Below are 254,419 nucleotides of genomic sequence, written 5' to 3' on the forward strand. Positions count from 1 at the left end.
GGTCCTTTAGGGGAATTTATTTTATCTAATTAACTACCTTAGATTTTTTTCACCTCCAAGAATTGTGATGAATATAAAATATTATATTTCTTCTTTAAATATATGATATGAAAACAAAAACACAAATTTCAAACCTATCCCGAAGGATTATCTTTTTGTTTTGGGGGTTTTTTTGGGGGGGAAATCTATGAATACCTCAAAAAATGTGTTTAGCTTCTTTAGAACACCTCTGTCCCTGAGAAGTCTAAAGTTCTATGAATTACTTCTACTCCTCCATAGCTATGTTGCTGTGTATATGAAACCATGAAAAGACCAGTTTATATATCCAAGAGAAAGGTAAGATTTCAGTGACAGTCTTTTTTTTTATTTTTTTTTTTATTTATTTATTTTGGCAGAGAGAGAGAGCACAAGTAGGCAGAGTGGCCGGCAGAGGGAGAGGGAGAAGGGAGAAGCAGGCTCCCTGCTGAGCGGGGAGCCCGACGTGGGGCTCGATTCTCAGGACGCTGGGATCATGACCTGAGCCGAAGGCAGCCGCTTAACTCACTGAGCCACCCAGGCGCCCCTCGATGACAGTTCTAATTTTAAAGTTCTATTGTCAGATTATAACCTGGTAACTGTACATGTAACACGAAGAGTGGAGGATCCCTGTGTCCGTGATGCTGGAAGGCAGCTATCCAAAAAAGTCAGAATTACTCCCAGAAAGTCATAGGATTCCCCAGAATCCTAAATATTAGGTTTAAGTCCTTAGTCTTAAACTCTAAATCTTAACACTTTTTAGAACTCTTGTTCTATTTAGGACTACTCCAGAGGGATTCATTCTGCCTTAAACTTTACCCCAAACTCCATATGTTTAAACAAGACGTAACAGTGTATCAGACACCAAAGAAAGTTAACTTTTTATACCATGGAGAGCAGTGTCTCTGGTCCTTTGGTCCGATGCATGTGGCATCCCTATGATGACACTACTTAGCCCGGAGTAGTTCTTAACAGGTATATGGTGGCCCATTAGTCTCATTCTCCCCTTTTCCTGCTTACACATACGCACCTGTCCCTTTGAGAAAGGTTGGCAGCTCTAGCTGCTGCTGCCATGTCCAATGTGCCTCTTAAAGTCCCAAGTCCAGGCGGGTAATCGGCCTTGCAGCGTCTCCTTCCACAGCTAATCAGGATGGTGACACGTACAGGGAAACCAGTAGCCTGTGGCTCCAGAGACGAGGTCATGAAAAGCCTGACAGCGGCCTTGGCCTCTTAGATTGCTTGCTGGTGGGGGAGTCGGCTGTCTGTCATTCCTCCACAAATCCTGTGGACAGGAACGGAGGCCTCCTAACTGTAGCCAGCACCTGCCTGCCAGCCACAAGGGCAGGCACCGGCAGGAGGATTCTGCCCAAGTGGATGGAGCACCCCCCGCCACTCCTGTGCGGGGGCCTTCTCTACCCCACTTGGATAGAGCCTCCACCAACCACCTCACTTCTGATTTTATACGACCAGCTTACGCAGCTGCCATACCTAAGTGGTTGAATTTCTCTTGAGATGCATTCCAGCCTGGGACAGGTATGTACCTCTTGGCCCTGGGCTGCCTCCTCTGTGGTTGGAGATGGAGATACGTTGTACAAACAGGGCTGTGATACAAGGATAGAAGGCAGCCTTCACGGAAAGACGTAAGAGCTGAGTAGGTCCTGCAAGTGGCTTCTCCCAGGGCCCCATGTTACCTCTCCCGCGCGGGTGCACTTCTCTTGGAAGAGTACTTAGGGAGCTATAATCTAACGTCCTGTTTACTCTGTTCTGTCGGCTCCTTGAGGGCGGGAACTCTGGCCTGTTGGAGATGGGTCTTCAGCCTAGCACAATAGCTGCCACTTAGTAGGTAGGCAAGAAAAAAAGCTGGAAGTATATCCTTTATGAAAAAACTTTGGTATTTTTCCTGCTTAGTTGCTCCCACATTAATAGATGAACCACCCACACAAATTGAGAAATGAATTTTGCCTAGTAGTCCCAAGAATGGAAAATACGTATGAAAGTTCAACAACACGTTGTATTTAAAAAGAAATTTTAGATGCTATGTCAATCAGACAGTCTATCTGTGGTACCTGTTTGCATTTGGGGATAGAAAAAGAAATTCATCTTAAGTTTAACTCTGAAAGACCAAAGAAAATATTACCAGTATTTCCAGTTTGACATCTTATATATGAATTTACTTCAGAAAGTCTTCCTACCATGATATTTTGGAAGTAATTTAAAGGAATTTTAACCTGTACTGAAATACGATATAAGTGACCTGCTTTTAAAGGTTAAAAAAAACAAAAAACAAAAAACAAAACAAAAAGCCTGTTTCCTTTGTTTCTTAAAGTAAAAGATAATTTATTTTTATCAAACTAGTAGAATTTATCCTCTTTTATTTAAAAAAAAATCACAAGTAGCCCAAGTGCAACCATTTTAAGGACTAAAGAGGTCGTAACTCACATGAGTGATTTAAAAGGACTATTCAGTGATGTAAGATGTGTTTCTTAACCTCTTAGAGGCCAAACTTTGGATCTAGAGTTTGTACCACAGTATCTCTGTGATTCCTTTCAAATATGAAATTTTATAATTCAAATAATAAGTACAAATACAAATATAAATAAGTTTCATAAATTTGTTTTTACAATTTTTCATAAGATTTGAAATAAATTTCATAAATACAAATATAAATATGCTTAAAATTCTGGGTTTCTAGGATAGTTTTTAATACCTGACAGAATCTGAATACAAACTAATGCATATTCATCATAGAAAATTTATAAAATACAGAAAGCACAGAGTTAAAAACAAAAACCCACTCATCATCTCTTCATTTAGGAATAATTACTATTAACATTTTGCCTTATATACTCAGTAAGTAAACAAATTAACTGACTACAATGTCAGTTAATTTCAAGTCCAAATCACTAGATATTTTTATACACTATTGTTCAATGATTATATAGTATTATGTCATATTAATATTTAACAATTTAGTTCATATTGTAGGACATTTAGATTCTTTCAAATTTTCTGTCATAATAATATTTCAAAATATATCCTCAGTGGAAAATCCTTTTCTAAATACATATATATGTCTTTTTAAAAGAGACATCTTTAATAAATACATCTTTAAGAATTTGAATCATTTTTCCAATTTGTCCTTCAGAAAGATGTATTGATTTGGATGTGTAGCAGGGGTATTCAAAAGTGTCTTTTTCCCCCAAACCCTTGCCAACCCAGAGAAACAGCCTCTCACGAACATTGTACATTTGCTCTGGGCATAGTTTTGTACTTCCTTAGAGATGAGGACTGGCTATTAAAACCAGAGTTCTGTCTAATTCTAACTTCTGTGAGTAACATTTCACTTATATTGGGTTTATTGCTAGAAGCAAAAGAAAAGTACTGGAAATGCTATGTTGTCAGTTCTTCGTTTTCAGGGCTATAATAATTCATCATGTTCATAAAGACGGTGTCCGCACGGCGCATCTCCGGAAACTTCAGCCGCAGGTGGAAGTGTTCACGTGGTGCAGGTGTGCTCCTCTGAGCCGCAGATGAGTGTTTATTGGTCTTTTTTTAAAAAAAAAATCGTTACTGAGCTAAAATAATAATAATGCACATGGCAAGACCCGGAAGATAAATCTTGGGTGGTCTACAGTGTAAGTCGGCGACAAGAGCATTCTGTTTAAGGTTCTAGAATAAAAATCTGTCCTCTTGGCCCCAGAATTTTTAAACTACTGACTGTAATAATAGGATAATGTTTTATTGGCGTGTTTTCCTTTCTTCATCCATAATTTCGTTTCATTCTGGGACATTTTCATTTGCGTGCTCCCTTCGTGTTTGTTCGGTCTTTGGGGGATTGGTTTCCTCTCCTTCGAAGGTCAAGTTTGGCCCAGTGTGCGGTGGTTAAAATGCTGTTACGCAGACCCCGGGCAGCGGTCAGCGCGCTCTCTCCCTGGGAGGTCCCGGGCGGGCGCGGGGCCGGGGAGCCCGCAGGGAAGGTGGGGGAGCCTCCGCGGCCGTCGGGGGAAAGCCACGGCCGCCCGCCCCCTCCACCGGGCCAGGGGGGCCTGGCCTCTCTCTGCCCTCGCCTGTCGGGACCGGCGCTTGCGGCGGCTCCTGCAGCAGCCGGGGTCGCGGAGGGTCCAGGGCGGGCTCCTCTGACGCCCCCCTCCAGGGACCTGTCCGGAGCGCCCGGCCGGCTGCGGAGGGGCTGAGCTCCAGCCTCGGCCGGGCTCGGCTCTGCGGGTCGCGCTGCGGCGGGTGCGGCTCTCGCGGCTGGGGAGGGCGCGCGGGGGCTCAAGCGAGCGCCGCGCCTTCGCGCATCCCTGTGCGGGGCTCCTCCAGGGCCTCCGCTCCGAGATGCGCTTCCAAAGGCGCCCACGGAGGGACGCGCGCAGCGAGAGGGGCGCCCGCCAGCGCCTTCCGCGGCCACAAGCTTCACGCGTGATCGCTCCTCTGGTCGCAGTCCCGTGGGGCTGCTACTGTTCCTGCCCTCGGTAGATAAGAACACTGACCTTCCGAAAAGTTCCATTGCTGGCTCAAAGCCACGGAGCTGCGGAACGCCAGGACCATGACCGACCCTGGGGCCTGACGCAAACCCCCCACGACCTCGTGCAGCTTGAGCTGGTCTGTTTTGTTGTGCTTTTTAAGGGGTCAGAGGCATGGAATTCTAAGTTTGCAAGTATTTGTTCTTATGTTTCTGACTGTATTTGCAGGATTACTTCATTTTTTTCCCCTTTTCATAATTTTTTTTATTTTTTTTAAATTTTTTATAAACATATAATATATTTTTATCCCCAGGGGTACAGGTCTGTGAATCACCAGGTTTACACACTTCACAGCACTCACCAAAGCACATACCCTCCCCAATGTCCATAATCCCACCCCCTTCTCCCAACCCCCCTCCCCCCAGCAACCCTCAGTTTGTTTTGTGAGATTAAGAGTCACTTATGGTTTGTCTCCCTCCCAATCCCATCTTGTTTCATTGATTCTTCTCCTACCCCCTTAAGCCCCCATGTTGCATCTCCACTTCCTCATATCAGGGAGATCATATGATACTTGTCTTTCTCCGCTTGACTTATTTCGTCAAGCATGATACGCTCTAGTTCCATCCACGTCATCGCAAATGGCAAGATTTCTTTTGATGGCTGCATAGTATTCCATTGTGTATATATCACATCTTCTTTATCCATTCATCTGTGGATGGACATCTAGGTTCTTTCCATAGTCTGGCTATTGTGGACGTTGCTGCTATAAACATTCAGGTGCACGTGCCCCTTCGGATCACTACGTTTGTATCTTTAGGGTAAATACCCAGTAGTGCTATTGCTGGGTCATAGGGCAGTTCTATTTTCAACATTTTGAGGAACCTCCAAGTTGTTTTCCAGAGTGGCTGCACCAGCTTGCATTCCCACCAACAGTGTAGGAGGGTTCCCCTTTCTCCGCATCCTCACCAACATCTGTCATTTCCTGACTTGTTAATTTTAGCCATTCTGACTGGTGTGAGGTGATATCTCATTGTGGTTTTGATTTGTATTTCCCTGATGCTGAGTGATGAGGAGCACTTTTTCATGTGTCTGTTGGCCATCTGGATGTCTTCTTTGCAGAAATGTCTGTTCATGTCCTCTGCCCATTTCTTGATTGGATTATTTGTTCTTTGGGTGTTGAGTTTGCTAAGTTCTTTATAGATTTTGGAAACTGGCCCTTTATCTGATATGTGGTTTGCAAATATCTTCTCCCATTCTGTCAGTTGTCTTCTGGTTTTGTTAACTGTTTCCTTTGCTGTGCAAAAGCTTTTGATCTTGATGAAATCCCAATAGTTCATTTTTGCCCTTGCTTCCCTTGCCTTTGGCGATGTTCCTAGGAAGATGTTGCTGCGGCTGAGGTCAAAGAGGTTGCTGCCTGTGTTATCCTCAAGGATTTTGATGGATTCCTTTCTCACAATGAGGTCCTTCAACCATTTTGAGTCTATTTTCGTGTGTGGTTTAAGGAAATGGTCTAATTTCATTTTTCTACATGTGGCTGTCAAATTTTCCCAACACCATTTATTGAAGAGGCTGTCTTTTTTCCATAGGACATTCTTTCCTGCTTTGTCAAAGATTAGTTGACCATAGAGTTGAGGGTCTATTTCTGGGCTCTCTATTCTGTTCCACTGATCTATGTGTCTGTTTTTGTGCCAGTACCATGCTGTCTTGATGATGACAGCTTTGTAATAGAGCTTGAAGTCCGGAATTGTGATGCCACCAACTTTGGCTTTCTTTTTCAATATTCCTTTGGATATTTGAGGTATTTTCTGGTTCCATATAAATTTTAGGATTATTTGTTCCATTTCTTTGAAGAAGATGGATGGTACTTTGATAGGAATTGCATTAAATGTGTAGATTGCTTTAGGTAGCATAGACATTTTCACAATATTTATTCTTCCAATCCAGGAGCATGGAACATTTTTCCATTTCTTTGTGTCTTCCTCAATTTCTTTCATGAGTACTTTATAGTTTTCTGAGTATAGATTCTGTGCCTCTTTGGTTAGGTTTATTCCTAGGTATCTTATGGTTTGGGGTGCAATTGTAAATGGGATAGACTCCTTAATTTCTCTTTCTTCTGTCTTGTTGTTGGTGTAGAGAAATGCAACTGATTTCTGTGCATTGATTTTATATCCTGAAACTTTACTGAATTCTTGTACAAGTTCTAGCAGTTTTGGAGTGGAATCTTTTGGGTTTTCACATATAGTATTATATCATCTGTGAAGAGTGATAGTTTGACTTCTTCTTTGCCAATTTGGATGCCTTTAATTTCCTTTTGTTGTCTGATTGCTGAGGCTAGGACCTCTAGTACTATGTTGAATAGCAGTGGTGATAATGGACATCCCTGCCATGTTCCTGACCTTAGCGGAAAAGCTTTCAGTTTTTCTCCATTGAGAATGATATTTGCGGTGGGTTTTTCATAGATGGCTTTGATGATATTGAGGTATGTGCCCTCTATCCCTACACTTTGAAGAGTTCTGATCAGGAAGGGATTCTATACTTTGTCAAATGCTTTTTCAGCATCTATTGAGAGTATCATATGGTTCTTGTTCTTTCTTTTATTGATGTGTTGTATCACATTGATTGAGTTGTGGATGTTGAACCAACCTTGCAGATCTGGAATAAATCCCACTTGGTCGTGGTGAATAATCCTTTTAATGTACTGTTGAATCCTATTGGCTAGTATTTTGGTTAGAATTTTCGCATCTGTGTTCATCAAGGATATTGGTCTATAGCTCTCTTTTTTGATGGGATCCTTGTCTGGTTTTGGGATCAAGGTGATGCTGGCCTCATAAAATGAGTTGGGAAGTTTTCCTTCATTTCTATTTTTTGGAACAGTTTCAGGAGAATAGGAATTAGTTCTTCTTTAAATGTTTGGTAGAATTCCCCCCGGAAGCCATCTGGCCCTGGGCTTTTGTTTGTTTGGAGATTTTTAATGACTGTTTCAATCTCCTTACTGGTTATGGGTCTGTTCAGGCTTTCTATTTCTTCCTGGTTCAGTTGTGGTGGTTTATATGTTTCTAGGAATGCATCCATTTCTTCCAGATTGTCAAATTTGTTGGCGTAGAGTTGCCCATAGTATGTTCTTATAATAGTTTGTATTTCTTTGGTGTTAGTTTTGATCTCTACTCTTTCATTCATGATTTTATTTATTTGGGTCCTTTCTCTTTTCTTCTTGATAAGTCTGGCCAGGGGTTTATCAATTTTATTAATTCTTTCAAAGAACCAGCTCCTAGTTTCGTTGATTTGTTCTATTGTTTTTTTGGTTTCTATTTCATTGATTTCTGCTCTGATCTTTATGATTTCTCTTCTCCTGCTGGGTTTAAGGTTTCTTTCTTATTCTTTCTCCAGCTCCTTTAGGTGTAGGGTTAGGTTGTGTACCTGAGACCTTTCTTGTTTCTTGAGAAAGGCTTGTACCACTATATATTTTCCTCTCAGGACTGCCTTTGTTGTGTTCCACAGATTTTGAACTGTTGTATTTTCATTATCCTTTGTTTCCATGATTTTTTCAATTCTTCTTTAATTTCCCTGTTGACCCATTCATTCTTTAGAAGGATGCTGTTTAGTCTCCATGTATTTGGGTTCTTTCCAAACTTCCTCTTGTGGTTGAGTTCTAGCTTCAGAGCATTGTGGTCTGAAAATATGCAGGGAATGATCCCAATCTTTTGATACCGGTTGAGTCATGATTTAGGACCGAGGATGTGATCTATTCTGGAGAATGTTCCATGTGCACTAGAGAAGAATGTGTATTCTGTTGCTTTGGGATGAAATGTTCTGAATATATCTGTGATGTCCATCTGGTCCAGTGTGTCATTTAGGGCCTTTATTTCTTTTTTGATCTTTTGCTTGGATTATCTGTCCATTTCAGTGAGGGGAGTGTTAAAGTCCCCTACTATTATTGTATTATTGTTGATGTGTTTCTTTGATTTTGTTATTAATTGGTTTATATAGTTGGCTGTTCCCACGTTGGAGGCATAGATATTTAAAATTGTTAGATCTTCTTGTTGGACAGACCCTTTGAGTATGATATAGTGTCCTTCCTCATCTCTTATTATAGTCTTTGGCTTAAAATCTAATTGATCTGATATAAGGATTGCCACTCCTGCTTTCTTCTGATGTCCATTAGCATGGTAAATTGTTTTCCACCCCCTCACTTTAAATCTGGAGGTGTCTTCAGGCTTAAAATGAGTTTCTTGGAGGCAACATATAGATGGGTTTTGTTTTTTTATCTATTCTGATACCCTGTGTCTTTTGATTGGGGCATTTAGCCCATTAACATTCAGGGTAACTATTGAGAGATATGAATTTAGTGCCATTGTATTGCCTGTAAGGTGACTGTTACTGTATATTGTCTCTGTTCCTTTCTGATACACCACTTGTAGGCTCTCTCTTTGCTTAGAGGACACCTTTCAATATTTCTTGTAGAGCTGGTTTGGTGTTTGCAAATTCTTTTAGTTTTTGTTTGTTCTGGAAGCTTTTAATCTCTCCTTCTATTTTCAATGATAGCCTAGCTGGATATAGTATTCTTGGCTGCATGTTTTTCTTGTTTAGTGCTCTGAAAATATCATGCCAGCTCTTTCTGGCCTGCCAGGTCTCTGTGGATAAGTCAGCTGCCAGTCTAATATTTTTACCATTGTATGTTACAGACTTCTTTTCCCGGGCTGCTTTCAGGATTTTCTCTTTGTCACTAAGACTTGTAAATTTTACTATTAGGTGATGGGGTGTGGGCCTATTCTTATTGATTTTGAGTGGCGTTCTCTGAACCTCCTGAATTTTGATGCTCGTTCCCTTTGCCATATTGGGGAAATTCTCCCCAATAATTCTCTCCAATATACCTTCTGCTCCCCTCTCTCTTTCTTCTTCTTCTGGAATCCCAATTATTCTAATGTTGTTTCATCTTATGGTGTCACTTATCTCTCGAATTCTCCCCTCGTGGTCCAGTAGCTGTTTGTCCCTCTTTTGCTCAGCTTCTTTATTCTCTGTCATTTGGTCTTCTATATCGCTAATTCTTTCTTCTGCCTCATTTATCCTAGCAGTGAGAGCCTCCATTTTTTATTGCACCTCATTAATAGCTTTTTTTTATTTCAACTTGGTTAGATTTTAGTTCTTTTATTTCTCCAGAAAGGGCTTTTATATCTCCTGAGAGGGTTTCTCTAATATCTTCCATGCCTTTTTCGAGCCCGGCTAGAACCTTGAGAATTGTCATTCTGAACTCTAGATCTGACATATTACCAATGTCTGTATTGATTAGGTCCCTAGCCTTTGGTACTGCCTCTTGTTCTTTTTTTTGTGGTGAATTTTTCCGCCTTGTCATTTTGTCCAGATAAGAGTATATGAAGGAGCAAGTAAAATACTAAAAGGGTGGCAATAACCCCAGGAAAATATGCTTTAACCAAATCAGAAGAGATCCCAAATCGTGAGGGGGGAGAAAGGGGATAAAAAGAGGTTCAAAAAGAAAGAAAGAAAAAATAAAGAATTAAAAAAAAGAAAATGAATAAAGAAGAGTATAAAAAAGAAAAAATATATATTAGATAAACTAGTTAAAAAAGAAAAGGGTAAAAGTTAAAAAAAATTTAGCAGAAGAAGAGAAAAGAAAAATGAAAAAGAAAAAAATTAAATTAACTGCAAGACCAAAAAAATCACAGGGAGAAAGCCATGAATTCCGTGCTTTGCTTTCTCCTCCTCTGGAATTCTGCTGCTCTGCACAGAATGAAACCGCACTCCTTGGTAGGTGAACTTGGTCATGGCTGGATTTCTTGTTGATCTTCTGGGGGAGGGGCCTGTTGTAGTGATTCTCAAGTGTCTTTGCCCCAGGCAGAATTGCACTGCCCTTACCAGGGTCCGGGCTGAGTAGTCCGCTCGGGTTTGCTTTCAGGAGCTTTTGTTCCCTGAACGCTTTCCGTAGAGTTCCGGAGGAGGGGAATGAAAATGGCGGCCTCCTGGTCTCCGGCCCAGAGGAGCCAAGAGCCCGGGGCCCCACTCCTCAGTGCGCCCTCAGAGAACAGTGCCCAGTCACTCCCGTCTGCCTGACCTCCGGCCGCGCTCCGAGCTCAAGGAGCCTGCGACCGGTTCAAGGTAACACGGAGCTGTGAGCTTACTGTCGGCTCTGTCTCTGTAGCCGGCTTTCCCGTTCCAATACCCGCAAGCTCTGCGACACTCAGACACCCCCGATCCTTCTGTGACCCTGCGGGACCTGAGGCCACGCTGACCCCGCCTGGGCTTCGCCCCGGTTTAGCCTCTGGAGCGATGTCCCTCAGCGGAACAGACTTCTGAAAGTCCTGATTTTGTGCTCCATTGCTCCGCTGCTTGCCGCGCCCTCCCCGCCCCCCATCTTCCCATCGCTTTGGATTCACTTCTCCGCCAGTCCTACCTTTCAGAAAGTGGTTGTTTTACTGTTTCTAGAATTGCTGTTCTTCTTCTCTTTGATCTGCTGATGGATTTGTAGGTGTTTGCAATCTTTAGATAAGCTATCTAGCTGATCTCCGGCTAGCTGAAGTAGTCTCAGCCTGCTACTTCTCCGCCATCTTGACTCCTCCCTACTTCATTTTTAAATTTTGAACGGTGTTTTCCAGAAATCAAAGGATTGATTACAGGATGTTTTCTTGCCAGCCAAGTCTGTTGAACTGAATCAAAAGCATTGCCTTGCCTTCTGTCACTATTCATAATTTATTCATGGATCCCTGACTGGTTCTTTATGAGCAATATATCTGAGTTATGCATTTTAAATGATCCTTTCAAGGCTTTGGGGAGGGTGTTGAAGGAATGGTAGGGAGAGACGTTTATAGATAGCTTTAAGGAGGAAACAAATGATTACTTTATCTGAATATGAATCATTTACAGTCTGTTCATCCAAGAAAAATAATAGTCAAGGAAAGTAAGGGACAAGTCAAAGGAGTAAATGACCAGAATAATAATCCATGAGAGGCTCTAAATGTAATTTCTATAAATCACAGAAATTGGAATGAATTTTTGGCAACCTCCAAACAAATATGGAAACTCAAAGGTTCAGAGGAGCAGGGTGTATATAAACACATACATTATCTTATATCATATTCAAAGGGATTTATTACAGGGATTTGACCCTATGGAATTTGGGAACTAGTTAAGTAGTTTCTTTAAGGCCACTGTCTTCATGTCTGATGTTGGAGCTTGAAGTCCACAAGGAAAGCGTTTGGGAAGAAAAGATGGATATGATGTAGGAAGAAGCAAGAACCAGCTAGTGGAGCCCACCGGGTGGTTTGAAACCTTTGTCTGCTCTTGTTGCTTCTGACCTTGGTGGCATGGGTGGCCTGAAGAAGCCACATCTTTCTTCACAGAGTTAAACACCCACCTCAGGCTTCAGAGAGGCTGAAGGAGGGTTTAGGGGAAGGTGGCCCAGTTTCAGCGTGACGCTACCTTACCAATGAAGAGAGCCAGAATACGGTTGAGCTACAGCATCGCTGCCCCTTCATTCTGGCCCTCTGTGTTGCCCACCAGAATGGCTCTCGCAGCCCACCCTAGCCTATAGGAAAGGAAAACTCCAAGAAGTTTCGTTCAGTCTAGACAGGTTGACAGAACTACCACACTAAACAAAAATAATGTTAGGATATGGCAATGGAGAAAAGAGGGCAACTCTCTATTGGCCAAAATAAAATGAGCTCTTGATGAGAGTCCATTAAGATGCCTTCAGACTAACACAGCGCACAGCCCTCGGTCTTGCTGACCCCTGCCCTTTTACCAGGTAAGGCGCACAGACCATGTGACTCCCTTTCAGGAGTTTGCTACCTGCCTATGTTGGTCCCCAGAGCAGAGGCTGTTTTCTCTGCTGTTAACAGATGTCTGTGTTATCATTGCTTCAGCTCTGCTACTGTTCACCCTGTCCTTTTCCCAGATAATTTCCCTTCTTCTGTTTCCAGTTCTCAGGGTGCCTGGGTGGCTCAGTTGGTTAGATGCTGACTCTTGGTCTTGGCTTAGGTCTCAATCTCCCCATCAGGAGTTCAGGCCCTCTGTTGGGCTCTGTGTTGGCTGTAGAACTGACCTACTTAAAGAAAAACTCCAATTCTCAAAACTTTTTCTTTGGTTTTGTATTAGTTTCCTATTGCTGCTCTAACATATCACTATAAACTTAGTGGCTGAAAGTAATTCAAATTTATTTTACAGTTCTTGAGGTCAGAAGTCTGAAAAGGGTCTCACTAGGCTAAAATCAGGGTATTAGTGGGGCTGTACTCCCCCTGAGGACTCTATAGGAGAATGCATCTATTTGCCTTTTAAAGATTTCCAAAGATGACCCACCTTTCCTGGTGCCAGGCCCTCTTCTCTCTTCAAAGCCAGCAATGTCCAGTCAGGTCTTTTTGTGTTGCATAACTCTTGACACTGACTCTTCTGCCTCCTTCTTCCACATTTAAAGACCCTGTGATTACATTTAAATCTCCTGATTTCCATCTGTAGTCTTAATTCCTCCTTGCTGGAAAACCTAACATATTCACGGTTGCAGAAGTTAGGACATGGACATCGCTGGGGGGATGTGGTTCTACCCAGCCCAACTTTCCCTTCTTTTCGTGGCCTAGGCTATTAGGAGACAAGAATTTAGGAGTAGTGTTTCAGGCCCTTGCCTTTCCATTTTGCCACAATACTCACCCTGAGGCAATGAGCAAAAACTAGCTATTTACGAGGGTGAACACAAAAGATAAGAAAAAAATACCAAGAAGAATATCAATTAATATTCAAAACTAATTTCCTATCACAAAAACAGCAGCATGTGTTTATGTGAATGAGCTCTATGGCCATTCCATCTCCCTGTAAGACTTTATTGGGCAACAGTCTGGTTTCCATGATGTCTGGTGGAACGTCTGGATTCCTACTGCCCAAGTGATAGATTTCTTTATTCTTCCCAAATGAATTTTCCTGGATGCTTGCTTCTACAGCCAGGGCAAAACGCTGCTCTTTTTTTAAAAAAGTCTGGATTCACCATCCAACTGTCTTCCTTTTTGTTGCTCTCATCTACCAACTTGCAATGGCCCGTCCCCTTTACTCAAGGCTGTAGCAACTCATTCAGCTTTCCTTCCTACTCGGGCAGTCATCAAGGATGACTTTCCATAATCTATTTGTGATCACCTTCTCCCCCATCCATTTCACCTGCTGTGTAGAGACGTTAGTTGCACACTGGTTATCCGTGTACTCCTTCAAATTTCCCAGCCTCTTCACAAATGATGAAACCATATGACTACTTCTGGACAAAGGATTGTGAACTGAAGTTACATGTTTTGCTTCCAGATCAAGACATTTAAGAACTTGATGCAGTTTTATCCCCTGCCATAGAGACCTAGAAGCTATTTGTTGAAACGGCAGCATTTCACAAAAACAGTGTGAGTGATAAATAAAGCTATGTTTTATTTTATATTCTTATCTGAGATTGGTGTTACTCCTTTATTTTTTAAATTATTTTTATTAACATATAATGTATTATTTGCCCCAGGGGTACAGGTCTGTGAATCATCAGGCTTACACATTTCATAGCACTCACCATAGCACATACCCTCCCCCATGTCCATAATCCAACCACTCTCTCTCTACTCCCCCATTCCCCAGCAACCCTCAGTTTGTTTTGTGAGATTAAGAGTCTCATAGTTTGTCTCCCTCCCGATCCCATCTTCTTTGATTTTTTCCTGCCCTACGCCCCACAAGCCCATATCCTACCTCGCAAATTCCTCATATCAGAGAGAACATATGATAATTGATAATCTGATTGAGTTACTTCATTCAGCATAATACCCTCTAGTTCCATCCACGTTATTGCAAATGGCAAGAGTTCATGTCTTTGGATGGCTGCATAGTATTCCTGTGTGTGTGTGTGTGTGTGTGTGTGTGTGTGTGTGTGTGTACACATACATACATACCAAATTTTCTTTATCAATTCATCTGTTGATGGACATCTAAGTTCTTTCCATAGTTTGGCTATTGTGGACATTGCTGCTATAAACATTCAGGTGCACGTGCCCCTTTGGATCACTACATTTGAATCTTTAGGGTAAATATACAGTAGTGTCATTGCTGGATCATAGGGTAGCTCTATTTTCAACTTTTTGAGGAACCTCCATGCTGTTTTCCAGAGTGGCTGTACCAGGTGCATTCCCACCAACAGTGTAGGAGGGTTCCCCTTTTCTGCATGCTCGCCAGCATCTGTCATTTACTGACCGGTCAATTTTAGCCATTCTGACTGGTGTGAGGTGGTATCTCATTGTGGTTTTGATTTGTATTTCCTCGATGCCGAGTGATGTGGAGCATTTTTTCATGTGTCTGTTGGCCATCTGGATGTCTTCTTTGCAGAAATGTCTATTCATGTCCTCTGCCCATTTCTTGATTGGATTATTTGTTCTTTAGGTGTTGAGTTTCATAAGTTCTTTATAGATTTTGGATAGTAACCCTTTATCTCATATGTCATTTGCAGATATATTCTCCCATTCTGTCAGTTATGGTTTGGTTTTGTTGACTGTTTCCTTTGCTGTGCAAAAGCTTTGATCTTGATGAAGTCCCAATAGTTCGTTTTTGCCCTTGCTTCCCTTGACTTTGGTGATGTTTCTAGGAAAAAGTTGCTGGGGCTGAGGCTGAAGAGGTTTCTGCCTGTGTTCTGCTAAAGGATTCTGATGGATTCCTATCTCACATTGAGGTCTTTCATCTATTTTGACTCTATTTTTGTGTGTGGTATAAGGAAATGGTCCAATTTCATTTTTCTGCATGTGGCTGTCCAATTTTCCCAACACCATTTGTTGAAGAGACTGTCTTTTTTCATTGGACGTTCTTTTCTGCTTTGTCAAAGGTTAGTTGACCGTAGAGTTGAGAGTCTATTTCTGGGATCTCTATTCTGTTCCATTGATCTATGTGTCTGTTTTTGTGCCAGTACCATACTGTCTTGATGATGACAGTCATTTTGGTTGACTCACTTGGATCTATCACTACTTCCTTTGCAACTTGCAGACCACTGATTATTTGTTTTAGTCCATTTGGGGTGCTATAACACAGTACCACACACTGGGTAGTTATGAACAATGGAAAATTGTTTCTCACAGTTCTGGAAGCTACAAGTCTGAGTTCAGGGTGCCAACATAGTTGTATGAGAGCAGTCTTCTGGGTTCATAGCTGGTACCTTCTCTCTGTGTCCTCACATGGCAGAAGGGCCCTAAGGATCTTTCTGAAACCTGTTTTATAAGGGCAATAGCTCCATTCAAAGGGATTCCATCCTCATGGCAAGAGCACCTCCTGTAGCCCTAGTTCCTAATACTGTCATCTTTGGGAGTTAGGATTTTAACTTGTGAATTTGGGAGTAATGAAAATATTCAGATCACAGCACTATTCTGCTATCTTCTTCTCATCTTCTCCTTCCTGCATTTAGCGTGCTCCATTGTCCAGACTAGATAATCCATCATTTTAGCCACTTTACTATCAATATTTTTGCTTACCTTGATTCATTATCCTTTTGTAGTGCCTCTCTGACAAATCTCCAAGCCTGGCAAAGCTCAAACTGGTTGAATCCAGCTACCCACCTCTATGTTTGTACTCAGGCTGAAGAGCACTAGTAGAGAAAAATCATATGAAATGGCAGACTTCTGAGCTGGCAACATTGCCTGGAAATCCTATTGTGCCTTGATGGTCCATTCTATCTTAAACTCTGACTCCTCAAGCCTCTCTCCTTCTTCTTACCCTATTACATTGAGCAGATGAACTCATCTTCTACTTTACAGAGGAAAAAAACACAGAGAAGAACAACCACAGACTTTCAAAAATCAACTTTACAAATCTATCTGCCTCTGCATCCCTATCCTTTCCCTCCCACTACAATGTTATCCGTTCGCCTCTGCTCTTAATCCTCATCCTCTCCCAACCTTCCAGGAATTTCATGTTGGCAAATGTCCTTCCTCTTTATAATAACTTCAATCTTTCTCTTTGGTGTCCTTCCTATCAGCAAATAAATATTCTCTAGTCTGTCTCTTCTTAAGGGGAAAAAATTCATTCTTCGTGTAACACTTCCCTCTAGCTGTTCTTTTCTTGGCTTCTCCTTACCTCTACCCAACCATCAAGTGAGGGAATCCCTCAAGGTAGATCACAAACCCTCTTTTTCTTCTACTCTACCTTCTTTATTCAGAAAATCTCATCTACTCCAAACAGTTCTGTTTTCCTTTTACTTCCAGCTCAGACTTATGCTCTGAGTCCCAACCCAGATAGTCTGAGTCTTACTTGATATCTCCACTGGCCTGTCTGCTGCCTTAAACTCAACATACCCAAAATGGAACTTGGAATATTTCTCATCAAGTTTGTCCTTCTTGTATTATTTCGTTACATGGCATTAACAACCACTCAGACACTCAAGCCAAGCACCTAAGAGTAATCTTTTTTTTTTTTTTTTTAAGATAGAGAGATAAAACAAGTGTGAGTGGTGGTGGTGGAGAGGCAGAAGAAGCGGGAGAGAGAGAATCCTAAGCAGGTTCCACACCTAGTGCAAAGCCTGACACAAGGCTCAATCTTACAACCCTGAGATCAAGATGAGCCAAAATCAAGACCCAGACACTTAACTGATTGAGCCACCCAGGCACCCTGACCTAGGAGTAATCTGTGACTCATTCCTATCCCTTCCGCAGTTAAGTCTAGACACAAGTATTAACTAAATTCATTACCTGGATATTTCTTAAGTCCATTCATTTTTACCTAACCACCCTGTCTAGTTCAAGTCACCATCATCACCTGCTCAATTACTATACACCCCCCCCCCACATCTACTCTTTTTGGGATTCAACCTATTCTCCACTCTGTGTTTTTTTTTTTTTAAGATTTTGTTTATTTATTTGACAGACAGAGATCACAAGTAGGCAGAGAGAAAGGCAGAGAGAGCAAGGAGGGAGCAGGCTCCCCATGGAGCAGAGGCGCCGATGAGGGGCTCAATCCCAGGACACTGACACCATGACCTGAGTCGAAGGCAGAGGCTTTAAACCACTGAGCCACCCAGGTGCCCCTCCACTCTGTGTTTTTAAAATGCAAACTTATCTTTAAAATTTTTAGTAGCTGCCCATTTGATCTTAGGGAAAAAAATGTAAATTCTTAACATGATTTTCACACTCCATCTCATTCTTCAGCCTTATCTCGTGCTTCTCCATGTTTATCTTCTATCCTTCAGTGCTATAATACTTAGAACTCCATAAATTTTTTTAAAGATTTTTTATTTATTTGACAGAGATCATAAGCAGGCAGAGAGGCAGCAGAGAGAGAGGAGGAAGCAGGCTCCCTGCTGAGCAGAGAGCCCGATGCGGGGCCCAATCCCAGGACCCCGAGATCATGACCTGAGCCAAAGGCAGCGGCTTAACCCACTGAGCCACCCAGGTGCCCCCATAAATATTTTTATTTAATGATAAAATATTAAGGTACTCCGTAAATATTTTTTGAATGAATAAATATGTTTTTAAAATAGTTTCCTAAATTTATCATATTATAACATGAGCTAATACAAAAGAATTCTTCATTCCTTTGCTCTAAATGGAAAAAAAAATACAGCTTAAAACTTTTTTATATGTCTGGGCTCAAAACCAAGAAAGATTGTCCCCAAGTATCATAATTAAAGAGGGAACTCCAAGTCAGGGTGCTAAACAGAATCTTATGCCTCACATAGCTCATAGAATTGTTACAAGCTGATACGAGATTTAAAGCATGGAATTGGTTCTAACAACCACCCTGGAAAGTTCCAGATCCTGGGACCGAAGAGGAAAGTTTGAGCTATTTAGATAAACCTGGGAGTAACAAAAGGTTGTACTGACTTTGAAATGAAGACTAAGGAAAACTCTGGTCATCAGCCCAAATAAACAACAAGAAGGTTTATAGTATTCCAGGATCACAGAGAAGACATCACCTGCAAGAAATCAAACCCCCAGGTCTGTGCCATGCACAGATGGAAAATCTGAAATCACATGGCCTGAGTGGAGGAACTTGAAGCTGAGAAATGAAGCTTAAAAGGGATCTGATTCTTTTGCTCAAGTTGAAACAAAACAAAAGTAACTTGTAAATGACTTCCTCACAGAGAACTCTCTTCTAATGACTAGTTCATGGTAAAAAAAAAAAAATTTTTTTAAGATTTTATTTCCTCATTTGACAGAGAGAGCACACACATGCATGAGAGAGAGAGAGAGAGAGAGAGAGAGCATGTGCACAAGCAGGGGGAGAAGCAGGCAGAGGGAGAAGGAGAAGCAGACCCCCACTGAGCAGGGAGACCAATGTGAGACTTGATCCCAGGACCCAGGGATCATGACCTGAGCCAAAGGCAGACACTTAACAACTGAACCACCCAGACGCCCCTGGTCAAAACTTCTAATCTGCACTATGACAAATAACTGTGCATGAAGGTCAGCAGATGAAAGAAATAGGCAGAGTTTGAAAGAGTAGAACAACCTTAATGAAAGGTTTACAGAATATGTTTTAAAATGTTCAAAGGGATGAAGGAAGGGATATAAACCATAAGGGAAAAAAGCAAAGAGAGAAAAGACTGCAAGAATTTATATATATAATTAGAATTTTGAAATCAATGTGATATTCTTTCCCATCCTAAGGTCTTAGTAACGTTCTTCCTCTGCCTGGACACTCACAGTCACTTCTTCCCCTTCACACGTTAGCTCATCTTTGCAGTCTTACCTTGGATGTCCTCTCCAGAAGGCACCCTTTGCCAGCCTCTGAGAGGACATCATTGTCCCTCTTATAAACCCTGTGGCTCTTTCACCTCTCTTTTTGGCAACACTCAACACAGTTATAGATTTTTGTTTAGTGTTTGTCATTCCTGTAGGATGTAAACTCCACGAAGACAGTCCCATTTCTGCCTTGTTTTCCACTGCATCCCTAGTGCCTAGCACCACGTTGAGCATGTGGGTCATTGACAGGGTAGCTGTGCCTCCTAGGGTCATCCCAGCATGTACCTGCTGCCTGGAATGTTTATCAATAATCTCTTTGGCTCCCTTTCACCCAGTTTGAGGAACAAGTTTCATGCATACCCTAATTATTGGCTGATTGGTTTAGTGAACCAAAATGCCTAATTCACAGCCTTATAAAAAATATTGAGTTTTGGGGAACATGGGTGGCTTATCATTTAAGCACCTGTCTTCAGCTCAGGTCATGATCTCAAGGTCCTGGGATTGAGCCCCTTGCCAGGATCCCTGATCAGAGGGGAGCCTGTTTCTCCCTTTTTCGAGCTCTCTTACTCTCTCAAATAAATAAAATCTCGTGTGTGTGTGTATGTGTGTGTGTGTGCTCAGTTTTACTGAGTTCCTGTAGTTACTCTAGAAAAAGCTCTTTCCTACATTTCCAACCATCTGTGTCATTATCTGGAAACATTCACCCTAACCCTAATACTGATTATCTGACCTCTGTTTACCCTCTCTGACCTCTGCTCACTTCTCTGTTCTTAATTGTTGTCCAGCCCGTGAACATTGGTATGTTTAAAGGTTTCTGGCCTCTCTCCTTATCACCTATTTTCTATAGCATCCCCAAATGATTCTGAATTTGGCAGCCATAAAGTCTTTATCTCTTGGATCTAGATTAATTCTTGTTTGAGCAAATCATGTTTATAGTACAACTGAGGTACCTTATAGCAATAGTATCATCATCCTAAATGTCCAAGAAATGCAACCTGTTCAACAAAATGGTTTTAAGTAACCATGTTCTTTGTCTCTGTCTCAAAAAAAAAAAAAAAAATCAGGGACTAAAACAACTTTTTTTTTCCCCATTAGAATTTAGGGTAAACAATTGTCTAGCAACTCAAGAGGTATGTTTTTTGTTGTGGTAATGTTAAGTGGTGACCATCACTGAGGAACAGCTTAAATTCACCCAACTGAGGATATTCTATTCCTAGATCCTACTATTCTGCCAGCAAGAAACATAAGCTGGAGAGGGAAGGCTTGAAATTAGAGACTGCTAAGTAATCTTTGGCAACTGTGTGGGCCACATCTAGGTGTACTGAAGAGAAGGGCCATATTTATATGAAATAACGTTCTTTTTACTCAAATGTCCAAGCTATTATGCTTCTGTATTCTGATATCAGATGTTTATTAGTCAATATCTAAAATGTGAGAAGGAGGGTGATCTAGTGGAAAGAGCATCCAAACTGACGTGGGTCCTAATTGAGTCTCTCATTTACTAGTTGTGTGATCTTTGACAAGTCACCAAATTTCTCTGAGACCATGTCTTCATCTGTAAAATGGGAACAATAATACTTACTTCGCTGAGCTGTTAAGATAATAAAAAAGATATTTCAAGTATATGAGAGAACATCTGTGATAAAATAAGCAATTATTTAAAACAAGTTTTCATTAAAGTTGTTGTTTTCTGGTTTTGTCTTATTCATCCACATGTGCTTGGTCCCAGGACTTCAAGCTGGAGAAGGAGATGAAATGGGTTTTTATTTTAGTTTGAGAACTATGGAGTTGGGCTGGTTTGCCAATAGAAGTCGGCTCTTTAGATGAGTCTATTTGATTTCAGGATGATGTCCAGCCTCATCCTTCACCAGCTGAGGACTGCTTGTTCCAGAAGTGTGTTGCTGAAAGAGTGGAGTCATGCAAAGTCAGGCATGGGTGTCTCAAGAAAGCAATGCCAGGACACAGTTTTGGAAACATGGACTAAGAGTCATTCGGTAATGTTTATTCTTTGCAAATAATCTCAACTAGACAATGTGAGGTGATGCAAAAGAACAGATCAAATTGGATTTTATGGCATCAACAATATTTATGTCTGGACTACACTTTAAAGACTTCTAAATATTATTTAAGATCAGAGTCCAATTCCTTCATTTCATGGATGAAGAAGTAGGGGCCTGGAGAAGTTAAATAACTTGCCCAAGTTAACAAAGCCAGATGTCTTTATTGATGATCCAATACGTTTGCCACCAAAATCTTCTGGTGATACAATCTGTGCTCCATATAAAAATTTAGGGACATGTGCAAATTATACATAAGGACAACTCAAAAAGACATATTAACCAATGTAATTGCTCCAGTTATATAAAGAAAACTAAATTTGTTATAATAACGAATGCTCTGTGAAGACATTTGGAAAGACCTCAATCCATTCCCCATGATTTAGCTTGCAATATTCTTGGTACCTCCATATCCAGAACTCCACTCTAGAATATGGATATTCCCTGAAAGAAAGCTGAAATGGTTGAAATGACTGGTTTTGGGAGATTGAATCAGGTAAAGTCTCAAATAAGATGTTCCTCTTGGCTGCTGGATACGAAAGTCATAAGAAATATCTAGGAGTGGTCTACTGGAATCAAAAGGGAATGGGAGATTAAGAAGTTTGAATAAAAAGCTAGTGATAGAACACATATTAGAAGCCATGCAGTAAGTACAACTACAGTTCGTTTGTTTTGTTCTGTTTCTGAACTCTTTGGGATTCTTAATAAAATTCCATAAAGGCCTCATTTCAAGATTTAAAAAAAGAAGTTATTCTTTTTGAAAACTTGAACATAAAATTATAACTCTCAAAGAAAATTCAAGGAGACCAAAAGGGTTAATGGGAACTCTAACTAAAATTTGCCTCTCTTTCTCAAATTCTTACCAGAGAAGGGTAAGTCCTGGCTTTCCCTTTCAAAATTCTTCTATGGGATTTCTGCTTTTTTCAGTTTCTTATTGCTTCATAGGTGCTGGTTTATAGTATTATAGGAGAAATAGTGGAAGAATCAGTATTAATAAGATGTGTTTCTCAAATATCCCTGACTTAACTGTGAGCTTGTATTTCCTGACTTTCAAATCTCATTGATTTTTATATATTATAATGCCATGGTCAAGGGAAAAGGTAGGTATAGTGTGAAGTATAGGAAAACCAAGCAGTTGATTAGAATTATAGGTCACCAAAGCAAGGGTGAAGGAACTTGTGATAACTAGACAGGCCAGCATGTTTGAAAGTCATGTCTAGGTTTCCCCAGCCCGTGGGCATAACATTCATCTGTATTGCCAACATGACAATGCCTGCAGCACCTGCCTTAGAGCTCTATTTTCCCAGGTTTGTTCTGACAGTGTCCCAAGAACTGTCATACAGGCTCCTTCATCATTGGGCCTCTATGCCACCACCTCTGCTGACTTTGGTCTCCCCTCTGCATGGGGAGTTCATTTCCAGAACTCCAGGAGATCCTCCACTGGGATGTTCTTCCAACATAACCCAGCTTCTGGGAGAGACCCTCTTCTCCAATTGGGCACTCTGTTCTAAGAGGAATAGACTTTTCCTCTACTTTCTAGTATCTGTAATCACGAGGCCTGGAGAAGAGAAAATAATCCCCACTTACCCACAAGCTAAGGTATCTTCCTCTGTCCCCTTTGCTTCTCCCAGAATCGCCTCTTTCAATAGTTCTTGGTGTAGAACTGTCTATTTTCCTCTGAAGAAATTCTAACTTCAAGGTTAGAATGAGCCTTGAGCTCTATGAGCCCCAGGGAATATTACAACAAAATCCAATATCCCAGCATCAGAAAATTGGGTTCATTTAAACATCTAAGGTGCTACCATGAATGCTGTATGTTGAGGGTATAAATGATCTAGGACCAAGGCTTCAAACTAGCATGCATCAGGATCACCCAGAGTTTCCATCACAACAGAGATTGCTGTGTCCCTGGCCCCAGAGTTTCTCATCTAGGAATTCTGCTGCAAGGCCTGAGAGTTTGCAGTTTTACAAGTTCTCTTATGATACCAATGCTGCTGGCCCAAGGAACCACACTTTGAAAACCACAGACCTACATATGACAAGATATATAGAAAATCACAACCAAATAAAGTAGCCCAAAATCAGAATGTAGAAAATATGCTATTTCCATAAGTATCACATAGTGAGGGTATATTTAACCAAAGAACATTAAGCTATTTTTAGTAAGATGCAAATTACATTTATCTTGAAAATTGACAATGTTTGGACAAAATACCACATTGTGAACTGACAGATCACCTAGAAAACTGCCAGCCATCTCCATGATGCCACTGTCTAAATTCTCACGGACTGTAAAGAGCACTGATTTCCAGACCCACATGAAACCTTGCCCTGTACATTCTGCTGTAACACTATTGCTTCTTGAACATCAGGGAATAAATTAAGTGATTTTAAGGCCCTTCAATTTCCTTAAATCCAAAGTTATCCCAGACCCTGCCAGATGTAGATTGAAATCAAAGTTACAACAGGAATTACTAATGACATCACACAAGGTGTAGTGGATAGATAATGTAGTAGAAGATAAAGAATAATTTGAAAATCACAACTTTTTTCTCTTACGTAGGAATACTATATAACTTAAATAACATCACTATTTATTATCATAGATAATGATAATAAAATGATCTACAACTTCTAATCAGTGGTGTTTAGGAACACAAAGTTGAGGAATGAAATACTTCCGACCATGTCTTGTAACACTGATGGATGCTGAGACATCTGCTGCTTTTACCATCTCTGAGAGCTGTCCTTACCCTTTTACATATGTAGCAGTCTAAGAAGTCTGGTACACAAACCCTAAGGACAGATGAAGAATATGGGCCACAGAGATTGGGGCAGAGGGCTTCCACTCTGCCCCACGGGCTCCCAGAGCACTTAGAAGCTCAAAGATAGGGCAAAATCAGAACAATTTCTTTATGATTCCTAATCTTTCTAAAGATCATTGTCAAATAATGGAAAGCAATGATTCTAATTCTGTGTCGGGGTAAGTGATTTAGGCCTCTAGGAGAGCAGAGAACCCCTCAGAACATAGGGAACAGTCTCATTTGTGCTGTGCATGAGCACAGGAAGGAGACTGGTAGCAGCAAGGAGATTAGAAATTGAATGATGAATGGGAGCTGCCAGGTGACCCAGATACCTCATCAAAATGTCTACTTTGAAAACAAAACAAAACACAGCCTGAGTTGGAATCTGTCTGTTGCTTGCTTCTTTCCCCCTCAGGAGTGAAATCAGATTCCTTCTCATGGCTGAGTCCCATTACTGGTAATCGAATTCCTGAGTAGCACACCATCTCAAATAGAAGACTGAGCCTCAGAGTGCCCAGTGTCCATTAGCCATCAGTGATATCGCATTAATAAACCCAAGTAGAGGGATGATATTACACTGTAAATGCATTTGGAAGATTTTTATTATCATTCTAACTTACTGAGTATGCCAGCACCATCTCCTCTAACCCTGGGTAAACTAAGCTAAGTATTTAGAGAGATTAAGTCCTTCAGGACCAGCCTAGGTTACACTTACGGCACTTGTGAAAGCAATAATAAGCCTCCCTAGGTCTTTAATGTTTGTCCTTAAAATAGACTATATGATATATGTGAAAACACATCATGATCAAGAAATAGAATTCATATCAGGAATTTGTCTATGTATGCACCCACTCATATACCTTAAAATATATAGAATAGTTGTTTGTTTATAAATTTTACATCATTATATAAATTTACAACTCTATTTTTTACCCCTATTATGTTTTCAGATTCCATGTGCTTATAATTAGAGAGATTTATTTCCTTCCCACTTCTACATGTGTCATTCCAATCATAATCATGGTATATCCCTCCATTATTTACAACTTTAATAGAATTTTATAACCTTATTTGTTACCTTTAAAGAATTTTAAAGAATAAATTTCTCTTATGCATTCATTCATTATTGTATGTAGAGGAACTTATTAATCTTTTTGTTACTATTGTGATATCTTATTTTCTAATTGTTGGGAAGAGTAACACTGCAAATTTTTGTGTGTTAATCTCATATTCTGTTTATTTCTCTTTTATTTACTTAATTTATTTAGTTTGGGGCTTGTCTTTTATTACCCAGGACCTACCGTGTTCTGTGTCAATAGTGAGGATCTTTATCTTATTCCTAAATGTAAAAGGAATGCTTCTAAAGTTTTTCAATTAATAGGATTCTTGCTATGAATTTCCCTAAGGGAATTTCCTTCCATTCCTAGATTTCTTAAGAGCTTTTTAATGATATATAGTTGTTGGATTTTATAAAGTTCTTTTTTTATATTTATTTTTACATTTATATGCTTTCCCTCCTTTAGACTTTGCCTTTCTAGTATAAACCTTACCTGATCATGATATTCTGTTATTTCTGTTATTATTGTTATCTGTAGCATATTGGACTTAATTACTTTTTTATTTAGTATGTTTGCAGCTGTTTTTATATATGAAATTGGCCCATAATTTCCTTTTCTTGTCTATCATTTTGTTTTATTATGAAGACTGTGCTAGCATTATAAAATTAGTTGGTAGCTTTCCCACTAATTTGAGAGTATAGGTTTCTTGTGGACCTTATCTGTAAAACAGTCTAGACTTAGCCAATTTTAAATGTTTTTAAAAAGCATTCAATCAGATTTCCTTAGTACCTATTGGTTTATCTGAGTTTTCTTTCATTTTGGGAAATCTCAAAATCTTCAAGTTTTCATCATTACTAATTTGTATTTATGGTGTGCTTTTGTTAAATTTTTAAAAAATCTGTTATTCCTTTAGCTATTTTCACCTTTTTGTTCAGTATATTTAATTATATCTTCCTCCTTTTTTTGTTTCTTAATAAGCCTTTTCATTCAGTTCTAAATATTTTGAAATTTTCCTCATGATGTTTTCCTTGATTTGTTCAGAAACAACCCAATAGAATGGGTAAGAATCTCACAAGAAACACTCAACATATATACATGTGCATATATATATATATGCATATACCATACACACATGTTATATATGTACATAGATATATGCATGTAAATATCTAAACATGCATGGATGTGTACATTACATACATATGTGTACTTTTGTATCTGTATACACATATTTATTCAAAGGTATTATGTTTTATGCAGCCGATTTTATTTATAATTTATTTAATTTATCCACATATTTCTTTTGTTTTTCACTTTTTACTCTCTTCTTTTACACTGTTTTCTCTATTTTCTAAACTTTCTTCTCTTTGTCCTTCAGTTTGGATATTTTCTTATGATCTGTTTTCTGGTTCATTAATTCTCTCTTGAGCTGTGTCTAATCTTCCTTGAAAACAATTGATTGCATTATTAATTTCGGTTATTGTACTTTTCAGTTCTGGATTTTTTTTTTCAGCTTTTATGTACAGTTTTTAGTTCCCAGCCAAAATTCTGAATCTTGCTTATAGTTCCTTGAAAATATTAAGTGTTATATTAAGTATCCAATCTAATAATGTCTATCCTTGTATGTCTCTTTCTATTATCTACTATTTCTCTTAATATTTTGGGATGTTTACTAGTATAGGTTTTCTTTAACTTGATATAAGAATTGAATATGAAAAATTGTAGAGGGATGCCTGGGTGTTTTGGTCAGTTAAATATCTGCCTTTGGCTCAGGTCATGATCCCAGGGTTCTGGGATCCAGCCCCACATCAGGTTCCTTGCTCAGTGAGGAGCTTGCTTCTCCCTCTGCCCGCCACTCCTCCTGCTAGTGCTCTCTTTCCCTCTCTCTGACAAATAAGTAAATAAAAATAAAAATCATAGAGAGATTTGAGGACCAGAATGGTGCTATTTTTCCTCCAAAAATGTTTTACTCTTGTCTAGGTGTCTAGGTGCATTAGTGATCCCAATTATTTTAGTTTAATCCAGTTACTGAGATGATTTAAAGCCAGCTGTTCTATTTTAGTTCACACTTACTCCTAAAGTGTAGCATTTGGGGATGCCCCCTCAAGCTGGGAGTGTTACAAGTACCACATTACCACTTAATTGGTCCTGCCCTCCAGTTTTCATCCTGCCAACTGTATGAGTCTGTGAAATGCTCAGTTCAGATTTTAGCCTTATCAGCTGGTTCTTCAGGAATCAATAGATGGCCCAAGTAGCAGGCTTCCCATCTGTGTTTTATTCCTTTTTCTGAAACTTAGCTCTGTAATTCTTCTTAGGCTCTCCAATACTAGCTTTTCTAGTTGTTCTCAGCAGTTGCATTATTTGGAATTACCAGTTTTACCATTACAGAAAATGTTACTTTTTTAAACCTTACAGGACATAACTGTTATTATTTTATATCACCCATTGCTTATATAGGTTACCTACATATTTCACTTAACATAATACACACTGGTTCCATCCATATTGTTGCAAATGGCAAGATTTCATATATATATATATATACACACACACATATATACTACATCTTCTTTATCAGTTCATCAGTTGATGGACTTTTGGGCTCTTTCCATAATTTGGCCACTGGTGATAGTGCTGCTATAAACACTGAGGTTTATACACATGTGCCCCCTCAAATCAACATTTTTGATTCCTTTAGATAAATACCTACTGGTGCAATTTTAGTTATCATCTTGTAAAGTACTGGTCTCTCTCTTCTTTCTTTCTGAGACTCCAATTAGTTATGTTAACCCTTCTTATTCTATCCTTTAAACATATAACCCTCTTTCCTATATTCTATTTTATTACTTCTCAATGCTGCATTCTAGATATCTTCTCTTTAGTTATTTTCCAGTATACTAATTCTTTCTTTAGCTATATGTAATCTACTGTTTAAACTATCCACAAAATTCTTAATTTGGAACTTTATTTTTCAGTTCTAGAGGTTTTTTTCCTTTTAAATATGATCTACCAGTCTTTATAAGTTCTTCTTCCCCACAAACTTTTTCCTCCAAATTTGTCTTTATTTATTTAAACATAGTTTGGTTTTATAGTCTTTGGCTAGTAATTCCAGTATCTAAAGGTTCATACATCTGTTTCTTTTGTCTATTGCTTTTCCCAGTTCTCATTTGTAGTGTTTTGTTTTGTTTATTAACTTGGCTATTTTTGTCTGCCTTGTTATTTTTCCCAGTTCTCATTTATAGTATAGTGTTTTGTTTATTAACTTGGTTATTTTTGGCTGCCTTGTGGCCATTGTACTTTGAAAAATATTACAAGAATATTCTGAGATCCTGGATGAAGTTACCTTTTTCCAGAGAAGTTTTGAATTGGTTTCTGCCAGATACCTAAAGACATGGATTATATTACCCTATCAAGGCCTCCTTAATCCATGTTCAAGACTTAAGGTCCCTGGGTCTACCTCAATGATGGAAATGTATACTATAATACCCCACAAGTGCTAGTTCATTTCTAGTTAATCCTTAGTCTCAGAATGTAACTTTTTGAGAGTCCAGCTTAATGTGGGAAGTGTCTGGTGTTAGATTCCTCACCTCATATGACCCTGGGTTTTTATTTCTCATCTCCTCACTCAAATAAAGTTAGCAAAATGGAAGTTCAAATATACTGGGATTGGCAAATATTTTCACGTGAAAAGAGGACTCTGTATTGGCTTACCCCTTTAAATTTCACTGTTCCCTTCAGGCTTTACCTGGTAAGTCCTTACAATCTTGTTGGCTCTTTGTTAACTTTAAGACAGTTTTTTAAAGAAGATTTTTTTTAAATTACTTATCCAGTGTATTCAGTTGATTTCAACAAGACTCATTCAGATAACCAAATTTACTAAAATCAGAAGGAGAAGCAGGGGAAGGAGGAGGAGGAAGAAGAAATAAAAGGGAGAAGTTCCCCCTAAGAACTTTATTTCTCAGTTCTAATTTTATTTTATTGAAGTCCGATAACATAGATTATGTGTCAAGTCTTTGAAGGAGCAGAATATTAATATTTGTGTATGCATCCTTTGAAGTTCAAATGACAGAGTATTACGTTTCTTAAACCTAATGAGTTGAACCTCTCTATGATGATCATCATTACAATCATTGCTGCCATCTTTTGGCTTTTCTTTTTACTTCAGCCTTTGTTGAAACCACCACCTACGTAGAGGTATAACCTGACAACATATTGTCTCAGCTGCATTGTGAATCTCTTGCTTTCTACTCCAAGGTTTCTTTACCACCACTGCCTGGGACACCTGCAAGAACCTCCCACCATTGTGACACATGGATGAACCAAGAAGTGCAGACAAATTAACAACCATGGGCAAACCTTGATCAATGATGCAGAGGAGCTAAAGGATAATTATCCTTCTCTTCTAGCCTTTGAATAGATGATTCTAAGGGGCAGTCTTAAAAAAAAAAGATTTTATTTATTTATTTGACACAGAGAGAGCAGTAGAGGGAAAGGAAGAAGCAGACTCCCCACTGAGTAGGGAGCCCAATGTGGGACCTGATCCCAGGACCCTGGGATCATGACCTTAATGAAAGGCAGACACTTAACCAACTGAGCCACCTAAGTGCCCCTCTAAGGTGCATTCCACATGGTTCCTCAGAAGACCCTAGTGGGTTGAGCTCCAGTTGCCCACCATTCTGATTGACTTGATAATGTAGTCTTAAGCTGATTCCATGAAGTTGGCTTTCCCTCCTACTCAGCGTCACTCCTGCCAGTCCGCTACTCCTATTCTTTGGGATTCTTTCCCAAGTAACTACCTAAATACAAAACCTTGAGGCAAGCTAGGAAAAGAAACCATACTTTCTTCCTGAGTTTTTTTTTCTTTTTCTCCTTTCCTTTCATTTATTGGATTCTACTTTTATTCTGGTAGTTACTTCTAAATTACTAAAACAGGGAAACTATCTAAAATTTATCAGTATCTCAGTCTTTTTTTTTTTCCAAATAATCCTAACTGGTTCTTAAAACACTTTGACTTTTATCTATATACCCCAAACTCCTATTTGTATGACTTAGAATTTTATTCCAGATTCATATAGGTCAAGTGGGTTTTGTGATAATTGCTCATTTAAACAATTAAAGCACAAAAGTCTTTACTCTTTCACATGTATCTCACTGCTTGCTCTTGAACTTCTTCCTTTTTTTTCCTGAGTTTGACCTATAATAGTTATTTCAAAGAGGATGTATGGTAAACTTTCTGTAATATTTACTTCTCCTTACATTTAAACTATAGTTTAGCTGGAAATAAGATTCTAGGTTTAAATGTATTTTCCTTCTGAACTTTGAAGATATTACTCCAATGTCTTCTAACTAACATTGCTGATGAAAAGTCTAATCCTTCTCTGATTCTTGATTTTGGAGGGGATTGTTTCTGTTTCCTTTTTTTTTCATTTTAATTTTTTCTTTTTGTCTCTGAAAGCCTTTAGAATTTTCTGTCTTTAAAATTGTTAAATTTTGTTGTAATTTGAGTTTTTTATCTTTATTTCCAAATGCTCACATTCCTTAAAGATCAAATTAATTTTTCTTTTTAAGCTCATGTTTATTTTTTGGCACAATGGATTTCCTTGCTTAGTGACATTTACCTTAAGCAAAATCCTAAATCTTGGTTTACATTTCTCATAGAGTATGTGTGTGTGTGTGTGTGTGTGAACATGCATGTGTGCATGAGACAGAGAGAGAGAAGAGAAAAAAGTGAGTGAAGAGTGGATGAGAAGACAGGGAGGAGAGAAGAAATGCATGTATACCTTAATCTGGGGTTCCGTTATTCCTATTTTCCTTTTCAGTGTTCCACTCCTGCCTTGGGTATTCTCAATCCCTCCACTGGAGGCACTATTCGTGTCTCAGAGCAAATGGCTTTATTTTTTATTTCCTTTCCTGGTCAGGGAGTGAGGAATATAAGAAATGCACAATAAGACACTACCTCCTCTGCCTTTCCACTCCAGCCACCCAGGCTCTTTTTCCATTTTCATGTGGCTGCTCCCAGCTAATACTCTTGCCTTCTATCTCCATGAGATCAGTGTAACGGGCAATGTTCCAGGTCTGGGAGGTTCATGCTCACGCAACATGTGTGCATATGTGTGCATTAATGTGTGTTAATGTACAGCAAATGTCGCATTGCAGAGTTCTGATTCCTATACAAACCTGCAAGCGTTCAATGTTGGTCAAACTTTCAACTTTAAAAAGAAGTATATTCTAGCTCTGGCCCCAGTTTGGCTGACTGACCATGACTGCCACCCCCATTTTAGGTTCCCATAGGAGAGTGAGAGCAGAAATGAAATTTGCCATCAGCACTATCTGCCTCAGTCTGTATCTCAGTTGTGGCCCTCTGGCCCTCCCCTCTACCCTTATCATCATTTCACTCTATGTTGGGCTATGCTGCTTTCTGATTCCTAAGGAGCACTCACAATGTTGGTTTCCATTGCTGAGCATGGCTCTTGGTTTCATAAGTTTCTTCCTCCTTCTTCTAGCCTCTTCTGGTCCTTTATGGCCCAGAGGTGGAGGTGAGGTGGGAGCCAGCAGCCCAGACTTAGTTTCCCATCTGGCAGAATTAGGTTTGCTTTAGCCTTAAGTTCTCATGTGGCTATTTAACTCTGTATGGGTGTGTGTAGGTGTACTAATTTTTTTTCCTCCAAGACACCTGACATAATCTATTATAAACAAATTCCAAAAGTAGTTTATAATGGAAATAATGCCTCAAGCTGTAGAGAGGCAGTATAGACTAGTGATTAAGGGTCTGGGATGTGGGGTCAGATGACTGGGCTCAAATCCCAGCTCTTGAGGCACACTAATGGTATGACTGAATAACTTACTACAGCTCTGTATAATTCTGTGTCTCCATTTCCTAACCTGTAAGATGCAAATGGCTAATGCAGATATGTTCTCCCATTATTTTTCTTTACCAGGTAAGTAAGCTCTACTATGGACCTCTCATTTCTTGTAGGTGGCAGTTACATGACAAGGGATAGTGGAGCTGAAATATAGTGGCCCTTTTAAAGAAAAACACCAAATTATAAATAAAAACTTAGATATAGGGCCTTAGAAGAGGCCTATGCAAGTGAAGAGGGCCCCTGAGATCCACTACCTTTACTGCAGGTTTCCTCTGTCACAGTGGGAATGGTATAGAAACTACTTCCGTGTTATTCTATACTGTTATTGGGGCATATTTTTACTTAATATAGCCCCTGGCAGATAGAAAGCATGAAATCAGGGTTAGCTCTTATTATTCTTGGAGGAAAAAACAGGATCCTCTGTTGAAATAAGTGTGAAAATACTACATAGTCTTTCCCTTTTGGAAACTGGTTAATTACATGTTAACATAGTACAATCATACTATGAGAATCCAGGCGTGCCCATAACTTGAGTCTTCTTCACTTTGCAGCTGACTGGGTCTTCAACCCATGCTCACCACCTTTTGCTTAGAAAAACAAAAATAAAAAAGAAAGTCCAGTCTGAAGTTCCATCCAATATTTTAAACACAGGTGGCTCTTGAACAACACAAATTTGAACTGCGTGGGTCCACTTATGCATAGGTTGGTATTTTGTTTTGCTTTGTTTTTTATAATACAGTAATGTAAGTGTATTTTCTCTTCCTTATGATTTTCTTAATAATATTTTATTTTATCTAGCTTACTTTATTGTAAGAATACAGTATATAATACATATAACCTACAAAATGCATGTTCATTGGCTATGTTCTTAGTAAGGCTTCTGGTCAATAACAGGCTATTAGTAGTTAAGTTGGGGGTGACAAAAGTTATACATGGAATTTCAACTGTGTAAGGGGTTGGTGCCCCTAAGCCTTGTGTTACTCAAGAGTCACCTGTAGTTCTTTTGGAAAGTGTATGGGTTCTCTTGAATAAAAGTGTTTGGGTTCTCTTGCATAAAATACCGTCTTTTATCTATCCTCTTCCCTCCTCCAAGAAGGTCAGGTGTCTGAAAGGAGATATATCATTATTGTATTGAGAGGTATGTGGCTCATAAGACCTGAAGGAATGGGGGCAAGATAGGCTCCTGGCATTCCTAGGGCTCTACCTTCACTGCCTCCTTTGCATGCTGGGCAACCTATCTGCCTAGCGGCTGTAGTAAGATGCTCTTCCTTTTAGGCTTAGGCAAAGACACTTGCAGGACTCACTGATGGACTCAGCTTCACTTTCAGCCCTTGATGTTGCTATGGACCAGAGCCTCTCCAGCTGTAACATGAATAAAAACCACCAGGACAACTTGTTAAAACACAAATTCCTGGACATCACCCCACCACCACCACCACCACCCATCCCAGAGATTCGTGTTGAATAGGGTTAGGTAGGAGACTTTAAATTTCTGAAAACTCCTAGGTGGCAATGGTGCTAACACAGCCCATCCTGGGGACACGTACTGAGTTGGAAATGCTCCCTTCTGAACTCTGTGGCTGCATCAGAGCTCTGCCTGTGCAGTCTGCCCTGAACCACCTTCTGGCTATGGCCACCTTGTCTGCATGGCTGCCATTTGAAAAGATTCTCAGGCAGGAGATTGAACCTCTCAGTATCCCTCTGTCTGATCACGCTATGTCAACCTGTTGCAATGGCTCCATGTGGGGGCGGGTGGGGGGTAGCCTGAGAGAGCGCGGCTCCTTTACCTTTGGCATTTCCCTGATGTACTGAACACTCATCCCCATCTCCCCAAGTCAGGAGAGCGGAACAGTTTTCATGCTTTTCTCGCTGTCTGCCTCTCTTCCCTGAATCTCCTTCTCATTAATTACTGGGTCTGAGAAAAGAGAAGGTTGTTTATATATTTCTCTCACACCATAATCCTCTCCTCAAAACCCTTCAGCAGTCTCCCATCTCACTCAGAATAAAAGCCCAAATCCTGATGCAGACCTCTGAGATCCCACATGGCCTGGCCGCTTGGTTCCTCTCTGATCCCACGACTCTAGCTCTTCTCCTGCCCATTCTTCTGTTCACTCTGGCTTCCTCAATGCCCCGTGAGCCCCAGGAGCACAGCTCTATGGTCGTTGCCACACCTATTAACAATATCTTGAGAACACAGTTTGGGAGACTCAGACTAGGAAGTAGTTAAATATTCCTAAAAGTATAATGAGATACTGTCACTTTGTTAAACTGAAAAGTAAAAGACATGCCATTAAGCAGAACTCAAGTACTTGTAAGAATAAAGGCACAGTCATCGAAGCAATTTGAAATTGTTAAGACCTCAACCCCAAGGAGATAGCACCTCACTGTCAAAACGGTTGAAATAAAAATCACAAGAAACAGCAAGTGTTGGTGAGGATGTAGAGGAAAATGAACCCTTGTGCACTGTTGGTGGGAATGAAAACTGGTGGAAACACGGAGAAACAGTGTGGAGGTTCCTCAAAAAGTTAAGAAAAAATGAAATAAATACCTTACAATCCAGTACTTCCACTTCTGGGATTTAAGGATACAAAAGGATCTGAAAACACTAATTCAAAAAGATACATGTGCACCCCTGTGTTTATGGCTGCATTATTGACAATAGCCAAGATATGGAAGCAACCTGGGTGTGTACTGAGAGATGAGTGAACGCGGATGTGGTACATACAAACAATGGAGTATTATTAAGCAGCAAAAAAGAAAGAACTCTTGTCATTTGCAACAAAATGGATGGATCTGGAGGGTATTATGATGAGTGAAACAAGTCAGTCTGAGAAAGATAAACACATATGATTTCACCTATATGTAGGATCTCAAAAAACAAAACAGATCAACAAACAGATACTTAAAAACAGAGAACCAAGTGGTGATGGCCAGAACGGAGAAGGGTGGAGGGGATGGGTGAAACAAGCGAAGGGGACTAAGAGTTGAAAAATATTAAGACCTGAGTCTTAGAGCTAGAAAAAATTAGGGCTGAAACTTCGTTTGGCCCCTTACCTGCTGTGTGACACTGGGAAAATTACTTAACCTTTCTAGTCCTTCTTATACTTGAAAGGAGTGTAGGCAGTCCTCACTTTGCACAGTTCCAACATGTACACATTTCATCCAGCCTCATTTAGTTAAATAACACCAGTTTCCCAACAATGCAGTTCAAATTTCAGCTACCACACATAGTAGCCGCGACAAATTTCATAAAATACAAACTTTGTTACTAGCATTTCTGTTTCAAATGTCTGTGTAAATAACAGAAGCACATCTTGGTCAATAACCAATCACATCACCGTTTTCAGAGTCTGTCCATAATAGGCACTGTGCACCTGCCATCAGTTCACGCACACACCACAAGGCCTGTGGTTGTGCTGTCTCGTTGGCTCCCAGTGATAAAACACATGTGACATTTTATAAAAATCACTGACCAAAAGAAGATTCTGGCCAAAAAGATGAAATGCAACAAAGAAATGAAAAGCAGTGATGCTGGAAATGAAATTAAAACCAAACATAAATGGAGTGACCATGGGACTGTAGCCATTGCTGCCCCTGGAGAGACCCTAGACCTGCAAGCAGAGACACTTAGAGAGGCTGCCTTAGCAACAAATGAGCAAAGTAATCACGAAGAGAAAGTGCAAGATGTCCCAGAGGAAGAGATGCTGGCAAGAATCTCCCACCACAGGAAGTCTCTAAGATACTGCATGATGTTGGTAGAGGATAAAATAGGAGAAGCTGGATCCCGCTGAGAAAGGCGCATGCCCATTTGCCAAAGAACAGAGAGGATGCTGGCTCTGATGAGGGAGCAGGAGGCTGGCTGAGGACAAAGCAAAAGCTGGCACCTTGCACCCCCTCTCCACCCACTCCCTTCAGTAATATGTGTGACATTCCTCAGGCACCCCTGACTGCCCTAAAAGAAAAACAAATAGTTAACTTGCAGAGATCACAATCCTGCAAGACAGGATTCTCCCTTGGTTTACCAATGTCCTAGAGATTTACAACAAAGAAGCTATCTTAACAATAGCACAATTTCCAGAGGCAAATAACTCAGTTCCTCAAGCCCTAAATAAAGTTAAATTTCTTCTAAACCCAAATCTCACTAACAAGGACACTTGATAGGAGAAATGTGAAACTTTATCTCTAGATCTCCAAGATACTGTCGAGAATCATTCCCAAGCATATGACCCACTGATATACATCTAAAGGGTTCTCTACAAGAAGACTTTTACTACTAGTAATACATAACCTTTCTCCCAACAATAGCTAGCCCCTCAAGTTCCTGGAGACCTTGCTTCCAAAATTCCTTGGAGACTAACATCCTCCCCTTTGGTCTCACCTACCCAACTCCTGTGTATATAATCAGCCACTCCTCAGGATAACGGGCAGCATCTCCATCTGCCCACGGGTCTTGTCCCCGTGCTCTAATAAACCACCTTTTTGCACCAAAGATGTCTTAAGAATTCTTTCTTAGCCATCGGCTCCGAACCTCACCCCACTGAACCTCATCTAGGTTCAAGAACTTCATCAGCTCCACTGTAAGATACACGACAGGAGGATGCAGGCTGGAGCTGATCACACTTTTCTCGATGAGCGTTTACTGCTTTCTGTTTATAACTTGGTCTCAGTAAGAAACAAAACACATAAGTTCTGTGTGTTTCTACTGTTTTAAATTGCAGGATGCTAATTTACTGATTTTATGAATTGTTTGATTTCCCTGTATATTTAGAATCTAACAATAGGAGAATTTTTAAGTTCTGACAAAACATTTTTTTAAAGACTTTATTTATTTATTTGACAGAGATCACAAGTTGGCAGAGAGTCAGGCAGAGGGAGAGGAAGAAGTAGGCCCCCTGCTAAGCAGAGAGCCTGATGTGGGGCTCGATCCCAGGACCCTGAGATCATGACCTGAGCCGAAGGCAGAGGCTTTAACCCACTGAGCCACCCAGGTGCCCCCTGACAAAACATTTTTAGAGTTATGGATCATTGCCATTTTTCCCATTGATTATTAGAATCTCTGGACAGTTACAGCCTACACGGTCTTGTTTATAGTCTTGTATTACCTCCCATGCAAAAGGAAAACCACCTGGATAATAAAATAATTTACCTTTCAGGGCTTAGGTCCAGATTACGTGAAACCCTGCATGGCAAGCATTGACTATGTGGTCTGGTCTGCATTAGGCTGTAAAGGAATGTTGTTTATTTTATGGGATGATTCTTTATTCTAGGAATTTTGAGGACTTATAGTTACATATGACTTATTTTTAAATTATACTTGGATGCTTTATTATTGTTGGAGATGTTTTTAAAAATATATTCCAAACTAAATACCTAAGCATGTTCTGTGGAAGAATTTGTGATAGCCATTCTCCCCTCCAAAACAACCACAAAATTTAGGAGTTGTTCATGGAAGGGAAACATGGCATTTATGAGCACTTCCATTAGGAAACGTTTCAAAAGGATTCAAATCCATTATAAATAAGACATTATTGTTTCATTTCCTTATTTTATTTTTGCCTCTCCCTGAGTTTTCCTTTAGAAAATAAGAAGTGTCAAGTTCCTATAAAAGATGCTGTTAGAGATTAAAGAATAAACATTCTCTGAAGCTCATTTGGGGAATTACTCATGAAAGTGCCTAGAACGATTACAGAAAGGGGGACTTCTCAAAGGAATCAGCACAAGGCTGATGGGGGTCTTAGATGGGGTCATGGGACCCAAGAAAAGCCCTGGAAACAGGAAGTAATTATGTGCCTGTTATTTACTGTTGGTCACATATTAAAGATAGAGGCTGAAAATACCCAGGGGATGATTTTTGTTGGTTACATGATCACGCATCCTGAAGTAGAGGAAAGCTCCTAAGAGGCAGCTGGCTGAGTGAGCTTTTTCAGAGGGGCAACTCCCGAGAGTTTTTTTGGGTGGGCGAGCAACATGGGAGTTTTGATGTTCTTGAAAGACAAGATACTTGCTAGAGCATCCAGGTGGGCTGCTGAACTGATTGATAAACTGATAAAGTGTGGCTTGCATCACCTCCTGTCCTCTTGCACAAGGGAGAAGTAATACCTGTTCAACCATTAAAATGATTCACTGCTTGGGAACAGGTGTTCTTTTTTTTTTTTTTTTAATTTTTAAAATTTATTTTCAGGGTAACAGTGTTCATTGTTTTTGCACCACATCCAGGGCTCCATGCAATCCGTGCCCTCTCCAATACCCTCCACCTGGTTCCCCCAACCTCCCACCCGCCCCCCACCGCCCCTTCAAACCCCTCAGATTGTTTTTCAGAGTCCATATTATCTCATGGTTCACCTCCCCTTCCAATTTCCCTCAACTCCCTTCTCCTCTCCATCTCCCCATGTCCTCCATGCTATTTGTTATGCTCCACAAATAAGTGAAACCATATGATAATTGACTCTCTCTGCTTGACTTATTTCACTCAGTATAATTTCTTCCAGTCCCGTCCATGTTGCTACAAAAGTTGGGTATTCATCCTTTCTGATGGAGGCATAATACTCCATAGTGGATATGAACCACATTTTCCTTACCCATTTGACCATCGAAGGGCATCTTGGTTCTTTCCACAGTTTGGTGACCATGGCCATTGCTGCTATAAACATTAGGGTACAGATGGCCCTTCTTTTCACTATATCTGTATCTTTGGGGCAAATACCCAGTAGTGCAATTGCGGCATCATAGGGAAGCTCTATTTTTAATTTCTTGAGGAATCTCCACATTGTTCTCCAAAGTGGCTGCACCAACTTGCATTCCCACCAACAGTGTAAGAGGGTTCCCCTTTCTCCACATCCCCTCCAACACATGTTTTTTCCTCTCTTGCTAATTTTGGCCATTCTAAGTTGTGTAAGGTGGTATCTCAATGTGGTTTTAATTTGAATCTCCCTGATGGCTAGTGATGATGAACATTTTTTCATATGTCTGATAGCCGTTTGTGTGTCTTCATTGGAGAAGTCTCTGTTCATATCTTCTGCCCATTTTTTATATGATTGTCTGTTTTGTGTGTGTTGAGTTTGAGGAGTTCTTTATAGATCCTGGATATCAACTTTTTGTCTGTACTGTCATTTGCAAATTTCTCCCATTCTGTGGGTTGCCTCTTTGTTTTGTTGACTGTTTCCTTTGCTGTGCAGAAGCTTTTGATCAGTGGCTTTCTTATACAGTAACAATGAAAATACAGAAAGGGAAATTAGAGAATCAATTCCATTTACTATAGCACCAAGAACCATAAGATACCTGGGAATAAACCTAAACAAAGAGGTAAAGGGTCTGTACTCGAGGAACTACAGAACACTCATGAAAGAAATTGAAGAAGACACAAAAAGATGGAAGACCATTCCATGCTCTTGGATTGGAAGAATAAACATTGTTAAAATGTCTATACTGCCTAGAGAAATCTATACTTTTAATACCATTCCGATCAAAATTCCACCGGTATTTTTCAAAGAGCTGGAGCAAATAATCCAAAAATTTGTATGGAATCAGAAGAGACCCCGAATCTCTAAGGAAATGTTGAAAAACAAAAATAAAACGGGGGGCATCACATTACCTGATTTCAAGCTTTACTACAAAGCTGTGATCACCAAGACAGCATGGTACTGGCATAAAAACAGACACACAGACCAGTGGAACAGAGTAGAGAGCCCAGATATGAACCCTCAACTCTATAGTCAAATAATCTTCGACAAAACAGGAAAAAATACACAATGGAAAAAAGACAGTCTCTTCAATAAATGTTGCTGGGAAAACTGGACAGCTATATGTAGAAGAATAAAACTCAACCATTCTCTTACACCGTGCACAAAGATAAACTCAAAATGGATAAAAGACCTCAGCGTGAGACAGGAATCCATCAGAATCCTAGAGGAGAATATAGGCAGTAATCTCTTCGATATCAGCCACAGCAAGTTCTTTCAAGATATGTCTCCAAAGGCAAAGGAAACCAAAGAGAAAATGAACTTTTGGGAACAGGTGTTCTTAAAGCAGCAGCAGTCGAGCTAAGACTGCAACCTAGTGGTGAGATTGTGTTGGGGGAAAGTGGCTGAGTTCATCTGGACTGTTGAGAAAGCGGCATCAGAATTCAAAGTGACAGTGACCTCAAAGGAGAAGTGTGCTTGTGCCCCGTCCCGTCCGGGAAGACTGAGCTCCAAATCCTGTCATACCTGGGCTGGAATTGGAGGAAGGATGACTAGAACCGGCCCTCTGATGCTGTTCACCGTATGTAGCATTTTCTATGTTCTCTGAAGTTTCTGCTCGCTTCTCTGTTTCTTTAAAGATGATGTAGAACCTTGCCAAGCCCGCTTTCACTTATCTGCTCACACTCGTCATTTCTTCTATTTACTTGTGTAATCCATTTCGTCTTAACGTAGACTTTTAGTTGCTTTTGTTTTTGGGATTGAACCAATTCAAATCCTACTGTTTCTTACTCCAAGTAAGTTTTTCATGTAAAGTGATTCTAAGTATCATTCTCATTCTTTGACTCACCAATCGTGTTCAGTTTTTTCCAGTTTGATGTAGCTTTTATTTCTTGGACATGCTTATTCCTAGTTGTACTGACCTGCAATTTCTTAGGCTATGGTATTGACGTGGAGAATGGACTGACAGAGCCACGTGCAGGCTGTGATCTTATTGAGATCATTACTTCTCTTACACAAAACATTGACTATCCAAGAAATGTCTCTCAATGAGAATTTGAGTTTTTTAAATTACTGCGTATCTTCATTTCATTTTTAAAGTCTACTTGTATCTTAAGTTTCCTCATTCATCGTTTTTAAGCATACGCTTAAAATGTATTTTTTTATCTTCATCATTAAATCATCCCTGTTCCCTAGTATTCTAATTTTTATTTGGTTTGTATTACCTTTCTTTCTACAGAGTTTTATTTTACCAGTAAAATTTCACCTATCATTTTTTTTCTTTGTTTGCTCCTCCCAAATCTCTTTTCTCTAGCAAAGCTTGGTATTTGGGTACAAAGTCTGGTTATTCTGTAGATAATAAAATCAGTCTAGTGCTTTCATGAAGGTTATGAAAATATAATTTTCATTTTCAAATATAAATTTATCCACCTCAGATCTTCCACATTTGATTCCAAAGCGTTTTTCAGAAGCTTTCTTTTTTTTTTTTTTAAATTTTATTTATTTATTTGACAGAGATTACAAGTAGACAGAGAGGCAGGCAGAGAGAGAGGAGGAAGCAGGCTCCCTGATGAGCAGAGAGCCCGATGCGGGACTCGATCCCGGGACCACGAGATCATGACCTGAGCTGAAGGCAGCGGCTTAACCCACTGAGCCACCCTGGTGCCCCTCAGAAGCTGTCTTAATTCTTCAAGTTTACGTGCTCCTGAGTGTTGGGGGTACGTGAATCCATAGCATTGTTAATGCAGACAACCCATGACTGCAAGACTCACTGCAGTGAGTTGACTGTGGGAAGCCCATCCCTGTCTGTGAGATAATGGCTTCTACATAATTCAGAGGATTTTGTTGTCTCCGGTGTCACCATAATGAAACAGTTTTGGATGTTCCTGTGCTCTTTAAAACAACGTTCCTACAAAGTACAAATTTGGACTCGATTTACATGCAATGAGCCAACAAATCAGCCACCGTGTCATCGATTCAGAAATCAATACTGTAACCGTGAATTATCGTAGAGCTTCCCCTTTCCCTCGCACTCATGTGGGCTATAGCTTATGTCACCAATTAGTGACATAAGCTCATGGTGGTTGACATGGCACTCTGAAGGCAATTTCTACTAAAGTCAAGTTTGTGGGGCAAAATTCTTTTCTGGAAATCACTGAGCAGAGTACTGAGGGAAACAAAACAAACCCCTCCTCCCCCATAAAGTTGTTATGTTTTGAAAGAAGGAGGCAGATTAATGACACAACACGGCACCTCTTGGAGCTATAGATTTTCTTTTCTTTTTTTTTTTTAAGATTTTATTTATTTATTTATTTGACAGAGATCACAAGTAGGCAGAGAGGCAGGCGGGGGTGGGGGGAAAGCAGACTCCCTGCTGAGCAGAGATCCTGATGCGGGGCTCAATCCCAGGACCCTGAGACCATGACCTGAGCCAAAAGCAGAGGTTTAACGCACTGAGCCACCTAGGCACCTCTGGAGCTATAGATTTTCAACAAATTTCTTCTACAAAGCTATGAAAATAAGGAGATATAAGGAGACATTTTTGAAAACCTTCAAAAACCTTTTTAAAAACAAGATTGTTATTAATAATTCAGATTTATTTATTACTACCGAAGTAATGTATTGAAATGAGAGTAGATTGTATAATGGAAAGTATCATTATATAGTTAAATGTTATTAACAGGAAATCATGTTGTGTAAATACGTATAAAAATACTAGAGTAAACTGAAAGCATCTTTGCAGTTTCCTTTAAGAAAAAGCTTAATCCTTGAATAATTCCTTGATTCTCAAATAGGAGGGAAACCCACAGGGTTTATTCTTCAGGTCTCAAAGAGCTATTTTATTTGGCAATCTAAATACATCTAAAAGAAATGTAAGGAATACTGTTTTATTTTCTGCTTCTTTAACAACAACAAAAAAATCTTTAGTTGGTGATTAATATTCTTTAGAGTCCATAATAAAAGCTCCTGGATACAGACTTGCTTAAGGGCACAGCACAATAGAGTAAGTTTTAGAACTAAGACTTTAGGTGAGGGAAGACAAAGCAAAGAAAATTTGGCCCACAAATTCACAGATTTGGAGAGGGCAGGAGTGGTAGGAAAAAGGAGGGTGGAGGAGGTGGTTTTAACTTAAATGATAGATGGAAATAAATGACATCAAAAGAACTGCCATGCTCTTTTAAAACACACACACACACTTTATAGGCTTAAATAGAGGATGGATGGCTAGCAAGGGAATATACCCACTCCCGGTCCTGAGGTTTTCAATGTATTGGCATATTTGGCCAGGAGCACGCAGGCTTAGGGGAAGCCAGCGGCCACAGAGCTCAGCACATCTCAGTGCAGCTTCCCTTGGCCACCAGAGCCCCCAGAAGAGAAAGAAACAACCGTTAACACTAGCTGCAGACGGTACACCTTTTAGGTCTGGGAAGCTTTATTTTGTCCTGTATTCTTTATTTATTTTATTTTTTAATTTTTTAAAGATTTTATTTATTCATTTGACAGACAGAGATCACAAGTAGGCAGAGAGGCAGGCAGAGAGAGAGAGGAAGCAGGCTCCCTGCCGAGCAGAGAGCCCAATTCGGGGCTCGATCCCAGGACCCTGAGACCATGACCTGAGCCAAAGGCAGAGGATTTAACCCACTGAGCCACCCAGGTGCCCCGTCCTGTATTTTTTTTAATACCAGGGACATACATTACTATTTAGGAAGAACTTGGGCAATATTTGCTTTTATTGGAAAAAGCAATTAAGACATCTAGGACTCTCTGGTTCTCTAGCCTCACTCAGCAACAAGCTCACTGAGAAGAAAAAGCAGAATGAATGCCCAGATATCCATGAGTGGTGTCCTGACTCCAGCTTTCTGGGATTTCGGAAAGTCTGTCCCCCACCACCCCAAATACTCTTTCCTCCTTCAATCTCATATCCCCAGATCACTACTCAGAGCAATAAACTGATGGGATGTAGAGATGTGAATCATGAATTTATGGATGAGAAATCTTGGACAAGCCACATACTTGCACACATTTGAGGAGGGTGGTAAAGCTTGGAGCCGTCTAAACATAGCTCTTATACTACTACAGAATAAAAATTCACACGGAAAAAAAGCACCATGAAGTTTATTTGCCCCTCATGATCTGTAAGGAAGTGATTCAAAATGGGGAACATGTTTTCCTAGCAAATTCTGTCACATTTTCTCCTACCTCACCTGTTCAGTGTTTGGGATAACCCTAGGTGGAGAGATCAGAAATGAGTTCCAGTCACGGTTGGCATTTCTGGTAGAACTTGCTATTCAAAGTGTGGTATGTTGACCAGTAACATGGTATCGTGTGGGGACTTGTTAAAAATGTAGACACTTAGTCTTCATCCAACACCTACAAAATTAGAATCTGCATTTAAAAAGCCTCTGGGGGGGCGCCTGGGTGGCTCAGTGGGTTAAGCCGCTGCCTCCGGCTCAGGTCATGGTCTCAGGGTCCTGGGATCGAGTCCCACATCGGGCTCTCTGCTCAGCAGGGAGCCTGCTTCCTCCTCTCTCTCTCTCTGCCTGCCTCTCTGCCTACTTGTGATCTCTGTCTGTCAAATAAACAAATAAAATCTTTAAAAAGCCTCTGGGGCGAGGCGACTGGGTGGCTCAGAGGGTTAAGCCTCTGCCTTCGGCTCAGGTCATGATCTCAGGGTCCTGGGATCGAGTCCCACATCGGGCTCTCTGCTCAGCAGGGAGCCTGCTTCCTCCTCTCTCTCTCTCTGCCTGCCTCTCTGCCTGCTTGTGATCTCTCTCTGTCAAATAAATAAATAAAATCTTTAAATAAATAAATAAATAAATAAAAAGCCTCTGGGGGATGGGGCACCTGGGTGGCTCAGTGGGTTAAAGCCTCTGCCTTCAGCTTAGGTCATGATTCCAGGGTCCTCGGATCGAGCCCCAAATCAGGCTCTCTGCTCAGCGGGGAGCCTGCATCCCCCACCCCGCCTGTCTCTCTACCTGTCTCTGCCTGCTTGTGATCTCTGTCAAATAAATAAAATCTTTAAAAAAAATAAATTAAAAAATAAAAGACCTCTGGGTAATTCGCAGCATATGACATTTGGAGAACCACCGCTTTATGTAACTTTGGACGGGTCGCTGAATCTTTCCCCTCCTTGGTTTCTCTTCAGTCAAATGTGTAGGAAATTTAAAACTGGAAGAAACCTAGTATAAGGATTAGTGGTTTAGAGCATGGACTCTGGAACTAGTGTGTCTGAGTTTGAGTCCCAACTCTGCAGCTTACTGTGTGACCTTGAGCACGTTATGTAGCTCCCCTGGGCCCCAGTTTCCTCATTTATAAAGAAAGGATTATAGTTATATCTATAAGACTATATGATATAGTCACACCTACTTCATGAAGTTGTTGTGAAAAATTGAATTTAACAAATGGAAATACTTAGGTTAGTGCTTAGTACAATGTAAGCATGATACAAGTATCAATTCTTATTATAACTTCAGATTCTTGATAACTTCCATTTTAGAACATATGGAGATGCCAACTGACAACTTTGAAAGATACTTGTGAGAGCTTTCTATTAGTGTAAGTTTGAAGAAGTGAGGAAAGCTCTATGGAGGAAGTGGGAATTTAGAATAATTTTAGGTAATGACTAAATTCAGGCATGATTAGAGACAAAAAGCAGTAGGATATTCTGGGTGAAACAGGCTTAGAGGTAGGAGTAAATATTTAGAGCAGAATAGAAGAAAGCAAGGAATCATAAAGCCTACTGGGTGCCAGGAATTTTGAAGAAGGCGTGAGGTGACTAGAGCAGAAGGCTTGTTAGGCAGTTGAGGGGCTAAGATCGCATCTTCTCAATTCCAGACTAAACACCGAGAGAAAGTGAGAGAGAGAAAGAGGGAATGGCAAAGAGACTAAAGTGATGCAGGAAAACATTAATAGACAGGAGGTCTCATGGGGAGAGAGAACAAAAGAGATAAAAAGCAAGACTGGTTACTAGACATGGAAAAAATATCGTAGAGGCGGCAGTTATAGCTCCAGGATTTTAAGTCTAAAAGACCAGGAATGGGAAGGCACCTTTAATAAAAATTAGAATAATTTAACAAAAATGAAAAAAAGCATGCTGCTTTGAGGAAAAGTTATATTTGTTCTTGGAAGTGTTGAGTATTCATGATGGGACTTCATCCAATTAATGATTGGACAGATGTACTAGAAAAAGTTGCATTTGGGAAAAGGGCCAATCATACTTCCTTTTATTTTTGTATTACTGAGCACATTACTACCATGAATATAAAAGTAAAACCTCAGAATTCTAGAACAACATCTTTGTTTTCTTTATACATTTCAAATTCTCAGAATCTGCCTACTAAATATTTTTTAAGTAAGTTTAAGTGAAATGAATTGCAGTATTGGTGTTTTGTAGATCAATAAGAAAACTTGGAAGACAAGTCAGATCCATTATCCGGTGTGCTGATCCCTGACAACATTTACACTGGCCTCAGAGGAATTAAGAACAAATGAACAGGCAGCCTTAAACTATTCTAAAGACTCCTAGACCTAGAAGGCAAAGATCTTCATCTTTTTGTTCAGGAAAGACACTGGCGCAGTTCCTGTCCACGAGACGACCCACCAGCCTCAGTGATGTTGGCCACGGTCTCTTGCCTTTAATAACAGGAGCAGCACGACTGACAGAGCCGTGGGTTGTGTGTCATCACAGCGCTGATCCCTGGGTGGAAAGTGCATTTGTGAGCAAATCGGGTACCGCCTAGCAACTGTCCCTAGGAGGAGGGGCCTGGGAGTCAGCCGTGGATGCCTTCGGAAGCCACCCGCTTGTTTCTACACGCTTCATAGGATACTTGTTTTGGATCATTTGGATTCCAGTTTTAAGGTACAGTTTTGCTTAGCAAACTCTTCATACCAAATATTTTGCTTTTTAGTGACTGACACACTAAACCTGATAGGACCAGTTTCCGTGGCTCGCCAAGTCTAGCGAGCAGAGGTTCAAGCCTAATGGAGTGTCTCAAGTCAGGAGCTTCTGCATTTTAGAAGCGGCTGATGTCCGCTCCTGCTGGGCCTGCCGCGTCTGTGAGCGGCCTGAGACGACACCCAGATTGACACCCACTTCTGAGAGTGTAAGATGTGGTACTGAACATACCCCAGGATCTTTGAACTTCCAGCTCTCCTCCGGGGAAGCCTCCCCGCCCACTCCGCCCCTCACGACTCGCGGGCTCTGCCCGGCCTTCGCAGCAGGAGCAACTCAGCCAACCGCGGTGAAGCCGGAGTTTCCAGAGGAACCCGGTTAGGCCAGAACTCGATGGGGGGCGAGGGGCAGACCCTCGAGTACGAGTCTCTCCAGGGACAAAAGCACTGGAAGCCCCAGGGAGTGCGGTGAGGGCCGCAGCCTCGTCCTGCCTGCGAGCCTCGAGACCCTCGGGCGGTTCTGCTCCCGTCGCCGCCGCTGGTTCAGAGCCGCGGGTCGTTCCCAAGCAGCCGCGTGCTGTCGGTCAAACGCGCGCGCTCTCTCGTCCCCGTGGCTGCGGGGACGCCGCGCCCCCTTTCCTTGCTCGTTTTCCCGCTCTGGGCTCTTCCCTCCATCCCGCGGGACCCTGAGAGCAGTTCCCTTCGAAAACCCGTTTCCCTCGACCCACTTACAGGATATCCCACCGCATCCGTGTTCTGTGACGTGAGGGGGAGACCCAGGGCCGTTCCCAGGGCCCCCACGGAGGCTGCTCCCCGCCGGCCACCAGGCCGCCGTCAGCCAGGACGGGCTGTGCTGCTCTCCGGGGCCGCGGCCGCCTTCTGGTCGTTCCCGCGAGGAGCCGCTCACACTCGGGAGGAAACGCCGCCTTCCAGGACGTGGGGCTGACGCGGACTGTGCTGGGGACGCTGGAAGGACGACCGGCCTTTCTGCCCCTCCGCTTCCACGTCTGGGGAAAGAGCATCGGAATCTCGCTCTGGAGGTTTACGGAGCTTCATGTCCTCACAAACCTTCACTGACCGCCGTCCGCCGAGCAGCCTTCGGAGTCTGAGAAGAACGATTCCGGCCTCGTGGAGCTCGTCGCGTCGTGAGGCAGCGAGTCCTGAAACAAGTAAATGCGCGTCAGTCACGGAGTCCCGTGTGGAAGGAAGCGGAGGCGGTGACGACGCGCCTCTTCGGAGGAACGACCCGGCGGGGACAGCGGGACGAGCGGGCGTCAGGCGGTGCGGCAGGGACGGTGCGGACACGGCGAGAAGCAGCTCGACGCCCCCCGGACATGGACGAGGACTGTGGGGGGAGCACCGTGAGGGGAGCGCGTCGCGGCGCGCGGCGGGAGGTGTGGCGGGACGGACTTGTGGGCCGGAGCCGGACGGCCGGGGAAGGGGTTTAGTATCACCTTGACCGCAGAGGAGCAGTGGTTTCCCGAAGCCTGTCAGGGGACGCGCGCCCTTAGCAGACCTCCCTGAGGAGGGCAACGGTTGGGGGATGGGCGAAGCGGGTGAGAGGTCGTGGGGGAGACACCCGCGGACGGACGAGTCACAGGAGCAGAAGGCGCAGCGCAGGGAACACGGTCGGTGGTAGACGGAGTGGCGGACCGGACGACGGCCACAGCCCGGACGGCGCCGGCTGGGAGCCGCGCTCGGGGTGAGCACAGCGGCGCACAGACCGGTCCGGTCGCGAGGTCGTGCCCGAGAGCAGCGCGACACGGTGCTTCCGCGAACACTCGAGAGCTCCCTGACGACGGCGCCGGAAGTCCGGGAGTTCTGTGGTGAAAGGAATCATATTCACGGGGCCTCGCTTCCCAGTGTGTATGAATTCACTGGACCAGGGCCTGGCTTGTCCCTCGGCCCCAAACTCCGGCTGCCCCGTCCCCCTGATGAGCGCAGCCACCGCCACTCTTTGGAGCGCCCGCCTGCACAACTCCCAGGCGCCTCTGCGGCGGCTCGAGGGCAGGGACCGCCCGGCGGGTGAGACCAGACGCGCCGGAAGCTCCTCCGACCACGACTTCGTAACTTCCTCGTTCCGGCCCCACCGACGCGGGTCCAGGTCCCCGCAGGGCTAGGAGATGAGAAAGGAAAAGCCCTTCAGGCTAGGGCCAAGTTGTGCAGGGATGCTTTGAGCCTCAGGAATTTGAAATTTATCCTGTGAGAAAAGAAAAGCCACACTGAACATTTACAGTCTCCTAAACATGCACAATATTCATTGAATGTATCAAAATTAAAAGATTACATCGAAATCTCATTCTTACCCTCGCCTGTCCACCTTTTCCCTCCAGCTGCTGGATTATTATCTCTATCAGCTTGTGCGTGGTCCAGTGTTTCCCTGCGCATGTACGCGAGCGTGAGTGCACGGTGGCCGCAGTCGTTTACATAGAAGAACCGAAAATACACACTGTTTTGTTCTTTACCTTTTCGAACACGAAAATTCATCCTGGAGATGTTTCCAAGTCAGTAGTTGGTAAGGATGTTCCTTATTCTCTCTTGCAGATGCACAGTTTCCTATTGTCCACATATCCCATGACTTACCCAACCAGCCCCTACTGCTGCGTGCTTCTGTTCCAATCTTCTGATCTTACAAAAATCCTGCAAGGGATATCCTTGCACAACTGTTGTTTCATATTAGTACAAATAATGTATGCATGTATACATGTTATTTGTGATATCTATATCAATCTATATCTATACTGGAATTCCTGGAAATGAGATTTTTGGGTCAAGAGTAAGTGTATCTGAAATTCTAGTAGATGTTTCCAGAAAATCCTTCCTGGTGGTTATTCCATTTCCTCCTTCTACAAGCGCTGTTTGAAAGTGTCTGCTTCCCCAGAGCCTCTCCTGCAGTGTGCTAGAGAACTTTTGGATTCTGCTAATCTGATAGTTGAGGAATTGTTATCTTGGTGGAATATTAATTTGTATTTTTGCCAGTGAAGTTTGGCAATTTCTCATATGTTTAGTGAAAATTTCTTTCCCGTGACCTATCCATTCATATCCTTTGCCCACATTCATATAAAGTTGATCTTTTCCTTTATTTCTATAAATTTACATATATGTGAATATATATACATATATAGAGAGAGAGAATGTAAGTATTTATTCTGTACTGTGAGTCACAAATGTCTTTCTTACTTTGTCATTTGTACTTTGATTTTGCTGTTGGTATATTTCTAACCTGCAAAAGTACTTGTTTTTGTGTTTACTTTTAACTGTCAGCCTTTCTGGATTCTGAATCATCATTAGAAAGGTCTTCCCAAGGATAAAATAAAACTCACCTACTGTTTTCTAATGTGTTTATTATTTCATGTTTTTACATTTAAATCTGTGATCCATGTGGATCTCTCTGCTTATCCTGATACATAGCAAGAGTATGGAATATGCTTTACTTTTTTCCAACTTGATTCCCAGTTTTTCCAACACTATGTATTGAAAAGACTATCTTTATGTTTGATTTGGCATGCAGTCTTCATTTCACACTAAATTCCCTTATGCATTCAAGTTTATTTCTGGACTTTCTATTCCATTCCATTAGTTTATCTTTTCATAAGCCAATCCTGCACTTTTATTTTTTTATATAATGTTTATTTTAGTTTAAGTCTGCTATACTTAACATCCAGTGTTAACGTTAGTTTCAGGAGTACAATATAGTGATTCAACAATCCCATACGTTACTCAGTGCTCATCATGATGAGTGTGTCCTCTTGAATTCCCGCCACCTTGTCCACCCACCCACCTCCCCTCTGATGGTTTGGCAACCCTCAGTTTATTCTCGGTAGTTAAGGGTCTGTTTTGGTTTGTCTCTCTTCCTTCATTGTTCAGTTGTTTTCTTTCTTACATTCCACATAGGAGTGAAATCACATGGTATTAGTCTTTCTGTAGCTTACTTTGCTTAGCATTATTCTCTCTAGTTCCATCCATGTCATTGTAAATGGCAAAATTTCATTTTTTTAATGGATGGGTAATAGTTCCTTTTACACACACACACACACGCACACACACACACACACGCAATGTCTCCGTTATTCACCTACCAATGGACATATGAGTTGCTTTCATATTTCAGCTATTATAAATAATGGTGCTCTAAACATCAGCGTGTGTATATCTTTTCAAATTAGTGTTTTCATTTTCTTTGGGTAAACACCTAGTAGTGTGATTACTGAATCATATGGAAGTTCTATTTTTAACATTTGAGGAACCTCCATACTCTTTTCCACAGTGGCTGCATCAGCTTGCATTCCTTCTGAAAAGGGTTCCTTTTTTTCTACAACCTCACCAACACTTGTTTCTCTTATTTTTGATCTGAGCCATTGTGACAGGTGTGAAGTGATAGGTCATTGAGGTTTTTATTTGCATTTCCCAGATGAATAGTGATGTTGAGCATCATGTATCGGCTATCTGTGTATCTTCTTTGGAGAAACGTCTGTTCATGTCTTCTGCCCATTTTTAATAGGATTATTCATGTGCATGCGTGCATGTGTGTGTGTGTGTGTGTGTGTGTGTGCGCGTGCGCGTGTGTTGAGTTGTATAACTTCTTCATATATTTTGGATACTAACCCTTTATCAGATATGTGATTTGCAAATACTTTCTCCCATTCACTACATTGTCTTTCAGTTTTTTTTTCTTTACGAGTTTGTTTATTTGACTGAGGAGAGAGAGAGTGAGGGAGAGAGAGCATGAGCCCCTGGGAGAGGGAGAAGAGACACCTTGCTAAGCAGGGAGCCCTATGCAGGGGTCAAATCAGGAACCCTGTGAACATAACCTGAGCTGAAGGTGCCGCTTAATCGGCTAAGCAACCCAGGTGCCCCAAATGTCTTTTAGCTTTGGTGATGGTTTCTTTTGCTGTGCAGAAGCTGTTTATTTTGATGTAGTCCTAATAGTTTAGGTTTGCTTCTGTTTCCCTTGCCCCAGGAGACATGCCTAGAAAAAATGTTGCTATTGCCAATGTCAGAGAAATTACTGCCTGTTCTCTTCTATTATTTTTAGGTTTTGATTCTCACATTGAGGTCCTTAATCTGTTTTGAGTTAACTTTTGTGTGTGCTGTAATAAAGTGGTCCAATTTCACTCTTTTGCATGCAGCTGTCCAGTTTTTCCAGCGCCATTTATTGAAGAGCTGTCTTTAACCCATTGTATGTTCTTGCCTCCTTTATTAAAGATTAATTGACCATCTAATTGCAGGTTTATTTCTGAGCTCTCTATTCTGTTCTATTGATCAATGTGTCTTTTTGTTTTGGTACCATGCTGTTTTGATTGCTACAGCTTTGTAATATGACTCGAAATCTGGGATTTTGATACCTCCAGTTTTGTTTTGGTTTGGTTTGGTTTCATTTGGTTTGGTTTCAAGATCTCTGTGGCTATTTGGGGTCTTTTGTGGTTCCATATAAATTTTAATTGTTCTAGTTCTGTGAAAAATGCTATTGGCATTATGATAGGAATTACATTAAATCCGTAGTTTGTTTTGGGTAGTATGGACATCTTAATAATATTTGTTCTGCCATAGGGTACCTGGCTGACTCAGTCAGTAGAACATGCAACTTCCTTGATCTCAGGGTTCAAGCCACACATTAGGTGTAGAGATCACTTAAAAAACTTAAAAAAAAAAAAACAACCAATACTTGTTCTTCTAACCCATGAGCATGAATGTCCTTCCATCTCCAAATCCTTTATAGATGTTTTATAGTTTTCAGAGTACAAGTCTTTCACCTGTTTGGTTAAGTTTATTCCTGGATACTTTATTACTTTTGGTGCAATTGCAACAGGATTGTTTTCTTAATTTCTGTTGCTACTGCTTCATTATTAGTTTATAGAAATGCCATGGATTTCTGAACATTACTTTTATATCCTGCAAACTGATTGAATTCATTTATCAGTTCTAATAGTTTTTCAGTGGAGTTTTTAGGGTTTTCCATATACAGTAACATGTCATCTACAAATAATGAAAGTTTTACTTCTTCCTTACCAATTTGGATGATTTTCATTCCTTTCTCTTGTCTGATTGCTGTGGCTGATATTTCTAATATTAAGTTGAATAAAAGTGGTGAGAGTGGACATCCTTGTCTTATTCCTGATCTCTGGGGGAAAGTTCTCAGTTTTTCACCATTAAGTATAATATTAACTGTGGGTTTTTCATATATGGCTTTTATTATGTTGAGTTATGTTCCCCCTAAACATACTTTGTTGAGGGTTTTTATCATGAATGGGTGTTGTCCTTTGTCAAACGGTTTTTGTGCTTCTATTGAAATGATCATATGGTTTTTATCCTTTCTCCTGTTAATGTGATGTATCATGTTGATTGATTTGTGAATATTGAACCACCTTTGCATCGTGGGAATAAATCCCACTTGATCATGGCGAATGACTTTTTTAAGGTATTGTGAGATTCAGTTTGCTAGTATTGAAGATTTTTGCAACTATGTTCATCAGAGATATTGGCCCATACTTCCCTTTTTTGTAGTGTCTTTATCTGACTTTGGTGTCAGGGTAATGCTGACCTCATAGAATGAATTTGGAAACTTTCTTTCCTCTTCCATTTTTTGGAATAGTTTAAGAAGAAAATTTAAAAAAAAATACATGTACTCCATGCCCACCATGGAGCTTGGACTCACAACCTTGAAATTACACTCTACTAACCGAGCCATCCAGGCACCCCTAACCCTTCTTTAAACATTTGATAGTATTCGCCCGTGATGCTGTCTGGTCCTGGACTTTTGTCAAGAGTTTTTTGATGGATGATTCAATTTTATTGCTGGCAATTGGTCTGTTCAAACTTTCTACTTCTCCCTGATTCAGTTTGAAATGATACATGTTTCTAGGAATTTATCCGTTTCTTCTAGGTTGTCCAATTTGTTGGTGTATAATTTTTATAGTATTCTCTTATAATCCTTTGTATTTCTGTGGTGTCACTTATTATTTCTCTTTCATCTCTAATTTTGTTTATTTCAGCTCTCTTTCTCACAGTCTCTCTTTTTTATGAACCTGGCTAAGGGTTTATCAATTTTGTTATCTTTACAAACCAACTCCTGATTTCATTGACATCTTGTTGTTGTTTAGTTTCTATCTCATTTATTTCTACTTTAACCTACATTATTTCCTTCCTTCTACTGGTTTGGGGTTTTGTTCATTCTTCTTTTTTTTGTTCCTTTAGGTGTAAGGTTAAATTGTCCATTCAATGTTTTTCTTGCTTCTTCACATAGGCCTGTATTGCTATAAACTTCCCTTTTAGAACAGATTTTGCTGCGTCCCAAAGCATTTGGACTGTTGTGTTTTCATTTTCTTTTGTGTGCCGGTATGTTATTTCCTCTCTGATTCCTCAGTTGACCATTCATTGCTTGGTAGCATATTGTTTCACCTCTTTGTATTTGTGCTCTTTACAGATTTTTTATTATGGCTGATTTCTGATTTCATAGCATTATGGGCAGAAAAGATGCACAGTATGACTTTGAACTTCTTTAATTTGTTGAGACTTATTTTGTGGCCCAATATGTGATCTAAACTAGAGGCTATTGCATGTGTTCTTGAAAACAATGTGCATTCTGCTGTTTGGGATGGAGTGTCCTGAATATATCTGCTAGATCCATTTGGTCCAGTGTGTCATTCAAAGCCACTATGTCCTTGTTGGTTTTCTTTTAGGACAATCGCTCCATTGATATAAGTCGGGTATTAAAGTCCCCTACTATAGTTGTGTTCCCATTGATTACTTTATCTTTGTTATTAACTGTATTATGCATTTGAGTGCTCCCAGGTTAGGTGCATAAACACAATTGTTATATCTTCTTGTTGGATTGCTCCCTTTATGATTATATAGTGTCCTTCTTTGTCTCCTGTTAGTCTTTGTTTTAAAGTCTATGTAGTGTCCTTTTTCTCTCGGTACAGTCTTTTTTTTAACTCTATTTTGTCCAACAAAAGTACTGCTACCCCAGCTTTCTTTTCACATCCACTTGTATGAAAAATACTTCTCTATCCCTTTACTTTCAAACTTCAGGTGAGGTGTCTTTAGGTCTGAAATGAGTCTTTCATAGGCAGCACAGAGATGGGTTGGTTTCTTATCCATCAGTCACCCTATGTCTTTTGATTGGACCATTTGGTCCATTTACATTCAAGGTAATTATTGATAACTATGTACATACTGCCATTTTATTACTTGTTTTGTGACTGTGTTTATAGTTCTTCTGTGTTCCTTTCTCCTCTTGCTCTCTTGTGTCACAGTCGGCTTTCCATAGTGATATACTTGGATTCCTTTATCTTTTGCATTTCTATGACTGGTTTTTGACTCGTGGTTACCATTTGGTTTGTATATAACATCTTCTGCACATAGCAGTCTATATTAAGTTCGTGGTCACTTAAATTTGACTCCATTCCTTACTTTTCTGTTCTCCATGTTTTAGGTATATGGTGTCATACTCTACAATCTTTTATTTTGTGATTCCCTTGACTGATTTTTATAGATATAAAAATATGAAAGCTCCTTTAGTGCTTCCTAGGTTTTTTTTCCCTACTTAAGGTCTTTCTATATTCAACCATGTAACTTGCTTTGGCCAGTGGAACCTAAGAAAAATGTCTCCTATCCTGGTACTTTAGGGGTATCTTGTACTGGGACTTTAGGGTATCTCCTCTGTGAGCTGCATGTGTGCTAGCAGTGGGGGTGATATGCATTTGCCCTTGGCACAGTCATCTGCAGTGGCTCTCTTTGCCTGTTGTGGGCAGGGTTTGGTCCTATTAGTGAGCCAATCTGGGGCCATGCTGGGCTTCAGTTGAGTCAGAACAGGCATTTCCCAGAGATGCAGTAGCATCAAACTACAGGAATTCCCTGTTCCCTGTGTTGTCCCCTAAGGTGCTTTCACTGGTGGGTGGGGATTGTGGTCAGATTGGCCATCGGGCCCCAACCCACTGCTGGGCCCCAATCGGATGGCTGTATGTGGTCATCTTTTCCTCTCTCCAGGACAGGAGTGACTTCGGAGTCGTGCTAGCCCCTTTCAGGGCTGCTTGCACATTACTAGGCTTGTGACACTGTTTTGGAAGGGCTGTGGCCAAGAGCATGTTGGAAGGGTGGATTCACAGAAGTTCAAGGGTGTGGGACACGGGATATTAGCAAGGTTCACAAGGGTCTGCTGGGGGGTGGGCGGAACCTATGGTTGAAGCCTGGCTGGAGCTGGCATCTCTGCAGGGAACTCTGGGGCAGGGTATACTGATAGCGGGATAGGTAGCAAGCGTCTACTGTGCTGGTGTTTATGCTGGTGTGCACGGGAGGGAAATAGTATCTGCCAGCTCCTCTGCTCCTGAAGAAATCTCCCAAAGATTCTTGTCCCTCCAGCACATTTTCTGAGATTGGTAAACACATCTCCCTCCTGTATACCCTAGGTTTTGTCAAAATGCTGCTTCTAGGTTTTATCTCTTGTGGGGCTGTTTGTTGTACTGTCTCTTTAAGGGAGGGGACTGAGTTTTCTCTTTCCTTCCTGGCTCGTCCACAGTCAAGCCATTAAGTTTTAAAGTTCCAGGTTTTGTCCTGCTGATTGTAAGAAATCACAAGAAATTTGGCCCCTCCAACGTTCAAAGCCAAATGTTGTGGGGATTCCTGTAAGAATCTGTTTCTCTCCTGCCCATGGCTCCCTCCCTCCTGCAGATGCTCCCTTAAGTCTGTTCAGCTCTGGACCACATCTGTGCCCTTTATGCCCTCTTCAGTGCTGTCTCTTCCCTCTATTTCGCTATGGAGTTTGTCCTGCCAGCCTTCAGGGTGTCTTCTGGGATATTTACTCTTATGTGAACATTACCTAGTTGTGTCCATAGGACAAGAACGGGTTAGAACGAAGACAAGGTTCCGGATAGCCGTCCTTGGAGGCAGGGCCTGCGTTGCTCCGGTGTCTGGAATGTGCGTGTGACAGCTTCCCCCAGCCATTCTCATCTGGTCCTTCTTTAGTGGTTATTTATTCTACAGAGCCATGAACTTCTTGTCCCTTACAAGGAGGATATATGCTCTTTACAAAGCGTGTGTAAAGTGGGGTGGGGATGCAGGTCCCGGCAAGAACAGAAGCAGGAAAAAGGAGCAAAAAGTAGATTTTTATGGAGTCCTATATGTTTCCTGTCACACTGAGACCTTGCTGAGTTGTTTCTGTCATCATTTTAACTTGCTATCTCTTGGATTTTCCAGATGTACAATCATACCATCTACAAATATAGAGGTGGTTTTTATTTTTTTTCAATAGTTATACCTTTAATTATCTGTGGTATTGAAGGTTATTAGGGAATCAATTAGATAATAAAAAGTATTAGTGATAATTTGGGGGATCTTTGTCTATTTTCTGACTTTAGGAGGAACATCTCCTGTGTTTCTCTGTTAGGAAAAATTCCAGCCTTAGGGTCAATATAAAATATGTATGCATATTTTATGTATAAGCATATAAAGGAAGTTTTCATCAACTCTTGGAGTACTTTTAAAAAAAATCTAGAGTTGATTTGATTTTTATCAAATTACTTTCCAACAACCATGTACATGAACACAAGCTTTTTTCCATGGATTTATTAATATGCTAAAATACTTTAATATATTTTGTACTATTGAACCATTCTTGGGCAAGTGGTAGGGGAGGAACCCATTTGATTATGATTCATTATTCTCTTAAGGTAGTTTGTTAATATTTTATTGCCTTTCTTAGTTGATATTCAATAGTAAAATTGACCATTTTTTATAATTTATTAGGTTTTAGTATCAATGTTATAATTTATAAAAATAATCTGGAAGTTTTCATTTTTCTAAGATATGAGAAAGTTTAAATAGCATTAGAATTATTTGTTCTCTAAAGATTCCTTTGGGCAAGGCTGTACACTTGAGTGGATAAATACCATGAATTACATCTATAAAATGAGATATTATTTAGCAATTAAGAGAAATGAAGAGCTCATAAATGTTAAATCATCACTAAACCTTGAAAATACTATGTTAAATGCAAGTACCAGTCAAAAAGTACCATGAATTATATGACTCCGTTTATATGCAATATCTAAAATAGACAAATTTATAGAGACAGAAAGTAGATTAGTGGCTGCTTAGGGCTAGAGAAGGAGTACTGGGTGAAAGAGAGGAGTGACCGTTAACAGACCACACAATGGTACTTTTGAGGAGTGGAATACGTATTTGCAACATATATAAGCAAAAACTAGTTTATAACCATTCCTTTAGGATTTTCCTCAATTCTAACACACCATTTTAATATTATCTCAAAGTATTAAACCTTAGTATTCTCAGCTATACTTATGCTACTACAACCTAATTTATTTATTTCCATGGAAATTGAGTTCTGTAGAATTTTCAGATCTGCTGGGTTGAGTTTTGGTTGATTAGGCTTTCCTGGAAAATTATCCATTTCATCCAGGTTTATTTATTTTCAGAGAGTTGTGCAAAGTAACTTCTTGATTTCCTTTGTTTCTGTGATTATTTCTGTCTTCCTATATCTTATTTTTTTGAACTTTTGATCTGTTTTGGATTAGAAAGTACATTAAAGTGTCCTATTTTTAGTGTGTTTCTGTTTCTCATTGTATATTCTAGCATTTTTACCTCATAGAGTTATTGCTAAGTTATTTGGTACGTAAGTATTCATATCTTATCTTCCTTGTGAATTTTTACCTTTAGCACTGAAGCTTTTTAAATTGCTTTTTGGTTTGAATTCTATCTTCACTAATATAAAACCAGGGCCCGTGCTTTCTTTGTATTCATATTTGCTCATCCCTTCATGTTTATCTTTACTGAATGGCATTGCCTGAGGAGTATCTCTTATTTACAACATAGGGCTGAGTTTTGCTTTGCAATAACAGTATGACTTCTCTAATGCACACAAGGGGGGGGGGTAGGGAGTCTACCTCTTTTATACCTTTTTTTTTTTTTAATCCTTCTCCACTCTCAGGGAGAAGGTATAAAATACTATGGCCATTTGGACAGGGACTAGGTCCACTCCAGACAATGATGTGGACTGTCTGTGAGGGAGCTGACAGAGAGTGGAGAAGAGCTATACACCTGCAGGCAGATCCCTCACCTGAGACCCTTTTCCAAGGCTTACTTAAGAATCTGTGCATACAAGTACTAGAAGACAAAGCCAGCATTTTAACATGCACTCCCCATAGTACATCAGTGGCTGCTCAGTAGTAGCCCCAGAAGCAGGGACAGCCAACACAGAGGACTGCAATTTTCCACAATCAAAGGAAGAAACATTTTTCTCTCTCCTTTCCCCTGCTATTTTTGCCCCAAACACAGAAGGGCTAGAAAGAGGATGAGGAGGTCTGTGGGAGCCAGACCCTTGTCTGTCCTCACTCTAAGCTGACAGAGCCATGTTTTAGCCCAAGTTAAGGGAGGATAGGAGAAGAACTGTCCGTCAGAATTTTTGTATTTCTGATCATTGGAAATGGCTGAATGGCTGTAGAATTAGGTCAAGAGCATTAAAGGAGCCCCTTCACAACAGAAAAGAGGAATTTAACAGCACAGAGAGGATACAGAGGAAAACAAGAAGTAGACATGGAAGATGCAGGAGAGAAGGCGGCAAATCAACGGAGCCAGGTCCTCAAGGAAGCTAAACGAGTTGGAGGCAATGGAGTCTGGGCTTGAACAGGAGAAGACAAATTTCATCCTCCAACAATGGAGGAAAAGCTTTTAAGAAATGGTATGAACACAGGTGATCATGAACACAAGAGTCTGGAAAGCTGATAACCTCAATTTTCTTAATGAAGTAGGAAGTGAGGATGTCTGGTGAGAATGAGGACAGCTTGAATAATGAAGAAGATTTAGAATGTTCTTTGGAATACTAATGTCAAAATTGATCTAAGTTGGATAAAGAAAAATAAATTACTTTTTTTCTCTACTAGCAACAAGTTTTAAAAGGGGGGGAAAAAAACCCCAGAGGATCATCTTTAAAAAATAAATAAATAAATAAAATGTTATGTAAAGACCTCAATGTTTTTAGATAGATATACTACTAAAAAACATGAATTCTCCCAAAATTAAGCAAATGTAATACAATCCTAATTTAAATTTCACTAATATTTGGGAGGAATTGGATAAAGTGATCTTAAAGTTTATATGAGATAATAAATGTAAATAAGACTAGTGAGGAATGACTTGCCTTACAAAATTAAAGCATATCACAACCTGCTTATAATGGCTTTGATTTTGGCTTAGAAAGAGGCAAGTCAGAGGATAGAATACAGAGAGATCAGAAATAGATCCCAGTACATGTGGCTATTTGATATATAACAAAAATGGTATTTTAGTTAAAAGTGGAAAGATGGGTTATTTTTTAAATGGTGCTGACCTAACAGCCTGTTCATCTGGAAAAGAGTACTTCAAAGTAAATTCCAGATTGATTAAAGAAAAGGAGGAAGAAATAATAGGCTTCATATGCACAGAAATATCCCTCAAGTTGTTGATTACCTGAGATAGGGCTGAGAAACTATAAAAAAAAGATACACATAATTTATAATTTTAATCCATCTGCAGAGGATCAAATGTCAACCTAAAAGAAATGAATATTGCACTTCAATAAAAATTTAACTTTGAAAGAGGAAATAATAACTTAGGGGAAATGATCTGAAATAGATGATATAGATATATCTAAACTATATAAAAAGTGCTTACAAATGGATAAAAACCTAAATAGCCAAAAAGAAAAAAATGGACAAATGAGATTTGGACAAAGCAAATTCAGGAGGCCAATAAGCATGAACTTGTGCTCAGCCTTGCTGGGTGTTCGGGAAACGCACATAAAACCAGCATGATACATCACCACATAGCCATTCTATCAGCCATTAGATTAGCCATTAAATCAGCCCAAATAAAAAGTGGGAATAGTTCTCACTGGAGAGATTTGGGGAGAAGGATATTCTCGTGCATGTGGAAAGGCCAACTGTTTCAGCCTTTTTGAGAAGAAATATGGATTAAAATCCACCACGGATGTTGAACCAACCTTGCAGCCCTGGAATAAATCCCACTTGGTTGTGGTGAATAATCCTTTTAATGTACTGTTGAATCCTATTGGCTAGTATTTTGGTGAGAATTTTTGCATCTGTTTTCATCAAGGATATTGGTCTATAGTTCTCTTTTTTGATGGGATCCTTGTCTGGTTGTGGGATCAAGATCATGCTGACCTCATAAAATGAGTTTGGAAGTTTTCCTTCCATTTCTATTTTTTTGGAACAGTTTCAGGAGAATAGGAATTAGTTCTTTAAATGTTTGGTAGAATTCCCCCGGGAAGCCGTCTGGCCCTGGGCTTTTGTTTGTTTGGAGATTTTTGATGACTGTTTCAATCTCCTTACTGGTTATGGGTCTGTTCAGGTTTTCTGTTCTTCCTGGTTCAGTTGTGGTAGTTTATATGTCTCTAGGAATGCATCCATTTCTTCCAGATTGTCAAATTTGTTGGCGTAGAGTTGCGCATAGTATGTTCTTATAATTTATTTCTTTGGTGTTAGTTGTGATCTTTCCTCTTTCATTCATGATTTATTTATTTGGGTCCTTTCTCTTTTCTTTTTGCTAAGTCTGGCCAGGGATTTATCAATATTATTAATTCTTTCAAAGAACCAGCTCCTGGTTTCTATTTCATTGATTTATGCTCTGATCTTTATGATTTCTCTTCTCCTGCTGGGTTTAGGATTTCTTTCTTGTTCTTTCTCCAGCTCCTTTAGGTGTAGCGTTAGGTTGTGTACTTGAGACCTTTCTTGTTTCTTGAGAAAGGCTTGTACTGCTATATATTTTCCTCTCAGGACTGCCTTTGTTGTGTCCCACAGATTTTGAACCGTTGTGTTTTTATTATCATTTGTTTCCATGAATTTTTTCAATTCTTCTTTAATTTCCTGGTTGACCCATTCATTCTTTAGAAGGATGTTGTTTAGTCTCCATGTATTTGGGTTCTTTTCAAATTTCCTCTTGTGGTTGAGTTCTAGCTTCAGAGCATTGTGGTCTGAAAATATGCAGGGAATGATCCCAATATTTTGATACCGGTTGACACCTGATTTAGGACCAAGGGTGTGATCTATTCTGGAGAATGTTCCATGTGCACCCGAGAAGAATGTGTATTCTGTTGCTTTGGGATAAAATGTTCTGAATATATCTGTGATATATTCAGATATATCAGATATATCAGATATATCAGATATATCTGGTCCACTGTGTCGTTTAAGGCCTTTATTTCCTTGTTGATCTTTTGCTTGGATGACCTGTCCATTTCAGTGAGGGGAGTGTTAAAGGGATAAAATGTTCTGAATATATCTGTGATATCCATCTGGTCCACTGTGTCGTTTAAGGCCTTTATTTCCTTGTTGATCTTTTGCTTGGATGATCTGTCCATTTCAGTGAGGGGAGTGTTAAAGTCCCCTACTATTATTGTATTATTATTGATGTGTTTCTTTGATTTTGTTATTAATTGGTTTATATAGTTGGCTGCTTCCACGTTAGGGGCATAGATATTTAAAATTGTTAGATCTTCTTGTTGGACAGATCCTTTGAGTATGATATAGTGTCCTTCCTCATCTTTTATTATAGTCTTTGGCTTAAAATCTATTTGATCTGTTAGAAGGATTACCACCCCTCCTTTCTTCTGATGTCCATTAGCATGGTAAATTGTTTTCCACCCCCTCACTTTAAATCTGGAGGTGTCTTTGGGTCTAAAATGAGTTTCTTGTAGGCAACATATAGATGGGTTTTGTTTTTTTATCCATTCTGATACCCTGTGTCTTTTGATTGGGGCATTTAGCCCATTAACATTCAGGGTAACTATTGAGAGATATGAATTTAGTGCCATTGTATTGCCTGTAAGGTGACTGTTACTGTATATTGTCTCTGTTCCTTTCTGATATACTACTTTTAGGCTTTCTCTTTGCTTAAAGGACCCCTTTCAATATTTCCTGTAGAGCTGGTTTGGTGTTTGCAAATTCTTTTAGTTTTTGTTTGTCCTGGAAGCTTTTTATCTCTCCTATTTTCAATGATAGCCTAGCTGGATATAGTATTCTTGGCTGCATGTTTTTCTTGTTTAGTGCTCTGAATATATCATGCCAGCTCTTTCTGGCCTGCCAGATCTCTGTGGATACATCTGCTGCCAAACTGATATTTTTACCATTGTATGTTACAGACTTCTTTTCCCGGGCTGCTTTCAGGATTTTCTCTTTGTCACTAAGACTTGTAAATTTTACTATTAGGTGATGGGGTGTAGACCTATTCTTGTTTATTTTGAGGGGGGTTCTCTGCACCTTCTAGATTTTGATGCTTGTTCCCTTAGCCATATTAGGGAAATTCTCTCCAATAATTCTCTCCAATATACCTTCTGCTCCCCTCTCTCTTTCTTCTTCTCTGGAATCCCAATTATTCTAATGTTGTTTCGTCTTATGGTGTCACTTATCTCTCGAATTCTCCCCTCATGGTCCAGTAGCTGTTTGTCCCTCTTTTGCTCAGCTTCTTTATTCTCTGTCATTTGGTCTTCTCTATCGCTAATTCTTACTTCTGCCTCATTTATCCTAGCAGTCAGAGCCTCCATTTTTTATTGCACCTCATTAATAGCTTTTTTTATTTCAACTTGGTTAGATTTTAGTTCTTTTATTTCTCCAGAAAGGGGTTTTATATCTCCCGAGAGGGTTTCTCTAATATCTTCCATGCCTTTTTCGAGCCCAGCTAGAACCTTGAGAATCATCATTCTGAACTCTAGATCTGACATATTACCAATGTCTGTATTGATTAGGTCCCTAGCCTTCGGTACTGCCTCTTGTTCCTTTTTTTGTGGTGAATTTTTCCGTCTTGTCATTTTGTCCAGACAAGAGTATATGAAGGAGCAAGTAAAATACTAAAAGGGTGGCAATAACCCCAGGAAAATATGCTTTATCCAAATCAGAAGAGATCCTAAATCATGGGGGGAGAAAGGGGATAAAAAGAGGTTCAGAAAAAAAAAGAAAGAAAAAAGAGAAACAATTTAAAAAAGAAAATTAATAAAGAAAAAATATAAAAAAGAAAAATATATATATATTAGATAAACTAGTTTAAAAAGTTGAAAAAGAAAAGGGTAAAAGTTAAAAAAAAATTTAGCAGAAGAAGAAAAAAATTGAAAAAGAAGAAAAAGAAAAATTAACTGCAAGACTAAAGAATCATGGGGATAAAGCCATGAGTTCAGTGCTTTGCTTTCTCCTCCTCTAGAAGTCCGCCGCTCTCCTTGGTATTGAACCTGCACTCCTTGGTAGGTGAACTTGGTCCTGGCTGGATTTCTTGTTGATCTTCCCGGGAAGGGGCCTGTTGTAGTGATTCTCAAGTGTCTTTGCCCCAGGTGGAATTGCACTGCGCTTACCAGGGGCCTGGCTGAGTAATCTGCTTGGGTTTGCTTTCAGGAGCTTTTGTTCCCTGAGCGCTTTCCGTAGAGTTCCGGAGGACGGAAATGAAAATGGTGGCCTCCCAGTCTCTGGCCCGGAGGAGCAAGAGCTCAGGGCCCCACTCCTCAGTGCGCCCTTAGAGAATAGCGCCCAATTACTCCCTTCTCCCTGGCCTCTGCCCTGGCTCCGAGCTCACCCAGGCTGCGACTGGTTCAAGGTAACACCGAGCTGAGAGCTCACTCCTCGGCTCTGTCTCTGTAGCTGGCTTCCCCATTCTAATACCTGCGATCTCTGCGACACTCAGACACCCCCGATCCTTCTGTGACCCTGCGGGACCTGAGGCCACACTGACCCCATCACCCTGGTTTAGCTTCTGGAGTGATGTCCCTCAGCAGAACAGACTTTTAAAAGTCCTGATTTTGTGTTCCCTTGCTCGGCCTGCCGGGAGGCGGCCCCTACCCCCACAGTCTATCTTCCCGTGGCTTTGGATTCACTTCCCTGCCACTCCTACCTTTCAGAAAATGGTTAATTTTCTGTTTCTAGAATTGCTGTTCTTCTTCTCTTCAATCTCCTGTTGTATTTGTAGGTGTTTGCAATCTTTAGATAAGCTATCTAGCTGATCTCCTGCTACCTGAAGTAGTCTCAGCCTGCTACTTCTCCATCATATTGACTCCTCCCCAAGAAAAATCTTTAAAAAAAAAAAAAAACACACCCCATGAGCAAGGCACTCGTTTGATCCTATGAAGTAGGTGATGGCAATTTTACAGTGAAGAAAATGAAAACGCAATTTTTTAAGTTACCTGAGGCCTTACACAACTATATTCAAAATTACTGTATTTTTTTTCCTTTTGCTCATTGATTTAGAGAGATTTTCAGAGTACTCTTTAGTGTGAAAATATTAATATAGAGAAGTATCTATAATAAGATCTCATTATTATAAAAAGAAATAACCACCTAAATTTTGTACACACACATGCACATCATGGCATGCTCTATATGTAGAATGTTTGTATACCAGAAAAGTGTGGAGGGATACACATGAAGCTGTTAACATCATTCCTTATAGAAGAGGCAAATTTACTATTCATAGTTAAAAATATATGTAAGATAGAATCCTATACAACTATTTATGATAGAATGACTTTCTGAGAGAAAGAGTGGATGCTACAGGATTTATGTTTACCTTGTTTTTTATGTTTAATTGTATTTTTTAAAATGAGCATGCATGATTGAGGGAAGAGAAAGCTATATCCATTGGGGGGATCTAGTTAATGGAGATATAAAACAATAAATCTATAAATCCACCTCGAGATTATTTCTCCACATCTCTAGAATTTAAAAAGTTAATGCTAACAGGAGAAAGCATAGTGATAATATACAAGACTGGGGATCTAAGTATCAAGTCGTGAAAGCAGAACTTTGTAGCGGAAGTTAAATTTAATCTACATTTTAGAATGTGTGCAAACCCTTCAAACATTTACGTATGTCATCACATTTAAAAATTTTTTACTCTAAAATTTTTACACATCTTTTACACAAATTAATTTGAAGCAAATTAAACTGTGTTTCACGTTTTGAGCAGGAAACCAGTAAGAATTTTTTAAATAATCTATATAAATATTTATATATTTTAGATGGGTTTTATTACACACAAACTGTAATCATATTGGTTTTTTTTTAATATTTTATTTTTTTGACACAGAGAGATCACAAGTAGGCCGAGAGGCAGGCAGAGAGAGAGGGGGATGTAGATTCCCCACCGAGCAGAGACCCGATGCGGGGCTCGATCCCAGGACCCTGAGATCATGCAATATCTAGGACTGAGAGGTCACTTTCAGAAAAAGAGCTGAATTCAGAGACTCCCAAACCGAGACTCCTGGCAAACGTGAAATGTCAAGGAAACCAGCCGCCTTCACACAGAGCCCCGTTGTCCCCCTGTCCATTCCTATCCTCCTCCTCCCAGTTGCCTTGATGGCCTGGTTCTAGAAGATGGTTTTTTGCAAGCTATGGTCATAGCCGTATCTGTCATGTTACTAACGGAGGATCCTTCACCTCAAAGTGCCAAGCTCAAAATACTAGTTTCTTGGTCTTCTACTTAAAATTCCTTTGAAAATCGCATAGCTTACCCTATCCTGTGCTGAAAGAGAGTACTCGGAAATTTGTTTTCTCCAGTGGTGTTTACAAAATATGATTACAGAAATCTTGTGTGTTGCCTTACGGATTGCGAAGCAGACTAGAATTTTAGGACCTAACCTCTTTCTCATCTGATGCAAGTATGACTAGACTTTCGTGTTTGACCTACACTGACTGGGCCAAGTGACGTTAAGGCCAATGTTTTATGTAATGAGCTCCTTCTTCGTTTGGGATTTTTAAAAAGAGGAATAGGCTTTGACAAAGCAAAGGTATTAAATAATAACCAGGAAAGGACTTTAGCATGAGGAATGAGATCGTCTGATTCCAAGACAGATAAAGTGAATAAATTTCATGGATAAATAACTTTTAATTCTTTAATATAACAGTGAAATTTTCTAATGATGCCACATGTCCATTTGCAGTCACAAAGAAGTGTAGTCAGACTTGCCTCCAATCAGAAATGTATTATAGCCCAGACTGTCTCCCTAAATGAAACTTCATCCAGTTAAATTCTGTAAATTTGTAGTTAAGAATTATAGAAAAAGTCAATACTATTTAATGTTACCTGAAATCAAAATTCTATGCTAGAATAGTATATGGATAAGAACTGTTATATAAAGTACAAGTGGATAGATATTTACTGTAGAATATATAAAAGACTGAGAGGAAATATATAAAAAAACATTAAGAAGTTTAACTTTGAAAGACATACTGATTTTTTTTTATTCTGTTTAATCTTCTTTTCTATCTTTTTTTTTTCAAGTAAGCTCTACATCCAATGTCAGGCTTGAACTCACCACCCTGAGGTCAGGTCGCCTGTTCTGCAGACTGGGCCAGCCAGGCACCTCTATTCTGTTTAATCTTAAAAGAACTAACAATTAATTTAGCTTCTGCTCAATCACTTCTAGTCTTCAATGGAACCTAATAAAATACTGACATATGAAGAAGGCTAAAATGTAACTTTATAGTTGGTTTTGATTTATAGATTAGCAAATAGTTCCTCAGAGGCTTGAAAATTGTTAAAACTTCCCAATTATTTAGGGACAAAACCAGGGCTTTAGTTCAGTTCCTTGATTTTTAGATTTATAATTCAATTGCTTTTTTTTTTTTTCCAAACTATACCTGTTGTAAAGTGAAGGCAAATTTAATCCATCGTCAGTGGTTTTCTGAGTTCCCAGACCCTCTTCTGTTTTTATGAGGGTGATTTTCTCATGCTCTTTTTTACATTTGGGCATAATTCCGAGATCGCCTGCGCAGCCGGCTTTCCGCATTCTTGCTTAAGTCGCGGAGGGAACAACTCCGCAGCCAGAGTTCTTAGTCAATATGGTCAGCTGTGCCGGAGCCAGCCAGCCCTAGAGAAGAAACTGAATTTTAGCCGTTCTTTGAGAAGGAGCTCCCACTAATTTCAGCACCACTGCCAGGGCGTGAAGGAAGACTCCGCAGGTAGAAACCCTCGCCTCCAGACAGGATCAGGAATGCCTCGCACTGCCCTGTCCGGGCGCTTGCCTTTAGCAGCCCCGCAGGGATGGCCCAGTACAGGTGAACCCAGAATGCCGCTTGTGCCAGGCTCTAGAGGGCATTTCTTGATGTTCGCCAAGAGGCACTCCTAGTAACGTAACGGACATTCCCTCTAACATTATGCTCAATTTACTTTGCAGAAACAGTGCATCTGGGCTTCCTGGGCCTCAAGGCTAATCTGATCTGATCTAAACAATTTAATCTAAACAAATAGCAAGTGGATAAGAGCAGCCGTAGTCAGTCCATGGTTTTTACTCTCGTCCTGTCCTTTTCGTAGATCTGTTAGACTCACTATAAAATAGAATGTTAGTTTCTATTTTTTTGACCTTTCATCAGCCTTTGACTCCTGGAGCAAGAATCCGTTAAGAGAGAAAATGTGGCAGTTCAGCAGTGAGAATCCGTGCGCCCCTTCGCAGATGCCGGCAGAGAAGCAGGACTGAGAGGGGAAGTCTTCTCTCTTCTCTTTTCTCCACTCGTTGCAGAAGGAGATATTCGCCAGTGCACTGAAATAGCGATGGGTTCTGGATTTCCTCTTGGATAAATAGGTTGTGTTATTGTTGTTGTTGTTGTTTTGTACTCAGCCACCAAGAAGAAAAGATCTAAAATCAGATGATAGGAGTTTATTATTCAGAACCAGGAGTGACTTTAGAAAACTATTAATTCTAGGGGCACCTGAATAGCTCAGCCAGTTAAACATCCAACTCTTGATTTCATCTCAGGTCATGATCTCAAGATTCTCGAGATCAAGCCCCAAATGGGGCTCAACACGGTGTCTGCTTGTCTCTCTCCCTCCCCTCTGCCCCTCCTTCTCTACTCCCCCATACGTTCACTCTCTTTCTCAAATAAATATTTTTTTTAAAAAGACTATTAGTTCTACTCTAATCACAGCCAGAAAAAAAGAAGATGGTTTCTGTTCAACTATTCCAAAACCAAGGGCTTTATTTTTGGTAGACGTTTTACCTGGTTTATAATTGATAGCCCTATTAGTCAAGTTTCCACAAACTCACTGCTGCCTAGGATGCTCTCTTCTGGTGCAGAAGACACAAGATTTAAATCCAGAGAATATCCCTGGATCAAGATGGCCTAACTGAGCGCACATGTTTAGTTCCCCCAAACCCCGCCCTCACGGCCGCCCACTGGTCACCTCCTGGGGTAGAGATGAACAAGGATAGGTCATAGGAAATAAAGATGTTATTTTCCTTGAGAATCTGAGTAGTAATATGAGTAAAGTCTTTATTCTAAGATAATAACTTTTTAAAAATTGGTTATACGTGTGTTGGTTTTATGATAACTTTGTTTAAGCAAAAATTATTCTCCTCAACCACTCTAGGCAATGAAGTAGTTGGGAAAAAATGGAATGAAAAGTCTTTGGAAGGATATAAGCCCTAAATGTGGAACATACATGAAAGAGAAACTTGTTATTAAAACTCTATGAAAAGAAGCTTTGGAGAAAAACATAGAATTGCTAATAGAGCCAGAAAGGCAACATCGGAGAGAAAGAAACTCTACTACAACCTCTACTACTACATTTATGACTACTGAGGTAAGGCAGCAAGGCTTCATAGCTTTTGTTTTCTCCATCACTATAACTGGAAGGCTAATATCCCCATGTTCACTTAACAAAATGTCAGGAAAATAACCAAGCTGACTATTGAAGAACCTTGATTAAGATTTATCAATAATAAATAAACTTAAGTTCTGATAGACATATCAGAGGATCCCTTTGGAGTTTTAAAATGTTGTGCATGTGGGAGCATTTTTAGGAGATATTTTAATGAAGATGTTTCTGGCCATGGATACTGCCCATCAGAGTTGATGGATTAGGAGTTGGATAAGAGGAATGCTGCCTGGAACGCAGCCAGACTTCATAGGCTATTGTGGGTGTGGACAATCAAGACTTTAGACTCAGGCCTGGGTTCAAATTCAAGTTCCAGCACATATTAGATGTTGCCTTATTTTTTCCATTTCTTCATATTTCAAACAAATTACACATACCTCAAGGTGCTAGTGTAAGAATTAAATGAGATAGCATGGAGAAGGCTATTATGGTTCCCAGCACATAGTAGGTGCTCAGTAAATAGTAATTGCCATTATTAGCTCTAAGTTTCAGTAGCTCCCCACTCCATCAGACAAGGTTATCCCTTAAGTGAAACTTCACAAGCCCTAAAATATCCCCATGTGGATAGACTGTTGCTTATGTCCAATTAGCTAGAATTCTTCCATGAGTACCAATTTATACAACATTTGGTAGTACATTTGCTCTTTAAGGAAAATCTTTACAAGATGATAAACTGCTTCCTTAGCCAACAACTATACCAGAGCTGTCTCTGTCCTTGTAGAGGGCACACACAGTAGGATATCAAGTTAATGCCTTAGTGCTGGGTGCATTCCAAAGGCCAGCTCACATGTCTTCAATTTGCAAAACAACTCCTAAATTATAGAATCCTGGCTTTGGAGGACTTATCTTACAGGATATGGAATTTTGCTATTCTTTTTAAAAATCTTCATTACAGCATCCCAGATAGGTTATCTAATTTCTGGTTTAAGAGGAAGCCCACAAATCATTCCGTCTTGTTGTAAACTCTAACCAATAGAAATCCTTTTTTAATTAAAGCCAGATCTGCCTCCTGTGATTTCTTCTTGGTGGTTCCAGAACTTCCCACCAGAACAATCTAAATTAAGTCCCTTGTCCATGCGAATACCCCTCAAGTATCTATTCTAATACCCTTAACTTCTTAAATAAGCATTTGAAGGTTTAATAGCTTTTATATTAAAGCTAAGAATTTGCTAAATATACCTTAAAATGGGAATAATAAAAATTAGAAACTAATAGATATGTGAAAATACAGAATTCCAAGATGGAAGCTGAGCTATTTTGATGAAACTGGGACAGATTATTTTTAACAAACAGGCTATTCAGAAAATGGATCAATCATGTTGGAAGACACATATGCCCTAAGCAAAAAACATACAATACAATATGATGTTTTAAATAGTAAATTTTTGCTCAATGATTGCAGTATTTATCTGGTTTTAAATGTCTTATACCCACATTGTATGCAAAAGAAGTTTGCCCCATCTCAATGCCAGAAATGATTGTCCAAATAAACATAGGTTGACCACTTAAAGAAGCTCAGACTCATGGATCTAAGTTAATATAGTTTTTCTTTGTTTCAAATGGGACAAAAACATAGTAAGCACCACAGCAGAGTGAGGATGTTCAATTCAGCAAACACTGACTGCTTTCCATATGCCAGGCACTAGAAATAAGCAAATAGAATACATAAAGAACGTGGTTCCTGTCCTCACGATGCGGAGAATATAGGGGAGAGAAGAAATATACGTAACCATTAAAGACGGCAACAGTAATTAAAAAAAAAAAAAAAGATGCTTATTTATTTCCAGACATTTCTACCGTTGTGGAGTAGGGGGAGTGCTAAATCTACTTATACAAGAGAAACAGAGTGCTGATAGGGATTTAGAGACTCCAAAATATATTTTATTAGTGTAAAGAGCTTCAGACCGATCCTCCACAGGTACAAGGAGCCTCATTTACTGACAAATATACATCAGCAAATTTATTTACTTATTTATTTTACATTAGCAAATTTAAAGACTGTTAACCTTAAAAATAAAACTGCCGGTTTTTAACTAGCAAAAATGTGTTTATTCAAGAAGAGCTAGACAATTACAACCTGGCACAAGCCAGCTACAGCAAAGCCACAGACAAGCCCAGAGAACAAAGGAGAACCTTACAGAAGAAAGAGGCTAGTTGGGAAGGCTGGTATAGAAAAAAAGCCCATTCGAGTAAACTGCAAGTCCCAAGTACAGTGGCTGTTCATTGGCTGAGTAGCAAAGTCTCTCATTGGCTGGGCCGTTGCCAGGGGAGAAGAAAGGCCTGTCTTCCTCCTGCTGCGGTCGGCGGTGTTCCCCAGCGAGGCCCCGCTCTTCCTATTGGCTCCGCGAGGGACAATGGCGGGAAGTTTCGATTCTTCTTCTTTCTTCTTTCTTCTTCTTCTTCTTCCTCCCCCTCCCCCTCCCCCTCCCCTCCCCCTCCTCCTCCCCCTCCCCCTCCTTCTCCTTCTCCTTCTCCTTCTCCTTCTTTTTTCCCCCACAGTACCAAAACTGAGAATGTAGAACTTAAAGGAAAAATGAGACAATTGAGAATAGGTCGATGGCACAGGTGACAGTCCATCTAGCTGTTAATGAACAGAACTGGACTATAGAATACACGGTTGGGAAATACTGTTCCATAATACTCTATCTAATGCTCTGCACTAGTTAAACTCTTATTTGGAACTTTCCCTTGTTTGCATTGACAGACATTTAATTACAGCTGGAGAACAACAGTGGGTCTAGAGAAGCCTGAGAAATGTGAGTAAAAGAAATCCTGTGAGAAAAAGTGAAACATTTTTCTTCAGGCAAAGAGGAGGTCTGAGAGGTGACTGGATTCTTGTCTTTCATATGAGGAAGATAATATAAATCATTTCTCATTCCTGTGACATAATGAATAAGACTTGAATAGCCTAAAATGCAGCTTTGAAAATTTATTTTGGGTATAAGAACTTTTAAACATATTCTGATACATATTAAAATGTCAAAAAAAAAGAGACTCTCCTAGGAGGTTTAATTTACATTTTCACCTATTTTCCTGGTCAGGTAATCTTATAATTTGTTCTTTGGTTCTGAGAAAATCCTAAACAAGCATAGGTCATTCACAACAGTGTGATTAAGGTTTGTAATGAGATTCCGAAGCCTGCTGTGGCACGGGAACCACCAGGAGGATTACAAGGGCACAGAAAAAGTTTTAGGACCACAAGATGACACCACTTTCATATCTACAGCTAGCTAGTGCTTCATCAAGAAATGTACTGATGGGTCTTGGGCTACAAAAAGTTAAAGAATCAATATGTCATTTCTGCTGCTGATTTTTTCCTTTTTTTTTTTTTTTAATAGATCTGCATCCTAAAACCCTAGTCTAGGGTCTGACATGAATATGTGTCTGTCGCCTACTAGTTATCTGGTCTCTCAGCCAAATCTAAAATATCTTAGCATGTACAACATAAGTTTTAGAGACACCATTTTACCCTAAACATAAAAAAGAGTTCACAAAACCTGAATCACTGAAAATATATGTGGGAAATAGCCACGTAGCCAGCAACCACTAAGAAGGTTTTTTTCCCCCTAGACTAGTGGACTATTGATGAGAAATGAGGAGGTAGAATTATTATTTTTATAAACATTTTAAAAAGCATTATTATTTTTATCTTAACATAGCATTATTATTATGAAAATCAAAACATCAAAATGAGTTTTCTCATAGGTCCTATCTGGGTGCTATTCTCTCAGTATATATCCCATAATGCTATATAATAAGGTAATTTTTTTCTGTCTCCTTAGTCATTTTTTACCCTTTCTATATGGCTTCTGTGACTTTCATAACTCTTCAATGGACAAGCACACTCTAGCCTCTATATGAACATTCACCTACTGTTCCATTTTTGTGTCCTGTCCTCATCACTTCATTGTAAGTAAACAAGGGAAGACATTTGAGTCTCTGGTAGGCTAGTAAGAGCCCCAGTGGCAGGTGAATCCTGGCGACCAGATCCCTCCTGACAGGGGCCATCTCACCAGTCAGAGCTCTTTTAGGTTTCTTCTGCCTCAGTAGTTCGCCCTCTCTTGCTTCTCCCAGAGACCTACGCTCTGACTGTCCACCTGCAGCAGAAATGGAAGTCAGAGGCGTTCCAGAGTGTAAGTGGAGAAACCAGTGGAGGGAGTCAGCTGCCTACCTCTCTCCGACCTGTCTGTCCAGAGTGGAAGTGGAAGTTTACAGGGACTGGGGTTGGAAATGGGATTTCTTTACCAGGGTAAAGGGGGGGAGGGGTGCCTTGATTCAATTCTGTTAATTTCAAGTTTACTCTCTGGCCTCAGTCCAGCTCAGTAGCTCTTTGCTGTCAACCGAGTGGGTTCTGGGCTCAGATTGCGTGTGTTCAGATTCTAGTATTCCATCATTACTGTTTTTATCTTACTTTCCATGCCCTTCTGGCAAAAAGAAAACCCACTAAACACTTGCACCCAGGTGCCCTCAGCCTACCCCTACCTCACCCTACCACATTCAAGTCAGGCTGTGTTTGGGTCCTTCCTCTTCTCTCTCACTTTGTTCTCCGACACTTTCAAAATCCTACAGTCTGGTCTGTCAGCAGCCTGAAGAGCCTGGGCTCCCGCCTGCCCATCTTGTTGGAGCCAGGAGGAAATGCTGGAGTGGGGGTGGGGGGGCCGACAGGGTCCCCCGAGCCATCTTGCCTCTGGCTCTTACAATGGCAGGGTCTTGACCAAAGCATGGCCTGCGGTCCTGAGGAGAGGCAAGGCCTCACTGATCTTTTGACATTCTAAGGCTGGAGGCAGGTTCTTTCCCAAAAGCATTTGGAGAAGCAGTTGCTCCTGCAACCTTGGACATCTTGGCTGGGAGTAGGCCCGGTCCTGCTGGCAGAGCGGGGCAGCTGCCCAGGAGCCCCAGGGAAGCCCCACTGCCCGCCGCCCCGCCTGCCAGCTGTCTCAGACTTGGGGTTCTGGGCGGGGGGGGGGGCGTCTGGGGAGGTCGCGCGGAGAAGCAGCAGAGCCCTGCTTCGGGGTTTTTCTGCGTCTGGGCTAGCCTCACGACGAGGGAGGGGAGCCTGCCTGGCTCTGAGGGAGCCACAGCCAGCGTGACAGCTGCCACCCACCTGGGGCCCGGAGGCCTAGCACAGCCGCTCCCGCGTGGGCTCATTCATTCTTGAAGCCAAAGGGGCAGGGGACAGCTGACCCTTGGCAAGGACGATCCCGTGAGTCTCCGAACCAAGTGAAAGAAAGGACGCCTGGGTGCGTCATTCTCTTCCAGTGGGATCCAGGGCCCTTTCCATGCCCGCCTCTTCCCTGTAACTGGGAAGGAAAACACTGGGAAGAAAGAAATTTCTGAATTTCTCTTTTCTCGCCTGGAGCACATCAAGGGCTGACACTGCTCTCCGGGCAGGGACCCCAGAGGCCTCATGGATCATTCCAGCACGAGGCTGGGAACGGCTTAGTGCTGGGAAAGCAGGAGAGCAAGCGACGAGATGCCGTCGTGAGAAGCCCGCCTAAAGGGGGCTCCTTGCTTTTGACCCTAATTAGTCAGCATGATACGCCCGGAATATGTAGAACTAAGGATTTGCTGGTATTCGTGCCATCAGTTTCCTTATATTAAAATGGGACGCTTGCCCGCCGGATCCGTGTGGGTGTATTCCCACCCGCTCTAGTTCCACTAGTCACGTTCTCACGACGGAAAGTCACATTCGGGGGCTCCCGTATTGTACAGCGCCGTCACCGTAGTTAATTAAGCAATAAATAAGGCGCGGCTCGTCTGAAATCCGGCAGGTGCTGCGTACACCTTGTCCGATCTTTGCCGTCAAGGGCTCCGGGGTCTGGGGGCGCAGGGATGCTCGTGCGCGTCCCGAGAGCTGGCGGTCGGCTGGTGTCCGGATCGTGGGGCGGTTCGGCTCGTTCTCGCCGTCGTGCAGCCGCGGGGTCCGAGAGGCCCCCAGGGTGTCCCCGGGAGCAGACCCCGCCGAGCAGCGCGCCGTGCAACGCACGGGAGCCGCGGTCCCTGCTACCGCCGCTCGGAGCCGGCCGGCCCGCGGGCCAGTGCGGGAGGACACCGCCGGCCCTGGCCCGTCGCGGGGGACATCCGCGGTCGGAGGAGCGGGAGACGGGTTTGCGCCGAGGTGCTGTGTTCTGAGGAGCGAACCCGAACCCGGTTCTGAGTGTCTCCGCAGCGGAGCGCGAGCAGCCGCGGGCTCTTGAACCAGGCTCCGCACCGTCCCGGGCGAGCAGGGGCAGCGCCGAGTCCCGGCGCCCCTGCGAGCAGTGAGGGCTCGGGGCCCCGCGGGTTGGGGCCGTCACCGGGAAGGACGCGGGGAGCGCACAGCTCCCGGCGCCCGCACCGTCCCCGCAGCCAGCTCGGCCCGGCCCGCGCCCAGGCCTCAGGGCAGCCCCCCGGGTCACCCGGGCCGAGCCCCGCGCAGCCCGCAGCTCCGCGGGCTCAGACGCGGGCCGGGGTTGGGGGCTGCTCGCTCCCGCGTTCCGGGAACTTTGGGGTCTGGTTTCCCGCGGGGCAGGAAGCCGCACGCGGGGGTGGGAGCGCGGGCGCGGGTGGCCCCGCCCCCGCCCGGAGCCCCCGCCGGGAGCCCCCGCCCGGAGCCCGCCCACCTGACCGCAGCCCGCGGAGGACGCGCCCGGGAGCCGAGCGCCGGTCGTCCGCCACCCGCGGGCCCGGCGGCTGGTGCGGGGCGCGAACCCGCGAGGAGCGCGCGGCGGGCGCGGCGGCGGCGGCGGGAGGAGGGGCCCGGGGCGCGGAGCTGGGCCGAAGGACACCCCGTCCTCCGAGCGCCGCTGCTCCAGGGAGCCGCGCGCGGGCGGGGAGGCGGCGCCGGAGCTTCGGGGACCGCGCGGGCCGCAGCCCGCCCCGCGCCGATGGCTCCCCGGGCCCGCGGCTGCCCCGGCCGTGCGCCGCGCGGGTGACGGGAGGGGTCGGCCGGCGCGGGGGCCGTCGGTGTGGGCGCGGCCGTGCGCTTCGCCGTTCCGGGCGGCCTCGGGGACCGGCGCCGCGGACAGAGCGTCCGGCCGCCCTCCCGGAGGAGCGCAGCCCCGGCCGGCAGCCCCGAGCCCGGGGAACGGCAGCCCCCGGGGCCGCGGGTTCGTCCTCGCCGCGCGCTGAGGCCGGACGGAGGCTTCGGTACCGGACCCGCCGCTGGCCGGGGCGCCCGCTGTCCCTTCGCCCGGCGACCACGGTGAGCGCGGGCTCGCGCCGGGCCCTGAGGAGGGGGGAGCCGGGGGGCGCCTGCGGCGACTCGCGGGGCACGTGGGGACCCGAGCGGACCTGGAGGCGCCCCGGCCGCCCGCTGAGGGTCGGAGCAGCGGGGCGGTGGGGCTTGGTGCTGCGGTCCTGTCGCTCCCCGGGCCGTGCGCGACCACACTGCACACGGGGACGAGCCGGGGAGGCGCCCGTCCCGGACTCCAGCTCGCGGGTCCGGCGCGTGGCGTCTGCTGCTGTGACCCAGGACGCGCCGGGACGGAGAACGAATGTAAGTCGCGCCCCGATCCACGGTTGAATATGACCCTTTTCCTCCGGGGTAGGTCGCGGTCACGTCCCTGATCCGGCTGCCAGGCGTAGACGGAGAACGACACTGTTTAAGTGTCCCGTCTACATGTCAGCAAAATGGGCTGGAAAACCAGTATCTGCAGGTTTTAACTTCTTGTGTTGCCACCGAACAGAAATCGCCGAATTACCTATCGGGCCCACCGTCTTGTAGCGAAAGATGGAGGTGAAAACCAGACCAGCCTCCAGCCCATTTCAATGATGCCCGACAGGCCGCGTTTTCATCGCGCCCGCAGTGACGGGGAGCTCACCACCTCTGCGGTACCCCCTTCTTTCTGTGACCGTCAGGAAGGCTTTGTTTGCGCTGAAACGACAGCGGCTTTCTTACCCTGTTACTCATTAGCCAGTAGTCTTCCAGCTTGTGGAATTATATGGAACATTTTTCAGCAGAAAGATCTCTAAAACTTCCGTCCATGTGAAGAGTCTATGACCAAGAAATAGCTAAGAAATGAAAAGTCTAAAGTAGTACAGAGTATAGCCTTTCAGAGCCCTGAGCTTCAGCTTCCTTGTCTATAAAATGGGAATGATTGGAGGCTCTAGCTACCCGTGGAATTATTGTGAGAATTGAAAGAGATAATATACACATACTACTTAGCAGAGTACCTAGAAGCCAGTAAGTATTAGTTATCACTAATCATTGCTTTTATATTTCCTTCCTTCCTTAAGACCCTTCTCTGTGCTGAAAATTCTTAGCCCCAAATTGAATTCCATACTCTAATCTAACCTGAACAGTGCAGAGTGCAATGACTTTCCATCTTCAAACTAAACCATCTAACGCTTAATTGTCTTCTTTTTTTAAAAAAGATTTTATTTATTTATTTATTTGTCAGAGAGGAGCGAGAGCAAGCACAGTCAGAGAGGCAGGCAGAGGCAGAGGGAGAAGCAGGCTCCCTGCCAAGCAAGGAGCCCGATGTGGGACTCAATCCCAGGAGGCTAGGATCATGACCTGAGCTGAAGGCAGCTCTTAACCCACTGAGCCACCCAGGCGTCCCATAACGCTTGATGTCTTATGGAGTAAATACCCCATGGTTGACTAAAATTCTCACCAACCACCAGCCTCTCCCCCCACCCCCGGCCCACACACATTGCTATCAAGGTAGGCTTTACTAACTTTTTAACTATATCCTTAAAAATTTCGTGAACATTTTTTTCTCTTCTGTTACTTTAAGCCTTTCTCCAATTTCCAGCTTGCTAGATATGTTTCAGTCCTGACAGCGGCATTCATCATATTAATTGTTCCTTCCAGTTGTATGTCACCCGCACATTTGGTGGGTTTGTTCTCCAGACATTCAAGTTATTAATAATACATGAAACAGTTCCTTTTGCCATGGAGACTCCGGTGGAAGCCTGTGTGGCACAGTGGAAAATGGTCCTGAACCTCTGGAGGCAGGTTTTAGAGCTTGGCCTGGGATACTTAACTAGTTTTGTGACCTTGAGAAACTTATTTTCCATATCAATGGAATCAGGCTAGTAACATTTGCTTTTCAGGGTGCTTGTTAGAATTGAAAGTAATGTACTGAAAGTACCAGGTGCAGTCCTGGTTGGGGACATAGTTGGCCTTTGGGAGATATTGCTGAGACCAGACAGTGGTCAGCTGAACTCCATTAGCACATCCTCCCTAGTAATCAAACTCTTCTAACCTGTAGGTCGGTTTCTTCATAAGATGACATGAGGAAAATTTTAATCAAATGTTTTGCTAAAAATAAACATCTTGAGTATCCTGAATCTATCACAGAAGTAAATGGTGTTAGTTTAAAAATGACTAATTCTTACTGAACTTCTAGTTTCTAGAAATCCCTGGTCTTTTCCATCTAAATAGTCCCTGTTTACTGATTAAACCTTGAATTTTGCCAGAAATCAGTATTAAACTAACTGGTCTGTAATACCTAGGGATTCTAATTTCCTTCTGTTTTAGATTTTGGAAAAAAAACTGGGGAAAAAAAGTGTTTGAGTCTCTAGTTTTGTGAGATGTCTCTTCTTCATCTTTTCCAAAGGTTATCAAAATATTTCTGTGTTTCCATCTGCAGGCTCTCCATGGAATATAAGTCACTAGAATTTGAAGACATAAATTCTTATAAAGTGACCTTTTCTGCTTGTACCTTGGTTCTCTCTTAATGAGGTTTCTCTGTCCTTTGCTGCATAAAATCATTTGCTTTTAAGAAAGCGAAACAGTTGCTGAGAAGTTCTGTTGCTGTTGTTGTTTTCTAATTAATATACCATCTGCCCTTGGATTCGGGAATTTTCTTTTAACTGGATCCTGTTTTGCATAGTACATGTATTTAGGAGCGGCAGGTAGCAGTTCATGGTGGGAAACATAAGCAGTCATTCCGAAATTACGATGTTGATAGTTGGGGGAGTCAGACACTCGAGTCAGTGTCTGAGATAGGAGGAGCCTGTTCTTTGCGACTTAATTTATTGCTTATAAATGAAAAGTTGTGAATTAAGGATGTGCTAGGAAATTTTTTTTCTCTGACCTTATAGGTTCTTTGGCTGATAAATTGATATAGAACAGATTAACAGGGAAAAAACAAGCTTCATTTGACCCATAGAGGAGCCCTATAAGAGTATGAGACCCAGTCATCAGTTGGGCAGTTGAGGCTTCTGTGCCATCCCGAGCCAGGGAACGAGATAGTGACCTGAGGTCAAAGGAGAGGAGGGTAACTGACAGGATGATCAGAAGAGCAGATATTTGCCGATTAGATGTTTATCTGCCATATAGATAGGTCATTCACATAACATTTATTTCTGGTGACAGCCTCTTTCTAAACCAGCCTCCCTATCTCAATTCTTTTGAGTAGTTAAAGGAGAGTTCAGAGTTTTTCTTGAATCTGCTAGGTCTTAATTGCCTTCAGCTCAAAATAATCTACCTGCAAAGTGGCTAATTTGGGTCATGGGTTCTCTCCCCTTCAGATGTTTCACAAGGGCTTACGGTGACATGCATTAGGAAAGCTGGCTAGGTGCTAGACACAAGGGAGTGACAGAGCCTTGTGAACCGGGGAGCGAATACTGGCTTAGAACTACTCTCATTCAGAACAGTTTAAACACTGTGCTGGCCAAGCAAGACTCCAGCCCAACACTACCTTGAGTTTGTGAACTTTGCTTTTAAGTGTCCTGAAAGAAATAGAACTCTTATAGTTCACAGTTTTATTCCCAACATCTAATACACATTGACGCACATGGCTATTTAAAAAATAGCCAAGATTTAATTGGCATTTATTAAGGGCCTTGATATAAGAACTATTCTGTGCCAATTAACAAAAGGAGAAATGACTACTGCCTTTGAGGAATATTTAATTTCATTTGAGGAGACAGCACTTAAAAATTAAACCAATAAAGTGGACATCAGTTAGAAAAGAGAATTCTGAGTAAGGGTTGGAGGAGTTCCAGAAGTCTGCACAAAGGAGATGGGACTTCTCTAGACGTGGAGATAGTAGAGATTTAATTTAAGCAGGGAAGAGGGAAGGAATGCTGGGTGCAGATAAGGGAGAAGTGGTGTGTTTCAACGCAAGGGAAGCCAGGGGAAGAAAATGAGCATGGGTGTGTGCATGAAAGAATAACTTAATGGAGAGGAAATTTCCTGGGGTTAGTGAGAAATGAAATCCATTAGGAAAAAGAGGGCTCTAAAAATGTTTAAATTAGATGCAGCTCTATCCCTACCTCATCTGCAACCCCCCAACCACACCCTGAAATAGTGCACCATCCGCTACAGAAAACAGGAACTCTATAAATGACTCCTTAGGAATGTGGTATATGAATCCAGAAAGAATGATAAAACTTTAAGGAGCAAAACTTTCTGAATTCGTGATCTTTTGACCTAGAGTCTGAATGGATTAAACACTGTGTTTTCCCATGTCTCCACATAAGAATAAGTGTTCTTTTCAGTATTCAGAAGTACGTATACTACTGTCTGGAATTTAATTCAGTGCATAGCACTTAATAGACAATTTATTATTTATGCCTCCTAGTTGCTCTAAGTATTTGGTTTCACTATGTAACAGAAAGACTAATCTTGAATCTGTAGGGGATGCGAAAAGCTCTTCCTCTACCCTTTTGGCTGGGTCTGCAAATCAAAATGATGATAGATTAACAGGCAGAAAAAAAATGACAACAATGGCCCATGTATCCATGGGCATCACAGAGAAGTGTGCTTCAGGGGAACAGAATGGGAGACTTATCTATCATCTTAAGAAAGGGTGATAAATTGTGGGAAAGAGGCTAGAGAAAGGAAAAAGGGGTTTGGGACTCCTGGGTTGGAGGTAAGTTATGGAAAGTGACCGTATATATGGAAATATATCATAAATAAGGACTGTTTCATAAGGTTTGTTAAGCAAATGAAAGATCTCAGGTGATAAGAATTGTATCTGGAGTGGTTCTTCTCCCAGTAAAGGAGGTAGAGACAGCTTTACAAAGGGAACTGTTTTTTCACAAAAAGGGGGTACAAAGAGCTAATTGCCTTTGGCTTAAAACAGCCCTTATTATCGTTGTGGCATATTTTGACATCTCTAACTCAAACTCTGACTTTCAAATTCCATAATGGCATTTGAGGTAAAAAAAAAAAAAAATAATGATTCAGAAAAATGTCAGTTAAGATAATTTGATTCATTAAAATGACCAAGATTTAGGTGTGTGAGATCAACTTCGATTAGAAACCACTTATTAAAGTTCAGGCTTGAGTAAGGCAGAGTCTCTACATCCATGAACTCATGGGCATGTGAGAGAGAGAGAGAGACAAGTGTACCATCCGTCCCAGTGGGAAGAGATGCATTCATATTGTAACAGAATTACACGAGGATTTACATTTTCAGGATTGTTTTGCAGAATATGGCTTCAACTTTTGTGCAAGATTTTGAGGTTGGGGGAATCTCCTGTGTTTCTTGTGGGTGAGACTTTTATGAATGGGATTGGGGAAGCCGTTCAGAACATGGGAGCATGGGTTATCTAAGACACTCAGCTGAAATGCCAGCTTCTCCTTCCTTTTCAATTTTGTCTTCCTTCTTCTTACCTAATTATCAATTCAGTAATGATCTTACAGTAATAACAGCAGAACAGCTGCTGCATTTCTGTAATGTTTTGTTTTTCCTTACCAGTGGTTATGTGTTACTCAGAGCTCATCATGATCTATGTGCTCCTAACACCCTTACCTATTTCACCCATCCCTCCTACCTCACCTCTCATAACCAGTAATTCTCTATGATTTAAAAGTCTGACTTTTCGTCTCTTTTTTTCTTTGTTTTGTTTCTTAAATACTATATATATGTGAAATCATCTGTTATTTGCCACTCTCTAAATGCTTTATCTCAGCATTAGACTTTCTACATCCATCTATGTTGGATGGTAACACCCACATGGTGAGATTCCATTCCTTTTATGGAGGGATAACACTCCATTGTCCATATATACACACATCTCCTTTGTCCATCATCCACTGATGGACACTTAGGTTGATTCCACAATTTAGCTAATTATAAATAATGCTGCAATGGACATGGGAATGCATATATCTTTATAAATTAGTGTTTTCATATTCTTTGGGTTAATGCCAGTAGTGAGATTACTGGATCATATGATAGTTCTGTTTTTAATTTTTTGAGGAAACTGCACACTGAGGAGCCTCCACAGTGGCTAAACTGTTTGCATTCCCACCAGCAGTGCCCAGGGCGTCCTTTTACCCCACGTCCTAGCCAACACTTGTTGTTTCTTGTGTTTTTAATTTTAACCATTCTGACAGGAGTAAAGTAGTGGCTCATTGTAGTTTTGATTTGTACTTACCTGATGATTAGTGATGTTGTTATGGCCAATGTCAGACAAGTTACAAATTACTGCCTGTGCTCTTTTCTAAGATTTTTATGGTTTCAGGTCTCATATTTAGGTCCTTAATCTGTTTTGAGTTTATTTTTGTGTGTGGTATAAGAAAGTGGTCCAATTTCATTTTTTCGCATGTACTTGTCCAGTGTTCCCAGTACCCATCTTTGAGGAGACTGTCTTTTTCTCTTTGGATATTCTTGCCTCCTTTGTCAAAGGTTAATTGACCTTACTTCTGGGTTTATTTCTGGGTTTTCTATTCTGTTCTGTGATCTGTGTGTCTGTTTTTGTGCCCAAACAGTCCTGTTTGGATTACTACAGCTTTGGTAGTATACCTTGAAATCTGGGATTGTGATACCTCCAGTTTTGTTCTTCATTTTCAATATTGCTGTTCTTATTTGGAGCCTTTTGAGATTCCATAGAAATTTTAGGATTATTCTGGTTCTGTGAAAAATGCTGTTGGTATTTTGATGAGAATTACATCAAATCTGTAGATTGTTGTGTGGGTAGTATAGACATTTTTACATTATTTGTTCTTCTAGTCCATGAGCATGAAATGTCTTTCCCTTTGTATCATCTTCAATTTCTTTCACTAGTGTTTTATAGTTTTCAGAGTACAGGTCTTTACCTCTTTGGTTAAGTTTATTCCTCGGTATTTTATTATTTTTGATGGAATGTTAAATGGGATTGTTTTCTTAATTTCTCTTACTGCTACTACTTCATTATTAGTGTATAGAAATGCAGTGGATTTCTCTGTATGTTGATTCTGTATCCTGCAACCCCACTGAATTCATTTTTCAGTTCTAACAGTTTTTTGGTGGAGACTTTAGAGTTTTTTTTTTCTTAATTTTATTTATTTAGTTATTTATTTGAGAGAGAGAGAGAGAGAGTACACAAGCTGTGGGAGGACCAGAGGAAGAGGGAGAAGCAGACTCCCTGCTGATCAGGGATCCTGATATGGGGTTCGACCCTAGGACCCTGAGATTATGACCTGATCTGGAGGCAGATGCTTAACCAACTGAGACACACAGGTGCCCATTTTAGGGTTTTTTTGTTTGTTTTTTTGTTTGTTTGTTTGTTTTGTACACTATCATGTCAACTGCAAATAAAGTTTACTTCATCCTTACCAATTTAGATACCTTTTAATTCTTTCTCTTCTCTGATTGCTGTGGCTAGGAAGTGGTGAGTGGACATCCTTGTCTTGTTCCTGACCTTAGAGTAAAAGTTCTCAGTTTTTCACCATTGAGTATAATGGTAGCTGTGGGTTTTCATATATGTTCTTTAATATGTTGAGCTTTGTTGTCTCTAAACTTACTAAGTTTTTATCATGAATGGATGTTGTCCTTTGTCAAATGCTTTTTCTGTATCTATTGAAATAATCATATGGTTTTACTCTTTCTCTTATTGATGTTGATTGACTTGTGACTATTCAACCACCCCTGCAATTCCTCTTTCATTTCTGACTTTGTTTGAGTCCTCTCTCATTCTCTATTTTGTGAGTTTGCTGAAGGTTTATCAATTCTATTGTTCCTTTTGAAGAAACAGCTCTGGGTTTCATTGATCTGTTCTATTGGGGTTTTTTTGTTTTGTTTTGTTTTGTTTTGGTTTTTAGTTTCTATTTCATTTATTTCTGTTCTAATCTTTATGATTTCCTTCCTTCTACTGGTTTTGGGTTTTGTTTGGTTTTTTTCCTAGCTCCTTAAGGTGTAAAGGCCCATTGCTCATTTCTCTTACTTCTTGGGGTAAGCCAGTTTTGCTATAAACTTACCTCTTAGAACAGCTTGTTCTGTATCTCAAAGATTTTGGACTGTTGTATTTTCATTCTCGCTTGTCTCCATGTATTTTTTTAATTTTCTCTTTGATTTCTTGGCTGACCTTTTTTTTTTTTTTTAAGATTTTACTTATTTATTTGACAGGCAGAGATCACAAGTAGGCAGAGAAACAAGCAGAGAGAGAGGAGGAAGTAGGCTCCCTGCTGAGCAGAGAGCCCGATGTGGGGCTCTATCCCAGGACCCTGGGATCATGACCTGAGTCGAAGGCAGAGGCTTTAACCCACTGAGCCACCCAGGCGCCCCTTGGTTGACTTATTAATTGTTCAGTAGCATGTTATCTAACTTCCATTTACTTGTGCTCTTTCCAGATTTTTTCTTGTGGTTGATTTCTAATTTCATAGCATTGTGGTCAGAAAAGATGCATGGGTATGACTTTGATCCTTTTGAATTTGTTAAGATATGTTTTATGGCCTAATGTATCACTTATTTTGGAGAATGTTCCACGTACATTTGATAAGAATATGTATTCTGTTTTAGGATGGAATGTTCTGAATCTGTCAGATTCATCTGGTCCAATGTGTCATTCAAAGTCACTGTTTCTCTGTTGATTTTCTGCTTGGATGACCGATCCATTGATTTAAGTGGGATGTTAAAATCCCCTATGATTATTCTGTTACTATTCTGTTATTGATTACTTTATGTTTGGTAATAGCTGCTTTATATATTTGGGTGCTCCAGTGTTGGATGCATAGATACTTACAGTTGTTACATCTTCATGTTGGATTATTCTCTTTATGATTAGATCGTGTCCTCCTTGGTCTCTAATTATAGTCTTGGTTTTAAAGTCTGTTTGGACTTATATAAGTATTGCTATCCAGGCTTTCTTTAATATCCATTTTCATGATAAATTCTTTCCCAGAGAAGGGAGTTGAGGGAAATTGGAAGGGGAGGTGAACCATGAGAGACTATGGACTCTGAAAAACAAACTGAGGGTTTTGAAGTGGCAGGGGGTGGGAGGTTGGAGGAGCCAGGTGGTGGGTATTAAGGAGGGCACGGATTGCATGGAGCACTGGGTGTGGTGCAAAAACAATGAATTACTGTTACGTTGAAAAGATATTTTAAAAATAAATTAATAAAAAAAAATTCCTTCCCAGACCTTCACTTTCAATCTGCATGTGTCTTTAGATCTGAAATGAGTCTCCAGTAAGCAGCATATGGATGGGTCTCGGTTTTTTACCATCTGTCACCCTATGTCTTTTGATTAGAACAGTTAGTCTATTTATATTCAAAGTAATTATTGATAAGTATGTACTTATTGCCATTTTGTTACTTGTTTTATGGTTGTATTTGTAGTTCTTTTGTTCTCTTCTATCATGATTAATTGGCGTTCTTTAGTGATACACAGATTCCTTTCTCTTTATGTTTTGTATATTTATGATTGGTTTTTGATTTGTGCTTATGTATAACATCTTATGCTTACAGCAATCTATACTAAGTTGGTGGTTGCTTAAGTTTGAACCCATTCTTTAGTTCTTCCCCCACCTACAACATTTTAGCTAAATGGCGTCATACTTTACAACCTTTTGTGATTACCTTAACTAATTTTTTATAGATATACTTAATTTTATTGCTTTTGTTCTTCCTACCTTAGTCCTACTTATGGCCTTTCCTTTCCACTCAGAATCACCATTAACATTTCTTGTAGGGCTGGTTTGTGGTCATGAATTCCTTTAACTTGTTTGTCTGGGAAACTCCTTCTATTCTGAATGATAGCTTTGTTGAATAGAGTACTCTTGGCTGCTGGGTTTTTTTGTTTTGTTTTCTTTCTCTTAGCACTTTGAATATATCATGTTCTCTCCCTTCCGGCAGATAGAGTTTCTGCTGAAAGATCAACAGATAGCCTTATGGGGTTGCCTTTATATGTAACTGTTTTCTTTTCTCTTGTTGCTTTTAAAATTCTCTATTACTACTTTTTGCCATTTTAATTACTATGTGTCTTGGTGTAGAGCCCCTTGGGTTGATTTTGTTGGAGGCTCTCTGTGCCTCCTGGATCTGGATTTCTGTATCCTTCCCCTGATTCAGGAAGTCTTCAGCTATTATTTCTTCAAATAAATTTTCTGCCCCCTTTTCTCTCTTCTCCTTCTGGAATCCCTGTGATGCAAACGTTGTTGCACTTGATGATGTTGCTAAATTCCTTTAATCTATTCTTACTTTTTGTCTTCTTTCTCTCTCCTGTTCAGCTTGATTGCTTTCCATTACTCCATCCTCCAGGTCACTGATCCATTCTTCTGATTCCTCTAGTCTACTACTTATTCCTACTAGCATATTTTTGATTTCTGTTAATGAGTTCTTCATCTCTGATTCATTCTTTTTAATGCTTTCTGTTGTAGATCTCACTGAAATCTTCCTCTCTTTTCTCAAGTCCAGTGAGTATCTTTATGACCATTACTTTAATAGATAGAGAATGTCAGGCATATTGCTTATTTCCATTTCACTTAGCTGTCTTGGTGTGATTTTGTCTTCTTTCATCTGAGACATATTCCTCTGTTTCCTCATTTTTTCTAACTCTCTGTGTCTGTTTCTGTGTGTTAGGAAAGTGAGCTATGTCTCCTGATCATCAAAGTAGTGGCATTATGGGGAAGAGGTCCTATAGTGTCTTGCAGGGCAGTGTTCCCTGTTCGCCTGAACCTGGGGTGTCTCCTGTGTGTGTTGCATGCACCCGACTATTGTGGCTGAGCCACATTCGCCTCCACTTCAGTGCAGTCACCTACAAGCTCTCCTTGCCTGTTGTGGGCAGGGCTTGGTCCCTCTGTTATCAGTGGCTCAGTATGGGGCCACCTTGAACTTGAATTGGGTCAAATCAGGCATTTGTCAGGGCTGCTACTGCAGCCAAACTGCAGGCTTTTGTTGGTAGGTGGGGCCTGTAGTCAGACCAGCTAACTTCCCCAGCCCTGCTGGTGTCCCACTTGGACTGATGTGTGTGGTTATCTTCTCTTCTTGCCAGGACAGAAGTCTCTTTGCAGTGGCACAGGCTCCTGTTGGGGCTGCTTGCACAGTGCCATGCTTGGACTTTGCTTTAGATGGACTCCTGCTCAGAGCAGGTTGAGTGGGGCAGGTCCATATGTGTATGCAGGAGTGGGGCAGGTGGTGTTAGCAAGGTTTACACTGGTCTGTTGTGGGACGAGACCTGAGCCCTTTGCAGAACTCCTGTGGAAGATGGGCTGAAGAGAATGGGACTTCAGAAGAAAGCAAGATTGGAGCATGCTATTAGCAATCCAGGTTAGAGAATGCTTATGTTGATTCCCACAGGTGGCTGTGTATCAGGGATAAGGGAGGAAAATTGTGCCTGCCAGCTCTCTGTTCCTAGAGAAGTCTCTTAAAGATCCCTGCCCCTCCAGTATGTGTTCTGAGATTAGTAAATAAATCTCCTTCCTATATACCTGAGGCATTTTTCAAACTGCTGCTTCTGTGCTGTATGTCAAGGCTGTTACTTGTGCTGTCTCTTTAAGGTTAAGGACTCAGTGTCCTATATCCTTCTGGGTTTCCCAGACCCAAGCCAGCTGATTTTGAAAGTTACAGGTATTAAGCCTCACTGATTGTAAGCCCCTCTGGTTTTCAAAGCCAAATATTGTGAGGATTTTTCTCTCCAGGGTGGGTCCCCATGCCTCAGGTGCCTGGGGTGGGGGTCTTTCCTCTTCCCTCTCCATGCCTGGAGTGGTGTCCCTTTCTCCTATGGACAATTTTGTGGGTCAGTTTGGTTCCTGACCCCATCTCCATCATTTCGACCATTTTTGATGTAGCCTCTTCTCTATGTGTAGCTGTGAGGAGTCTGTTCTGCCAGTCTTTGGGTCATTTTTTGAGTTACTCTTACTGAGGTATGGGTTATTTAGGTGTATCCATAGGATGAGATGAGCTTAGGATCCTCCTACTCTGTCATCTTCCCTGAGAGCATCAAGGTGTCTTTTTTTTTTTAAAGAAACTTGGTCAGGATCTTGGATGAACTAACAGTCTGCACTAACGAAATGAGAAATAGTTTCACACACACAAAAAATAATTTTACCAAACCCTCAAATCTCATACAACTTTTCCCTTCCTCCTGTACGTAAAGTGTTAGGATTAATAAAAGGCAAAGTATACACTCCACATAGAACAGTGCAGACCCCAAAGTTTATATAGGTAGGGTAGAATGTAAGATTCGGGAATATTTAGGTAAACCACAGATGATAAATACTGAATTTATGGGAAATACAGGAGTTGTTCAGCTTTTTAGTATTCCATTTTGTAAATATTGATATTTTGGAACCACTGCCATGGGAGGCATCTACCATATCTCCTCACAAACTTGTGCTTGGTTCTGACCAATTCTGCATTAGTTTAACGCTCTCATTTGACTTAGTTTGATGGCTTTTTTTTTTTACTTAGATGTATTATAGTCCTTTTGAGTATTTTTACTAGCTAATCCAAGTACTAGCACTTGGATTGGTGGGTTAGTGCTGTTCTTTCTTCACAAAGTAGTGAATCTCATATTAGCATTAAATCTGGGTTTGAAGCAACTAAAACATATTTCATCAAATTAGAAGTTTGGTTTTTTTAAAAAAGACTTATTTCTGATAAAAAATAATGTGTATTTGAAAAAATTTGGGAGAGAAAAGCATAAAGAGGAAATGTAAATTATGTATAATCCCACCATCCAAAGATCAACTCTGTTTATGTTTTCCTGTATTTAGCTCTATTCTGTTAAAATCATATAAATTTTAAAAACTAGAATCACACATGTATGTTTTTCTGCTTTTAAAAATTATCAGTTCTGAAGATTTGGATAAATCTTCTAATCTTTGTAAACTTTTCTATCATATTTTAGGAGGCAGATTGTAATATTTTCCATGTTTGGTATCTTTTCTTAGCTAATAATTATACTTAAAAATTATATGATATTACAAGATAGGCTTTATAACAGTTTTGAAAATATTTTCAGTGAATAGTAATGTTGTAGGAAATTACTAGTTCAAATAACAAATATGTGAGTATAAAGCACATGTTTTTAAACAGTATTTTTGTTATTGAAAGTCTGTTTTTTGTTTTGCCATAAATAACCCATTTGACTAGTAGTTTAAAAGCTTAAAATATGAGTATATTTTCATGTTACTAAGTATTCTTTTATTTTTTTTTCTTTTAAACTTCTGTTTACTATTTGGCTTTTTTTCCTGAATTTTATTTTATTTTTTTTTCAGTGTTCCAAAATTCATTGTTTATGCACCACACCCAGTGCTCCATGCAATGCATCCCCTCTAAATACCCACCACCAGGCTCACCCCACCCCCAGGCCCCCCCCTCCAAACCCTCAGTTTGTTTCTCAGAGTCCACAGTTTCTCATGGTTTGTCTCCCCCTCCAATTTCCCCCAACTCACTTTTCCTCTCCATCTCCCCATGTCCTCCATGTTATTCCTTATCCTCCACAAGTAAGCAAAACCATATGATAATTGAGTCTCTCTGCTTGACTTATTTCACTCAGCATAATCTCCTCCAGTCCAGACCATGTTGCTACAAAAGTTGGGTATTCGTCCTTCCTGATGGAGGCATAATACTCCATAGTGTATATGGACCACATCTTCCTTATCCATTCGTCCGTTCAAGGGCATCCTAAGTATTCTTTTAAAAAGTATTTATTTATCTGAGGCAGGGTGGGTTAGGGGGGAACGAGAGAGAGAATCTTAAGCAGGTTCCACACCCAGTGCAGAGCCCAACGTGGTGCTTAGTCTCACAACCCTGAGATCATGACTTGAGCGGAAATCGAGAGTCAGACACTTCACTGACTAAACTATCCAGGGGCCCCAGAAGTTATCATCTATTTGTTATGAACTACCCTAAAACTAGGTGGCTGAATATTACGAACATTAATTTCACAGTCTCTGTGGATCTGCAATTTGGGTGCAGCTTAACCAAGTGCCCCTCCTTCAGGGCCTCTCACAGGTGTCAGCTGGGGCTGTGATCTTACCTGACGGCTTATCTGGGGAACAATCCAGTTTTACACGCACTGCCATACAGAGGATTCCCTCATTTCCTTGCCTCATGGGCCTCTTCGTAGGGCTTCTCACAACACAGAAGCTGACTTCTATCAGAGTAAGGGAAGGAGTGAAAGACAGAAGCCAGGTCTCTTTGAAATTTAATCTTGGAAATGACATGTCATCACTTTTGCTATGCTCTATGGTTAGAAGTGACTCATTAGCTCTAAGAGATAGAGAATTACACAAGGCATGGGAGGGAATTTCAGGAGACAGAGATTACTGGGGGCCATTTAGAGGCTATCTACCACTATTACTTAATAGCTCCCTAATATTCCAGGACATAGACCTATAACAAATTTCATATCATTGTACATGTAGGTTATTTTCAATTTTTCTAATTATAAAAAGACTACCATAAAAATTTGATATGTAAATTTTGGTTGGCAATTTTAATCATTTCTTTTAGATTTCTAAAAGTGGCATATTTGGGTTAGAGCTCCCAACATGAATTGTTAGGCCGCTCTTGAACCAGATTACGTAATCTCTGTGTTTGGGAGTGTTCTTTGCACCCTCTCCCCTTTAAGACAAGTCTTTTGAAGAATGGGTTTATACAGTAAAGTGTTGCATAAATACACGGTTCATCTGATGTAGCACAGACCATGAAATCTGAAAGGCAGTGTGATGCAGCAGTGAGACCCCTGAAGCCACCACAGTCAAAATGTGAGTTCCAGAACGGCAGTGCAGTCCGTCCTGCATTGTCATCAAGGCCACGTGCTTCCCCAGGCAGGATATTTAACTTGCTTACATTCAGTTCTACAGCAGTGCACTTTGTAAAATGTGGAAAAGCAATTCCTTTCTGTTGCGTAAAATCACAGTAAGATCCCAGGAAAGAGTAAAGGGGACCGGAAGTGTGGCAGGCTCCAGACACAGAGATGAAAGGCGAGCTTGGCGGCTCAGTCAGTTGAGCATCCGGATCTTGATTTTGGCTCAGGGGTGATCCCAAAGTCTTGGGATAGGGCCCTGCATGAGGGTCTCTGCTCAGCAGGGAGTCTGCTTCTTTGTACCTCCTTCCCCCACCCTTTGCACCTCTCCTATGCTCGAAACCAAAATAATCTAAAAAAAAAAAAAAAAAAAAAAAAAAAAAGAAGGAAGAAAGAAACCCCAAACGAAACAGAGATAGGTGGGTAATTTACTCCGGAAAGCTCAGATGCTTGACTATTGTTTGTAACTCACAGTCGCATGTACTCTGTTGCTCTTTCTATAAGCACACAGGCGTGCCTTGTTTGATGGTGCTTCCCTTTACTGCACTTTGTAGACGCTGCATTGTTTACGAATTGCAGGCTTGAGCAACCCTGTGTTGAGCTAGTCTATCCGCGCCGTTTTCCCAACAGCATTTGTTCACATCATGTTTCTTTCACATTTGGTAATTCTCACAATATTTCGAACTTGTCATTATTTTTGGTTATGGTGATCTGTGCTCAGTGATTACGATTCGCTGAAAGCTCAGATGGTAGTTAGCAGTTTTTAACAAAGTATTTTTTTATTTAAGTTATGTACATTGGGGTTTTTTTAGGCAGAAAGCAGTTGCATACTTAGTAAACTACAGTATACTATCAACATAACTCACATGTACAGGGAAACCAAAACATTCTTTGCACTTGCTTTATTGTGATATTTGTTTTAATAGTGGTCTGGAGTTGAACCTGCAGTATCTCTGAGGTATGCCTCTAAAGAAATTTCTTTCAAACATGTAGAGTTAAATTATTTAAATCAATTAACATTCACGGAAGCCCTTCATTATGCTATGCACGTAGAAGTGGGATGCAAAGATGAGTAACAATGGCTTATTACCCGTCTCCTTTTAGAAAGCACAGAAGTGCTGGGGCCATGTCCCGCCTTTCACATTTGTTTCTTTCACATTTGGTAATTCTCACAATATTTCGAACTTGTCATTATTTTTGGTTATGGTGATCTGTGCTCAGTGATTACGATTCGCTGAAAGCTCAGATGGTAGTTAGCAGTTTTTAACAAAGTATTTTTTTATTTAAGTTATGTACATTGGGGTTTTTTTAGGCAGAAAGCAGTTGCATACTTAGTAAACTACAGTATACTATCAACATAACTCACATGTTATGGCCTGGGCACAGACTTGGAAATAAGGCAGAATGGGAAAGTGCAGCGATGGAGGTAACTATAGCCTGGAAGTCCAAGAGCCTGGTAGAGTAACATCAGGTGGTGAAATGGCCTTTATACAACAAGTGTACTTGAGGCGGACACTCAGGAAAGGGTTAGTTTTTAAAAGGAAAAAATCTGTATGTAGTAATACCAGGGAGAAGGGAGGAAACGAGAAGACCCTTTTAAAAAAGAAAACATTCTATAAGTCACTGTGAGGTCGAGTCTGTGGGATAACTGACTTAGCATACAAGGAGGATGGGATCATGATTTCCTGATCGCAGTGAGTTTAGGACTGAACATTTAGTTTGGGTTTCATGTTGTGATTCAAGCTCAGATTCCTAGTTTCAGCTACAGGATCTACAGACTAGTCCAGCTGTAACAAACCAAAGACCATACTTTGCCATTGCTACCTGGTTCTTCATACCCCCACCCCACCTTTATTTAACAACAGTGGCTTAAGGAACTGGCTTCAGAATTTTGCAGACTTTAGCTTAATTCATGCATCACGAGTGCAGCTGTGTCATTTAGGGAAGGCATGACATAACTAAGAAATGAGTTTAGTATATCAAGTTTAAAAGTTTTACATTCTTAGTGGTGATCTAGATCACTTCTCCACCGAGTTTTCTTTCAGCCAATCGGTCAGAAGCTACTCTCCATTTTCCTGCAAGGGCTCATACTTCCAGTACTGGAAGAATTACTGCAAAGCGAAGTTCAGTGCTCCCAGTCATAAATAGGGTTGGTTAGGTGAAGCCACACATACACCCAGAGTCAGGCTCAGAAGGGCCGGGAGAAACGCCCATTCTCTTCTCCACCTGCAGGACGAGGTAACTGCGATGAAGCACTGATATGTGCCTTCGGTCTGCCACATGACTGTAGTGATTCAAAACTACAGTCATTATCAGCATTCTTAGATTATATTCTCTTTCCTTTAATCTTAAAGTAGTGACTAAAGCTCTGAAAGTAATGTGATACTATTAGTTCTAGGGGACAATCTAAGAAGGAAAGGAAGTGACACTTACTGAACATCTTGCATGCTCCCTGGCAACTCTAGATGTTGTCTATAGAGAAGCTCACCTTGTGTGATGACGTCTGACCCAGGTCGCTGCTCACAGACGAAGTCCTACCACACGGCTCTCCTCAGGTTCATGAGAATCTCAGACATCAGCCTTTCACTTAACAGCTTCGTTCTCCCTGCTCTCCACTGAGAACATTGGACCCTAAGTGTGACCTCGTGAAGAGCCATCCTGACACTGCCCTGCAGGCGAGGGGCCGCACACTGCGTGCGGTCTGTGTGCCCGAGGATGGACCAAAGACCATACCGTAGCGCTCTTCACGTAACCTTCACACCGGCCAAAATCATATTTACTGTATTTCCAGCTTTTACTTCTTTGTGTGAGTAGTAGAGTTTATTCTGTTTGCCACTTGAACTGGTATCATATGATCCTGTTATCAGTTTAAAGTCTAAGTCACTGATTCTCAATATTACCAGGAAAAAGACCTCTGTTCAAAGTCCGATTTTCATGGACTCCTTGTAAGAAAGAGGTCTTTCTTATAAGGACAAATAATGAAAAATATTATTAGGAACTCCATTATTTTTTAATGAATTCTTATGTTTTTTAATGAATTATTTATTAATTGCATCTGCATTAAAATTTGAAAAATAGTGTATATATATGCATAAGGCTTCTTAAAGAGTATCATTTTTTAATGATACAGAGATTTGCATTAATTCAGGGCTAGGGTTCATTTTAAATCATAACTTGAGATATAAAACACCTTAGAAATCTGCTTAGAGGCTTAGAATATGATACAAAGCAGGACAACAGTAACAACCACTTCTGTTCATCTAGTATTTAAGATAGGCTTTCAGGGACTTATACGCTTACTCCTTTCCAGAGCATATTTTAGAAGCTTTGTCTTTGGACCTAACTCATATTCAAGTTATGGCTTTTTTGACACCTTCCCTGGCACATTCCCAAAAAGTTCACTCACCAGGCTCAATTTTATGACATTGCATTCAGGATGGACACCATAGTGCTGAAGCAAGCAACACAGAGTGATGGGCTGCAGTAACTTAAATCTTTTGTTTGAAGGATCCAACAGAAGACCCAGTAGTGGCCAGACCTAGTCCTAAGGAAAGTGCCAGAATTGTGGCCTAACACACACCCTATACTTAGTGCTTTGGGGCTCCTAAGTAACATTGAGGGAACCAAGTAAAAAGAGCTTTCTTTTATTTATGTATGCCTGTGGTGGGTATGTGTTTGTGTGTTTTGGGATTTGGGGGGTAAAGTGGAGGGTGTGATGGGGGGGAAGTCATCCTCACATTTTATTTAGCTGCCAGAGGCATGAACAAAAAAAGGTCGTATCACCTATTAAGGCAAGGATAAACAAATTAAGGACCTTCTCTGGAAATCTATACCACTTATAGCCTGAGAATGTTATCATCTTGTTCTTACTCTATTTTGTTCAGTAAGTTTGGAAGCACTTACAGACATTGGTCCTGAACACATAATAGACACTCATTAAATACTGGCTAGGTGATTAAGGAATGTTCTCACAGTTTTGTTTTTTTTTTTTTAAGATTTTTTTTAAGTTGCTCAGCATCTTTTTATTTTATATTAACACATAATGTATTATTTACTTCAGGGGTACAGGTCTGTGAATCATCAGTCTTACACAATTCACAGCACTCACCATAGCATATACCCTTCCTAATGTCCATAACCCAGCTGCCCTATCCTTCCTCCAAACCCCTCAGGACCCTCACTTTGTTTCCTGAGATTAAGAGTCTCTATGGTTTGTCTCCCTCCCTGGTTCCATCTTCTTTCATTTTTCCCTCCCTACCCACCACGAACCCTTGCCCTGCTGCTCAAACTCCTCATATCAGAGATATAGGATATCATCTTTCTCTGACTGACTTGTTTCACTTAGTATAATACCCTCTAGTTCCATCTACATCATTGCAAACAGCAGGATTTCAGGGTGTTTGATGGCTGCATAGTATTCCATTGTGTATATATACCACATCTTTATCCATTCATCTGTTGATGGGCATTTAGGTTCTTTCCATAGTTTGGCTATTATGGACATTGCTGCTATAAACATTCGGGTGCACGTGCCCCTTCGGATCACTACATCTGTATCTTTAGGGTAAATATCCAGTAATGTGATTGCTGGATCATAAGGTAGCTCTATTTTCAACTTTTTGAGGAACCTCCATACTGTTTTCCAGAGTTGCCACACCAGCTTGCATTCCCACCAAGAGCGTAGGAGGCATCCCCTTTCTCTGTGTCATTGCCAGCATCTGTCGTTTCCTGACTTGTTAATTTTAGCCATTCTGACCTGTGTGAGGTTATATCTCACTGTGGTTTTGATTTGTATTTCCCTGATGCCAAGTAATGTGGAGCAATTTTTCATATGTCTGTTGGTCATCTGGATGTCTTCTTTGCAGAAATGTCTGTTCATGTCCTCTGCCCATTTCTTGATTGGATTATTTGTTCTTTGGGTGTCGAGTTTCATAAGTTCTTTATAGATTTTGGATACTAGCCCTTTATCTGATACATTGTTTGCAAATATCCTCTTCTATTTTGTCAGTTGTCTTTTGGTTTTGTTGAATGTATCCTTTGCTGTGCAAAAGTTTTTGATCTTGATAAAGTCCCAATAGTTTTTGTCCTTGCTTCCTTTGCCTTTGGTGATGTTTCTAGGAAGAAGTTGCTGGGGCTGAGGTCAAAGAGGTTGCTGACTGTGTTCTCCTCAAGGATTTTGAGGGATTCCTCTCTCACATTGAGGTCTTTCATCCATTTTGACTCTATTTTTGTGTGTGGTATAAGGAAATGGTCCAGTTTAATTTTTCTGCATGTGGCTGTCCAATTTTCCCAACACCATTTGTTGAAGAGACTGTCTTTTTCCCATTGGACATTGTTTCCTGCTTTGACAAAGATTAGTTGACCATAGAATTGAGGGTCTAATTCTGGGCTCTCTATTCTGTTCCATTAATTGTTGTGTCTGTTTTTCTGCCAGTACCATCCTGTCTTGATGATGACAGCTTTGTAATACAGCTTGAAGTCTAAAATTGTGACGCAACCCACTTTGGTTTTCTTTTTCAACATTCCTCTGGCTATTCGAAGTCTTTTCTGGTTCCATATAAATTTTAGGATTACTTGTTCCATTTCTTTGAAAAAAAGCTGAAGGTGTTTTGATAGGGATTGCGTTATATGTATAGATTGCTTTAAGTAGCATAGACATTTTCACAATATTTGTTCTTCCAATCCATGAGCATGGAATGTTTTTCCAATTCTTTATGTCTTCCTCAGTTTCTTTGGTGAGTATGTTAACATTTTCTGAGTACAGATTGTTTGCCTCTTTGAGGTTTATTCCTAGGTATCTTACGGTTTTGGGTGCATTTGTAAATGGGATTGACTCCTTAATTTCTCTTTCTTCTGTCTTGCTGTTGGTGTATAAAGATGCAACTGATTTCTGTGCATAGATTTTATATCCTGACACTTTACTGAATTCCTGTGTAAGTTCTAGCAGTTTTGGAGTGGAGTCTTTTGGGTTTTCCACATGAAGTATCATACCATCTGCAGAGAGTGAGATTTTGACTTCTTTGCCAATTCAGATGCCTTTTATTTCCATTTGGTGTCTGATTGCTGAGGCTAGGGCTTCTAGTAGGATGTTGAATAGCAGTGGTGATAGTGGACAGCCCTGCTGTGCTCCTGACCTTAGGGGAAAAGCTCTCAGTTTTTCCCCATTGAGAATTATATTTGCTGTGGGTTTCTCATAGATGGCTTTAATGATATTGAGGTATGTATCTTTAATGATATGGAGGTATGTACCTCTATCCCTACACTGTGAAGAGTTTTGATCAGGAAAGGATGCTGTACTTTGTCAAATGCTTTTTCAGCATCTATTGAGAGTATCATGTGGTTATCTTTTATATTAATGTATTGTATCACATTGATTGATTTGCAGATGTTGAGCCAATCTTGCAGCCCAGGAATAGATCCCACTTTGTCATGGAGAATAATCCTTTTAATGTACTGTTAGATACTATTGGCGAGTATTTTGGTGAGAATTTTTGCACCCATGTTCATCAAGGATATTGACCTATAATTGTTTTTTTTTTTTTAAGATTTTATTTATTTATTTGACAGATAGATCACAAGTAGGCAGAGAGGCAGGCAGAGAGAGGAAGGGAAGCAGGCTCCCTGCTGAGCAGAAAGCCCCGATGTGGGGCTTGATCCCAGGACCCCAGGACCACGACCTGAGCCAAAAGCAGAGGCTTTAACCCACTGAGCCACCCAGGTGCCCCAACCTATAATTCTTTTTGATTGGGTCTTGTCTGGTTTTGGGATCAAGGTAATGCTGGCCTCATAAAATGAGTTTGGAAGTGTTCCTTCCATTATTATTTTTTTTTTTGGAACATTTTCAGAACAGGTATTAATTCTTCTTTAAATGTTTGGTAAAATTCCCCTGGGAAGCCGTCTGGCCCTGGGTATTTTTTGTTGCCAGATATTTGACGACCACTTCAATCTCCTTAATGGTTATGGGTCTGTTCAGGTTTTCTATTTCTTCCAGGTTCACTTGTGGTAGTTTATATATCTCTAGGAATATCTCTAGATTGTCAAATTTGCTGGTGTATAGTTGTTCATAATATATTCTTATAATTGTTTGTATTTCTTTGGTGTTGGTTTTGATCTCTCTTCTTTCACTCATGGTTTTATTAATTTTGGTCATTTCTCTTTTCTTTTCGATAAGTCTGGCTAGGGGTTTATCAATCTTATTAATTCTTTCAGAGAACCAGCTCCTAGTTTTATTGATTGTTCTATTGTTCTTTTGGTTTCTATTTCATTGATTTCTGCTCTGATCTTTATTATTTCTCTTTTCCTGTTGTGTCTAGGCTTTCTTTGCTGTTCTTTCTCCAGCTCCTATAGATTGTGTACTTCAGACTTACTTGTTTCTTGAGAAAGGCTTGTATTGTTATATGCTTTCCTCTCAGGACTGCCTTTGCTATATCCCAAAGATTTTGAACAGTTGTGTTTTCATCTTCATTTGTTTCCATGAATTTTTTAAATTCTTCTTTAATTTCCTCATTGACACATTCATTCACTAGTAGGATGCTCTTTAGCCTACATGTATTTGAGTTCTTTCCAAATTTCCTCTTGTGGTTGAGTTCTAATTTCAAAGCATTGTGGTCTGAAAATGTGCAGGGAATGATCCCAATATTTTGGTACCAGTTGAGACCTCATTTCTCCTTATGGCTGAATAGTATTCCATTGTGTCTGTGTGTGTACACATATGTCACATCATCTTTTTTTCATTCATCTACTGATGGACTTGGGTTGCTTCCATATCTTGGTTGTTGTAAATAATGCTGCAGTAACATAGGGGTGCATATATCTTTCAAAATTAGTGTTTCTGTATCCTTTGGCTAAATTACTGGATTATGTGATATTTCTATTTTTAACTTTTTTAGAAACCATCATGTTGTTTTCCACAGTGGTTGCACCACTTTGCACTCCCAACAGCACACAGGGGTTCCTCTTTCTCCACATCCTCACCAACATTTAGTATTTATTTTTTGATATTAGCCATTCTGAGAGGTATATGGTGATATCTCATGGTTTCAATATGCATTTCTCTGATGATTAACGATGTTGAGCATCATTTCATGTGTTTGTTGGCCATGTGTAGGTCTTCTTTGAAAAAAAAAGTCTCTTCAGGTCATTTGCCCATTTTTTTAATCAGATTGTTTGTGTTGGTTCATAGAAGTTCTTTATTTTGGATGTTAGCCCCTTTTCAGATATATTATTTGCAAAATCTTCACCCGTTCAGTAGGTTGCCTTTGTATTTTGCTGTGCAAAAGCGTTTTATTCTGATATAGTCCCAATAGTTTAGTTTTGCTTTTGTTTCCCTTGTCTGAGGAGACCTACCTAAAAAATGTTTCTACAGCTGATGTCAAAGAGATTACTGCGAGGACACCTGGGTGGTGCAGGGGTTAAGTGTCCAGTCAACCCTTGTGTTGGGCTTTGTGCTCAGCAGAGTCTGCTTAAGACTCTCCCTCCCTTTGCCCCTCCCCTTCACTCTCTCTCTCTCCCTCTCTAAAAACAAATCTTAAAAAAAAAAAAGATTACTGCCTATGTTTTCTTCTAGGAGTTTTAGGTTTTTAGGTCTCACATTTAAATCTTTAATCTATTTTGGGTTTATTTCTGTATAGGGTGTGAGAAAGTGGTACACTTTCATTCTTTTGCATGTAGCTGTCCAGTTTCCCCATTGCATATTCTTGCCTCCTTTGTCATAGATTAACTGACCAAATAGTATGGGTTTACTTCTTGGCTCAGTTTTGAAAATTGTATTTTTAAGACATTTTATATTTCAGCAGCCATCCAGTTAAAATGGTAAGAGCTAAAATTCTTTGTTTAGTATCCAGCATTTATTGTATTATGCCTTCAGCTGATAGTCATAGTAACTTCCCAACCAGACAGATGAATGACATAGTCTTAAAATTAACTTAGGACAGCTGATCCCACATGCTATCCTAAGAAAGCTAATTGTATGATCTGCTAAACTACTGACTTGTATTAATAACACTGTTGAAATTTTCTGTTGTGACCCAACTAACTTATTAAAAGAGGGAGATGAAAATTATACAAAACTTATTCTTTAATTATAATTGTGTTTTAAGATGTCCATCAAGTATTTGAATAGCTACTATAAACGTTAGTAGCAAAAATTTTTTGGTTTTGGTTCTGACTTTCCTTTAAGGATCATACTTCCTTACATACGATGAACCTCAAGAGACTTCTGTGGGATAGAAACGGCAGAACTAAAATCCGATTAAGCAAAATGTGGGGCAGTTTACCAAAGCCATTCTATTCGGGCAGCTGCATCTTCTCTGAGGATGCGATGAGCAATTTGATTAGTTACTGATCAGCTGATTACCCAATGACATGAATATATCAATGCCATTTTACCCAGGACCTGAAAGCCAGAGTTGACAGCTAGTCCTAGGGTGGTGGTCTGTTTGGAAAACTGGAAGCTCTGGACCATAATGTCCCTGCTCATGGAGACCAGGCCAAGGACTGGGGCAATGAGCAAAGCAATAAGATCCTGGAAAGGAAGCAGGTTGGTCTTTTATTGGCAAGAATCCACTTCAAAACTAGTTCTGTAATTCAAGTTTTGAATATAATTCAATGAAGTTCTATAAATTCAAGAGGACATTTAATACTTAAAAACATAAGCTATGACTGGATCAGGTATTGTTGGAGCAACTGTTCCTCCAAGAGGAGTCTGAATTAGGGATGGAAGTTCCATGATTAGTTGCCATGTGACCTCTCTGAGTCAGTTGCCTCTGCAAGGGGATATAATGCCTGTTTTCCATTTCATCTATGAGTTGGGAAGAAGGAGATGGTAAACATAATCAGTGAATTGCAGTGAAGAGCAACTACAGAACAGCAGTCTTCTATTATTCATAGAAGCCCTACGGCTAAACTAGCTGAAGGTTATGACATAAATATCTTACCAAGTACTTTGAGGTCCTACAGACCATTGAGAGATGTGCTCAAACTAGTAATATTCTATCCCTTACTACACTCTTTAATCTAGTTCTTTTGGTAAAGCTATATATCCCTCTCCCCACTCCACCCCTTTAGCTACTACTTCAGGAACAATACTGTTAAGGAAAAAGGGCTCCACATTTCCAAACTGATTTCTCTTTTATTGACATTATTCCAACCCAAAGCACTCCCCAAGTTCCCAAAGGAAGTCAGAAATGGATAAAGCCCTTGAACTGGCAATGGTGGGTAGAAGGTGGCTTCTTGCTCTTCTGTAGGTGATAAATATGACCACTCAGTTTAGGCTGATTCAGGCTAGGGTGAGAACAAAGGAAACCACATGCCTATCACAGGAATCATACATGGGCTAGTCTGTGCTTTGGATGCTGCCCCACCACTTTAAAAGCTAGAGTTTTAGGCTGCTTCAAGCTGGCAGCCCTTTTCAGGGCTCCCAGGATATTTAGGTCTCCCAGGATATTCTCAAAAACTGTTACATATATTTTATTGAAGTAAAGATTGGAGTAAAATAACAGAGTACAATTTAACAAATTCTGACAAGTGTAATTATCCATGTAATCAACACTCTAATCAAGATGTACATTTCCATTATGCAGAAAATTCTTTCATGCTCCCTTCCAAGCAGCCCTTACCCAAAAAAAATCACTTATGGTGTCCATTCATGGAATTAATATTCCATTCTTAAACTTCATAGAAATATGATCAGCCTTTTGTATCTGGCTCAACATATTTCTGAGACTCACCCATGTTGTTGTGTTCTTTTTTATTGTCAACTAGTATTCCATTTCATGGAGATCCCAAATTTGCTTAACCATTAAGCCCACAGATGGACATTTCAGTTGTTTTCAGCTTTGACTGCTGTGAATAAAGCTTCAGTGGACATTATTATGCAAGTGCTTTTTTTGTGTGTGACATGTTTCAATTTGTCTTAAATGAATACCTAGAAATATATATACATCATTTTGGGGAGAAGTACACCTTAACAATATTGTCTTTGATATCATAAATATTTCTATTTAGATTTTCTCAGTAACAATTTGAATTATTCATACAAATACACAATATACAATGTAGTTCTTTCATATATTTTGTTACATTTATCCCTGTTTATACTTTTCACCCAATTGTAAGTGGCATTAATTTCATCTTCCAATTATTCACTAAGTATAAATGGTTGATTTTTGTATATCAGTTTTAGATCTTAAGACTTTGCTAAAATATCCTAATTTTTTGTACATATACATAATCCTTACGATTTTCTACATACATAATCATGACATCACAAATAAAGGCAATTTCCTTTCTCTTTCTGACAGTCTTTGGATTTCTTCCCTCCCCCTAATGCAACATTAACAGCAATCATGAGAATGAACATTGCTGATTTATTCTGATCATAGAAAAATTATTGGTCTTTTACCATTAAGGTTAACATTAGTTTGAAGAAATTCCTATTGCTAGTTTGCTGAGAATTTTTATCATGAATGGTGCTAATGGTATTACCAGATGTTTTTTCTGCATTTATTGTTGGGATTATCTAGCTATGGTAATCTTTTTTATGTTAATATGTATTTCTTGACTTTTGAATGGTACATTCTTTCTTGCATTCCTGGTATAAATCCCCCTTGGTCATGATGTAGTAACCATTTTATATAGGAATTCAGTTTGCCATTTAAATAAAAAATGATCTGTCTGTGTTCCTGAGAGTTACTGGCTTGTAGAGTTGTTTTGTTTTGCTTTTTTTCCCCCCCCACTTCAAGTGTCTTAGCTTCTGGTAACAGTGTAATCCTGACAAGACACAGAATAAATTTAGGTGTTTTCTCTGTTTTCTGAAGAGCTTAAGACTGGTATTCTTTCCTGGAGTGTTTGAAAGAATTTAGAGCTCTAGCTAGCAACTTGGGCCTGGAGGTTTCTTTTTCAGAAAGATTTAAATTACAAATCCAATTTCTTTAATTGATAAAGGGCTAATTGATAAAGACTATTTTCTCTTGTGCTAGTTTTGGTCATTTGGTATTGATATAAAGTTCATAATATTCCCATGTTGGTCTTGTACATAGCATCTGTACTAATGTCTCTTTTCTTACATACATCTTGGAAATGTGTGTCCTATCATTTCTCTTGATCAGACTAGAGACTTACCTATTTTATTAAATCTTTTTAAAAACCAGCACTGGTTCCATTGCTTTTCTCCACGTTTGCCCTTTTTACTTTCATTGACTTCTGTTCTTATCCATTTTATTTCCTTCTACTTACTTTCGGTTTATTTTTCTTTTTCTAGCTTCTTATGGTTAAAAGCTTAGATCATGGATTTAAACTAAACCTTTTTTGCTACGAGCATTTGAAATCCCATTAATTTCCCTCTAAGTTTTTGTGGTGCATTTCAAAAATTCTGGTATGTTATGGTTTCTATTTAGTTGAAAACATTTTAATGTCCTTATAATTTCTTCTGGGTCCCATGGTTTATTCAGAAATGTGATAGTTTCCAAGTACTGGGGGGCTTTTTTTTATTGCCACTTATTTCTAATTTAACTCTAATGGTTTGAAAATAAAACTTTCAAGGTTCTGAAATTTTTTGAGACCACCATGTAGTTTTTCTTAAGAGTATATATCCTACTGTTGTTGGGTATAGCCTTTTATAAATGTCAGCTCAAGTTGAATTCTAGTGTTCAGAACTTGAATTCCTTGTTTTTTCCTTTGGATAGTCTATCAGTTACTGAGAGCAATGTTCATTTCTCACTTGAGTTCTCTACTTTCAAACTCTGTTAATTGTTACATATACATTTATGACTGTCATGTCTTCCTCATTGACACATACAATATGCCTCTGTATATCTGGTAATCCCCCTGGTCTTGAAGTCTACTTTGTCTGAATGTCAGTAGTATTTTTTATGCTTCCCTATTTGCCAGGTGTATCCTTTCTAACCCTCTTGCTTGCAACCTTTATAAAGGACCTTAGAGGTAACATATATAGTCGGATTTTTAAAAGACCTTATTTTTTAGAGCAGTTTTAGGGTCACAGCAAAATTGAGCAGGTAGTAGAGAGCCCCTGCATCCCCACCCTCAACACATATGGCCTTACCTACTATCAATATCATACTCCAGAATGGTACATTTGTTATATTAACATACCATCACTCCAAGTCCATAGTTACATTAAGGTTCACTCTTTGTTGTAGTTTCAATGGATTTTGACAAATGTATAATGGTATGTATCCACCACTGTAGTATCATACGGAGTAGTCCACTGCCCTACAAATGCTCTGCGTTTCACCATTCAACCTTCCCTCCTCTCTAACCCCTGGCAACAACCAGTGGACTTTTTATTATTGCTTTGTTTTACCCTTTCCAAAATATCAGAGAGTTGGAAAGATTGGCTTAACTTAGTAATAAGCATTTAAGCTTCCTCCTTTCCTTTCCATGGCTTGTTAACTCACTTCTTTTTAGCACCTAATAATATTCCATTGTCTGGATATACCCCTGTTTATCCATTCACCTGAAGGACATTTTGGATGCTTCCAACTTTTGGCAATTAAGAACAACATATGTTGACTTTGGTGTGGACACAATTTTTCAATTCATTTGAGTAAATACCAAGGAGTATGACTACTGGTTCATATGGTAAGATTAGATTTTGGTAAGAAACTCCACCCTTACTTCCAAAGTGGCTGTACTATTTTGCATTCTCACCAATGAATGAGTTCCTGTTGTTCCCCATCCTTGTCAGTATTTGATGTCACCATTTTCATAAGTTATAATGGTATCTCAGTGTTGTTTTAATTTGTTTCCTAAGGTAGAATGTTGAATATCTTTTCATATGTTTGACATCTGCATGTCTTCTTTGGTGAGGCATCTGTTTAAATCTGTTGCCCATTTTTAAATCAGGTTGTTTACTTGAGTTTTAAGAATTCTTTGTACATTGTAGGTAATTTGCAAATATCTTCTCTCAGTCTGTGGCTTTTCATTGTCTTGACAGTGTCTTCCATGAAGCCGAAGTTTTTAACATGATGAAGACGAAGTTTTTAACTGTCTTCTGTGAAGCCAAAGTTTTTAAACAAATTCTCAATTATTTCTTTCATGGATCATGCCTTTTGGTATTGTATCTCAAAGGTGATTACCAAATCTAAGGTCCTCTAGATTATCTAGATTTAACTCCTAAATGCTATCTTCTAGGAGTCTTATAGTTTCATGTTTTACACTTAGGTCTGATCCATTTCGAGTTAATTTTTGTGAAGGGTATAGGTCTGTGTCTAGGTTTTTTTAACATGTGACTACACAGCTGTTTCAGCACATGTTGAAAGACTCTTTGCTCCACTGTATCACCTTTACTCCTTTGTCAAAGATCTGTTGACTATGTTTGTATGGCTTGAATTTTACTTTTTAAGTAGCCTGCCTTTAAGCTGAAATTTTTAGTCCATTTCCTTCTAAATTTTTGATATGTAAAGATTTAAGTCAGTCACTTTACTGTTTTCTAATTGTCCTATTTTCTTCTTCTTATATTCTTCATTTCCTGTTCTCTGGGTCCAATGTGTCTAAATCCTTACTGTTCTTAAGACATACTTTATCTTTTCCCATTTTTCAGATTAGACAGATCTATAGATGTCTGTTCATTAATCCTTTCTTAAGTATTCAATAGCTCATACAAATGAGTTTTTCATTTTAGTTCTTGAGTTTACTTTTTTCTTTACACTTCCCATTGATGAGATTCTCTACTTGTTCAGTCTTTATGATCATTTTTCCTTTATGTCCTTGAACATAAGCAGCTCTACAGTTCTATTTAGCTGTGTTAACTACCAAATTATGGGTCATTTGGGGGGTCTATTTCTAATAACTTTTTTCTTGGACATGGGACATTTTCCTGCTTTTTTGCATACCAAGTAGTTTTTTTATTCTATGATGGACATTATGGATAGGAGTCTGGATTATGTCATCTTCCTTTAAATGGTATTGTTTTATTCTTTGTTTGAACTTAGTCTAATATGGCCTATGGCTAGCTAGACTGTTTTTGTGAGGTGTTATTGGAACACAGGCACTGCCTACTTTACATATTGTCTAGGTTTTTTGCTTTTTTTGAAAGTGAGTGTGTATGCGCAAATCAGGAGAAAGGCAGAAGAAGAAAGAATCTCTTAAGCAGGCTCTATGCCATGCAGAGCCCAACCAAGGGCTTGACCTCACAACCCTGAGATCGTGATCTTAGCTGAAATCAAGAGTCAGGCGCTTAACTGACTGAACCACCCAGGCACCCCTCTATAGCTACTTCTGCACTACAACAGCAGAACTGCATAGTTGTGACATAGACCATATGGCTTACAAACCTAAATACTATGCTACTTAGCCCTTTAAGAAAGCTTGTCAACCCCTGCTCTAGGATTCACACCTGCCTCCTAAGGCTTCTGTGAGGTTTCTCCACTAAGGTTGGTCTTGGAACTCCAAGGATTCTACAGCACTGACTTATGATAAGTCTTGCAAATCCTCTTCCTGTATGTGCACGTCTTAAGTCCTCAGACAGGTGATCTTGAAGAGACCCCATCAAATGAAAGACCCCATTTCTGCCTCTCCCCACAGCTCCCTTGTCTCTCGAAATTTCACCTACCTTCGGGATTCCAACCTCTTCAACTCAGCAGGACTGCCACTCTGCTTGGGCCCAACCTCCCTGAGATAATAATGCTGCTCAAAGATGTTTCCAGGCAGGATGCTGAACTGTGGAGTTTAACATTCTGTGTTTCCCTTCTCTTGAGGATCACAGTTGTCTGCTGTTGTTCAGATATATTTTGTTTATAGTCATTTTGGTGAGGTTTAAAGTCATTTTGGTGAGGGTAAATCTGGTACTACTTTGAAAGCTGCTTTTGCAAAACCAAAGATCCTAGAAAACAGAATATCGTGATGACTCTACTCATTGTTTAAAAAAAGGATTTTGAGAGAGAGAAAAAAAAGTGGGGGTTGGGGCAGAGGGAGAAGCAGCCTCCCCACAAAGCAGGTAGCCCTATGTGGGATTTGATCCTAGGCCTCTGGGATCATGACCTGAGCCAAAAGGAGACTTTAAATGACTGAGCCAACCAGCTGGCTTACTCATTGCCTTTTATTAGACATTTATGGTATAATCATTTTCAGGTTAACTATGTACAATTCTCTTAACCATTCCTCATAGTACAAAACAGATACTGTGTTAAGCCATTATACCTTGGTGATGTAAAACCAGGACAGTTCCTGTCTTTAAGGAGTTGTCTAGTAAGCCAAGCACTATACACATCTCTCGCTCCATTTTTGAAATACATCTTTGGCAAGGTATATGGAACTAAGGGTAATTAAAAGCAGAGGACTAGATTTCAGCCACTTCCCAACCATATGTCCTTATAAGGGGTAGTAGTATGGGAGAACTTGGGTAGATTTTATAGGAATCTAAATATTGTCAAATAGCAAAAGTCACCTTTTCTGGACTTATTATAAACTACTTAAAAACTACCGTGCATTTAAATTTTTTTTCCAAATTTAGGATCTATATTAAAGTAACAATTTTCCCATCATTAGTAATACAGTCAAGAGATTCAAGAAATACTCAAAAGGAAAAAAATCTCTCTCTGCCCCAAGATCTGTTGACCTTTGTGCTACCTTTTATATATTTATTTCTATACCTTATTACGTATATATTTACTAAAAGCAGACATTGTTTAATAAAAATATGTCCTTTACATCAATAGTTTTGTTTCAGAAGTCAACTGAGTTTGACTTTATCAGCTTTTCCAGAGCTCCGTCGTTTCAGTCCATAGTGCAGCAGAGACTTCGCCTGTGCTTTCTCATGGCTAGACTCCCTCCAGCGAAGTTGCTTTGTACTTAGCTACCCTGAGGTCCTATCTTAAGAGATGTTCATTCAGTGACAGCACCCAGTTGCGAAGCACATCACGAGCCCTGCAGCCTACTTTCTGGCCAGACATCAAACAAGAGTGAGACATTTTAGGGAGGAAACTTTTAACCTATTTTAATCTGAACTTTTCCTATAGTTTCATAGGGAACATCTAGAGAGAGGTGGCTTTGCCACATCTAACTTGTGTTGCCTCAAGGCTGTTATTCTGTCTCTTTAGTTGTAAACATCGAACCAGGGGACAAAGCCTAACTCTGATAACAGCCCAAGAACGTGTAGGCTCATGGGGTTTGAGGCAGGAACAAATGTTTTATATGCTTGTTTCCTTCAACAGGACAGATCAGGGGCTGGCAAACATTTTCTATAAAGGGCCACATAGTGATTATTTCAGGACACATGGTCTCCATCAAAACCACTCATCTCTGCACCGCAGCATGAAATTAGCCAGAGCCAACATACTAACAGCACAGCTATGTTCTAATAAACTCAGTTTACAAAAACAGGCAGCTAGTATTTGAGCCAAAGGCTAGTTTGCTGAACCCTGGTATACATAAATAAATCTAGGCTAGCAAAAGTTAAACTGTTTTTAGATTTATAAAATTTTCCAGACCTTGAAAAATATTTTCCTATTTAGTAAATTGCCAATTTTACTGAGTTGTTTTCTTTCTATTGATAAGATAAAGCTATTCTTCCCTCACAAGTGACCAAAGTGGTAAAGGGTCGGTCTCTACACGCTACCTAATTACACAGTATTTTGCATTTGGTAGCTTCAAAATGAAACTTTTCTTTTCACAGATAAACACTACAGGTGAAGACTGGCAAGAAGAAACACTGATTTCTGAAGTGCCTGGAAAGGAAAAGCTCTGGTCAGTTTCACGTGGACAAGCCCAGTGTTTTCCAGAGATGCTGCGGAAGTAGTCTTCGCTACTGCTTTTCTTCACTCAGCGCTCTACATAACATGGGCTGCATGAAATCAAAGCAAACGTTCCCATTTCCGACCACATTTGAGAGTGAGAAGCGACATGCAAGTGAAGAAAGCTTTATGCCCGAAGAGAGATTTCTACCGAGGATGCCTGCTCCAGTTAATGCCGACGAGGAACTGAAGGAACCACGAGGGCCTGAAACTGTGGTCTTTGAGTTTGCACACCGCCTGTCACAGGAAATCCTCAGTGACGCCCTGCGGCAGTGGGCGGGCAACAACATGAAGTACGACGACATCCCGTACATTGAGAGTGAGGGGCCCTGACGCCGTAGGACGCTGAGGATAACTTTCTAGAATTGTGGAGGAAGTTGGTGCTAGTTTAAACACATGAAATAATAGCAAAAACTGGTGTGAATAAATACAAATCACTCCACTGGGATGGAGGAAAAAAAAGTCCATGATAGTATCAAGAGTATACAGGAGTACCTAACATGACATACGATAAGTACTTTTATGTTAACAGCAAATTCTTGCTGCTTGGTCTTGGGTTGGAGTCATTTTAAAGGGCTAAGCACAGGGCCCGACCACAGTAGTCAGCTGTGTGCCATACCACTTCCTTCCTGAGCACTAGTAGTAGCACCAAAGAAATCAAATGGTTATTTTAAAGACGCTCCTTTTAAAATAACTATTTGTTAATTTACACACACAAACAAGTTATGAAAAGGATTTTTCAGATGTCTTGGCAAAGAACTTGCACTTAAGCCATGGTAAATACTAGCGGGTCATTTGTCAAAGCCATTTGTGTCAAGGATCCCTACTTAATACATACGATCAAGCAGTAGAAAGCACCCCTTGTAGAAGAAGTGCACCTTGAAACCTGTCCTTAACCACCTTCAACCTCAGGTCCCTAACTAACCATAGCGGTTATTATAGAACTCAAGACTTCACACAATCTGAACAGGATACAATTTACAGAAGCCATGACAATGTTTATGGCATTGACTTAAGCAGTCCAGTGATCGAACGAAACAAGAACCTTTGCAAACACCAAAATATTAAAATAACAGAAGTCCTGTTCAAGGTAGAAAGCAGAGCCTCTTCTCAGTTCTGTAGGTATGTGAAGTTTTAATGTCTCAAAGATGTAGAGAGTTGGTGTAATGGGCATTCCTTCCCATCTTTATTATGGACTAATGGGGCAATTCCCATTCCGATTACTGTGGGGCCAGTCTATGCATGAGACTATACAGTTGCATTACAAAACAGAAGATCAAACACTCCTTGGAAGAAAGTACTCATGTATTTTTTTTTTATGGTAATGATGCCCATAAGGCATTTCCAGCCATATACTATTTTCTAAATTTCGCTAACTTTTGGGGGAATTATTTTCTTCCCAAGAATTCAGTACTGTTTAAAATCAATGGAACAGAAAATCTGGGAGTGGAAGAAGATACTAAGAAAACATAGCCTGCAGAAAAACTGGGACTCAGTCTCTAGAATGGTCTTTTCATCCAGATTTGTTACACACTGAGTTTAGTTGGAAAGGGAATTACTTAAGTCTGTGTGCATTAAATTCTTTTACTAAGATTCAACAGACCCTTGTCACTGACGGCTAAAGGAAGGCAGAAAAAGACTGTGACCTTTTTAATGAGATAAATATGTATTTGGCCTTGTAAGAAAGCAGAAATGCTACCTCTAATTTTAGCTATCCTTTGAAACCCACAAAGAGTGAATTCTCCCTGTTCTGTGGACAAAGAGAGTACTTTGAAGTGAGTTGTGTACCATCTTTCAGTTACCAAAGGACACCGGGTCCTTCAACTTTCATTTCACCTAGTCCCAGGATTTGAACTGTCCTGTTGTACTTGCAATCTAGAAACTTACACAGAAAAACCACGACCCTGTTAATATAAAGATCTGAAGTCCAAAAGCTAAGGAACCAAATTTTTCTGAAAATGCAAAATATCTTTCAAGCTCATGAAGAAAAATTTAGGTTTTTGAGTATACTAATGACTCAGACAAAAGCCTAGATGTTGCCATTTTTCATTCATTTTATATCTCACAACAGACCACTTTTGCTGCAAAGCATTTACTATTTAAAAGATATAGTATTAGGGTGAGAACACAAAGCCATAGCCACACAAATTTTTTCAGCACACGTACGATGTAGACTGTTGAGTTTTCTTATAAATATTTTAACCTCAGGTTCCTCCTGTGCCTGGGCCCCTATGTCCCAGGCGTGTAGCAGGGATGCCTGCCAGGTCCACATCTAGCAAGAATTCTCTGTTGCCACTCTGACACAATAGCAGTACTGTTTTGTTACCAAGCACCAACACCTCACTACTGACTTTTTTTTTTTTTTAAGATTTTATTTATGTATTTGACAGAGATCACAAGTAGGCAGAGAGGCAGGCAGAGAGAGAGGGGGAAGCAGGCTCCCCACCGAGCAGAAAGCCCGATGCGGGGCTCGATCCCAGGACCCTAGGATCATGACCTGAGCTGAAGGCAGAGGCTTTAACCCACTGAGCCACCCAGGCGCTCCGTCTACTGACTCATTTTAACAGAGTTAGGTCTTGCAACATAGAATTATCTTGGAAATATATGCTCTGTTATGTCAAACTATGGATGGACAAGGAATTACGAGGCCTGCATCATCAGTGAGTTAGTCAACACACCAAACTGGGGGCAGGCAGGGAAAAGAACCGGGTAAACAGATGAGTGCTGCATCCGATAATCATCAAGACACAGTTTGGTCTTGATGACAAAAACAGATGAGAACCTCTTTGATAGAATAACTTCTTTCATACCTTCGGATCTAAATATTGGATCTACTTCATTTTGAACTTTCATGAACGGTAAAAGAATGGAGGATCTGTGTGATAAGGAAGGAACATGTAGAACAGAAGACAGAGAGAATTATTAGCTGCTGGAAAGGGAGACATTTGTTCCGACTTAGAAATCACACACACACATGAAAGACAGTGGCCAAACTGTAAGGGAAAGGAAACCGGGAAAACGAGGGCTCACGAAACAGCATCACATCAGGCTCTGTCAGAAGACACACGGCAAAAACAAGTCTCCAGTGTTCTCGCTGAGGGAAGGGACACAGTAGCAAGTTCCTTTCTTTACCACACTGGCACGTGCCCAACCACTGAGTCTTTTCCCTTCAGAACATCCAGGATAGGGGCAGACGAGCCCGGTGTAACCAGCTACCTTGGATGGCAACTGCAAGGGCAGCAAGTGACCAGGGGAAGTGTGCTGGTCCCTCACCGAGCCCCGCAACAGTGCTTCACTGTCCCCCTGCCCAGGTGACGGGCTCTTGTGTTGTTCCCTTTCAGCTGCCAGCATCTGATCCCAGAGGTCTCAATTTTCAGTTCGCTTATCTGTTCTTTGCAAACTATCTGAGGTCACTAGCACTCAAAGCACAATTTAAGGGGATAAAACTTGATCTTAGTTCCATAGGAATAATTTGTGTCAAAATGCCTTATTCGTATTAAAAACAGACGCACTGAATGAAGGAGCTAGCCTGACACTCCTATCCCACTTAATATCACCGGCATTTTATGAGAAGAGGGAACTGTACTTTTGTATTCTATGGCTTTAGAAATCAAAGTTAGAGACACATGATCAATACTGTCAAGGAATAGTGAGTTAAAAACAAAGTTTCAACAAATATATATTGTTTGCTTCATCGTAATGCCCTCATCCTGTTATTTGTGCGGCCCCACTGGACATGCCTTCCTTGGAGCAGTGGGCACAAGCTCAGACGTACTCCCTATATATTACTTTGCAAAACTCAAGTTTTGTTAATTCTCCTCCCTGTAAGACTTAGCTATGAAATGGTATTTTTCCAAATATTTTTGTGAAAGCATTTTTTTCTAACCATACAATAAAAGTCTAGTTGCCACGAACTAGCTAAGTTCTGATTAAAAGCAAACGCCTTTCAATACTGTGTACTGTCAAATTTTTCGATATAAAGAGCTTAACATTTTCTGCATTTCTAATGAAGGCAAAGTGAATAAAACTCCACTGACAGAAATTATTTCTTGGATCATTCAGGTCCAATTTAAGAGCTGTAAGAATATGAATGTAAACATGTCCACTACCATGCCATCTGTACTCGAAATCTGTTCATGACTTTTGGCGCGGGGCGGGGGGGATGCTTCATGTTAAATATTTAGAAAATTCAAAGCAACTCCCAGATTGCAGTTCCCTCACCTATAAGAAGGGTGCAGGATGTGACCTCTGATGTCTTTTTCAGTTTTGCCACTTTCTGTTCTTAAAAACCAGAAGTTCTCTTCGTTTCTGAGTGGTTTGGGATGAAGGGAAAATTCTGTCACAAAAAAACGATAAACTGAGCTTTAAAGATTATTCTTGCCCTGACTTTAATGTCCCAAGTCTGGAACACCCTGCAGGTTCTTGTGTACCTTAAGAAAAACTTATTTTGTCAACAGTTTTGGAATGTATTTCTATTCTAACAAAAAGTCCTTCCCCCCCCCCCTCCTGATTTATACTATGTAACAGCAAATAACTTATCACACCCAAGTTTAATGTAAATTGTAAAAAGCAATGCTCTCTATTTTAGAGATTGGCGTTTCCTAATTCCTCATTTTTTCAGACTCACAAATCCTACAAAACAACCATCACTTTCACCACAGGGAAGGATTCTGGTTAATTTGAGGGAAGATAAAAGCTGAGTCAGTAATACCAGAGACAACCGCAGAAAAACCTTTTCACTTTGCCAGAGATTTCTAATATTATAAAAGGAACACTTCTATAGTAACATAATTACTTTAAAACAGGTTTATATATCCAGAAAATTCTCTGAAGCATTAACAAAATAGCCAAAAAATTCCAGGTTTTTTTTTTTTTAATAATCTATACATATGTTTATTTAATCAACATAAAAACTACTACCCAAAACCAAAACATAAGGTTCTCATTTCAATTAGATATTTAAGACCTCCTAATTTTCCCATTTTTATAAAACGGGCTGGCAAACATTTTCTCAAAAGGATGATAGTATTTTAGGCTTTGCAGGCCTTAAGGTATCTGTTGCACTACTCAAAGCAGCCGCAGACAACAGGTAAATAGCCAAGTGTAGTGACACACCAGTCAATATTCACTTATGAGCGCAGATATGAAATTGCATGTAACCTTCACGTGTCATGACATATTAGTAGTTGATTCTTTTTTCCCTCAACCATTTAAAAATGCAGAAAACATTCTTAGCTTGTGGAAAACTCAGCAACAGGCAGCAGGCCAGATCTGGCCCATGTACTATAGTTTGCCAACATGTGCTCCAAAATAATACCTTAAAAATCTAGTCACCTTAGAATTTCAAATCGTTACTTCCCAGAGACTTAAAGTAATTATTCAAATCTTCATCAGTAACTTCTTTTAGATCAGCTGGTTTCCACTTTGGACTCTGGTCTTTATCTATTAAAACTGTCAAGTGAAGACATAAGAAATGTTAGTATGTTTCCTTCCAGTATTACCAGATTTTAATTATTAAATTGACAGAAACTACCTTACACAAGACATATTTTGTCTAGCACATTTTTTCCTGCAAAGTTAAAATTTTTGCATGTATTCCATTTTTCTTTTAAATTAAAGCTCCATAGGATTTGGATGGACAGGAACGTACTGATGATGACTCATGTGGTCACTTCCCGCTGCACCAAGTCCGATGCCTGCACCTGGAACACAGCCTATGAACTAATGTGGCTCAAGCCTTAGTCTTCTTCAGACAAAACTGTAAATGAAATCTTGCTGTTATAAAGCAGCTAAAACCCGAGTTGGTGTGGTTTAAAGGGAAGGCAAGGGAGGGTGGAGGGCCCAGATCTGCCTTCTAAACTCCTCCACATTGAATTGAAAGGAAAATTACTTGAAGTAGAGGGACGGGGGTGACTTTATGCACAGTTCAATGTGGATACTGCTGTTCTGCTGAATCCTCTAGTTCACACAGCTCTGAATTAAATAGCAGACTGTCTTCAGGTTATCCCAAGAAACTACTTCTCCTATTACGGTGCAGTCATCATTTACTGTGGCCACGCAGCATCCCCGTCGGATCATAAGGATGAGGCAACTGGCAAACCTGTCGTTTAAACAGGAAAGGGGCTGTCCGTTTCCTGGTTGGAGAGTATATGACTATATTCTAGCCATTACTGCTTGGGAAAACTTGGTGACAGGTATACAGGATCCTTCTGTATTATTTCGTACAAAAAAAATAGTGGGGGGACTACACTTAGTATGGTTAACCATGCTTAAAATGTGCATAATTTGGGGGGATACTGGAGGTTTTTTTGTTGTTTGTTTTTAAGATTTATTTATTTTAGAAAGTGAGCGAACAAGGGGGGGCGGGGACCACGGGAGAGGAAGATGGACTCTCGAGCAGAGCCCGCTGAGGGCAGCGGCTGATGCAGGGCTCCGTCTCACGAGCCTGAGATCTGACCTGACGCAGACCAACACTTGGATGCTTCTACTGCCAGCACCACTCCGGTGCCCCACACTGGAGGTCTTTAAGTCTGGGCTGCCTAGTTCCAGGTTTCTAGCTGGTATCAGGATCAGTGGTAACACTGATGTTATGATCCCTGCCAATCTGACAGTTTTAGATTCCCCAAACAGCATAAGTAAAAGCAATTCTGGAACATTCCTTTCTTCAAGAATCTCTTCCCTTAAAGCCCTCTGGCTAAAGCTATCATGGTATTTACCTCTCCGACAGTCTGCTGAAGGGCAAAAGGAAAGAATATTAATAAAAGCTGTATGTTCTCACAGACAGAATTTTTTTTACTTAGCACAGATATAACAAGTTCCTGCCATGTAGACAGCTCAGGTTCTTTCAAGTCTCATGAGGCACCCACTCAAATTCCTTTTGGTAACTCTCTAGTTCTGCTGAAATCTGTATTTATTTTCTTCTATAACCAGGAAGCAGCTTATTTTAGCTGTTAAGGGAATTTTTGACAACCATTCCCCTAAATTTGCTAGTTTATTTTATCTAATTTGCTAACATATTTTATAATTAGCAAACTGTAGCAAACATTTGGTTATTATGCAAGCACAGCAAACAGTCTGACCCAGATAGATGCTGCTTGCAAAACAGGGAGGTTGTGCTGAGAGATGAGGCAGTATACTCTCTCTTCATTAAAAGTGGCTTGATAAGCTCCTGCGTTATGAATCCTAACGCATTAAAACCCAAGGGGCACACAGGTCCTCCTAATATCAAAGGTCCAGCCTCTGATCCACACGCAGCAAGAATTTGCAGGGAATTAGTGGGAAAATGCACATTTTACTTGTTTTTATAAAAACATACAGCCATTTCCTCTGACTCAATTCCGAGTCCTCTAAAAGGATTTGAATCCTTGCTTATTTCTGATGTTGTGCTGTAAGTTAAGAGAATTCTACTACAGTGACCAGTCTTTATCAAAGTTTACATATGGCTCAGAGAATCTAATCTTTTATTCAGATAAAGTATATACAGAGTCTCTACTATATTAAAGCAATCCATAAAAACATTAAAAACTTAGATAGCAAAACACATGCAAAAGGAAGAACTCACTCATGCAACATAAATGATGGCTACTACTTATGGGGATACAGATTTGCTACGAGCAAAAAATGAACCATTTCACTTCCTCTAAGTATGCTACCTTTGGAGATGATAAAAACAAATTACTAAGAAGATTAGCAGATGTTACTAATTATGTCATTTTTTTTTCAATGTCAGTGTTTAACTGCTCAGGTACAGGTGAAGAGGTAACAGTAGGGAGCCGCCAGGCCAGTACTAGAGAGGGGGGGAGGGGCCCGAGGCTTCTTACAAGGGAATAAAAGCAGTTTTCCAAGGCTCCAGCAGTAGAGTGAGTTTTCAGACCCAGCTGTCCTTAGCAGAGGCAGTCCATGCGACTGGAGAAGCAGGATTACCTCTTACATACAAATTAGGGAGTAGTGACACAGGTTATGTGAATTTTCCAAAGAATACTGATTTCAAGGACTGATATTCCCTTATGTACCAGCTGGTAATAAGAAAGGAACGACTTTGCAATCTTTACGAAAGTGGAATTTTCACTAATAAAACAACTATTATCTTTGATTCACAGTATATGCTCACAAATCCTATTTCCATAATAGGAAGAAAACAATCATCACTTACCTGCTCTAACACCTTCATAAAAGTCATGGCCTCCCTGAAAGAAAATTGAGATTAAATGGTGAATCTCCAGGCATCCTTATTCCCAGTGCTGCTCTGTCTTCTCCACTCCCAGGGCCACAGCCTGAAATCAACAGAGGCTGGACCGCGTGTACAACCCACTCTCTTATCACCACCTCCGATCCGGGTCTGCTCAAGCCCGACGACTTTTCACCACTTTACTGTGGTCACTTTCCCCTGAAAATGCCCTCATCTCCTTCAAGGCTTTCTCTCCCCTTGAGTCTGTCCTGACAAGATCCCAGCACCACCTGCCCCTACCATCTGCCTCTGCCTGCTTTCAAGGGGCTAAATCTTGGTGCAGGAAAATCTGTGATTGGCTTCATTTAAGATTCATGCCCACAAATCTCAAACAGGCATGGAAAACTGCCCAATGGTCCATGTTCTCCTCACTTCCCAAGATGATTTCAACTGTCTTCTGCCTTCTCAACCTGGCAAATTTTTCTCTCACTGTATTCTCATGACTCAACTTCCTACTTCATTACAAAAAGAGAAGCGCTAAGCCACGAACATTTGCAGCTTCTCACCCCTCAACTACCTGCAGCCCAACTACAACCCTCCGTACCATGCCTTCCCTTTCCTAACTACACAGAAAGCTCTTTCAAAGGCCTGTTCTCCTCCCCTCCCCCACCATTGCTACTCATCTCTCTCTTCTCAAGGACTGTGCTTGAGAAGGTCATCTGTCTCTATTTTTAGCCCTGGCATCATCAGTGTAGGCAGCAAAACTCAGTGATTGACTGCAGTTCAAATATCTGGGCTCAGACGAATGGATAAAGACGATGTGGTAGGTATAAACAATGGAATACTACTCAGCCATCAAAAAAGAAATTTTCCCATTTGCAATGACGTGGATGGAACTAGAGGGAATTATGCTAAGCAAAATCAGCCAGTCAGAGAAAGACAATTATCAAACGATCTCACTACTATGTGGAATTCAAGAAACAGAAGAGGGATCATAGCGGAAGAGAGGGAAGAAAAAAGCCAGATGAAACCAGAGACGGAGACGAATCCCAAGAGACTCCTAACTGCAGGAAACGAACTGAGGGGTGGTGGAGGGGTGAGGGGTGGGGTGTGGGGGCCTGGGGGGATGGGGTAACTGGGTGACGGACATTAAGAGGGCACGTGATGGAACAAGCGCTGGGTATTATTTAAGACTGATGAATCAGAGGTTCAGACCTGAACCTCTGAAACCAATGATATATGTTGATTTTAAAAAAACAGCAACAAGTGTCTGGGCACACCCACTGCCTCTACTAAACAGAACGACGTGACCTGGGCTAGTTACCTTCTCCAATGCCAGGTTTCCTTATATGGGATGACAATGCCGCACCATCCACGGGAGGGTTATCTTGCTGCGCAGGCCAGCACAGTGCCCGACACAGTGAGCGCTCGGGAGTGCTAACTCCCATCGCTGTCAACATCAGCTTTTGTCTCTACTGGGTCATTCCCCATCGCTCATAAACGTGTTCCAGCATCTTCCACCTTGCACAGTAACAAGGAACCTCACTTGATTCCAGTCCCGGCTCCACCGCACTCGCTTCGAGAAGAGAGAGGAAGGCGCAGGGCCTCCGCCGGTCCGGGTCCCACTCACTCACTCGCTCGAGCTTCCGCCCAGCACTGCTCCGACGCGGCGCGCCCACATCCCGCGAGCCCGCTGTCGCCGCCTTGTCCCCCACCGGACACCTCGGGATGCTCCCTCCCTGGCACGCGGACTTCCTGCTTTCCCGACCGCGCGCTGATTGTCCCGCCGCTGTCCTGTACTCTTCCGCTGCCTTCTCTAATCCGCCGCAGGTGCCGCGCTTCGGCTCGGGCGGGCGCCTACCACTGTCCGTCGGCGACCTCGGGTCCACTGTCCGTCGGCGACCTCGGGTCCACTGTCCGTCGGCGACCTCGGGTCCCTTCCGTCCGGCGACCTCGGGTCCACTGTCCGTCGGCGACCTCGGGTCCACTGTCCGTCGGCGACCTCGGGTCCACTGTCCGTCGGCGACCTCGGGTCCCCTGTCCGTCGGCGACCTCGGGTCCCCTGTCCGTCGGCGACCTCGGGTCCCCTGTCCGTCGGCGACCTCGGGTCCACTGTCCGTCGGCGACCTCGGGTCCACTGTCCGTCGGCGACCTCGGGTCCACTGTCCGTCGGCGACCTCGGGTACCCTGTCCGTCGGCGACCTCGGGTCCACTGTCCGTCGGCGACCTCGGGTCCCCTGTCCGTCGGCGACCTCGGGTCCACTGTCCGTCGGCGACCTCGGGTCCACTGTCCGTCGGCGACCTCGGGTCCATTGTCCGTCGGCGACCTCGGGTCCCTTCCGTCCGGCGCGGCGGCATCGGACCCGCCGGTTCTGCCACACAGAGGAGGTCGCTTCTCTACTCGGAAGCACCGGCGGCTTCCCGTCTCCTCGGCTCCGGCCCCTTGCGCTCCGCGGCCCTTCCCGACCCTGTGGGCGCCGCCCTCGTCGCTCTCCCTCATGGACCCCGCCCCGCGCCGGCCAGCGCCCTGCGGCCGCACACAGCGGGGCGCAGCCCTGCCTCAGCGCCCCGGCTGGCCCTGCCTGCTGCCTCCCCCGGACCGCGCGGCCCGTTCCCTCACTTGCTTCAGGTCTTCACTCAAACGCCATCTCCTCCGCCAGGTCGCCAGTGAGCCCCGTCCGTAAGCTCGACCGCTCGCCAGCCCCACCGCGCCCCCCGCTTTATGTCATACCCTCGCGCTTCACTGTCGCTCCGGGGACCTACGGCCAGAGACTGTCCTTCACAGCTTCCGGCTTCTGACCCGCCTCCCCCACTAGCCAGCTCCAGGACGGCAGAGACTGTGTCCATCTGGCTCACCCACGCATTCTGGGTACCTCTTCCAGTGCCTGGGACATGGTAAGCTTTTCTATTGACTAAGTAAATGAATCTCCAAAGTTCTTTTTAAGATTGTCTTTATTCAGAGAGAGCGCGCGCATGGACTGGAGAATCTCAAGCCGACTCCCCCCTGAGCACGGAGCCTGACGCAGAGACTCGGGGCTGATCTCATGACCCATGGTGACCTGAGCTGAAATCAAGAGTCACATGCTTAGCCGAATGAGCCACCCAGACGCCCCCTCCAAAGTTTCTTTTTTAAAAAAGTGTTCTAATGTCTTTCAGACTTAAATCTCTCACCCACACCTCCTCCAAACTCCAACTGCCACAGGCACTCTTTCCTTCCCCCACACTCATCAGGACCTATCAGTTCTGTCTCTTTCACTGGTCCTCCAAACCATTCACTCCTGTCCAGGGCTACCACGTTCCTCTAAGCCACTACTACTCCGCAACTGGACTACTGAACTATCTGGTCTCTCCATTCACTCTGGAACCCGTCCAAACCCATCTCCGTCCAGCAGCAGCAACTACCTTCTTAGAGCAGATGCAACCAAATCATCCACTGCTGTAACCCAAGAACTTCTCAACACACTCGTTACTCGCTAGGTCACAGATGAGCGACAACTCCAAGATGTCCTCCCTTTGTCTCTCCGACTCCCTCCTGCCCCTGCACCATTCTCTTCTATCATCAACTCGTATGTTCCCTTTGGAGCAATAACCACAATTTGTAATTATTTTACTTACTTTGCTTACTTGTTCTTCATAGTCTCAGTAGACTATAAATTCCACAAGAACAAGGACTAGTCATTCTTTCCACAACGTAACACCTAGCACTGTGCCCAGCAACACAGCTAGCATACTTGCTGAAGGAAAGAACTGATCAATCCAGGCAGGGCAGTAAATGTATGGTGGAAAACATGGACTGTGGGGTTCACTGGGCAGTGGTCAGGAGAGCAGGCCCCAGAGTGAGCCCACCCGCTTTCACATACATGTGTCTGCCACTTAATAGCCAAACCACTTAGGCACGTTACCTCTCTGTGCCAGTTTCCTCATCTGTAAAGTGGAGACAAGAACAGCTCCTATCATTCTAGAAATAGTGTCAAATGTAATGGAGAGGATGCCTGTGAAGCGCCTGTCACAGTACTTCTCTTAACAGCAGACTTCAGCTGCTACTTACATCTTACTAGAAGTGTGACTTCAAGATTAAAGTGACTAATAGAGTTTTATTTATAGTTAGATGAACTACTTTGAATACCTTAATAACTATTTCAAGATATGAAAATCCATTAGGGAGACCTACTTTCTAGTTACTAAGCAAAGTATTTCCTTTAGGCCATAAATTAATCTAAGAGCCCTCTACATATAGCCCAAAATCAATGATTCTGCTTTCAAAGAGTTTATCATCTAGAAGAAGTCTCCATGACTCTGAAATGTCTCATTAAATTAATAATCTATGTCACTGGTCTATTTCAAGTGTATTTACAATGTTATTCTCAATGTTAATCTATTAATTAAGACACGGAACAAACTAGTAACACCCATTCCTACATTTTACAGACATACACTCCTCATTTTACCAGTGAGGGGATTCAGATTTACCGAGTTCATGCTTCTTGCCCAAAGGTCAGAGAGCAGGCCTGAAAAATGGTTTATTTCTATTTTGAACCCCACCTGAGACCAGAGGCTTTCTTATACTTAACACACAAATGTAATCATTGTTTCCTAAGAGCTCAACTCAAGAACAGTGCCAGCGTGACAGTCCCATGCCCCTTAAGCTAGCTGGTCTGTTGTGCTTCCACAGAGCAGATTAACACGCAGTTTTAAGGGTTTTGTTTATAGTTTTCTGTATTTTACATGCTCCACAATGAATATCTATTACTTTCATAAATAGAAAATATATATATATATTTTTAAATTCTTACCATACAAGCTTGACTCAGCCGATATTCCATAGTAAATACTTCTTGCAAGGTCTTTGAAGAGCCCTCTATGAGCTGCCTTAGTGTTATCTTTAGGGATGTTGGGGACATTTTATTAATTATCTGTGGGAGAAAAAAATTTTTTTTACTAGTTTTAGCCCAAGTGTTCCTTTATTGTCTATAACAAATTAGCTGAATTTTGATGTAAATCTTATTAAAATTTGCTCCTTTTATACAGTACCTTCACCTAGCAGTTTCATAAAAGTGAGATTATGCCATAACCTCATCCTGTCAAAGCACCAATGGTTTTCTAATCTCCTGTAATAACGAAACAAATCATTCCACCAGTGGAATAAATGCTATACCCATAAATTAACAAAAGAAATCCATATTTTTGTAGCTGCCTGCCATAAATTATGATCCCAACTAGGTAAGCAAACAGTGATTATGCTGAAGTAAAATTAATATACATCTTACAAACAACTAAGATATCAGAGAACATTATACTTTATAATATAAAATATAATATAAAAAAGGTACAGTATAGCTCTTTCCTTCCCATTTTGCGACTATAGAGAAGTGTTTGAACTGAACTACACTCTTTATCTAAAAATAAATCTGCTTACCCTTAAAATTAAGAAGAGAAAACAAGACACCATGAGGTGGTCTTCTATAGTATTTAAATACTTAATAAAGGAACAGTAACAGGCCGGACTCCTTGGCCACAGTGCCATGCGCCCCTTCCTTCTGAATTTAAAGATGGTGTTACTAGTGTTCTGACGCACTTGTGTGACTGTGACCAGCGGCTGCTGCACATGCTACGTAAAATGCTACGTAAATCTGCTGTGTATATCTATCATGGGCTAGGTAAATCTGATGCTTGCCCTGGTCTTCATAACTGCAATACAGCTTTCAAGCCTGTTGTTGAGTGATTGTCTCAAAGGCAGAAATTTCAGTTCCTGAGTTCAAAGAACTCCCCCATCAAGATTCCAGGTTCTCTGCAGTGTCCTCAAGTGTGGCATGCAGATTCAGAGAACACGCCAAACGGACAGGGCAGGATCTGACCTAACAGCTGCTGGAACTTACATAGATGACTACTGTACAGGAAAAGTTCAGGGAAGTCAGTGTCCTACCTACAGTCACAATGCTGAAGAAAAGGTGAGAAAGAGAGAAAAGAAACTAAGCCTTTTCATGCATCTGATTCATCTTCATCGGAACTCACCCTTCTGCCCTCAGTGCTGCATGCACATGATCTCTCTTAATGCCCCCGAAGCACTCCCACTCCACGGTCTCCCCTTTCTGGTTACAGACCATGAGGATGATGGCACCTGCACAGCAGTCTGCGTACTATGCTAGGAGGCCCCTCCTTTTCACAGGCAAGTAGACAAGGGGTCCATTTTGCTGACAAAACCACTGGTTTTCTCTAGCAAGAGCAATGACACAGGTGAACCACATGACCCAGGTGACCATCTGGAAGAGCTTCACTCACGGTGTTGAAAGCTGTACTTGAGGAGTGACATAACCACGTTCTATCTTTTCTAGTCTACAAAGTCAATGAAGCTATAGTTCCCTTTCCAAAAGGCTGTAGTATAAAAGCCCACAATCACGTACCTCAGCACTACCATTATGACTAACTGCCTGTGTTAGGCTAACTGCACTTTATATACAATCTAGAATTCTCAAAACACAAACTCTCTTTGCCATACTTCCTCAGTTGGCTACCAATTACTCTTATTAAAAAGGCCACTTAACAGGAAAACCATCCCATCTACAACTGCACCAAAGATAATAAAATACTTAGGAATAAACTTAACCAAGGCGGTGAAAGACCTGTATGCTGAAAGCTATAAAACACTGATGAAAGAAACTGAAGATGATACAAACAACAGAAAGATATTCCATACTCATGGATTAGAAAAACCAGTATTGTTAAAATGTTCATACTACACAAAGCAAGCTACAGATTTAATGCAATCCCTATCAAAATACCAGCAGCATCTTCCAAAGAACTAGAATAATGTTAAAATCCATATGGACCCAAAAAAGACCCCAAACAGCCAAAGCAATTTTGAGAAAAAAGAAGAAAGCTGCAGGTATTAAAATCCCAGATTTCAAGATAATACTACAAAGCTGTAGTAATACTATAAAACATGGAATGGAATGGAAAGAGACCTCAGAAATAAACCCACACTTACATGGACGACTAATCTGTAAGAAATGAGGCAGGATATATATACGATGGGGGAAAGAGAGGCTCATTAACAGATGGTGGGGGAAACTGGACAGCTTCACACAAAAGAAAGAAACTGGACCACTTTCATACAGCATATTAAAAATAAGTTCAAAATGGATCAAAGATCTCAATGTGATACCTGAAACCACAAAACCCCTAAAAGAAAACACAGGTAGTAATTCTGACACTGCCAGTAGAAACATTTTCCTATATGTGTCTCCTAAGGCAAGGGAAACATAGCAAAAATAAATTAGAGGGACTACACCAAAATAAAAAGCTTTTACACAGTGATGGAGACCATCAACAAAATGACAAGGCAACCTACTGAATGGGGGAAGATATCTGCAAATGATACATTCAATAAGGGATTAATATCTAAAATATATAAAGAACTTCTACAACTCAACACAAACAATCCAATTAAAAAACAGGCAAAAAACATGAACAGACATTCTTCCAAAGAGGACATAAACATGGCCAACAAACACATGAAAAGATATTCAACATCACTGATCAGCAGTGAAATACAATCAAAACCACCATGAGATACAGTATACCCTTGTCAAATGGCCAGTATCAAAAAGATAAGGAACAAGCGTTGGTGAGGATATGGAGAAAAAGGAACCCTCATGCACTGTTGGTAGGAATATAAACTGGTGCAGCCACCGTGGAAAACATTATGGAGGTACCTCGAAAAAATTATAAATAGAATTACCATATGATCCATTAATCCCACTACTAGGTACTTACCCAAAGAAAACAAAAATACTATATATGAAAAGATCCACACACCCCTATGTTTATTGCAACATTATTTACAGTAGCCAGGATACAGAAGGAACCCAAGTGTGAATGTATAAAGAAGACGTGGCACGTATATACAATGGTGTATTACCCAGTCATAATAAAGAATGAAATCTTGATTTTTGCAATAACATGGATGGACCTCATGCAGATAATGCTAGTGAAATAAGCCTGAGAAAAAGAAATACCATATGATTTCATTAATGTGGTATTTAAGAAACAAAACAAATAAACAAAGAAAAAAAAACCAGACTTAAATACAGAGAACTGGTGGTTATCGGGGGGCAGGGGTGGGTGGAAGAATGGATGAGACAGACAGGAAAACATGGCCACATAGTAAGGGCTCCAGGTGTTTGTGCTTGTGTCATGCACACATAAATACACTAGAAAAAAAAAGGGAAGAAAATTTCAATTGAAAAGCTCCACTGGTTAAGACATTTAATGAATCAGTAATTAAAGAGATTTCCTGTTAAGAGACACCACGTTAGAAAATAGGTTGTGCACTGACAACCCAAGGAAAACTAGTTTCCAACGATTCTTAGTATACCGGCAATCAGGCACAGAGACTCAGGGTTTGAACTCTACAGTCCACAACTCAGTGGTAGAATTCCGGCCCCACCACCTTCTACATGATTGATCTTAGTTTCTTCATTTCTCAGATGGAGACTGTAATACTATCTACCCCAAAAATGGATAGTGCAAGGAGCCAGAAACCAAGCCAAACAGGGAAGGGAAGGGAAGGAGTAGGTACTGAGCACACTTCCCTTCGCTCACATGTGTGTACGCTGTACAAACGCGGAAACCAGCCTGGTAAGAATTTATCCAAGGTCACTCAGAGAGGAGTCCAAACGCCAGCCTGACAATCCCAAAGTCTACTTCACTCTACACACAAGGTTATAGAGGTAATCAATGCCAAAGGCTGATGAAAAGTCAAGAAGAAAAGACGGAGAAGACATCATGTCAGGTGACAGGAGTTAATAAAAACTTACTTGTATAGTTTTGGTGGCAAGGGGGGAAGACAAAGTCAGGATGGCAGCTTGAGGAAAAACTGTTAAGAGAAGGCTTTTTCTTTCTCTTTTTCTTTTTTTTTTTTTTTAAAGATTTTATTTATTTGACACAGAGAGAGATATTACAAGTAGGCAGAGAGGCAGTCAGAGAGAGAGCGGGAAGCAGGCTCCCTGCTGAGCAGATGTGGGGCTCGATCCCAGAACCCTGGAATCATGACCCGAGCCGAAGGCAGAGACTTAATCCATTAAGCCACCCAGGCGCCCCAAGAGAAGGCTTTTTCTAAGAGCAGGAAAGTTTTTGAAAATAAGGGCAGAAGGAAATGTGCAGTCACCCAAGAAGGTAAAATTTTACAGCTAACTGAAAGATGGAGAAGACTGATGGCCAAGTAGCTCCTCAATGAGGCAGGAAAGGATGGAATGAAAGTACATTTGGGGATGTTTCCCTCAGCAAAAAGGGAGACACGGGTCAGAGGAATCAAAAGGATGATGCAAGAGAGTTAAAGGAGCTCATGTAATAGAGCCTCATTCATTACAAAGGGAACACGGAGACTCTTCCAGAACACTGGACAAATGATGAGGACTCGGATCTTCAGCTATGTCAGAAATGTGTATGGATACGGTCATGCAACCACACAACCTGGTGAACATATTTCTCCTTCTTGGTAAAACACTGGTTAGTGCCGTAACTAAATTATCCGGCCCTTTAAAAATAAGCTGTCTCATGTGTGCCAAAGAGCCAACTTCTTTTTTCCTATATTTTTATCACATAATTCACATTCTCGTCTCCATTCAGTATTAGTGAGCGTCTACTATGCATCAGACACTTCCGAGGAGACAACAGTGACCGAGACATGGCTGCACTCAGAGCGTTATCAGCATTACAGTCACTGCTTTTTTGGTAAGAGTCCTAGGAACTCTTCTTAAGTTTTACCAAATCTTAGGGATTTCCAACAAAAGAAAAACTCAGGATACGCCCTCTACCTCTCCCTTCAGCATCTACCAGAACACTCAATAACATACTGTTTGATATGCATTATCCAACAAGCCTATACTAATACAATTAAAAGAACAATATTTTCAACAACCCTTTAATGATACAATTAGAAAAATTCTACCAAGTTGGCCTCAGGCTTCTTTGAAGGGACAATACAGACATATAAGCTCCAAATCCTTCTCTGATTTAGAGATGATCTTAGAAAAGAAGCTACAGAGGTTTTTCTTTATAAAAAAAGGATGTCACTTATGACATTCTCTACAAGTCTAGGCTGTCAGATTTAACTCCAAAAGGAACCCCAACAATTAGGAATTTGTGTATATTTGGATCATTTGTATTTTCTATACTATGAACAGTGAATACTTTTCTAAATAATCTTACATATTTTGTACTTATACCTATAAATCTTTTCCAAGTTTCAGATTGACAATAAACCAACAGAAATACAAAATACCTGCACTAAAGCAAATCAGTCTAATTCATAGCATACTGCAGTTTCACAGAAACATTTTTATTTTTAAATATATTCTTTATCATTCTGAAGGGTCCTATTATATAAAGACCAAATACTACTTTAAAGAAATGGGAATTGGTACTTCTTTTATCTACAGCAAAGGCTTAGAGCCAGTCCAACAAGAGTGCTTTCTGCAATCGTATCTTAAGACTTTTCCAGTAATTTCTTAAAAGCCTTAGCAATTTAAATAAAAGGGCAAAGATAATGTCGAAAGAATCAAGTACCACTCTTTCATGATCTCCCAAATGCTCACGATAGTGTTTTAGGGTCATTGATAACCACCAGTGGATCCATCACCGGAAAGCTGTTTCCTGCTTACACATATTGATGTATTTTCCCCTTTACGGTTTACTGTCCTCCTCCTCCAAAGACACAATGTACCCAGCAACACTACCATTAAATTACTCTTACTCATAGCAATAAACAGCACAGTGTAATGGGTACCTTCAGCAAATCAAATACCTACTTCTATATGTCAAACTGTTTTTTAAATATAATTAGGTATGTTTTGATTTTTTTAAATAATTAGCTTTACTCACATGTAACTTAAGATATAAAATTCACTCATTTTAAGTGAAGAGTTCTGTAACGCTTGATAAATGTATACAGTTGTGCAACCACTCCTACAATCAAGATTTGGAACATTTTTTTTCTTTAAGATTTTATTTATTTGACAGAGAGAAAGATCACAAGTAGGCAAAGAGTCAGGCAGAGAGAGGAGGAAGCAGGCTCCTTGCCAAGCAGAGAGACTGATGCGGGGCTCGATCCCAGGACCCCGAGATCATGACCTGAGCCAAAGGCAGAGGCTTTAACCCACTGAGCCACCCAGGCGCCCCAGGATTTGGAACATTTTCATCACCACGAAGTTCGCCTTCCCTCAACTCTACCCGCACATAACTGATGTATTTTCTATCCCTGTAATTTTGTATTCTCTAGAATTTCATAAAAATAAAATCCAAAGTAAGCAGTTCTGTGTGTCGTGTCTGCTTGCTTCCACCCGGCACACTGCTTCCGCGACGCATCCACGCTGTGTCACGCAGCGCTAACTCGTCCCTTCCCACAGTCAAGCGGAGTTCCAGTTTGGGGCCATTATAATGAAGTTACTATGAACGTGTGAGGAAAAGCATCTGCGTAGCCATATGTTTACATTTTTCTTGGGTAAATCCCTCGGGGCGGGACTGTTGGGTCTTGCAGTAAATGTACATCTAACTTACGAGGCTGCCAAACGGCTTTTCTGCCAGCAGTGTGAGTTGTCGATGTTCCCTTCCCTTACCAACACTAGGGTGTTGGTACAGTCCACCTTTTACATGCTAGCCACTCTAGCAGATGCACAGTGACATCTCACTGTGGTTTTAATCTGCATTTTCCTAATGATTAAAGATCTTAAGCATTTTTATGCGTGCTTCCTGGCCATTCATACATGTTCTTTGGTGAAATGTCTAGATTCCCATTTTCTAGGTGCACTGTTTGTATTCTCATTAACTTACAAGTGTTCTTTATATACAATAAAGCCCTGTTATCAAATATGAGTTTTGCAAATATATGTCTTCCCAGATGTGGTCTATTTTCTTCATAGTGCCTTTCAAAGAAGAAAAGTATTTAATTATAATAAAGATCAACTTATTAATTTTCTTCTGTGTAGCTCTTGCTTTTTGCATTAAAAAGTCTTGGCTAACACAAAGTCACAAAGATTTTCTGTTTTCTTTTAGAAGTGGTACAGTTTTAGCTCCTGTATTTAGGTGCATAATCCACTTTGACTTGCATACGGTGGAGTTCAGAGCACGTTACTTCAAGACAGGACACTTAGGCATATTGGTTATTTTGAGTTAAAGGCACTTGAGAAACAGTATGACCCTCCCTTTGTTCCAGGAAATAAAACTCCTATGTGAAAGATGCCCTGTGTGTAGCAGAAGGAAGACAGTCTTTCACCAGATAGGGAACATGCAGCCCAGACGTTTATACAAATAACCCTTGTTAAACCAACCCTTACCTTCCCAGTTCCTTCTTCACCATTTACTACCACTAGACCAACCTCCTTTCTCTTGTTAATTCTTCACAAATTGTCTAAAAGGCATAAAATCTTCCTGCTCTGGTTATTTGCTCATATCTTCATTCTCTTGTGCAGGCTCCCATGTACATGTAAAAATTCAATATCTTTTGTACCTTTTATCCTATCAACCTATCCGGCTTATGTCAGTTTAATGCTTAGGCTGGGCTGGAGACCCTCAGAAGACAGAGGAGAATTCTCTCCTTCCCTACATGGATAAGGGAAGAATCAAGCACTTCTTCCTCTCACATACGGGTATCCAGTTGTTCCAGGACCATTTACCGATCTCTTTCCCTACTGAATTATCTTGGGAGCCTGGACAGCCTTTACTTTAGTATTAATCTACCCCCACCACCAACTAAAGTGTAAACCTTCTGGCTGATGGTAATATGAAGTCTCCAGACCTTTGTGAATCCTGTTAACTGTCCAAACTACTGTTTTCTTCTGGTTCTTTCCTGGTCTTATAGAGTTTTACCTAAAACGCCTATAGATCAATATTCTGAAAACTCCTGCAGGAAGGAAACCAAACCAATCTTAGGACTTTTCTGTTTGCTTCCTTGCTCTCGGGAATCAGTCCTGTGCTATCTGCATTGTCCAATATTAACAAACACTTATTTCATATATTTTGTCCAGTTTTCTAGTTGTTTACAACAGAAGGACAATTTCTGTAGCATTTAGTTCTTCATGAACACCGGTCACTTAATTTTTAAAAATAATACAGTACATGGCTAATTCTCAAAGCTTACAGAAAGATTAGTAAACTTTAAAATTTAATTTCTCTAATATTTTGCTGTTCTTCTTTCTTAAAATCTATACCTATTTATCCTTAGTTTTCCTTTTTCCCAAATTTTTCATGTGTATGATTTCTTTACAGTAGCTTTTCATATTCTAAAATACTAACTTCAAGTATAAACCTGAGATTTATTCTTCACAAAATGAACATTCAAAAGTAAACAAATACATAAATCCCACACTGGTAATTAGAAGAAATTCCAAAGAATTTTAAAAGTTATCTAATATTTTAAAGAGGAACTTATATGCCCTTTAAGCCTTTAACACAATAGGCTACTCTCTCCTCTCCTCTCTCATATCGATCACTAAGAATAAACACCTAAAACACAAGACAAAAACAGCATGGGTTTCCCTGGCCATTTGCTCAGGAACGCCTTCCTGGACACTAACTGGACATCTTGCTCCTTGTTCTTATTTTTCTCTCTGGCCATGGACTTCCTACTCTAGCACTAAGGATTAGTGATCCTACTGAAATACCTTTCCTTGGCGTAGTGTCCTTGCTGACACAGTTGGGCTCTGGGAGGGTAGGGTCTCAATCTCTTCTACTCATCTTTCTTTGATTACGGATATCACTTGCAATTGTGGAAAGGAACCCTTACACATAGAGAAGGTGGCTGCAATCTGGACCATAAGCAGATTACTAGATCCTTAGGATCTACAGAAGGAGACAGGAGTCCCTGAAGGGCTCACAGGGGTTAGGAGCAATCCTAGAAGCTTAATGACACAAGTATTAGAATCTTTTAAAAAAAAATTGTTCAAACATTTGATCTGCAAACCTTTCACTGAGGCAACAAAAGCTATTTTCTCCTTCAGGGCTACTTTTTGGTGTATGTTTCTGGCCGAGATAATTAAAACAAACCTTGTATGTAAGCTCTATCAGAGAAGCCTCAGTGGGGATTTTGGATCTTCACATCACGATGTTTCCAGCAGATACTAACATTCTGGAGCCACATCTGAACTACAGATCTGAACAAAAACCAAAACCTGTCCTTCTGATAAGAGTGCTTACCGTGACCCTAGCCTAGGGTGATCATCGCTGTGATGGGTGGCTTGCCAGGTACCCTCCTCTGGATGCGGACTAATCATATTGCCAAAGGAATAGAAAGAATATTGAAAGAATATTGAGTTCTATCCCTCGGTTCTGGGGTAGTAGGCCAGTGGTTTTAAAATAATATGTCATCTTGCACATCTGTACTGCTTTAAAATGACATCATACAGGCATGAGGTAACGTGCTGCATGACTATGTTCAAACCAAAGTACTAAGTGCCTAATTAACAGCTTAGGGAGAAAAACAGGAATGCTAGTTTCTATATTGCTCTGGAAACAAGAGAACCAGCTTCACTTCAGAATCCCTGAAATATAAAATGATTGTCTAGATTTATGCGAGCATTCCTAAAAGCTGTTAAAATTCACATTAATTTACTATGGTGAGTTAAGATAGCATATGACTGGGCAATCTACTCTAATTTATGCCTGGCCTTGAATGTTAATAGAATTCTAATTACTAAATAAGACCCTACGAGACTAATTTGGGATTTCCACGTTAGGAATATAGTTAACAATGGGAGGAGTGCCGGGTAGTTCAGTCGGTTAAGTGTCTGCCTTCCGCTCAGGTCAAGGGGTTCTAGGATGGAGCCCCCCGATCTGCTTGGGCTGTCAGGCTCCATGCTTTGTGGGGAGTCTGCTTATCCCTCTCCTTCTGCCCCTTACCGACCCTGATGTGTGAGAGCAGCTCTCAAATAAAATCTTTTAAAAAGAGAGAGAGAGACAATATAGTAACAATGGGGAAGTGTTTTTATCTTCACAGGTGAAACTTCAAGTATTTTGTCAGTAAGTTTTCTGACAATTGAAACATGACAATTATACCTACAAACTGAAAAATACTATCAAATAAGGGCAAGCTATTAACAGCTTTTCTATAAAGCGGAAGGAAACACACTTCTTTCTCTTTGTGTAGATGTCTGAAATGTTTTGAGTCGCACACTCACAGCTCCAGGCATGGCAGTACACATGCACTCCTTTTCACAAAAATGGCTTTTGTTTTGCTGTTACCAGTCGAGTCACATTGTAGAAAAATCGAAGTGTGCCTAACACTGAAGAAACACTGCTTAAAACTCAGCTCTGAGTAGAGAAGGGCCTCTTACTAGTTTAAAAAGAATCGTTTGGGTTTGTTTTGTTTTTTAATTAAACCTACTGCTTAGACTATATACTGATCTGTTGCATACTCAACTGAATTTATAGATTCATGGCAGAATTACAATACATTATAAAAAAGACTATACTCCAGTAACCCAACACTTTTAATAAAAATGTCCTTAAATGCTTCTCCCCAGGACAAGGAGGGCTCCCTGAAGAAGAGGCATGCCTGCTGACATCTCTCTCTGCTACAGTCACGGGACCTAAAAACAGCTCAACTTTGCTATCAACTTCCGGCAGGGAGACAAGGCAATTGGTTTAGATACAGGTTTTGTGAAAATGCTTTCTGAGACTCAACTGAGTTCAGGGGAAAAAAAAAGACAATGCCCTCCCCCCGCCAAAACCTGTGCAGTGGTTCATGTCCCCGCCATGGAGCTCAGACACAAGAGGCTCTGGAGAGGCTTCCTTACCACAAGGATTCACCACACTCAGGACAGAAAAGATCCATATATTACCTTCAACTGTTCTAGGGCAAAAGATGAACCATCTTGCTGTAAATTCTCAATTATCTGTTCCACAGTATTGGCCGAGAACCAACTACAAAAAAGGAAACACATGATTTCACCAAATCTGCAAGCAATTTCTTCTTTCCAAAATAGAAATGAATCTAAACACAGGCTTTCCCCAAACTCCATTTCAATAATGAAAAAATTTTCCAAGCTATTTTACAGGATGATGAAATAAAACTTTGCTTCCCTGGGTAGGCGTCTGCAGTCTACTCTTATTAGTGCTTCCCTGGGTAGGCGTTTGCAGTCTACTCTTATTAGTGCAAAATAAAGCCGAAATTTTCTCTTATGCTCCTTGCATCTATTACATATAAATAAATACCTTGACTGTGAAAAACTGATGCTTCTAAAATGTAGACAGTTGTGTTATTTTCCAATAGTTTCTATCCTCCCCTTTGTTCCTTAAGCCAGTCTATCAATGTCTCAAATCACTGCACAAAAAATCTTTTGCTGATCAGCTTTGTAAGACCATAAAAAATGACTTTACGAAGATAAAAGAGAATTCAATTGTTATTTTCCAGCCTCCGTTCCCATAAAAAAAAATGTTTTGCACTAAAATGAATCAGCGAGATAAATTATTTCAGTATAATGGATTTATATTCCTCCCAAAAGAGTAGGAAAGAAGCTACTTTAAACAAAATAAATACAAGTACCATGCCATCTGATCTCAGAATGCAGTGCATTATTGAACACAATGTAATTACAGTGTTACCAAATTCAATTTAATACAGTCCTTCCAAAAGAACAGACATACTGAGACCTCCCTCTGAGTACCTGTTTATGTTGTCCATGTGTTCCTCAAGTATAAAAGACTTGTCTTGATCAATCTTGGACTGTTTAAAAAAGAAAAATCTTGTAATTTACTTGAAGCAACCCAAATCTTCTAAAAACCCTTTAAAATGTTATCCTATTTAATGATACACTTTGTGACAGATTATCACTTTCAGTCAAATTATATCCAACAGTCTCAGAAATAGTAACCACATGTTCAAAACTCAGATGGGTTATTCCAGACTGGTTCTCAAAAGTGCTGACAGCAAAACATGTTCTTTTATTTTTACTGCTGTATTATTCTATTTGCTACACTATCACTAAAGTATGGCAACGATTAAGGATGTGGGGCACCGGAGAAGTGACCGTGCCCAAATTTCCATTTGCTACAGAAAACACCCACCAACATCCCTGACATCTCTGCAGCACGACCTCAGGGAGAGAAAACACGAGTGTGAGAAGGAGCTCGCGATGCCTAAATAACCGTAGTCAGGATTTTTTTTTTTAAATTTGGGGCCAAGTCCATCCTCTCACGTTTGCGGTTCTGGTGACTCCCTCTTCCACGTCTTTTCTCAGACCGCAGCCTGCTGGCCCCTCACAGTCAGGTCCGGCTTCCACGGAGCTCCAGTTTACCAAGTGTGGAGCCGACACGGTCGCTACAGGTACGACTGGATCCCAGCAGAGTGCGCCCGGCTCCATGTCTCTTTGTGTGTTTGGATACAATGTTTTTACTGACAGGACTAAGTCTTGAGTTACTTTGGGGAAAGTTCTATCGTTGTCGTCGTCTTTTTTTTTTTTTTTTTCTTTTTAAAACCGGTGCTGTTATAGGCTACATTTCTCCCATGTTGTACTTTTATGAATTTGGTACTTTGGACTGAAATCCAAAATTTTCATTTATCTCTCTTGTGATCCGTGATTTAAAATAAGAAATACAAGGAAACCTGGCTGGCTCAGTGGGTACAGCATGTGGCTCCTGACCATGGGGCTGTAGGTTTGAGCCCCACATTGGGTATAGAGAGATTACTTAGAAATAAAATCTTAAAAAATGAAATAATAAATATATATTCAGTCTTTGCCTATATATTTGTTCTTTATTCCTGGCTCACAGCTCCCCAAAACCTTGAAATTTCTTTAAGAAGAACATCTTTTGTTGTATTTGGTCATTTGTCCCTAAATTAAGGTGAAATGGGCCCTTTGTTATTCATAACAAGCCTCATTCCATCACAGGTACATTAACGAGGTGACTTTCAGAAAGCTCCTAAGAATGGGGCTGGTCTCCAGGGGAAACAACCTGTGATGAGAAAAGAACTTTCAGTCTCACCTTCTAATCAAGCTCCAACTCTTCCACTAGCTCCTGCCTCCCTCCACTTCCAGTGAGGGAAAAGGGGTTCGAGATGGGAGTTCCATCACCCATGGCTCGTAACTTCAGCCACAGTGACTATGTAATAAACCTGCCACAGAAGCCCCAAAGGATGGTGTTTGGAGAGCTCCGGGTTAATGAACACATCCACAAGAGCGGAGAGGGGCGCCTGGGTGGCTCAGTGGGTTCAGCCTCTGCCTTTGGCTCAGGTCATGATCTCAGTGTCCTGGGATCGAGCCCCGCATCGGGCTCTCTGCTCAGCAGGGAACATGCTTCCCTCTCTCTCTGCTGCCTCTCTACCTACTTGTGATCTCTGTCAAATAAATAAGTAAAATCTTTAAAAAAAAAAAAAAAGTGGGGAGAGTAGCACATCCCACCCTCACTGGGACAGAAGCTCCTGGACTTGAGACCCTTCCGCACCTTGCCCTGTGTACCCTTCAGCAGACTATCCATTCATATCCTTTATTGTATCCTTTGTATTAAACCAACAAACACTAAATGTTTCCAAGTTCTGTGAGAAATTCTAGCAAATTATCAAACCTAAGAAAGGGGTCATGAGAACACTGATTTATGGCCAATGAGAAGTACAGGTGACAAGACAGGCCTTGTGACTGGCATCTGAAGTGGGGTCAGTATTGTGGGAATAAGCTCCTAGGGTGCGGGATTGCTAACCTCAGGAAGAAAGTGTCACTCCGGAAATGAAGGAACTACAGGACACCCAGGTGGTGCTGCGCTGAACTGCTCCGTGTGTAGAAAAGCCACACACCCAGGGTCAGAAGAGCTGTGAATGCGGTAGTGGTGTGAGAATAACAGAAAACGCAGGGAGTGTTTCCCCATGCATTTATTACCTTTCACACTGATACTATTAAACAGGTCACTCTAAACTTGAAGGGTTTTTTTAAAATCCATAATCCTTTACCTAATTTTTTTCTTAATTTCAAATCAATTTGATCAAAATGTTATCAACGTTGTCATCCAAATTACTGAGAAAGAAACAAAAAGGCCAAGATGACTTCATCCACAGACGAATGCCCACACATTTAGCAGAACTCTCTTCGACCCACGCTACACAGACAACATGAGAGACTGTCAACTGCTCTGACAAAAGCTGAGGAAACCCCCGGACTCCGTGTTTGCCGCTCGCCGCACGGAGGCCTCAGGGGCTCCGCCAACCCACACTCCTGTTCTTCGGTTCTGAACGAATCTGTAGACTATCTTTCTAAGTATGTCCTCCCCTTTTTCTTCTCTATCATGAATCCCTAATCATGAGATATAAACGTGTTGGAATAACACCGCTCGTGTTCCTCTCTCCGTTTTCCACCTCATTATCCTTTTTGTCCTCCTAGAGTTTTCCTCAAGCTTCAACTATAATCCAGTCTGTTTGTGGGGTTTTTTCCTTTCATTATCACATTTTAAAAAAAATTCTTTGACTGCTGTATTCCATCTGTTCTTATTTCACAGATGAAATATTTTCCTCTTATCTGAACAATTATAGTTTTCACAACTATAGTTTTTCTTTCTTTTTTTAAGTGTCCTTTTCCCGGCACTGCTTGCTTAAAGCGCCTTTTTTTGCTTTGACCAATTTGTTTTTACACTTGGCATAAAAAAATTTCAGCATGAAGTACTAAAATTAAGGAGCTTCCTGTGTGAAGTCAATCGCAGTTACAGGACTGTCAATTGTCTGATGCATCACAAAAGACTGGGCAAAGAGCTGGATGTTTCATTGTGGAGGGGGTCCTCAAATGTCAACCTCTACAGGTTTTTTCCTTTTTCTTCGAATGTATTGCTTAGGAGTGGGATGGAGCTACTGACCTAATGTTTGTGTCACCCCAAAATTCATGTTGAACCTCTAATCCCCAAAGTGATGGTACTTGGAAGGGGGCCCTGAGGTGATCAGGTCAAGAGGGTGGAGCCCTCACGAAGGGATTAGTGCCCTTGTAAGAAGGACCTGAAAGAGCTCACTCTGTGGTGTGAGGACACAAAGAAGGTGTCTGTCCATCTGCAAACCAGGAGCAGGTCCTCACCAAGAATCGAATTATCTGACACCTGATCATGGAGTTCCCAGCCTCCACTACTGTGAGAAATAAGTTTCCGTTGTTTAAGCCACCCAGCCTGTGGTGTTTTTGTTATAGTCGCCCAGACCAAGACAGAGGGTATCTAATAGTCTGGAAGCCAACTAGGAAAAGAGGCTGGAGGTCTTCCTGTTGGTTATGTTCTGCCTCTTTTTAGTAGAGCACTTTCACTTCATCCTCCCCCAGTCAGGTGGGTCTGTCTGATCGGACCTAAGTAGTAAATTTCTACTCTTCAGCAAGCGATGAAAGGGTAGTTGGTGCTACAGCAGGGAGAATTCTGGAGAATTCTGGAGGCCCAACTGCTCCTCTCGTTTCTCTGCCCGTCTCCACGTCCCAGTCTTCTGGGGACTCTGGGACCTTAGAGAGGGCAGAGGGCAAGAACTGCTTGCTTCTTACTGGCTTCCCCCACTGAAGTAGAAGATACTGCAGTATTCTCAAATCTAGGGTAGCTTTCCTCACCCTTCTGTTTTCGAGCTTCCAAAATATTGACCTCTCATACCTACCTGCTCCTTTTCTGTTTTGTTTGTCTTTGGGGATTTGTGCCTCTTCTATTCTTTTTTATAATTTTAGTGAGGTTTTAGAAGAGAGCATGTATTCTACCCATCATGTTTTACTAGATGTCATGTAACAGTTTTAAAGATTTTTGGCTCTTAAAAGAAAACTTAAGTTACAGAACATAAGTCAGGAACTGAAAGTGAACACTGCATTAGACCTTGTCATTATATTTAGATATGCACCACAGTTTCACGTTAGCAGCTCAACAGCACCAGCACTGAGCCATCCATTACAAAAATGTCACAGTGCACTGCAGGAAGTCCTTGCGCGGACCAGTCACAAGGCTACATGCTGAAATTCACCAGCAGTCAGAATAAAGGTTGTGTTGTGCTGCAAAGAAGTCATCCTCTTGGATGTGAAGCTCTGATCCTTCCCTCAAGCTTTCACGTTAATAAATCCCAGCACCTTTGTATCCACAAACTATCATATTCACCAACTGCTAATTTTTCAATCATTTCCCCTGCCCATGAATTAAAATCTGAAGCTAGAATACTGACAAGATTACCTTGGCATGGTAAGCATCCAAGACATCTGCAATATTTTCTTTTGAAGGAGATTTTAGGGCTAACAAATCTTCTTCTAACATGCCCAACTAAAAGGGGGGGAAAAAAGGAAGACAGATTTGAATCCCAGTACAAAACAGAGACTTTTTTTTTAAAAACCTTGTACTCTTTTTAAAAATACTTGTCTTAAAATTATGATGTGTTCTCTTCAGCTGAATCAGGAAGGCAATTTTCTCTGAAGTTAAATGCACACACATTCCCACAGCAAATGTTGCCTTGCAAAGAACTAGACAAAGATGGAAGAAACTAAAGAGGAGAGAGACATTCGTCTTGGTTTCTCTCTATGAAACACTTGAAACGCAGTACTGCAACCAGAGATGTGCATGATAGACTTTAATTAATCTGAACTAAAACTGCCACAGGGGGTAACGGTACTACAGTCAATGCACAGCTCTGTAAAACGGCCACACTTAGCTCTCCAGCCACATCCCTGCTCAGCCAAGCGAGCAGCAGAAACAGTAGAAAGTTTCCAAAACACAGCTCGGTTTTCCTGCCCGCACACTTGCACAGTATGTTTACTCTTCCTAGAACGCCTTTCCTGCCATCCTCATCTTAAAGCCCAGCTGAACTGCAACCTCTATGAGGAAACTTCCAGTTTTCCTCCTTCCAATCCGCTGAGTATTTTCTCTACATTCTTTGTCTCATATTCTTTGTCAGATGAGACAGATGGTTATTTACCTTTTATCTTTTGGACCCACCTCCAGTTTCATCCCTAACATTCACGACCCATTTCTGTTCCCCCGGGCAGGCCCTGCGAGTGGCAGTCTACACACCGCAGAAATTACCAGCGGGCAGACCGACAAAGAAGGGAGTAAGTGTGGATCAGTGCCCTCTCCCATCCTTACTAAACTCCACTGTAATAAGGGTATCCCTCCAGAGTAGACAATGGACTCCCACGTTTGCTGCCTGTTACAGCTAAAGGGAAGGATGGGACAGCCACCTACTCAAGGTGACTACGGACATGGAGAGAGATCTGAAACTTGAAACAATGTGATAGAAGGTTCTCATATTTTGTCGTGACATTCTTTCTCCTACCCCAGAACATCCCTCTCTCAGAATCGGACATCCATTTGGAGATCGATGTGCTTCCTCCTGGAAAACTAAGTTCACCCCACAGTTCCAGAAACAGCACACACTAGCAAGGTGGGCTAGCTGATGTAGGTTAACTGGCTCGTGGGTTGAAGGGTAATAGAAGCCTGTTCGAGGACAGGGAGCTCCCAGCTGAAGCAAAATAAACCCCAAATTTCTTGATGGAAATTCTGAGGCAAAACCACCTAAGACCGGATTTTCTGCTACACTAACCACAAAGAGATTCAACTACTATGGGAGGAACTACCATCCCCACTTAGAGACGGGCAAACTAGGGGACAAGAGGCTCAATTCAAGCTAGGATTTAACTCTAAGGTGTTTGTACATTCTTTGCCACTGTGCTATTCTGTGCTAAGAAAATTGGGCACACTGTTAAAAAAAAAAAAGAACAAAGCTAAGTAGTATGTGTCCCTTGCAACAGCCTTTAGAAAAGTTTTTAAAACCATATTTTACAAATTTAACTCTTAAATGCACTAGCAGGGAAACTCACAACCAAGAGGACCTTTCAAAAATGTTTTTATAAAATAAAAGTTTATCTTTTCATATATAATTTTAGATTCTTCTATATTAGAATTCCTTAAAGTAGGTTTTTTTTTTTTTTACCCTAAGTGTAATTATTCATGAAAAAATATTCACTGAAGGTACCAAGCAAAACAGTCCTGAATCCAGACATATTTATCTCCATTTTACACATGAGAAAACATGATTGGAGAGCTTAATTACCTTCCCAAAGGTCACAGAGCTTTAAACATTAGATCCTGGATTCAGACCCACATCTAACCAAAGCCTGGGATCTCAACCACTTAGACTTCCGGTGCAATACAAGTTATTCCAACAACACAACATACAATCCAAGTAATTACCTTTTCAGAATCTACAAAATGTGTAGCAATTCCTGCTGCATACACATCTCTTCCTTTCAGCCTGAATCCTGTTAATGCAAGGAAGTAGCCAAGTTTTCCTCGAAGTCGTGGCAAGAAATAACCTCCACCCACATCAGGGAACAGTCCTGTTATTAAATAATGAAAAGAGATCATACTGATTCAAATTAAAAAGACGAATAGAACTCTTTGAGATCAAATGGCCATTTCTCTCTGGTATTTGAATCTATACTAAAAATATTACTAAGTACTTTCCAATGCAATAAATATCACAGAAGACAACTATTATATTGTTCTAACTTGGGTATTTTTCAAATTTTTCATGTTTCATTTCTACAGAAGTCAATAAAGTATTTGATGGCATAATGTTCTGTATATAAGTAGTACTCATGAAACGTTACCTAAAATTTCCTTATTACTATTTTTAATAATTTCTGAAACAGTAATAAATGAAAATAAGTCACTGAACACTATATCAAAAACTAATGATGCAATATATGTTGGCTCTTTGAATTTAAATAAAAAAATGTTTTCTTTCCAAATGATAAGCAAAGAAAAATATGCATAATCTAAAGCTATGTGAATATTCATTAAAACCATTCAAATCATAGTTTATTGTTAATTATCTAGCATTCAAGATACTTTATTTATTACTTATTTATTTATTTTTATTGACATATAATGCATTATTAGCCCCAGGGGTAAAGGTCTGTGAATCACCAGGTTTACACACTTCACAGCAATCACTATAGCACATACCTTCCCCAATGTCCATAACCCCACTACCTTCTTCCTAACCCCCTCCCCCCTGCAACCCTCAGTTTGTTGTGAGATTAAGAGTCTCTTACAGTTTGTCTAGCTCCTGATCCCATCTTGTTTCATTTATTCATTTACTACCCCCCAAGCCCTCCATCTTGCATCTCTACTTCCTCATATCAGGGAGATCATATGATAATCGTCTTTCTCTGACTGACTTATTTCACTCAGCATAATACTCTCTAGTTCCATCCATGTCATTGCAAATGGCAAGACTTCATTTCTTTTGATGGCTGCATAGTATTCCATTGTATATGCATATATATATATACACACACCACATCTTCTTTATCCATTCATCTGTTGATGGACATCTAGGTTCTTTCCATAGTTTGGCTACTGTGGACATTGCTGCTATGAATATTCGGGTACCTGTGCCCCTTTGGATCACTACATTTTCATCTTTAGGATAAATATACAGTAGTGCCATTGCTGGGTCATAAGGTAGCTCTATTTTCAACTTTTTGAGGAACCTCCATGCTGTTTACCAGAATGGCTGCACCAGCTTGCATTCCCACCAACAGTGTAAGAGGGTTCCCCTTTCTCCGCATCCTCACCAGCATCTGTCATTTACTGACTGGTTAATTTTAGCCATTCTGACTGGTATGAGGTGGTATCTCATTGATTTGTATTTCCCTGATGCCGAGTGATGTGGAGCACTTTTTCATGTGTCTGTTGGCCATCTAGATCTCTTCTTTGCAGAAATGTCTGTTCATGTCCTTGGCTGGATTATTTGTTCTTTGGGTGTTGCATTTGAGAAGCTCTTTATAGATTTTGGATACTAGCCCTTTATCTGATATGTCATTTGCAAATATTTCCTCCCATTTTATCAGTTGTCTTTTGGTTTTGTTAACTGTTTCCTTTGCTGTGCAAAAGCTTTTGATCTTCATAAAGTCCCAACAGTTCATTTTTGCCCTTGCTTCCCTTGACTTTGGTGATATTTCTAGGAAGAAGTTGCTGGGGCTGTGGTCAAAGAGGTTGCTGCCTGCTTTCTCCTCAAGGATTTTGAGGGATTCCACTCTCACATTGAGGTCTTTCATCCATTTTGACTCTATTTTTGTGTGTGGTATAAGGAAATGGTCCAGTTTAACTTTTCCGCATGTGGCTGTCCTATTTTCCCAACACCATTTGTTGAAGAGACTATCTTTTTTCCATTGGACATTGTTTCCTGCTTTGTCAAAAATTAGTTGACTATAGAGTTGAGGGTCCATTTCTGGGCTCTCTATTCCATTCCATTGATCTATGAGTCTGTTTTTGTGCTAGTACCATACTGTGTTGATGATGACAACTTTGTAATAGAGCTTGAGGTCTGGAATTGTGAAGCCACCAACTCTGGCTTTCCTTTTCAACATTCTTCTGGCTACTTGAAGTCTTTTCTGGTTCCATATAAATTTTAGGATTACTTGTTCCATTGCTTTGAAAGAAAAAATTGATGGTATTTTGATAGGGATTCCATTAAACATGTAGATTGTTTTAGGTAGCACAGACATTTCACAATTAAAATGACTTTTAATCATTTCACAAAATGATTAAAAGACATTTTCTTTTAATCCATGAGCATGGAACTTTTTCCCATTTCTTTGTGTCTTCCTCAATTTCTTTCATGAGTACATTATAGTTTTCTGAGTACAGATTCTTTGCCTCTTCAGTTAGGTTTATTCCTAGGTATCTTACGCTTTTGGGTGCAATTGTAAATGGGATTGACTACTTAATTTCTCCTTCTGTCTTGCTGTTGGTGTATAGAAATGCAACTGATTTCTGTGCATTGATTTTATATCCTGACACTTTACTGAATTCCTGTATAAGTTCTAGCAATTTTGGAGTGGAGTCTTTTGGGTTATCCACATAAAGTATCATATCATCTGCAAAGAATGAGAGTTTGACTCTTCTTTGCCAATTCGGATGCCTTTTATTTCTTTTTGTTGTCTGATTGCTGAGGCTAGGACTCTAGTACTATGTTGAATAGCAGCGGTGAGAGTGGACATCCCTGCCATGTTCCTGACCTTAGTGGAAAAGCTCTCAGTTTTTCCCCACTGAGAATAGTATTTGCTGTGGGTTTTTCATAGATGGCTTTGATGGTATTGAGGTATGTGCCCTCTATCCCCGCACTTTGAAGAATTTTGATCAGGAAGGGATGCTGTACTTTGTCAAATGCTTTTTCAGCATCTATTGAGAATATCATATGATTCTTGTTCCTTCTTTTATTAATGTATTCTATCACATTGATTGATTTGCAGATGTTGAACCAACCTTGCAGCCCGGGAATAAATCCCACTTGGTCGTGGTGAATAATCCTTTTAATGTACTGTTGGATCCTATTGGCTAGTATTTTGGTGAGAATTTTTGCATCTATGTTCATCAAGGATATTGGTCTGTAATTCTCTTTTTTGATGGGATCTTGTCTGGTTTGGAGATCATGGTAATGCTGGCCTCATAAAATGAGTTTGGAAGTTTTCCTTCCACTTCTATTTTTTGGAAGAGTTTCAGAAGAGTAAGAATTAATTCTTCTTTAAATGTTTAAATTATCCTGGGAAGCCGTCTGGCCCTGGGCTCTTGTTTGTTTGGAGATTTTTGATGACTGCTTCAATCTCCTTACTGGTTATGGGTCTGTTCAGGTTTTCTATTTCTTCCTGGTTCAGTTGTGGTAGTTTATATGTCTCTAGGAATGCATCCATTTCTTTGAGATTGTCCAATTTTCTGGTGTATACTTGCTCATAATATGTTCTTATAATTGTTTGTATTTCTTTGGTGTTGGTTGTGATCTCTCCTCCTTCGTTCACGACTTTATTTATTTGGGGCCATTCTCTTTTCTTTTTGATAAGGCTGGCCAGGGGTTTATCAATCTTATTAATTCTTTCAAAGAACCAGTTTCTAGTTTTGTTGATTTGTTCTTCTGTTCTTTTGGTTTCTATTTCATTGATTTCTGCCCTGATCTTTATTATTTTTCTTCTCCTGCTGGGTTTAGGCTTTCTTTGCTGTTCTTTCTCCAGCTCCTATATACTTAGGGTTAGGTTGTGTATTTGAGACCTTTCTTGTTACTTGAGAAAGCTTTGTATCGCAATATATTTTCCTCTCAGGACTACCTGTGCAATGATTTTGAACTGCTATGTTTTCAGTATCATTTGTTTCCATGAATTTTTTCAATTCTTCTTTAATTTCTTGGTTGAACCATTCATTCTTTAGAAGGATGCTCTTTTGCCTCCATGTATTTGGGTTCTTTCCAAATTTCCTCTTGTGATTAGATTCTAGCTTCAGAGCACTATGGTCTGAAAATATGCAGGGAATGATCCCAATCTTCTGGTACCAGTTGATTTGTGACCCAGGATGTGATCTATTCTGGAGAATGTTCCATGTGCACTAGAGAAGAATGCATATTCTGTTGCTTTGGGATGGAATTTCTGAATGTATCTGTGATCTCCATATGGTCCAGTGTGTCATTTAAGGCCTTTACTTCCTTGCTGATCTTTTGCTTGGATGATTTGTCCATTTCAGTGAGGGGGGTGTTAAAGTCCCCTACTATAATTGTATTATTGTTATGTTTCTTTGATTTTGTTATTAATTGGTTTATGTAAATGGCTGCTCCCATGTTAGAGGCATAGACATTTAAAATTGTATCTTCTTGTTGGACAGACCCTTTGTGTATGATATAGTGTCCTTCCTCATCTCTTATTATAGTCTTTGGCTTAAAATCTAATTGATCTGATAAAAGGATTGCCACCCCAGCTTTCTTCTGATGTCTATTAGCATGGTAAATTGTTTTACACCCCCTCGCTTTAAATCTGGAGGTGTCTCTGGGTCTAAAATAAGTTTCTTGTAGACAGCATATTGTTGGTTTTTTGTTTTGTTTTGTTTTTTAATCCATTCTCATACCCTGTGTCTTTTGATTGGGGCATTCAGCCCATTTACATTCAGCATAACTACTGAGAGATATGAATTTAACTGTCATTGTAGTGCCTGTAAGGTGACTGTTACTGTATATTGTCTCCATTCTTTACTGGTCTACGACTTTGAGGCCGTCTCTTTGCTTAGCAGACCCCTTTCAATATTTCCTGTAGAGCTGGTTTGGTGTTTACAAATTCTTTCAGTTTTTGTCCTGGAAGCTTTTTATATCTCTGACTTTCAGTAATATCCTAGCTGGATATAGTATTCTTGGCTGCATGTTTTTCTCATTTAGTGCTCTGAATATATCATGCCAGTTCTTTCTGGCCTGCCAGGCCTCTGTGAGTAAGTCTGCTGCCAATCTAATATTGTTACCATGTATGTTACAGACTCCCTGTCCAGGGCTGCTTTCAGGATTTTCTCTTTGTCACTAAGACTTGTAAGTTTTACTATTAGATGACGGGGTGTGGACCTGTTCTTATTGATTTTGAGGGGGGTTCTCTGTGCCTCCTGGATTTTGATGCTTGTTCCCTTTGCCATATTGGGGAAATTCTCTACAATAATTTGCTCCAATATACCTTTTGCTCTCCCCTCTCTCTATTCTTCTGGAATCCCAATTATTCTAATGTTTCATCTTATGGTATCGCTTATCTCTCAAATTTTCCTCCTGTGGTCCAGTAGTTGTCTGTCTCTCTTGTGGTCAGCTTCTTTATTCCCCATGTTTTAGTCTTCTGTATCACTAATTCTCTGTTCTGCCTCATTTATCCTAGCAGTAAGAGCCTGCTTTTGATTTTTTTTTTTAAATTTTTGACTGCACCTCACTAATAGCTTTTTTGATTTCAGCTTGGTTAGATTTTAGTTCTTTTATTTCTTCAGAAAGGACTTTTATTTCTCCAAACAGGCTTTCTCTAATATCTTCCATGCCTTTTTCAAGCCGAGCTTCCACCTTTAGAATCATCATTCTGAACTCTAGATGTGACACATGTTACTAATGTCTATATTGATTAGGTCCCTAGCCTTTGGTACTGCCTCTTGTTCTTTTTTTTGTGGTGAGTTTTTCCACCTTGTCATTTTATCCAGATTAATATATGAAGGAGAGAATAAAATACTAAAAGGGTGGCAAAGACCCCACAGAAATGTGTGTTAACCAAATCAGAAGAGACCCCAAATCATGGGGGGAAGAAAGGGGGTAAAAAGTTAAAAAAAATTTTTTTTAAAAGAAGAAGAAAATATAGATATTAGACTGGTGAATAGTACAGAGCCACCCATCTAATTTTGGGAGTACTTTGGTCTCTTAGAAGAAACTACTTCCCAAAATTTTAAAGCAAGAAAAATATTACACACACACACACACAAAGGTAAATATGATGAAGGGATGGAATATGACTGTAAAGATGAAAATTTTTTTAAAAATTCTAAAAAAGGAGTTGATAAGATAAGTTGGTTGGGAAAAGAAAGAAAAAGAAAGTGGAGAGAATTTGCTCAGGCTGAAGACTAGAACAAAGTCCTGTGCCAGATTTAGGGTATATTTTGATCTATTAGAAGAAGTTGTATCCCAAAATTTTTTAGAAGGAAAAATCTCTATGTGTATACAAAAAGTAAAGTTAGATACATGAAGGATAAACTATGACTATAATAATGAAGGTTCAAAAAGATTTTTATTTTTTATGAAAGCTACTGTTAAGATAAACTAGTTTAAAAACATTAAAAGTGGAAATAGTAAAAGTTTAAAAAAATTAGAATAAGAAAAAAATAAAATTTTAAAAAATTAATTAACTTTGCAAGACTAAAGAATAATGGGGAGAAAGCCATGAATTCCATGCTTTGCTTTCTCCTCCTCTGGAATTCCACTGTTTTCCTTGATAAGCGAGCTTGGTCTTGGCTGGATTTCTTGCTGATCTTCTGGGGGAGAGGACTGTTGTAGTGATTCTCAAGTATCTTTGCCCGAGAGGCAGAATTGCACCACCTTGTCAGGGGCCAGGCTAAGTAATCTGCTCAGGTTCGCTCTCGGCAGCTTTTGTTCCCTGAACGCTTTCCGCTTTCTGTAGAATTCTAGGTGATGGGAATGAAAAGGTGGCCTCCCACTCTCCAGCCCAGAGGAGCCAAAAGCTCAGGGCCCCACTCCGCAGAGAAAAGCTCTCAATCACTCCTGTCTCCCTGGTCTCCAGCTGTGCGCTGAGCTCACCCAGCCTGTGAGCAAACGTCTCTTGTCTCTGGCACACAGCCCCGCCTGAAGTCTCCAAACCCAGCAGATCACTGCTGCTCGTCCTGGAAGGTCTCCCCGTATCTGCACTTGTGGGAGCCCTGCTCAAGGAGCAGAGGCCTCATTGTGCCATGGATCACAGTTTAAGGTAACCCCGAGCTGAGAGCTCACTCCTGGGCTCCATATCTGTAGCCGGCTTCCCTGCTCTAATACCTGTGAGCTCTGCAGCACTCAGACACCCCCAATCCTCTGGTGACCCCGTGGGACCTAAGACCACACTGTTCCCACTAGGGCTCCACTCCCGCTAAGCCTCTGGAATGATGTCCCTCTGTGGAGCAGACTTTTAAAAAGTCCTGATTTTGTGCTCCGTTGGTCCGCCACTTGCCGGGAGCCAGCCCCCCGCCCCCACCCCGTGGTCTATCTTCCCATTGCTTTGGATTCACATTCTCCACAAGTCCTACCTTTCAGAAAGTGGTCGATTTTCTATTTCTAGAATTGCTGCTCTTCTTCTCTTCGACCCCCTGTTGGATTTGTAGGTGTTCGAAATGCTCTGATAAACTATCTAGCTGATCTCCTGCTACCTGATGTCGTCTCAGTCTGCTACTCCTCCGCCATATCGACTCCTCCCTAGCATTCAAGATATTTAAAGTGATGCAATAATCTTTAGTCCTACACCAAGAATGTTTATACTTAATAAAATCACTTGCATTTACTCTTTTCTTAGCCACCTTTTCTTTTTTTTAAATTCCCTTATTCCTTCTACTGGTAACAACCAAAATAGCATATATGCAAATACATGCCAGTATACGACTTCTTTGTACTTAAGAGGTCCTTAAACAACTGTGATCCTCTAGTTTTATAATCCAGATATCTATTCTAAGATTGCTTCATTTAATGAAATTGAGATAAAAATACAAGCACCCAAATTCTTTCCAGTTCTACTTGCCAAAACATTCCTAGACTTGAAAAAATTAGCAGCATTCTACTGTACATATCTCGTAGCACCTCAAATAAGATAGTTCTAAATCTGAATTCATTACTTCCTATCATCTCTCTTCTAGTATCACTTACCTCAAAAAGTGCACAACCATCCAGTTTTGACACCTTCTCATACCACCCTTTTAACACGCCCCAGTGATTATGATCTACTGATTCCTTCTCCTGAAATTTCTCCATACACTAGCCAGAGTGATCTTTTTAATAACACAGATCTTCGTAAGAGTTTTGCCTTCTACTGCTTAAAACTCTTCCATAACTATTTTTCTTAGATTAAAACCAATACTTTATCAGAGTCTTCAAGGCCCCCAACCACTTTCTCAAGTATATCTCTTACTACTCATTTACCACATTCCAGCCACTCTGTTCTTCTTTCAGTTCCCCAACGTTGTACACTCTACATGCATTCTACACTATATACTACCTGCCCTACAGCCTCAGTAGCCCTCTGCCCAAGTGAAAACACATTCTGTCCTGAAATACGTTCCTCTGTTCTGGGAACTACATTCTCTCTTTTTGCCCCTGTCTCAATGGCTGCTTCTTTCCATTCCCCCTTGCTGGGTCTACTTCCTTTGCCTGACCTCTACATGCTACTATGCCTAGCCTTGATCTTAGACCATTCCTACAAACACAGTTCCTTAGCATTATGGCTTGCTGATCTATATGCTGAAAAATCCCTTTTATGGACTGAGGTATGTCCCCCACAAAAGTTTTCACTTTACGAAAAACATTATGCTAATAAATTGGACAAATTTCTTAAAAGATGAACCTTACCTAAGTTTGTACAAGAAATAGATAATTTGAATAGCCCTACATATATTAAAAACTTTGAATTTATGGTTGAAAACCTTCTGCCAAAGAAAATTTCAGATCTAGATGGCTTCACTGATGAATTCTACCAAACACAGAAAAAATTATACCAATTCTAGATATTCCTCCAGAAAATGATGCTAGCATTACCCCCATACCAGAAGGAAGCAAGGACATTATAAGAAAACCATAAACCAATGTCTTTCATGAACACAGATGCAAAAATTCCAAATAAAATTTGAGTATCTCAAACCTAACAACATATAAAAAATATAACACCTCATACCTGAGTGAGATTTATCCCTGGAATGCAAGGCTAGTTTAATGTTGAAAAATCAGTCAAAGCAATTCACCATTAACTAAAAAAGAAAATCAACTGATGCAGAAAAAGTTTTGGCTTTTTAGATTCAAAATCCATTCCTAATAAAAACCCTCAGCAATTTCGGAATAGAAGAAAACATCTTTATCCTGATAAAGTGTACCTACGATAAACTTACACTTTACTTCCCACGTATCTGAAGGACTGAATGTTTTCCCTAAGATCAAGAAGAAGACAAGAATGCCCACAGTCACCTCTGTTCAACATTGTAATGGGAGTTCTACCCAGGGTATTAAGGCAAGGAAAATAAAGAGTATCCAGATTGGAAAGGAAAATGTAAACATGACTTTATTTGCAAATGATGTAATCATTTATATAAAAAATATAATACAATCTACAAAAAAAACTACCAGAGCTAATAAATGAGTTAGGAAGTTTGTAGGCCACAAAGTCAATACACAATCAACTGTACTTCAGGTGGCAGTCCAAGATGGGAGCTTAGGAAGATCCTGAATTCACCTTCTTCCACAGACACAGTAAATCTACATCTACATGTAGAGCAATTCCTGTTGAAAATGAACTAACTGAACAGCTTCTGCACAAAAAAATTTATGGGGGAACCACATATACAACAGCAGGAGAGACGGAGATACAGACAGTAACCACAGGAAACCATACCCAATGTAATGCCTTATGGTAAGGAGGGACATCAGTGAGGGGCCCCTGCACAAGCTCACCCACAGTGGAAGAAAAAAAAAAATGAAACAAACACAGCTGTTTAAAGAGCAATTAGAATGTAAGTGATGAAAATCTACTTACTAACCCTACAAATGGGCAGGGACTCTCAGGCTGGAACTCTCTGGGGTCAGAGGTGTCAACAAGCACCATATTTTACATTCCACCCTCCCTCTCCCCCCCCACCAATCCACCTTCACAGTGCAGACAGGATTAGGGTCTGGGCACTCTCGCCAACCTACTAGGACTGCCCTAGCAAGTCTCAGATCCCTAGCCCACACACATTCTAGCTGTCTGCTAAAGGTACCCACCCCAGCCACAGGTGTCCTGTCAAGGTAACCCCAGAGCAGCATACTCTTAGCCCAGCCCTACTCCAGCTCCAACTAGCCAATGCTGCCAGGTTTACCAGTCTACACAGAGGATGCTCCTGCTCAAGGTCACGCCTTCAAGACTGAGAGAGGTAGGTAGCTATTCTGATGCACAGAAACAAACACAGAAAGTCAAACAAAATGAGGAGACCGAGGAAGATGTTCCAAACAAAGAAGAAAAAACCCTGGAGGGGGGGAAACCTTAAGGAAACAGAGGTAAGTAATTTATCAGGTAAAGCACCTGATAAAGATTTCCAAGTATTAGTCGTAAAGATGCTCACTGCACTTAAGAAGGAAGGAAATTCAACAAAGAGAAAATACAAGAACCAGAGGTGAAAAATAACTGAAATGATACAGAAGGACAAATCCGCATTTGGCAGACAGAATAGTAGAAATTACCTAATCAGAACAACAAAAAGAAAAAATAATTTTAAAAAATTGAGAGGAGCTTTAGAGATGAAAACATCAAGTGTACGTATTTTTTACATTATAGGGGCCCTAGGAGAAGAAAAAGGGGCAGAAAACTTATTTGAGGAAATAATGGCCAAAAACTTGCCTAACCCAGGAAAGGAAACAGACATCCAGGTCCTAGAATCAAAGAAAGTCCCGAACAAGATGAACCCAAAGAGACCCACACCAAGACATAATAATTAAAAGTAACAAACCTTAAAAATAAAGAACCTTAAAAGCAGCAAGAGAAAGACAAAGTCACATAAGAGGGAAACTCCGTAAGATAATTGTATCATATAATTCAACATCCATATAATTCAACAAGTTGTATCATGCTCCTTGATTTCAAACTGTACTACAAAACTATACAAATTAAAACAGTATGGTACTCACACAACAACAGACACATAGATCAATGCAATAGAATAGAGAGCTCAGAAATAAAACCACACATAAATGGTCAATTTATCTACAAGAATGAAGGAAAAAATACAATGGGGAAAAGACAGTCTCTTTAATAAGTGGCATTAGGAAAACTGGACGACAACACACAAAAGAGCAAAACAGGACCACTTTCTTACACCACACACAAAATGGATTAAGGACCTAAATGTGAGACCTGAAACCATAAAAATCCTACAAGAGAGCATAGGCAGTAATTTCTCTGACATCAGCCATAACAACATTGTTCTAGATATATCTCCTGAGGCAGGGGAAATAAAAGCAAAAATTAAACTATTGGAACTACATCAAAATAAAAAGCTTCTGCACAGTGAAGGAAACAACAAAACTGAAAGAAACCTCCTAAGTGGGAGAAGACATTTAAATAATCAACAAAACTAATAGGCAACCTACTGAATGAGAAAGGATATTTGCAAATGACATATATGATGAGGGATTAGTACCCAAAATATATGAAGAACTTATACAACTCAACACCCCAAAAAAACAAATAATCCAATTAAAAATGGGAAGACATGAACAGACATTTCTCCAAAGACATCCAGGTGGCCAACAGACACATGAAAAGATGCTCGACATCACTCATCATCAGGGAAATACAAATCAAAACTACAATGAGATACCACCCCACAGAATGGTTAAAATCAAAAATACAAGAAACAAGCGTTGTCAAGGATGTGGAGAAAATGGAACCCTCTTGCACTGTTGGTAGGAGTGCAAACTGGTACAGCCACTGTGGAAAACAGTATGGGGGGTTCCTCAAAAAGTTAAAAATAGAATTATCCTATAATCCAGTATTTGTACTACTGGGTATTTACCCCCCAAAATACAAAAACACTAATTTGATGGGCTATATGTACCCCTATGTTTATAGCAGCATTATTTACAACAGTCAAATAGTGGAAGCAGCCCAAATGTCCATTGATAGATGAATGACTGGATAGAGAGATCACTCACACACTCACACACACACACACACACACACACACACACACAGAGGAATATTCAGCCATAAAAAAGAATGAAACCTTGCCATTTGTAATGACATGGATGGAGCTAGAGAGTATAATGCTAAGCAAAATAAGTGAGTCACAGAAAGACAAGCACCATATGTTCTCTCTCATATGTAGAGTTTAAAAAACAAATGGGCAAAGGAAAAAGAGAGAGAGAGAGAGAGAGAGAGAGAAACCAAGAAACAGACTCAACTACAGAGAATAAACTGGTGGTTACCAGAGAGGAGGTGGATGGGGGATGGATAAAATAATTGGTGGGTTTTGGGGATGGACTCAGGAGACTACTTTTGCTGAGTACCGAAATACTGGGTGATGTATGGAAGTATTAAATCAATATATGATACACCTGAAACTAAGATAACATTGTACGTTAACTTTATTAGAATTAAAATAAAAACTTAATTTAAAAAGTGAAATAAAATTTTATAGGAAAACCACAACGAGATACCACCTCACACCTGTCAGATCGGCTACCCTCAAAAAAGCCAAAAACGACTGTTGGTGAGGATGTGGACAAAAGGGAACCCTCATGCACCGCTGGTGGGAATAGAAATTGGTGCAGCCACTGTGGAAAGTATTGGGGTTCCTCAAAAAATTAAAAACAGAACTACCCCATAATCCAGCTATTCCGCTTCTGGGTATATATCAGAAAAAATATAAAAATACCAATGCAGGGAAATACATTTGCCGCTATGTTCACTGTAGCATTAGCCCAGACATGGAAGCAACCGAAGTGTCCATCAACAGAAGAAGGGATAAAAAAGATGTGGTACACATGCACATACAATGGAATATTACTTTGCCACAAAAAAGGAATGAACTCTTGCCATTTGTAACAGTATGGATAGAGCTAGAGGTATTATGCTAAGTGAAATAAATCAGAGAAGGACAAATACCATGTGATTTCATTTATGTGTAGAATCTAAAAAACAAAACAAAACAGAAATACAGGAAACAAACTTTCGGTTAACACAATGGGGATTGATTGAGGGCAAGCAAAACAGATGAAGGAGATTAAGCAGTACAAACTTTCACTTACAAAATAAGTAAGTCATGGAGATAAAATCTACAGTGTAGGAAATATAGTCAACAATATAATAACTTTGTATGGTGACAGTTGGCTCTACACTTCTTGTGGGAATCATTCTGTGATGTATAAAAGTATAGAATCACTATGATGTACACCTTAAACTAAGATACTGTATGTCAATTATGCTTCATTAAAAAAATAAGTGGTATTTCTCTATACTCGTAACTAAAAGTCAGAAATGAATTTTTAAAATAGTAACAAACAATATGAAATAGATAAGGAAAAATCTGACAAAGGGTATGTAAGACCTATACACTACAAAACTTGGCTTAGAGATATTAAAGAAGACCTAAATAAATGGGAGATATACCTTGCTCTCAGGTCGAAGATTCTATATTGTTGTCAATTCTCCTTAAATTTTAGACAATCCTAATCGAATCCTAGCAGACTTTTTAAGTTGAAATTGACAAACTGACTCAGAAATTCATATTGAAATACAAAGGATCTTTATAGCTAATATAACTTGTGGGAAACAACAAAATGGGAGAATTATCACTACCTGATTTCTACTATTAAGCAACAGTAATCAAGACTGTTGTGTTGGCACCAATATAATGCATACCAAGGTACAAAAGCCAACAGCTTTTTCAAAATGTAGTGTGTGAATGCCTGTATCTCTATGTGCAGAATCATAAAAATTGATTTATATCTTTGATCCATATTTTACAGCATGAACAAAAATTTCAAAATGGGGGCACCTGGGTGGCTCAGTTGGTTAAGTGTCCAACTACTGATTTTGCTCAGGTCATGGTCTCAGGGATGAGAGATCGAGCTGAGCGTGGAGCCTGCTTGGGATTCTCTCTCCCTCTGTCCCACCACCTCCGCACCTCTGACACACTCTCTCTCTCAAAAAAAATAAATAAATAAATCAAAATGGATTGTAGATCTGAAAACAAGACCATTTTCTCCTAACAACCAGTGCGTTAGTGTTGCCAGTGAAATATTCTTTTCTTTTGTTTTTTGGATATGACTACTAAGTTAATATAACTTTCAGGTATCTTCCTAATTTCTTTTTAAGGATTCTTTCATTGCTATATCTCAGTAAGATTCCATCAATTCCTTTAGCAACAGTGTAATCTGAAATGCATCCAAAGATAATTCTAAAAGTAATTATGAAAAATTGGGGGGTTTACCTATTGCTGTTTCTGGCATCGCAAAAAGAGACTTTTCAGTAGCCACTCGGAATTGCCCATGAACTGAGAGACCAACTCCCTAGGAAAATAAGGCAAAAAGTTGTTTAAAGATACTGTAAAAAGGATATGCAAACTCATACACACACAAACATTTTAAACCACGTAAACTATCTGTATATTCTACAAGAATTTCTTTTAGGAGATACACTGGAGAAAAACCCTAAAGTACATAACTTAGGAGCGCTGGACAAAAAATATATGGGTGTTGCCGGTATCTGGAATACTGTTTTAGCTAAGATGTCTTCAATCAGCATTTCATGTTTTGCTTAGTATCCTCTTCCCGCTTCCCTCTACTTCAAATCCAGTACAGCATGACAGAACGGTGACTGTTCCCAGAACCGCTGACTCTTGTCACCGGTGGAACCTGTCATCAAAAGAGCACAACCAAGCTATTCTAGCTAATTTCAGTGGTCTCGACTAGCATATTAACACACATATTCACATGTTTCATCATTTATTACGTAGTTCCCAACATTAGTAACATCATTTTTCTCAGATACAACATTTACCAGGGTCAAATGTCCAACCTCTTAAAAACTGATTATGAAACTCAAGTTTTAGAAGATAAGATTTGGCTGGAAGTCTATCTCTACTTTGTTAAATGTCACTGAAAAGGGAAAACTTAACAGCAAGCTTTGAATAAACATATCTGAAAAAAACACAGTTGAGTAAAATGAGTAAGAGTATACCCGTGAGGACCAAGTACCCAGTTAACACCAGTGCTCACACTACGAAAGCTGTCCCTGTATTACGTTCTTTTCTCCTTACTCAGAACTTCTGTTAGACTACTGTAGTTCTCATTCTTGTTCCTGTTTAACCAGTACAGTCTTCGTCCGCAGAGCATTAAATGAGTTAAAACATATAAAGTGCTTAGAGCGGTATCAGGCACTTCAGAGGTCTCTAAGCATTAAACAGACGGGCCTCATTTCTATCTTGTTCTTTTAATCTTTCATCACAATTTCATCAACTCTTTCAAGTGTCTTCATACTGAGTTCAGCCATTTAAAAGTTCTTGAAACTTTTCCCACGTGGGGTGTAGAGATTACTTAAGGGTTCTTGAAACTTTAAAACCTTCTTATGTCACAAAAACACATACAAAGTTCTTATAAATTTTATAAACTTATTAAAATTACTTATAAAAATCTAGAGATCACTTAAAAATAAAATCTTTAAGAATAATAAAAATATAAACCTTCTTGAAACTTTAAAACCTTTTAAGAAACACTAACACACACACACATTTCTTATAAATTTTACATGTTATATGCACTAAGCTTAAATTTTAGAAGACCATGTAAATAAACAAGAAAGTGAATAAAATTCTTCAGCCACTACCTACATCTCTTAGTGTTAACACTTATAAGTTAAATCCACAATGTTTGATAGTCTTCGTACAGGCAAATATCATGTCATAGGAGTTCTATGATGACACAGCCAACTGACAATGCTGAGCCCAATTCAACTGTATATACTTCAAGATTAGGAAATCTTACGAATTTTAATGAAGAAAGCACTACTAGTTTTAGGATTGCTTTATGATTTTGGAAGTCCTTGGTTCATATTCTCTCCACTTTTAGTTTATCACATTGTAGCTGCAAGTTATTAATGCTCAGGAATATCCTACTAAGAACTTAAGAGCTGGAATGGATCCCCAGTTCTCCAACTTTCTTCTTTGGAATCCTAGAGCTCAGAACTGCCTCCCTGGGGCTGCACAGCTTCAGGCCTCATGAACTGACCCTGCTTCAAACCTCCTCTGGTCATTGCCACCCACCTATTTAATTAACTCTGAATTCCACAAACAACGATGGCTATATCCCCCATTACCAAATATTTACATACAAAGGTAAAATCTGACCACAACCCTAATCCTAGCCTCCTCTCTCTTTCCAGAGAAACAGTTATTACTAATTTGTTACGTAACCCTTCAGATTTTTCCCTATGAATCTCTAATAGATATCCGAACAAACGTGGACACACACAAACACACCCGAAACTGCGCATGGCCTGGAAGGCTCTACGCAGTATGGCCAGCCTACCTCGGACTTCACCTCCCATATGTGTGCTTATTCCACTAACCACAGGGCCTTCCTGCCCTTCCTCCAAAAGTTCAAGCCTTTATAGTTTCAATTAATCATATAATTTTAAAGTGAGGAAGACGTACGAGAGAAGGCCACTGTCTGCCTTATCATTGCCCTATATATACCCAAAGACTTCGCCCTTCCCTGAGCAGTGGCTGAGCCAGGGATGGGCACCCAAGGGCAGCCGATCGAGGCTAACGGAGGCAAACCGGAACTGTAAGGCACAGGGAACAAAAGGAGAGGACGAGAAGTGCACTAGGCAAGGTTCTCACTCTAAGGTATTTAAACCAAAACACGGTGGGCTGCTGTGAGTTGACGACAGCCAATGCTTAGAACTCATTTGAAATCTGAACTGAAAAAGACGTGACCGCCAAGCTAGAGCAGCAGTTACACGTGGTGACGGTGAATGAACCGAGAAGGCTGCATCCAGTGCACATGACACTGAGGACAAAGCAAACCTATAGAAAGCAGCAGACACAGCTCTTAGTTCAGTTTTCCGACATCTAGCGATGCCACTGATTTTGGTCTGGGGATTCCCATGTCACCTCTGCACCTGACAACTGCTCCGTTCTCTTTCCTGGGTCTGTTTAAGTTCATGCTCTTTTCAGTTATTAAAGTCTCTTGCTACGTTTTCAGTTAGAACCCAATCTACATCCTGTCATGCTCCAGCATCACACAAGATACTAGCTGCCCGTATGCCTTCTCCTGCTAACACTGCTCATCCAGACCAGTCCCTCCATCACATCTTCTGAAAGATTCCTTGTCTGGCAAGAGAACCATTTAACAGCCCAGCTTTATCTACCTCCTGAAATCAAAAGACAAAGAAACTTACGAGCCCCGTATTTTTTGATGTAGAAACTACAGATTCAGTTATCTTGTATTACATAATACACTTTGTTTCACCCATAACTGATAAAATGAGCGAAATCAAAGACTCCAAGATTTTAGGAAGGACTTATTAATGAGCTTTCAGAATAAGAGATACTTGACACAAGTACCATTAAGAGCCAATTTTAAAGACCTTTTAATTACGAAGAAGGCTGGAAAAAATGCTAGCCACTGAACTTGGAGGTACTAAGAATATAAACGCTGATCAGCACTGAAAAGGATGTAGGAACTCTGTGGCAGATTCAGAGCTAATTTTTGCATCTTATATAAAAGAACCCACTATAGATTGTTTACAATAAGTCCCCCTTGGAACTTTCAAAATTTACTGTTACACACTTTTTAACCATTAATCTGAGCTGGTACCCTTTGCTAGATGAAAAAGCCTTCAAAGTCTTCAATTTTATTCTATTAATGGTCACGCTGTGCAGACTCGTTCCCCAAATGTAAGATGTCATTCTAATTCCTAACTCTCCTCAAACACTCTCCCCCTGCATCCCGCCGAACCCACTACTCGAATCTCCGCTCATCGAACTAGGCATCTCACAGCATGCGGCGAAGCTGCCTTGTCCCCACTTCAGGAAACACGTGACTTTGAGACACCTACTCGCCTGGTCTTCCTTCGTCGCAGGAGTTGCTCTTTCTCTTCTCCCTGACACACAGATGCGACCTGCCCCCACCAGTGATCAGGGTCATCCCTCTACTGCATTCACCTGCACTCGGGTCACTCCGGATTCTCTTCCCGCGTGATGCCTTCCAAGAGCCCAGGAACTCAAGCACCATAACATTAAAGATTTAAATCATTTCGCCATCCTGATTTCTCTAGAATTTTACATCTAGCTGCCTACTTAATGTCTCCACTTAAACATCTAGTACTTTTCTCAATGTTCAGACATCAGAAGTAAATCTCTTGATACCTCCTTAAATGTGCTACTCCCTCAGTAAATACCACCACCATTCACCCAGCTTCTCAGGCAAAAAACCTCAGCATCATCTTCTTTCTAATTTCTTAATCTAACCTATGAACTGGTCTTTATAGCTTTGACCCCAAAATATACTTTGGATCGGTCCACGGTTCCCATCTCCACTGTCACGACCCTAGCTGAAGTCACTAGGATCTTCTGCCTGGGCCTGGCGCTCTTGCTTCCACTCTTGCCACAGTCTATTCTCTACACAGCAGCCAAGTAAGATTATTAAGTGTATATTGGTTAAGGTTTTCTCCTGCCCAAAATTCTCCAGTAACTTCCCATTACAATATTACCAAAATTCCTCTTCTTGGCTGATAAGGCCATGGCCTGGGCCCTTTCTAGCTCCCTGATCTTGGAATTTACAATTCTCTACTTTCCTCACTTGCACTCAGGTCAGCCATACTCATTTTTCTTTTTTAATTAAATTAATTTATTTATTTTCAGAAAAACAGTATTCATTATTTTTTCACCACACCCAGTGCTCCATGCAATCCGTGCCCTCTATAATACCCACCACCTGGTACCCCGACCTCCCACCCCACCGCCCCTTCAAAACCCTCAGATTGTTTTTCAGAGTCCATAGTCTCTCATGATTCACCTCCCCTTCCAATTTACCCCAACTCCCTTCTCCTAACTCCCCATGTCCTCCATGATATTTGTTATGCTCCACAAATAAGTGAAACCATATGATAGTTGACTCTCTCTGCTTTTAAAAGCAAAATTTCTTAATTGACATATAATACACATTCAAAAATACACAAATAGTAACAAATGGTAAGTATACAGGTCCAATGAATTACCACAAAGTTAACACACCCATGTAGCCAGAATGTAGAGAAAAATGATCAGAAATTATTTCATGTACCCTGTCAGTCATTACTCCCTCCATCCTTCAGGCAACCACTACCCTGGCTTCCAACAAAATAAGATTTATGCTTTCTGATTTTATCTCGATATAATTAGAATCACGGAGCATATAGTATTTGTCTTTCAGTCATCTCTGTGTGAGATTCATTCATGTGTGCAGCCATTACTTTTCACTGCACAGCATTCCTTTGGACGAATAAACAGCTTATTGATCTATTCTACTATAAGTAGCAAGTTAGGTTTTCTGGCTTTGAGCTGCTGCAAATAATGATTCAGTGACCATTCTCATGCATGTCTTTTGGTGTGTAAGTGCACATATTTTGTTTGGGTACATACCAGGGAGTAAAACTACTGGGTCAAAGGAACAAATTCAATTAACTTTTAAAAATAACAATTTTCCACAAGATGGGATCAGGAGGGAGACAAACCATAAGAGATTCTTAATCTCACAAAACAAACTGAGGGTTGCCAGGGGAAGGAGGCTAGGGAGAGGGTGGTGGGGTTATGGACACTGGGGAGGGTGTGTGCTACGATGAGTGCTGTGAAGTCTGTAAGCCTGATGATTCACAGACCTGTACCCCTGAAGCAAATAATACATTATATGTTAAGAAAAATAATAAAAAATATTTTTAAAAATACATAAATAGATTTTTTTAAATGGCACTCTTCCAAAGCAGTAGTACCAATTTTCTACTCCACCAGCATTATATGAGTCTGTTATTCCCCATCCTCAAAAATACTTGAACTTGTCTTTCATAATTTTAGCCATTTAAATGAGTATATGTTAGTATTTCATTGTGATTTTAATTTCCACTTCCTTGACTAATGCAGTTGAATGTTTGTTGTATTTGTTATCTGGGTATCCCTATGCTATGTCTACTCTGATCTACTGTTCATTTTTGCACTGGATTTTTGTATGGACTATAGAAGTTCTTTTTACATTCTAAACAGGATTCCTTTGTCAGATACTGACATTCCAAGACTTATTTTTCAGTCTGTGGTTTGCCTTTTCACTCTTAGTGATGTCTTAGAATGCAAAGAAGTTCTTAATTTTGAAGTCTAATTTGTTATTTTTGTTTATGGTGCATTTACATACTATTTGAAGTAATCCTGGGGCACAGTGGGTTAAAGCCTCTGCCCTCAGCTCAGGTCATGATCCCGGGGTCCTGAGATCGAGCCCCGTATAGGGCTCTCTGCTCAGCACGGAGCCTGCTTCCCCCTCTCTCTTTGCCTGTTTCTCTGACCACTCATAATCTCTCTCTGTCAAATAAATAAAAATCTTAAAAAAAAAAAAAAAAAGGCAAAATTTAGGCAATCTAAAACTTTTTTTTTTTTTTTTTAAGATTTTGTTTATTTATTTGACAGAGCAAGAAAGCACAAGCAGGGGGAGCAGTAGACAGAGAGAGAGAAGAGAAGCAGGGCTCAATCCCAGGACCCTGGGATCATGACCTGAGCCGAAGGCAGATGCTTTACCATCTGAGCCACGCAGGCACCCCTAAGACTGCTTTTTAATTAACAGACATAGATGAATTTTTAGACTGTTCAGTAAAGGGAAAAGGCTGGCACAGCTCTATTTAAGGCTTTAAAAAAGACCTTATTATAATTAAAAGCACAGTTAAATCCTTCAAAATTATGTTAATTAGCCGTTAGAAATAAGCATCATTTCTGTATTTCCAGATAATATACTATTTGAAACAAAAAGCAACATTTTTAAAAAATGGATAAAGATTTTTTAAAAGCTTTACTTGTTTATTTTAGAGACAGAGAGAGAGAGTGTTCACGCACATGCTGCTATGCACAAGAGCTCGGGCAGGTAGGGGTGGCAGGCAGAGGGAGAGGGAGAGAATCTTAAGCAGACTCCCCACTAAGCACGTGGACAAGCTTGATGCCATGACCCTGAGATCATGACCTCACCCAAAATCAAGAGTCAGATGCTTAAGCAACTGAGCCACACAGGTGCTCTGATAATTACAAGGATATGTAAAGTTAACTTAAGATAAAGTCAACAACTCCATAATTTATATTAATGGCAAGATTAACCCCCCAGTAAACAAACAAGGACATATGTAGAACAATTAAACTAGGTGCTTGAAAAAGAAATGTTCCAGAGAACAGTACTGGGTCACTGTTAAATTTCTTGATTTTGGTGTCCTTATTCTTAGACAATACCTACTGAACAATTTAACAACAGTTATCACGTCTTCAACTTTCTCTCAAATGGTAAAAATGAAATTTTAACCTCTATGAAGACACAGAGGTAGGAGAGAAGAAAGAATGATAAAACAAATGTAGAAGTCACAGGGAATACGGAGACTACGTAGAAGTTCTCTGTACTATTAGTGCATATTTTCTGTAAAATTTGAAGCTGCTTCACAAAAAGTTTTTAATTAAAAAAAAATTAAAAATAAATGTTACAAAGTAAACAAAGCCAACACCCACCGTTATGAAAGCAACTCACTCAGAAAGTCACACAATGGGGTGATGTGACTAAGGCTCACACAAAGGGTCACGGGTTTAAATTCTCGTCAGGAACAATGAGGAAGCTCCTACGCAGAACGAACACTGCCTCACAGTATCAGAGTATGGGAGAGCCGTCTCTCATCATCACTCAGGATTATAAACAGAGCTTTGAAATAGGTGCACATTTTTGTTAGAGATTTAAATAGGTTTCCATCATAATTTCATTACAATATGAAAGTTAGGATCATGACTATAAGATGACTTTCATAATGTATCTCTGGGTCCACATGCCTTAGATCTGCAGTCTGATCAGCAGGCTCCACAGTAAAAACAAAGACTTTATTGTGCTTCTTCCATTAACAGTAATAGGCTAGTACTGCATATTAATGATACTAATATACTGATTATATAATGTTAATGTATTTTAATAGACTGCAGAGATCAGCATGAAATGAAATTTCCCTCCTGCTTTTGATGCATATTTCATATTATATTTGGATGAAAAGGATATTCAGCAGAAACAAATAACTGAAGTATAAATATTTACATGTTAATGGTCTACCATTCTTCAGGTATAGTTTTTAATAAAAAAACCAGGAGGACACTTGGAAGTTGTTAAAAGAGTAAATCTTAAAAGCTCTCATCACAAGGAAAAAAAGATGATTGTTAACCCTGTGTGGTGATGGATGTTAACTTACTGTGGTAATCATCTTGCAGTTTATACACATACCAAATAATTATGTTACATACTTAAAACTAATACAATATTATAGGTCAATTATGTTTCAATTTTTTTAAATCCAGGAAATAGAAAAATTCTAGTATGTCATACTTAAAGCATACATTTGAAATAACCTGAAAATACACACCTCCTAGATTGACACTCAAGGTTTTTTACCTCAATGAGCACATCCCCCAATATATGCATATTTATAATTATACCCATACATGTGTCCAATATAACACATACATATCACATATAAATATATATATATATATATATGATCAGAAATTGTGCAGCTAAAAGCCAGCCTAACTCTCCCCTAATAAGGCAGAAGGAAATCATAGAGTACCAAAGGAGAGAAGGAGACTCTACTCCTCTCTAGCAAGAAAAAGAATATAATCATCTACACTTGGAGAAAGTCAACAGTGAATACAGATAAAAATGAATAAATATAAGCACATACTCTACACACTTAGTAATATCCAAGGGAAATTTCCTAATTCTTCCTTGCACAGCCCCTGCAGTCTTACTACTATTTCATATTCTCTTTTCTAATTATTCTTCCACTTTTAGTATAATTTTATTGCTTTCTCTGTAGAGAAGTTCACCTGTCAATATAGTTCTTTTTATTTTTACTTCCCAGGGCAAATGCACTGCAGTACCTTTCTTTAGTCCTGATGGTAACCCTTTACCTTTGCGTATCAACTTCAAGTCTACTTTCATCACACTTGCAACTGGCAGCTTCTACCCTAAAACTGCAAAGGACAAATGAGAATCACAGAGACAACTAGGTACTTACCCAAAGAATATAAACATAGTGGTTCTAAGGGGCACATGCACCCCAGTATTTATAGAAACAATGCCCACAATAGCCAAATTGTGGAAAGAGTCCAACTATCCATTGACAGATGATGGATGAAGAAGATATGGGATACACACACACACACACACACACACACACAGTGCACTATTACTCAGCCATCAAAAAGAATGATACCTCACCATTTGCATTTATGTGGATGAAACTAGAGGGTCTTATGCTAAGTAAAATAAGAGCCGGAGAAAGATAAATGCCATATGATTTCACTCATACATGGAATTTAAGAAACAAAACAGATGAACAGAGTGGAAAGGAAGAAAAAAAAAAAGATAAAAACAGAGAAGGAGGCAAAACACAAGAGACTCTTAACCACAGGAAACAAGCGAGGGTTGCTGAGGGCAGGTGGGTAGTGAGGTGGGGTAACTGGGGGATGGGCATTAAGGAGGCACTTGATGTAATGAGCACTGGGTGTTCTATGCAACTGATGAGTCACCAAATTCTACCCCTGAAACTAGTACTATACATGTTAACTAAACTGAATTTAAAAAAAAAAAAAAAATCACAGAGCCCAATCTGTATGTGAGTTATATTGATGTATCTGAAATGAGGTCACCCTGACATACACAAGCTGACCTAGCAATATGAGTATCTATCACTAGACAAGAATGCTACAAGAAACAAAAATTACAGGCCAATACTCTTGGTGAACAGTGCAAAAATCCTCAACAAAATACTAGCAAACTCAAATCAACATTACATTAGAAGAATCACATACCATGATCCAGTGGGGTTTATTCCTGAGATGCGAGGCTGGTTCAAAACATGCAAATCAATCAATATGACATACCACATTAACAAAATGAAGGATAAAAGTCACATGATCATCTCCATAGATAAAAATCATACGATCATTTCAATAGATACAGAAAAGTCACATATGACAAATCCAACATTGTTTCATGATAAAAACCGTCAACAATTTAGGTATAGATGGAATGTACCTCAACATAATAAAGGCCATACGTGACAAACCCAAAGCTAACGTTATACTCCACAGTGAAAAGCTAAAAGCTTTTCCTCTAAGATGGAGAACAAGACAAGGATATCTGCTCTTGCCACTTTTTACTTAATATAGTCCTAAAAGTCCTAACCCAAGCAATTAGGCAAGAAAAATAAATAAAAGGCATCCAAACTGGAAAGGAAGCAATAAAACTGTGTTTAGGGATGACATGACACTACTTTTAGAAAACTTTAAAGACTTCCCCCTCAAACAAACTTTTAGAATAGAATAATTTTATAAAGTTTCAGGAAACAAAATTAATACATGAAAACCAGCTGTATTTTTTCTACATGCTAACACCAAACTTTCAGAAAGAGAAGAAAACAATCCCATTAACAATTACGTCAAAAAGAAGAAAATACCCCGAAACAAATTTAACTGAGGAGCTGAAAGATACACTGAAAACTGTTAAGACATGGGTGAAAGGAATTGAAGAAGGAACAAACAAATGGAAAAACATTCTGTGCTCATGGATTGGAAGAATACTGTTAAAATGTCTGTACTATCCCTAGTTTGGAGTCTGTTCTTTGGTACTTTTTTTTTTTTTTTTTGGTATTTCTTATGTATATTCAATGTGTAAAATAAACTTTTAGTCATTTAGAAAAAAAGAAAAGAAAATGTCCATACCATCCAAAGAAACCTACAGATACATTGCAATCAATCCCTAATAAAATTCCAATGGCATTTTTCACAGAAATAGAACAAAGTTTGTACAGAACCACAAAAGACCCCAAAAAGCCAAAAACAAACTTGAGAAAGGACAATGATGGAGACATCACCTTTCCTGATTTCAAACTATATTACAAGCTGTAGTGATCAAAACATAACAGCACTGGCATAAAAAAAAAAAAAAAAAAGCCACACAGATCAAATGGAAAATAGAGAACCCAGAAATAAAGCCACATATATATGGTCCATTAATTTTCAACACAGGAGCCAAGAATATACAATAGAGAAAGGACAGTTACTTCAATAAAGGGTGCTGGGAAAACTGGATAGCCACATAGGAAAAAATGAAACTGGACCCCATCTTACAGCATACACAAAAAATCAACTCAAAATGGATTAAAGAATGTAAGACCTGAAACCATAAAACACCTAGAAGAAAACATGGGCAAACTCCTTGATATTGGCGTTGGCAAAGATTTTTTAGACGTGACACCAAAAGCAAAGCGAACAAGTGGATTACTCAAACTAAAAGCCTCTTCTAATCAAAGGAAACCATGAGCAAAATGAAAAAACCTATGGACTAGGAGAAAATATTTGCAAAGCATATATCCAAAAAGGGCTTCATACCCAAAATACACAAGGAACGCCTACAACTCAATAGCAAAAAAAACCCAACAATTTGATTAAAAAATAAACGGAAGAGACATTTTCCCAAAGAAGACACAAAAAATGGCCAAAAAGTACAAAAATGGTGTTCAACATCAATAAAATGAGGGAAATGCAAATCAATACCACACTGGAATATCACCTCACACCTGCTAGAATGTCTATTATCAAAAAGACAAAGGGGTACATGAGTGCCTCCTTTGGTTAAGCGTTTGCTTTCGCTCAGGTCATGACCCCAGGCTCCTGGGATCAAGGCCTGCATCAGACTCCCCGCTCAGCGGTGAACTTCCCTCTCCCCCCGCTCCTGCACATGTGTTCTCTCTTACTGTCTCTCAAAAAAATAAATAAAATCTTAAAAAAAAAAAAAAGGGATAATAAATACTAGCAAGGGTGTGAAGAGAAGGGAAACCTAGTACACTATGGGTGGGAATGCAAACTGGTACAGCCACTGTGAAAAAGAGTATGGAGGGATTCCCTGAGAAATTAAAATAGAACCACCATGTGATCCAGCAATTCCACTTCCGGACAATACCGGAAAAAACCAAAATCACTATCTCCAAGAGTTATCTATACTCCCATGCTCACTGCAGCATCACCCACAACAGTCAGTTATGAAAACATCTACCCACAGATGACTGGATAAAGAAAATGTATGTGTGTGTGTGTGTGTGTGTGTGAATATGTATATGTATATATGTGTGTATGCATATACACATATACATACACACACACACACACACACACACACTATATGTAGTCCTGGGACCCCATGATCCTGGGGTACCTGGGTGGCTCAGTCAGTTACGCATCTGCCTTCAGCTCAGATCATGATCCCAGGGTCCTGAGCTCAAACCCCACATTGGGCTCCCTGCTCAGCAGAGTCTGCTTCTCTCTCTCTCCCTGTGTGTGCGTACTCACACGTGTGTGCGCTCTCTTTCTCTAGCTCTCACTCTCTCTCTCAAATAAAAATCTTAAAAAATTAATTAAATTAATAAAAATGGCAAGGCCTAAGGGCACCCAGATGGCTCAGCTGGTTAAGCAGGCGACTCTGGATTCTGGTTCAGGTCACGATCTCAGGGTCATGAGACTAAGCCCCATGTCGGGCTCTGAGCTGGGCATGGAGCCCACTTAAGGTTCTCTCTCTCTCTCTGCCCCTCCCCTCCCTATGCTTGTTCTCTCATAAAAAAAAATAAAATAAATTTAAGAAATGGCATGGCCCACGCATGTCTCCGTGTTTTCATTACACAATGGTAAACACATTAAAGAGTACTATATTAAATGATGGTGGCGGTGGTGGGGCGAAGTATACCAAAGTAAGCTGAACTCGAAGTTTCTTCAAAAATCTTCTTTAGTTAATAAAATCATTGCATCTCTTTTTTTGTAAGGGCTCAGGTTCTTAAGTAACTAAAGAGTATTACAAAAAAACAGCATTTTATAATTAAAATCATTTCTTAAAATGTCTATTCAAATATCACTAAATATCAAAAATATCAAATATCACTAAACAGAATACTTTTTAAAACTGAAGATGCAACTATTTCCTCAGAGACCTTTGTAGGACCTTAATATAATTTAATCTCTGAGGACTATCAATTCTTCTCATTAAAAAAGGACATCTCAATGACATTTAGGAGTGATTAAACTTAATCTGACTCAGTAACTGAGCGCTAGTCAATTTTCCACGTGGTTAGCTTGTGTCCCACAAAGTCACGGGGGTATTGCCTACACTCACTATTCCCACTCCAATGCCCACTTTTCTACTACTTTGAATATACCCCTTTCTAAAGTATGCCTTAAAGCTTTAAATTTTCCAGGGTGCCTGGGTGGCTCAGTTGACTCAGGTAATGATCTCGGAGTCCTGGGATCAAGCCCCGCATCAAGCCCCACATCGGGCTCCCTGCTCAGCGGGACGCTTGCTTCTCCTTCTCCCTCTCCTCCAGCTTGTATGCCCTCTCACTGTGTCTCTATCAAATAAATAAAATCTTTACCCCCAAAAAACACAACTTTAAATTTTCCATTATTTTGATCACAAAGCCCTTTGCCAGCAGCATCTTACCACTTTGAGAGAGACAATACCATACTGCACCCATGTTTTGAGCTGGCTTGGGGGAGTTAACCTGATTATTGTAAAATGCATCGTGGTGAGAGAGGAGAAACGAAGGAATGGAGAAAAGGAGAAAGGAAGAAACTGAAAGTGCTTTAAATCGAGTTCAGTTCAGAGGGAAATATGGGTGGTACTAAGCATATGGAGTAAAAATTTAAACACTGTTCTGTTCTATATCTACCTAAAAGTAATACTGGTTTTTAATCATTTGTCTACATATACTAACTTGAGAAAATATGAATTCAGATATTTAAAAATAAAGGGGAAAGGAATTAAAAATCTTTCTACAAAACAGAATGAACTATTCCTTTGCATTTTTATTCAAAAATATCGTTCATCTCTTGCAGAAACACTGGAATGACATAACCTTAAATAATTGTGATCAACCAAGGGAAGCAGCACACAAGCTGGGATGGGGAGGAAGACAAACCGTAAGACTCTTAATCTCACAAAACAAACTGAGGGTTGCTGGGGGTTAGGGGGGGTAGGGAGAGGGTAGCTGGGATATGGAAAAAAATAAAAATTAATAAAAATAAGAAAATTTTAAAAAGAAACATTTTTTTACTTTACCAAAGACCAAAATATTGAGTAAATGTTCAAATCTGAAACATAATGGAATCTAGCCATCTCATCTACTATGCACTGTGCTATTTACTCTTCATGATAGATAACAAAAGATGGTAAAAACTATTATTGTCCTTGATAGAAAAAACTTTTTCTAGAGTAAAAAGAGAAGGAAAAAAAAAAAGCTCTATGGTGCCATCTTTTGGACTGTTCAAGTTTCCTTAACAAAATTCTTTCTTACGTTATGAGAAACAATTTATTGATCAGTATCAAGATAAGAATAAACAATTACCATTTGTACACCTTAAGCCATATTTGCTCTTATTCTATACTTCTGTATTAAGATTTAAAGATATATTTATATGAAACATTTTATATAACACTAAAATTCTAACAATTCTGAAAATAAAGGATTTTTAATAACACACTACATGTTCTCAGCACCTGTGGTAGTGATTCCCAAAGTGACTCACCCACACTATCAGGAGCATCATCATCTGGGACCGTTTTAGAAATGCAAATTCTTGGACCACACTTCAAAGGGACAAAACTGGAATGAAGGTGGGAGGAGTCTGCATTTCAATAAGCCCTCCAAGTGATTCTGATACAGCTAACCTGTGAAAAACAATGTCCCAGGGGATTCTGAAGGTCCACAGATAATCCTGACCCACACACTGGTTAAGAATCACTAGTAGATCAGCAGTTCATAACCTCAGCTACACACTGGGATCACCAAAGAGTTCTCAAAACACCAGGGTCCCATTCCAGTACTTGATTTAATAATTCTGTGAAGTGAGTAAAGCCTGGGCACTAGAACTTTTAAGTCTTCCAAGGGATTCTAAAATACAGCCAAGATTGAAAGCCAATATTTAAAGCACCGTATTTTCTTTTCTTTCTTTTTCTTTTCTTTTTTTTTTTTTTTTTTACCTTTATTTATTTGACAGAGAGAGAGATCACAAATAGGCAGAGAGGCAGGCAAAGGGTGACGCAGGCTCCCTGCCGAGTAGAGAGCCCAATGCGGGGCTCAATCCCAGGACCCTGAAATCATGACCTGAGCTGAACGCAGAGAGGCTTAACCACTGACCCATCCAGAAGGCCCTAAAGTATTATATTTTCAAAAGGAAGAGTTCAATGAGAGTCTTAGATTAAGCACAGTTTGAATTGAGACATGAAAAGTTAGCCTTTAAAACCACGATACACTCAAAATACCACTACAAAGAAAGAAGAAAAGAAAGAACTGGTTCACTTCAAGTCTGTAAACGTCATATTTTCAAAGGATACATAATATGTCCATTACTTAAAGTGGAAAGATAATAAATAAATAAATAAATAAATACTGTGCATTCCTGGTTGTTGAGATGGTTTAAAAAAAAAAAAAAGAGGACAATGACAGCCTTTGCCCTTAAAAGACCTTCTAACATATTTGGGCATATTTCATAATAACAAAGTATAAATGCCAAATTTGAAGTACAGATTGAATCCAGAAGTCAATGGAGGAAGAAATCACATCTAATCATAGTAGTATTTAGGATGGTCACAAACGGGTTAGAATTTCACTCTAAGAATGAATTACGTATGGAGTATTTGCAAAGCTGCTGCTGGGCGGAGCTGATGGGATCTAGATATACGGGTTGTTGGGTTTTTTGGGGGGTGGAAGGGGCTGATAATATGTAATATAAAAGAACCGTGTTCATTAAGGGATTTCTCATGACTTGGCTATTTTGTCAATTTTCCCAAGGATGGTACGTAACTGGTACCATTCTAGAGACACAGGACAAATATGAGAGAAGTTAATTCATGACATACAATGGATGCCTTGTGCCATGGTTTTCACACTTAGCATGACCCAGAATCACTTGGAGGGCTTGTTAAGACAGACCACTGGGCCACAGCCTTAGAGTCTGACTTTGGGGTAGGGCCCCAGAATGTGTATTTCTAACCAACTCTTTAAATGTTGCTGCTACTGCTACTGCAAAAATAACACCTTGAAAACCACTGCTTTAGGGCACTAAAACTTAATTCTCTGGTGGTATTCTCATTAAGGCTAACATGAAGTATATATTTTTTTCATTTTTATTTTGGAGGTCATTCATACTCATTAACTAGAGAAACAGACCACTAGAAAGAAGCAGCATCACCTTTACTCCCTCTATTCAAGACATTATCTTGATCTGTTTTACTACAGTCTTCTCTTTAGAAATAACTGGAGTATTCTTGACTGTAACATAAATAGGAATGTGTGCAACCACTGTACCAACTGAAAGATACCATGGAGGCTAAAAAGCACAGCCAATTCACTCAGATGCACTACGACAGAGCCATAACTCTTCTCAGGCTCCTATGAAAAATGGAATTTCTGCTCATTGATAGTACAAAGGACAGTTCATCCATCCTTTCATATCAACATTAGTCTTGTGCTATTAAACTTGAGTTATCTTTTGGTCAACTAGACCAAGTAGTGATTGAAATATTTTCAACAGTGGTATGTAGGCAACATATTTTCTAAGCCCTTTCCTTTCTGAAAATATTCTTTTACAATTATACCAAATGACAACTTGGTTGGGTAGGAAACTCTTGAGTCTTAACGACTTTATTTCACAGCTTTCTCAATCTATTAACTTCTGGCACTTGGTGTAACAAACTCTGAAACCAGAATTGACTTACATTCCTTGGTATATAACTTGTATTCACTAACTACTCCTTCACCTCTACTCCCTGGCCTAGACACTTACAGGTTTTTTCCATTAAAGCTTGTAATTTAGAAAAACTTACCTCAGCTTTTCTCTAAATGTGGATCTCTTTTCAGCCCGCTGAAAGAGTGTGTTTCCCTTAATTATATACATTATATATATTAAATATAGTGCAGGTTTGAGAGTTGTTTTTGTTTTGAAATTAAAGAAAGTCATCTTTATATGAGGTCATTATTTTTATTCCAAGTGCTTAATTTACTTCCCATGAAATATTCTTTTGTTGGGTTCCTAATATCCTTCTTCTGTATTCATTACCTCAAAATGTTTCTTCTTACCATTTTCATCCTTGTCCTTTTACAGTTAGTGCTTTTCAAGTTTGTCCTCCACAGATACAGCTTCTTGACCTAGAATATTAAATTCACCTTCTAATCTACTGGCCTGAGGGGAATGTCAGTTTTGCTACTCCCCTCACCCGTCCTTGCGTTCCCTTCTGCCTCTCCTCTGAGCTCACTGTCTCCTCATGGGCAGTCTTTCCCATTTCATGCAAGCTGTATCTTTTCACCGTTATTCAGTATGCCCAATGTTGTTTTTATTTTCATTTTCTCCAGGTTCCTTGCACATTCACAAGGCAGCTGTTCCTTCAAATTTCAATTCTTTTCCTTCCTCTTATTCTGCAATATTTTTTCAGGGATTTTTTTCTTCAGTCTTTTCCTCACGGTAACATGTCCTTGACAAAAAAAGCACAATCCACTCACGTTCTGTATATGTTAACAAGCCAAGAGGTACACGTTGCCCCCTGATCCTGCTTTCTCACCACACCTGCTAGTTGAGTCCTTTCCCATAATGACATGCAAGATCTATGCAACTCCCAGTGCCCAAGAGCTTTATCTAGTTTGGTTCTATCAGAAAAAGAAGGAGACTTCTTATATTCCCAATGACTAATCTCTGAAACTTTGAACATGGAATCTTTGAAATTCTTCCCTTCAGCCTCCTATTACCTATCTAAATCCTACCTTTTCCTGCCACGAAGACCCATTCTGACTTCTCACTTCCTTAAAGGCTTGTCTTTGGTATAGCTAGTATCATACAATTTTCCCCTTTCCAGTCATTATTTCATGTTTTTCCAACTCTACATCAAGTTATTCAAGGCCAGAAACATTTAAGACTTCTTTGTAATTATACAGACATAAAAGAAATACTCTGTCAATTGATAAGAAAGATAGTTTTTTCAGAGAACTTCAGAAAGTATCCAGACACTTTCACTAAGGCGAGATTTTGTGCAATAGACATAAGTTAGGCAAACACATCCCCAAGATTCAGACTAAAAATCCCTTAACATTCCAGTTTCTTCTCTGAAGCTGTTGCAAGCTTATACGTAAACCATCAGTTTACTTATAAGTAGAAAAAGGACTCTTTGTAACAACGTAACAGAAAATTCAACCCATTCTGTTGGTTAAAAAAGCTTGCTAATTCAAGACGCTAAAGTAGTATATAACTTAATTAAGAACATATTCTTTTGGTGACGATCATCTAAAAGTGTTAAAAGCAAATATTATATCCTAAACCTGAAAAGATCCAAAGTCCAAACAGGATTTTTTTTTCAGTGGGTTCTATGGTATTATATTCATGGCCTCACTTCTGATCAGTAATGATTAATTTATTTTTAGTAAACTCACATATCAATGAGGAGAGTAAGACAGTGTACTTACCCCACCCATTGTAATTCCATGAATAAGAGCAACATATGGTTTCCGGCAAGAACCTTAAAAAAAAAAAAAAAAAAAAACCCAGAGCTATAATTAATTATGATGTTTAAAATACATTCATTTTTCCAAAAATCTCGTGTTACATGAACTCTGAATATTGTCTTTAGGAAATTTTTGAAAGAAACATCAAAGAGGCTAAATACACAGCTTCAGAAATATGTTCTTTTTAAAATGTCAATCCTGACACAATCTTGACTGTCTATTATCATTTAACAACTCAACACTTCAACCTAAAACAAATGAAAGCCTTTTAGAGCTCAGCAATTGAAAAATATAATTAAGATTTACCTTCTAAGCCATGGATATTTATATACACAGTTGTATTTTAAGGAACATAATTTATTTTCAATACAAAGGGAAGTGCCACACACAGTAAAAAGCAAGGACTGGGAGTTAGAGGACACAGATTCCAGTCTCATCATTGTCATTAACTGGCAAATCCACTATATTCAATATGTATACTGGCATGAGATACACACACACACACACACACACGTACTGGCCATTCAATAAATATACTAGCTTTAGGTGTATACACGTTCATATACACAGAAGTTAATGTTTATGTGCATATCATATATATGTATATGACTTATAAGTAAGTTTCCTCATCTATTAAATAATGAGATTTAATATATGGCCTCAGAAGTTCCTTTCAGCTCAAAAATTCTGTAAAGTTTTACTGTGTTCTTTCCCTTTTTTTTTTTCTCCCTCTGAGAGGGGAAGTTGCTTATAACATAACAAAAATGTAAATCACTGAACTTCTGTTACTGCTTGTTGCCAATATTACTTACTTACTGAAGACCAATATAAAAATTCAATTTTTCTGGCTTCAGTTTTAGACTTTTTTTTTAAATTGAAGTATAGTAGACACAGAATGTTAGTTATAGGTGTACAACAGACTAATTCCACAAGTTTATATATATTATGTTAAGCTCCCCGCAAGTGCAGCTACCATCTGTCACCATGCAACGCCATTATAATCGTACTATGTCCCCTGTGCAGTGCCTTTTGTTCCTGTGACTTATTCATGCCGTAACACGAAGACTGCATGCTCACTCCCCTCTTCACCCACTTCACTTCCCCTCCACTCCCCTCCCCTCCAGCAATCATCAGTTTGTTCTCTGTATTTACAGGTCTGGTTCTGCTGTTTATTCATTTTTAGATTCCACATGTAAGTGAAATCATATGGTATTTGTCTTTCTCTGACTCATTTCACTTAGCATAACATCCTCTAGATCCATCCGTGTTGTCACAAATGGCAAGATCTCATTCTTTTTTATGTCTGAGTAATATTCCCAAGCAATGTGGAAGGATAAAACTGCAATTTCAATCCATCTAGCAGTTCGGTAAATATTTCTAGTTTGCCAAACCATCAAGTCCTAATTCTGGAATGAGTTTCATCCTAATTTCGTATTTGCAAGTTCACAACTTCTATAGCCTTCAATCATGAATTATAATTCCCTTCAATCTTGAACTATAATTCCTTAGGAAACTGAAATTCCCTAAAAACTACAGAAAGAAATTTCTCTATTGATTGGGATAGATATATACACACACCCCATTTCAGCTATTTATATATTTCAGATATAAAATATGAGAAGCTAACTGATGCAGGGAATAAAGCCAGAATTTGTCACATTCCTTATTAAACAAAATATATCATTATAAGGTATAGAAATTAATCCTTGAAGGCTTTCCCTCTGTATTTTAATATTTAATCAAACTCCTTAAACTTCTTCAAAGTTTTCTGCCATCTCCTTTTATTTAGTATGTAACTGTACTAATATTGTAGCTACTAGCCAAATAAAATTATTGAAATTAAAATGACAATTAAGTAAAATTTAAAATTCAGTTTCTTGGTCACACTAGTCCCATTCAAGTTCTCATTAGCCACATGAAGAAGCCACTCTAAGTAAACCTGATATGTAGAATTTCAGACTTAAAGAAGTGAGAGAAGTTCATTCAAACTGGCTCACTGAGCTAAACCAAGAAATAGCCTATTTTCCCCACTCCTACTTCAAATACACAGTAATTCCATGAAAAAAAAAAATTGTGATGTACATCCAAGTTCAAAGCCAAACAAAGGAAATCCACCAGTGCCAGACATCGACATCAGCCACAGCAACTTCTTCCAATACACATCTCCAAAGGAAAGGAAGCAAAAGCGAAAAAGAACTTTTCATATTTCACCAAGATAAAAAGCTTCTGCACAGCAAAGGAAACAGTCAAGAAAACAAAGAGGCAACCCATGGAAAATGAGAGAAGGATATTCGCAAATGACACTACAGACAAAGGGCTGATATCCAAGATCTATAAAGAACTCCTCAAACTCAACACCAAAAAAACAGATAATCATATCCAAAAATGGGCAGAAGACATGAACAGACACTTCTCCAGTGAAGACATACAGATGGCTAACAGACACATGAAAAAATGTTCATCACCACTGGCCATCAGGGAAATTCAAATCAAAACCACAATGAGATACCACTTTAGACCAGTTAGAATGGCAAAGGTTAACAAGGCAGGAACATCAAATATTGAAGATGTGGAGAAAAGGGGAACCCTCTTACACTGTTGGTGGGAATGCAAACTGATGCAGCCACTTTGGAAAACAGTGTGGAGATTCCTCAGAAAATTAAAAATAGGGCTACCCTATGGCCCAGCAAGTGTACTACTGGGTATTTACCCCAAAAGATACAGATGTAGTGAAAAGAAGGGTCCTATGCACCCCAATATTCATAGCAGTAATGTCCACAATCACTAAACTGTGGAAAGAGCCAAGATGCCCTTCAACAGACGAATGGATAAAGAAGATGTGGTCCGTACATACAATGGAATATTACTTAGCCATCAGAAAGGATGAATACCCAACTTTTATACCAAAATTGATGGGACTGGAGGAGATTATGCTGAGTGAATTAAGTCAAGCAGAGAGAGTCAATTATCATACAGTTTCACTTACTTGTGGAACATAAGGAATAACATGGAGGACATTAGGAGAAGGAGAGGAAAATTGAATTGGAGCAAATCGGAGGGGGAGATGAACCATGAGAGACCGGACTCTGAGGAAACAATCTGGGGGTTTGGGAGGGGAGGGGTAGGAGGATGGGTGAGCCTGGTGGTAGGTATTAAGGAGGGCACGAATTACTGGGAGTACTGGGTGCTGTACATAAATGATGACTCTTGGAACACTGCATCAAAAACTAATGATGTATTTTATGGTGACTAACATAACACAATAATTAAAAAAAACAAAAAACAAAAACACCAGTGCCAGAATAAACTCAAAATCAATAGCTGAGTGAAGCTACAGCCAGTGATTGTGAGCAAATGTGATGTTCTGAGTCAGAAATAAATTCTGGCCCACATAACTTATGAAATGGACTACTTGCATAAAAGCTCATCCTAAAGAGCTTTTAGATTAAACAAAACATAACTAGAAAAACTATCTGCTAAGCGAGGAAGTCAATAAATTCCTTCCAAGAAAGGGAGAGAAAAAGTCAATGAAAGTGGATGTTCAAACAGATAATAAGCACCACCACTACCACTGAATATAAAAAACGAAACACCCTTAACAAATTAGTAATAGAGGTAATATCTGTAACTTGGTAAAAAAAAAAAAAAAAAAGGTATCTACAAAATCTCTACAAAAAGATTATACTAAAAATTGAAAGTTTAAAACTTTTCTATGGACTCAGAAATAAGACAACACACAATCATTCAACATTACAATAGAGGTCCCAGCCAAAATATAAGAAAAGTCATAATATAAAGAATGGAAAGACAGAAGTGAAAAAAATACGTACAGATGGAATAACTGCCTGTGTAGCAAAGCCAAGAGCATCTACAGAAATATCATCAGAATAAATTTCAGCAGGGTTGCAGGATGTAAGAACGAACTTTAAAATCCAAAGCACTTCAATATGCCAAAAACAGTAAATTACAAAATGTGACAGTAAAATTACCATTACATATACTAATAAAAAAAGTAAGCTACCTAAGAATAAAACTTAAAAAAAAAAAAAAAACAGGCAGCAACTTATTTATGGATAAAGTTACAAAACATTATTAAAGGACATAAAAACTCAAATCTGGTTAAAAGTTCCAAAATTGTTTAGGGTGATAGTCACACAAGTTTACTAAAAGTTACTGAATTATTTGAGATGGGGGAATTTTCCGGTATGTAAATTATGATTCTGTAAGTTTCTAAGTCTGCATAAATAAAGAGATATGCTGCATGTATAGATGAGAAGACTCAATGTGAAAGATGTCAAATCACCCTAAATTAATTTATAACTGTCATCACAATCAAAACTGCAACGGAATCTTCTCTGGAGCCAGAAAAAATAATTCCAAAACTCATTCAGAAGATCAAAACCCCAAGAGCAGCCAAGACAATTCTAAAGGAAACAAGGGCAACTTAAACTACCAAACAGAAACATATCAAAGTTGTAATAATTTTGACATTGTAGTTTCATCGTAAGAACAGACCAGTGAACAAAGCAGCCCAGAAACAGACTAGGTCACATCTTAAGAACTTGATGTACGACAGAGGTATCACTAAAATCAGTAAAAAAGGCATGAACTTTATAATAAAAGGCATTACAACCTCTGGCTTTCTGGTTGAAAAATAAAAGTTAAATGATGTCACATGCAAAAAATAATTTCAAGTACGTTAAAGACTTAAAGTAACAAAATACCGAAGCTATTAAAAGAAATATGGAAACGTCTTAAAAACCTGTGTTAATAGATTTTTTTAAATGCAAAAAAGCAGAAATCATTCAGGAAAACAATGGATACATTTCAACTCATCAAATAAAAACCTGTATATACCAAAAGATAACTTAAAGTAGCAGAGAGAAGTGTTCTACATACAATCTACATAAGTGAGGAATCCAGAATATATAAAGACATACACCATCGTAAGAAAAAGACAATCCAACATTAAGATGAACAAAGGATGAGAAGAAAATCTAAATATTACTTAACACAAACACCTTCTATCTTACCAATATTCAATGAAATGCAAATTAAAGTCATAATATCAGACATACAAAGTTTAACAGAAAAAATGATGGAAAGACATGCAGAAGATAAAATCTTTTACTTTAGAGAATAATCTGGAAAAAACTGAAGACATATCAACTATGATCCATTCATTCTACTTCTATTATTTCTAGAGAAACTTTTGTACATAGACACTAACAGGACATACATAACAATCTGTACTAGTAAAAACTTGAAAAAACGTAAATATCAATTAATATAGATATAGATAAGCCCAGAGGGGTATAGTCATAATACAGAAAACTATGGAACAGTTACATTCCATGTTATTAAAAACAACTTTGAGGGGCACCTAGTGGCTCGATTGGTTAAGCATCTGCCCTCAGCTCAGGTCATGATCCCAGGGTCCCGGGATCAAGCCCCAGAGCCCCACATTGGGCTCCCTGCTCAGTGGGGAGCCTGCTTCCCCCTCTCCCTCTGCCTGCTGCTCCCCCTGCTTGTGCTCTCTCTGTCAAATAAATAAGTCTTAAAAAAAAAAAAAAGAAAGAAAGAAAGAAAGAAAGAAAACAACTTTGAGTAGTATATACAGTAAAACGTTACTTACATAAATTTCAAAAACAGAGTAATGGCATTTTTCATAAATATGTCACAAAAATATTAACTATGGTCTAGTAGGATACACTAAAAATTAATGACAATGATTACTTCTTGGGGAGAAATAATGGTTGCTTCTGGGGAAAGAGAAAAAAAAAAGTGGTACTGAGGAAAGCACCAAAGTGGACTGAAGCTTAAAACCTGTAGAATTATATTTCTTTCAAATAAATCTTAAAACATCAAGCAAAAATAAAATATTAATGTCTATTAATTCTGGCTGATGGGTACATAACTATTACGTTATTCTCTACAATTTAACATTTGAAATACACATTTGATAAAAGTACTTCTTCAATTCCAGTGAACTCTGGAACATCAACTATGAAAACCCTTTCATTAAGAAATGATATTTCAGGGACGCCTGGGTGGCTCAGTTGGTTGGACGACTGCCTTCGGCTCAGGTCATGATCCTGGAGTCCCGGGATCGAGTCCCGCATCGGACTCCCAGCTCCACGGGGAGTCTGCTTCTCCCTCTGACCTTCTCCTCGCTCATGCTCTCTCTCACTGTCTCTCTCTCAAGTAAATAAATGAAATCTTTAAAAAAAAAAAAAAAAAGAAATGATATTTCATTTTACATAGAAAACAGAGACCCAAGTTTTTGTTTTCCAAGAAAGTTAGTCATACGATCAGAATCCATGTGTTCATATTGGTTGTAGGACAAACAGTAATTCAATATAGCTTACTAATATTGAAGTGTGAATTGTCCTGGAATGAGCCAAATTATCAGCTTTATTTATGCCTGACAAAGTATATAAAAAAGCAAACAAGAGTGTCTATTGACACATTTTAACAATTCATACTGCGCGGCTTATTTCTTGATTCCATTTTCAAAGCTCTCAGTGGAGCACACATACCAATGGCATTGTTCAGTGTATATTCTTCTCTGAAGAAATCTTGAGCTATCTTCTGGTTTGCCTTTCCAGCTTCGGAGATTACTATAAGAAAAAAAAAAAATGAAGGCAAGGAAAAAAAAGGGATTACAAATTTGTTTAAAAGTGCTTTCTAGTGGGGTGCCTGGCTGGCTCAGTTGGTAGAGCATCCCGACTCTTGATCTCAGGGTTGTGAGTTCAAGCTCCATGGCAGGTATAGAGATTACTTAAAAATAAAATCTTTAAAAAAAAAAAGTGCTTTCTAGTTAATACAGTCAAAGAGAATAAATTTAAAATATTGTGATATTAAGTACTGGGGAAACTCTAGAATGGTTTGTTAAAAGTTTTGGTGTCCATTCCACAGACACAGTTAGCCCTAGCGCCATCGCCTAATGTCAAAACTTCAAGGCAAAAGTTCCTAAGGACTTCTTACAAATTGTTATACCTAATTTAGAACTTACACATTGCTACAAAATTCATTTTGACTCTTTTCTGTAGCACCTGAATAAACATTTACCGGATATACATTTCCAATGGTAATATGGCTTAAGACAAAATACATTATACATACAGAAAAATGTAAGTATTTGTGTGCATGTGTGTACATACACTCATAATTCTATAACATATTCATCTAGTTAAGTATTTCTGCCACATTCATTTCACCATGAAACATTTATTAAGCATCTACCGCATTCCTGTTCCAGTCAATGGTAAGACTACTCTCAAACCATTCTCTTCCATACCCTGTAAGCTCCTATGTCTTCCTGTCTTTAAATCTTTTAAGAATTATTGATTACAATACAAATTAAAATAAAAACACATTTCTTCTTCTATGGGCTAGAGTTACATAAAAATCGTTGACTATAGGTTTTTAGACTAATTTTAGAAGTCTGATATATCTTTCTTCAAAATGTTCCAAATGTTCACTTCTTTTCCTGGTTTTTAAAAGAAAGATCTAGTGTCTATTTTTGTCCTTCTGGGGCTTTCACTGATACATGCACACCCCCAAACCCTCATCTCTTGTTTCATATTCAGCAATTCTAAAAGGACAAGAGTGCAAATTATATTGCTAATGGAATGAAGCTCTTTTACCTCAAAAATCTTTGATTTCCTTTTTTATTCTAATCAATTAATTCCACAGAAGTTAAAATTAAATGACATTCATAATCACATTAAAAAAATTTTTTCTGAGTGCCCATTTATCATCTTGGACTGTGATCTTAAAAGCAACTGAATTTCCTGGAACTGAAGATCACTGCTTTATACACTTCAACTAAAATGAATCTGTACTTTGTAACTATACTTCCAAACATCAATATAAAGTTAGGCCTATATGGAAAATAGCTCAGTTAGAAGAAGCTAAAAACAATACATAAGACTCTGCCCATCTGTAAACTAACAAGATCACAGACCCAACTCCAGAAGAAAAGTTAGCTCCATGCTGGAAAACAGTATTTTAAAAATATTCATGTAGTGGGCAAAACAAACTCAAACACAATTCAGTTAACAAATCTAAGCAATTGAAAAATTAAAAATAGAATAAAAATTGATGGAATTAAAAATTAAAATTCAATTACCATAAATTTAATAGGTATCTGAAATTATGTCCGAAATCAAGCTTGTTTCTTCCCATCCCAAATTTAACAGTTGGGACACCTGGGTGGCTGAGTCAGTTAAGCCTCTGCCTTCAGCTCAGGTTATGATCCCAGGGTCCTGGGATCCAGCCCGGCATCAGGCTCCCTGCTTGGAGGGAGCCTGCTTCTCCCTCTCCCTATTCCCTGCTTGTGTTCTCTCTCTCTCTCTCTCTCTCTCTGTCAAATAAATAAATAAGTGAATCTTAAAAAAATAACCCACAAATATCATGATTTATGTAAACTTGTAAATTTGGTATCTAGATCAATCTAACCATACTGCCATTAACACAATATTAAAAAAAAACTATATTTATATATACATGTGTATATACATGTAGATATAGATATACAGATATACACACACATACACACAAACAGACATAAAACCCGAAGAAAAAACCATTGCTGGACTCTACCAGTTCCCTAACAAACAAAATACTAAATGTTTTCAGTACATACAAAATACTGATAACCAGTGGTGAGAAGTACATGACTTTGACCCTGAGACCAAACATCTCTTCTCTCTTTTGTCTTTAATAGTTAAATGTATACAGACTGACCTAAAGAACTAGAAAGGAAAATTCATCTTTTTATCTCATCTCAGCATGTTTACTTAAACAGCTGTAAAAATGTACTAGCAACAGGATGAATTCTATAATTAAGTACATCCTTGCTTTGGGATCAGGCACTAGGGGTAAGCACGGGCACGGTTAAGGAAACATGTGAAGGAACGTCATATCTGGAGAATGACAAGCCACAACACGGCCAGACTGTCAGGTTATATGACAAACCGAATTGCTGAATACCAGCTAACCTAAAATAAAAAGTGGACTCCCACTGCATAATTGGGCATTTTGTTTAGGATGATTCAGGGAGAAACTGGATATATGAAGGATATATGTAATTTTTTTTTAAATGTTATTTTCATTTTTCTAATATTAACTACAATGGCTAAGTAATTATAATAAAAAAAATTCTAAGATGTAAAGCAAATTACGAAGTATTACAAAAAGGTCCTGTTAGTTTTGTCAATCTATTGTGGGGAAAAAAAAACAATGAGATTGGGCGGGAGGAGTTTTTACCTCTGATATCTCCCCCAGCACAGAAAGCCTTTCCACCCGTTCCTTTTATAATGATCAGGAAAGTTTCAGGATCTTGTTCCCAGTTCTAGCCAAATATAAAAGAAGATGATAAAAGCATATTATAAATACAAACTATAAAAAAAATCTATTTGCATATATATGCATACATATATACATCTATATAGATAGATATATATCAGTACCTACAAAGTACAAGCTTTATAAAGTACATCCAAAAGAATGGATCCCAACTTCATTTTCTTTTCTGACATAAATTAGAGACTATTTCAATAAGTTACTAGATGAATACATTTTGTGATCCAAATTACATGATGGCATCTGAAATCTTTACCATGACAACTTTGAGATGAAAATAAAAAAAAATATGAGCTTAAAAATATGTTACAGAAGCTTATAAATCTGGTGAAAAAATAGAATAAGAACCTTTCTATTGTGGTGACATAAGGCTCTGTCCCACTGACAAATTTATAGGCAATCGAGTGAGTGACAGCACGGCTATGATCAAGTCTTGAAGTGATCTGAGGTCGGTGAGGACAGCTAACAAGTAAGCAGGACGAAAGAGTCAAGAGCCAATGGAAATTGAAAACACAAACAAAAGACTAAAAAACCGGTTAGCCAGAGAGAGAAAAATTAACAGGAACTCTATAAATACTACTCTTGAGAACAGAAATAGAAACACATTTGGAAGAGATGTAGCTGAACAGATGTGGCTGTGTGAAAGGCTAATAAAATACTGGACTACGTTAACAGGAATATGGCATTCTAACATGAAGTTTCTACTTGCCTCCACACTGGTCTAGTTCCAATCTGAAAGTCCTGGCCCATTTCTCTTTATTACCTTTAAAGACATATTATACAGTGTCCCAAACAGACACATAGTTAGGAAGAGAGACTCATCAAATGAAAAATCAAGGAACCGGTAAGCAGGGGAGAACCACTCTTTGTGGCTGACCATGTGAGGCACGCTATTTCACTACATCGCCCCAACAATCGTGTGAGATGAATCATCCCCCTTTCACAGCTGAGGAAAATGAAGGACAGAGAGATTAACATGCCAAGATACACAGTTAATAAAAAGAAATCCAAGTATTAAACAAAGTAGTTGGGCTGTGAGTCATGCTTTTCCACTACACCACGCAGTTCACTTAGAAGAGTAAGGCTTATGGCCTTCTCTAAGACAGGCTGCCCAAGTAGTTCAAAAACAGCTGTCAAAAAGCTGTCACATGGGGACATGACAGGGTGGCTCAGTCAGTTAAGTGCCTGCCTTTGGCTCAGGTCATGATCTCAGGGTCCCAGGACGGTGCCCCACATCGGGCTCCCTGCTCAGCAGAGAGTCGGCTTCTCCTTCTCCCTCTCTCTCTCACTCTCCCTGTCTCATTTATTTAAAAAAAAAAAAACATCACATGTAAGGAAATTGATTTCTCTACTTATGTCCCAAGAAAACCAGTATCACTGGTGAAAAGGTCAGAAAGTTGGAGCTATGTGAAAGTGGAAGGGGCTATCTCAGGAGGCCTCCCTGTCACTAGGGAGGCTCCAAGATAATCACACAGGGAAAGCCCGGAAGACAAGAAATCAACAGGGCTTGGGTGCTGATCTCAGACATTCTATGGAAGAGAATTCCAGGAATATTCTATTGAAATACACTTTTAAAAGGATCCATATAATTTCTTTAGGGCAATTACAAACCTTGAGCTGTGGATAAATGTGCCGGATCATACTAAGATTCAGTGCATTTAGGAACTTTGGTCTGTTTAGTGTTATCATTCCTGCACAACCTTTTCTTTCCAACAGTACTTCTGCGGCATCCGTGTGCTTAGACATCCTCTGTGGAAGAAAAAGTATAACCTTAGGATAAAATTCATTCGGGTTTTGTCACAAGCCAACATCAAACCATGTACAGGTACACCTCAGATACTCTGGGTTCGGTTCCAGACCATCACAATAAAGGAAATATTGCAATGATGTCAGATGAGCTTTGTTTTCCAAATGCATGTACTGTTATTTCTATGCAATACTGTAGCCTATTAAGTATGGAGTAACACTAGGTCTGAAAAAGCAATGTACAGATCGGAATTCAGAAGGGACTTATTGAGAGGAAGATGGTGGAGGAGGAGGATCCCCAGGCTCATCTTGTCCCACAAACACAACCGGGTAACTACCAAGTCATTCCAAACACCCCAGAAACCCACCTGAAGACTGACAGAACAAAGTCCACAACTAAAGGCGGAGAAGAGACCACACCGAAGCAGCCCAGTTAAATACGTGGTAAAACAGCATCAACTCCGAAGTCTAAACCTGCCTGCTGACTGTGCTGACCTTGCTTTACGACTGAATAACGCTGACCCTGGGAAAAGAAAAAAAAAGTACTTCATTGCTACTAAATGCTAACCGGCACCTGCACCCCCAGTGAGTGAGTCAGACTCCTTTCGCTGCAGAGTCTTGCCTCAGTGTGGATGGCTGCTGACTGCTGAGGGCGGAAGGTGCTGAAGGTTGGGCGGGGGCTGTGGTAATTTCTTAAAATGAGACAACAGTCAAGTTTGCTGCATTGACTGACACTTGCTTTCATAATTTCTCCGGAGCACGCAATGCATCTGTTAACATCGTGCGCACAGCAGAGCTTCCAAATTAGAGTCAATCCTCTCAAACCCTGCTGTTGTTTTATCTACCAGGTTTAAGTAACGAGTCTAAAACCTTTGCTGTCATTCCAACAATCTCCACAGCACCCTCACAAGCAGATTCCTCTCAAGAAACACCTTTCCTTGTTCATTCATAAGAAACAATTTCTCATTCATTAAAGTTTTACCACGAAATTGCCAGCAACTCAGTCCCATCTTTAGGTTCTACTGCTGACTCCAGTCAGCGCATCTGCAGTTGCTTCCCCCACTAAAGTCTTGAACCCCTCAGGGTTGGATCAACTTCTTCCAAACTCCTGTGAATGTTGATACTTTTACCTCTTCCCATGAATCATGAATGTTTTTAATGGCATCTGGAATGATGAACCCTTTCCAGAAGGTTTTCAACTTACTTTGCCTAGATCCATCAAAGAAATCACTCTCTATAGCAGCAAAAGCCTTATGAAATATATTTCTTAAATACTGAGGCTTGAAAACCAGAATTGCTCCTTGACCCAGGGCTGCAGAACAGGTGCTGTGTAGGCAACTCCGTGAGAGCTCATGGCTGACCAGGTGCATTGACAATGAGCAGTATTTTGAAAGGCATCTTCTTTTCTGAGCAGGAGGTTACATCAATAAACTTAAAATTGTCAGTAAACCACGCTGTAAACAGATATGCTGTCACTCGGGCTTTGCTGTTCCATTTATAAAGCACAGCAGATTTAGCATAATCCTTAAGGGCCCTAGGAGTTCCAAACCGTCAATGAGCACCGGCTTTAACTTAAAGTCAAGAGCTGCGTTAACCCCGTCAAGAAGGTCCGCCTGCCCTCTGAAGCTCTGAAGTCAGCCACTGACGTATCCTCTCTAGCTGCGCAAGTCCTAGACAGCCTCGTCCTCCAACAGAAGCCTGTTTCATCTATACTGAAGATCTTGTTTAGTGCAGTCACCTTCATTATCTTAGCTAGACCTTCTGGATAACTAGCTGCATCTTCCCAATCAGCATTTGCTGCTACACCTTGCATTTTAATACTACGGAGATAGCTCCTTTCCTTAAACCTCATGTTACTAACCTCTGCTAACTTCAAACTTTTCTTCTCCAGGTTCCTCACTTCTCTCAGCCTTCACAGAATGGAAGAAAGTTAGGGCCTTATTCTGGATTAGGCTTAGATTAAGAAAATGTTGTAGCTGGTCTGATCTATCCCAATTAAAACTTTCTCCTATCAGCAAAAGAAGATTTCACTTTCTTACTAATGTGTTCACTGGAGCAGCACTTCTAACTTCCTTCAAGAACTTCTCCTTTGTATTCACAACTTGACTAACTGGTGCAAGAGACCTAGCTTTTGACCTACTCAGGCTTTTGCCATGCCTTCCTCACTAAGCTTCATCATTTCTAGCTTTTGATTTAACGTGTGAGGCATATGACTCTTCCTGTCACTTGGAAGACCACGGTGGGATTATTAATTGACCTAATTTCAATGCTGTTGTATTTCAGGGAACAGGGAGGCGTACAGAGAGGGAGATGAGAGAACAGGAGATCGATGCAACAGTCAGAACAGACACCACATTGATCAATTAAGGTCATCATCTTATTTGGGCACAGTTCATGGTGCCTTCAAAACAATTACAACAGTAACATCAAAGATCATTGATCACTGTTCACCAAACAATAGTGAAAAAATTGGAAATATTGTGTGAGAATTACCAAAATGTGACATCGAGACACACCGCGAGCAATGCTGTTGGAAAAACAGCACCAGGAGATTTCCTCTACGGGTTGTCACAAACTTTCAATTTGTGTAAAACAAACAAACAAACAAAAAACCCAAAACAAAAAAACAGTATTTGCAAACACAGTAATATGAGGTATGCCTGTACATCAATGCAAATCTTTCACACAATGGTACTTGCCAGATGGATTACTAGGTACATCCAACAAAGATTTCTGAAATTATTTAGATTCTGTAGATAAGCAAAATATGCATACCAAAAGTATATACACAGTATATACAAAGTATACACATAATAATTAACTTTTAACTTTTGAATGAATGGAGCCAACTGATTTAGAATAGAACCTAGTCCTAAAATTACTTGGACTACAAAAAATGAAGACAGTGTGTGTGCAATGCTACCCACCCACTCTGTTCATGGGCACGTACATATCTACATGTAGAATGTATCTCTAGATAGATACACAAGATACTGCTAAAATGGTTGCCTCCAGGAATGAAAATTAGACAATGCGTGTGGGGTGGGAAGACTTTTTGTTGTTTGGACCCTTTGAACTTGTTTAATTTTTTACCATATATATTTACTACCTATTCAAACCAATATTTTAAATATTTTTAAAAACATAAGAGTAATAAATTAGACTTCAAAGGTTCTAAGCCATCTTCAGAAGGGAACTTCATTAATACGCTTTATTTCAGAAAACTTCCTTGTTTGACTATGGGGTCCCCTGACCCCCAGTAACGATCCCCATGTGTGGGAAGTTGAGAAGACAGGATAACATGCATACATGTGTGCACTGACAGCAGCCCCGATTTCCTGCTAAACCATACACTGGCTTCAGGGAGCACTCCGGAAGGTTTTAAGGAAGGGTTTTCATGAAGGAAGGCCCAGAGAGCCATGAGCATCCTTCTCCCATTGGAAATTCAACTGTATATAAGGAAGAGCAAATGTTCACTCATTTAAAGAGAGCTATTTTTCATAGTTTCCAGGACTTAAATTTGTTTTGGTACATGTTATTGTAAAATAGTGTTTTTACTTACGTTCTTACAAATCTGTTGTTGTGTTGATTCATCCTCTAAGTTCTGACCTTCAGAAATAACAATAAGTCTATTTTTTAATCTGTTAAAAAAATACTATGCCACATGACTTGTTTCCTTACCTTATTGGTACTAAAAAAAAAAAAAAAAAAAAAAGGTGGTAAAAGAAATCTATGCACAAAGATCAGAAAAGAAACCAGACCAAAAGGGATGCGAAGTCCATGAGCAGACACAGCCTTCCCCAGACTTCCCCTCTCCTTCGCAGTCTGACCCTAGCAGCTGTTAAGTGTCTGACTTCCCAGGTTTTCTTTGAAGTTCCTACTGACCCAATAGTGTTTGTAGGTGTGTAGGAAGATGGTGAGCAACTTTTCGGACCCTTAATTCCTCCTCTAGACTCTTTCATAGCCTCTGCCAGTATTGTGGAAGATCTTATTCCCATAGTCTTTTATTCCATAAAACTGTAGGGGAGGAAAAATAAGTTTCCCTCTATCTTTCCAGGTTCTTAACTAAGATCCCCCCAGAAATAAAGACAGATTAACAGCAGAAAATGTTCATTTCTTAAGGGAGCCCCACAAAGATGTGAGATCCAAAGGCAGCCAGGCAACTGAGGCTCATAAACCCTCCTGAGCTAAAGGAAAGAAACAGGGTCTGATGCTTCAAAGGGGAGGAAAGCAATTCACTAGGAAGCAAAAAGAGCAAATGTTTGTAAACAAATATTTGCCCTTCCATGCAGATAAGTCTCAAATATAAAAAAGTTATACTATATGTATCCCTGATCTCTTCCTGGTACAATCCTTCTTTCTCATTTCTTTCAGGCAGTTGAGAGGGAAGGAAAAAACATTTCCTGAGTCTGCTGGATCTTGATTGCCTTCAACTCAAAATAATTCACATGCCAAAGTGAAAGATTTTTAGGGTGGTATATTCTGCTCCCCTTTGAGACTTTTCTTGCTTCTTGAGGTAGGCCTGTGTTGCTATATACTTTTCTCTCATGATCGCTTCTGCTGCATCCCTAAGATTTTTGGACCACCATGTTTTCATTCTCATTTGTTTCCATGTATTTTCTTATTTCTTCTTTAATTTCCTGGTTAACCATTCATTATTTAGTAGGATGCTCTTTAAACTTCATGTACTTGTGGTCCTTCCAAATTTCTTCTTGTGGCTGACTTCAAGTTTCATAGTGTTGTGATTGGAAAATATGCATGGTATGATCTCAAAAAGAGTGAGGCCTGATTTGTGACCAGTATGTGATCTACTCTAGAGAATGTTCCATGTGCATTCAAAAAGAATATGTATTCTGCTGTTTCAGGATGAAATGTTCTGAATGTATCTGTAAGATCCAACTGGTCCAGTGTATCATTCAAGGCCCATGTTTTGTTGTTGATTTTCTTAGATAATCTATCCATTGTTGTAAGTAGGGTGTTATTGCATTATTATCAACAAGCTTCCTTATATTTCATTGGAAAATCAATTCATTGATTTATATATTTGGCTGCTCCCAGGTTGGGCACATAAATATTAACAACTATTAGATCTTCTTGTTGGATAGAACCCTTTATTATGATACAGTGCCCTTCTTCATCTCTTGTTAGAGTCTTTGGTTTAAAATCTAGTTTGTCTGATATAAGCATGGCTATTCTGGCTTTCTTTTGATGCCCATTAGCAGGATAGATGGTTTTCTAGCCCCTATCCTGTCACTTGCAATCTGCAGGTGACTTTAGGTCTAAAATGAGTCTCTTATAGGCAGCATATAGATGGGTCTTATTTTTAATCCATTCTGATACCCTATGTCTGATTGGAGCATTTAGTTCAGTTATATTCAGAGTGATCACTGATAGTGAATTTAGTGCCATCGTATTACCTGTGAAGTTGGTGTTTCTGGAGCTTTTCTCTGCGTTGCTTTTGATCTTCCTTTCCCACTCAAAGAGTCCCCTTTAATATTTCCTGCAGGGCTGGTTCAGTGGTCAAAAATACCTTTAGTTTTGGGTGTTTTGTTTTTGTTTTTGTTTTGGTGGGGGGAACTCATTATCTCTCCTATTTTGAATAACAGCCTTGCTGGATTAAGTACCCTTGGCTCCGTATTTTTCATTTAGCACATTGAATATCCCATGCCACTGCCCTCTGACCTGACAAATTTCTGTGGAGAGATGTGCTGCTTACTTTATTTATCTTCCCCTGTCGGTTAAGGATTTCTTTCCCTTGCTGCTTTCCGGATTCTTTCCTTATCTCTGTATTTTGCAAAATTTACTATGATGTATCTTGGTGCTCGTGTTTTGGTTGATTTTGATAGGAGTTCTCTGTACCTCCTGGATTTGGATGCTTCCTTTCCCAGATTAGAATCGTTTTCAGCTATAATTTGCCCAAATAATCCTTCTGCCTCTTTTCCTCTCTCTTCTTCTTCTTCTGAGACTCCTATGATACAAATGTAATTAAGCTTTATGGAGTCACTGAGTCCCCTAAGTCTACATTCGTGATCCAATATTTTTCTTTCCCTCTTCTTTTCAGCCTTTTTTTTTTTTTAATATTTGAGAGAGAGAACACATGCACACACGTGTGCACATGAGCAGGAGGAGGAGCAGAGGGAGAGGGAGAAGCAGACTCTCCACGGAGCAGGGAGCCTGACACAGGGCCCTATCCCAGGATCCTAGATCATGACCTGAGGCGAAGGTAGTCACTTAACAAAATGAGCCACCCAGGTGCCCCTCAGCTTCATTATTTTCCATAATTTATCTTCTATATCACTTAATCATTCCTCTGCTTCTTCCATCCTTGTGGTGATTACATCCAGTCAGTTTTGCATCTTGGTAATAGCATTTTTTATATTGGCCTGACTAGTTTTCAGGTCTTCTATCTGTTCAGTAAGGGACTCCCTGGAGTCTTCTACGCTTTTCTCAAACCCAGCTAGTGTCCTTATGATTGTTGTTTTAAATTCTGGTTCAGGTATATTACTTGTATCTGTTTTCATTAGCTCCCTGGCCCTGACCTCTCTTGTTCTTTCTTTTGGGATGAATTCCTGCCTCCCGGCACTTTGTCTGGGTATGTGTGTGTCAGGAAAGCCTGCTGTTTCCTGCTCCCGAGAGTAACGGCTACATTAGGAAGAAGTCACACTCTGCCCTGGGCCTGACACTTCAGAAAGGGTTTCCGGTGTCCGCTGTGCGCATTCTGCACTTGTTTTCCTGCTCCTTCCTTCCGGTCAGCCCCTGCAGAGCTCCTTCTCGCTTGCAGTGGGGGATATTTGGGCCTTGTCCACCGTGTGGCAAGTGTTAACTTGATGTGTTCTGGTCTGCTCCTTAAAAGCAGCTAGATCCTATTTCCCCTAGAGCTGAAGCTCTGCACTTTATGGTCAACACTGGTGGGTGAGAGGCTGGGGGCGGGGGGGGGTCACTGCTGCTCTCTCAGGCACACTGGCCCTAGTGAAAGAAGCACTGCACAGGGAGCAAGGCCTGGTGTATGTGCCCGAAGCCTCCACTGTGGGCACTGTGCTGCTCACCGAAGCCTGTCTGTGCTGACGGGTGGGGATAAAAATGACATCGGCCAGCTCTCCTGTCCCCAGAGGGAGTCTGTGCCCGCCACTGCTGAGCAAACACTCACAAAAGAGCAAACAATCTCCGCTCGTCTGTCCCAGGCGTCCCTCAGATCCCTGCCTTCACGCTGTCTTCGTCCCGGCTGTGTGCCCACCCGCTGGCCCAGTACTCCTCTGTTCTACCTCAAGCATGCTGGCTGGGTTTCAAAACTCCACGCTTTAGGGACACAGCACGGTGCTAACATCTGCTGATCCTCTGGGGAGTGTCTCACGGGGCTGTGGCTGGTGCTGTTTTGTCCCAGAAGGGCAGATACACTGAACGCACGGGGGCTCGGAGCTTATGGTTAAACACAGCAAAAAGCCAGCATCCAGGTTAGAGGCCCTCAGAAGCTGTTTCTTATGCTAATGAACAGAGCAACTCAATGGTGTCCACTGGCTCATCTGTCCCTGGAGGCAGTGCCATGTCTCCAAAATACGCTGCAAGAAGGGAGACTGTCTCCCAGCGCAACCCAGGGGATCTTCAAACCACGCTGTCCACAACCGGGCCTCTGCCCTCCTCCTCCACAGAGCACCTCTATACCTGCCAGGCTCCACCCCAGTAATGGCATGGACTCCTCCAACTTCAGACTTTGAGCTCTGATGCTTGTAAAAACTTGCCATTATCAGTCTCTCTTGTTTGGGAGACGTGTTCTTCTTGTGCAACGCCCTGCACCCTGTGTGTGCCCTTGCACTCACACTCAGTCTCTTTCTCTCCTCTCTCCCTGATCAGGGTTCCCTCCCCTACAAAGCATCCATGATTCTTTTGTCCCCAAATCAGGTCTCCACACCTCCTCTCTTCTGCTACGTGGTCTCGGGTCTCCCTCTAGTTGTGCAGTTCATTCTCTCAGTCTTCAGACCAACTCCCTGGGTGTTTGGAATGATTTGATATCTCGCTGTGTTCAAAGGACAAGGCACCTTCTCCCCTTCAATACCCACAGTGGTTCTATTTCTTAGATCAACCCTTACTCACAGAAAAAGACAGACAAAACACTATAAAAGCTGCAGTTTTAGATATCCACATCATTTTCAATCTTAAAATACAGAAAAAAGTTTTCATATCATATAAACATGTTAAATACAAGTATTAATAAACTTTCTCTCCATACTAATTAAATTTCTGTTTGAACCAAGTGCAATTTACCAGGCCCCTGTCAAAAAAAAGTTTCATGATCGTTTTCACTGAACAGTTTATATTAATTATCACCCAATACCAGAGACAATCCTTTAAAGCTTTATTCTTTGGTTTCAGAGATGCTAAGAGCTGAAACGATAGCTCAGAGATATTGAAAGATGCTCATCGTGACCTTGTAACAAGAAAAAAGGCGGAGCAGACTGCAAAGTAATGGTTTCCGGTAAGCTCAGTCAGAGAACTGAGGTGACAGGGCAAATGGTTGCAGTAAAATCTGGAGAGTGGCAGGTGCCTTCAGGGAGACACAGGACCAGAATATTTGCTAGCTGCAGGCAAAAGCTTTCAGGAAGATTAATTAGAATTTTTGATGACTTGCTAGAGACCAAGTGTGGGCAAATGTGATAGTATGAAGCTCCTGCGGGTTACAGTCATGCAGGAATTTCGATCTGGGCTGGCTTTTCCTCCTGGACCCCAACCAGGCTCTCCCCGGAAAAACTGAAGAAAGCTCCTCTGTGTGGTGTTGGCTGGGGTAGAGAAGCAGCAGGTGCAGCTAAATCCTTTCCCCTTATCTTCCGTAAAAAGCAAAAAGGCTAAATTTGCAGGGGAGCGAGGAAGGACTTCAAAGCCTGTAGCCCAGGGTTCTAGTGGAGCCTCTATGCAGTGGGGGGATAGAAATGGAGGCCTGTGAAATAAAAGCCTTAATCTCCAGGGAGAAGCACCATAAAACCATTGCCAAGGACAGTGTTTACCAACCACAACTGCGGGGTGGGGGTGGGGGGCAAAGAAAAAAAGCACCCTATCCCTGAGGGAGGGACAGAAACCAGAAACACTTGTAAAAGCCACATCCCTGAAACTCTGGTTCAGAATGTCTTTCAAACATTAAGGCTTAACAGAATACAACACCAAAAGCATGATCCATAAAAGAAAAACACTGATAAACTGAATTTCATCAACATTAAAAACTTCCATTCTGCAAAAGATACTACTAAGAAAATGAAAGACAAGCCAGAAATTGGAAGAAAACACTTGCCTTTCACATATCTGGTAAAGAACTTGCATCCAAAATATATAAACAACTCTTTAAACTCAGTAAGAAAGGGGCACTTGAGTGACTCAGTCAGTTAGGCATTCAACTCTTGATTTAGGCTCAGGTCATGATCTCAGGGTCAGGAGACTGAGCCCTGCGTTGGGACCCATGCTGGGCATGGAGCCTGCTTAAGATTCTCTCATTCTCCCTCAGTCCCTCCCCACCAACCATTCACTCTTTCTCTAAAAAACAAAAAGGGGGGGGGGATAAAAAAACACCTCAATAAGAAAAACAACCCAATATTAAATGGGCAAAAAAAAAAAAATCTGAAGATCTTCACCAAACATAGAAGGATGACAAACATAGGAAATGCTCAAAAATCATCAGGAGATCATTAGCAAAATGCAAATTAAAACCACAATGAGATAACACTACACACATTAGAATCCAAAAACAGACAACAACATGCTGCCAAAGATACAGAACAAAAGACATGCTCGATCTTTGTTGATGAAAATGTGACCACTTTGGGAGACAATCTGGCAAATTTTTATAAAGTTACACATAGATTTACCATACAACCCAGCTGTTCCACCACATGCATTTACCCAAGTAATTAAAAAGTTATGTTCACACAAAAACCTGTACAAAAAAAGTTTGGTAACATAATTGATAAAAACTGGAAGTAATTAAAATGCTCTTCAACACAGAAATGGACAATTTATCCCAAAATGGTATACCATTCAGTAATAAAAATGATCAATTTTATCAATTCACATAACATTTTGACAAATTTTGACAAAATGCATTTTGTCAAGTGAAAGGATCCCAAACCCCAAAGCCCATATATTGTATGATTCTATTCCTAAGACATTCTACAAAGGACAAAACTTTAGAGGGACAACACAGATCACTGGTTGGGGGCAGGTGAAGCCAGGGGCAGTTTTAGGGTCAAAGAACCACTTATATCGTCTTGAGGTGGTAGATGCAGGATTTAGGCATCTGTCAAAACCCATAGACACAGATGTCACAAAAAGTAAACCTTTTTCTTTGGTCTGGTCTGCATACATTGAAGATGGCTAAGATGCCATGGGATTCCAACACGGAATGCAGACTAGGACAAATCTAACTGAATTACACACGTATGACATAACCTCACTGAGTAATCGTGGTGGTAGCTGCAGGGGAGCAGCAGTACAGAACTCTGGAAAACAGTCATCTGAATACAAAAGGAACTAACTGTACATCAATACTGTGCTCTGGTTGGTAAATTCGTTTTTCCTGGGGGTGGTTCACAATTCTGAAACTGCTTTGCAGGTACACTAGGTGAAACGAGCAACAGAGAAAAGTTACGAAAAGCAAGAAGGGAAGCTATATGAGCCCTGCCCTGTGGCCCTGGGGATGTCAACAGTACGAACTCGAGCGAAGCTGAGACAGACACACGGAACAGGCAGACGACCACAGATAGGTACAGACGCTCGAGTTAGTATGCCGTGTTCATATACTCTACTCTACACACACACGTCACCCTTGCCCTGTCCCCCGGAAAAAGCCATCATCCCCCAGTATCAAAGAGCACTCCCAAGGTGCAGATCTTGATTCCAATAAAGACAACCAGGGCTCCCTGAAGAAATGTCTGACTCCTGATAAGGAAAACATGAGAGCCCAGAGCACACCTTCTAGTACCAAAAAGTAAGGAGGTGTTAAAAATACATAGCTATTAGAAGGGCAGGATCATATCAAAAGGACACAAGAACCGAAATGAAGGAATTCCTAATGGCCAAAGCGAGAAGAATCTCAGTAACAACACAACACAATGTGAAACTGGAGTATAACCCAAAGAATAAAATAAAAATCACTGAGTCCACTCTGATACAAATAACTGAATAAATCAATGGAGAACGATCTTCCCTACAGAAGATTTCCAGATAATATATGTAAAAATCCCCCTCCCAGTAGGCAGAGCTTACTCCCCTCACCCTCTGAGTGTGGGCTGAACTTGCTTCCAAAGAACAGAAGGTGAAAAGGGGAAAATAACTTTAGAGAGGAGAAACCCAACAAACACAACTTCAACCGAGTAATAAAGGTCAGCATCACCCGCTGTGTTACGTGACTGTCACTAACCCCAGACGCATCCATCAAAACCCAGATCACAATGTGATGAGAAGGGCTTTTCCTTTCTGATCTTCTCTTCAAAAAAAAAAAAAAAAAGCCTTCAACTGCAGTCTGATGATAAACAACAAACAAGAACACACACAGCCCAGATTAGAGGATATTCTACAGGCTAACACTCCCCCCACAAACATTGAAGGTCATAAAAATTAAGACTCAGAAACTGTCACAGACTACAGAAAACTAAGGAGACATGACAAAGAAATGCAATATGGTATTCTGGCTTGGATCCTGAAACAGAATGTTATGGGAAAAAATGGTGAAATCCAAATAAAGTTTCAGGTTAACAGTAATATACCAACGTTCTTAATTCTGACAAACATGGCATGGGGGCTGTATTCATTTGCTAGGGCTGTTGTAACGAAGAACCACAAACTGAATGGCTTCAACAGAGAGCTACTGTCTCACGGCCTGGAGGCGACGAGCCCGAGACCACACTCCTCTCCAGACGGCCGGGCCACATCTGTTCCAGGCTGCGGTCCCGGCTTCTGACAGACCCTCGCCTTGCAGCAGCCTAATTCCACTCTTCACATGGCCTCCTCCCGGTACACCGACCTCCGAATCTTCCCTGGATGTAAGGACAACATTCATGCTGGACGAGCCCACTAATCCCTACTCCAGTCTGGCCGCCTTCTACCACGTACGTCTGCAATGACTCATTTCTGACTTGGCTGTCAGAATACGCTGCCTGCCATGGGCCCTGGGGTCTCCTTGTACTCCAGTGCCATGTACGTCATGAACCGTCTCCTTGTACTCTAGTGCCATGTACGTCATGAACCCAAGGGCCTGACCGTGCTCTTTGCCTCGGTCATTTTCAGGGCTGTATTTGCTGCAAGTAAGTTTAAATTAAAAAAAAAAAAAAAAGGTGATGTCTCCCTCTGGGACAGGAGAGCAGGTTCTGCTACAAACCAGCAGATTGCCCATATTCAGCAGTGCTGACCTATAACGCGATCCACTGCATATGTACGCATTCATCTGAGCCTTCCGTGTCACCCCAGTAGAACTTGGGGAGCAAGAGAAACCCAACACAAACATGACATTCGATGCTGCTGCACATGCCACGGAGAATCCTTGGGCTCTAACTCAAGAGCTTCACATCTTCTGCCAACATCCATAGGACAGTAGAAGGCTAACTCTTAGTTTGTAAGCGGTGTAAAAAATTAAATCCCAAACCGAGTGCTGTCCAGCCGGCCCCAAAAGCCCTTGGCCCTCTACCCTACCCACCCCAATCCCAGGCCTCTCCCTTTCTCTGAAAATATAACTGTCCTAGTTTTTACAGTAACACTAAGTGTACATGCAAAAACACATCGTTTTTTTAAAAAATAGACATATTTTTAAGCCTTTTTTTTCTTGAGTGAGAGAGACGGGAGGAGGGGTGAGGGAGGGAAAGGATCTCAAGCAGCGTCACTCCCGGCACGGAGCCAAACGCGGGGCTTGAGCTCAACAACCCTGAGACCAAAGTCAAGAGTCAGACACTTAACCGCCGGAGCCACCCAGGCGCTCCTGTTTTTCGAGTCTTTTAATCTACAAGCTTTCCCTTCATTCCTCTCTTTTTCTTGCAATCTGTTGAAAACAGGCCATCTAACCTACAGAATTTCTCAGGACTTTGCTGAATGCACAAGCGCGCTACCTATTCTGAACAGCTGTGCATCCTCACACACCAACTGAGTCAGGACCCTACTGATAAACACCGAGTGATCTTCAACTTCTGCTATGATAGGGACGCACGAGTATTTTTCAGCATGGATCTCCAAGAACTATAGCCAAGTGTTTTTGTAGGACTTTTACAGAGAGTCAGACTTTGGGGAAAGAATATTCCAGAATACCCTATTAATGCTACTAGAATGACGGAAATGAATAGATGAATAAAAGGATTTTTTTTCCTATCTGGAAAGATTGATGGCCTTCTCAAAACCTAAAAATAAATATTAGCGCACTAAACAAAATTACTCAAGCAAAAGGGTAGAAGAAAAAAAGATGAACTTTCCAGTATTAGCATAATTTATGTTAATTCTGTAGGAAAAAATAAATCCCTTTTCCAAAAGTATCGCAATTTTTTAACTAAAACCTAGAAAAGGTTTCTCCGAAGAAAAATTTATCATATTAGGAAATATTACAGACTAGAGTCAGAATTGAAATTCTCGTACAACTCCAAGTTGGGGGGCGGGGAGAAGGGAGCGACAGAAGTCTACAGGAGAACACAGAAGGGAAAGAAGAAACGCTTCTAGCCAGAGCTATTTTAAAGAAGGCAAAGTAATTTAAGGTGGGAGTTAGAACTTTCTTAAATCTGTATTGTTCATCCAGGAAAGACAACAGGTTCACATTTACTTTTTTTTTTTTTTAAGATTTTATTTATTTATTTGACAGATAGAGAGAGATCACAAGTAGGCAGAGAGGCAGGCAGAGAGAGAGAGGGAAGCAGGCTCCCTGCTGAGCAGAGAGCCCAATGCGGGGCTCGATCCCAGGACCCTGAGATCATGACCTAAGCCGAAGGCAGATGCTTAACGCTCTGAGCCACCCAGGCACCCCCATATTTACTTTTATTTTTTTTTTTAAAGATTTTATTTATTTATTTGACAGAGATCACAAGTAGGCAGAGAGGCAGGCAGAGAGAGAGGAGGAAGCAGACTCACTGCGGAGCAGAGAGCCCGATGTGGGGCTTGATCCCAGGACCCTAGGATCATGACCCGAGCCGAAGGCAGAGGCTTTAACCCACTGAGCCACCCAGGGGCCCCCCCATATTTACTTTTATTTACAAATATTTTCTTAGGCAATCAGCAAAATCTGTTGATTTTTAATTTGCTTTTTATTTTTTATTTTTTAAAGATTTTATCTATTTATTTGACAGAGAGAGATCACAAGTAGGCAGAGAGAGAGCAGAGAGAGAGGAGGAAGCAGGCTCCCTGCTGAGCAGAGAGCCCGATGTGGGACTCGATCCCAGGACCCTGAGATCATGACCTGAGCTGAAGGCAGACGCTGAACCCACTGAGCCACCCAGGCGCCCCTTAATTTGCTTTTTAAAAGTTTTCTATGAACACAATGCTAACCCCTTGACTAAACACTTCACATAATCCTCAAAATCCCCCCTAATGAATTATATACCAGGAACCCCTTTCCACAGATAAGGAGACTAAGGCCCAGAGAAGTTAGATCACTTACCTGGAATCACACAGGTCTGGGGCAGGACCAGGTTTCTCTCATTCTAGAACAGATGCTCTAACCATTACAGCTCCTAATCTGACTGTCCCAATTACCTTCTTCAAATGATATCATCTCACCCACTTCATCCCCTCACCCAGAACTTTCTCCACTCCTGTGAAGACGGAGTGACCCATTATTTACATCTATTCAAGAGAGAAATGAAGGAAACTCGCTAAAATATATGAACACCATCAACACACAGCTGTGCTGAACTGAATGCATGAAGTCTGCCAAAATAAAATCCCCAAAACACACCCAACTTTGGAATACCTACTCTGGCAAAATCCATAGTAGCAACATTCCCCCAAGTGTACAAAAGGATGAGGAGGATAAAATGGCCCACGGTCAAATCAGTGTGGGGGAAACTTAAACCAATGTAAAGTAAGTTTCACTGCTACATTTTTTGTATTTAATACGCAAATATTAAATGTAAACATTTAAAATACAATGAGCAGTTTTCTTACATGATTAAACTTTTTTTTTCATGGAATATTTACCTCTTGGAACTTGTATTTTGCAGACTACATTTTTTTTTAAATTTTGTGTGTGGGGGGGTTAGAGATTTTATTTATTTGACAGAGAGAGAATCACAAGCAGGCAGAGAAGCAGGCAGAGAGAGAGGGGGAAGCAGGCTCCCCGCCAAGCAGGAAGCCCGGTGTGGGGCTCGATCCCAGGACCCCGAAGTCATGACCTGAGCCGAAGGCAGAGGCTTAACCCATTGAGCCACCCAGGTGCTCCTTGCAGGCTACATTTTGGAAAACACTTCAGAGCCTTCATAAACATTGTGAGAAATGAAAACTTTCCTCTGAGGAAAAACCAGTACCTGGTACATAGGAGGCATCCCAAAAATGTTTAATAAGCTGAATGAGCAATTCATCATTCTAGTGATGCAGTCCTGCTGTGACATACGCCTAGAGCAAGCTGCACTGTCGATACCCAAATCCCAATCTTAGATCTTTCATTATATGTAACATCCGCTGCCATCAAACCAGGTTGCAACCAAAGAGACACCCAAGAAAATATCCTACCTGAAGCAGAACATGACTTTTTTTGGCATCTGACCTTCCTCTTTATCCCCATCACATAGCCTTCCCACTCCTAAGATTTTCGTCAATTTCCAGCTAATGTTGAATGCCACTGAATTTAAATTACTGTAACCCAAATAAGACACCAAGCACAATATAAGCAAGATTCTTAGCACCAAACAGCATTTCATAAATGCGGACTACTCAAGCTTCACTCAATCCTTCCTGACTTCAAACTGGGTTGGTCAATTCTTCCACGTGGCAATACTCTATTCTCTGGCCTTTTGTGATACCTTCTCCTTTACATCTTCAATTATTTTCTCTAAGCGCCTGGCTCAAACCTTCATCTGTATCTTTACTTCTCCAGAAGCCCACGCCCCTATTTCCAATTGCCTACTAGGATAACAGGAGCAACAACGTGTGCCCCATGATCAATTTGGTAAAAACCAAATTTACCAACATATTTCTCCCCAACAAATCTCTCTCCTCCTCTGTTCCCTACAACAGGTTAAGGCATCACCATTTTCTCAGTCAACGAAGCTCACGATGTCGGTGCTATCCCTGATTCCTACTTGTCCTCCTCCCCTCTCTGCCAACAACCTGAGGCAGTTACCAAGTACCAGAGAATCCATTTCCAAAATGACTCTCTTATCTATTCACACTGTTCGATTCCCATATTGTAGCCACGCAGGATCACTACAATCTTCCTTCCTGGCAGATCTCCAGAACCTCTGCCTGACAGTCCATCCTTCACACTGCCATCAGAGCAATTTTGCTAAAACACAATTTCAATCTTGTCCCTGTCATTCAGAAATGGTCTATGACTCCTTATCAACTTCAAAAACATCCACAGAGTCTGTGCACATCCGATCCTGGGTAAACTCTCCACGCCCATCACTGCTTGGCGCTCCGTATAACAGACACTCAGAAAGCCCTGAATGTAACCTCCATTCTCCTATGTCACCATTCTTGCCACCTAGAACAAGCATACTGTGCAACAGAAAACAGACTCTTGGAGCCTACAGACTCAAACATTAGGGCCACAGAAGGACTGCGTGGGAAACGGCCTACTTCTGAAGGGCATCTAAAAGCCAGCACTGGGACCAAGACAATTCAGCCCTCAGGCCCTGAAGAAAGTTCGGTTTACCTCCCTTCCTTGGGTGCAGTTTGTGCCTTAGGTAACCACAGTCCAGGTGAACTGGATTCCGTCTTACCGTTCTCCTCTACCTGGGGGCTGACGTGTACATGTGAATCAGCAGCATGTTTTATGTCCTCTTTCCAGGAAACTCCTCAGTTCCTAAAATATCAAGGGTAGGAAGGGGGCCTCCAGTCTTTAGTTGCTCGTCTCCACTCAGGCCTGAGACGCATTCTGCGATCGGTACCCAACCCCCACTCTACGTCAGCTGCAAGGGAGGGCAGCAGGGAAGTCTACGGAGCCAGACTTGACTCAAATCCCACTCCATTTACCAGCTGAATGACACGGAGGTGTATTACCCAGCCTCTCGCCCCTCCACTTCTAACCCATTAAATAGGGGTAAGGCCATAATCCCTTACCCAAAAACCCTTGGGTCCAGATGTGTTTTGAAATCCAGAAAATTTTCTAGATTTTGGAAAGGTAACACAATATGTATTAAAGAAAATAAAAAAATCCCAAGTGGAACCTGGTCAGCACACTGCGATAAAACGCTTTAACACTTCTGCATCAACTATGAACATCTGCACTTGTTAGAATAAGAAAAAAGAGCTTCAAGGACGTTCAAGTCAGATTTTTGTCACAAAATGCACTTATCACAAACTAACCACAAACCTTTGATTCTGAGGTTTCAGAATTGCAGATAAAAGATCTGTAGTGCCGACTCTACAGGACCACAAAGAGAACCAACTGAGCAGTACTCACCAAGTGCTTGGAAGAGGACGTGGCCTACAGTAAGTGCTTATTTTCATGTGCAAGGCGCTTGTCAGACTATACGAGAGTATCTTAGTCCGTCTGCATTGCTTTAAGAAAAATATCACAGACTGGGGGGCTCAGCACAACACGTCTCACAATTCTAAAGGCTGGGAAGTCCAAAAGCAAGGGACCTGCTAATTCAGTGCCTCATGAAGTCCCTCTTTCTGGTTCACAGAAGGCTGTCTTCTCACTGCGTCCTCCCTCATCAGGCGAAACAGGTGAGGAAGCTCTCCGGGGTGTCTCTTATAGAGTCACTGACCCCATTCATGAGAACAGCACCCTCCTGACCTAATCATCTCCTAAAGGCCCCACCGCCGAATACCATCGCATTGGGTATTAGATTTCAACATATGAATTCTGGGATGGTACAAAGACTCAGTCCATAGCACAGAGAAACAAAAGTGAATAAAAATTATTTCTTCCTCCTAAAATGGTAAACTTAAAGTATCTCTGAAAGGGTACCCAAGGCATCTAAGCTCCAGAAGACTATTTTAAGTACAACTGTAGCTAGCAGGTATGAAATGATTACATGCCAAGCACTAGATTTTTAAATGAAGTATTTATTATTCATAAGCACTCTAAGATAGATATTATTATATCCACCTTATAATGTCTAAAAAGAAGTTGAGAGAGATGAGGTAACCTACCAAAGATTAAGCAGTAGACCCATTACGTAAACCCAAGCATTCTGACTTGAAGGTCCATGCTCTTACGCATAACCTTATGCCATCTCCTAGTTATGTGTCAAGCCTTGACACTATAAAACTGGGAACCATGGCGCATGAAGGACAACAAAATCTGCCAATATTCCTCTACTTCCCTAACGATGACATTTTACATTACACAGCATAATCTAACAATGCCAACAAAACAAAATGCAAACTTACCAAATGCTGCAGTATGACATTAGTCCTGTTCAATGAATTAAACCTGAAACAAATGTAGAATACAACATCTCAGTGCATAAACACCACATTTCCTTTTGTTTTAGCCTCTTCTAAAAAGTATTAGGAAAAAAATGAATTTGAAACAAAAATGGGTAGAGATTCTTTCCCCCTTCATTCTGCTCAAGGTATGTCCCCCCAAGACAAACTGGAAACCATGATATAAAGGAGAAAGGACTTTAAAAAAAAAGGCAGCTGAACACGAGGTGGGGGAGGTGGGAAGACTGCGGTTGCTCCCAGGGCCTGGAGAAAACTGTAGAAGGTCAGATCCACTAGAGTTCCATCAGTCATTTCTACGTCTTCCTCCTCCCCCTCCTCCAACTCATCATCACCTTCACCCACTTCATCCTTTGTCAAGAACCACGCAGCACCGTAACAGATTCGGCCCAACACCATCTCTGACGACCTTCCCTGAACTCACCTGCTCCTCCATCAGATCCGCAAGGGGCGCCTGGGTGGCTCAGTTGGTTACAGGACTGCCTTCACCTAGGGGCATGACCCTGGAGTCCCCGGACCGAGTCCCACAACGGACTCCCTGCTCACCGAGGAGCCTGCTTCTCCCTCTGACCTTTCCCCTCTCATGCTCTCTCTCAAATAAATAAAAATAAAATCTAAAAAAAAAAAAAAAATCAGTAAACCAGAGTAAACTCATGCTCTCTTCCTGCTGACTTTACTCTGCATCTAACTTTACCATTCTGTCAAATCCTTTCTAGAATTCCATTTGATTCCAGTGGACTTTGAAGACGGATCACCACTCTGATTTGGATGAAATTCTTGGGAAAGAACTTTACTTTCAAAGTAAGGTTTTCTACCAAAATAAAGATCTATTCTGTAACCTGATTTAATATCTTAGAATTCTGTCACTTCAACTCCTGTCAAATAGTGCACTGCAGACACTGGTGGATAAGTGACAAATGTTAACCCAAAAATGTAGGATCTAGGAAATCAATTCCAACGTCTTCTTGAAAAAAAAAAAAAAGGCAGTCAGCAGACTTATACGTCTGTTCTGCATTCAAAATCTCATTGGCTTGTTCAAGTCTACTGCATTCTGTACGTCATTAATATATTCAACTGCTCCTTGCTGTTCTTTTTCTGCGGTGATGGGCTCCACTGAGGTTAAAGGTGAGTTCCTTTTTACTGACCTTGGGGTTGGCGGTGGGGAGGCAAAGGCCGCAGGCAGCAACTTGGTCCAGTCACCTCTAGTGACATTTTATAAACGGCCGTCTACACAAAACCATTACAAACCCAACAAAAATGTTTATTTAAACATATTTAAATAATACTTACGGAAAATAGTCATGATAGAAATTACAAAAAGAAAGCAAACTATAAAATAAACGTAACACCTCTAAGTTTGTTTCAAAAGTGTTTGCCTAGGCATACAAAGCTTAGGACACAGCCTGGCAAAAGTGATTAGTAAGAACAGAAGTCAAAATGGTAGAAGGTGGGGGGAGCTGGGAAGGGGCAGAAGGAAATCTGGAGAGGTAAAAATTACCTCTACCCAGATGATGCTTACAGGACTGTATACATATGTGCAAAAGCTAACTGAGCTACAGACTTCAGAAGAGCACTTTTCAGTACTTCGTGAACACTACAATTAAATAAGTAAAAGCAGTGACTAGAAGGAACATGAGGAAGGCCTCTGAGATGCTCGTACTATCTTTTTTCTTTTTTCGAAGATTTTTATTTATTTGACAGACAGAGATCACAAGTAGACAGAGAGGCAGGCAGAGAGAGAGGAGGAAGCAGGCTCAGGTTTTAACCCACTGAGCCACCCAGGGGCCCCATTGTACTATCTTCTTTTCTTGATCCAGGTGCCAGCAAAATGGATAGGTTTGGTTTGTGAAAATTCATCAACTTGTGTTTTTATGCTTTAAGCTTTTTTAAGATTTTATTTATTCGACAGAAAGAGTGCATGAGAGCACAAGCAGGGGCAGCAGGAGAGGGAGAAACAAGCTCGCCACTGAGCAGGAAGCATGATGCTTTGGGCTCCATCCCAGGTGGGATCAAGAAGTGAAATTTAAGATTTTTGAAATAAGGTCAAAAGTGGAAATCTGTAGCAGCAGCTTGATTAAGGACTGTGCATGGGGTTTGATACATATACTACCTGAGGGAAATTATAAATCACCAAGGCATTAATTTTTCAAGGATACTTTGAGATTTGAGGGGCAACTGTTTAGCTGAGGCACTAAAAAAAAAACAATATAGGGTGCCTGGGTGGCTCAATGAGTTAAAGCCTCTGCCTTCGGCTCAGGTCATGATCTCAGGGTCCTGGGATCGATCCCTGCATTGGGCTCTCTGCTCAGTGGGGAGCCTGCTTCCTCCTCTCTCTCTGCCTGCCTCTCTGCCTGCTTGTGATCTCTCTCTTGGTCAAATAAATAAATAAAATCTTTAAATAAAAACAAAACAAAAAACGTAATATGCCCATTGTCACCATTGTAACCACATTTTAGGTGACTGAATTTATGAAAATATTTGTAATACATCTCTCCAGAATTTTTTTTACCTTCTTATGTTACCTTTAAATTGAATACTACTATCCCCCCAAAAAGGAAAAACACTAACTTGTTTAAATCTGTCACTTCACATTTCTAGACTAGCATATTTTGAACTTGTCTTACCACAAGTAAAATACTTATTCTAGCCCAGTAATTCCACAACTTGTCTGCACATTAGAATCAACTGGAAACTCTGGTAAAACATTCCAAAGCCCAGTTCATACCCAAGACCAATTAAATCAAACTCTGGGGGTGGGGCACAGGCATAAATAAGCATTTGTTGGAAACTTCCCCAAATGATTCAAAAAAGTTGCCATCAAAATCAGTATTTTAGGGGTGGCTCAGTCCGTTGGGCCTCTGCCTTTGGCTCGGGTCATGATCCCAGGGTCCTGGGATTGAGCCCCACATCAGGCTCCCTGCTCAGCCAGGAGCCTGCTTCCCCCCTCTCTCTGCCTGCCTCTACTTGTGATCTCTGTCAAATAAATAAAATAATTTTTAAAAAATTTTTTTAAAAATCAGTTTTTTATGAAAAAATTAAACTGAAGTGACAAATACTAGCTTATTTAGGGGTATTCTCTAAATAGGGATTTCATATAGGCTTTTAAAATGTGAACAATATTTGCCCTCAAGCACCATCTTTTTTTTTAAAGATTTTTTTTTTTATTTATTTGACAGAGATCACAAGTAGGCAGAGAGGCAGGTGGGGAGTGGAATGGGGAGGGGAAACAGGCTCCCTGCTGAGCAGAGAACCCAATGTGGGGCTCGATCCCAGGACCCTGAGATCATGACCTGAGCTGAAGGCAGAGGTTTAACTCACTGAGCTACCCAAGCTCCCCCTGAAGTACCATTTTTTTTTAAAATATTTTATTTATTTATTTGTCAGAGAGAGAGGGAGAGCGAGCACAGGCGGACAGAATGATAGGCAGAGGCAGAGGGAGAAGCAGGCTCCCCGCAGACAAGGAGCCCGATGCGGGACTCGATCCCAGGACGCTGGGATCATGACCTGAGCCGAAGGCAGCTGCTCAACCAACTGAGCCACCCAGGCGTCCCCTGAAGTACCATTTTTAAAATTTTTTTGAACTTAAAAACTTCCAAAAAGATAAAACTGAATTAAGAAAGAAAAATGTAAGCACTAATTTCTTTAGATCCAGAATAACTCTGAACTCCTTAATGAGACCAGTACCCAAATGCCAGTTCAATGTCTTATCAGCAGTTTAAGCACCACCTGTGGCACAGAGAACCCAAACCTAGCTTCAAGTTCTAGTTTCACTCATGAGACAGAATTGCAGCTCATTCAAAGAAAGTTAATGTACACCTACAAAGTGCAAGTGCACAGCACCGTGAACAGAATTTTAAAGATCCCAAAAGCTCTGGACCAATTGCTACAAAACAGAAAAACCTAAGTATAAACATGTCCCTTACCAGACTCCATATAATCACATTAATTTTACTTGTTCCAATTTCTATTCAACCGTTACCTAAAATCTGGTATTAACATCTCAAAAAGGTATTTGACTATTCAGTCCCAAATAATTCTGAATTGAAGGTCTTGTCTTTCCCTCCTGGTGGCTCCACACTGCCATCTGGTGGACATGAGGAGGACACGCACCTTCCAGCTACTACTAATTTACTAAATCACTTCATCAGACTTCTTCCTCCAGGTGGTGCTCAAACTTGCCTGCTGGGAGCAGCTGTTCTCAAAGTGTGGCACCTGGACCAGCACCATCAGCATCCCAGGGGCACAAGTCAGAAATGCAAATTGTCAGCCCCAACCCAGACCTACTGAATTCAAGACTGCAGGGTGAGCCCAAAAATCTATGCTTAACAAACCCTCCAGGTGATTCTGATACATGCTGAAGTTAGAAACAACTGTCTTAGAAGGATGAGAACACTAGGATTTAGGAGATTTCCACAAATTACTCAATAAATCACACATGAGTTTACAAAATTAAACTCTTCATGGAACTGTTTAAGATGAAATAATGAAAATAGTGCTTGGGGTGCCTGGGTGGGTCAGTGGCTTAAGCCTCTGCCTTCGGCTCAGGTCATGATCTCAGGGTCCTGGGATTGAGCCCTGCTCTCTGTTCAGCATGGAGCCCGCTTCCTTCTCTCTCTGCCTACCTCTCTGCCTACTTGTGATCTCTGTCAAATAAATAAAAATCTTTTTTTAAAAAATAGTGCTTAATGAAGATTATAGCTGAAGTAGGCAAGGTAGAAGGTGAATAGAACAGAAAATCAAGCCCAAGACCAAGAAATTCAGGCATGAACTGATGAACAGCAGCTGTAGAAACACAGGAATGATTTCTTAGGAGACATTATGAAGTTCAAACTCAACGGAAAGGAAAAAAAAACTCGCTAAAAACAATTATAAGAGGTCAAGCTTGGATAGCTAAGTGACTACAGGTACTGAAAAGGCTGGCCAGGAAACGAGCTGGTCTGTAGAATGAAATATGAAGTCCATTTTCAGTTTCTTGAGACTGTGTTGACATAAACGGAAACATTCAACAGCAAGTGGAGAGACCGGAGTTTGACAGAGAAGTCAGGACCGAAGCTAGGTCACAAAGTCAGGCACAAAGATAACCGCTGAGGTGTAAGAACGTCTCACCCGCCCTTGAGGAATGAGACAGCTGTAGCTGAAAACCAGTGGCCTGAATGCTGCCCGGGTCTACTAATGTGTTTTGTCTGGTCAGCAGTGTTTTAAAACTAGACATTTAAAATCAAGAGATTCACCAAAAAATTGTTTCCCATAAAAAAACAGTTACAGAAAGCTTGGGTCTCCATTCTACAATGGCAACATGGCCTGCCCGGGATGAGAAGCCAGCCTCCTGCGACAGACACTTTCTCTAACTCACAGGTTCCCTACTAGGCCCGACCCTGCTGATGTGTAGCCAGCATTACTCAATGCTTCCTTCCCAGCCTCTGCCTTCGGGTCCGTGACTCCTAACCCAGAACAAAATGTGAGAGAATCTAATACTGAGCCCGGGGAAACAACAATGTAGAAGAGGAGACAGCTCCAGGAGCAAGCGCCGAAACAATGCCGTTGCGCAGAGCACAGGGCCGATGCCGAAAGCCGGGAGTACCGTGGGCCACTGGAAAGATCAAGCTCTTGGAAGAGCCTCCCCCGCTTTCACTTCCAAATCTCTCTCATCCTTGTATCTTCCCTTCAGGACACTTATCGCGAGTCTGCAACTAAGTATTACCTTTGTTTAAATACTGGTTTCTCGTCTGCTTTCTTTTGGGACTTCAAAAGTCTTTATGAGAAACAGTAGCAAGTAGCCCAGGTTGGCTGCAGGGTCAGGGAAGTGTCTAGAACTCCCAGAAGCTAGAATATAACCCTAAGCGGTACAGAATCCATGAAGCAAAGTCGGGTCAAATCTTTGAAGCAGGACTAGGGAATTCTTATTAATTCCGTAAGTAGGCGGACACCTCTAAGAACTTCTTAGCAAAAGGACTTCAGCAAGACCACCGGCAGGCACAGGCAGAAGCTAGAAGTCCACGAGTCAAGTTTCTGCAAGAGGAACAGCTGGGAAATCGGAACCAGCAGGAAGGGTCCCAGGCGGAGGCTGCGAGCGCGGCAGAAGTCGGAGAACTTCAAACACCTAGAACAACTCCGAGACGCCGCAAGCCCCGACGGGTGCGGGTCACACTCGGGTGCGCCGCAAGCCCCGACGGGTGCGGGTCACACTGGGTGCGCCGCAAGCCCCGACGGGTGCGGGTCACACTGGGTGCGCCGCAAGCCCCGACGGGTGCGGGTCACACTGGGTGCGCCGCAAGCCCCGACGGGTGCGGGTCACACCGGTGCAAACCGGCAGCGGAGCGGCGGACGACCCGTGCAGGCGGCGGGGACTCGCGCCCGGGACAGACGCGCCCAGAGAACCCGAGAGCTGTCTTGACCTGGGACGGCTCCCCAGGACGCCGGGAGCTGCCGGGGCGCCGCGACACGTACGAACGAGCGGAGCCACACGCGGCAGGGCCAGAGCGCGCAGGGACACAGGGTCCGCAGGAGTCCGAGGCGGCTCAGCAGTGTCCCCGCAGCGCAGACGCCCGACCTCCGCGCACACCACCCCGGGGCCCCCGCCGGAGAAGCCGGCCAGAACCGGCCGCGCACGCCCCGCACGCCGCAGCCCCGCACGCCGCAGCCCCGCAGCCCCGCAGCCCCGCACGCCGAAGCACCGCCCCGCACCGCCCCGCACCGCGCCGCGAAGGAAGAGGCGGGGCGGGCGAGGCCGAGGGAGCGCGGGGCGGGGCGCGGCGGGGCGTGCGCCCGGGTCCGAGTCGTGCCCCCGACGGCCGCCGGGGACGTCGAGGCCGGGCCGCCCCCGCGGCGCGCGACCCTCTGTCCCTCGGCGACAGCCGGGAGCCCGCGCTAGGCCGCTCGCTCGCTCGCTCACCCGGACACGAGCCTCCACGTCGGCGACCCCATGGCTCAGGAACCCGCGCGCGGAAGGTGGCAGGGGGCGTTGCCCCGCGGGATCTCGCGATCTCGCGTGGTCTCCCATCAGACCCGCCCACCGCCGCCCGGCTCCGCCCTGCGCCGCGGGACACAGAGGACGGGTCCTCCAGGCGGCCAGAGGGGCCCGCGACGGGCTTTCCGCCCCGCCCCCTCACTGGCGGCGCGACGCAGAGGGGCGGGGCGAGAACAGCTGCGGGCGGAAATGGGGGGAGGGCGGGGGAAGAGGATGGAGGTGGGGCTTGGTTAGGGGGCGGGGCTTTGGCGAAGGCGGGGACAGGGTGGGGCCGGGCGGAAGGAGCGGCCTGGACCCGAGCCTGGAGGACTGGGAGGGAAGAGGTCGCTCTCGGCTGCTGCCCCGGGCGGCTCGGTGTGTTACACATGGGACTCTGCTCGGCTTTGGCTGCGATCCGGATCTCGGGATCAGGGTTCCAGCCCCATGTTGGGCTCACCTCTCAGTGGGGGGGTGCTCTGGAGACCCTCCCTCTGCCCCTCACCCCTCTATCAAATAAATCTTTAAAAAAGGAAAAATATATATTTTTTGTTCCCTAGAGGCTCTGTTGGGCTAGACCCGACCAGCAGGCATTGGCATGAAAGACTTTGCTCGAATTTTAAGATTTTTTTTAACGAAAAATAAACATTTAGTATTCTCTTCTTTGAGAATCAGATGAAATACACACTTGATAATAGGATCCTGGTGTAGTTTATGAAATCCCAGCCTTACCAAGCAGAAGCTTTAACATTAGGACTGGCACATGTCAAGTTTTTTGGCGAAGCTATAGATCCCCAGTCTTCCTCAACGGCAGACAAAAATTTGTCTTATTAAGAGGTGATAGACACATCTTGACCAACAAAACTGAAAGTTACTGTTATCAGCGAAAGCATAATTATATTCAGAAAGTAGCTTACTCTTAAATGAAATCAAAGTTTACCTTATCCATTAGGATTCACTGTTAAGTCGATTCAGAAGAACGTTTCTCTGTATCCAGATACACCCAGATGTCCAGCCCCAAACATTTCATCACCACGTAAGTATTGACACGTTAGTCAGAAAAAAGGAATTCAGTGAAGAATTTCAGAGGGAGGAAAGTTAAAGGAATTCGTCTTAGCTAGTTAACATTTAAGAAGATACTATCAAGACTTTATGAAAAATTATTTTTCTCACTTAGGTCAAATATAATTACCAAATGCCCACTGAGCAGAAGACACACGGGCTTCACGGAAGGAACTCCTGACCTGTAATTCCTTTTTTAACCTGCTCTGGAACATCAATATCTGATATCAGCATCTGACATGGCCATCATGTCTCATTCAATGTGCCCCCAAAATGAACAGATCATTCAACCCAGTACGGTTTATTGGAAAGCATGAGCTTTCCTGTTAACCCAAGATTCAAACCTTTCCTGTTCCTGAAGCTTCATGTTCATGTGACCTGCACCTCACAAAGCCCCATGCTTAGAAAGGCCCTGTCTTAGTTTAATGTCCTACTTTTAACAGTTTTTTAACAAGATGTCTCACATTTTCTTTTCGCCATAGGTGGGCCTACAGATTATGTAGTCAGTCACATCCTGTCCCTAGCATGCTAATAGTTTTGTGACCTTAGGCAAATTACGTAATCCAAGATGTTTTTCAAAAGTGTTCATATCATTTTGGACTAAGAATTCTAGTTGCAGACAGCCCACAGAATAGGAAAAAAAATTCCAAATGATACATTTAATACAGATTTTGTAGCTAGAATATATAAAGAACTGTTACAACTTAATAATAATTTAAAAAATCATTCCAAAGTGAGCAATGAATCTGAATAGGCAGTTCTCCAAAGAAGATCTACCAGTGATCAATAATCATATGAAAAGATTCTCAATATGATTAGCCAACAAGGAAGTATAAATCAAAACCATAATGAGATAATGACTTCATACCCACTAAGATGGTTATAATCAAAAAGACAGAAAATAACAAGTGTTGGGGGAGATGTAGAAAAATGAGAGTCTTCATACATGATCAGTGGGAATATAAAATTTTATGGCCATTTTGGAAAAAATCTGGCAATCCCTCAATTGGTTAAATATAGAGTGACCTTTGGCCTAGTAATCTCACTCCTATGAATATACCCAAAGGAAACGAAAGTGTGCCACACAAGTGTTTACAGCTACTCATAATAACCAAAGAGTGGAAATAATTCAAATGTGTATCAACTGCTGGATTTTTAAAAAGTAATACATCTGGGGCACCTGGGTGGCTCCATCGGTTAACATTTGCCTTCAGCTCAGGTCATGATGTGCTACAACATAGATGAACCCTGAAAACGCTGTGCTAAGTGAAAGGAACCAAGGACAAATGATCACAAGTTCATTAATATGAGTGTCCGGAATAAGCAGATGCATAGAGACAGAAAGTAGACTAGGGTTTAGAAGGGGTCGTAGAACAGCTGGAGGATGCCAGCTAGGAGGTACTGGGTTTCCTTCTGGAGTAATACAAATATTTTTAAATGTATTCTGGTGATGGTTGCTCTATACTAAAACCATTGAATTGTGTACTTTAAATGGGTGAACTGTATGGTATGTGAACCATATCACAGTTTTAAAATCAAAGAATTCTGGTTGCTCCACATCCTCATCAACTTTTTGTGCTGTCTTTAATCTTAGCCTTCTGATGTATGTGTTAGCTCACTGTGGTTTTAATTTGCATTTCCCTGGTGTCTAATAATATTGAGCATCTTTTTTTGTGTTCATTATCTGCTTTGGTAAAGTGGCTATTCAGTTCTTTTGCCTATTTTAAATGAGGTTATCTTTTTATTGTTGTTTGACGTAGTCATCATCTAATGCTGTTACAAATTGCCTCAAGATTCAGCAACTTAAAATAACAAACATTCATTATCTCTTTCAGACTCGGAAACATGGGAACCAGAGAGAGGCTGAGAAGTGGTTGTGGCTGAGTCTCTCCTGAGGTTGCAGTCCTGGTGGGACTGCAGTCATCTGAATGCTCAACCGGACAGGAGGACCCCTTTCCAGACTCACTCATGAGCTCGTTGGCAAGCTTCAGCTCCTCTCCACGTGGTCCTCTCCACGGAGCTGTCACAGAGTAGTGGCTCTGTGTCTACAGAGTGTGTGATCCAAGAGAGAGAACCACTCAAGAGAAGCCATAGTATCTTTCATAACCCAATCTTGGAAGTCACCTACCATCACTACCTCCTCGTTCTGCTGGTCACACATACCACACCTGGTGCAGTGGGGGAGGGGACTGCAGCAGGGTGAGAATACCAGGCGGCTGGGCTCATTGAGACCTGTTTGGAAGCTGGTTACTGCTCTTGAATTTGTATTTTCTTTTCTCATTCCCAGCCAGTCATCAGCTATTTCTTAGAAGTATCTCTCAGATTTGCCCTATCCTCTTAATGCCCCAGTGCCACGATTCTGGTACCCATGTAAAACATTCAGATCTAACTTCTCTCTTCTCCCACAAGCATCACATCCTTCGATTCACTGTGCATTTCACTGACAACAAATCCTCCCTGTACCATGTTTCAGCTGCTAAGTCATCTCACAATTGTCTCTAGCTGTGTAGTCTAATACTGGACACATGTGGCTACTGAACACTTGAACTGTGGTCCATGCTACTGAGGAACTCAATTTTTCCTTGATTTAAATTTAGTAACTGGAGGGGTAAAAAACATTTTTAATATTGGTTACATGTCAAAATGGTAATATTCCAGACATATTGGATTAGGGAAAATATATTATTAAAATGACCTTCACCTGTTTCTACTTTTTTAGTGTGGCATAAAAAGTTTTCAATTACATGTGTGGCATTATTAGTGAACAGTGATGGTCTATAACATTGAGTTCAAACTGACTGACTTTTGAGGCAACAGAAACAAGAATCCACCTTAACTATCCAAATTCATTTCCTGTGTAACCTGCCCTCTTCAGTCCTGTCATAATCTCTTCTGGATGTCCCCAAGGCCATAGTGTTGATTTGCTGCCTCTGTGCCTGGGCTCATGTGATTCCACAGGCCATGAAAGCTGTTATTTTATCCTCTTCTAAAAGTTTTCCATCCTTAAGACCTGTCTTAAGTCTTATTTCCTGCAATAGTCTCTTATTCTAACCTGAACTGGGCTTTTTTTTTTTTTTCCCTGAATTTGAGTTATACTTTTAATCAGCATCATAGATGATCACTCATTTCTTGCTTACTTATTTGTTGAATGCTAATTTTTTCTCTCAAATTATACATTCCTTCAGGATAGAAACTGTATCTTCTAGGTTGTCTGAATTCTTCAAAAAACCTGTTGGGAGGGGCGCCTGTGTGGCTCAGTGGGTTAAGCCGCTGCCTTCGGCTCAGGTCATGATCTCGGGGTCCTGGGATCGAGTCCCGCGTCGGGCTCTCTGCTCAGCAGGGAGCCTGCTTCTCTCTCTCTCTCTCTCTCTGCCTGCCTCTCTGCCTACTTGTGATCTCTCTCTGTCAAATAAATAGATAAAATCTTTAAATTAAAAAAAAAAAAACCTGTTGGGAACATGATAAACGGCCATACAAATCTGATACACTAATTAACTAATTAGGAAAGAGATTTTGGAAACAAATAACTCTGTGTGTATTTTGATCAGTGTAAACCTGGCACTGTTATGGGAAAATAAGGTTGTAAAATTTATTTATCAAAACACAGATGCTCCTCGCAGATGAATTAAGTACTCACAACATGTGAAAGATTATCCAGAAGCCAACACCAGGACCGAACGGCAGGGACATGACCCCTCCTACTTTTTCCTGTTAGAAATCAATGATTGGTCATCTAGGAAAGGTTCTAAAAAGCTTGCCAAAAGGTCACCACTGCAGGGTTGAGGTCCCTCAGACGGCCAAACCCCACCCCTCACCCCTGAATTCCCCCACTAGAAAAGATCTCTTCCAATGCCAGAAATGAGCTGCTTATTCGGACTGTCCCAATAGCCCACTTCTACAATGGCCTCTGCAGCTGTGCCTTTTCCGAACTCTAACCAGGCTGAGGCAGTGCTGTTGGGTCAGATGTACCCTTCTTCGTTGCCAGTGAGCTAGGTAGGAAGGTTTTAAGGCTCAACCTCTATGCCTATCAGACCTTGTGGAAAAATACTAACACCCACTCATTTCACCTTTTCATTGCTGAACTTCCCAAAGTTTTGAAAAGTGGCCTTTTGTGGGAAGAGTGTTTTGAGCCAATGCTATTTTTGTTTCGTTTTTGTTTTTTGCCAAGCCCCTGACCTAGAACCATATCACTGATCCCAACCCAAAGCTGTGTAAGTGTGGTTGTCTCAGGACAGTGTACCCCTTTGGCCAGCACAGACCGCAGGATGCCTAAAGCATAGATCACCTGCACAGAGTCTCAGGTGTCTTCCCAAACAAAAGGAATTGAATCACACAATTGGAGGCCAAGAAGCAAAGCATTGCCCAGCTATTACTAACAAGCAGTGCAGAAAACAGATCTTGATCCAATAATAATGTTGATCTCAATTTATTGATGCCCAAAGGGTATCAGCATGCTCTCTGACATGTAACAAAGTGAAAAGTATGAGATACAGTAGAGCCTGTGACCCAAGAACAGTTCTCGTAAGGTAGTTACCATTTTCTCCCTTGAACTATAGGCAGGATGAGTGGCCTCATAGACCCCAGAGTTTTGGAGACACCCAAGGTGTAAGTAAGTAAGGAGTAAGGCAATCTGGATGCCTTCCCTTTCCTCTTGCTCACGGCCCAGTGCAAGTTAAATAAGCCCTCTGCAAGGCTAATATTCAGTAAATAAATATCAGTATAGCCATGTGATTGTTAGGACATTGAAATACTTCTAAACCAATCATAAATACCCACGGCCCATGTCAGCGAATCTGGGCAATCTGGCCCCAAGAACCCCGGATGGGCACCATTGAGAAAAGCAACCTGACACCTGCCAGCCAGCAGGCCACAGCTGTCCACACTAGACCACACTGCCACGTGTTCATAGTGAACCAAGTCCTTTCAGGGAAGATAATAATGCTTGTGTCCCAGAAGGCAAATGCCTGATGCCCATCAGGCTGCACGAACCTTGTTGAGACCACCTGCGCAGGCTAACCCCAGGGCTGCCCTCACAGCACTGCAGTGCGCCGGAGCTGCTCAGGATTTTGAATTTTACCCTTGGCCTTTTGTATGTTTGTGATACTCATTGCGTCCCCCCAACGAAGAGGACTGGCCTATACGCATTGCAATGCAGTTACTGCAAGGACCACATACGCCAAAGCTGGATCAGAAAAATCTCAGAAATGGGACTGCATCTGGGGGCCCTTTTTTCTCTATCTCCCTTTTCTTGGCCACATGCAATCTCATGCAGACTTCTCCAGTCATTGAGGGCCTGTTACGATCCAGGTACAATGGTAGGTGCTGGGCCCTGCAGCCTTGGAGGCTACACGGTGCTGTGGAAGCCCACAGTAAGGCCACCTGTGATCATCTAGAAGCCAGAGGCTTCTCAGGAGAAGCAGCTGCTTCAGACAGGGGAACACGCTGCATGGATGGAACAGAGCCTGTGACTCCGGCATCCTGATAGCGGCACCAGAGAGGCAGGGTGGGGTCAGGTCACGAAGGGCTCATAAATCCACCTTTAAAGTGTATTTAAGCAGAAATACGACATAATCCATCGAATTTTAGTTCGTCAGAATCACCTTGAAGTACAGCCGGTGGAGAAAACATGTCTGGTTCTCCACGCCCGCTCTCTGTCTTTTCTGCACCTTCATACTTGCCAGACTTGCACAAAGGTTCGATGTGCCCAGGCTTGTCTGGTCCCAACTGCATTTCATGACATCATCTCACAATATGGCTTTTAATAGCGATTTATTTATGTATTCCTTTTGCTTTCATCGTATTTGCCGAGTAGCCAATCTGTTTCTCGTTTTCTGAACTAAGCAGAGCAATCTGATTAGCCAAGCCTTAACTTTTCTGACCCACGAATGTGCCACCTTAGATCAAGGAGCTATGGGGTTTAACCATCTGTTTGAGTACTGGGGATGTTCACGGCTTTCAAGATCATGTGGGTTTGGCCGGGAAGGACGGCTTATTTCTCAGACCATCAACCGATCTCCCTGCCCAGAGTAATGATTCAAAGAGCAGCTGATAAAGATAGGACCATTAATAAAATAGAAACATTTAAAAATAAAAATGGTTCTTGTAAGAAAAAAAAAAATGTCACAGAAACATTCTACAAGAATATCTGCCCCAACTGTTAACAGCGGTTTTCCTTAAGTGGTGAAAATATGTGTGACTCAGTACTTTTCTGTAATTATTTATATTTTCTGTTGTTTCTCATGAGAACGGTTGTCTTATTTTTAAAAAATGGTTTTAAGGAAATAACAAATACTGCATAAAACTTACCATATTTTTCTTCATAAGTCATTCTCAAAATATTTTTCAGACAAGTTTTCTCTTTACCACACGCACTGAATTTCTAGGGAGTTGCCCCCAGGTGGTGAATGTACCACATCAAAAAAGACTGAAAGGCTAAAAAACAAAACAAAACAAAACGACCAAAAGCTTTATGTTTTTCCATAAAATGGTCTCTCCAAATAAAATTCTTGGAAAAGCATTAATATGGCTGGTCCAAAGCTAGTGAGTTATCTCGGTTGACGGTTTATAGCCAAATTACAAAGTGAACTCCGTATTCTACTCTTTCCTCCCTTTTCACTACTGCATTTGACAAAAAAAAGAGAGAATTTTTAAAAAAAGCTTTAATACTTTTCTTGATTATGATATACTGCATGTCAAATTGTATCTCTCATTAAAAATACATACATAATGGGGCACCTGGGCGGCTCAGTTCACTAAGCGGCTGCCTCTGACTCGGGTCATGGTCCCAGAGTCCTGGGATCGAGTTCCACAACGGGCTCCCCACTCGGCAGGAGGCCTCCCTCTCCCAATCCCTCTGCCTGTGTTCCCTCTCTCGTTGTGTCTCTCTCTGTCAAATAAATAAATGAAATCTTTAAAAAAATGCATACATAACACATACACATTGATGTAACACTAACATTGTAAAGACTGTAAAAAACAGGAGACTTGATACACAGTAATAGTACAATGTCTATTTGTATATTTGTAATACCTGGCATATTCCTCATACGCAATGTCAAATTATCTTTATTATTCAAAAATATGTACATTACATAGGTGTGGTCTTGAGAACTTCAGTTTAGCAGTATATATTTAAAATTACCTCCTCAAATGAGTAAATGAGTAAAGTGATCTGTCCTACCAAGTTTGGTAAGCTGGGTTACAAATTCTGTGATGTTAGCAAGTCCCACAGAGAACTGTGTAATCAGGAAGATCTTTTGTAACAATAAAGGCCTTTAAACTCCTCTGGGTTTCCCTAAAACAGTTTGTATGTATGTATATGTAGCAATAATAGTTACAAAAATGTAAGTTAGTTAAAATTTGTTTGAAAGTATGCATAGACTTTCTTTTGATGAACATGGTTCCCTAATATCTGGTAACTCTTTTGGGGAGAAGAAATGAAATCAAATGAATGTCAAAATAATATGTTTTTCCACTCATACAGGAAAGCCTTGAGTCCTTCTCAGAGTCACTTTTATACTGTTCTTATGCTCAATTGGTGAGACTGTCTATGTTCTTAATACTATATTCACTTTCCCTAAAAGCTAAGGAAAGAAAGCTGTAATTATCAGTATTTCTTCCACACAGCTACAATGTTCAAAAACCCTCCTTGAGGCCTCTTTCCTCCAAATCCTAAATCAAAAAAATCCTAAATCAAAAAAACAAGAATAACTCATCCCATGATATGGTGGTGAAATCAATGGAAATTTGTGAAATTTCTGCCTATATTTAGGAGCAAAAGAGTTGCTTAGAGTAAATGGATGGTAGAAGTCAAGGCAGCAATGTTTGGTATGTGTTTTTAAGATTCAGAGTGGATGAAGTAGGAAATAATTAGCGGCTGATCCAAGACTGATGGTAAATGGTAACATCAAAGATTTCTCTCTCTCTCTCTCCTTTTTTTTTTTTTTTAAGTTTTAACTTGTGACTTCAGGACAACTTAGAGACAGCTGCTGCTGTACGCTGACCTGCTCCCAGACTCCGGATTATGTTGAGGACAGTACGTCCACACTCGCGGGAAGGGCTGGGGAACAGGCACCAGAGATGGCGTGGAGAAGTGCCTGTGGCTGGGAGTTCACTTCCTTTTCATCTTGTGTCAAGAAATTGTCTCTACGTTTCACTTAACTCGTTGGTCCTTACGGAGGCTCCTGCTGAACTGCATTAACCATTATTTCCAAGATAAATTTGACTGTTTTTGCCAGGTAATATATTTAACTTTTCTTGTGGAAAAAGGGGGGGGGGATCTGCATGAAAAAAGAAACTGTGAAATATATTTACCAAAAAAAAAAAAAAAGAAGAAGAAGAAGAAGAAGAAAAAAAGGAGACAAGAGTATGTTCTTTCTAATTTTCCAAGGTTTTATTTCATTTATAGCATTTCTTTTGTGGACACTCGAGATTAGTCACAATAAGCAAATTTTTCAGTGTCGGTACATTCTATACAAACAGTTGTGAAAATCATTTAGGGTCAGATTTAATATTTGGGAAGGCATTTTAAAAGCTAGGATTATTTTTCAGTTGTAAGGTATTAAGAGTCCTAGCACAGTCCCATCTGCCCAAACATAGGTCTCCAAATATTACCTAAATAATGAGGCATTTAAATATCAGAGAAAGAAATTACTAAACAAATTAAAAACCCAGTCCAAATCAGCATATGAGAAATCCATTTCTTGTCTCCTCTTGTCTTTCCCGTCTTCTTTTGGCTCAACTTTTTACCAGAATGATTTGGTAATATGATGGACGGAGGAGATAATATGGGTGCGGCTTAGGAAAAGAACTTGATTCTGGGTGTGACATTTTAAAGGAGACTTTTAAAGTTCTGTTATGGAATGCCTAAGACATTAAAAGATCCTTCCCTGTTCCCTATGAAATTCTGTCCTATTCCCTGGGAAATGAATGTCATAATTATCCTTGTCACATAATGTTCAAAATATAGATTATGAAATTGTTAACACTTCTAAAAATAAAGCTAGGCAAACTTATTCCAAAGCAAAGTTCACAAAAGGAATAAGCAATCTGGATGCAAATATTCTGAGATACCAAACTATGCAATAAAATGATCATACAAACTCAAAAGTATCACGGAGGATCCACCAATAAGTTGATTTTAGATTTTCTCTGAATAGCTAAGAAAACAAGAAAATATCCAGGAAAGTTGAAGAATTGGAGGAAATGACTCATTGAGGTTGTGCGTGCTCTAGCAGGTAACCTTTGTCCTGAAAGCAGAACACCCTGCACCTAATCAGGAGGGCTGGGCTGGGCAGTTTACTAAGGAATGTTCAAATGAAGCCCAGGGGAAGGCCCTCCAGTGTCCCTTCCCTGAACTTTTGGCTCTCAGAATCCAGCATTTAATTTAATTTTTAATCCAGTGTTAACTGAGATAGAGGAGAGCTGAGACCCTAAGGATCCATATACTTCAAGGCTATGGCAATTACTCTATTCTACATCTAGCAACATGTCTGTGGGAAGTAAGTGGGAATGCATATAATTTCCATTTTATGAACATATAGACACTGTGTGTGTGTGTGTGTGTGTGTGTGTAGTGATAGAATAAAGAGGAATACTTAAGCCCCCAAAATTCTGTTAGGCAGAAGCCTACACGCCCAGCATTGGAAACCTCCTGTAAATATACCTGCGTGATTGTTCTAAAAATTTATCCTTTGCTTCTGATACCTCAGCCACTTGTAGCCCTCAATACCATATCCAATTCCCCTTAGTTTATGTACTTCAGCAAATCCGCACTGTAACTGAAGGAAAACGCAAAAAGTTGTAACATTCTATCACAAATGTTAGGGATTTCTACCTCAAATCTAAAAAAAAGAGAACATAGATATGCTTTGTTTTCACAAGGGTCATTCGGTCTTTTCTAAGACAAGCATAAACGATTCATACAAGTTAATGATTTAAAAGGAACACAGAAATCAGATTGCACAATATGGTGCTAGGAATTTTTTGCAACTAAATCAATTCAAATCTATTCCTTGTGCGGGTAACCTCCATTTTCCGTATTTGTTATGCACACGATAGCCTAGAGTTAAGTGACTTACCTTTACACGCGCCTGACAGAGGCTACACGGATGGCAAACGCTGCGTGAGTCACTAAAATCCAGTGATCGACAGTCAAAGCCAAGTGCAGCAGCTGATTGCTGGTTGAGAGTCGTGGCGGTGGCAGGCCTGCGATGTTGATGTGTGCGAGAGTAGCTGGTGACTTTCCGTGCTAGTCTGATATACCTGAGTAAGGATCTGACTGGGTCTAGAAAGGCTGTGACAGCTGCCTGTGGCCACTGCTACTGTTAACCGTTATTCGAGAGACCTTGGTTAATGCGCCATTAAAAATCATATTTCAGGGGCGTGTGGGTGGCTCAGCCAGTTAAGCGTCTGCCTTCAGCTCAGATCATGATCTCAGGGTCCTGGGATCGAGCCCTGCATCAGGCTCTCTGCTCAGCAGGGAGCCTGCTTCTTCCTCTCCCTCTGCCCTTCCCTTGCTTGTGCTCCCTCTCTCTCTCAAATAAATAAAAAAATTTAAAAAATAATATTTCAAAAATATATAAAGCATATTAATGATACAGTGAAATGCTCATATATGATGACTAAACAATAGTTCACAAAACAATATGTTTGGTAATATTCGTAAAAATAAATATGCACGCAGAGAGAAGATGAAACCTACTCTAAAATGCTGATGTTATAGTATTGGGGGTGGGTTTTGTTTCCTTTCCATTTTTTCATATTTTTTGAGTTTCCACAAACATTTCTTCATAATGCATTCATTTTATAACCAGAAAAAAGTCAATAATTTCATTTGAAAGTATTTATTTAGAATATTTAGAATATTTTGAAAAGGTGAATTTTGGCAGTTACTCTGTTTTATTAAGAAGCTATGCCATTGGCACAGTAATCCTGAAAAGAATGAAAGAAAGAAAACAGAAGGTTCAGAAATATGGCCTAGTGCACAAAACAGCTTAATGTATACATTGGCCATCACACATTTGTGGGAAATGGATGTTTGCTCAAGAACAATGTCAGGAAAATTGGCTAGATATTTGGGGGGTAGTGGGATGAAGAATCAACTTAGAGCTTTCAAAATAATTTACAGATTAGTAAAAACTTAAATCCTAAAAATCAAATAGTTTATATGTTGGAGGCAATATAATAATATTTCCTTAAAGATTCCACTGAAAACATAAAAGTTTGAAGACCACTATACTGTACTATTTGATTTCAATAAAATGCAATGGACTGTTACTTCTCAAAAACTACTGGAAAAGTAGGAACAATGGTCAAAGCGTCACATTCCCCCAACACCGGCCTCATGGTCATTTAAATTCCTGCTTTAGGAAACCTGTAAATCTTTCTGTAATTACCTTGCAAATAGTCCAAATCTCAGATATAAAATCTGAGAATATCTAGGCCTGTCCCTTAAGAAATAAAAGATTTGCATACTGAGTTCACCAGAATTCCTTAATATGATCGGTCTGTCCTAACAAGAACCAACTTCCACTCAGATGTCTCAGCAGAAGAGATTTTATTGAAGGGACTATTTACAAAAGTTCTGGGTTAGGTTTGGGCAGGGTGAAGGAATGTAACAGGACACGGACGTGGTAAGAGACCTGAAGGTACCCAGGCTCTTGCAACTCAAGAAGCTGTTACCACCTCTAGGACTGAAGGGATCAGGGGAGGAGATCAATCAGCAGAGCAGTGAAGGGGAAGCTGCCTTGCCTCAGAGGTCCAAATGGAGAAGAGGTCAGAATAAATACCCAGGTTTTTCCTCCTTTCTACCCTCCAACCTATTTTTGGTATCACCCAGTGGTCACTCTTACCTGGAAGCCAGCCGGCAAAAGAGGCCAGAGAAAATGGCTGATGAAAGCTCTGCCTACAGAGAGACAAGAATCCGGCAGAGAAGGGTGGAAAACGGATCCAGCAGAGCTGGTAGAAAATAACCAGCGCACTTACAATGGTGGGGTATCGGGAACCATGATCCCATCATAAAGCAATGCTTAACCTAATGATGGTATTAGCCATTCCCTAATGAAGAAAATAATGGTACTCAAAAGACCATTATGCATTCAAGGAGCACAGAAGAGACGGTTCCATCTGGGAGACTGAATTCTGGGTGGATTTTCTCAGTTTGACAGCTAAGGTGCTTTCTTGTTGCCTATGTGAACTTTCTTATATTTTTGCTTATTCCAAAAGAATACATACTACAGGAAACACACACATAACAGAAAACCAGACATCTACAGTCTCACCCCTACCCCAACACCACTATCAACATCTCAGTGTGTTTACATCTTTCCAGATCTTTTTCTCTGCAGACAGACACAGGAGTATGTTGTATTGGGGATGATGACATAGACATGGTTTTCTTAATTGAATTTTTCCTGTAATAAGTCAGGAGCACAAGCTCATGCAATAAAATATCATTCTGCCACTTTTTAAAAGATTTTAAACTTTAAAAATACTTGTCTGGTTATAACTGATTTCCATCCTCATTTCGTGGGCTTTCTCTTTTGGCTATTAGCAAATACACTGTGATGAGCTTTCTTACAGTCTACCCTGCACACATCACTGTCCACTGTGCCAGTTTCATGCCACAGCCTGTTCTTCTACAGCCCTCAAGCTAACCGTTCTCATATTTTTACAGGGTTTTAAATACAAAAGCACATACACAAAGAAGAAAAGCAACAGAGACACATGTGGCTTGCAAAGCCTAAAGTATTCACTATTTGGGCTTTTACAGAAAACATTTGTCAATTATTTACTATGAATTCCCAGAAAAGCAGTTTTTGAGTCAAAGGGTGTGAACATTTTTGAGGCTTTTACTGCATTTGGCCAAACTGCCCTCCAGAAACACTGAAGCGATTTATGTCCTTCTCAGTACTGAGTTTAGTCTTTTGCCGCACATCCTCCCTCAAGGGTCCCTGGCCTAAATCACTAGCTTTTCTTCTCAGTCAACTCGACCGTGTATTAGCTTTTTAAGTTTTCGCTTCCCGTAAAAGTATGTTTGGCCTTTTACATTTTTCTTTCATGACTTAACTAATTCACATTTTTGTCCATTTTTTAACAGGATATTTATACTTTCTTCATAAGATCTGTTTTAAAAAATGTTACTCTCCTATCTTGTAGATATTGCAAATTTTTTGTGGTTTTTACTCATCTTTCAATTTAATGGGTTTTTCTGATAAAAGAAATTAAAAATTCTATAGTCTGTCATTTTTCCTTTGTAACTTTGTCCTTTGTTCCAATTTTACTTTCAGATTAAAAGCAATTGTTATATTTTATCCTTGAACTTTTAAGACTACTTTTTTTTTTTTAAAGATTTGATTTATTTATTTGAGAAAGAGCCAGAGAGAGTGCCAGAGCAGGGGTAGGGGCAGAGAGAGAAGCAGACTCCCCTGCTCAGCAGGGAGCCCCTAGAGGGGCTCCATCCCAGGACCCAGGGATCATGACCTGGGTGGGAGGCAGCCACCTAACTGCTTAACCAACGGAGCCACCCAGGCGCCCCAAACTTTGAAGACTTCTAAAAATTTTAAATCTTTCAATCCTTCTCAAATTTAGTGTCGGAGAAGGGTTTTTAAAGCGTGCATAAGTGATATAATGTGAATCCTGGAGTCCTACTGCCGGGTTCGAATTTGGTATCTGATTTACTCTTCATTAAGTGGAGGTAACAGCAGGGCCTAGCTCGGACCCCGCAGAGCCCAGAAAGCACCAGCGCAGCGCCAGGGCTATTCTCCAGCAGCCGCAGAATCCTCCCGGCGGGGGAACCCGAGCCCAGCCGCGCTGGAGACCGCAGGAGCCACAGGGGCGCGGGACGGCGAGCCCAGGCCGGGGATGGAAGGTCTGCGCGCCCTTCCCGGAGCCTGACCCGAGCCTGACCGTAGGGCCCTGCCCCAGACCGCGGTCTCGGCGGCTCCTCGCGGCCCCGGCCCAGGGCTCCCAACTCCGGGGAGCGCGGGGCGTTCGGGGAAACAGAGACAAACCCGCCCGCCGGGACCTCCCCACACCGTTTCCCGATTTCTTGCCGTGGGCCGAGCCGCAGGTGACCGGACCCCGGTGTCCCGGCCCCCGGCCGACGAGCCCAGCCGGCCCCGCGGCAGCAGCCTCTTTCCCGGACCCTTCTCGGGGCTCGCGAGCGGGAAGGGGCGACGCGGACAGCCGGGCGCTCCCCGACCCCGGACCGGGGGGCCCGCGGGGCGCGTGTGCTCGATGCTCCGCTGCTCCCGCACGTCTCCGCCGCCCGTTCCCCCCGGGTCGCGGGCCCCCGCGCCCCCCGCCCTGCGCCCCCGCCCGCGGCTCGTCCGGCGCGCAGGACGCTCCGCGGCCGCGAGAACCGCCCGCACCCCCGACCTTTCTGTCGCCACCGCGGGGCCCACAGCCGCGGCGGGAAGCCCTGTCCTCCGCCGCCGACCCTCCCCGAGCCGCCCTCCCGGAGCCGCGCGCGGGAGCGCACGAGGGAGCGGCCCCGGCGCCTCGGGGGCGGCTGCGGGGAGGGACCGGAACCGCGCGTGAGGGGCCCCGGGCGCGCTCGCCCTCCCAGCGCCCGCCCCGGATCGTCCCGCGCCCCTTGTGACGTCGCGGACGCCGGCCTCGGCCCGCGTGGGATGCCCTCGCCCCCACCCCCCGCCGGCCCGCCCCGGCCCCCCCACGGCCCCGCCCGCGCACCCCGCCCCCCGCCCGCGCCCCCGAGCCGCGAGCGTCACGCCGCACCCACGCCGCGGGCCCGGGAGCCGAGGGGCGGCCCCGGCGGATGCTGAGGTCCGCGCGCCGGGGACGACCGGGCACCTCCCCGCGGCGGCCCCGCCGAGCTCCTGCCCCCCGCGCGGAGCCCGCGCCCCCGCCGCCCCGCGCCGCCGCCGCGCTTTCCTGCTCTCCTCGCCCGCCTCTTCCGTCTCCGGAGGGAAGCGCCGCCGCCGCCGCAGCCCCGCGCAGGGCACGCGCCCTCCTCCTCCCGCGCGCCCCCGCGTCCCGCCCGGGTCTGCGGCCCCGCGTCCCGCCGCTGCGGAGGCAGGTGAGTGCGCGGGCGCCGGGCGGCTCCGAGCTTCCCCGCGCGGGCCCGGCTCGACCCCCGCGCGGCCGCGGGACCCCGGAGACACGGGGGTGGGCGAGGCCGGCAAAGGGCTGCGTGAAGACCCGATGGTCCTGAGCGTTTCCCGGGGGCGCGGGCGGGGGCGGCCCAGCAGGCGCGGCCCAGCAGGCGCGGCGCAGCGTCGGGTCCCCCCGCCCTGGGGATGCTCGTGCGGCCGCGGGGCTTCCGGGCCGCGCACCCCCGCCCCCCGGCGCCGCACCTGCGCGAGGCCGCGAGGCCGGGTGCGTCTCCGCAGGGGTGAGGCGGGCTCGAGACGGGCTTCCCGGTCGCTGTGACCGGAACACGAGGGGACACTCGACGGGGTCTGGCCGGTCTCTGGCGCCGTTCGACACCGAGAGCATGGTGGGGGGACCCAGAAACCCAGATTATTTCGTCTGTGCATGAAGAGTGCATTTTGGAGGTTTCCACCTCTAAAGCTAATTTTAAGGCGTCGAGTAAGCAGGACCTTGCCCACTGTGCGACCGGAATCGACTTCAAAAGAACGGCGGGTTAAGGCTGCGTGGACAGACCACTCAGGAATCCTACACATCGAATAAACATTTTTTTGGTCCTTTTCCTGTGATTCCTAACTTTGAAATCAAACAAGTTTAAGGATCAGTCCTGCTCAGCCCTGTAACAGTCTAATGATGAAAATAATTCACTGAACCACCATTCACTGATGCATTAGCTAATTGACCTCATTTTTCTCTTTAAAAATAGGGAATATAAAGGAAAAAATGAAAGGGAGGGGAAGAGTTCATTTCTCAACATGTATTTGTTTGAATTCTTATATATATATTTATTTCTTTATTTTAAGAAATATTTTATTTATTTATTTGACAGACAGAGATCACAAGTAGGCAGAGAGGCAGGAAGAGAGAGAGAGGAGGAAGCAGGCTCCCCGCGGAGCAGGGAGCCCGATATGGGGCTTGATCCTAGGACTCTGAGATCATGACCTTAGCTGACGACAGAGGCTTTAACCCACTGAGCCACCCAGGCACCCCTGAATTCTTATTTAACCCACTGAGCCACCCAGGCGCCCCCCTGAATTCTTATTTAGAAGCTACTTTATTTTTAAACTTTTGTGGATTTTTCTACTCCTCCTAAAGTTAGTTCTTGGTCATGAAGACAATTGCATAAGGTGCATAAGGTTACACTTTTTGCATAAAATAAGCTACCATTTCTATCCATGCTTTTGGACTAAACCACCACGTGCTTGGAGGTTATGCCTCACTTGCCATTTGATGTAAAGTATCTCATTACAGATTTAAATTATAACTATACTTGTGCTAGTCCAGAAAGAAAATGACATTATTAGACATACAAGGACTCTGAAATGAAAGTTATAAAATTATTCGTTATATATCTACTTGTTTTATTTCTGTCTCTGATAACAATTAGGAAAGGTCTTTTTCTCCTTCATCTTGTAGGTAAATTGTGTAAAAAACAATTATGTTTTATAAAGTGACTAATAAAAACAAATGTTTTCATTTATTAAAGGTGAGGACAGTATATATGAGAACTTTTTCTAGGTATGTCTCCTTCATAAATGTCTTTGTTAAAATACTTTTCATCTTGTAGTGAAGCTAATCAAACTCTGTACATTGCTGTTTTTGTTTGGTTTAGAGTTTAGAAACAAGAGCAGAGTTGACAGCATTTTGCTTCCCATCTCTTGTGGTTAGCGTAGTTTCCCAAATTTGCCTAATTAAAAAATTACTTCAGATGGTGGACAGCTGGGGGAGGGGGAAATGAAAGTGGTTTAAAAAGATTCCAGGGTTGCAACTTGAGACTTTCTGAATCAGAATCTCTAAGTTTAGGAGATGATACTTCAAATGGGTGAAATGATAAAAATTTTTTTAAAAGGTGAGGTTGGAAAGCACAGGTGGGAAATACCGCTGCTGTAATGAAGAGCTGATATAACCTCTTCTCATTCCTGTGCATAAAATGTTCTTAAATGGAAGCTGTGGTTTTACTAATATGATGATGTCCCCCTTTTAGGAAACCTGAAACTTGTATGTTTTGTAGTTAGGCTTCCTGGTGAGTGAACCTAGCAAACATTTTTGCATGTTTAGTCTCTTTTATATGCAATGTTAGTTCAAGTCCTCTAATGTTATAGGAACCTTTTATTAATGGGCTTTTAATGTAGACTCCTGTGACTAGTAAACCACAGCAAAATACTGTGCTTGATCATTTCTCTTTCATATAACAGATTTATTTTCTATCCCTTTTGTGCTCCTAACTAGATAAGACAAGCTCGTAAATTTTAGTAACTTCTTTAGAACTTTTATTAAAATGACCTAACCCCATCCAAAAAAGAAAAAGAAAGTTTTGGGGGAGCATAAAATATGGTCAGTTTTATGTAAAAACAAATTAGCAAAAAACAGAGTATTAAACAACTATAAAAGAATTTGTTAAGATGAATTACCACAATGGAAAGGGTCAGAGTTTTCTTTCCTTTTCTTCTCTCTCCATTCCTTTTCTTTATTTCTCTTGTTTTCTTTGAGGGGTGGAGAGGGTTGTTTACTGGCTTGTTTTTTAATCAACTAGATATTTAAAATCTAACAATTATCCAAGTTTAAATTAATGTAAATGTTTGCTAACTTAATCAATAGATACTTAAACCTGTCCTTTACAGAGCTATGATGGTAGGTTTCCCACAGTGCTAATTAGAGTTAAAACTACTAGCAAAAGAGTTAAATTCAAATGACCAAAGGAAACTGGTCTCTAATATTGCTAAAGGAGAGCCTAATTTAGTTACAGTGATGTCATAATTTTTCATTATCTGTTGCTTTTTAAACAGCATCTCATCTTCCAAATTCTAGAACACTTCTCAGGGTTTTTTTTTTTTTTTTTTTTTTTTTTTAAGGAGTTTGCAAGAATCTCTTATAATCACAAATAATCCCGGTTTGATCTGGGAATATCAGGTTTGTTTTAAAAAAATGGCTGATGGTTGGGGCACCTGGGGGGCTCAGATGGTTGAGCGTCTGCCTTGGGCTTAGGTCATGATCTCCAGGTCCTGGGATCAAGTCCCAGGGCTGGCTCCTAGCTCAGTGGGGAGCCTGCTTCTCCCTGTGCTGGTGGGCTCTCTCTCTTTCTCAGAGGGATAAATAAAATCTTTTAAAAAGATATGGCTGATGGCTAGCATCATTAATAAGGGAGATAGCAATAAAGAATCAGATCAAGAAGATAAATATTACCCAGCTTAGACAGTTATCCATGGTGCAGGATTAGCAAGAATGCAAGAGAATTTAGTAGATTTACCTATTGGCTCTACTGAACCATTTATGTTTTTTACTATTTTGAACTTTTCAAATAAAAGGACTATATTCTTTTATTAGTTTGTGTTTCCTTAAAAGCAAATGTTACATTCAATATTGGGTATTGATTTATTCAACACTAGTAAATATCTGTTAAAAATCAACTTTGCCTCTACAAAGTGGAAGTAGAATGACACGAGGTATCCTGCTAAACCCAGTTTGCAAAAAATTATATATAACATGACCTATGACCTTTGCTTCCCTAATAATCAGAGAATGTATTTTGGTCATGTTATTTTATCATTATAGTAAAAAAAAAAAAAAATAGCCATCTTCCAAAACACCTGTGAAGAACTCCTTTGAATCACATTCTCTAACAGTTATAATCTGAAAACTTGCACGAGTAATCCCTTACAGATGAACTTGGGTGGAAGACAATCCTTTTAAACATGTTTATCTCCAATGAAATAGAAATCAGTTGACTAATAAAATTCCCACTGTGTGTCATGAGGAGATGGAAAAAAAATGTGTATCCTGCTCTCAAGGGATCTATAGCCTATTAGAGAATAATGGTTCCCCCCAGGCTGGCTTGGATGGGGGCGCTTAGGCCCTCATAATGTCCATTAATCCTCCGCCCACACCCGAACCACTGCATAGGAACATAGAATCTCAGTGTTAAAAACCAGCACGATTCCTGTAAAAAATCAACTTCAAAGCAATAGCCTAGTGCCCTTCTTTCAACAATTTTTATGCCCCTCTCCAGCCTCGTTTTTTCCATTCAATCAACAATATTTATTATGCCCTCATTAGGTAGATGACAAATGCAAGCAGTTTTTAAAATGTGCATTTTGGGGGGCTTCTGGGTGGCTCAGTCAGTTACGCATCTGCCTTCAACTCAGGTTGTGACCCCAGGGTTCTGGGATTGAGTCCTGTGGTGGGCTCCTTGCTCAGTGGGGAGTCTGCTTCTCCCTCTGCTTCTGCTCCTCCCCACCCTGCTGGTTCTCTCTCTGCTCTTTCTTTCTTTTTTCTTTTTCTTTTTTTTTAATTTTTTAAATTTTATTTATTTGTTTGTTTGTTTATTTATTTATTTATTTATTTATTTATTTGACAGAGAGAGATCCCAAGTAGGCAGAGAGTCAGGCAGAGAGAGAGGAGGAAGCAGGCTCCCTGCTGAGCACTTGGGGCTCAATCCCAGAACCCTGGATGTTGACCTGAGCCGAAGGTAGAGGCTTTAACCCACTGAGCCACCCAGGTGCCCCCTCTCTGTTCTTTCTTGCATGCACATGTACTCTCTCTCAAATAAATAAATAAAATAAAAAATAAAATTGCATTTTTCAAACCTATTAATTTTATTTTTTACTCTTTAAAAATTGTAGTAAAATAGATATAACATAAAATTTACTATCTTAACCATTTTCAAGTGTATGGTTCACCGGCATTAAGTACTTTCCCTTTGCTATGAACCATCACCACTATCCATCTCCGGAAGTTCTTCCTCATCTCAAACTGATACTCTGGACCCATCAAACAATAACTCCTCCCTCTCCTCTTCCCCCAGCCTCACCAACCACCATTCTACTTTCTGTCTCTACAAATTTGGCTACTCTGGTTACCTCACATAAGTGGAATCATACAACATTTGTGCTTTTGAGTCGGGCTTTTATCACTTAGCATAATGTTTCCAAGGTTCATCCACATTGTAGAATGTACCAGAATTTCATTCCTTCTTATGGCTGGGTAATAGTCCCCAACCTCTTTTATTTGGAAAATAAATATAAAAACAGGGAAGTTTTGAACTAGAACAGACCATAGACATCATCTCCTTCAAGCTCTGTGTCCCTCCTTTCCTTTCTTTTTTTATGTTTACAAAAATAAGGAACACAAGTCCCTTTCTGGGGGACCTGGGACACCTGGTTGGTTCAAGGCAAAGCAGAGCCCAAGAACCAGCTTTCTTATGGCCTAAACAAAAGCTCTTCATACCAGGAAGCCGAGGCACACAATAAAAGGCAAGTGTTAAATGAGTTGGTGCCAAAGTAAGTGTTGCAGGTGTTCAGAAAAAAAGATGAAACTATTGAAAAATGTTACCTTTGAAAGGAAACATTGAGACAGATTTGAAGAGTATTAAGACTAGATTCTAATCAACAATTACCACAACTTGTATAAATTGTATCCTACTGGATAAGATTCTTTCTACAAGTCATACATCTGCTGTCTTTTCCTTCTGCCTTGAAATATACATTATACATTACATTTGTATTCTTAAAAATATGTATTTTTCAGTTAAGATAGTTACACTGAATCTGGTATTTTTCATATTCTGTGGGATTTGTGACACCACGGTGGTTCTGAACACATCCTTGACCATGTATATAAACTCAGTTGAAACTCAGTAGAAAGAAAACTCTCTAAATGGATGGAGTTTCTGTTTAGTGAAAATGTTCCAAACTATGGAGAAGAGGCTAAAAAGGGATCACTATCAGATTTAAAAGTATTTCTGAATGGAATACTTTTTCATAGTTTTCAAATGAGTTCTGGAAACCTTTGCTTCTGCTGATGTGGAACACTACTTAGATAGATGGGTTTGCATTGCTGTTGTTGTTATTCCCAGCATTTAATTTGTGTTACAAAGAAGGCAATGTAAGTTGACCCTTTGCTGACCAAGGCCCATCATTCTTGGTTGCAATAGCCATAGGATTCCCTGTTCTACTTCTCAGTAACAAAGGGGACACAGAGCTGACTGGTGCACCTCCTGTTTCCTTAAACTGTCAGATAAAAATCAGCTAAGTGGTGTTCCCTGTCTTCAATCTCGATCTCCTGAATCAATATATCCTAGGGGAAAGTCTAAATATCTGTATTTTTTTAAGATTTTTTTTTTACTTTTATTTATTTGACACACACACAGAGAGAGAGAGAGAGAGAGGGAGGGACAGCAAGAGAGGGAGCACAAGAAGAGGGAGTGGGAGATGGAGAAACAGGCTTCCCGCTGAGCAGGGAGCGAGATGTGGGGCTTGACGTGGGGTTCGACCCCAGGACCCTGGGATCATGACCTGAGCTGAAAGCAGATGCTTAACCCCTGAGCCACCCAGACACCCCTGAATATCTATATTCTTAACAAGTGTCGCAAGGAGGTTTTGGTCTTCCTGATTTGGAAAATGCTGCTTCAGCACAAGATCCCGTTTGTAAGTTTCCAGAACGTTGGAAACAGGACATTTTTGTGGTCTCTTGCTGTAAGCAGCACCAGGGAGCAAAAATATGGACCACTGTGGTGCGCTAGCAGCCTTGATAGAGCTACGGTGAGGCAGACTCATCATCTTAGAAGCAGACTGTGTGTCAAGGGCACCTGAAGGTCAGGAAGGAGGGAGGGAGAAATGTCAAGGTTAAGTAGACATGTACATCTATATCCCATATTGAACATCTTTTCTAACAAAACCAAATTAAACTTACTGTTTTGGTCTTTAATCAACTACAGTAATCTTGTCGAGATAGGTCACCCTAGATGACAAGCGTCACTTCAGACTCTGAGCAGGCACACGGTGTGCTTCAGGTGACAGTCATGCAGATATGGCTTCGGTTTGTTTCTGTAAGTGGGTGCAGGATACGTGCAGACGTGTACGTCAGTAAGTGTGGGCCCACGTGCCTAGTGGCGCTGGGTGATGCTGATAAAAGCCAAGTACAGTGAACAATACTGCGAGGCCAAACTCTGTGTTCGCAGAGCTAAGAGCCCACACGTATCGAACACCTCTCACGCGTGTGCTGGAGTTATAGGAAACCACACGCACCTTTAAATCTCCTGCCAGGCAGAGCACAGATAAGCAAACCAATGTGCACGTGTCAGTGAGTCGGGCTAGAGATCGGCCTGCCTCTCTGCTCCCACGGCCCAGGTGCGTGAGGCGAAGGAAGGTCAGGAAAGGCTCCCGAAGGATCGAGCTGTTGAACAGACTCCTCTCTCTCTCTCTCGTTCTCTCTTTCCCTCCCTCTACACACACACTTTTAAAAATACTTAGCAAATTAGAAATACAGGCAAGTATGCAGGTTCTAAGTGCACAGCTTGATGAATTCACAAAGTCAACCTACTCATGCAACTATCACTCAGACCCAGAATTACCAGTGCCTAAAAGCTGCTTCCTACCCCCCCTCAATAATTCCTCCTCCTTCTCCAAGGGCAGCCGCCATGGTGACCTCCTACACCATAAGTTAGTTTCACCTATTTTCTTTCTTTTTTTTTTTTAAGATTTTATTTATTTGACAGATCACAAGTAGGCAGAGGGGCGGGGTGGGGGGTGGGGGGGGGAAGCAGGCTCCCCACTGAGCAGAGAGCCCGATGTGGGTTCCATCCCAGGACCCTGAGATCATGACCTGAACTGAAGGCAGAGGTTTAAACCACTGAGCCACCCAGGTACCCCTCACCTATTTTCAAACTTCAAATAAATTGAATTGGACAGTATACACATATTTTGTGGCTCACTTTCGCTCAGCTGTTTCCGTGGGATTCTGTGGCCTATAGCACTAATTTCATTCATTCCACCCCTGTCTGGTATCATCTTATGTGAACATGCCACATGTTATTTCACCTTCTTAGCCATGATTGTTTGCATTATTCTAGTGTTAGGTCATAACAAATCATGCTACTCATAAACATTCTTGTGCGTGTCTTTTAACGCATGCAGGAGTTTCTGTTCAATATATGTCTCCAGGGAAAATGATTTCCAACACCAACTTCACCAATTTCATTCCCGCCTGCTGTAGAAGTCTCACTGCTCCACATCCTCACCAAAACTCGAGATTTTTAGGCTTTACATTTGAAGGATTCCATCAGTTCTCCATTGGCACCCTGCTGTGATTTTAAGTTGCATTTTCCTGATCACTAATGAGATAGACTGTCTTCCCATATGTTTGTTGGTCATTTGAATATCCTCTTTTGTAAAGTTATCTGTTCAGATTTCTTGCCCATGAACTGATCATGGGAGGGTAGGTTAAACATCAGGCATAGAAGTCAGGGGACAGGCGTCATCAGGGGGAACAGCATTGACAATTAAGAACCCGCCCAGAGCAAGGGTGTAAATGGACAGATAGTGGGAAATCAATTACTAAATGCTAAACTTAGAACCTGTGGATTGATGACAGCAATATCACACAGATCGAAGTAAAATAGCACCATAAGAGGACAGAAGGTCCCACACGGTACAACTTGATGGATCTGAGACATGTTAGTCGAGTACCTGAAGGTTAAACATGGGTTATCCACTGGAAAGATAATTTCATTTCCAGCAACATAAAGGTCGTATTTAAATACCTAGTGATGCTTAAGGAATAGTTCCACTCTGGCCTGGGTAAAGGATAGTCATTTGCAAGTCCCCAGTGGGGTCAGGAGAGGCGACCTTTAGCGAGTTGCGGGCTAGACCTTGCTGGCTGCGGGGGTGAGCCGACGGACACCCCCGGCATCGTGTGGGGCACTTCTGCCCCCTTTCCCTTCCGCCAGAGCAGCCGCCGCTGTCCCTGTCCGTTGTACTAGTCCTTAGAGCAGCACAGAGTGTGGGCCAGAGCCCGAGGGGCCAAGTGCGCTTCCCCGGCAACAGCCACGTGCGCTCCTCGGAGCCCCGGGTGGCCGCTCGTCGTGTGCCCGCCAGGGACACTCCCGAAACCTGCAGCCCCGGACAGAGGCCACCACACACACCTTCTCGTCTGCGCCTGGGTTTCTCCTGGGAGTCCAGCCTTCTCCCCCGGCCGCAGCACTGTCCCGCAGGCCCGCCACATGGCGGCTTCACTCTGTCCCTGCTCAGGGATCTGGGGGGAGGGGGGCTCTTTCCCGCGAAGGAGAGGGCTGTGTCCGAGCTATGGGTTAGGGTTCTCCGCGGGAAGAAGTGAGCGTCCTGCTTGCTTCCTTCCGAGAGGGCCCCGCTGTCCTGTCGAGGGCCCTGTCCACGTCCACGTCTGTCACTGTGAGCAGAGAAGGGCATCGCCGGCCTCTGGCACATCCGGCCTCTTCGCACGAGAATGGACACACTTGGCCCCCGAATCCCCACAAACTATCCTGACAAAATGCCCCCCGACAGTATTTCGATCCCGCCAAGCACCCCACAGATGGTCTCCAGTGAGGCCAGAGTAGTCCTTCAGCCTCCGGGAGCCAAGTTTCCAGCCAGACGCCCAGAAACCGAAGCGGTCAGACCTGGCCCACATAAAGGAACCTGATTCGGGGTCATTCAGCGAATTCCAAGTAGCTTCCAGCCTTTGGGATTTAATGGGCTAGTAAATTCGCAGAAAAGATTTCGGAGACCCACATAAAGTTGCCAGCCTCTCATTTTCTCTGGTAAGGACTCGTGACTGTGGCTTCCATGAAGTTGTATTGAAAAGCCCTCGCTGTCAGTTGTGATCCAAGGTCTGCAAAGTTAGCGCTGGCTGCTTTTCCAGAAGTGGCCTCATTCGATCTTCACAATGTTCTGGCTACCAAAGTATGTTCATATTACAGAGGAGGAGAGAGGCTCCGAGGGCGTAAGGAAATTACCTGATGCCGCACAGCTAGTTTATGGCCAAGCAAGACTGTGAGCCCACGTTTGTCTCCAGGAGCCTCTGTCTTCCCCACTATACTATTTATCACATTGGAAATATGTATGTACCATTCAAATGTCATTTTTTAAAGATTTATTTATTTGAGAGAGAGCAGAAGCTGGGGGAGAGGGAAAGGGACAAGCAGGTTCTCCGCTAAGCAAGGAGCCCGATGTGGGGCTTGATCCCAGCACCCTGAGATCATGACCCAGGCCAAGGGCAGATGCTGAACCGACTGAACCACCCAGGCACCCCTCAAATGTGATATTTATTTCTTAATTTATTTTTAAGATTTTATTTATTTCAGAGAGAGAAAGCACAGGAAGGGGAGGGTCAGAAGGAGAAGCAGACTCTGCTGAACAGGAGCCCTATATGGGACTCCATCCCAGGACTCCAGGATCATGACCTGAGCCCAAGGCAGGCACTTAACAAACTGAGCCATCCAGGCGCCCATCAAATGTGATTTTAAAAACAGTGCTGTCTTGATGAAATGACGGAATGGTTAAAGATTAAAATTGAGTTTTGTCTGTGTAGAGAGATCTGGGCTTCCAGGAAAAGTCTTAAGAGCATTTTTTGCCCACTTCAATTTATCCAACATTTCTCCAACTAGAGATGAAAAATCCCACAAAAGCTAAAAAGACTATTTCTAACTGACGTTGTGATATACTTATGTTAACATACATTTGGTCTGAGATGGTGACGAATGTGACTTCTTTAAATCTGTTCTGATGAGGGGTGCCTGGGTGGCTCAGTCGCTTAAGCGTCTGCCCTTGGCTCAGGACATGATCCCAGGGTCCTAGGATGGAGCCCCGCACTGGGTTCCCTGCTCAATGGGGAGCCTCATTCTCCCTCTGCCTCTACTACTGCTTGTGTGTTCTCTCTCTCTCTCTCTCTCTGAAAAATAAACTCTTTAAAATAAAAATAAACCTGTTCTGATCAAATATGCCTTTAAATATGTTGTCACAAGTAAGGCTTATGAGAGGTTATTTCAGTGTTCGCTACATCATTAAAGATTTGGCTGTTAAAGTGAACGGCTCCTAGTAGGAAAGACTGACTCACAGAATTAAACTTATTGACCATATAAGTGGGGAAGAGAATCCCACTCCACTTCTGTTTGGCCAGAAAACAAAAGACAAAGGAATAGATTTTGTTGAGATTTGCTAAAATTATCAAGGTCTCTCTTTAAAGGAGAGGTGTTAGGGAATAAGGTGTAGTTCCCCCAGATTTGTGTGTTGAATCCCTAACCCCCAGTGCCTCATGACGTGACTGTGTTTGGAGACAGGGCCTTCAAAGAGAGGAGTAAGGTTAATGCGGTCATATAGGTGAGTCCTAACCAATCTGGTGTCTTCTTAAAAAGAGGAAGGGACGCCAGGAATGCTCGTGCACAGAGGAAGGGCTGTATGAGGACACAGCCATCTGCATGTCACAGAGAGAGGCTTCCAGAGAAACCAGACCTGCTGACACCTTGCTCTTAGAACTTCAGAGCTGTGAGAAAAGTAATTTCTGTTGGTTATAAGCCGCCCAATCTGCGGTCGTTATGGCAGCGCTAGCGCACAGTGCAGGAGGCACTGGGTCTCGGGCAGGAGCCAAGCCAAGGCAGCCAGTTAAGAGAGACATCAGTAGACTATGATAGATGAGATTTTATTATCCAGGAAAGATGGTAAACCTCAAGGTTTACCTTGAGGATCAGGGGGAAAAAAGATTTTTTTAGGAAGGAAGTCCACGGTCAGATAGTGATTTTTTTAAATTTATTTTTTATTTATTTCCAGCATAACAGCATTCATTATTTTTGCATCACACCCCGTGCTCCATGCAATCCGTGCCCTCTATAATACCCACCACCTGGTACCCCGACCTCCCACCCCCCACCCCTTCAAAACCCTCAGATTGATTTTCAGAGTCCATAGTCTCTCATGGTTCACCTCCCCTTCCAATTTACCCCAACTCCCTTCACCCCATGTCCTTCATGCTATTTGTTACGCTCCACAAATAAGTGAAACCATATGATAATTGACTCTCTCTGCTTGACTTATTTCACTCAGCAGAATCTCTTTTTAATAGTCTCTACTTTTTGCTATAAAATGTACATTATAATAATAATATGCTTATGGTTATTTACCCAATAATGACTCCTTCCCTAACAGCTAAGAATCTGTGTAAGAATTTTATTGGCTAGAGTGCGGCGAACAGGGAGGGCTGCCAGGTCCCTGGGACTTGAATCTTTTCCCAGTCACTTCCTAGCTGGGTGACTTGGGGCAAACTACTTAACCCCCTCATCTTGGTTTCGTCATTTGTACAATAGAGATGGGAGAACCCTCCCATAAGGTGGTGTGAAAAGTAAATGACTAATACATATAAGTGCTGAGAAGGCTCCGCGTACAGGCAGCGCCCGGTGCACGCCGGCTGTTACTTTCACCTGGGCCTCTCTCCGCACTCAGATGATGGGTAGCGGAACCGTTCCGCCTTGTGGTTCCACAGGGATGTCTGCCAGCAGGTGCCAGCCCCCGCGGATCTGCCGGCGTGGTGGTAAAGAAAAATGAGCTGGCGGGGCGCCTGGGTGGCTCAGGGGGTTAAGCCTCTGCCTTCGGCTCAGGTCATGATCTCAGGGTCCTGGGATCGAGCCCTGCATCGGGCTCTCTCCTCGTTGGGAGGCCTGCTTCCCCCTCTCTCTCTGCCTGCCTCTCTGCCTGCTTGTGATCTCTCTCTCTGTGTCTCGTAAATAAATAAAATCTTAAAAAAAAAAATGATCCATCCTGAAGAACAGCAGCTTTTAAATCTCTGTGTTTGACATCATCTCGGAGGCTGGCCAAACTGCAGATTCCCGGGCTCTGTCCCCAGAGATGCTAATGCACCGAGTGGGAGAGAGCCCAGGAATCTGTCCCTTTAGTGAGCCCCTTGATTAATTCTGACGCAGGTGGTTCTCTATTAAGAAATACTCATCAAAAACAATTTCTTCTGGATTCAAAGCTATTAAATTACGGTAAATATAACTTACTAATCACGAGTCTATAATACATCTCATTAAAAGTATTTGAAATGTTTCAAAAATGAGTATGTAGACTTGCTTTTAAAAGTCATCTGAAAATGGGGCGTCCGGATGGCTCAGCTGGTTAAGCGTCTGTCTCTTGAGTTTGGCTCAGGTCGTGATCTCAGGGCCCGAGACGGAGCCCTGCGCTGGGCTCAGTGTCCGGCGCGGGGTCTGCTCGAGAGTCTCTCCTGCCTCCTCCCTCCAGCACGCTCTTGTTTTTTCTCCCTCTCTCTCAAAAATAGATAAATCTTTTTAAGAAAATCATCTGAAAGATAGTTTCTGCAAGTGTTAGTGAGAGTCACGGATAAACCTGAAGAAATTGAGCATCGAATGCAGACCTCAGTTTCTCCACAACTTGAGTTATCTCAAGGGTTCTGTTATCTCAGCCCAGCGGCCCCTCAGGGTTATGGTCGTAACGAACGAGTTGAGGACAGGTGGGGAGAGAGATGTGAAAGCAGCTTACAGAGAAGCAGGGAGAAGCAGGTTCGGTTCCTCTGGAGGAAATGGTTCATTCGGCCAGAAAGTAGCAGGTTATTGTGGGAATTAGAAAGCTTTGCATGCAGATAGTGATAGCCGTGAGAGGTATTTTTAGGGAGCCAGGACCCTGCGGAAAAATAGTGCTGGTCTCTATATGATGCTGGAGAAAGCTTCGCCCTACAGCAGCCCCGTGTGCCTAATAGTAAAGGAGGGTGTCTCGTTTTTATTCACTTTCCTTTTCTTACTGTTGAAGCTGAGTATGTTTTCTTACGGTGGTTAACCCGTAATCTTAAGAAAACAGCATTTGGGGGGCAAACTTCAGACGAAGCAGCTGTGACCATTCACAGTTAACTCCTAGAGTCCATTAAGGGGTTTATTTTTTATTTAATTTATTTATTTATTTAAGAAGGAGGGTGTTACGAGAATAGAATAGAGAGCCTGGGCGTATGTGTAGGACTGACTCGGAGCCGTGCCGTTTAGTCTTGTGTAACCTGCAGAAGTTACCCAATCTCTGCAGGCTTTGCTTTCGTGACCGTAAAAGCAGGCTGACGCCTTCACAGTCGTTCTCACAGTGAGCGCGCGTGCTAGGCCTGTGCAAGCTCTCGATCAAGTGTGGCAGCTACTGAAAGATCGGAAAGGTCTCTGTGCTAATTACCCACCAGCAACGTGAAGGTGCGACAGCGCGCCTCTGAGAAGCCAGGACTGTTCAAGTCCCCGAGAGCCGCCTGCTTTCATTCAGTCGTTCAACTTCTGTAGCGCCGCAGGGAGTGGGACTTTCCGTGTCTGCTTCAGAAGGAGGCGGCCGGGCGACGGGTTGGCTGCTAGCCCAGGAGTGGCCCCGGCTCTGACAGGGCCCAGCAGTGCTTGCTGGCCTGGTGCTTAGTGTGTCAGCCGGTCGGCCCCAAACCGACCAGCGAAATCCCCTTGCCCTTCCCGCGTCTTCCCCAGAAGGACAGAAAGGGCCCCTGCAAGTGCCGCCACGCATGTGGTCAGTCGTGCTCGTGTCCACCTGCCGGTCAGTGTGGGGGTGTCTCATGTCGGGTCTCCAAGACTCTGCTTCCATGCGAATTCGGTTCTTTGCACCACGGATTTTTGAGACTAAACGTAATTTTTGAAGCTTTTAAACGATGAGCTTCGAATGTCGAGCGCTACCTGGTCTTCCCAGCGAGGCGGTGACTCTGACTCGCGCGGGCTGTTTGGCCGGCGACGCGGGGACGGCCACGCGGGTGCTCCAGCGGTGCCAGCGCACCCTGACATCCCGCCCTGAACCTTTCTCTTTCGCCTTCTCCCACTTCCCCAGCCGACGGCCCGGAGGGCGGCCGCCGCGAGGTCGGAGATGTCCGCGGTCCTGCGGGAGCTGCTGCGGGTCTCCGAGAAGGCGGCGGACATCGCCCGGGCGTGCCGGCAGCAGGAAGCCCTGTTCCAGCTGCTGATCGAAGAGAAGAAGGGGGGAGAGAAGAACAAGAAGTTCGCAGTGGACTTCAAGACGCTGGCGGACGTGCTGGTGCAGGAAGTGATCAAGCAGAGCGTGGAGGACAAGGTAAGGAAGGTCACAGCCAAGGTGGCTGCAAATTATTTGCCTTGTGATTTTTTCACTAGAATAGCATACTCTCTCTCTCTCTTTTTAAAGATTTTATTCATTTATTTGACAGACAGAGATCACAAGTAGGCAGAGAGGCAGGCAGAGAGAGAGGAGGAAGCAGGCTCGCTGCTGGGCAGAGAGCCCGATGCGGGGCTCGATCCCAGGACCCTGAGATCATGACCTGAGCCGAAGGCAGAGGCTTTAATCCACTGAGCCACCCGGGTGCCCCGCATACTCTCTCTTTTTCCTATCCTACCTCAGAATACTAGCACCTACGATTCTAATAAACAACTTGGGTTCCCTCCTGCCTTGTTTTGACTACAAAATTACTAAAAATGTTCACTGCAGAAGAAATTAAAAATACAGAAAAGCAAATACAGGGAAAAAAATTACCGTTCTGACAACTGAAGAGAAACATTTGGATATGGAGCTTTTATTTATTAATGAGTTTCTTTTTAATAAATAATATACATTCTCCAGAAAATAAGCAAAAATAAGAATCCTTAATCCTACCCCTAGAGAAAACCACAGCTGTTTTACTAAATATTGGAAGGACATTTTCATTCTATGCTTATTTGTGTGCATGGTACATAGAATTTATCTCAGCAGAAATGGGAACATTTATTGACTTCTTTTTTTTTAACTTGACATAAGATGTCCTACTTTCTTTTTTTTCTTTTTTTTTTTTAAGATATTTATTTATTTATTTATTTGACAGAGAAATACAGCAAGAGAGGGAACACAAGCAGAAGGAGTGGGAGAGGGAGAAGCAGGCCTCCTGCAGAGCAGGGAGCCCATTTCAGAGCTTGATCCCAGGACCCTGGGATCATGACCTGAACATAAGGCAGATGCTTAACAACTGAGCCACCAGGCACCCATCATGTCCCACCTTCTGATGTAAACTTTTATCTAATGGTTGCCTCCGTTACGAGCTGGTACAGTCCTGAAGACTGAAACCCCCCCCCCTTTTTTTTAATTTTTAAATTTATTTTCAGCGTAACAGAATTCATTATTTTTGCACCACACCCAGTGCTCCATGCAATCTGTGCCCTCTCCAATACCCACCACCTGGTGAAAATCCCCTTTTATTCTAATAGAAAATCATTGTTTATAACTAACAATGATTGTGATTCTAGGTATCTTAAGCTGGCTGGGAAAAGAAACTACTCATAAGTAGTAATAACAAGTAATAACACCAGCAGATACTTATGAGTCCTTACTATGTGTCAGGCCCTTCTAAGGGCTTTAAATATATTGATTTATTTAACAATTCTAATAATTTTATGAGTTAAGAATTATTATTCCAATGTAATGGATGAGAAAAGGGAAGCACAGAGACGTTAAGTAACTTGCCCAAGGTTGCACAGCAAATGAATGGCAGGAACAACTTCTGAACACAGGCTGACTGGCTCGAGAGTTTGCGCTCTCTGCGATACTATGTTGCCTTTATATGATAATCTAATAATTACACATTTTTTTTAAGATTTGGGAGGATAGAGCTTTATGCCAGAAAACACTACAAAATATTGGAATAACTTCTGTTGAAATCCTCAAAATATTGGGAATCATACGGAATCATTTAAGTGAATTATTGACCATGGGCAGGAAGAGATAATAAATGGTCCCTTGAAATCTCTACAAACTACGCTTTGTCATGCCCTGTAGTATCTAGCTCCAATAAACAAGGTAAATTTATTTTTGTTACTTATCAAGGTAGTCGGGTACTAGGGATGGTTGAGCACTTGAATTAGAAACTGCTCATTAACCTGTATTAGTTAATATTTGCCCCAAAGCCCTGTGACAAGCTCAGCACTTGTTCAATCCTAAAGTATACGCCGGGACCTGTGAACAAAGAAACGATGTTCACTTTCGGCTCACTAAGACCTGTTTCATGACCCTTCTATCCTGTAACCTCAGAAGCAGGTCCTTAAGGCTTGGGAGTGGAGCCGCAGCCCCTGCTGAATGGGCTCATTGGCAGCCGCTGGTGACGCGCACTGTTCTTCAGAAGAGGGAAAAACAACAAGTGGTTGTGAGCACTGTTAAAATTATTGGCCATCTGCAAATGACTGAGTTCAAATATCTGAAGCATTTCCTTGCTTTTGTTCCCTGAGAACATCACACATATCATAATTCAGCACATGGAGAAAAATTCTCTTTACTACAGAGAGGCTCAGAAGCAAAATAGGTCTGAAAGCTTCCTGGTTATACAGATGTGAGTGAAGTTTCTTACTTAGCTCCTTTTTTTTTTTTCATTCTATGTTGATGCATTAATTATCAAAGTCTTTCCCTTCTGTTTTTGCTATAGTGCCTTCCTTGCTGATGTCCAAGGACACCTCCCACAGGTGTAGAGAACACCTGAAAATGAGAGCAAATGCTAGTGTTATCCTCTAAACTTAATTAGCAATCGTCTTAAATACTTGGGCAATGCTATTAACCCACATAAGTTGGGGTGTTGAAGAGCAGCAGTTAAAATACCTCCTTTGTAAATACACTAGTTCTGTGGCCCTGAGAGGGAAGGATGAAGTGTCCAAGATCCGGCAAACTCGGAAGCAGACGTCTGCTGTGATGGGGACTTCCTGCAGGGGAGGGGGAGCAGGAAAACGTGAGGAAATTAAGTACTGAACCACGCTGACTTCGCTGTTTATACTAGGATTGATGTCTGGAATTGTAAATTTTTTTTTTTTTAAGATTGTATTTATTCATCTGAGATAGAGAGAGCATGGGCGGGGGAGAGGCAGAGGGAGAGGGAGAAAGAAGCAGGCTCCCAGCTGAGCCAGGAGCCCGACACGGGGATCAATCCCAGGACCCCAGGATCATGACCTGAGCCAGAGACAGACGCTTAACCATCTGAGCCACCTGGTGCTCACATTGTAAATTTCTGAATTTCGGATCAAGTTGTGCTACTTGATTTGAAGCACAAAGTGAAAATACAGTCAGAATTGAACATGTATGTGGGATTTGAGGGGGTTTTCTGTCTGTTTTTGTTTTGTCTTTGTTTTGTTTTTTGGTTTCTTTGTCATACTCTGAATCATTCAGTTTCCAGGCTTGGGAAAAAAAGTTTTGGGAGAAGAATCGAATGAGTTCACCAATGATTTGGGTAAGTAGAAGAATTTGAATGTATTTTTATAACCTAATTATCATAGGTATTCTAATTTTCAACAACATCATGAAATAAATGAATGGGAGCCTTTCATGTAAATAACATATTTGAATGTTAAGCTTCTTTCAGCACCTCAGAATATCATGCCTTTTAAGTTAGAGAGAGGTAGTATCTTGGAATTATTGAGCAAGTCCATATATATTCTTTTAGATATAAATCTGTAGCTTTTTTTAAAAATATGTTATTTATTTATTTGACAGAGGTCACAAGTAGGCAGAGAGGCAGGCAGAGAGAGAGGGGGAAGCAGGCTCCCCGCTGAGCAGAGAGCCCGATGAGGGGCGATCCCAGGACCCTGGGATCACGACTTGAGCCGAAGGCAGAGGCTTTCACCCACTGAGCCACCCGGGTACCCCAAATCTGTAGCTCTTAAGACAATATATTATCATATTTGGAGAAGTTCATGGCCCTTTGAAAATCTAAGCGAAGTTACAGATGCTCCCAGGAAGGTGCACACATGGACCATTTTAGGTCCAAATTTTAAGCCCATTCATGGACCTGCTGGGGAGTCCACAGACCACGCCCGAGAATCGAGAGAGGCCCCATCTCTGAAATACTGCGTGTTCTTGAGCAAAGAAAACTTGTTCACCTCATCGGTTCTCTGGTCTCAGAACCTCTGTAAAAGGAGTTGAGTTAAACAAAAGGTTCCTTTTAGCACCAAATTTTAACTCTTCTTTGATTAGTTTCCTGTGGGCCAGATTCTCCATCGAGGCACCTCCCCATTTCCCTGATGGCAGGAGACAAATATCAACATCTCTGATCTTTACAGCAAAACAAATTATTTTAAGTTTGCCCGGCTGTTTTGTTTGTTTAATGGTAGAAGATTAAAATAGTGAACTTTATCATTGATCCTGTGACCCACAGTTAAACATCTAGAGGCACAGTTGCAAAGGAAAAAACGAATTTCTGGATTAACCTGGAAGATTGTGTATTGCGATGCAGTTAGTTCTGTGACACTCAGAGAAATCTCATTGAGATTTCTACTCTTAGGATAAAAAATCTGTGACTAATAAGAAACAGGATAAAGGAGGATTAAAAAGATGATCTGTGGCTAACGAATAAGACCTCCAGTGCTTGAAATCCTGCGTTCGGCTACCTCAAAACCAGTTATTTTATTCTTCCACTTATCTAGAATTTTAGGGACAAAAAGTCATTGCACATGCACGTTCCCGAGAACCCGACGGGAGAAGGGGTCAGCATGCGGGGGCAGAGAAGTGGGAGCAAGGGGGGGAGGCGCGTGCAGGCCGAGCCGAGCGCGGACGTTTGCAGGAGAAGTTTGCGTGATGGGAATTCAGTGGAGAATTGGAAGCAAAAGGAGTGACGTGAGAGGATTTTCTCCTTAGATGGATCCCGTGGCTTTCCCTGAGCCCGAGTCCCGGCTTGGTTACGTGGCAGTGATTAGCCTTAACACTCCCCAACTTCAGCAGTTTAATGTGATTTGAATCTAACTTCACTAAATGCAATGGAGGTTTCCTGCTGATTCAGAGGCATCACTGTGATAGGTTCTTACTGTGCTCCCCAACCCGACTGAGCACCCGAGTCCCCTGGGTCGTCCGCACTCGGCTGTGAAAGGAGCCTGAGGTCCCGAGTGTCTGACACGCTCTCGGGGATGAAGCCGGCTAGTCCCCGAACTGGCCGGGGTAGCTGGGAGTTCTCACTTACCTAGCACGGGAGTGCCATGTCTTCTGCGTTTTATAAGTTTATCTTCACCACTGCCGTCACTTTCTGCGGCTGTCCATTCGCCTGTTTTTCCAGCCTCTTCTGTTACTTTTGTTCGGAGCTGGAAACCAGAGTAACCAAGGGTGTAAGAAGCATGTTTAAGAGGGGCTGGATCGGGTAACTTGGGTCACCGGGAGCCAGAAGCTTCCATCCCGATTCCCAGTGGGGCTCACAGAGGAGAGCTAGTCCTGCGTGTCCTGTCCCGTCACACAGTTTGCCACATGTGACAAGCCGCGCTCATCTACTGTACTCTACTGAGCGGAAACAGTTTTTGGTTAAAAGCAGTATCCTGGAGGGAGGCAGAAGCACTTGTAGTGCTGATAAAAGCTCTTCCTTCCCATAATACATCCATCCATTAACAGGCTGACTGATATATATTAAGAAGCAAAAGGCAAAAAACATAAATATCATCAAGGACTCAGGGTTCAGGGGTTCTTAAGTGGTTCACGAGCCCCTTAGATTGGATGCAGAATTGTGTGCGTGTGCCCACGGGGACATTTTTGTGGGAAGACAATGTTTTTGATACTGGGAACCCATCCCTCACTTCCTATTAGGTATGTGCATGACTTGTGCACAGCCGTGACCTTCGCAGCCCCCCAGGGTGACTCTGGCAGTCAGCGGGGTCAGGACCACGCGTATGAACGTGTCGCCCTCACCTGATCTGAGTGCATGGCCTCTGCCCCTTCCCATCCCTGTGGTTCTTCTCCCTGGAAACTCTGGAAATGTGGCGGCTCAGTTTGTCTTCACTCTAGGGGAGAAGATGATCGTGAGGCTGTGTCCGACAGAGGAGGAGACAGCCGAGCTCCTCAGCAGGGTCCTTGGTGGCAACAAGTTGGCTTCTGAAGTGTTAGCCAGGGTTGTTCATCAGGACGTCACCTTTGGCGACCCGGCTCTGGACGCAGTGGAGGTCGACATTCCGCAGGACACCCTGGGGATCTGGGTGGACCCCATAGGTAAGCCGCGGGGGGGGCGCCCGCTTTCATGTGTCCTCAGTGGTCCCTTGGTCGGGGGAGGCTTGGAAAAATGAGAACGGAGCGTGGGGCTGAACTGTCCCCGCAGTCTGTGACATTTTAAGGCTGGGAAATGAACAGTGAGGAGTTGAGGCGTGTGTGTGACGCGCTGTTGCACATGCAGGTGCGTTTGTGACATCTCAGGAGCGGGTGTGTATCTGTGTGTGTCTGGGGGGTGCACACTCGCACATGCGTGCACCGATAATGCGGAGTTAACTCCTCTTCGGAAGACTATGGGGCCAGGCCAGCAGGACAGCAGAGTGACTGAGCCGTCTGGGTCCCCGGCAAGCGCACCTGCCGGTTCAAGGATGCTCCTCTCCACAGATGGATCCCGCGTGCGCACATGGTCCAGATTGTCAGGGCTTTAAAGAGCCACCCAAATCCCGGTTTTAAGCGATACCTCCCAGTTTTTAACCACTGACTGCTGACTCGGTCCAACAAGCAAACAGTTGGAACCACCGTGCAGATGAAGCAAAATGTGGTGAATGGGACGCGGTCCCTTCATGAGCCTCGCGGTCTCCACCATCGCCATCCGGGTCGTGGTGGTGCTAGAGCCCTACCCCGCGCTCCGTGCTGCAAACCCGCACGTCCGCTTCGGTGCTGCTGTGTGTGCAGCCCCCGCTGTCGGCGGAAGCTCTCCTTCTTCATTCCCACCTGCCTGGCGCCTCCCACACACCACGGCTGGGGCCACTCACAGGCTAATGCCCATCGTCCCGTCGTGCAGGGGCACTAGTGCCGCATCCCCAAGGTGCCTTTAGTCATCAGGAGTTGTGGCATGTTCATCAGTGGATTCCGCAGGCAGACTAAAAATCCTTCCCAAAATCGTTTATCACTTAATGGTAAATAACCATGAGTTGAGGTTTCTGAGGGACGGTCTCCCCATTTCTTGGTTCTCACCTGAGTTGATTCTGTTAGCCAGCTATGTGGATTTTTCTGCAACCCACACCCTTCACCGGGTGTGAACTCACCAGGTGTTGGCAGTCAGCTGCTGGCATGTGTGTCTTTTAAGGAGAAACCTGGTTCCTTGGCTTTTCTTCACAGGAGCACCATCCGTTTCTTCTGTTTGTGCCACCATCACTGTCTCTTTCCTTCTTTGAGGACCAAAAAACACCATAAAAAATTTAAAAAATAAGGTAATTCCACCCCTGAGAGCTTTCTGGAAGGAGATTTTCCCATCCATCCATATTATACTTTGCCCTCTGGTTGGTAAGAGCTCTAAGGAATCCCACCAGTTATCCTGAGTCATTAGCTTTTAAGTGCTTTTGACCTGTGAGGATATTTGAGTGCTTATCATAGGCAAGGTACGGGGTTAGACACCACAGGAACTATAGGCACGTCCTCTCCCTTTACGACTTCCCGTAGGGCTGGGGAAAATGGAACTCTAGTATCTTAAACATGAAGCACAAGAGGTCAGAGAACAAGTCAATACAAGTGACACCCAAAGGTAACACATGATTGATTACTCTCCGTCTGTTCAGCTGCTGTAACAAAATACCGCAGACTAGGTGGCTCAGAAACTTCTTTCTCAAAGTTCTGAAAGCTGACAAGTCCAAGATCAAGGTGCTAGTGTGGTAAGACGAGGATCCTCCTTCTGCTTCGTAGCCGGCGGCTTCTTGCCGTGTCCTTGCGTAGCACAGAGGATGAAGGATGTCCCTAGAGCCTCCTTCCTAAGGCAGTAATCGCAGGACTAAGCGTTCCACCCTCCTGCCTTAAGTACCCGCCAGAGGCCTCACTGACTAATCCTGTCCTCTTTGAGGGGTTAGAATTTTGGGAGGCCACATTCAGACCACAGCCGTCACCAAATTGGTGGGAAGACAGAAATGATACAGGACAGACTTTATGGATGTATCCATCATTATTTTTGAAATATTCACTGCCTGAATCCAAACAAATCTGCTTCATTTTTTTCAGATTCCACTTACCAGTACATAAAAGGTTCTGCGGACATTAAATCCAACCAAGGAATCTTCCCCAGTGGACTTCAATGTGTCACCATTTTAATTGGTGTCTATGACCTACATACAGGGGTGCCCCTAATGGGAGTCATCAACCAACCTTTTGTATCACAAGACCTAAACACCCTCAGGTAAAAGAGGAGTATTTCTGGTATATGGTGGTTGGGGGAAGTCATCCCTTCAGCTTTGCGTATTTTAGTCCGGATGGTCCCTTGACATGACATTACCATGACTTGGTACCCTGAGGTGCTCCTACTAAAGTCTGCAGGTTTGAATTAAAATTCTTTTTTTTTTCAATCTTGGGTTAAATATAATTTTGGTGGGGGCTAGGCTCAGGCTGACAGACTTTGTTTTAAAAGAAAGTCTGTCTTGGAGAAAGCTTAGTTTGGCCTTCAGAATATAGCAATCCTGTTCCCTGTTTTCTAGAATCCGTTCAAAACGAGATTGCTAGAACAGTGGTAACAGTCTTCTACTACATTTGAAACAAGGTAGATGCTATCCCTATACAGCCACGTCAAACATTTAGGCAATTTTAGAAGAAATTCAAAACAAATACGAAAAGGATCCAATCAAAAGGTGAGTAGGTATGGCCAGGATTAGACCCTGACCATGGGGCACCCTCCCTACAAATCCTGCCTCTTCCCCCTCCCTTTGGCACGGACTCTGGCCCAGAGCCCGGAGATGGCCAGGCTGTCTGTGCCGCAGCTCCACGGCCTGTACGTGGGTAGACCAAGCACGTGGCACAGTCCAGATGGAAATAAGCGGCTTTTCTCCTGTGGTTTCTGTTTTGAAACGGCCCTATTTTTCCATGTCTGTAGGACTACACATTTTTACTGAACTTTGACTTGCTTCATGCCACTAAGATTTATTCTTTTTTTTTTTTAAGATTTTATGTGTTTATTTGACAGAGAGAGAGAGATCACAAGGAGGCAGAGAGGCAGGCAGAGAGAGAGAGAGGGAAGCAGGCTCTCCACCGAGCAGAGAGCCCGATGTAGGGCTCGATCCCAGGACCCTGAGATCATGACCTGAGCCGAAGACAGAGGCTTAACCCACTGAGCCACCTGGGCACCCGAGATTTATTCTTTAATGAACATAAACTACACCTCTGCAATCTTGACTTTTTCTCCCCCTCTACCCTGCCTTCTTTCAAACTGAAAATGTGTCTCTGGTATCTTTAAAGGATTATTAAGAATTAAAAAGATCTGGGACTGGAGGCAGACATACCTGTGGCCTAGAAATGGCTGACACAGTAGTCAGTGGTGCTGATTCCGGAGTGAGGGTTTCCGGATTTCCATGCAGAGCCCAGCACTGACCAACGCACTCACAGCTCTGTTCCCTGAGGCCTGCTCCACTCTCTAAACAGCACAACGACCGACACGCTACAATAAGTTAAACGCGGAGACAGAGGGCTGTTGGTGGTGGCGTGGCCACAGAGCATGAGTCCCTCTTTCTTGGTGTTAAAGCCAAAGTGGGGCGGGTGACTGAGACGCTGAGAAGGGCTCAGCAAATGAAGAAAAACCAGTAAGGATGTAAAAGATTTGCAGGTTGAAAAGAGAGATGGTTGATCTGCTCAGTTTGTTCCCGATTTACTTTAAATGCCAAAAGTGGTGAATGAAATTCTTCTGTGTTCCTGGAGGCCAGAAATCCCAGAGATATTTTCCCGTTGCCCGAGATCACATCTCAAGCCCGCAGCAAGGGCGCGTGCATGGCTCAGCTGAGGAAGCGTCTGCCTGCGGCTCAGGTCAGGATCTCAGGCGCCTGCACAGGAGCCCGAGTGCCCCCCAACCCCCATCACGCTCCTCTCTCTCTGCCCTTCTCCCCTGTTCTTGCTCTCTCACACACCTGCTCTCTCAAATCATAAGTAAAATCTGAAAAACAAAACCCCCAGCATTCCTGACCTGCAGTGACCCGGCAGCCAGAGGCATAAGAAATACTTTTACAAACGAATGAGCTACTTGCTCTCTGTTTCTAGGCTTCGGGGCACAGAGACTCGCTGCGTTGTGTATTTTCGTGTCATTAGGTTGGAGAACAACGTAAGTAATACAGCCGAGTGTGACAGGCTTCCTCTCCCAACTGAAAAGCTGTCTTCCACAGGTGGAAAGGACAGTGCTACTGGGGCCTTTCTTACGAGGGGACCAACCTCCATTCGCTTCAGCTTCCCGACCCCAAAAGAAAGAGTAGTGACACGCAGAGCCGAGGGACCGAAGACGCCAGCTCGGAGGGCGAATGCCCGCAGGGGCTTTCAGCCGTCATCAGCACGAGTGAGAAGGACAGCATCAGAGCCGCCGTGGCGCGTGTGTGTGGCGAGCGCGTGTTCCCGGCGGCCGGGGCCGGCTACAAGAGCCTCTGCGTGGTCCAAGGCCTGGCTGATCTGTACATCTTCTCGGACGACACCACGTTCAAGTGGGACTCGTGCGCCGCTCACGCCATCCTGCGGGCTATGGGCGGGGGGATGGTGGATTTCAGCCGATGCCTGCAGGTGCCCTCCGGGCCGGCGCGCGACTGGCCGCAGCTGCTGTACCACGCGGGAGACGAAGGGGCCGCCGGCGTGGATCGCTGGGCCAACAAGGGCGGACTGGTGGCCTACAGGTCCCAGAAGCAGCTGGAGACGTTCCTGAGCCTCCTCATCCCCAACCTCGCCCCTGCCGATGCGCGCACGTAGCCAACTCTGTCCTCTTGTGCGCTTCAGAACCCAACCGTGTGGCAGTTTCCCGAGTCTCATACCTTTGGGACACACTTTCCTCCTGTTGGTGGCCAGGCTTCTCCCCCGTCTTCTGAGGAGCACTTTCCCCATGATGTGTCCGTAGGATGTTCGTCGCAGTGAATGAACCATGTCCCTGCGGCAGCTACACAGCTGGGCGGGCTTTCAGCCGCGGTGTTGTGCCATTCGTGCCGCCTGAAACTTCAGTAAAAACCCCAGAGGAAGAATTCCGGCTGTCTTAGTATCTAAGCATCTAAATCACGTGTAGAATGTCGCTGAAATACTAGGGAGAACGTAAGAAAAAGCTGTGCTTGGATTCTGTTTGCTGTCCTGAAGGGAAAATCTGCAGCTTTAGCCTTTGCCAGAACATTTAGAACCTTGAATCTGATGCATAATTTAGCCAAGTTCACGTACATTCAGTCTCCTGCTTAAAAGAATCATAGCCCGGAGCACTGTGTGTCCCTCCTCCTCTCGCTCACAGCCTCTCGCACACAGTGTGTGTGCACGTACACACACACACACACATATTCTCTAATCCTAATATCCTCATAGACACGCTCCATTTCTATCACCAAGGCAGACGGGGATGAAGAGGTTTCTGCAATTCTTGCAGTTTTTAAACTTCAAAAACCAGGGGTAGAGCTAAACATAGGCAGTCCTCGTGTTTACTGGAGTCCGGCAGGATGTCCTTTGAGGGGAAGGTGGACCTCTTTTCCTGTTCAGAGCGGCCTTGGTAAAGACCCAGGCCCCCATCCGGAGGGATGAACGCTCAGCTCTGATTTCTTCCTGTCTTGCGCCCTCTGGAGGCCAAAGGGTATTTCTGGAGCATTTTCTATTTCTCTGTAATTACAAACGAATGAAAATGACAAACTGTTTTTGATAGTCTGGCGTTGCAAACAGCAGATTCAATAATTATTGATAATCGAGTTATAGCATTTAAAGCCATCGTTGTGTTTTGTGACAGATTGTTGGCTCTCGAGCTATATATTCTAAGTCCTTACAGTGTTCTCTTAAAGGTTGATTTTAAATAAAAGTGAGCTCATTCTTCAAAAACCTCATTAAAAACGAAAGCCCAGAAACTAGCCCTGCTCCCTGATATGCGCCACAGTGGAGATATGGAATATATTACAGGAAAAACATTTATTGTCCATATGAACATTTTAGAGCATGTAAATTTTCAATAAAATACAGTGAAAACAGTTCTCTTCAGTGTGATCTGAACAAAGCAGTTTATCAATTTATGAGACAAGAAAAGCAAGGAAATCATGTCTATTCTGTTAACATCCATTATGCATGTCCCCTGCCCATGTGCAGGGGAATCAAGGTCCTTTCTTCAGGTGCGTCTGAGAATGGGTCTGCAGTTTCTCCTGCAGGAACTACACCGATGGGAGCATGATCTCTAGTGTTGATTTCTTTAGAAGAAAAATCTTAAAAATGCTTGCAAAGTGATCTGAGGACATATTCTGGATTTAAATTTTTTCCCTCTATTTTTACAATTGTCTCATGCTCTATTTTTTTAAGACTCACCTTTATCAGGGTGCCTGGCTGGCTCAGTCAGTGGGGAGATGTGAGTCTTGATCTTGGGATTGTGAGTTTGAGCCCCATGTCAGGTATAGAGATTACTTAAAAAAATAATAAAGTCTAAAAAAAGAAAAGGACACACCTTTATCAACCCTTTCCAAAGCCTTTAATTCTTCGTTTTCAAAATCATGTTCCATCATGTTATATGTAATCTGTTGAAAGTACACTCAGAATATACAGTTTGGGAAGTAGTCAACAACTCTCGGCAAGCACACAACTCACTTGACAGGAACGGGAGTAGGGAGTAGTGATGGAGGGAATGCCAGAGGAGCCTGTGGGCCATGAGGGTCAGGTCTCGGTGCATTAGCCACTGTGGTTTACAGGAGACCAGAGAGACGAATCTGCCAGTCACTTACAGGGAGGCTGGTAAGAAGACAGCTTCCCCTGCACAGCGGGAGGGGCAGGCTCTGGGAAGCCAAGTCACTTTCCCCCACTCTAGTGTCTTCCATGGTGGGGAAGGAATGAGAGAGCTTGCAGTAGCTGGAGTTTGAGGAAAACTGGCCACATCTCCCTACAGTAAAAGCTAAGCCTTTTCCACTGGGTTTAGCAATCAGTAGCTTGAGATACAATGCGGTGTAAATGCATCTGCCTTAGGCCAAGTATTTCTGTAAGTCCACAGTTCCACACCAGGCCAGCTGACCAGCCTCACACTTTGGAATGAGCCCAGCTATGCCCTTGGTGTATTAGGACAGCTTGCTGCAGGGGCAAACTCAATTAATTAGTTAGTTAGTTAGTTCCATTTTTGCAATGGAACAAAAGTCTTAAATTTTGGAACAAAATACTTTAACTTGCAACTTGATGAATGTTATAACAAAGCAACAGTTCAGTAAGGCATTAAGTTCACTATTCAAGGCAATTAGTAAACATCTAACATTTTCTAGGTCCTATCTGTAAGTTAATTATTTACATTTTGTTGTCTTATTTCTTACATCTTCCATGTTGTAATTACTGATTTATTCCTTCTTTCATGCAGTCATATGCATATGTATCTTCAATAGCTGATTTAAATTCTATTAAAGATAACATGACCATGGGACAATTCTTGTCCACCATTTTGTTTCGGTAGGCCAACGGGAATCACAAACCAAACTTGACATGTACCTGCTACCAAAGACAGACTTAACAGTTGGGACAAGGGAAAGAACTTGGGTTTTAGAATAAACAGACCTGGGTTCACGGCCGCTCACAATGTGATCTCAAGTCAGATATTAAACCATGTAACCTCTGAATCCCAGTTTCTTCATCCAGGAAAATCATCATCTCTCTGGAATATTGTAAGAAGCAATGAAATAATGTATGTACGTCTCTAACAGCATAGATAGGTGCTCAATAAAACATAGCTACGAATACCTTTAGAATTCATAGAGAATGCAGTCATTACCAGGAAACAAAAGCTAAGTTAAAAGTGAGACAAGAAGTTAGACCATACTCTTTTCTCAGCCATTTGTTCTGCTAACGGATATGGACAATCTGCCAGGCAACTTGGACGGAGCGTGACGATGAGTTTCCCTGGCCAGCGGTAAGGGCAGTCTCCGGGAAGCTTAATCCTTCTGTTGTAGTATAATAACATCATATTATATTTGCGGTTAACACATAATGATCGCTATACTCCAAGTGCTGTGTTAGACATTTTACTTACATCCTTTTCTTTATGATAACGAGCTAATTTGTGTATTCCTAGACACCACGGCATAACATTACCTTTTCCTCCTCACTAGATATTTTGCTTACATTAAAGTACGAAGTCAGGGCCCCTGGGTAACTCAATTGGTTGAGCCTCTGCCTTCGGGTCGGATCAGGTTCCAGGAGTCCCAGGATCGAGCCCCACATCAGGCTTCTGATGCCAGTGGGGAGCCTGCTTCTCCC

At 41.3% G+C, this 254,419-nt stretch overlaps 5 protein-coding genes across 14 annotated transcripts; 2 read left to right on the forward strand and 3 right to left on the reverse strand.

Annotated features, from left to right (window-relative positions):
* Nucleotides 1–32,479: 32,479 nt before the first annotated feature.
* On the reverse strand, nt 32,480–48,992 carry LOC116596872. Its single transcript, XM_032354049.1, is given in 8 exon segments — nt 32,480–32,525; nt 32,931–33,043; nt 33,726–33,853; nt 47,238–47,668; nt 47,670–48,248; nt 48,250–48,621; nt 48,729–48,745; nt 48,812–48,992. Coding segments are annotated over 5 exon segments (1,242 nt in total). The 3' UTR covers nt 32,480–32,525; nt 32,931–33,043; nt 33,726–33,853; nt 47,238–47,575.
* On the forward strand, nt 46,367–109,443 carry C8H2orf88 (chromosome 8 C2orf88 homolog). Of its 4 annotated transcripts, XM_032354177.1 has the most exons (5): nt 46,367–46,473; nt 48,839–49,020; nt 68,859–69,071; nt 71,851–71,902; nt 108,670–109,443. In XM_032354177.1, exon 5 carries the CDS (start codon nt 108,833–108,835, stop codon nt 109,118–109,120), a length of 288 nt encoding a protein of 95 aa, XP_032210068.1. In that variant the 5' UTR covers nt 46,367–46,473; nt 48,839–49,020; nt 68,859–69,071; nt 71,851–71,902; nt 108,670–108,832; the 3' UTR covers nt 109,121–109,443. The 4 variants fall into 4 exon arrangements, with proteins under 4 accessions (XP_032210068.1, XP_032210070.1, XP_032210069.1 ...); XM_032354179.1 differs by lacking the exon at nt 71,851–71,902; XM_032354178.1 differs by lacking the exon at nt 48,839–49,020.
* On the reverse strand, nt 74,873–79,023 carry LOC116596873 (collagen alpha-1(I) chain-like). Its single transcript, XM_032354050.1, has 2 exons — nt 78,915–79,023; nt 74,873–76,725 (listed from the first exon to the last, which is right to left on the reverse strand). The coding sequence occupies exons 1-2, from the start codon at nt 79,021–79,023 to the stop codon at nt 74,873–74,875; spliced, it is 1,962 nt and encodes a 653-aa protein (XP_032209941.1).
* Nucleotides 109,444–113,662: 4,219 nt separating the features above from the next.
* On the reverse strand, nt 113,663–209,534 carry HIBCH (3-hydroxyisobutyryl-CoA hydrolase). Of its 6 annotated transcripts, none has more exons than XM_032354172.1 (15): nt 209,334–209,419; nt 202,388–202,430; nt 184,249–184,403; nt 183,746–183,883; nt 182,039–182,123; nt 179,305–179,385; nt 172,727–172,779; nt 154,404–154,482; nt 140,112–140,257; nt 138,102–138,188; nt 133,613–133,671; nt 132,788–132,869; nt 121,748–121,867; nt 116,940–116,973; nt 113,663–114,238 (listed from the first exon to the last, which is right to left on the reverse strand). In XM_032354172.1, exons 4-15 carry the CDS (start codon nt 183,878–183,880, stop codon nt 114,123–114,125), a joined length of 1,077 nt encoding a protein of 358 aa, XP_032210063.1. In that variant the 5' UTR covers nt 183,881–183,883; nt 184,249–184,403; nt 202,388–202,430; nt 209,334–209,419; the 3' UTR covers nt 113,663–114,122. The 6 variants fall into 6 exon arrangements, with proteins under 6 accessions (XP_032210063.1, XP_032210064.1, XP_032210062.1 ...); XM_032354173.1 differs by lacking the exon at nt 209,334–209,419 and adding an exon at nt 208,143–208,386; XM_032354171.1 differs by lacking the exon at nt 184,249–184,403 and having other exon boundaries at nt 209,334–209,456.
* Nucleotides 209,535–225,179: 15,645 nt separating this feature from the next.
* INPP1 (inositol polyphosphate-1-phosphatase) lies at nt 225,180–252,171 on the forward strand. 2 transcript variants are annotated; one of them, XM_032354191.1, is made up of 6 exons: nt 225,184–225,486; nt 240,149–240,388; nt 243,467–243,527; nt 246,059–246,259; nt 248,228–248,402; nt 250,366–252,171. In XM_032354191.1, exons 1-6 carry the CDS (start codon nt 225,226–225,228, stop codon nt 250,931–250,933), a joined length of 1,506 nt encoding a protein of 501 aa, XP_032210082.1. In that variant the 5' UTR covers nt 225,184–225,225; the 3' UTR covers nt 250,934–252,171. The 2 variants fall into 2 exon arrangements, with proteins under 2 accessions (XP_032210083.1, XP_032210082.1); XM_032354192.1 differs by lacking the exon at nt 248,228–248,402 and having other exon boundaries at nt 225,180–225,486.
* The last annotated feature ends 2,248 nt before the right edge of the window (nt 252,172–254,419 follow it).

This window comes from Mustela erminea, chromosome 8, assembly GCF_009829155.1.
Source record: "Mustela erminea isolate mMusErm1 chromosome 8, mMusErm1.Pri, whole genome shotgun sequence".
Lineage (NCBI taxonomy): Eukaryota > Metazoa > Chordata > Mammalia > Carnivora > Mustelidae > Mustela > Mustela erminea.

Bases quoted from the DNA above. Each gene is read 5' to 3' on its own strand.
- LOC116596873 (XM_032354050.1), bottom strand. From the start codon at position 79,023: ATGACTGCTTATGTTTCCCACCATGAACTGCTACCTGCCGCTCCTAAA. The intron at 76,726-78,914 runs GTATATTAATTA...ACACTTAAACAG, and splicing joins CCCGAATCCAAGGGCAGATG to TGTCGTTCTCCGTCTACGCC.
- HIBCH (XM_032354176.1), bottom strand. From the start codon at position 209,441: ATGGGAGACCACGCGAGATCGCGAGATCCCGCGGGGCAACGCCCCCTG. The intron at 183,884-209,333 runs GTGAGCGAGCGA...TTTCTTCCACAG, and splicing joins ACGTGGAGGCTCGTGTCCGG to AGGATGTCTAAGCACACGGA. The intron at 172,780-179,304 runs GTATGTGTGCTC...TTTTTTTTTAAG, and splicing joins TACACTGAACAATGCCATTG to GTTCTTGCCGGAAACCATAT.
- INPP1 (XM_032354191.1), top strand. From the start codon at position 225,226: ATGCTGAGGTCCGCGCGCCGGGGACGACCGGGCACCTCCCCGCGGCGG. The intron at 243,528-246,058 runs GTAAGTAGAAGA...TCTTCACTCTAG, and splicing joins TGAGTTCACCAATGATTTGG to GGGAGAAGATGATCGTGAGG. The intron at 248,403-250,365 runs GTAAAAGAGGAG...TGTCTTCCACAG, and splicing joins CAAGACCTAAACACCCTCAG to GTGGAAAGGACAGTGCTACT.
- C8H2orf88 (XM_032354177.1), top strand. From the start codon at position 108,833: ATGGGCTGCATGAAATCAAAGCAAACGTTCCCATTTCCGACCACATTT.